General features: G+C 43.6%; 4 protein-coding genes across 16 annotated transcripts in view; 3 read left to right on the top strand and 1 right to left on the bottom strand.

The window, feature by feature from the left end:
* Positions 1-2,922: 2,922 nt before the first annotated feature.
* mapkap1 (MAPK associated protein 1) lies at positions 2,923-57,023 on the bottom strand. Of its 5 annotated transcripts, XM_085925530.1 has the most exons (13): positions 56,618-57,023; positions 41,302-41,455; positions 41,154-41,208; positions 32,485-32,574; positions 17,056-17,204; positions 15,670-15,842; positions 15,413-15,589; positions 12,465-12,574; positions 11,503-11,610; positions 11,119-11,259; positions 5,638-5,775; positions 4,670-4,767; positions 2,923-3,901 (listed from the first exon to the last, which is right to left on the bottom strand). In XM_085925530.1, the coding sequence occupies exons 2-13, from the start codon at positions 41,434-41,436 to the stop codon at positions 3,779-3,781; spliced, it is 1,497 nt and encodes a 498-aa protein (XP_085781656.1). In that variant the 5' UTR covers positions 41,437-41,455; positions 56,618-57,023; the 3' UTR covers positions 2,923-3,778. The 5 variants fall into 5 exon arrangements, with proteins under 5 accessions (XP_085781656.1, XP_085781654.1, XP_085781655.1 ...); XM_085925528.1 differs by having other exon boundaries at positions 41,154-41,455; positions 56,618-57,022; XM_085925529.1 differs by lacking the exon at positions 56,618-57,023 and adding an exon at positions 56,312-56,456 and having other exon boundaries at positions 41,154-41,455.
* Positions 57,024-81,248: 24,225 nt separating this feature from the next.
* On the top strand, positions 81,249-135,136 carry LOC147047766 (SWI/SNF-related matrix-associated actin-dependent regulator of chromatin subfamily B member 1). Its single transcript, XM_085925429.1, has 9 exons — positions 81,249-81,478; positions 81,990-82,101; positions 84,193-84,301; positions 89,825-89,962; positions 116,368-116,495; positions 116,561-116,727; positions 119,954-120,144; positions 127,603-127,734; positions 133,961-135,136. The coding sequence occupies exons 1-9, from the start codon at positions 81,389-81,391 to the stop codon at positions 133,998-134,000; spliced, it is 1,107 nt and encodes a 368-aa protein (XP_085781555.1). The 5' UTR covers positions 81,249-81,388; the 3' UTR covers positions 134,001-135,136.
* A 5,392-nt stretch (positions 135,137-140,528) lies between these two features.
* On the top strand, positions 140,529-220,735 carry mvb12ba (multivesicular body subunit 12Ba). 6 transcript variants are annotated; one of them, XR_015067682.1, is made up of 11 exons: positions 140,529-140,760; positions 149,674-149,794; positions 160,197-160,304; positions 161,836-161,932; positions 163,713-163,842; positions 176,644-176,787; positions 204,592-204,686; positions 217,960-218,015; positions 219,157-219,257; positions 219,447-219,506; positions 220,420-220,510. XR_015067682.1 is itself a non-coding variant. In XM_085925432.1 (11 exons), exons 3-11 carry the CDS (start codon positions 149,684-149,686, stop codon positions 220,504-220,506), a joined length of 888 nt encoding a protein of 295 aa, XP_085781558.1. In that variant the 5' UTR covers positions 140,546-140,760; positions 140,836-140,938; positions 149,674-149,683; the 3' UTR covers positions 220,507-220,735. The 6 variants fall into 6 exon arrangements, 5 of the variants coding, with proteins under 5 accessions (XP_085781559.1, XP_085781561.1, XP_085781558.1 ...); XM_085925432.1 differs by lacking the exon at positions 219,157-219,257 and adding an exon at positions 140,836-140,938 and having other exon boundaries at positions 140,546-140,760; positions 220,420-220,735; XM_085925431.1 differs by lacking the exon at positions 219,157-219,257 and adding an exon at positions 140,897-140,938 and having other exon boundaries at positions 140,547-140,760; positions 220,420-220,735.
* Positions 220,736-227,020: 6,285 nt separating this feature from the next.
* Positions 227,021-243,793, top strand: part of fbxw2 (F-box and WD repeat domain containing 2) — a 66,967-nt gene continuing 50,194 nt past the window's right edge. Inside the window, exons 1-2 of one of the 4 annotated variants that reach the window (XM_085925266.1) lie at positions 227,021-227,522; positions 243,659-243,793. The exon at positions 243,659-243,793 is cut by the window's right edge and continues 160 nt beyond it. In XM_085925266.1, the coding sequence (XP_085781392.1) occupies positions 243,687-243,793 (107 nt within the window). In that variant the 5' untranslated portion in view covers positions 227,021-227,522; positions 243,659-243,686. Of the gene's footprint in view, positions 227,571-243,658 lie in introns of all 4 variants that reach the window. The other 3 variants (XM_085925265.1, XM_085925263.1, XM_085925264.1) reach the window with 3 other exon arrangements.

Raw genomic sequence — 243,793 nt, 5'->3', positions numbered from 1 at the left:
TCGGTTACAGTGGTACAGGAGTCATTGACTATGTAAGTGGGTCTCCTAACAAGAGAAATGAACGATCATGTGTCTAACCTATAGGACAATGTAGTATTGCTCCAAATGTTTGTTTGCATTCCTTTAGAGGTCCGTTTTTGCGTTAGCACGATCGCGAATTAGCATCTTTCCGCTAACTCGTTAGCCTGCCCAGTACTTGTTAACATGCTACACGCACACATGCATAATATTTATACAAAGTTTTCTGTATGTAAGTTATACTATTAATGTATTTCTTACATGTTTGAAACAATTATTTAATGTTCTAATAATAAAATATGCACAAATGGTTTCATACACATTTATTGACAAAAAAAAATTACAGACGAGAGGGTGACGGTACTTCGCGGATTTCACTTACCGCGGGTGGTTTTTGGAACCAATTATCCGCGATAAACGAGGGATTATATATACACTGCTAAAAAAAAATTAAAGGAACACTTTGAAAACACATCAGATTTCAATGGTGAAAAAAAAAGTTGGATATCTATACTGATGGACAGTTTAATATCTCAGGAACAAAAGGATTCCACGTCTTTTGAAGGAAATAAAAGTTTTCAGCCTGCAGAGGAATCAGTATATAGAATATAAAATCAAAGTGGAAAAATAATGTGGCAGGCTCGTCCATTTTGCCTAAATTCAATTTCTGCAATTCAAAACTTTTCAATATCTTGTGTAGCCCCCACATGCTTGTATGCATGCTTGACAACGTCACGGCATGCACCTAATGAGACGACGGATGGTGTCTTGTGGGATGTCCTCTCAGATCTGTCTAAGGGCATCAGTGAGTTCCTGCAAAGTCTAACGAGCAACCTGGCACCATTTGATGGACCGAAACATTATGTCTCAAAGGTGTTCTATCGTGTTTAGATCAGGTGATCGTGAGGGCCATTCAATTGTGTCAATTCCTTCATCCTCCAGATACTGTCTGCATACTCTTGCCACATGAGGCCGGGAATGTCGTGGATCAGGAGGAACCCAGGACCTACTGCACCAGCGTAGGGTCTGACCATGGGTGCAAGGATTTCATCCCGATACCTAATGGCAGTCAGACTGCCGTTCTCTAGCCTGTAGAGGTCTGTTCGTCCCTCCATGGAAATGCCTCCCCAGACCATCACTGACCCACCACCGAACCGGTCATGCTGAATGATGTTGCAGGCAGCATAGCGCTCTCCATGGCTTCTCCAGACCCTTTCACGTCTATCACAGGTGCTCAGGGTAAACCTGCTCTCATCTGTGAAAAGCACAGGGCGCCAGTGGCGGACTTGCCAATTCTGGTGTTCTATGGCAAATGCCAATCGAGCTCCACGGTGGTGAGGAGTGAGCATAGGGCACATTACAGGACGTCATGCCCTGAGGCCACCCTCGTGAAGTCTGTTTCTGACTGTTTGGGCAAAAACATTCACACCAGTAGTCTGCTGAAGGTCATTCTGTAGGGCTCGGGCAGTGCTCAACCTGTTCCTCCTTGCACAAAGCAGCAGATATCGGTCCTGCTGATGGGATGAGGACCGTCTACGGCCCTGTGCAGCTCTCCTAGAGTAACTGACTGTCTCCTGGAATCTCCTCCATGCTCTGGAGATTGTACTGGGAGACACATCAAATCTTCTTGCAACAGCACGGATGGATGTGTCATCCTGGAGGAGCTGGAAAATCTGTGCAACTTCAGGAGGGTTAAGAAATCGCCTCATGCTTCCAGTCGTGATAATGACTCTTGCTAAAGCCAACACTTGTGGAAAAACTGTTAAAAAAGATCAAGAGGGAGGAGCTTGAAATGGCCTCCACCTGCAAAACCAGTCCTGTTTTGGGGACCATCTCGTTGTTGCCCCTCTAGTGTACCTGTTGTTAATTCCATCAACACCAATACAGCTGAAAGTGATTAATAACCCCCTCTGCCACGTGCCTGACCAAAACCTTATCAGAAAATTCAGAAAAGTGTAATTTAATTAATATATATATATATATATATATATATATATATATATATATATATATATATATATATATATAAAAGGAACAGTTTTTTATCAGGGTATGGCATGGATTAAATTGCACTTTTCAGATTTTTATATATATATATATATATATATTATATATATATATATATATATATTATATATATATATATATAATATATATATATATATATATATATATATATATATATATATAATGTATATGTATTACATATACATTACATATAATGTATATGTAATATACATATAATGTATATGTATTACACACACACACACACACACACACACACACACACACACACACACACACACACACACACACACACACACACACACACACACACACACACACACACACACACACACACACACACATGGCACACATATATATATATGTTGATTTGAGTGAAACCAATCTATTTTCAAATAGTCACAACTATAGAAACAACTTCATTTTTTTAAATGAAAGAACAGAGTCTAACCTTTAATTTGGTTACCACCATGTTTACATCGCCATAGCATACAATATTCTGTCGGCCTTGAAAGATGACTGAACAAGCTCAAAATTGGCCCGTATTTCAGGGGTTGTCACATTTTCTAATAATTCTTGTTGGCATTGAAAGAGTTAATACCACAAAAACCTTTTGAACATGGTTGTGTAGACTCTTGATTGCCATTCGATTCGTTGCTCTTGTCTGTTCGTTTTTACTCTTTGTGCTATTTGATGTGAGTGTTGTGTACTGTCTCGTCACCGTGGGACGGTGGGAAACGCAATTTCGATCTCTTTGTGTGCCTGGCATGTGAAGAAATTGACAATAAAGCGGACTTTGACTTTGATTATATGATAATATTGTTAACCAAAGCAAAGCTAAATCAGTTTTAAGTAGACACAAATGATGAATGGGCAAAATGCCATGGGTGGACTGCTGGTAATTTTATTTTTTCTCCTGCTAAATATTTTACACTCTTGAAGGAAAAAACAACAAACTATATTGTATAAGTTTGCGTACTTTAGATGTTACACAGAAGCGTATATGCAGGCCTTCGAGGAGAAGTCAGAATGAAAGACACAAAAAAAGTGTTGTGGTTGTTTTTGCATTTCATCCCCAGCAGGAGCTGAACTGTGACCCTCTGGCCCCCAAGCATAAGTCCTACTAGATGAGCTATTCAAGATTCAAGAAGAATTTATTCGCCATGTTTGAGCGTGCCAAACAAGGAATTGCAACCCATATGAAAATAGTTTTGCAATCATGGTCCTCAAGGGGTAGTTTTCTGTCTTTTTTTTTTGTCTCCCACGCTGCAATACACCTGATTCAAATGATCATAATCAAGCATCTGCATACCTTGATGAAATCGGATCATTTGAAACTGGTGTGTTGCAGCAGACATCCAGGAAACTGGCCAACTTTTGTATCTTGTATTTTGTATCCTATTGTTACATATGACTCAATCCATCTGTTTTATTCATTTGCTAATCCTGTTCTGAGGCGATAGGGCTGGACCGTCTCTCAGCTCAGGATCACCGGGATAGCTGACCAAATAATTAGAGCTGGCAAACCTGCATTCACTTTCAAATTGGTAAAAGAAGTAAACATGTGAAGTTTTTGGACTATGGGGGAAGCCAGAGTACTTGGAGAAAAATTATGTGAACTGAGGGAGGTCAAGTACGCATAGGCAAAGCCCAGTCCCACGCTTTCCACTAAACAAAACGTACGTGTCTGACGACAGATTTCCAGACAAAATAACAACCGCATAATTGCGTCCCTCTACTGTCCAGCCTTTTTGTCCTTCTGGAAGCTGAAACTTGTCCGACGGCTGAGTTTCCTCTGCTTCTGGGCAAAATAATCAGCCCGTGTGGTGCTTGCTCGTGACTCCAGGATGTAGTTCACCTGTTGATAAATAGTAGCACATGAAAATTAAATTATTCACGCTACAAGAATTCACAAGGCAACAATTGGGTGCATTCACTCACTGTAAAGAAATCTCTTGTGCGATTGCTGTCTGTTTAGGCAATTTATGTGCAGACATGTTTGGTGCACATCAACAACTTGGAGGAGGTAGATTAGCAAACATGGATGTGTGAAATTGATCAAATTAAAATTATTAATGCATTTCACGTTATTTTCACACTACACCGCATGAGGTCTGTGGAGAAATTGGAACTGCAACTGACGATGAGTCTGACATAAACCACGAAGAAGAAGTGCTGCATCTTCTACTTCCAGAGTTAGCAGACTTGTTTATAAGTGACACAGAGGATGAAGATTACGTTGGATTCAATGATTTGGAGTGACACGGATGGTTCAACAAACTTATTAGCTTGTTATTTATGCTATAGTTATTTGAATAACTCTCAATATGTTACATCAGGCATGTTCTCAGTTAGCATTACGTTAACGTACCGTTCAGCCTGTTGTTGCCAATTCAACTTTTATTTTAAATTGCCTTTCAAGATGACATGTCTGTTCTTGGTGTTGGATTTTATCAAATAAATCTCCCCCAAAAATGCCACTTATGTCGTTTTCTCCTTTATTGTCCATTTTATGGCTGGTGCGATTTATTCTCCAGAGTGACTTGTAGTCCGGAAGATACAGTAGATAAAACTATGTTTATAGACTTTATTCTGTCATACCAGACATCAGTGAGTCAAAACTCACCTTGAGAACTATTTCATTGACAGTAGTGGAATCTGACTCAAAGTACAGAGGTCTGTAGTCATGGTTGCTCATGTAAGTAATCTTGAATATGGCATGGTCTGGAAGAGGCAAAGAAAGGAAGATCAATGGGTAAAAAAAAAAATTTTAATCAATAAATGGTAAGACACTTTCTCTAAGCAGTATGACATGTTTTGCTTGTCCATCATCTGGTTTCGGCTCATCAAAATCACAGCATGTCACATACAAGCCACATATTAGGTTTGTGTGGTTTTAAGAAGGCCACTGAGAAGAACCTGTGCCTTTGCTATACCTTGAACGACTTCTACTTTTCCGTGGAATGTTCAACTCCAAATTGCTTAGAAATGGTCTTACAGTATTTCTAGATTAATGGTGAGCAATAACTGTTTATCAAAGGTCATCAATCATCAATGTCAACCTTCAGCGGTGATTACACTTGCTGATAAGTTAGTCCCCGTCAGGAGTCTGGAGAGGAAAAACTGTTGATTCTGTGGACAACAATCATGATTCCGTGGAGAACAATTCTTGATTACCCAGTTTGAAAGTTTAATTTCCGTGGGCATTGAAATGACGTAAAATGACCAGTTTCTAAATAATATACATTTGGGGGTTAACTCTATTCCCAAAACAGGTCTAAAATCGAGGCTTAGCTGTACTTGTAATATTACCACTTACTCCTGCGACTCCTACTAAGTACTTCTACTATTAAGTCTTTAAAGAAATAGGCTCCGTCTACCCAAAACGTACAGGTATGTGTTTGGCTTTTTATTTTATGTCAGTGAGCAGTAAGGTCTTGTGCAGCTTCTCACTGAAGATCAGTCTTGTCTGCAGTAAAAATCATTAAAACTGTCCACCAGTTGGCAGAAATCAGCCAGGATCATGTTTCAGAAAGTCCAACAGTATAGAAAAGACTATCAACAGCATACATGTGGACAAGGCTTTGCACTTACTGGGGCTTCTTTCTTCGACAAGGTCACAGGCACATAGATGGTCCGAATCGACTGAAATAGGTTTCTGTCGAATCCAAAACTTAGTGCTGGCTTTCTGATTGGTGACAGGGTCAATCTCTACCTTTTCTCCTGAAATCCCTGAAAGCAAAGTCAGGATTTGTCATTTCAATTTTTTTTATTTGTTTTCTTTCTTCAATTTACAGCTTCTAGAATCCAACCCATGAGTCCATGTACACAGCTCATCCACTGATGGCTCTTTTCAGAGTAGCCTGACTTGATTTTAAGACCCACAGAATATTGTACTTTGATAATATGTATGCCACCAAATCTACTCAAGGTAAGAAGATATTCTTAAGTTTGATTCTACGATTCTTTTGTAATCAGCAGGAGAACATTTGTTGGTTTCCCAAAATTAAGCCATTTCTCCTGAAAAGTGGAGAAAACTATTTTTGTTAAAAAAGATCAGTGAATTTGGTAATACCGTATTGGCCCGAATGTAAGACGACCCTGATTATAAGACGACCCCCTCTTTTTCAAGACTCGAGTTTGAAAAAAAAAAGATTTTTTGACTCAAGTTTGAAAAAAGACTTTTTGAACACCAAATTTAATTTTTATACAGAAAATAATTACAGTACATCTGAAACAAATGATTATAACAATAAATTCGAGAGAAAAAGCATGTTATTTTGCATCATTCAAATCATGCAAAAACTGTCTATCACATCTTTAAATGTTCAGACAGATAAATATGTAAACTAAAGTCCATCCATCCATCCATCCATCCATCCATCCATCCATCCATCCATCCATCCATCTTCTTCCGCTTTCCAGGGTCGGGTCGCGGGGGCAGCAGCTTTAGGACGGACCCCCAGACCTCCCTCTCCCCAGCCATTTCATCCCAAGGCGTTCCCAGGCCAGTCGAGAGACAAAGTCTCTGCAGCGCGTCCTGGGTCGTCCCCGGGGTCTCCTACCGGTGGGAGGAGGTATCTGCATACCTTGAGTATGCCACTAGCTAAAATCTGACAGGTGAGTCACGCCTTCATTCATCCATCAGCTGATAAAGACGCGTCACAACTATAGCAGTGACACCGATGAAGGCGGAAGTACATGCCGAAACATGTCAGGTAATGCAACCTAAAATACCTTGTTTGTGATAAAAGAACCAAAAAGTGGTGAACATGTTTACTTGACCCGCTTCCAGCCAAACTATTTAAAGAATTATTTCAAATCTTAGGATCGTCCGTTTTAAATTTAATTCATCTGTCTGTGTCCTCTGGGATAGTGCCAACAGCCTTTAAAACCGCTATCATTAAACCGCTACTTAAGCGACCAAATCTTGACCCGGACTGTCTCAGAATAGGCCAGTTTCAAATCTCCCATTCATAGCAAAACTGCTTGAAAAGGTAGTAGCGCAGCAGCTTATTGATTACATGGTCGCTAATAATCGATATGAATCTTTTCAGTCTGGTTTTAGAGCTAATCATTCCACTGAGACAGCACTTGCTAAAGTGACTAATGATCTCCTCATCGCTATGGATTCAAACACTTCATCGGTATTGTAACTACTCGATCTCAGTGCTGTCTTCGACACTGTTAACTTCGATATTTTATTAGAGCGTCTTAAAGGTTGTGTTGGTATTTCGGGGTCAGCACTAGGCTGGTTTCATTCGTATCTATCAGACAGGACGCACTGAGTGGTCCATGGCAATGCGTCCTCTGAGCTCTATAAAGTTACGTGTGGTGTCCCACAGGGAGCGGTACTAGGACCAATTCTATTTAATATTTATATGACTCCGCTTGGGGACATAATACGTAAATATATTAGTTTTCAATGATATGCGGATGACACCCAATTATATATGCCGTTATCAATGACAGATCCGCAGGACTGTTGTAATCTTGAGGCATGCCTTGCGGAGATCAAGCAATGGATGTCTCTCAACTTCCTTCGTCTGAACCCAGATAAAACTGAGATGTTGATAATTGGTCCAGCTCGTTATCAACATTTATTTAAGGAAACCACGATAACTATAGATAACTGCACTATCACTCAGAGTGATACTGTAACTAATCTCGGGGTAATATTTGACCAAACACTCTCCTTTCAAAAGCACATTAAGAATATAACCAGAATAGCATTTTTTCACCTTCGTAATAATGCTAAGATTCGCCCAATCCTCTCGACCGGTGATGCAGAAATGATTATACATGCATTTATCACGTCGTGCCTGGACTACTGTGATGCATTATTCTCTGGTCTTCCCAAGTCCAGCATCAAAAGTCTACAGTTAGTACAAAATGCTGCTGCAAGGCTGCTCTCACGGACAAGATAATTTGATCACATTACCCCAATATTAGCCAATTTACACTGGCTTCCGGTCCATTTAAGATGTGACTTCAAGGTTCTTCTATTAACCTATATATAAATCATTGCATGGCTTAGCGCCTTCATATCTCGTTGACGTAATTGTTCCTTATGTTCTGTCTCGTAACCTTCGTTCGCAAAACGCTAGTCTTTTAGTGACACCGAGGGCCAAGAAAATGTCTGCAGGGGCTAGAGCATTTTCTATTCAGGCTCCAGAGCTCTGGAATGCCCTACTAATGGATATTAGAACTGCTACCTCAGTAGAAACATTTAAGACACGTTTAAAGACGTATTTCTATGATATGGCCATTAATTAACCTGTAGTAGCCGATTCGGCTGGAGTTTGTTTTTGCTCCCTCTCCCCGACCCCACTCCCCCCACCCGGGGAGGTGGTTAGGTGACACCCAAGCTGACGGCGGCTATCTAGATTCTCGTGGACCAATTCAGCATGAGGGAACTGCAGCGGATTACCCTCCTAGAGGACACTGCCAGGACAATCGAAGGCACCTCCGACAGTTCTTCGCTTTGGCCTGGACATCCACTTTTTGATTTCCATATTATGTATTTTATGTGCCCTCTTGCATCCATTGCAGCCTGGTGATCCTGAAAGGGGGATCCTTCCATCTGTGGTCCCTTCTCAAGGTTTCTCATTTTTCCCCTGGTAGGGGTTTTTGAGTTTTTCCTTGCCCTTTTGGGAGCCCAAGATCAGGGGATGCTTTGAGAATAATTGTCAATTGATTGTCTATGTGAAGCCCTTTGAGACTGCTTGTGATTCAGGGCGATACAAATAAACTTGGCTTGACTTGATTTTATGTGGCCCGTGGAACAAATTGTGCAAATTGTCTTCACTTTTAATAATATCTTTTTTTTATATATATATATATATATATATATACTTGACCAATTGTTACTCGTCTGATTTTAAAACAAGTTATTTGTCAGTTTGTTTTGTAGCTTTTACTGTATATAATATGAGGTGCTAATACATTTATTTGGGTTGACAGTCATAATGGTTCTCCGAAAGAAGCTATGACTACAATGAGGCCCGCGAAAAAGACGAGTTTGACACCCCTGCGCTAGCATTAGTTTAATTCTCAACTTGACTGCAGTGCTTGTTTACAAACCGGATTTGTTTGAAGTTGGGAAATTGTGTAAAATATAAATAAAAACAAAATACAATGATTTGAAAAATCCTGTTCCACCTATATTCAATTGAATACACTACAAAGACAACATATTTAATGCTCAAACTCACAAACTTTAGTTTATTTTTAAAGTAATAATTAACTTAGAATTTCATGGCTGCAACACGTGCAGTATAAGTTGGGACAGGGCATGTTTACCACTTCCTTACATCACCTTTTCTTTAAAATAACACTCAAACGTTTTGGAAGAGAGGAGAGTAGTTATCTTAGCTTTTCATGTGGAATTTTTTCCCATTCTTGCTTGATGAACCGCTTCGGTTGTTCACCAGTCCGGGGTCTTCCCTGTCGTATTTTACGCTTCATAATGCGCCACACATTTTCAATGGGAGACAGGTTTGGACTGCAAGCGGGCCAGGGGAGAACCTGGACTCTTTTACTTCGAAGCCACGCTGTTGTAACACGTGCAGAATGTAGCCTGGCATTATCTTGCTGAAATAAGCAGCGGCGTCCATGAAAATAAATCTGTATGCACTTTTCAGCATTCACAGAAATGTAAGTCACCCATGCCATGGGAACTAATGCACCCCCATACCATCACAGATGCTGGCTTTTGAACTTTGCGTTGATAACAGTCCGGATGGTCCGGAGGACACGACGTCCAGTGTTTCCAAAAACAAGTTGAAAAGTGGACTCATCAGACCACAAAACACTTCCATTGTGCATCAGTCCATTTCACATGAGCTCAGGCCCAGAGAACCCGGCGGCGTTTCTGGATGTTGTTCATAAACGGCTTTTGCTTTGCATGGTAGAGTTTTAACCCTCACTTACTGATGTAGTGACGAACTGTATTTACTGACAGTGGTTTTCGGAAGTTTTCCCGAGCCCATTTGGTGATATCCTTGACACACTCATGTCGGTTTTTAAGGCAGTGCCGTCTGAGGGATCGAAGGGCACGGTCATTCAGTCTTGGTTTCCAGCCAGAAATGTTGTTCTTAAACTGTTCAACTATTTTCTCACACAGTTGTGGACAAAGTGGTGAACCTTGCCTCATCCTTGCTTGTGAATGACTGAGCATGTTTGGGTAGGCTCCTTTTATACCCAATCATGGTACCCACCTGTTCCCAATTAGCCTGATCACATGTGGGATGTTCCAAATAGGTGTTTGATGAGCTTTTCCCAGCTTTCTCTGTATTTTTTGCCACCTTTCCCAACTTCTACTGGACGTGTTGCAGCCATGAATTTCTAAGTCAATTATTATTTGGCAAAAAACAATTAAGTTTATCAGTTTGAACATTAAATATGTTGTCTTTGTAGTGTATTCAATTGAATATGGGTTGAGAAAGATTTTGAAATCATTGTATTTTGTTTTTATTTACATTTTACACAATTTCCCAACTTCAACCAAATTCGGTTTGTGAAAGACCTGTTCATAAATATTGTGAGGGGATTTATTCTGTTATATTCTGTTATGTGTGGTTGGATGAACAAGTCTTCTGCTGTTGACATATTTGAATCAATCAAAAGGTTTGTCGCTCAAATAAATGCTACTGCCGCAAAAAAAAAATACAAATATGTCCGACCGGAAAGGGAGGGGCGCATTTGGAGGGATCTCATTTGGATTTAAAACTTGCTCTGAGCCGCTCCTCAGAACATGGGTAAAAGAAGTGATGCTATGATGACGAGGAATTCAGACAAACGTATTGCTGTTCCTGTTTAAAAAGAACACAACTGAATGAGTAATATGTAAAAAGCAAGGTTTTATAAGCATGATACAGCTACTTAATGCCTGGGTGATGTCTGAAACTGTTAAATTGAAATGTCTGCTTTATGATTAAGTACGGAAATAGCAGACATTGTGTAACAACATATTGACATCAACTAATATTAGATGAACCAAGTGGCTCTTAAATATAAAAGGATATGATAATGAGATAAACGTTCCCTCAAACATACGCCTAGAGGAGTTCATACCGAGTTGAACATCTGTTGTGAAGCGCAGCTTGTGTATCATACTAATCTTGAATGACTTATAGTGATGGCTGCTCAGCATATCTTGGACGGAAGTGATGTCAATGGGTGGGTCTTCCTCTGAGCTCTCTTCGCCTCTTGAACCTGGAGATGTTTGGATTGGACGCGATAGACAGACACACAGACAGAGAGAGACCCACAGATGCACAGACAGAGAGAGGGAGGGAGGGGGAGAGGTGGAGAGAGAGAGGAAGAGAGAGAATTTGTTGTATTTCATGGCAGTTGATAGAGTCATCATATCAAGCTCAACTATTCTGCATCAGATCACATTTTTATTTTATTAAGTTATAACAGAAATAAAATAATCAACATACTGAAAAGACTTACTATTTTCTCTGACAAGGCAAAACTCAAGAGTGCTCTGGTTCTCAAGTGTGGAATCTAGGTCTACTGCAACATTTGGGTCCGTTTGCTTCTCCAAACGATACAGAGGCCCTGTTTTAGGATGACAATTAAACTTACTAATTAAATGCTCGACAAAAACATAAGTCAAGCGTTGTCATGACACCAACATTTTGAGGGTAGGAAAATAAGTCAACCGGTAAATCGAGAGCTTCATCTTCCACCTCAGTTCCTTCTTCACAACATATTGGTACAGGGTCCGCATCGTAGTGGACACTAAATCGATCCACCTGTCTACCTATTCACGCCCTATCCTGCCTTCACTCATGAACATGACCCTGATAGACGTGTCAAGCTATGCTAAGTTTAGAATTTGTGCACTTTAACATGAATGAGTTTCCATTTCCAACTGTTACACATCTTATATTTATTCTACAAACACCATGTGATACTTTACTTCTAGCAATGCTGGGTTCAATATGTTCTAACTAGCAAACACCCTGGTAGATTAAAAACACGTTATCTTGCAGCTGAGCAGTAATCAGTGCTGTGGATTGCCGTATTTCACGGGAGAACCACGGTTCAAATACCAGTCATGACACTAACGTCCTAATGGCAAGGATTGACCCTAATTCCAAGTCATTGCTTGTGTTAAAAGCATCAGGAAGGCCATCTGATGTCAAAACTACTAGTAGTTACTGTTGCGACACTGGACAGTCACTGTCAGCAGTGTCAACATCCACCAAAGAAGGGTGCTAATAGACTGAGAAAAAGATCATGGTTGCTTTAGCCAATGTACAGTTGACTGTAGACTAGAATATGCACTATTTACATCATGATGAATATGGTAAAAATGTGTACCTGGAGTTAGGAAGGATTAAATAAGAACAACAACAACAAAAATGTGTTTCATCATTACTGGTTGGATTTCATCTGGTGTCATTTACCTGATCCTTTCTGTGACCCTTTCCTCTTCTTGAGTGCTTTCTGAAGAATTTCTTTCATGGTTACTTTCAGACTGTCCACGGGGATTAAAGAAAAACCCTGAGTAGCATTTCTAAAATGGATAAGGAAAGGAAGATTATGGAGATTTTCATAAAAGAGATTAAATGATATGTATAAAATAATATGATTTATGGCATTCCAAAGAACACTATAGATTAGCCAGCGTACCATCCATCCATCCATCCATCTTCTGTACCGCTTGCCCCCCACGCGGGCACAGAAGAACATGAAAACTCCACACAGGGTCGGAGGTGGAATCAAACCGAATCAAGGCTGACGTGCTATCCAGTGCCCCACTATGCCGCCTACCAACAGTGTGTGTGTGTGTGTCTGTCTGTGTGTCTCTGTCTGTCTGTGTGTCTCTGTCTGTCTGTGTGTCTCTGTCTGTCTCTGTGTCTCTGTCTGTCTGTGTGTCTCTGTCTGTCTGTGTGTCTCTGTCTGTCTGTGTGTGTCTGTCTGTCTGTGTGTCTCTGTCTGTCTGTCTGTGTCTGTCTGTGTCTGTGTCTGTGTCTGTGTCTGTCTGTCTGTCTGTCTGTGTCTGTGTCTGTCTGTGTGTCTGTCTGTCTGTCTGTCTGTCTGTCTGTCTGTGTCTGTCTGTCTGTATGTATGTATATGATTGCAATTACAAATGCTTTGATATTAAAATGTTCATTTTGTTTGTCTTTACAAACAAAAATACAGACAAAACAGACAAAAACACAGACAAAAATAGAGCTTTTGGGGAAAAGGCTTCAACAGAGTTGATAGGAAAAAAGAAAAGAACACGTTCTCTACAGTCAAACATGGCGGAGGTTCCCTGATGTTTTGGGGTTGCTTTGCTATTCTGGCACTGTAGTGGCTGACTGTGTACATGGCATTGAGAAGCTGGAAAACCAACACATTTTACAGCATAATGTCCCAGTGTGAGAAAGCTGGGTCTCCCAAAGAGGTAATGGACAATGACCCAAAACACACTTCATAAAGCACTAGAACACGGTTTGAGAGAAAGCACTGGAGACTTCTAAAGTGGCCAGCAATGAGTCCAGACCTGAATCCCAAAGAACACCTGTGGAGAGATCTCAAAATGGCAGTTTGGAGAAAGCACCCTTCAAATCTCGGGGACCTGGAGCAATTTGCCAAAGAAGAATGGTCTAAAATTCCAGCAGGGCATTGTAAGAAACTCATTGATGGTTAACGGAAGCAGTTATTCACAGTTATTTTGTCTAAAAGTTATGCTACCAAGTATTAGTATTAGTATTAGTATTATTACTTCTTTGTTGCTCTTGTCTGTTCGTTTTTACTCTTTGTGCTATCTGGTGCGAGTGTTGTGTACTGTCTAGTCACCGTGGGACGGTGGGGAACGTAATTTCGATCTCTTTGTGTGCCTGGCATGTGGAGAAATTGACAATAAAGCGGACTTTGACTTTGATTAGGCTGAGGGTGCCAGTCTGTTTGTCCCGCACATTTTTCAAGTTTTGTGTAAAATGACAATTGATTTGGCTCTTTTTCCATTCTCTTTTATGTTTTTTCACAGAGCATGTCTTGGTACGCACGATCGTAAACAAGTTTTTGACTCCATGTGCTTTATCAGGCAAGATAATGGCAAATGTGAAAAAGCTCGGAAAAGTAGCTACATTAGAATTACATTAGCTAACAGTTAGTTAATTAGTAACATTAGCTTACATGTAAAAGCATGTTACTTTCTAAACCCACATGCTTGTAAAAGTAAAAACGTAGCTTTGTGTTTTTTTGTTTCCATGTGCTCCTTTAATGTTCCTAGCGCCGCGACCTCCATAGCTGATCATATCTTGACAGAGAATACACAAAACCTTCCCCGGGACATCTACTTTACTGATATGTTCAGTCAGGCACGTGGTTACAAACTGTGTTCAGAGTTGTACGATGACGCTGCTCTCGAGCCATGCCCATCTGAAGCAGTTCTTGATCCCGTTTGACTTGCCTAGTTCCCTGGCACGATCCTTGTCTTTTTTATCCAAAACTTTCACAATGCTGGTGAAAACTTAAACTGAGTAGGCCCTAGATCTCTCTAACTAAATAACTCGTCTACAAGTGATGAAAATAATTTGTAATTGCAAATTCACATTGTGGGGGTGTAAAAACACTTAGTTCTCCGCGTAAGTTAACAAGTGGAAATGATGTGACAAAAGTAGCCCCAAAATGCTGCCGCAAATAAGGCGGCTGTTGTCAATGGCTCCCCAGTCATGAACCTCAGCGCACGTCACTGATTGGCATCCTATTGGCAATTCTGTCAGATGCACGCACACGCGTCCCAGAAGCAACCTTTGGTTTGGCTCGACAAGCGAAAGAGTGTCTCGAGAGCGTAAATTAGACATGAACCGGAACAAAAATACTGAGATGTCATCAATAATAGTCCAGTTCCCTCTAGTGACCAGAAGAGACCTCTACAGTAGATGGGGCAGCTCCATTTCCTTCGTTAAGAGCCAAATCGACAGTCTTTAACTTAAAAGCGCTATCATATGCGTTTCTTTTGTCACCCATAATTTCTTTCTCCAGTAATGGCCGTCTTGATCACGTTTGTGTCAATTGTGCGCCACTATTTGCTTGGCAGGCGGACGTGCGATCAACACACCTCTCTCCCCAGTGATCGCGTGTCTGGCCACATATCCAGGAAAACGGTGCCGCACAATAGCGGTCCACAACCATTTTATTAACGAGTATACAAGTGCATTAGTGTATTAAACATCACACAAATCACTAATTATTACCCAAAAGTGTCTATTGTTGCTACGTCAAAACGGATTAATCCGTATTCCATTATTTCTTATGGGATAAATTTAATCGGATTCGGACCAAATCGGGGTCCGACCAGTTTTCTGGAATGAATTATGGTCGAAGTCAGAGGTTTTACTGTACTATATTTGTCACTTACATTCTGACAAACAGTGATTGTCGTGAACCAAGGCCAGGTGAGGTGTATTTCTCCACCAACGCCAAAGTGCTGAAACCAAACTTGTGTATTGGCTCATTGGAGTCCAGGGGAGGGAAGTCTGTGTCCACCTCACCATCATCTTCTGCAATGTGAAGGCAGTAGGCATTCACATTTTCACTGTCGAGAAAATAAACATTAGAAAAAAACCTAAAACATTTGGTGAATGTTAAATTGTTAACTAAAATGTTTGTACATACTTGAGTTTTGGTTCTCGTCCCTCACTTGTGTATTGCCAACAGATTAGCCCAATAAGATCATGAACACGGGCATTAGCAATGGTGACAACTGCCATTGGATGAACTTTCTCCTGACCCATTTGCATTGAAAGGTAGACATCTATCTTTTTTGTCGCTGTTGTGCCAATATGGCCCTTGAACGAGATTTCCGATGTTACACAGTCAAGAAAATACAAAAAAAATTAACAGCAATGATATTCACTTGTAAAACGCAGCTCACAATTGAGGAAAACCTTTACCATTCTAATTTAATAAATTGTATTGCATTTTTAGCCACTTCACTAGAACACTAGGAGTTCCACTCTTTTTAGAGTGAAATGCTTGACCAGTGGTTGAAATTTAACTCCTTGTAAAGGGGCAGTAAAGCGAGCCAACATTGGCAGTTATAGGCTAGAACTGTATTAACAAATGATGTCAGTGCAACAATTCCCCCATAAAAAAAAAAACTCAGAAGAGATTTAACGGTATTTTGGAACAGAAGGGCGGTACACATACTGACACCCACTTTTTGGGAAGAGTCTGCTTGATGTAACATATCAGCCTGACTATGTCACAGAAGGAAGCTCAGCCAGTAGCCTCACCCTGGACTGCGTCACAACACCCAGTGGTTGGCTTGTTGGAAAGATTGGCAGCACCGAACTTCTGGCTAGGAGACCGACACTTCAGCTGAGTGTGGCCGTTTAAAGCACCTCTTTTTCAGATTGGCGGCGGAGGTGGTACCACATACGCGGACTTCAGGGAAAAGGTGAGTCATATGAACCCATTTCAATTTAAATTGACGATATAACGAAGTGTGAACAACTCTGCTTACATAAAGCCTCTCTGAATGCATTATGTTTGCGTATGTTGGTGAATGGTGCAAGGAAATATGACAGGGCACAAAGAGGCCGTTCATTTCTTGCTCTTAAATCAGCGACTGAGAGGCTAATCTTTGTGATATATGTAAGTAGTCATAAGTAGAGATGTTCATGTAAATTTTGGTGCCAATTGATAGCTGTTTTTTCCATTTTAAGCGATAGTGTCTGTACAATGATTTCCAATGGGGAAATTCTGATCGCTTACTTCCGTGACATCATCAACCAAGACATGGGTAACAGTATGTGTGGCGCTATTCCTCATTAAAAGTGGGCGTTTTAAAAGGCATTTGTTGTTTCATTATTTCTCCATAACGAATGAATAATGGACTTTGCATTTTCTTGATAAAAAATAAACTGGGCAAGTTAGTCAAAAATGAACCATCCTCACTTTATCCTCCCTTTAACACAAATCATCTGATTCAAAACAATATACAAAATTTTCATTAACTACAGTCTGATTGTCATTTTCAAAAAAATCTTAAGAACCCACCTTGCCATCAAATTTTGAGTATTCATTGAATGGGTTGTTGAGCTGCTGTGGACACTGCTCCAATCGAAGTGAAAGAGTAGATTTCACACATGTCGACCGCATTCTATCCTTAATGTCACGTTTTTCAAAAAAGGACCCCAAATCCTCCACTTAACAGAAAATAAAACAAAAACATGACACACATTACAAGAGGTAATGCACATGAATAAGGATGGCAATAAGTTCATGGTGTTAAAAAATATTAATAATTTATACTAAACACATTGATTACATTGTTAATAACCTGGAGGTTAACAGTATTTTTAAAGTCACTCCAAATTATTATGCACAGCATAAAATATTTACGTGAATGCTGAAAGAAATCTGTTGAATTTCTGTCATAACATTGGAAACCTTTATTTGTTCGACGGTATGGAAATTTACATTAACTCATATGCACCATTGGATAGCAGATAGAGAAAGACTACGGAAAAGCTCCAACTTTTAAAGCCACAAAAATCCAAGAGTGATTTCGCCAAAGTGAAGCAGCAAGCAGAAAGTAGAACTCAAAAATCGAATGAAAGCGCTTGATGCTCTTCAAGAACTTAGTATTTGTCACTCAAACTATGCAACAGGACACAGAAGACTGAAATTGCGTTTCTCCAAACGCCAATGTGCAGGAAGAGGGTAAAATAAAACACAGCTAACTGTAAATAGGACATAAAACATAATTGGACATACAGTGCATTTAAAATATCTATCATTAAAAGGACAACAATTCACAATGAGATATTGTTACCGGAGTGTAGATGGTACAACAACACAGGTCCAAATGGGCAATCAGTTGAGGTATTCCTTACTGGAGTGGAAGCAGTTCTAGTAATGACAGCGCGGATGCAGTGGCAAAGTGCAGAGTAGCAGCATAGAGAAAAAAATTGTAAGGTGCATGGAGTAGTTGCGTGTGTGTGTGTGTGTGTGTGTGTGTGTGTGTGTGTGTGTGTGTGTGTGTGTGTGTGTGTGTGTTTATGCATGGTTTTTGGACTGAATTAAGCAGTCTGATGGTCCGTGGAAAGAAGCTATTGTTCACCAGGTGATGCGGAATGACCTTGTTGAAGGCAGAGCTGAAGTAAATGAACAGTATCCGCATGAAGCTGTTTTCGTTCTCCAGATGAACCAGGCTGAGGTGAAGTGTTGCTGCTGCTGCTATGGGATGATCCGTGGGGCGCTTGGGGCGTTACACAAACTGCAATGGGTCAAACGTAGCATGTAGGCTGGATTGTATGTGGGCTTTGACCAATTTTTCAAAGCACTTCATCATGATGGGAGTGAGTGCTATGGGCCAGTAGTCATTCAGTGTTGTTGCTGGAGATTTCTTGGATAACAGTACGATGGTGGTGGCTTTGAAGCAATGAAGTATGATGGTTTGGCTCAAAGAGATCTTGAAGATATCTGTGATGACATTTGTAAGTGAGTCCGCACAGTCTCTAAGCCAGGGGTGGGCAAACAGTTTGACTTGCGGGCTGAATTGGGTTCAAAATTTTGACCGGGGGGCAGAACCAGGAGCAGATGGATGTCGTGTTTGTGTGAAGTAATATAAACGACATGTAAAGGTCATTGCATAAAGTTTTTTGGGGCTTTTAGTAGGTAGTAAAGCATGGTAAAGCAAAACAAATGCATTTATTAACAGCATTAAAAAAATATATATTTCGCCAAAAAATCTATATCAGTGATTCTCATTAAATACGACACTGTTATTATGAATAACAATTTCCATCACTTCAGCGCCTGCAGGTCAGATTTATAAAAGATGTTTATCTTATGAGGCGAAATCACATCAAACGGCAAACATTCTGACCAAATACATCATCTTGAAGAATCAGTGAAAGAATACATCTCAATAAAATGCCGTACCCCTCCGTGAGTCGTCACCTTATCGTGGTGGAGGGGTTTGCGTGCCCTTATGATCCTAGGAGCCATGTTGTATGGGGCTTCATGCCCCTGGTAGGGTCACCCATGGCAAAAGGGTCCTAGGTGAGGGGCCAGACAAAGCACGGCTCAGAAGACCCCTTATGATGAAAAAGATATATGGATTTCGTTTTCCCTCGCCCGGACGCGGGTCACCGGGGCCCCTCTTTGGAGCCAGGCCTGGAGGTGGGGCTCGAAGGCGAGCGCCTGGTGGCCGGGCCTTCGCTAATGGGGTCCGGTTGGGCATAGCCCGAAAAGAAGACGTGGGTCCCCCTTCCAATGAGCTCACCACCTATAGGAGGGGCCAAAGGGGTCGGGTGCATAGTGAGCTGGGCGGCGGCCAAAGGCGGGGACCTTGGCGGTCCGATCCCCGGCTGCAGAGGCTGGCTCTAGGGACATGGAATGTCACCTCTCTGGCTGGAAAGGAGCCCGAGCTGGTGTGTGAGGCAGAAAGGTTCCGACTAGACATAGTCGGACTTGCCTCCACACATAGTTTGGGCTCTGGTACAAGCCCTCTCGAGAGGGGCTGGACTCTCTTCCACTCTGGAGTTGCCCACGGTGAGAGGTGTCGAGCAGGTGTTGGCATACTTATTGCCCCCCGGCTGGGCGCCTGCACATTGGGGTTCACCCAATGTGACCCCGGCGGAGGGAGTGGGGTTCATTCCCTCCGCCTTCGGGTGGGGGGACGGGTCCTGACTGTTGTTTGTGTCTATGCACCGAACGGCAGCTCAGAGTACCCACCCTTCTTAGAGTCCCTGGAGGAAGTGCTGGAGAGCGCTCCTTTTGGGGACTCCATCGTTCTACTGGGTGACTTCAATGCACACGTGGGCAATGACAGTGAGACCTGGAAGGGCGTGATTGGGAGGAACGGCCCCCCCGATCTGAACCCGAGCGGTGTTCTATTATTGGACTTCTGTGCTTGACACAGATTTTCTATAATGAACACCATGTTCAAGCATAAGGGTGTCCATGTGTGCACTTGGCACCAGGACACCCTAGGCCGCAGTTCGTTGATCGACCTTGTAGTCGTGTCATCGGATTTGCGGCCGCATGTTTTGGACACTCGGGTAAAGAGAAGGGCGGAGCTGTCAACTGATCACCACCTGGTGGTGGGTTGGCTCCGATGGTGGGGGAAGATGCCGGTCCGACCGGGCAGACCCAAACGCTCTGTGAGGGTCTGCTGGGAATGTCTGGCAGAATCCCCTGTCAGGAAGAGCTTCAACTCCCACCTCCGGCTTTTCCCACGTCCCGGGGGAGGTGGGGGACATTGAGTCCGAGTGGACCTTGTTCCGCGCCTCCATTGTTGAGGCAGCCGACCGGAGCTGTGGCCGTAAGGTTGTTGGTGCCTGTCGTGGCGGCAATCCCCGAACCCGCTGGTGGACACCGGCGGTAAGGGATGCCGTCAAGCTGAAGAAGGAGTCCTATAGGGCCTTTATGGCCTGCGGGACTCCGGAGGCAGCTGACAGGTACCGGATGGCCAAGCGGAACGCGGCTTCGGCGGTTGCTGAGGCAAAAACTCGGGCGTGGGAGGAGTTTGGCGAGGCCATGGAGAATGGCTTCCGGACAGCTTCGAGGAAATTCTGGTCCACCCTCCGGCGTCTCAGGAGGGGGAAGCAGTGCACGGTCAACACTGTTTACAGTGGAGATGGTGTGCTGCTGACCTCGACTCGGGATGTTGTGAGTCTGGGGGGAATACTTCGAAGACCTCCTCAATTCCACCAACACGCCTTCCTTTGTGGAAGCAGGGCCTGGGGACTCTGAGGCGGACTCTCCAATCTCGGAGGTCGAAGTCACTGAGGTAGTTAAAAAACTCCTTGGTGGCAAGGCCCCGGGTGTGGATGAGATCCGCCCGGAGTTCTTAAAGGCTCTGGATGTTGTGGGGCTGTCTTGGCTCACACGCCTCTACAGCATTGCGTGGACATCGGGGACGGTGCCTCTGGATTGGCAGACTGGGGTGATGGTTCCCCTCTTTAAGAAGGGGGACCGGAGGGTGTGTTCCAATTACAGGGGAAATCACACTCCTCAGCCTCCCTGGTAAGGTCTATTCAGGGGTGCTGGAGAGGAGGATCCGTCGGGAGGTCGAACCTCGGATTCAGGAGGAGCAGTGTGGCTTTCGTCCTGGCCGTGGAACAGTGGACCAGCTCTACACCCTCGGCAGGATCCTCGAGGGTGCATGGGTGTTCGCCCAACCAGTCCACATGTGCTTTGTGGATTTGGAGAAGGCGTTCGACCGTGTCCCTCGGGAGGTTCTCTGGGGGGTGCTTCGGGAGTACGGGGTGCCGAGCCAACTGATAAGGGCGGTTCGGTCCCTGTATCACCGATGCCAGACTTTGGTCCGAAATTTCCGGCATGAAGTCGAATTCGTTCCCAGTGAGGGTTGGACTCCGCCAAGGCTGCGCTTTGTCACCGATTCTGTTCATAATTTTTATGGACAGAATTTCTAGGCGCAGCCGAGGCGTTGAGGGGGTCCGGTTTGGGGACCTCAGCATCGCGTCACTGCTTCTTGCAGATGACGTGGTGCTGTTGGCTTCTTCAGTCCGTGATCTCCAGCTCTTACTGAAGCGGTTCGCAGCCGAGTGTGAAGCGGTCGGGATGAGGGTCAGCACCTCCAAATCCGAGTCCATGGTACTCGGTCGGAAAAGGGTGGAATGCCCTCTCCGGATCGGGGATGAGATCCTGCCCCAAGTGGAGGAGTTCAAGTATCTTGGGGTCTTGTTCACGAGTGAGGGCAGGATGGAGCTTGAGATCGACAGGCGGATCGGTGCAGCGTCGGCAGTAATGCGGACTCTGTACCGGTCCGTCGTGGTGAAGAGAGAGCTGAGCCAAATGGCAAAGCTCTCGATTTACCGGTCCATCTACGCTCCTACCCTCACCTATGGTCACGAGCTATGGGTCGTGACCGAAAGAACGAGATCCAGGATACAAGCGGCTGAATGGCTCTCCCTTAGAGATAGGGTGAGAAGCTCGGTCATCCGGGAGAGACTCGGAGTAGAGCCGCTGCTTTTCCACGTTGAGAGGAGCCAGATGAGGTGGCTCGGGCATCTCATCAGGATGCCTCCTGGACGCCTCCCCGGGGAGGTGTTCCGGGCATGTCCCACCGGTAGGAGACCCCGGGGACGACCCAGGACGCGCTGGAGAGACTACGTCTCTCGGCTGGCCTGGGAACGCATTGGGATCCCCCGGGATGAGCTGGAGGAAGTGGCTGGGGAGAAGGAGGTCCGGGAGTCCCTCCTAAAGCTGCTGCCCCCGCGACCCGACCCCGGAGAAGCGGAAGAAGATGAAGGTGAAGATGAAGGTAAAATGCCTTATTTTTCGGACTCTGTGGCGCACTGGGTAGCACGTCCGCCTCACAGTTAGGAGGGTGCGGGTTCGATTCCACCTCCGGCCCTCCCTGTGTGGAGTTTGCATGTTCTCCCCGAGCCCGCGTGGGTTTTCTCCGGGCACTCCGGTTTCCTCCCACATCCCAAAAACATGCTTGGTAGGCCGATTGAAGACTCTAAATTGTCCCGAGGTATGAGTGCGAGTGCGAATGGTTGTTCGTCTCTGTGTGCCCTACGGTTGGCTGGCAACCAGTTCAGGGTGTCCCCCGCCTGCTGCCCGATGACGGCGGGGATAGGCTCCGGCACGCCCGCGGGGACAAAGCGGTTCAGAAAATGGATGGATGGATAGCTGTTGATGCCGGAACTACGTGCGCTGCTGACGTCGGACTAGACATATCAAATAAATGTAATATAAACAACAATTTTCACGAACCAACCGTGTCACTCCAAATCATTAAATCCATCGGAATATTCATCCTCTGTGTCAATAAAAAAATTAAAAAAATAACAGCTGTAGACTCCGGACCTACGTGTGCCACTGACGTCAGCCTCGTCGTCAGTTGCAGCTCCAATTATTCCACAGATCTATGTCTATAACTAAAATGTAGGGTTACCAAAGTACCAGGCAAGACGTGGATTTGGTAACCGGCTCTTTATTTCACAAAACAAGAGCTCAACATATGAGCCAACACATAAGCATCCTGGATCGCTCTTGCTGTTCCCACCCCCCCTGCTGCCTTCACGGCCTTGCTCGACAATCGGACACTACTGAAGCCTAACATACACGTTGCTACTCTAAAAATGTCAATTATAACATAATAAGTTTATCGAACCATCTGTGTCACTCTAAATCATTAAATCTCCTGAATTCTCCGTCACCGCTGTCACCTACTCTCTCTCTTGCAGAGGCCGTGCCCGCACTCCAGATCCACGAGGAGGAAGTGCGCCAGATGTTCCGGAGACAAAAGATCAGGAAGGCACCGGGCCCAGACGGCGTGTCACCTTCCCGCTTGAAAGTCTGTGGTGAGCAGCTGGCACCCACCTTTGCACGGATCTTCAACCGCTCCCTGGAGCTGTGTGAGGTGCCCTCGTGCTTCAAGAGCTCCACCATCTTTCCAGTGGCCAAGAAGCCTGCCATCTGAGGACATCTGACATCTGTGGTCATGAAATCTTTCAAGAGGTTAGTCCTGAACCACCTGAAGGATGTCACGGGCCCCCTGCTTGACCCCATCCAGTTTGCCTACCGGGCAAACAGGTCGGTGGATGATGTGGTCAACATGGGACTGCACTACATCCTGCATCACCTGGACACCCCAGGAACATACGCCAGGATCCTGTTTGTGGATTTCAGCTCGGCGTTCAACACCATCGCTCCTGACATCCTCCAACAGAAGCTCATCCAGCTTGTAGTGCCTGCCTCCACCTGTCAGTGGATCACCAGCTTCCTGATCAACAGGAGACAGCGTGTGAGGCTGGGGAGCATCACATCTGACACCCGGACCACCAATTACACTGCCATCATCCAGTCAGTCCTCTGCACCTCCATCACTGTCTGGTTTGGATCGGCCTCCAAACAAAACAAGCACAGACTGCAACGGACAATTAGGACTGCAAAAAAGGTCATTGGAATCAACCTCCCATCTATCCAAGCCTTGTAACTGTCCAGGACCAGGAAACGTGCAAGCAACATCTCTACAGACCCTTCTCACCCAGGTTACAGTCTGTTTGAACTACTCTCCTCCGGACAGCGTTATAGAGCCCTGTAGGCCAAAACCAGCAGACATAGAAACAGCTTCTTCCCCCAGGCTGTTGTTCTGATGAACTCACACAACTCTTAGAGTCTCAGAGTCATTGCTGTGCAATAACATCCTGCTCTCCACACCTTTTTTGAATTGTCTACACTGTTTGTTTGAATCAAACTCCCATCTATCCAAGACTGGTCCAGTACCAGGAAATGTGCAAGTAACATCTCTACAGACCCTTCTCACCCAGGTTGCAGTCTGTTTTAACTACTCCCCTCCGGACGGCGTTATAAAGCTCTGTACGCTAAAACCAGCAGACACAGAGACAGCTTCTTCCCCCAGGCTGTTGTTCTGATGAACTCACACCACCTTTAGAGTCTCCGAGTCATTGCTGTGCAATAACATCTTGCTCTCCACACCTTTTGTGAATTGTCTACACTGTTTGTACTGTGTCGTCTCTGCATCCATTGCAGCCTGGTGATCCTGGACGAGGGACCCTCCCATCTGTGGTCTCCTCAAGGTTTCTCATTTCCCCTAGTTGGAGTTCTGAGTTTTTCCTTGCCCTCCTGGGAGTTTAAGATCAGGGGATGTTTGAGACTATTTGTCATTAGTCATTTTTCACATGTCCTGAGCGTTGTTGGTCACCTAAATGTTGAACAGAGACTGTGATGTACCGTAGTCAATTCCTTGTTTGGCACACTCAAACATGGCAAATAAAAACTCTAGAATCTTGACTCCGGAAGTCAGTGAATGGAACTCATTGTCAGTGAGGCTCCAATTATTCAAGATTCAAGAATTTTTATTGACCATGTTTGAGCATGCCAAACAAGGAATTTGACTTCAGTACATCTAAGCCTCTGTTCAACATTTAGGTTACTAACAACACTCAGGACATGTGAAAAATGACTAATGACAAATAGTCTCAAACATCCCCTGATCTTAAACTCCCAGGAGTTTCCACAGACTTGGTGCGCCCTCATGCGGTTTGAAGTGATCAACTATACTAGCAAGTAATGTGTTAATGATCAAGTAAAGATTTGAGAATAATTTCACATATAAGTCGCTCCTGAGTATGAGTCGCCCCCTCCCCAACTATGAAAAAAAATGCGACTTATAGTCCGAAAAATACGGTAATAAAAAAATCAAAACGGCAACACGGTGACGGATATCTGAAAATCAGAGCAGAGCTTTAACTCACAAACACTTGGTGATAGAGGTGAGGAAACGGGAAACACTACCTTAAAGTCGGCCTTAAGAACTTTAAAAGTTAAGATTAGTCGCAAACAGGTGGTGCATCAATGTCCTTGAGCATCCTACATTGCTTGAAAATGAGAATGGTCGCTAGTTTCAATCCCTACTATTTGTATAAATAATTTTCAAAATGCTTTTTTTTTTTTTAACAACACACTAGGGAAACTCCCCTTCATTTTCAGTGGGAACAGTGTTGTTGGTCTTCCTTTTTCTGCTAGTGCATCATAGTCTGGAGTAAAATTTGTTGTGGCAATTCTTAGGATAGAGCCAAGGTGGTGGTCCGTCAACCTAGATCTGTGATGGGGGGCTTTGTTGATGATGTTCACGCGGGTGAATGTCTGCTCACACACGTTCGTCGAGCCAAATCGTCCACTCTTTTTTAAACACTCGGCGTTCAGTGTCCGCCTTTTTTTCCTTGGGCCACTCATTTTAATGGAAGAGTTCCAGGGGAAGGTTTGTGGGTGGCTTGGGCGTAAAACTGTATCTGAAACCTCAGCGCGTGAATTACGAGAATGCTGACGTCACAGCCCACACTTGAAATTCAGCACTGATAAAAATAAAGCGCGAAGTGCGCTAGGTCCGTACTACTGAGTAAGTACACGCACTTGTGAGTGTGTGTTGGAATAATCTCGGGGGAAGCCTTGGCCTGCCAGACCAGGAGGCCTTATATTTTACGAGTTTACGACTCTCCTTTAAACTAAATACTTTGTATTTGGTTTAAGGAATGTCTTTTGATCTCCGTCAGCCTTATGGTTCCTTCCTGTCCTTATGTTACTTTTGTGTTTGTTTTGTAAGAGGCCTTCACTAACAATGAGCAGAGCTTCTTTGCATAGGCGAAATGTTCTTTGTTCAGTTTAAAGGGACTTCATTCCTTTTAGTTAACTGTAGCTTTGATTCATAGATTGTAGATGATCGAAACTGGTTATATACAGTTTGAAGTAGTCACATTAAAGTTATCCCATATTTACTCAATGTTAGTTTAAGGAACTGTATACCAGTTACCTTACATTTACTTAATATGTGTTGAAATGTTTAAGTAGGGCTAGATATTATTATTATTATGTGTTGTGTTAGTTTTCTAAGAAGATAAACTTAGCAAGGGTTTAGTTGCATTGTTCCACAGGTAAGCAACATTCAACGTGCTTCAAGTTATCTGATCACAGTCGAGGAGGAGTCGGCCACCCATGGAGAGGACAACTGGTTGAGGGAAGAGAGCAGACTCTGCTGTCCTAATGCGGGGGTCGAGGGCCAACAAGTGCTAGGTCACACTACACTATATTCCTTAGCTAATCAGCGTTGCTACAGCCACGATCTCCCCTCCCTTTAGTGTGGCAACGCCTCTGTAACCAGGGCAACCAAGACATTAAAAAGAGGAGCACGTGGAGGAGGAACTCAGAACTGGTGGAGATTGTAACTGAGCTTCCTTTATCGTTCTCCTCGCGAGTAAACTCATCCTGGTTGTCTTCTCCTCTTCGTTCCAGCATGTGATTTGATGTCTGATCATATTTAGACCCAACAGTGTGCGTCGAACTTTCTGACACAGCTTCCGGGAGTAAATGTGCGGTCGGGCGTTTCCCCATCTACTGGGGAAACGCAGTCATTGGAGGGAAAATGACCCCAAAAAAATTAATAATACAATTTATTCAGGTTTGGCGGGCCAGATTAAATGGCCCCGTGGGCTGGATGTGGGCCGCGGGCCGTAGTTTGCCCATATTTGCCCTAAGCACATGCCCAGGTACAGGTGCTGGCAAGTAAATAAGAATACATATCATCAAAAAGTTGAATTATTTCAGTAATTCCATTCAAAAAGTGAAACTTGTACATTATATTTATGCATTGCACACAGACTGAGGTATTTCAAATGTTTATTCATTTTAGTTTTGATTATTATAACTGACAGCTAATGAAAACCCAAATTCAGTATCTCAGAAGATTTGAATATTTGAAAAAAGGTTCAATATAGAAGACACCTGGTGCCACATTCGTTTCAAAATCCCTGCAAATGCCTCAAATGGCAGGGATGAGAATGTCAAATGTGAAAAAACACTGAAAAGTAGCCGGGGGTCTGGGGACCGAATATATATAGACAAAGCTGATCATATCTTGAGGAGGGGGGATTACATTAGCTACATTAGAATTACATTAGCCAACATTAGTTAGTTAATTAGTAACATTAGCTTACATGTAAAATCATGTTACTTTCTAAACCCACATGCTTGTAAAAGTAAAAACGTAGCTTTGTTTTTTTGTTTCGATGTGCTCCTCTAATGTTCCTCGCACCGCGACCTCCATAGCTGATCATATCTTGACAGAGAACACACAAAACCTTTCACGGGACATCTACTTTACGGACATGTTCCGTCAGCCACGTGGTTACGGACTGTGTTCCAAGTTGTACGATGACGCTGCTCTCGAGCCATGCTCATCTGAAGCAGTTCTTGATCCCGTTTGACTTGTCTATTTCTCTGGCAAAATCCTTGTCTTTTTTGTCCAAAACCTTCGCAATGCTGGCGAAAACCTTTGCTGAGTAGTCCCTAGATCTTTCTAACTAAATAACTTGTCTACAAGTGATGAAAACCCAATCGCAAATTCACATTGTGGCGGTGTAAAAACACTTAGTTCTCTGTGGAAATGATGTGACGAAAGTACTACTTTTCGGGTGTTGCCGCATCACTGCTGCCAGTTAGTAAGGTTTACAGAGGCAAGCCAATTTCCGTAATGTCAAAGTCAGTTTTATTGTCAATCACTTCACATGCCAAGACACACAAAGAGATCGAAATTGCGTTACCCACTATCCCACGGTGACAAGACATATAACAAAACATCCAATACAACAACACAAAAAGTAAAATGGACGATGGCCTGCTGCATGAAAATGATAAAGATGTCCGTGAAGACTCCTCAGTGCAGTCCTTCAGCGCACGACCTGGGATGTTGTCTGGGCCCTCCCCCTTACGGGTAGCGCTAGCAGCAAGCGTCATCCTCACGCTTTCGGATGCCGTCGCGGCGGGCGGATGAATGCTCGCAAGTCGCCGAGCCTAACGTTGTTCGGCCAGCTGGCCGGCCGTTTCCCTACACCCCCCCACCATATATAAACAGCATTTTCTCAATGGATTTACACGATTCACGAAAATGATACTTTCAACGGAAAAAAACATGGAAATCCGCGGATCCGCAGAAAATTCTGATCCCTGAAATGGACTCTCAGTCTTGTTCTGAAGGGTACACAATTATGGGGAAGACTTCTGACTTGACAGTTGTCCAAAAGACGACCATTGACATCTTGCACAAGGAGGAAGGAGGACAAGACATAAAAGGTGATTGCTAAAGAGGCTGGCTGTTCGCAGAGCTCAAGCACATAAATAGATGTTGGAGTGGTGGTGTTTTCTTCAAAACGACTGAAGATATTGAGAGTTCAGAAAGCCTGCGTTATCCTCGCAGGGTTGAGGAGTGGGCTTGTAGTCTGTTACTGAGTGAATGCCTTGCTATAGGCGTCTGGGGTCTTTTGTGCCAGTAAAATGAGATTGGATTTTCTGTCCACAGGCAAGCTTGGCTGTTCTCATACCCGGATTCAAGTTAGCCATGGCTTATCTTAGGGCTTCCCTGTTGCCAGACTTGAAAGTAGAGTTCCGTGCTCTCAGGAGCTCACGTACCTCCCCGGTGAACCAGGGTTTGTCGTTTGCCCTCGTGGTGATGTGTTTGGTGACATGCATTTGGATAAGTAACCTGTCAGAGACTCAGTGTATTCTGTTATGTTGACATACTGGTTGGAAGTGGGTCCAATCAATTTGGTCAAAACAGTCTTTTAGTGCTGAGATGGCCCCCACTGGCCAAGTTCTAATTTGTTTCACAGGTTTAAATCTCGTAGTGTGATTTCATGCATTAAAGAATGCAGGCGATTGTTGGGAATGCGAGAAGAGGAGTGTGTGTGAGCTTTGTTTCTGCACGTGCAAGATGGTACAAGCCAAGTTTGAAGTCTATCAGATGACTTCTCTAGGAGTCCTGGACACAGGTGTCAGTCCTCGGGACTTCAAAGTGTCCCTCGTTAAACAAACCTGATACAAATGATCAGTTCATCCTCACGTTCAACAAAAATGGACTCCGTTTTCCCTTGCCCGGACGCGGGTCACCCGGGCCACTCTCTGGAGCCAGGCCTGGAGGTGGGGCTCAAAGGCGAGCGTCTGGTGGCCGGGCCTTCGCCCATGGGACGTCGGCATAGCCCGAAAAGAAAACGTGGGTCCCCCTTCCCGTGGGCTCACCACCTGTAGGCGGGGCCAAAGGGGTCGGGTGCAAAGTGAGCTGGGCGGCGGCCAAAGGCGGGGACCTTGGCAGTCCGATCCCTGGCTGCAGAAGCTGGCTCTAGGGACATGGAATGTCACCTCTCTGGCTGGAAAGGAGCAGGCTGGTGTGTGAGGCAGAAAAGGTCCGACTAGACAGTCGGACTTGCCTCCACACGTTTGGGCTCTGGTACAATCCCTCTCGAGAGGGGCTGGACTCTCTTCCACTCTGGAGTTGCCCACGATGAGAGGCGTCGAGCAGGTGTTGGCATACTTATTGCCCCCCGGCTGGGCGCCTGCACATTGGGGTTCACCCCGGTGAGCGAGAGGGTAGCCTCCCTCCGCCTTCGGGTGGGAGGACGGGTCCTGACTGTTGTTTGTGTCTATGCACTGAACGGCAGCTCAGAGTACCCACCCTTTGTGGAGTCCCTGGAGGAAGTGCTGGAGAGCGCTCCTTCTGGGTACTCCATCGTTCTACTGGGTGACTTCAATGCCCTCCGGATCGGGGATGAGATCCAAGTGCCAAGTGGAGGACTTAAAGTATCTTGGGGTCTTGTTCACAAGTGAGGGCAGGATGGAGCGCGAGATCGACAGGCGGATTGGTGCAGCGTCTGCAGTAATGCGGACTCTGTACCGGTCCGTCGTGGTGAAGAGAGAGCTGAGCCAAATGGCAAAGCTCTCTATTTACCGGACGATCTACGCTCCTACCCTCAACTATGGTCACGAGCTATGGGTCGTGACCGAAAGAACGAGATCCAGGATACAAGCGGCCGAAATGAGTTTCCTCCGCAGGGTGTCCGGACTCTCCCTTCAAGATAGGGTGAGAAGCTCGGTCATCCGGGAGAGACTCGGAGTAGAGCCGCTGCTCCTCCATGTTGAGAGGAGCCAGATGATGTGGCTCGGGCATCTCATCAGGATGCTTCCTGGACGCCTCCCTGGGGAGGTGTTCCGGGCATGTCCCACCGGTAGGAGACCCCGGGGACGACCCAGGACGCGCTGGAGAGACTATGTCTCTCGGCTGGCCTGGGAACGCCTTGGGATCCCCCGGGATGAGCTGGATGAAGTGGCTGGGAGAGGGAAGTCTGGGAGTCCCGCCTAAAGCTGCTGCCCCCGCGACCCGACCCCGGATAAGCAGAAGAAGATGGATGGATGGATCCACACGTTCTGCAGGAGCCTGATAATTATCCTGATCAATTGAATCAGGTATTGCGGCCCGAGGACTGCAGTTTGACACCCCTGCACAAGGGTGTATAAGTATGACCACTGTTATTGTGCAGAATTGGGCTAGAATTGGTCATTTAAAAATTCACAACTCTTTTTCTGTTCTTTTTAGACTATAGCTCTAACAGTTGTATGTCTTGTGCCTGCCAATTTTTGTAGTTTTATTTTTCCACTCCAGATGGCACAACTAAGACATTTTTGTTGTCATCGTTTATGACAACATTACTCTATCATAATGTTCACCAAGTTGGCAAAATGTAGCGAGTTTTCGGGCATGTTTAGGGTGTTAAAAGGCAGTACTTTATGGAAAAAACTAACAAACGAAGTAGTGTTCCAACAAAAACAATAGTGACCTCACAGTGGTCTCTGCTCGGGCTCTCATAAACAATCTTGGTACGAGATGAAAAGATGGCACTTTTGACTTCCAAATGCACAAACCTGTACAAACTAATTGTGGACGTCACACAGTGGAACAGCTCTATAGAAATGACAAAATCTTTCAAATTAGGATTGCCATTGCTGTTGTCAAAGATCTAATAAAAATGCTGGGTCCACTCAAAACTGCTACGGGAACATTTTTCCCTATGCTCTATGCCAAGAAAAATGGCCCACTTGCACTTAGTATTTTGCAATTAAAGAATATGATTCAGGAGGCAATAGATGACTTGATATGGTGCCCAGAAGTAAGGTTATCATTGAAGTTATTATTTGTATTGATACTTCTATGTTTGGCACGTCAGCTAAAGATAAAATGAATGTGTTCAAATATGAGTCCTTTGGAAACGGCAACAGACGTTTCAATTTTGAATCTGGAGCTGACCAACCTCTTGACGGGCCATTATTGCTTGCCGCACCATTTTGAAAGAGGATGGGCGTCCGCTGCCGAAGCACAGGAAGCGTATGCCACAGCAAATTAACAAATTTGATTTGACAAGTTGGTTTGAACCAAGACCCATCTGGATCGGATGGCGTACTCTCCAGACCCACTTTCTTAATGGGTGTGGCTTGCCAGGCGTTTAATGTACAATGGGTTGTCCTGTTGTCCGCTTGAATGCTATTTTTGAATATCCACTGCTGAAACTATGCAAATTTCCCAGTTTTTGGACTAAGAAAGATGATTTTATACTTTACAACATCACTTATTTTCAATTGTAAATAACAATTAATGGATAAAATAGTTCATTCATTCATTCATTTTCTGAACCGCTTAGTCCCCACGGGGGTCGCGGGCGTGCTGGAGCCTATCCCAGCCGTCATCGGGCAGTAGGCGGTTGACACCCTGAACTGGTTGCCAACCAATCGCAGGGCACACAGAGACGAACAACCATTCGCACTCGCACTCACACCTAGGGACAATTTGGAGTGCTCAATCGGCCTATCAAGCATGTTTTTGGGATGTGGGAGGAAACCGGAGTGCCCGGAGAAAACCCACGCGGACACGGGGAGAACATGCAAACTCCACACAGGGAGGGCCGGAGGTGGAATCGAACTTGCACCCTCCTAACTGTGAGGCGGACGTGCTACCCACTGCCCCACCGAGCCGCCCGGACAAAATAGCTATTAACAGTAATTTATTTAAATAAAGCACCATCAGACTTTCAAACTATATTAACAAAACCAGTGACAGAGTTAAATGTCCGAAATGGTCGTATCAAAAATATTAAGGAACACTACCTGACTGAGAGGATGATCTTACTTTCCACTGAATATTTTTACATTTGATTTGGTTTTGACGCTCCTTCCTCAGTCTTTCAAGTCTTTGGGCTGAAAAAAAGGAGCACAGATGTGAAATTTTAGTCAGACTCAAGATGAAAAAAGAAGAAACATCGTGATGAATGAAACTAAATGCAAGCATAACTGAAGAGCGCTTCAAACATGAACTTTAAAGAGGAAGTCAAGTCAAACATTTTTTTAAAACAGTAAGGTGCCTTGCAAGTGTTAGCCTCCTTTAATTTTTTTTAACAGGTTTCAGGTTTCAAACATACAAATAAGCTCTATATTTTGTGAAGATCTAACACTATGTATGTAACAAATGTAAAGTAAGCCTTTCTCGACCTCTACTGTAAAGAATACATCTGCATATCTGGCTGCTTTGGACATAAAAGAAGAGAAACTCATGATGTGGCCCCCATCTTCCCCTCAATTCTATTGAGAACATTCATAACATCATCAAATGAAGTGTCTATGATGGCATGAGGCAGTTCACATCCAAACAACAGCTCTGGGAGAATATTCTGTCCTCATGCAAAGTAATTGAAGCAGATTCTGTCCAAGAACGGACAAATTCAATGGATGGGAGAATTCAGACGCTCCTTTTGAACAAGGGGTCCTATGTTCAAATGTAACTTCACCGATAAATGAGTTTTGAATTTAATTGTGTATTACCGTATTTTCCGCACCATAAGGCGCACTTAACAGCCTTTAATTTAAAAAAAAAAAAAAAAAAAACGAAGGTGCGCCTTTTAATAAGGTGCGCCTTTTGTGGGGACCAAATTCCAAAATAGGTATAGTTTTTTTGCGTTGTTTTTGTAATATACAGGCGAAATATGAAGACTAGATGAAACAATCGGAGGACATTATGTTTTACTTAGATCAGGGCAAAAAACAATCAGACTAGACATAACGTACCTACGCCCCCATTGGTAAATAAATACTATCATTTGTGCGAATCTATGAAGTTGTTTTATGTGGCTTTCGCCACACAGAGTCGTAATAAACGGGTAGTAATATGAAGACCCGATGAACCAATCACAGGACATTACGTTTTACGTAGATGGGGGCGGGAAACCAATCAGAGGACTTCACGTAACGCGTAGAGTACGTACCTCCGCCGCCATTGATTAATAAATAGTATCATTTGTGCATAGAAAATGGCATAGGGATCTTCTACAATGGGTTAAAAGGCTTGTTTGGCAGGTTTGTAATAACCTGCAAATGCTTATAGTTTCACAAATGACTGTTTTTAGTTCACACTGATTTTAGCCGGAGCGGCGGCGCTCTACAAGCTAGCATGCCGAAGACGGTGGCGTGGCAAGCACGCCGGAGCCCTCGTGAAGCTGAGGCAGATAGGGTTCCGTTCTCCCGTACCATCAATTCATCTGGCGAATGTCCTCTCTCTGGAAAACAAGATGGACGAATTGTTGCTTCTCATCCCACGAAACCCGGACATTAGCGGATCCGCCGCCCTGTTCTTCACTGAATTGTGGCTTTCCGAATTCGTCCCTGACCATGCCGTGCAACTGCCTGGATTTCGGCTAGTTCACGCCGATCGCAGCATGGAGCTCTCGGGAAAAGCAAAGGGAGGTGGTCTATATTTCTATATCAATGAACGTTGGTGTACTGATGTCACGATGTTGAAAAAGTCTTGCAGCCCTCTCCTGGAAACACTTTTCATAAACTGCCGGCCGTTATCTTCACCACGCGAGTTCTCCTCGATCGTAAAGGCGGCTGTTTATATTCCACCGCACGCACGTGTGATTGAAGCCACCCTGATCAGGTAACAGACATGGAGAAAATATTACCAAACTCACCAATCATTGTTTTGGATGATTTTAGCAGAGCGAACCTCGCAAACAAACTCCCCAAATACAGACAGCACATAACGTGTCCCACCAGAGGGACACGGACACTGGATCACTGCTACACGGTAATAAAGGACGCATACACTGTGCCCCGTGCAGCTATAGGACTCTCTGACCACTGTCTAGTTCATCTGATCCCACCCTATAGGCAGAAATTAAGAACTTCTAAGCCTGTGGTGAGGACTCTGAGGAAGTGGACAGTGGAGTAAAAACAGGACCTCCTAGCATGCTTTGACTGCATAGATTGTTTTTTTTTTTTAAGCTGCAACTTCAGACCTGCATGAACTCACCGATACTGTCACATCATACATCAGCTTTTTTGAGGACTCTTGTGTGCAGAATAAGACCTTCTGCACGTACAACAACGACAAACCTTGGTTAACACCAAACCTCAGGATGATGCACAAAGCCAAGGAGGAGGCCTACAGGAGTGGGGACCGGGACCTGTTCAGGGAGACCAGGAAAACACTGAACCAAGAGATCAGGAAAGCCAAGAGGTGTTATGGGGAGAGCCTAGAGAGACACCTCTGTGCCAATCCTGATCCCTCTACAGTGTGGAAAGGTCTGCAGACCACCATGGGCTTCAAGAACCCAACCCCCGTCCTGTGGAGATCCCAAGGCTTGCAAACCAGCAAAACCGGTTTTACTGCAGGTTTGAATGGTCCACCCACACAACAGAACCTCCTGCATCACAATCGACTTACACCTTCCCTCACAACCTCCTTGTCCACACCTCCATCATCGTTATCACCTACTCTCTCTCTTAAAGAAGCTGCACCCGCACTTCAGATTCGCGAGGAGGAGGTGTGTCAGATGTTCCCAAGACAAAAGGTCAGGAAGGCCAGGCCCAGACGGCGTGTCCCCCTTCTGCCTGAAAGTCTGTGCTAAACAACTGGCACCCACCTTTGCACGGCTCTTCAAGCGTTCCCTGGAGCTGTGTGAGGTGCCCTCGTGCTTCAAGAGCTCCATCATCGTACCGGTGGCCAAGAAGCCCGCCATCACAGGTTTGAATGACTATAGACCTGTCGCCCTGACATCTGTGGTCATGAAATCCTTTGAGAAGTTAATGTTGAACCACATGAAGGACATCACGGGCCCCCTGCTTGACCCCCTGCAGTTTGGCTACCGGGCAAAGAGGTCGGTGTACGATGCGGTCAACATGGGACTGAACCACATACTGCACCACCTGGACACCTGAGGGCCGTATGCCAGGATCCTGTTTGTGGACTTCAGCTTGGTGTTCAATACCAATAATACACTCCTGACATCCTCCACCAGAAGCTCATCCAGCTTGCAGTGCCTGCCTCTACCTGTCAATGGATCACCAGCTTCTTAACCAACAGGAGACAGCATGTGAGGCTGGGGACCATCACATCCGACACCCGGACAACCAATACTGGCGCCCCTCAGGGGTGCGTCCTCTCCTCACTGCTCTTCTCACTCTACACTAACGATTGCTCCTCAGGCGACTCTTCTGTGAAGCTCCTGATGTGTGCGGACGACACCACTCTCATCGGACTGATCCGGTGACAAGACTGTACAGACAGGAGGTGGAGCGGCTGGTCCACTGGTGCAGCCAAAACCACCTGGAGCTGAACCCGCTCAAGACCGTGGCGATTACAGTGGACTTCAGGAGAGACCCTTCACCACTTCCACACCTCACTATCCAAAGTAATATTATTCTCTCCACAGACACCTTCAAGTTCCTGGGATCGACAATTTCTCGGGACCTGAAATGGACCAGCCACATAGACTCTGTATGGAAGAAGGCAAATGAGAGGCTGTACTTTCTGAGACAGCTCAGGAAGTTTAACCTGCCACAGGAGCTGCTAAAGACCTTCTATACTGCCATCATCCAGTCTATCCTCTGCACCTCCATCACTGTCTGGTTTGGATCGGCCACCAAACAAGACAAGCACAGGCTGCAACGGACAATCAGGACTGCAGAAAAGATAATCGAGACCAACCTCCCATCTATCCAGGACTTGTACCTGTCCAGGACCAGGAAACATGCAAGTAACATCTCTAGAGACCCTTCTCACAGGTTGCAGTCTGTTCGAACTACTCCCCTCCGGACGGCGTTACAGAGCGCTGTACGTCAAAACCAGCAGACACAGACACAGCTTCTTCCCCCAGGCTGTCGCTCTAATGAACTCGCACAACTCAGAGTCTCATAGACATTACTGTTCAATAACATCCTGCTCTCAATGATTTACCTTTGGATTCTCCATATTATGTGTACTATATGTCCTCTCTGCATCCATTGCAGCCTGGTCATCCTGGAAGAGGGATCCTCCCATCTGTGGACTCTTCTCAAGGTTTCTCATTTCCCCAAGTAGGAGTTTTGAGTTTTTCCTTGCCCTACTGGGAGTTTAAGATCAGGGGAAGTTTGAGAATAATTGTCAATTTTTGCACATGTCGTCCTGAATGTTGTTAGCTACCTAAATGTTGTACAGAGGCCGAGATCTACCGGAGTCAAATTCCTTGTTTGGCATGCTCAAACTAGGCAAATAAAAGATTGATTAATTGATTGATTGACATCAAGGAACTTTTTGTGGTTGTTGGCATCCACAGCATTACATTAATGCTGCACACTACAACATACTGTAATTTTCGGACTATAAATCGCTCCGGAGTATAAGTCGCACCAGCCATAAAATGCACAATAAATTGAAAAAAAAAACATACATAAGTCGCACCGGAGTATAAGTCGCAATTTTGGGGCAAATTTATTTGTCAAAATCCAACACCAAAAACAGACATGAACCAGCAAAAACAGGCTAAACAAACCGGTATCCTCACGTGACATATACGCAAACGAGGAGCTGAGAACGGGCCTAACGTAACATTCAGAATTATTCAAGTATTACATAAATAACATGTTTATCAAACCATCTGTGTCACTCCAATTCATTAAATCCATCGATCGTGCTTTATGTAAACAATGCCGCGTATGCGCCGCATATGCTGACGTCGGACCTGTTGTAAGTTGCATTTCTAATTTTTCCACAGACCCATATAACGATATATAAAGTATATTTCAAATAACTATCATATTAAAACAATATTATCAAACCATCTGTGTCACTCCAAATCATTAAATCCATTGATCAAATTCCTCCATGTCAACAACGCCGCGGACGCGCGCCGCATAGATCTAGTATATATTGTAGCGTTAAAGTACCAGCCAAATAAAACAACAATAACGCTCTAATAAATATTGCAGAAATACTGTTCCGCTCACTGTATTTTTTGTATTGAAATAGTGTCATTTTTTATTTGCTAGTCTAGAGCGCCCATTTGTGGACGCCTAGTACAAGTGTTTGCTCACTCAGAGCACGAGACCCGGCAACGGTATCAATTATACTGCGGACGTACGAATCTGATGTTGTTCTTCAAATGTTGTTGCCTTGGACAAGATTTGTCCGTAGGTCTTGTGAACTAATGTTTTCTTTTGTTCGAAATTGTGTAAACGATTGTATGTTCATTTTATTTACAGATTGAAGTTACGTTAGCCAACATGCTAACAATCATCTAAAGCTGTGTTTATTTGTATTTCAGTTTTATGATGATCGTAAGAGGGCAATTGTTCGAAGCCATTCCTCAATAAATCAGCATTAAAGACAACGAAGTCTGATTATTCGGGGCATCGTTCGCTCGCTGTCTCGCTGGTGAAAAAGTAGAAGCTTCGGAGTAAGGACAGCACATATACATGGCAATAAAACAAAGGTATTACCATAAATTTTGGACTATAAACCACTACTTTTTTCTCAAATTTTGAACCATGCGGCTTATAGTCTGGGACGGCTTATACAGTTTTTTTTCCATGATTTTTCTCATGACTAATACACTTATACACTCATAAAAAGGGTGTGGACCGCTGTTGTGCTGTTATGTTAATAAAAGTTATGCGTCCCGAAATAATCATCTCTTTGCTGACAATCATCTTTGTGTATATTCTCATAGAAATGGTAATTAAATATTAAAAACCTTACGCGATCATGCGGCGACTTTACATGCATTTTTTCTAACGGCCATCGGGGGGGGGCTCGAGCAGGAAAGGTAAGAGTGAAAGAGGTGGAATATATGCGTCGACGAAGACAGTAGTGGCGTGTTGTGCACAAGGAAAGTTAGCGTAAACAGAGCCCAATGATGGAAGACACTGTAAGGCGTGCGTTTGATGCAGCTTTCAAGTTAAAAGCCATTGAGCTGGCTGATAAAGAAGGGAACAGAGCGGTCTCATGTCAACTTGGCATTATTGAATCAATATTGGTGAGACGGTGGAAATGGCATCGCGAAGCACAGCAACAATGTAATAAGCATTCTTGAAGACTGGGTGAACACACAGAGAGCGGATGGCCAAGGTGTTTCCACCGTGCAGATCAGACTGAAAGCAAAAGCAATCGCTACCGAAAAGAAATATCAAGACTTCAAAGGAGGAGCGTCATGGTGTTGGCGATCTGGCGAGTTGGCTTGGATGACCAGCGGCGAGAAATCCTTTACAAAAATTGGACGCATGCAAAGAGCAACTTTCACCTTTGTCTGCCAGTGGATCCTGACAGCATGGAGCAGTGTGAAAAAAATCCACCATTACCAACGGGTTTCAAAAAGCCGGTCTGCTGCGTGACGGAGAGGACAGCATAAGCTCAGGAGTGAATTTGCCTCAGGACGAGATTGACGATGAAAGCGACAACATAAGAGAGAATGAGAAAGAGTGTTCCGACGTACATCTGGCGCTATTCCACTGGGACACTGAGGAGGAAGATTTTGCTGGATTCAGTTTCAATATTCAGGACATGAATATTCGTGTGAGTGTGGAAAGGGCGCCCAGACTATCGAGCATATCCTCCGAGCATGCAGAACACCCTAGAATGGTTGGCTGTTTGGCGTGACACGCTATGATGATGAGTGGACAGGAGGAAGATTTTGCTGGTTTCAGTGGACAGGAGGAAGACAAAGACGGCTCTCAGTGACTTTGTTGACTGGTAACTGGTCAAATATTTTTTTTTACCCACCTAGTTAGTGCTGTTACTTCCGTGTGTACAACAAGATGTTAATGTTATTAAAACTTCAGCCCAGCTAGTTTTTTTTTTTTTAACTTTATTCATTAAATGTTATTTGTTTAAAACGAAATGTTAGTGTGATTAAAATTGTAAGGAAATCATCACTTTCTTCATCACTACTACCATTTGCGTCAGCCTTCTCTGGATATGATAACGTGACGCTGACGTCATCCGGATGTGACACCATCTAGCGCACAGGTGTCAAACTCAAGGCCAGGGGGCTCAGATACGGCCCGCCACATCATTTTATGTGACCCGCGAAGACAAATTGTGCATCAAATTCGTGTGTCATTACTAGAATTGCAAATTGCCTTCACTTTTAATATCTTTTCTTTTAAATATTTGACCAGTTTATACTCATCTGATTTGAAAACGAGTTATTTGTCAGTTTGTTTTGTAGCTTTTACTGTATATAATATGAGGTGCTCATACATTTATTTGGGTTGACAGTCATAATCGCCCTCCGAAAGACGCTATGACTACAATGCGGCCCGCGAAAAAACACCCCTGGTCTAGCGGGCCAACCATGAAGATTTATGTTGGGAATTACTTCGCATATTGAGTCAAATTTGATCAGTTATCCTATCGTATGTTGAAACATTTGTATGTAAATACCTTTTACAACCCCGCATATAACCTCCACCCTCGGCTGCATGACGTCCTGTTCTTTTGCGCTATATTCTGGCTGTCTGCTGTATGCACGCTTACTCCATTTTGCTCCTCTTATTTATCTATTTATTTATTTGTTTATTTAGTTGGGTTATTTGCTTATTACTTATTCATCGCTCTTGTCTATTCGTTTTTACTCTTTGTGCTATTTGCTTGTACGTGTTGTGTAATGTGTCTAGTCACCGTGGGACGGTGGGAAACGCAATTTCGATCTCTTTGTGTGTCTTAACATGTGAAGAAATTGACAATAAAGCTGACTTTGACTGATCTAGATACAATGTGCCTTACAGACGATCAACTGATTTTTCGGCTTCATGAGATCGTCAACACGTTAATTTTTTTCACAATCTAATATTGTTGGGTCGCCCACCACTAATTCATTGTATCTGACCTTGTAAGATCTTCTGAAGCCAAACTTGGCAAGACCAGAGCCCCAGAGGAGTGCACATTTTGTTATTCATTCATTTTCTGAACCGCTTAGTCCCCACGGGGGTCGCGGGCATGCTGGAGCCTATCCCAGCCATCATCGGGCAGTAGGCGGGGGACACCCTGAATTGGTTGCCAACCAATCGCAGGGCACACAGTGACGAACAACCATTCGCACTCGCACTCACACCTAGGGACAATTTGGAGTGCTCAATCGGCCTATCAAGCATGTTTTTGGGATGTGGGAGGAAACCGGAGTGCCCGGAGAAAACCCACGCGGACACGGGGAGAACATGCAAACTCCACACAGGGAGGGCCGGAGGTGGAATCGAACCCGCACCCTCCTAACTGTGAGGCGGACATGCTACCCACTGCCCCACCGAGCCGCCACATTTTGTTATTTTTTATTTATTTACATTTGTTCTAGATTTCAATGGTTATCTTGAACAATGTCAATAACAGTTTTAAATGGGCCAAAATTGTCACACAAACCCTTCAAACGGTGCAAAGTGGGATTTTCACCTGTCCTTGCACTCATTTGTGCAAGGTAGACCTCACAATAAACCTGTCCTGCTCATCAGTAGAGCCTTTAAGAACAACCTACCTGTGTTTGAGCGTCGTCGAATGCCAAAGTCCCAGCTTGAGGTGATGTCCATAGACTGGGAGAGGTCACAAGTGTAACCGTCTGTCATGGAGCCAAATCCCTCATTTAAGGAACTTAATATTGCTGACTCATAGCTGCTACCAGGTACCTGAGTCAGACGACATTTCTCCAGATCCACATCCTGATCGATTAGGACCATTTCACACATTCCTGTATCATCACTGGTCACGTGGGATTGTCTGATGTGGGCAAGAATAATAGCTGGATTATCCAAGAAGGCCATTTCTTCACCTTTGTAAAAACTGAGACAGAAATGAAATTAGTTTCTTTTCCTAACTTTACCAACAGCCATTTAAATAACTTCTCAGTTGTAAAAAACAATAAAAATCAGTCAAAACTATACCATAATTGCTGGACTATAAGACGCACCTGATTATAAACCGCACCAGCTAAAATTAGGGGAACATGTTGTTTTGTTCATATATAAGCCGCACCCGACTATAAGCCGCAGATGTTTTAATGTTTAATTACCATTTTAAGAGAATATACACAAAGAGGATTGTCAGGAAAAAGATGGGTCTTTTGGAACGCATACCTTATATTAACATAATGTTTATTGATAGAGAGGAAGGAGCTCTGCAAAACATACAAAAAAGTCTCAGCGACGACCATAATAAACTTAACGTGCAGGGAACACTAGCAACACACAACTAATAATAAAGAAAATGGGACTACTTACAGGAGTAAAGTTGGCAATGCGATACGAGCTACACGTGAAGCTGTGGAGCAGACATGGCCCGGAAAAAAAATAATGAAAGGGGTGACGCGACATGATGCCATTAACAATAGCCTAGTGCCCTCGAGTGGCCGGAAAATACTTCTACAATAGAGGCAGCAGCTTTGTTTCCTCCATTAAGAGTGGCGGCATATGAAATTATTTTGTCCCCCATAATGAGGGTTTGTGTATAAAAGCTGCCTTTCTCCAGTAATGTCCATCTTGATCTTATTCTGTCTCTTGTTCGTGTCAATTGTTTGCCTGGCGGAAGGACATGCCATCTACGCACCACTCTTCTCCCCAGTGTCCGTGTGTCTGGCCACATATCCCTCCGCCAAGCAAAGCCGTGCCGCACAAAAGCACTCCACAACCTTTTTAGTAATGAGTGTATAAGTGAGTTAGACATCACAAGAAATCCATAGATACGCCGCACCGCTGTAGTAGACATCATAAAAAATGACAAAAAATGCATAGATACGCTGCACCGAACTACAAGCCTCAGGGTTCAAAGCTGTTGTGTACAGTAATCCCTCGTTTATCACGGATAATTGGTTCCAAAAACCACCCACGATAAGTGAAATCCACAAAGTAGAGTCACCCGCTCATCTGTACATTTTGTTTCAATAAATGTATATGAAACCATTTAAGTGCATATTTAAAAATTATCCATCCATCCATCTTCTTCCACTTATCCGGTCGGGTCGCAGGGGTAGCAGCTTTAGGAGGGACTCCCAGACCTCCCTCTCCCCAGCCACTTCATCCAGCTCATCCCGGGGGATCCCAAGGCGTTCCCAGGCCAGCCGAGAGACATAGTCTCTCCAGCGCGTCCTGGGTCGTCCACGGGGTCTCCTACCGGTGGGACATGCCCCAGGGAGGCGTCCAGGAGGCATCCTGATGAGATGCCTCTCAACGTGGAGGAGCAGCGGCTCTACTCCGACTCTCTCCCGGATGACCGAGCTTCTCACCCTATCTCTAAGGGAGAGCCCGGACACCCTGCGGAGGAAACTCATTTCGGCCGCTTGTATCCTGGATCTCGTTCTTTCGGTCACGACCCATAGCTCGTGACCATAGGTGAGGGTAGGAGCGTAGATCGACCGGTGAATCGAGAGCTTTGCCTTTTGTCTCAGCTCTCTTCACCACGACGGACCAGTACAGAGTCCGCATTACTGTCGACGCTGCACCGATCCGCCTGTCGATCTCGCGCTCCATCCTACCCTCACTCATGAACAAGACCCCAAGATACTTGAACTCCTCTCCTCCACTTGGGGCAGGATCTCATCCCTGCGCCGGAGAGGGCATTCCACCCTTTGCCGACCGACGACCATGGACTCGGATTTGGAGGTGCTGACCCTCATCCCGACCGCTTCACACTCAGCTGCGAACCGCTCCAGTGAGACCTGGAGATCACGGCCTGAAGAAGCCAACAGCACCACGTCATCTGCAAAAAGCAGTGAGGCGATGCTGAGGTCCCCAAACCGGACCCCCTCAACGCCACGGCTGCGCCTAGAAATTCTGTCCATTAAAATTATGAACAGAATCGGTGACAGAGGGCAGCCTTGGCAGAGTCCAACCCTCACTGGGAACGAATCCGACTTACTGCCGGAAATGCGGACCAAAGTCTGGCATCGGTGATACAGGGATCGAACCGCCCTTATCAGTTGGCTCGGCACCCCGGGAGTACAGGGTGCCAAGCCAACTCTAATTTTAAAATTAGAACATTAAATACTTGTTTCAAACATGTAAATAATACATTAATAATATAAATAACATACAGAAATCTTTGTATAAACATTGAAAATATAAATATTATATGTGTGTGCGTGTAACATGTTAACAAGAAGTACTGGGCAGGCTAACGAGTTAGCGGAAAGATGCCAATTCGAGATCTTGCTAACACGCGAAAACGGACCGCTAAAAGAATGTAAACCAACATTGGGAGCAATTCTACATTGTCCTAAAGGTTAGACATATGTGATCGTTCATTTCTCTTGTTAGGAGACCCACTTACATCGTCATTGACTGCTGTACCACTGTAACATGTATGTACACGAACGTGAAATAGGAAGTGATATAAAAGCACGACTGAATGACATAACATGGAGAATTCTTAACACATACTGTAAATATGTTTTTAGAACAGCTTTTATTATTATAAAAAAAGATATGTAAAAAGGTATAAGTGATGGCACTGCAATTGTGTGGGCACTCCCTGCCTTCTGCTGGCGTGTGGGCAACTTTCATGCCATAATTCCCCAAATTAGAAGTTTTATTTTGAATTTGAATTTTTTTTTAATTTGGAAAAAAAAATCCACGATGAAGTGAAACCACAATAAACGGACCGCGATGTAGCGAGGGATTACTGTATATACAATATTTTATTAGAGCGCCTCAAAACCTGCGTTGGTATTTCAGGGTCAGCACTTCGTTGGTTTAGTTCGTATCTCTCTGACAGGACCCACCGCGTGGTCCATGGCAACACGACCTCCGAGCTCAATGTTACATGTGGTGTCCCGCAGGGATCGGCACTCGCACCGAAAGTATTTAGTATTTATACGATTCTACTTGGGGACATTGTATGTAAATCTAACATTAGTTTTTATGGTTATGCGGCTCAAACCCAATTATATATGCCGTTATCAATGACAAAGCCGCGGGATTGTTGTAATCTTGAGACGTGCCTTGCTGAGATTAAACAATGTCTCTCAATTTCCAACATCTTGACAAAGATAAAACCGAGATGTTGATAATTGATCTCACGAACTATTTAAGGAAACCACTGTAAATACGGATAATTTTAGCCAAAGTGATACTGTAACCAATCTCTGTTATATTTGAGCAAACACTGTCCTTTCAAAAACACATTAAGAACATAACTAGAACTGCGATTTTTCACCTCCGCAATAAAGCTAAGATTCGTTAGATTCTTTCAACTCGCGATGCGGTAATTATTATACATGCATTCATTACGTCACGCCTTGATTACTGTAACGTACTGGTCTTCTTAAAATCAGTATTAAAAGTCTACAGTTGGCCCCTCCGTGAGTCGTCACCTTATCGTGGTGGAGGGGTTTGCGTGCCCCTATGATCCTAGGAGCCATGTTGTCTGGGGCTTCATGCCCCTGGTAGGGTCACCCATGGCAGAAGGGTCCTAGGTGAGGGGCCAGACAAAGCACGGCTCAAAAGACCCCTTATGACGAGTAAAATATATGGAGCTAGTTTTTCCCCGCCTGGACGCAGGTCACCGGGGCCCCTCTCTGTAGCCAGGCCTGGAGGTGGGGCTCGAAGGCGAGCGCCTGGTGGACGGGCCTTCACCCATGGGGTCCGGTTGGGCAAAGCCCGAAAAGAAAACGTGGTCCCCCTTCCCATGGGCTCACCACCTGTAGGAGGGGCCAAAGGGGTCGGGTACAAAGTGACCTGGGCGGCGGCCAAAGGCGGGGACCTTGGCGGTCCAATCCCCGGCTGCAGAGGCTGGGTCTAGGGACATGGAATGTCACCTCTCTGGCTGGAAAGGAGCCCGAGCTGGTGTGTGAGGCAGAAAGGTTACGACTAGACATAGTCGGACTTACCGCCACACATAGTTTGGGCTCTGGTACAAGCCCTCTCGAGAGGGGCTGGACTCTCTTCCACTCTGGAGTTGCCCACGGTGAGAGGCGTCGAGCAGGTGTTGGCATACTTATTGCCCCCCGGCTGGACGCCTGCACATTGGGGTTCACCCCGGTGAGCGAGAGGGTATCCTCCCTCCGCCTTCGGGTGGGGGGACGGGTCCTGACTGTTGTTTGTGTCTATGCACCGAACGGCAGCTCAGAGTACCCACCCTTTTTGGAGTCCCTGGAGGAAGTGCTGGAGAGCGCTCCTTCTGGGGACTCCATCGTTCTACTGGGTGACTTCAATGCTCACGTGGGCAATGACAGTGAGACCTGGAAGGGCGTGATTGGGAGGAACAGCCCCCCCCCCCCCCGATCTGAACCCGAGCGGTGTTCTATTATTGGACATCTGTGCTCGACACGGATTTTCTATAATGAACACCATGTTCAAGCATAAGGGTGTCCATGTGTGCACTTGGCACCAGGACACCCTAGGCCGCAGTTCGTTGATCGACTTTGTAGTCGTGTCATCGGATTTGCGGCCGCATGTTTTGGACACTCGGGTGAAGAGAGGGGCGGAGCTGTCAACTGATGTGGTGGGTTGGCTCCAATGGTGGGAGAAGATGCCGGTCCGACCTGGCAGACCCAACCGCTCTGTGAGGGTCTGCTGGGAACGTCTGGCAGAATCCCTTGTCAGGAAGAGCTTCAACTCCCACCTCCGGCAGAGCTTTATCCACGTCCCGGGGGAGGCGGGGGACATTGAGTCCGAGTGGACCTTGTGGACCCCGCGCCTCCATTGTTGAGGCAGCCGACCGGAGCTGTGGCCGTAAGGTTGTTGGTGCCTGTCGTGGCGGCAATCCCCGAACCCGCTGGTGGACACCGGCGGTAAGGGATGCCATCAAGCTAAAGAAGGAGTCCTATCGGGCCATTTTGGCCTGCAGGACTCCGGAGGCAGCTGACGGGTACCGGATGGCCATGCGGAACGCAGCTTCGGTGTTTGCTGAGGCAAAAACCCGGGCGTGGGAGGAATTTGGCAAGGCCATGGAGAATGACTTCCGGACGGTTTCGAGGAAATTCTGGTCCACCATCCGGCGTCTTAGGAGGGGGAAGCAGTGCACGGTCAACACTGTTTACAGTGGAGATGGTGAGCTGCTGACCTCGACTCGGGACGTCATGAGTCGGTGGGGGGGAATACTTCGAAGACCTCCTCAATTCCACCGACACGCCTTCCATTGTGGAAGCAGGGCCTGGAGACTCTGAGGCGGACTCTCCAATCTCAGAGGTCGAAGTCACTGAGGTAGTTAAAAAACTCCTCGGTGGCAGGGCCCCGAAGGTGGATGAGATCTGCCCGGAGTTCTTAAAGGCTCTGGATGTTGTGGGGCTGACACGCCTCTACAGCATTGTGTGGATATCGGGGACGGTGCCTCTGGATTGGCAGACTGGGGTGGGGGTTCCCCTCTTTAAGAAGGAGGACCGGAGGGTGTGTTCCAATTACAGGGGAATCACACTCCTCAGCCTCCCTGGTAAGGTCTATTCAGGGGTGCTGGAGAGGAGGATCCGTCGGGAGGTCGAGCCTCGAATTCATGAGGAGCAGTGTGGCTTTCGTCCTGGCCGAGGAACAGTGGACCAGCTCTACACCCTCGGCAGGATCCTCGAGGGTGCAAGGGAGTTCGCCCAACGAGTCCACATGTGTTTTGTGGACTTGGAGAAGGCGTTCGACCGTGTTCCTCGGGGGGTTCTGTGGAGGGTTCTTCGGGAGTACGGGGTGCCGAGCCAACTGATAAGGGTGGTTCGGTCCCTGTATCACCGATGCCAGAGTTTGGTCCGCATTTCTGGCAGTAAGTCGGATTCGTTCCCAGTGAGGGTTGGACTCCGCCAAGGCTGCCCTTTGTCACCAATTCTGTTCATAATTTTTAAGGACAGAATTTCTAGGTGCAGCCGAGGCGTTGAGGGGGTCCGGTTTGGGGACCTCAGCATCGCGTCACAGCTTTTTGCAGATGACGTGGTGCTGTTGGCTTCTTTAGGCCGTGATCTCCAGCTCTCACTGGAGCGGTTCACATCAGAGTGTGAAACGGTCAGGATGAGGGTCAGCACCTCCAAATCCGAGTCCATGGTCCTCGGGGATGAGATCCTGCCCCAAGTGGAGGAGTTCAAGTATCTTGGGGTCTTGTTCATGAGTGAGGGCAGGATGAAGCGTGAGATCGACAGGCGGATCGGTGCAGCGTCGACAGTAATGCAGACTCTGTACCGGTCCGTCGTGGTGAAGGGAGAGCTGAGCCAAATGGCAAAGCTCTCGCTTTACCGGTCGACCTACGCTCCTACCCTCACCTATGGTCACGAGCTATGGGTCGTGACCGAAAGAACGAGGTCCAGGATACAAGCGGCTGAATGGCTCTCCCTTAGAGATAGGGTGAGAAGCTCGGTCATCCAGGACTCGGAGTAGAGCCGCTGCTCCTCCACGTTGAGAGGAGCCAGATGAGGTGGCTCGGGCATCTCATCAGGATGCCTCCTGGACGCCTCCCTGGGGAGGTGTTCCGGGCATGTCCCACCGGTAGGAGACCCCGGGGATGAGCTGGATGAAGTGGCTGGGGAGAGGAAGGTCTGGGAGTCCCTCCTAAAGCTGCTGCCCCCGCGACCCGACCCCAGATAAGCGGAAGAAGATGGATGGATGAAGTCTACAGTTGGTACAAAATGGGGCAAGGCTGCTCACACGGACAAGAACATTTGATCACATTACTCAAATATTAGCCAACTTGAATTGGCTCCCGGTCCATTTAAAATGCAACTTCAAGATTCATTTATTAACCTTTAAAACATTTCATTGCTTGGCGGCTTCATATCTTGTCGACCTAGTTGTTCCTTACGTTCCGTCCCGAAACCTTCATTCGCACAACGCTGGTCTTTTAGTGACCCCGAGGGCCAAAAAGAAGTCCGCAGCTTCTAGAGCAGTCTCTATTCGGCTCCAGAGCTTTGGAATGCTCTACCAATAGATATCAGAACTGCTTCCTCAGAAGAAACATTTATTGCCGTGCTGACGTGCCCCGGCAGCCCAGCGCAAGGGCATCCGCACATTGCTCAGCGGCACGCCCCGCGCTTTTACTGCTCATTGTCCTAAATCCTGGAGGGCAGTGCTTTTTTTCTACGTCCGCGGCACCCAGTCGCGCACCCGGCACTTGTCCTCAGTGCATGCCCCGCGCTATCAGCGTAAATTGCTGTTGTCCCGACTGTTCCTGCAGGGCGGTGCATTTTTCCTTTGTGTACGGCTGTGTTACGTCTCCACTCTCGCCCTGCTGACCGGCTCACGCGCCTGCTGCGCTATACCTCTGAGGTGCATGTCGCCAATATGGAACTCCTAACTGTCAGTCCTCACCACTTTGTCTGCTTTTACACACACGCCTCCCTTCTGATTCTCGTTTGCCTGACCCGCTGTGTAACAAGATGCCCGCACGACGCGAGCTTGCTGACCGGGTCGTCAGCTTGCCTAATCATCCTGCTCTGCTGCCATTCCAGCCCTCCTTGTTTCCTTTAAACCTTCCCCAAATAAAGACCCCGTGTTGCATTTGGTTGTCCTGCCTGGTTTGTAACAACAAAACGAAGCGCGAATCAGCAGCAATGCTGCTGATTCTGCTGACACAAACAAAGTGGAGCAGGGGATACATAGCAGGAGATTGAGATAAAGCCTGGTTAGAGCTGCTCTTACAGCTCTTAGCAAATCATCGGCAAGGATACAGATTAACATGTTCCCATTGGTTTCCTACCGGCCAATAGTGTGCTGTAAAATCATATGGGCAGACAAAGCCCCACGCTCCAAGTGACGCCTCAAAAAGCCGCGATGCACGAAATATATCCACAATACTTGTTTTCATAAAAACCCGCGATGTACCGAGGCCACAATAAATGAATCGCGAAGTAGCAAGGGACGATTGTAATTGTCAATGTTGCACATGTGAAGCCAGTTTGAGACTTGTCTGTGATTAAGGGCTATATAAATATACTTGACTTTAGTCCGGAAAATACCGTAAGCTGAAATATTGGAGGACAAATGCAACTTAAGCCCCGTTTCCTCTGACGATATCGCTCCACTCTGCTCGGCTCTACACCCAAAAACGTCTCCACAGCCACTACAATGCATTGATGCAACCTCCGCTTGATTGGTGGCTGACTGATTTATAGGCTAACAATAGGGAGCTTCTGTCCTGCCTGCCAATTTCAGCAGGCACGATGTACTATTTGAGGAGTTTTCATGCAGTTTTAGGTCCCCAAAAATGTGATTCATTCACAGAATAATAGCAAAACAATATTTAAAATGATTTCTACAAAAACAATAGGGACGCAGCAACAGTTACTGCTCGGGCCCTATTAATAATAATCTCTACAAAAATAATAGAGACCTCACAGCCGTCGCAGCTACCGCTCTGATAACTTCGGACATCCCAAGTCTCCCGGAAGTTCCAGGAGTCTCCCTGATATTGATAGTGGCTCATGGATGCTCGCGGGTCAGATCAAAATATTCCGTATTTTAGACTATGCTGATTGGTTTAGTCAGCAAAATAAGCCAATAAGTTTTGGTGTGGGAGGGTTCGGTTTACTCTCTGACTGTTGTCACCTCAGTTACCACCCAAGTCAGTGCATCCTGCAAGATGGCAGAGGATGAATCCTCGAGTAAAAAAACAAAAATACATCACTCGTTTTACAGTAGAATACGCAAATATACAAACCGGATTCGGTTGAAGTTGGGAAATTGTGTCAAATATAAATAAAAACTAAATACAATGATTTGAAAATCATTTTCTACCTATAATCAATTGAATACACTACAAAACATATTTAATGCTCAAATTCATAAACTTTAAGTTTTCAAATAATAATTAACTTAGAATTTCATGGCTGCAACACATGTAGTGGAAGTTGGGAAAGGGCATGTTTACCACTTTGTTACACCTTTCCTTTTAATAACACTCAGTAAACGTTTTGGAAGAGAGGAGACTAATTCTCTTAGCTTCTCGTGGAATTCTTTCCCATTCTTGCTTGATGAACGGCTTAAATTGTTCAACAGCCTGAGGTCTTCCCTGTCATATTTTACGCTTCATAATGCGCGACACATTTTCAATGGGAGACAGGTCTGGAATGCAAGCGGGCCAGGGGAGAACCTGGACTCTTTTACTTCATAGCCACGCTGTTGTAACACGTGCAGAATGTAGCTTGGCATTATCTGGCTGAAATAAGCAGCGGCGTCCATGAAAAAAAAAAATCACAGAAATGTAAGTCACCCATGCAATAGGAACTAATGCTTCCATACCATCACAGATGCTGGCTTTTGAATTTTGCGTTGATAACAGTCCGGATGGTCCGCTTGTTCTTTGGTCCGGAGGACACGATGTCCAGTGTTTCCAAGAACAAGTTGAAAAGTGGACTCTTCAGACCACAAAACACTTCCATTGTGCATCAGTCCATTTCAGATGAGCTCAGGCCCAGAGAACCTGGCGGCGTTTCTGGATGTTGTTCATAAACGGCTTTTGCTTTGCATGGTAGAGTTTTAACCCTCACTTACTGATGTAGTGACGAACTGTATTTACTGACAGTGGTTTTCGGAAGTTTTCCTGAGCCCATTTGGTGATATCCTTTACACACTCATGTCGGTTTTTAAGGCAGTGTCGTCTGAGGGATCGAAGGGCACGGTCATTCAGTCTTGGTTTCCAGCCATGGCACTTACGTGCAGTGATTTCACCAGATTCTCTGAACCTTTTGATGATATTATGGACCGTAGATGTTGAAATCCCTAAATTCCTTGCAATTTTGCTTTGAGAAATGTTGGTCTTAAACTGTTCAACTATTTTCTCACGCAGTTGTGGACAAAGTGGTGAACCTTGACCCATCCTTGCTTGTGAATGACTGAACATGTTTGGGGAGGCTCCTTTTATACCCATTCATGGTACCCATCTGTTCCCAATTAGCCTGATCACATGTGGGATGTTCCAAATAGTTGTTTGATGAGCTTTTCTCAGCTTTCTCAGTATTTTTTGCCACCTTTCCCAACTTCTACTGGATGTGTTGCAGCCATGAAATTCTAAGTCAATTATTATTTGGCAAAAAACAATTAAATTTATCAGATTGAACATTAAATATGTTGTCTTTGTAGTGTATTCAATTGAATATGGGTTGAGAAGGATTTTCAAATAGTTTTTTGTTTTTATCAACATTTTACACAATTTCCCAACTTCAACCGAATCCGGTTTGTATATCCTTGTTGAGTTAAAGTTAAGATTAATGACACCGTGGCAAGTTGATTTTCATATTACCCATGGCAGATTTAATGATTGTAAAATACATGCCGAGGTAGGCTAGGTTTTACCCGCCATCATTTGCGTTTATTTCTGTAGGTTAAATGCTGTCATGATATTGAGCAGAACTTATGAAAGACTTCTGTATTAATGCATATGGCGTAACTATAAGTGGTATAGATGTCTAACTCGCCAACTATCAAACTATATCCTACCTAAGCCTTTAAATAATCCCCAATTTAATAGAGTCAAACCTCTACATATGATTGCTTAAACATACATATTTTTCAACATAGGATGTGAAATTTTATCAAATATTTGTCTCAGCATTCAAAGTAATTCCGAACATACGACGTCATCATGGTGATCCTGCTTGATGGCGGCACGTCGGGATTGACGTCAGTTACCGTCCCAAGAAGGTTAACGCAAATGTAATGGTAAAAAAAGGAAGGTGATGATTTCCTTACAATTAAAACAAGAGATCACAGGACAACATGAGCACGGAGTGATCTTGCAAAACAATATGGCTGTAAAAACGTGTCAAAAATTTTAACGATCATTAAGCAGAAGGAAGCCCTCAAAGCGGTCAAGCCATCCAAGGGGATCAGCATCATCTCTAAACGTCGCAGCCCTACCCTGGAAAAGATGGAACGCCTTTTGCGTGTGGATAAAGAACAAGGAGATTGGTGGCGAAATGATCATCGAAACAATCCTAAATTAGAAGGCCAGTGTCAAATATTGTGTTATGTTAACATTATGCAAGTCAGATAAAAAAAAACTGAAAAATATGAAATATAAAAATAAAAAGCTACGTTAGTTTGAAGTCCACATACTGTACGTTACAGTACGTTATGGAACTTATGTATCTGTAGTGACAGTAAGACCCCTTTTTATTTATTATTTCTTGGCAATGTATTTCTTTTTACATCTCTGATAATGAATTGTTTTTTTGTTATGTGGAATTATCCGCAGAATTTATGAGGGATTATCGTTTTTTTTGGGCTGTGGAACGAATCAAACGAATTACAGTGTATTTTTCTGGGAATATTTGATCCAAAATACGACCATTTCACATACGAAGCAGGTTCCAGAACAAATTAAATCATATGTAGAGGTCTGGCTGTATATTAATAGATGTAGGCTAAATTAACTAAGGGTAAATTAATTGTACAAAATATATAGAAATGATAGGACTAATTATCGGCTTTATTCTTCAGGGACTACACCATAAAAGGGACTGTAACTGGAAGTTTAGAGCTTTTACAGTTCCTGCAGCAAAGGAAGGCTGCTCAATCTCAGTTCTTTTCTCCAGAAAAGCTGTTTGTGGTTCTACCCAATTCCAATTGTGATCTCATAAAGCATTCAGTTAGGTGTGTTATATCAAAACAGAAGTCAGGTGTCAGATGTCTCACCAAGCTCTTGTGAACCAGATTACCAAATTGTAAGATTTGTAAGATTAACAAATTAAATGATGACCTTGAAGTGGCAGGGAGATTGCGAGGCTAGGTGGTCGGTAAGCATCTACTTGAAATAATTTTTTGAGAATTTGTGGCGTCTGTAACTATTACTGCGAGCAACATTAATAATAACAACTGTGAAGGCGCAAAGGCTGAAAAAATGTTAGTTAATGCTTTTTGCATTAAGTGCAAAAATATGATAAATATATAAATATTCCGGTTTAATTTGGGTCACTTCCGGTTTATTTGGGGTCACTTCTGGTTTAGCTGAGGTCACTTCCGGTTTATTTGGGTAACCTCCGGTTGAATTTAGGCCACTTCCGGTTTAGCAGAGGTCACTTCCCGTTTATATAGGGTCACTTCCGGTATATTTTTGGGTCACTTCTGGTTTGATTAGGTTCCCTTCCGGTTTACCTGAGGTAACTTCCGGTTTATATGGGGTCACCTTTGGTTTACCTGAGGTAACTTCCGGTTTATTTAGGGTCACTTCCAGTTTGATTTGGAGCACTTCCAGTTCATTCAGGGTTCATTGGGGGTCACTTTAGGGTCAATCCAAGATGGCCACCACACTGGAAGTGGGGGTCAAGAGTTGTATTTTGTAAACATAGTGGAAGTGGGGGTGAAGGGGGTGAATATGGTAAGCATAAGGTGAATAAAGTTGGAATGGGTTGAATGGGTTGAAAAATGTAGAAATTAGAGTGGAAAAAGGAAATTTTGGAGAATTTGGTTGAATTTCAAATGTAAAAGTTTGAAATTTTTGGTAAGTGGGAAGTTGTGGAATGGGGAGGCAAGAGATGAACAATTGAGAGTTGGAATTAGTTGAATCGGTTGAAAAATGTAGAAATTAGAGTACAAAAACGAAATTTTGGAGAATTTGGTTGAATTTCAAATTTGAAAAATGTGAAATTTCTGGAAAGTGGGAAGGTTGCAATAGGTAGGCAAAAGATGAACAGTTGAAAGTTGAAGTATATTGAAATTAGAAGTGAAATGTTGCGAAATTCTGTGCAAATTTTCAACGTGAAAACGTGAAATTTTTTAATTTGTCAAGTTTGGGAATGTCCCCAATGTGATTTGAATGTGTTGAATTATGTGAATTTCAAACTGGCACAACGTAAATGTGAAATGTTGAATCTGCTATTGAAAATGAATGGGGCAAAAATTGCCCAAAATTTGTGAATTTTGTGAAAACTGAGAATTTTTTGAATGAAAAAAAAATGTAAGCAACGGTGTCATTAATATTTGGAATAAGTGAAAAGTGGAACGGAGTGAATCGGTTGAAGTATGTGGAACTAGTTTTTTACTATTTAATTCCGCAAGTATTTATTCAACTTCTTCCCCTTCACAAGCAATTTCTTCAGGAATTGCAAATTCTAGTTATTCTACTTATTCTGCCCACTTTTTTACGCTTAACTAGTTCCACATACTTCAACCGATTCACTCCGTTCCACTTTTCACTTATTCCAAATATTAATGACACCGTTGCTTATTATTAAATAAGAAAGAAAATAATATTAAAGTAGAATTTCAATAGTGTGAAGGACAGGAATAACAATAGTGTGAAGGTCATCACCTTCACACTCATAATAAAGTGAAAGGAGTAGAATAACATATGTGTGAAGGCCTTTGCCTTCACACAATAAAGGCCAGGAATAACAATAGAGTGAAGGTCTTCACTTCACACTAATAAAGGACAGGAATAACAATAGTGTGAAGGTCTTCACCTTCACACTAACAATAATAATAAAGGACAGGAATAACAATAGTGTGAAGGTCTTCACCTTCACACTAATAATAAAGGCCAGGAATAACAATAGTGTGAAGGTCTTCACCTTCACACTAATAAAGGACAGGAATAACAATAGTCTGAAGGTCTTCACCTTCACACAATAAAGGACAGGAATAACAATAGTAGAGATGCACCGATCCGATATCTGGATCGGATATCGGCCCTGATATCAACAAAATAGATGGATCGGGTATCGGAAAATGCAGCCGATCTGTGGGCCGATCCTTTTCTGAATCTATTGGGACGCGGGCTACGTCATACGTCAGCAGCACGCGTGCCACATGCCACGAGAGTTTTCTAAAAAAAAAACGCAAACATGGAGCGAACGAAAGAGTCAGCTGTGTGGAGGTACTTTAAACTGAACACGCCAACTACCTTGACGGCCTGTCTGCAAAGCTAATGTTGCCAGGGGTGGTGGTAGTACTGCCAGTTATAGTACTACCAATTTAATTAAGCATCTCCAGAAACACCACGCAACGAAGCACCAGGAGTTCCAGCAGTTGAGCAGATCAAAGAGAGCGGGAGGTGGACCTACACAGCAGTTAACGCACCTAATGTTTACATGTTTACTATTTCTTTTAATATTTGGTTACTGTGTGCTTGATCACCCTTTCAATACTTGCCCAGTGCAGTTTCAGCTGCAACATTTGTATTTTTAAGAAGTTTGTATCCTAATTTACTTGAATTTAAATGCTGATACACTTTATTGCTGCTGTTGCACAACTTTTGTTACAAATAAATAGTTCATTGCATTAATCTGCTTTATCTTGTTACATTTTGTTTTAGGAAAGAACTGTGTAGTCATGCCTGATGCCATTGCCTTTAGTCTTTTCTGTTCCACATGTGAGCAAACCTTGTTAGAATGGATGAGGAAGGAAGGAATAAAGATGGCACACTTCTGAGGCATTTGAGTTCAAGTACTTGATAAAAGTCATGACATGTTGACTATGTAGCTTGTTAAATCAACCATAATGTCGGATCGGTATCGGGTATCGACCGATACGCAAAGCCACAGCATCGGTATCGAAACTGAAAAAGTCGGATCGGTGCATCTCTAAACAATAGTGTGAAGGTCTTCACCTGCACACTAATAAACGACAGGAATAACAATAGTGTGAAGGTCTTCACCTTCACACTAATAATAGAGAATGGTGTAGAATAAAATCGCCTTCACACAATAAAATAAGCATTTCCCTGAAAAGAGTTTTTGGAACTTGGGATGTCTATAGCTGGGAATAAAGGGCCCTTGCAACCCTGGCCACATCGGGTACTTACTTGCTCGTCGGGGTAATAATTAGCACGCTCGGGTTTAGGTGAACCACGATTCGACATTTGACTTGAAAACGTTGAAAGTCCGTACTTGGTTCCTCCTTTTACGTGAACATCGACAAGGATACGTTCGTATCGACTGAGCCGGTTTTACACAATAGTCCTTTTTTTATATATATATATATATATATATATATATATATATATATATATATATATGTTAGTTCCGTTTGAAGTTCGATGACGCGAAGCGTCGTTTAAACGTGCTAAACCACATCTACATTGGAAACAAGAAACATATTTCAACGTTACCTGGTTTGATCGCGCCCCCGTCTTACAGCAGCCGCTCAGAATTCATTTGAACATTGTGAATAAAATATTCCAGGTGCATCTGACGTATAAATAAAGAAACGCTCCGATGACCACCAACGACATTACGTTTACATCTTCTTTTCTCTTGTTTTGCATCTTGCTTTCCGGCGCACTACTGCCACTTTCAGTTCCGGTGTTACATGTCAACTTGCTTCCATGTTATCTTGGTCCCCGTCTCGAGTTACGACTGTTGTAACCGATTTTGTGTTTCGCGACTGGAGATTTGTCACAAGCGACTTGGAATTTGCCTGACTGCAAAACTGTTCAAATTCTCAATAAAAACGCTGAACGAAACGTCTCGTTTGCATTTCCGACCGGCTGCAACACATAGCAAACACAAAAAAATATATAAAATAGAAAAGTCATTTGCGGGATTTGCACCCGTGGCGCAAAGAAATAGCGTATAGCGTACTGATCACCGCCTTAACCGCTGTGCTATCGTGACACATAGCTAGCACAGTAGATAATTTTCGATATAGCCTAAACTAAATTACCCGGCGAGGGTACGCGTTGAGCTGATGCCTTGTGTATACCCGCCCATGTTAACTGGCTCCTCGGAACCAACTTGACATGGTCGCGTTTCTAAGCTTCACGCCAACCTCGCAGCAGGGCATCATGCATTTATGACATGATCAACTTTCTAGAAACATAAGGAATGGGTCCAAGTACTAAAGCAGCGGTGTTATATTGATCGACTTTACGTATTAATAGGAGTGTGGAGAGAACAAAATTTCACAAATGGTTGTCTGTCATGCGCGCCGAGGGTGAACAAAAGTATACCGCTGGAAAGGTTTCAAAAATGTTCGCTAACTGAAAAGCATGAACATGAAAAGTATGAACATGTACAGCTCTAAATACTTGGTCAGGGCTCCTTTTGCCTCAATTACTGCATTAATGTGGCGTGGCATGGAGTCGATCAGTCTGTGGCACTGCTCAGCTGTTATGTGAGCCCAGGTTGCTGACAGTCGCCTTCAGCTCTTCTGCATTGTTGGATCTAGCCGCAGGGATGCCAAAGTCAAATACACCGAGGGCCAAAAGAACAAATTTGCTACAAGCCAAGGGCCAGACTGGTTAAATGCTTATTAAAACATGTTGAAATGAACATAGCCTGTTGAACAAAGACCTAACACTGTTTTTTAAAACAAAGTATTAATATCAATATGATTAATAAACCTTTATACTTATTGCCCCCCGGCTGGGCGCCTGCACATTGGGGTTCACCCCGGTGAGCGAGAGGGTAGCCTCCCTCCGCCTTCGGGTGGGGGGACGGGTCCTGACTGTTGTTTGTGTCTATGCACCGAACGGCAGCTCAGAGTACCCACCCTTCTTAGAGTCCCTGGAGGAAGTGCTGGAGAGCGCTCCTTCTGGGGACTCCATCGTTCTACTGGGTGACTTCAATGCTCACGTGGGCAATGACAGTGAGACCTGGAAGGGCGTGATTGGGAGGAACGGCCCCCCCGATCTGAACCCGAGCGGTGTTCTATTATTGGAATTCTGTGCTCGACACGGATTTTCTATAATGAACACCATGTTCAAGCATAAGGGTGTCCATGTGTGCACTTGGCACCAGGACACCCTAGGCCGCAGTTTGTTGATCGACCTTGTAGTCGTGTCATCGGATTTGCGGCCGCATGTTTTGGACACTCGGGTGAAGAGAGGGGCGGAGCTGTCAACTGATCACCACCTGGTGGTGGGTTGGCTCCGATGGTGGGGGAAGATGCCGGTCCGACCTGGCAGGCCCAAACGCTCTGTGAGGGTCTGCTGGGAACGTCTGTCAGAATCCCCTGTCAGGAAGAGCTTCAACTCCCACCTCCGGCAGAGCTTTTTCCACGTCCCGGGGGAGGCGGGGGACATTGAGTCCGAGTGGACCTTGTTCCGCGCCTCCATTGTTGAGGCAGCCGACCGGAGCTGTGGCCGTAAGGTTGTTGGTGCCTGTCGTGGCGGCAATCCCCGAACCCGGTGGTGGACACCGGCGGTAAGGGATTCCGTCAAGCTGAAGAAGGAGTCCTATAGGGCCTTTTTGGCCTGCGGGACTCCGGAGGCAGCTGACGGGTACCGGATGGCCAAGCGGAACGCGGCTTCGGCGGTTGCTGAGGCAAAAACTCGGGCGTGGGAGGAGTTTGGCGAGGCCATGGAGAATGACTTCCGGACGGCTTCGAGGAAATTCTGGTCCACCATCCGGCGTCTCAGGAGGGGGAAGCAGTGCACGGTCAACACTGTTTACAGTGGAGATGGTGTGCTGCTGACCTCGACTCGGGATGTCGTGAGTCGGTGGGGGGAATACTTCGAAGACCTCCTCAATTCCACCGACACGCCTTCCATTGTGGAAGCAGGGCCTGGGGACTCTGAGGCGGACTCTCCAATCTCGGAGGTCGAAGTCACTGAGGTAGTTAAAAAACTCCTCGGTGGCAAGGCCCCGGGGGTGGATGAGATCCGCCCAGAGTTCTTAAAGGCCCTGGATGTTGTGGGGCTGTCATGGCTGACACGCCTCTACAGCATTGCGTGGACATCGGGGACGGTGCCTCTGGATTGGCAGACTGGGGTGGTGGTTCCCCTCTTTAAGAAGGGGGACCGGAGGGTGTGTTCCAATTACAGGGGAATCACACTCCTCAGCCTCCCTGGTAAGGTCTATTCAGGGGTGCTGGAGAGGAGGATCTGTCGGGAGGTCGAACCTCGGATTCAGGAGGAGCAGTGTGGCTTTCGTCCTGGCCGTGGAACAGTGGACCAGCTCTACACCCTCGGCAGGATCCTCGAGGGTGCATGGGAGTTCGCCCAACCAGTCCACATGTGTTTTGTGGACTTGGAGAAGGTGTTCGACCGTGTCCCTCGGGAGGTTCTCTGGGGGGTGCTTCGGGAGTACGGGGTGCCGAGCCAATTGAGAAGGGCGGTTCGGTCCTTGTATCACCGATGCCAGAGTTTGGTCCGCATTTCCGGCAGTAAGTCGGATTCGTTCCCAGTGAGGGTTGGTCTCCGCCAAGGCTGCCCTTTGTCACCGATTCTGTTCATAATTTTTATGGACAGAATTTCTAGGCGCAGCCGAGGCGTTGAGGGGGTCCGGTTTGGGGACCTCAGCATCGCGTCACTGCTTTTTGCAGATGACGTGGTGCTGTTGGCTTCTTCAGTCCGTGATCTCCAGCTCTCACTGGAGCGGTTCGCAGCCGAGTGTGAAGCGGTCGGGATGAGGGTCAGCACCTCCAAATCCGAGTCCATGGTCCTCGGTCGGAAAAGGGTGGAATGCCCTCTCCGGATCGGGGATGAGATCCTGCCCCAAGTGGAGGAGTTCAAGTATCTTGGGGTCTTGTTCACGAGTGAGGGCAGGATGGAGCGCGAGATCGACAGGCGGATCGGTGCAGCGTCGGCAGTAATGCAGACTCTGTACTGGTCCGTCGTGGTAAAGAGAGAGCTGAGCCAAATGGCAAAGCTCTCGATTTACCGGTCGATCTACGCTCCTACCCTCACCTATGGTCACGAGCTATGGGTCGTGACCGAAAGAACGAGATCCAGGATACAAGCGGCTGAAATGAGTTTCCTCCGCAGGGTGTCCGGGCTCTCCCTTAGAGATAGGGTGAGAAGCTCGGTCATCCGGGAGAGACTCGGAGTAGAGCCGCTGCTCCTCCACGTTGAGAGGAGCCAGATGAGGTGGCTCGGGCATCTCATCAGGATGCCTCCTGGACGCCTCCCTGGGGAGGTGTTCCAGGCATGTCCCACCGGTAGGAGACCCCGGGGTCGACCCAGGACGCGCTGGAGAGACTACGTCTCTCGGCTGGCCTGGGAACGCCTTGGGATCCCCCGGGATGAGTTGGAGGAAGTGGCTGGGGAGAGGGAGGTCTGGGAGTCCCTCCTAAAGCTGCTGCCCCCGCGACCCGACCCCGGATAAGCGGAAGAAGATGAAGATGAAGAAGATGAAACCTTTATATTATATAATACACTTAATAACAAGCTAAATACATAAATGAAAGTGCATGCATTATAAATTGAAAATGCATTACTGTGCTGCTTCAACATCGCATATGGGTAAATTAATGGAGAGACTGATGACTGATGCACTTTATGGAGGAAAGAGGACTGATGGCCAGCTGTCAGAGTGGATTTAGAAAAGGGAGAAATACTACTGATTCACTAGTATGCTTGGAGGATAAAATTAGGGCAGCTCAGGTATGGAAAGAGACGGTTGTGGCAGTATTTTTAGATGTAGAGAAAGCGTATGATATGCTTTGGGTGGATGGTCTTTTGATAAAGTTGCACTTACTGGGGGTAGATGGAAATATGTTTAATTGGGTAATGGAGTTTTTAAGTAACAGAAGTATTCAAGTTAAGATAGGCCTAGAAATCTCCAGGAGGTGCTTTGTTGAAACTGGGACCCCACAAGAAAGTGTGATAAGTCCATTATTGTTTAATGTAATGATTAATGATGTTTTTACAAACGTGCAACCAGGAGTGGGCAAGTAATTTTTTGCAGATGATGGGGGTTTGTGGAAGAGGGGAAAGAATATGAAACATATTGTGAAGAAAGTGCAGGAAGCTGTAACGCAGGTAGAGAACTGGGGAAGAAAATGGGGTTTTAGTTTTAGATTCTCTGTAGAAAAGACTCAATTTATGTTTTTTACTAGAAAGAAGGTGGAGGAGAGTATGAAGGTGCAGCTATATGGAAAGAGCCTGGAGAAAGTAAATTGTTTTAAGTTTCTGGGAGTATTTTCTGATGTAAGGATCACATGGAGGGACCATATGACATACGTGATTGATAAATCAAAGAAAGTTTGAAATGTAATGAGATGTCTGGCTGGAACAGAGTGGGGAGCAAGTAAATCATCTTTGAGGCAGATATATGTATCCTTGATATGAGCCAGAATGGAGTATGGAAGCGTGGTTTATGGGTCTGCTTCAAAGTCACAGTTGGCTAGGCTGGATGTAGTTCAAGCGGCAGCATTGACGGTGTGCACAGGGGCTGTGAGATCTTCTCCAGTGTGCTCATTGCAAGTGGAGGTAGTAGAAATGCCACTCAGTTTAAAAAGGAAGCAGCTCAAAAATCCTCCTTATTGCCAAGACAGATGACATGCTGCACTGACTGGAAATTGAGAGAGAGGAGGGGCAGAGAATGTGCGTTTGATACATGGACAGAGCATGCCACGAACAAAACATTGGCGACCAGTGTGATAACCCTAACCCTAACCCATTTTTCCCGAGGCTGTCAAGGGCAGAAGCAATACGGAGCAAAATCAGATAGTAGAAATGTAACCAGTCAGACAATCACCTCCCAAACAACAAAAGATCCAGCTCAAAGCAACACCAATAAGAACATTCTCGAGTTTCTATATGAGAGAATTAGACAGCTGGAAGCGGAGCTGGCTAAAAATGAGACAGTCAGACAGACCACAGGAGCAACCTATGCCAGCCACCTTGCATTGCATCGCCAAGCTAAGCTCAGGGCCTTCATTGGAAGAAATTGCATTATTGATTGTAGTCTGGGGGGAGTATCAATCAAAGCTCTGTGGGATACAGGGTCACAATTATTAACGAGAACTGGAGAAAAACCTGGCTTCCAAAAACCAAATTAAGGAGCATTAAAGACATATTGGGTGAAGACGAGACTCTTGTTGGCAAAGCAGCAAATTTGACACCAATTAATTTTGCTGGGTGGGTGGAATTGAAATTCAAAATGGGTTCAAACAATAGCACAAATTCAGAGATGCTTGTATTAGTGTCGTCAGAGCCAGGGGTAGCAGAGCCACCAATTATCGGCTATAACGTGATTGAACGCCTAATACGCAGTGGCAATGAGCAGTACTCCAATGCAACCCTTGCTGTAGTAAGAGATGCCTTCACAATTGATTGCAGGAAAGCAACTGTGCTAATTAATATAGTGTGCAGCGTTGACCAAAACGACAAGGAAGGATTGGTAAGGGTCGTGAGAACAAAGACAGTGATTCCAGCTGGTCAGACAAGAGAAATCAAGTGCAGTGTGAGAACGAGTGACCGCCCTACCTCTCAGGAAGTGATCTTTGAACCAGAGCTGACCTCAGAGTTGCCGGATGGAATCAGGATTCCGGAAAGTGTGATTCGCTTGCCGAAGGGACACTGGTCCAAAGTGTCCATCGCAGTCATGAATGAGAGTACTAGTGACATCACCCTCACTCCTCGCACAGTGTTGGGAAGTCTTCAGCAAGTAAAATCCATTTACCCCGAAGAGGTCCAGTCAGCAACAGCTCCACAAATGAGAACAACGAAGGTGAACCTACAGCTACACCGGGAAACAGCAGCAGCAATCATAGAGAGCCTGAACCGGAAATGAATGACCAACAGTGGAGCAGGAACAAAGAGGAACTATGGGACCCACCAGTACCAGTTGATCATTTGTCCCCTGAGCAGCAGGAAAAGGTGAGACAAATGCTTCGAGAAGAGTGTGCAGCATTTTCGAGAGATGACTGGGATGTGGGATGCATTCTATCACTGCTATTAAAGATAAGGTTGACTGACACAACTCCAGTACGACGTACTTACATCTCCGTGCCCAAGCCACTTCACAAAGAGGTGAAAGAGTATTTGGAAGACTTGCTAAATCGAGGATGGATTCAAAAATCCAGATTACTCGTCACCCCTTGTCTGTGTACGGAAAAAGGATGGAAGTTTGCGGTTATGTGTGGATTATCGGGAGCTCAACCCAAAGTCTATTCCAGACCGCCATCCGATACCCGGGTACAAGATGTGCTCAATAGCCTGAGTGGCAGTGCGTAGTTCTCCGTGTTGGACCAAGGCAAAGCCTATCATCAGGGATTCCTTGAAGAAAACCGTAGACCACTCACTGCTTTTATTACACCATGGGGTTTATATGAATGGATAAGAATCCCCTTTGGTTTGTCTTCAGCTCCAGCCGAGTTCCAACGCAGTATGGAGGACTGCCTAGCAGGCTTCAGAGATGAAACATCGCAGCCATATCTTGATGACAATCTCGTGCATAGCAAATCATTTGAAGATCACCTGTTGGATATGAGGGAGATCCTACATCGCTATCAGAAGCATGGTGTAAAACTGACACCAAGAAAATGTGAAATCTTCAAAGATAGGGTGACAGTGGCCAAGTCTGAGGGGAAGGACTAAGAATGACGATCTATCTGCCCTCCTAAGAGAAAGAAACAAGCAATGTGTCAACCAGGACGTTATCTTGTACCGAAGGTCTGCAACTCGATTCCAGTTAGTACCTCCTGCAGCATTCCATCCGCTGATTTACCAGGTATTACATGAGAAAATGGGACATCTTGGATTGGAGTGGACATTGAGCCTCATACGGAACCGATTTATTAGCCACACATGCAGAGAGATGTGACCCACTTTGTGACACAAGTGTGTAGTTGCCTCAAACGGAAGCATCCAAGCAAGCAGGCGAGAGCATGAACATTGTGACAACATACTCCTTTGAGATGGTCTGAATAGATCTCCTGCACTTGGAAAGCTGCAATGGCGGATATGAGTATATCCTTGTTGTAATTGACCATTTCACTCGATTTGCTCAGGCCTATGCGTGTACCAATAAAACTGCAAAAACCGCTGTGGAGAAGATCTTTGCAGATTTTGTGCTCAAGTTTGGATTCCCTTCAAAGCTTCATCATGATCAGGGAAGGGAATTTGAAAATAAGCTCTTCTCCAAACTGGAGAAGTATAGTGGTGTGAAAGGTTCACACAACTCCGTACCACCCTGCCGGCGATGGCCAAGCAGAAAGATTTAATCAGACACACTTGTTAATGCTACAAAATCTGCCAGAGCACTCCAAGTCAGATTGGAAGAGTTCATTAGCCAAAGTGGTACATGCATACAACTGCACACAGAGTGAGGCAACAGGATACGCACCATATTATCTTCTTTCGGGTAGGAGCCCTCGCCTTCCTATGGATATCATGTTTGTCTTAACACCAGCCGATCAAGCTGATTCTCACAGTGATTACGCCAGAAAATGGAGGACATTGATGCTAGAGGCATACAGACTGGCTTTATAGATGGTCAAGAAGGGCCAAGATTGCTTAAAAAAGCTGTATGATCAAAAGATGTATGGAGCGGAGCTACAGCCAGGACGTCGAGTGTTGGTGAAGAGCTTCAAAGATAAAGGAGGACCTGGGAAACTTAGGTCGTACTGGGAGGATCAAGTGCACGTGGTAGTAGAGAGGAAGCATGAGGACAGTCCAGTCTATGTGGTCCGACCAGAGAATGGGACTGGGAGGAATAGAATATTGCACAGGAACCTTCTTCTACCCTGCAACTTTCTGCCTGTTGAGGAGGACAGTTTGGAAAATAAAAGAACGGAGAAACGAACCTCAAGAACTTTGAAACCGAAGGCATGGAAAAGACGTTTGAGACAGGAGGAAATGGATTCGGAAAGCAGCTCCGACGACTGTGGGTGTTGGAGAGGCATCACCACACTTCCAGTAGTACCCTCAGATCAGCCTAAATATCAGCTGAGAGTGGAGCCGGAAGAATTTTACCCAAGGATGGAGGAAGAGGGCGTCAAGGAAAGAGTTGAGCAATCACAGCATGATGGGGGAATTGTTGAGCCTGAAAGAGAATCGTCGCCTGGAGAAGAGGTGGACTCTGACCGGGAAGGGTCATCGGATGAGGCTGATGAGAGAGAGACCAGCTCTCCACCAAAGAGACGATATCCTTTTCGCAGCAGACAACCACCCAAAATGCTTACCTATGTGACGTTAGGTCAACCCTCAATCACAAGTAGATGTAAGTGGTAGTCATGATTCAAGCTAATGTTCAAGTTATTTAGTATGTTGTAAAACGTTGAGTTCTTAAGACGAAAAGAGTTGAAGTGATTTATTTCTGTTCCAGACATTTAGGAACTGCACCAGCCATTGACACATTGTTGTTAAAATACCGTAATTTTCGGACTATAAGTCACGGTTTTTGTCATAGTTTGGGTGGGGGGTGGGGAGCGACTTATACTCGTGTTCACTGAGACTTGGCTGAATGTCAACATTCCGGACTCAGCTGGGCAATTGGAGCGGCTAGCGTGCTATCGACCGGACCGGGCCATTGAAAAAGGGTGAAAATCACGTGGAGGAGGTATCTGTGTCTACATCCGTGACTCTGTAGTTGTACGCAGGCACTGCTTGCCAATGGCGGAGTTTGTGATCATTAAGTGCCGTCCTTTCTACCTGCCAAGGGAATTTACATCGATTCTGCTTGTCGCGGTCTACATCCCGACTTCCAAAGTTGGGAGTGACAGGATCACGGCCCTTAGTGAACTGTACCAGGCTGTCAGTGATCAGCAGACGGCACACCCTGACGATTTCACCATCTTCGCTGGTGATTTTAATCATGCTGACCTGAAGTCTGTCTTTCCAAACCTTCACCAGCATGTTAATTTTCCAACACGTGGTGACAGCTTCCTGGACCTGGTCTACACTGCACATAAAGGAGCTTTCAAGGCCACCCCCCTCCCCCACATTGGATTTTCTGACCACGTCGCCGTTCTGCTTACGCCCGCGTACAGACAAAGAGTGAGTGCTTCCAGGCCGGTTCGCAAGCGGGTGAGAGTGTGGCCTGAGCAAGCCTCTGATGCTCTTCGGGACTGCTTTGGCACTACAGACTGGGAAATGTTTAAGCAGGTGGCCCACTTGCAACAGTCAAACGGACATTGAGGAGTATACTGACTCTGTGACCTCTTACATCGGGAAGTGCATTGATGATGTGACCCTCACAAAATACATCGTCACTCGGGCTAACTGGAAGCCATGGCTGACAGGGGCTGTCCTCGGGCTGCTGAGGGCCAGAGACAAAGCCTACAGGGCTGGGGATGAAGCGGGCGTGAGATCGGCAAGGGCGAACCTGTCCCGGGGCATCAAGGATGCGAAAAAGGCATTCTCTTCCAAGATTACTGCCCACTTCAAGGACAGCAGGGATGCTCGGGGCCTGTGGCGAGGCATTCAGACCATCACGGACTACAAGCCCGCTCCGCAGAGCTGTGAGGCCGACGTTCCTCTGCTCAACGAACTGAACCGCTTCTTTGCTCGCTTCGATGCTCAAAACAGCACTTGCCTGCTGAAGACCCCTCCCCCTCCGAACGAGCAGCCCCTGTACCTCTCTCCCGTTAGCGTGAGGAGGACGCTTGCCGCTATCAACACCCGTAAGGCGGCAGGCCCGGACAACATCCCGGGTCGAGTGCTGAAGGACTGTGCTGAGGAGCTGATGGATGTCTTCACGGACATCTTTAACATTTCCCTGCGGCAGGCCGTCGTCCCGTCATGTTTCAAGGCTGCCACCATCATACCTGTGCCGAAAAATCCTGCTCCTTCCTGCTTCAATGACTACCACCCTGTGGCACTGACGCCCATCGTCATGAAGTGCTTTGAGCGGCTTGTCATGCCGCACGTCAGGTCTGTTCTTCCCCCCACCATAGACCCCTTCCAGTTTGCCTTCCGAGCCAATCGGTCCTCTGAGGATGCCATCTGCTCTGCCCTCCACTCTGCCCTCACCCACCTGGAGAACAGAGACTCGTATGTGAGATTGCTGTTTGTGGACTTCAGTTCTGCCTTCAAACCATTGTTCCACAGCGTCTCATCTGCAAACTCGACAAACTGGGCCTCAGTACCTGCCTTTGCAACTGGCTACTGGACTTCCTCTGTCAGCGGCCTCAGGTAGTACGTGTTGGCAACAATGTCTCCGGTAGCATCACGCGGAGCACGGGGGGCCCTCAGGGCTGTGTGCTCAGTCCGCTGCTCTTCACCCCGCTGACGCATGACTGCACCGCAACCTACAGCAGCAACCACGTGCTGAAGTATGCCAACGACACGACTGTGGTGGGTCAAATCACCAAGGGTGACGAGACTCAATACAGGTCGGAGGTCGACCTTCTGGCCACGTGGTGCAGGGACAACAACCTCCTGCTGAACGTCAGCAAGACCAAGGAGATTGTTGTTGACTTCCGGAAGGGTCATGCCCAACACCTGCCGCTCGACGGTGCTGTGGTGGAGAGAGTGAGCAGCACCAAATTCCTGGGGGTGCACATCAGTGAGGACCTCTCCTGGGCCACCAACGCTGCATTGCTGGCGAAGAAAGCTCAGCGCCGCCTGTACTTTCTGCGGAAACTCAGACGAGCAAGTGCTCCTCCTGCCATCATGACCACATTCTACCGTGGCACCATTGAGAGCGTCCTCTCCAGTTGTATTGCAGTGTGGGGTGGTGGCTGCACTGAATACATGAAGGCTCTGCAGCGCATAGTGAACACTGCTAGTAAGATCGTTGGGGCCCCGCTCCCCTCCCTGAAGGACATTTACACCTCCCGTCTCACCCGCAAGGCGACCGCGATTGTGTGTGATGTGAGTCACCCAGCTCACTCTTTGTTTGATCTTCTGCCCTCTGGGAAGAGGTACAGATGCCTGCGCTCCCGCACCACCAGACTCGCCAACAGCTTCGTACTCCAAGCTGTCAGGATCCTGAATTCTCTCCCTCCTCCACCCTCGGCTGCTTGACGTCCTGTTCTTTTGCGCTTTATTCTGTCTGTCTGCTGTATGCACGCTTGCTCCATTTTGCTCCTCTTATTTATCTATTTATTTATTTATTGTTTATTTATTTGGGTTATTTGCTTATTACTTATTCATCGCTCTTGTCTATTTGTTTTTACTCTTTGTGCTATTTGCTTGTATGTGTTGTGTAATGTGTCTAGTCACCGTGGGACAGTGGGAAACGTAATTTCGATCTCTTTGTGTGTCTTAACGTGAAGAAATTGACAATGAAGCTGACTTTGACTTTGATATGTGATTTGTTTTTCACAAATTTTCAAAATTCAAAAATCTGCGATGTAGTGAAACCGCAATAAACGAACCGCGATGTAGCAAGGGATTACTGTCATTTGAACTGTAAGTGACGTCACCCTTGCCGCGCGTTGGTTGTTAACATAAAGGGCAAAGGATTCAATCACGGGATGACGAAGATGACGAAGGGCCCCACGTACTACTGGCATCATTAGCGGCTTTGTTTGTAAGTGACATGGAGGATGAAGAGTTTGAAGGATTTAATGATTTGGAGTGACACAGAAGGTTTGAAAAACTATTATGGCTTTCACGCACGCCCGATCCTTCTCGACGGGAGCTCTCTTTCTTCTCCGTGGATGGAAGTCGGGGGCCGGCGCTCAGCCGGGTGGCTGTCCGGGGACGGTGGATGGGGCTCGGACATGGCTTTTACGCACGCCCGGTCCTATTTATGGAGCTCTCTTCCACCTCCGTGGCTGGAAGTTCAGTCTCTCTTGTTTTGTTAAATAAAGAGTCGTTTACCAAACCCACGTCTTTCCTGGTACTTTGTTAACGCTACAATATCGTTATATACTAGATCTCTGCAGCGCACGCGCGGCGTTGTTGACAAAGAACGATAAAGAACGAGGAATTTGATCGATGGATTTAATGATTTGGAGTGACACAGATGGTTTGATGATATTGTTTTAATGTGATAGTTATTTGAAATATACTTTATATATCGTTATACGGGTCTGTGGAATAATTAGAAATGCAACTTGCAACGGGTCCAACGTGAGCATATGCGGCGCATACACGGCATTGTTTACATAAAGCACGATCGATGGATTTAATGAATTGGAGTGACACAGATGGTTTGATAAACGTGTTATTTATGTAATACTTACTTGAATAACTCTGAATGTTACGTGACCGTTCTCAGCTCCTCGTTTGTGTATATGTCACGTTAGCATACCGTATCGTTTAGCCTGTTGTTGCTGGTTCATGTCTGTTTTTGGTGTTGGATTTTGACAAATAAATTTGCCCCAAAAGTGCGATTTATACTCCGGTGCGACTTATGTTTTTTTTTTCACTTTATTGTGCATTTCATGGCTGGTGAAATTTATACTATGGCGCGATTTATAGTCCGAAAATTACGATTTATGTAATCCTCCATTGTAAAACAAAATGTAAAAACGGAAGAAAACAAACCCCAAAACTAATGTAAAACGAAACAAATGGACGATTGCTCTTCAGTTGTTCACTGTAAATTTGAACTGGAGATCTCTTATTCTAAAGGTAGGTGTCACGTCTCGTCCCCAGCCGTTCCACAATGTGTCAGTTGTCTTGGTTTCTGTCTTTGTGCTCGCTCCTCCCCTACTGTGTGCCCATGATTAGTTTGATTATTCTCACTTGCCTCGTTACCTGTTGTGTATATAAATCCTGTCTGCCCCTCTTGGATCATTGTTGTATGTTGTCTTTTGTTTTGTTGTCGTGTCGTCTTCAGGTCCTTTTGGTTCCTGTCGTTTTCCAATACGTTTTGGTGAGGAAAACATGTTCTTTTTGTTGAGTCATGTCAGGTTATCGAGTCTGTATTTTGAGTTCCGCCAATAAACCCTGGTCCAAACTACACTTGGTTGCCCTGCTCCATTCCGCTTTCACCCATGACACAGGATTTATTGAAGGGAAGGGGGAAGGTGAACAAAGGAACCGGGGGAAAGAGGCTCACGGACAGCAAGCGGGAAACAGGATTCCCCTCGTACCAAGCGCAGACTAGGAAAAGGTTCTGACCGTGAGCCTACACACGAGACCCGTCGAGAACAACAGGTGCGGACACAAACGGGAAGAAACAGTAGACACCGACGGAGAGGAAACACACGCACAGGGTTTAAATACATGAGGGAGCAGGTGACAGTTATTGTGATAAAGAAGGGGTGTGGGCGAGGGAAGTTGCCGGCTGAGCATCCTCTGGCCACAAGGGACGGCTCCCGACGTCCCCCCCCCAAAAAAAATCCAAGACTGACCAACAAGGGACGGGAGGGAACGAGGAGGCTTCTGCACGTCACACGCCACCGAAGGCCGACTGGGTGACGGCCGCTGGATCCGCGCTGCCAGAACCGGTGACGGCCGCAACATCTGCGCTGTCGGAACTGTGTCGGGGGGCGGCCGTGCGTCTTGCGGGGCCGGAACTGGGTCGGATGATGGCCGCACGTCACACGCCACCGAAGGCCGACTGGATCCGTGTCGCCGGAACAGGTGACGGCCGCAGCATCCACGCCGTCGGAACTGGGTCGGGGGGGGGGGGGTGGGGGGGTGCGCAGTGCATTTTGCGACCTTGGCGACCATGCGGCAGTTGCAGGAGGCGGCAACGGTTGGTCCAAGCGCTGGTCGCTGTGATGGTCGGTGTCTTGTGTCATGGAGCGGAATGGAGCAGGGCAACTAAATGCAGCTTGGACCAGGGTTTATTGGAGAACTCAAAAGGCAAACTATAGATACTCAACTACAGACGTGAATAATGGAACAGAAAGACAAAACAAGACTAGAACAGAACAGATTGCAAAAGCTCGACTGGGGACGAGAATAACTGAACAAAAAAACAAGAACGACGACGAGACGAGAGACAAGAACAATCCAACCGGGAGTGACACGCAGACGAATCTTAAATACAAGACACTTAACGAGAGGCAGGTGACAGCAATTACACTGATCAGAGCACAGGAGGGGGGGGGCGAACACACAGACAGGCGAACCAAAACTATGACATTAAAACAAGGAAACAAACTGACAGACCATGACAGTAAAAGACGACACATTCTTCCGGGTTGCCCAGTTTTGAAGAAACACAATATGAATATTAAAACATGCAAAACATTGTGTGATGATTGGTCGATGGCCATCTCCTCCCCGTCGACGCGTTATTGGTGTGGTCAGGCGGTTGGGTTTTTTCCTCTCGAAGCCCGACCACCTGGACGTGGTGTTGTTCTTTGTTCTCGTTTCTCACCGACCTTGAGGTGTTATCGTCCGGTACTCCCTTCGTCCGGTAGTCCCTGTCTGGGCCTGTTCCACAACACTTCGAAGAAAACAAGTTCATGCCGTGTGCCTGCACATTCTTCACCCCCCACCAATCCACACAAGCACTCCAATAATAGATATTATATTGATATGATTCTAAGTTTAACACAACCTTAAAAAATATGTTTCCAAACTGCTGAAAGCACATTTCCCTTTACCAGAGAGGACATTATGTCGTCAACGAGTGACTTTTTGCGTGCCAGAGGATTCATTTCACTCTTGGAGTGAAAAACATTAGTCCAAACGGAAAGGCGTATTTGGCTTGGCTATGATTGCACCTCACTTTGATTTTAATTTTATTATCTTAAGTGGACTCACGCTATTAAACAAGCTCAGTATTAATTTAAGATAAAAATAATTCAGTGGCTACTTCAAATAATTTAAACCCCAAACAAAATGTTTTCCGCACCCTCCTAACTGTGCCATGCAGCAATTTGATACGGTGCAATTTATTGCTGGTGTCTTAATTGCATGTCAGTGATTTACTGTAGTTGTCTCTGTGTGTCATGTAACTGAGCCGCCTGTTTTATAACTATTGTAGTAATTTAAAATGTGACGCTGTAGCCTACACCAACACTCATTAAAATACTATTTTAAAACAAACGCGGTGAAAAAAACATTTGCTCTGCATCCCCGATATTATAAAGAAAATGTCATTTGCAATAAAAAACATAGTGCTATGCTATGCATAAAGGTTGCTCTGATATTAGTGCATGTTCGGGATGTGTGACAATCGAACTAATGATGCCCGCACAAAAGACAGGCGAGTGTACCACCACACCATCAGGCATCCCACGCCTAGCGAAGGTTATTGTGTGAAGGCGAAGGCCTTCACACTTATGTTATTCTACTCCATTCACTTTATTATTATTATTATTATTGTGTGAAGGCGAAGGCCTTCACACTTATGTTATTCTACTCCTTTTACTTTATTGTGTTTCACCTCTAGTTTCCACATTTTTCAACCGATTCAACCCAACTCTTCATATTCTTCCACGCTATTCCCCAAATTCCCACTTCCCAAAAATTCCGCATTTTCAAATTTGAAATTCCACCAAATTCCACCAAATCCCACCAAATTCCACCAAAGTCCCCAAAATTCCGTTTTTCACCTCTAAATTCCACATTTTTCAACCGATTCAACCCATTCCAGCTTTCAACTCTTCATATTCTTCCACGCTATTCCCCAAATTCCCACTTCCCAAAAATTCCGCATTTTCAAATTAGAAATTCCACCAAATTCCACCAAATTCCCCAAAATTCCGTTTTTCACCTCTAAATTCCATGTTTTTCAACCGATTCAACCCATTCCAGCTTTCAACTCTTCATATTCTTCCATGCTATTCCCCAAATTCCCACTTCCCAAAAATTCCGCATTTTCAAATTAGAAATTCCACCAAATTCTACAAAATTCCACCAAATTCTACAAAATTCCGTTTTTCACCTCTAAATTCCACATTTTTCAACCGATTCAACCCATTCCAACTTTATTCACCTTATGCTTCCCATATTCACCCCCTTGACCCCCACTTCCACTATGTGGCGGCCATCTTGGATTGACCATAAAGTGACCCCAATGAGCCCTGATTGGACCGGAAGTGACCCCAGGGACCCCGGAAGTGACCCCCAATGAACCGGAAGTGACCCCCAATGAACCGGAAGTGACCTCAGGCAAACCGGAAGTGACCCCAAATAGACCAGAAGTGACCTCAGGCAAACCGGAAGTGACCCAAAATGAACCGGAAGTGACCCAAATAAACGGGAAGTGGCCTTAATTGAGCCGGAAGTGGCCTACATTGAACCGGAAGTGACCCAAATAAACCGGAAGTTACCTCAGCTTAACCGGAAGTGGCCTACATTGAACCAGAAGTGACCCAAATAAACCGGAAGTGACCTCAGCTAAACCGGAAGTGGCCCACATTGAACCGGAAGTGACCCAAATAAACCGGAAGTGACCTCAGCTAAACCGGAAGTGGCCTAAATTGAACTGGAAGTGACCCAAATAAACCGGAAGTGGCCTAAATTGAACCGAAAGTGACCCAAGTTGAACCAAAATATTTATATTTAGTCGAAATTCCACCAAATTCTCCAGAATTCCGTTTTTCACCTCTATTTTCCATATTTTTCAACTGATTGAACCCATTCCAACTTTCAACTCTTCATTTTTTTCTTTCCTATTCCCCAAATTCCCAGTTCGCATAATTCCACATTTCCAAATTTGAAATTCCACCAAATTCTCCAAAATTCCGTTTTCACCTCTAATTTCCACATTTTTCCACCGATTCATCCCATTCCGACTTTAAACTCTTCATCTTTTTCCTCCCTATTCCGCAAATTCCCATTTCCCATAGACTCCACATTTTCAAATTTGAAATTCCACCAAATTCTCAAAAGTTCCGTTTTTCACCTCTAAATTCTACGTTTCTCGAGAAATTCAACTCATTCCAAAATCATTCCACAGTATTCCCCCCAAAAAAATATTCAGGTTCTTCGCCTTCACACGCAATTTCTCCAGATATTGCAAATTCTAGTTTTATTAAGTTGTCTTTTTGTGTGGACATTGATGACAATTGATGAGACCATCCAGCAGAAAATGTCCCAGATTCAAATTTCCCCCACCTATAGACAATATCGATGCAGAGGAAAAGTAGTTTATGAAGCTGAGGTGAACACAACAGAAGAGCTCTCACGAGAGGAACAGGGGCGTTTGAGACAGAGATGTGACAGCGGAAATTGGCAAACGTATGTCACGTTGTTTAATAGGACAGAGACAAACCAAACGTTACAGGACAAATTGGAAAAGTACCAGAGATGGGCGTGGAGGAAGCAAATTGAACAGGTAAAGGAAGTATTGGATTTAGCCCCACCAGACAGAGAAGGGACATTTCTCTGTCTTTACATTCACCAATGTAAAGAGGATGGACGGTTTGTAGTTGCTTCATGTCATGGACAAAAGAAGTTAACATATGGAGAAATGTGGTTGTTTTATTCTCAATGCTTAGGGAATGAGTTTTGTTTGTCCTCGGTTGAGAGGGCATTGGAGAGTCACTGCTATAAATAATAATTGGATTTTGATGGCAGAACAAGCTGCTAATACTACTGGTGAAGATTGTGTGGTCTGTCTCAAAGCAAGAGTAGTGTTAAAAATCGTTCCAGCTGCAGTAGAATCATCTTGTATTTTACAGGTGTTGACCCAGTCCAGTACCAGTGGTGACTGTTTGATTTATGATGATATTTTCCCAGTTGTAGGCGTGGAAAAAAGAAAGCCCATTTTTGACAACCATGTGACTCAACAAAATATGACATGTTTAAAGTTAAAGTGAACCGGCGCAAGTATTGGGACAATAGATCCCACATGGTGCAAATTCAATTTGTCACTGACTGTAACCTCTCCTCTCTCTCGTGCAGACATCTGGTTGTGGTGTGGTGATGACAAATTATATGATCGCTTGCCAAGGAATGCATCAGGTATCTGTGCCCTCGTGTCTTTGATAATGCCTGTGGTGGTTGTCCCTATTGAAATACAGAATCTCAATTGGGACCTGGAGTCCCCACTGGCGGAGCTCCTGAAGCGAGCCAAAAGAGACGTTTTGTTCCCGTGGTTGAGCGACGACGATCCAACATATATTGACGCTATAGGAGTGCCCCGAGGTGTACCAGATGAGTATAAACTCGTTAATCAAGTGGCCTCGGGATTCGAAAGTATCTTCCTATGGATCACCCCCAATAAAAATGTAGACCGTATTAATTATGTTCACTACAATGTCCAACGACTGGGTAATTATACAGCTGAATCATTTGCTGCAGTTCATGAACAATTGGCTGCAACGTCGTTAATGGCGTTCCAAAATAGAATTGCGTTGGACCTGCTATTGGCTAAGGAACATGGTGTGTGTGGAATGTTTGGTGATGCATGTTGTACTTTCATCCCAAACAACACGGCACCAGGGGGCCGACTGACCAAGGTGGTGGAAGGACTAAGGACACTGAACAAAAAGATGAAAGATCATTCAGGTGTACACACTGATGTTTGGTCTGATTGGATGAAAACGTTTGGAAACTGGAAAGGGCTCATCATGTCTGTGCTTGTTGCTGTGGCTATTTTTACTACAATTATGATGTTATGCGGTTGTTGTTGTATTCCATGTATTAGATCACTCACTGTCCGGTTGATTGAGAAAACCGTTGGCCCGTTGGGCCAATATGGGAAGGAAGGACCGATAGCGCGCTGGTAGCTGTTTGCTGGAGTAACGGGTGATGACCTCATAAGTAAGGTCAAGAGAGGGAATAAAGGGAAATGTGCTTTCAGCAGTTTGCAAACATATTTTTTAAGGTTGTGTTAAACTTATAATCATATGAATATAATATCTAGTATTGGAGTGCTCGTGTGGATTGCTGGTGGGGGTGAGGAATGTGCAGGCAAACTGCATGAACTTGTCTTCTTTGAAGTGTTGTGGAACAGGCCCAGGAAGGGAGTACCAGACGAAGGGAGTACGGGACGGTACGGGACGAAGGGAGTACCGGACGATAACACCTCAAGGTTGAGGAACGAGAACAAAGAACAACACCACGTCCAGGTGGTTGGGCTTCGAGAGGAGAAAGCCCAGCCCCTGACCACAGTGATGACACCTCGACGGGGAGGAGATGGCCATCGACCAATCATCACACATTTTGCATGTTTTAATATTCATATTGTGTATCTTTAAAACTGGGCAACCCGGAAGAATGTGTCGTCTTTTGGTGGTCACAAAAACGCACGCGTTTTAGTGTGAGGGACCCGGGATCCAGGCCTGTATTAGTGCGCTTTGTTAGGAATAAACAATTGGTAAATTTGGTCTGATTGATCTACTGGTCTTCTCTTTGACAGAACGAACTCGCAAAATTGTTAGGTGCGCCAGTGTGTGGATTGGGACATGGCAACTTGTGTTAAGTGTTGATCGCAATTTGGAGTCAGATCAATTGCTAAAATCCGTATCCTAACACTGGTCAAAACCACACCTCGCTGACTTTCCCTCCGCCACCCCACACCATAAAGTCAGAATTCTAACTTTAAAGTCGGAATTCTGACTTTATTCTTATAAAGTCAGAATTCTCTGACTACTTCTTCTACTTTATTCTTATAAAGTCAGAATTCTCAAGAGAATAAAGTCAGACTTCTGACTTTATTCTTGTCAGACAAGTCAGAATTCTGAGAATAAAGTCAGAAAGTGGGACTTTAAAGTCAGAATTCTGACTTTATTCTCAGAATTCTGACTTTAAAGCTTTAAAGTCAGAATCCTGTCACCCCTCGTTTTTTTTTTCTTCACTGGCCCTAATCCTCTTCCGTAGGTTTCACATATTTATTCAAATTGAAAATATATTTTATTTTTTAGTTACAGTCAATAAATGTCCCCTCCGTGAGTCGTCACCTTATCGTGGTGGAGGGGTTTGCGTGCCCCTATGATCCTAGGAGCCATGTTGTCTGGGGCTTCATGTCCCTGGTAGGGTCACCCATGGCAGAAGGGTCCTTGGTAAGGGGCCAGACAAAGCACAGCTCAGAAGACCCCTTATGATGAAAAAGATATATGGATGTCGTTTTCCCTCACCCGGACGCGGGTCACCGGGGCCCCTCTCTGGAGCCAGGCCTGGAGGTGGGGCTCAAAGGCGAGCGCCTGGTGGCCGGGCCTTCGCTCATGGGGTCCGGTTGGGCATAGCCCGAAAAGAAAACGTGGGTCCCCCTTCCAATGGGCTCACCACCTATAGGAGGGGCCAAAGGGGTCGGGTGCATAGTGAGCTGGGCGGCGGCCAAAGGCGGAGACCTTGGCGGTCTGATCCCCGGCTGCAGAGGCTGGCTCTAGGGACATGGAATGTCACCTCTCTGGCTTGAAAGGAGCCCGAGCTGGTGTGTGAGGGAGAAAGGTTCCGACTAGACATAGTCGGACTTGCCTCCACACATAGTTTGGGCTCTGGTACAAGCCCTCTCGAGAGGGGCTGGACTCTCTTCCACTCTGGAGTTGCCCACGGTGAGAGGCGTCGAGCAGGTGTTGGCATACTTATTGCCCCCCGGCTGGGCGCCTGCACATTGGGGTTCACCCCAGTGAGCGAGAGGGTAGCCTCCCTCCGCCTTCGGGTGGGGGGACGGGTCCTGACTGTTGTTTGTGTCCATGCACCGAACGGCAGCTCAGAGTACCCACCCTTCTTAGAGTCCCTGGAGGAAGTGCCGGAGAGCACTCCTTCTGGGGACTCCATCGTTTTACTGGGTAACTTCAATGCTCACGTGGACAATGACAGTTAGACCTGGAAGGGCGTGATTGGGAGGAACGGCCCGGCCCCCCCGATCTGAACCCGACCGGTGTTCTATTATTGGACTTCTGTGCTCGACACGGATTTTCTATAATGAACACCATGTTCAAGCATGAGGGTGTCCATGCGTGCACTGGGCACCAGGACACCCTAGGCCGCAGTTCGTTGATCGACCTTGTAGTCGTGTCATCGGATTTGCGGCCGCATGTTTTGGACACTCGGGTAAAGAGAGGGGCGGAGCTGTCAACTGATCACCACCTGGTGGTGGGTTGGCTCCGATGGTGGGGGAAGATGCCGGTCCGACCCGGCAGACCCAAACGCTCTGTGAGGGTCTGCTGGGAACGTCTGGCAGAATCCCCTGTCAGGAAGAGCTTCAACTCCCACCTCCGGCAGAGCTTTTCCCACGTCCCGGGGGAGGCGGGGGACATTGAGTCCGAGTGGACCTTGTTCCGCGCCTCCATTGTTGAGGCAGCCGACCGGAGCTGTGGCCGTAAGGTTGTTGGTGCCTGTCGTGGCGGCAATCCCCGAACTTGCTGGTGGACACCGGCGGTAAGGGATGCCGTCAAGCTGAAGAAGGAGTCCTATAGGGCCTTTTTGGCCTGCGGGACTCCGGAGGCAGCTGACAGGTACCGGATGGCCAAGCGGAACGCGGCTTCGGCGGTTGCTGAGGCAAAAACTTGGGCGTGGGAGGAGTTTGGCGAGGCCATGGAGAATGACTTCCGGACGGCTTCGAGGAAATTCTGGTCCACCATCCGGCGTCTCAGGAGGGGGAAGCAGTGCACGGTCAACACTGTTTACAGTGGAGATGGTGTGCTGCTGACCTCGACTCGGGATGTCGTGAGTCGGTGGGGGGAATACTTCAAAGACCTCCTCAATTCCACCAACACGCCTTCCTTTGTGGAAGCAGGGCCTGAGGACTCTGAGGTGGACTCTCCAATCTTGGAGGTTGAAGTCACTGAGGTAGTTAAAACACTCCTCGGTGGCAAGGCCCCGGGGCTGGATGAGATCCGCCCGGAGTTCTTAAAGGCTCTGGATGTTGTGGGGCTGTCATGGCTGACACGCCTCTACAGCATTGCGTGGACATCGGGGACGGTGCCTCTGGATTGGCAGACTGGGGTGGTGGTTCCTCTCTTTAAGAAGGGGGACCGGAGGGTGTGTTCCAATTACAGGGGAATCACACTCCTCAGCCTCCCTGGTAAGGTCTATTCAGGGGTGTTGGAGAGGAGGATCCGTGGGGAGGTCGAACCTCGGATTCAGGAGGAGCAGTGTGGCTTTCGTCCTGGCCGTGGAACAGTGGACCAGCTCTACACCCTCGGCAGGATCCTCGAGGGTGCATGGGAGTTCGCCCAACCAGTCCACATGTGTGATAAGGGCGGTTCGGTCCCTGTATCACCGATGCCAGAGTTTGGTCCGCATTTCCGGCAGTAAGTCGGATTCGTTTCCAGTGAAGGTTGGACTCCGCCAAGGCTGCCCTTTGTCACAGATTCTGTTCATAATTTTTATGGACAGAATTTCTAGGCGCAGCCGAGGCGTTGAGGGGGTCCGGTTTGGGGACCTCAGCATCGCGTCACTGCTTTTTGCAGATGACGTGGTGCTGTTGGCTTCTTCAGTCCGTGATCTCCAGCTCTCACTGGAGCGGTTCGCAGCCGAGTGTGAAGCGGTCGGGATGAGGGTCAGCACCTCCAAATCCGAGTCCATGGTCCTCGGTCGGAAAAGGGTGGAATGGCCTCTCCGGATCGGGGATGAGATCCTGCCCCAAGTGGAGGAGTTCAAGTATCTTGGGGTCTTGTTCACGAGTGAGGGCAGGATGGAGCGCGAGATCGACAGGCGGATCGGTGCAGCGTCGGCAGTAATGCGGAGTCTGTACCGGTCCGTCGTGGTGAAGAGAGAGCTGAGCCAAATGGGAAAGCTCTCGATTTACCGGTCGATCTACGCTCCTACCCTCACCTATGGTCACGAGCTATGGGTCGTGACCGAAAGAACGAGATCCAGGATACAAGCGGCTGAAATGAGTTTCCTCCGCAGGGTGTCCGGGCTCTCCCTTAGAGATAGGGTGAGAAGCTCGGTCATCCGGGAGAGACTCGGAGTAGAGCCGCTCCTCCTTCACGTTGAGAGGAGCCAGATGAGGTGGCTTGGAGATGCCCTGGGGAGTTGTTCCGGGGATGTCCCACCGGTAGGAGACCCCGGGGACGACCCAGGACGCGCTGGAGAGACTACGTCTCTCGGCTGGCCTGGGAACGCCTTGGGATCCCCCGGGATGAGCTGGAGGAAGTGGCTGGGGAGAGGGAGGTCTGGGAGTCCCTCCTAAAGCTGCTGCCCCCGCGACCCTACCCCGGATAAGCGGATGAAGATGAAGGTGAAGTCAATGTGAACATGTATCGTGACATGAAAATCAAAGTGAACGTGTTGTGAAAAAGGATGCTTGTGCACGGAGATGTTTTCTTTTTACTAATTTTTATTTCAAACAATAAGTTTTTCCAATGTTTTGTAATTGAGCCGTGGCTTGGTGGTGCACTAGGTAGCACGTCCGTCTCACGGTAAGGAGGGTGTGGGTTCAATTCCACCTCTGGCCCTCCCTGTGTGGAGTTTGCATGTTCTCCCCGGACCCGCGCGGGTTTTCTCCGGGTACTCCGGTTTCCTCCCACATCCCAAAAACATACTTGGTAGGCCGATTGAGCACTCCAAATTGTCCCTAGGTGTGAGTGCGAGTGCAATTGGTTGTTTGTCTCTGTGTGCCCTGCGATTGGCTGGCAACCGGTTCAAGGTGTCCCCTGCCTACTGCCCGCTGACGGCTGGGATAGGCTCCAGCACGCCCGCGACCCCCGTGGGGACTAAGCGGTTCAGAAAATGGATGGATGGATGAAATTGCGCCTGTTGGGCTTTTTGGACACAATTTCTCCCGCCGTTGAAAACACACTCACACAGCACAGATGAGGCTGGAGTGCAGTGTAGTGGGTCTTTAGATTGTCCCAGTATCTGACTTGGGGCTGCTCCATAATTCTTGATATTCAGATATTGTTTTAGCAGATCCATCCCGTTGACAATGCGCTTCCTTTAACAGAGCTAAAGCGCGCTTCCTTGACACATTACAATGCTGCTCATTCGGTCACGTGGCTTTTTTAAAGCGATACGCACACCAACACAGGGCTTCGCTCTACGAGCTCGACACATGCGCCGACGCATCGGTGTCACTAGTGAAGACTGCTGATATGCGATTTTGATTAAAATAGTTCAAATTAAAAAATGAATAAGCCACACTAGAACAGCGTTCCCCACGGTTAGGTGCCGGTCAAATTTTACCGTGTGTGTGTGTGTGTGTGTGTGTGTGTGTGTGTGCGTGTGTGTGTGTGTGTGTGTGTGTGACGTCAGTTCCCCACGGTTAGGTGCCGGACAAATTTTACCGTGCGCGTGCAAAACAAATAATCGCTCTTCCGCAAAACTAACCAACCACAATCTCCATACTATTTTACAGCCAATCATATAGCGTGCCGTCATCAAGAGGCGCAGTCCCCGGAGCCGATCTGTCTAATCGAGTAGGTCTGGTACCTACCACCAAGGCAACGTAGATTTTTTTTGGTCGTAAATAGAGAAGAAGCCTTTAAAAATACACAAATACGTGAATATAGTGCAGCCATGCAGTTGGCACTGAGTAAAACATATGGACAGAAGCCAGTTAAATTTCAGTTAGAACACGACGGGGATTTTTACATGGTTGGTTCGGAGGTATGTGCCGATGTTACCACAAGATTTGCTTTTCTTACTAGCTGTTGAAGCGACGCATGACATAATTTGTGTTGTTTGCATTTTTGAGCGCAGAAAAAAGAGGAATGTATTCGGAACATGTGTCCTTACAAGTCAAGTTCATGTTCAGTCAGCGTCTTAGTTACACCCATTGGTCTGCAAAGTAGAGGAGTCAATTAAGTAATGCGTTTTTATTTATATATATTTTTTGTAGTTCGTGGCTGCCTGAAGTCGAGCTCTCATCTCAGTTTCCTTCTACTTATTTCGATGTAGCCTAAATTGCAGCCTACCATGAATACTTGTGGATCTTGCAGCTTTTAATTTCGTCAACAGTGTGGAACAAAACAAAACAAAACAAAAACACTTACCGTTGGGATGAGCTCAAACATATGATTTATTGGATTCTATCCAGCAGGTTGGCAATTTCCTGGTGCTACTTCAAGTGGAACATTGCATTTTTAAGTGTCAAGTCACATTTATTGTTTGATTTCAGGTAGGAAATTATCTGCGTATGTTTCGAGGATCTTTATACAAAAGATATCCATCTTTATGGAGGAGGCTTGCTTCAGTGGAGGAGCGAAAGAAAATTGTAGCATCATCACATGGTGAGTGTTGCAAGATATAATTGTACCTGCACATTTGCTTTAATGAAGAAGCTTAAATATGTATCAACCCATTTCCCAGTTTCTTCTACAAATACAAAGGAACGCATTGATTGTGTGAAGGGTGATTTCAAATTTTCTGTTTTTCACATTATTTTTCTGCAGAAAAAATAATTACTTTATATATCCCTCATTATTCTCCTCTATTTCTTCATTAATTAATGATTCACAGAATCTCAGTTGCAAAGCATCCTGAGAATACATGTTATTCAGGTTACTAAGTTTGAATTGCAGATATTTAAAATTTTCACAAAATTCTAAATTTTTCAACTAAAAATTCACTATTCATATTCAGTGGCTCATTCAACATTTCACATTTACATTGTTCCCATTTGAAACTAACATTTAGCTCATTCTTTTCTAATTTCAAAATTTTTTGACAGAGTCAAACAGTTCCACTTTAAACTGTTCATCTTATGCCTACTGATTCTAAAAATTTCCACTTACCAAAAATTCAATTTCTCCATTAAATTATCCATAAAAATCATTAATTACAGTTTTTGTTTTAATTCTCTAATTTCATTTTTTTTATTTTGTTGATTTAATCTGTTACAACTTTAAACTGTGATTTCAAATTTTCAGTTTTTCACATTTTTCTGCAGAAAAACCAATTTATTTATATATCCCTCATTAGTCTCCTCTATTTTTTCATTAATTAATGATTCACAGAATCTCAGTTGCAAAGCATGCTGAGAATACATGTTATTCAGGCTACTAAATGTGAATTGCAGATATTTGAAATTTTCACAAAATTCTAAATTTTTCAACAATAAATTCACTATTCATATTCAGTGGCTCATTCAACATTTCACATTTACATTGTTCCCATTTGAAACTAACATTTAGCTAATTCAATTCATTTCTAATTTCAACATTTTTTGACGGATTCAAACAGTTCCTCTTTAAACTGTTCATCTTATGCCTACTGATTCTAAACTACTTCTCCATTAAATTATCCATAAAAATCATAAATTACAGTTTTTTGTTTTTCTTCTCTAATTTCATTTTTTTTGTTGATTTAATCTGTTACAACCTTAAACTGTTGATCTTATGCTGACTGGTTCCGAAAATTTCCACGTACCAAAAAATTTACATTTTCTCTATAAATATCCACAAAAATATTCAAAAATTATTTTTTATGCTTTTTTTTATATACAAGTTCTGCATTTTTTGATTGATTTGAAACATTCCAACTTCAACATGTTCAGCCCATTCCCAGTCATTTTACATCATTTCAATGTCATTCATTGTTGTTTGACATCCTTATAGAGTACCATTCAAACGTTTGGGGTCCATAAAAGTGAACATACGTAATTTGCACAAGGGTTTTCAAGTGTGTAACCAGCTCAGTGGCCTAGTAGTAGAGTGTCCGCCCTGAGACTGGAAGGTTGTGGGTTCAAACCCCGGCCGGGTCATACCAAAGACTTTAAAAATGGAACCCATTGCCTCCCTGCTTGGCACTCAGCATTTAAGGGTTGGAATTGGGGGGTTAGATCACCAAAAATGATTCCCGAGCGCGGCGCCGCTGCTGCTCACTGCTCCCCTCTCCCCCAGGGGATGGATCAAAATCACATGGGGATGGGTTAAATGCAGAGGACAGAGCCCTTTGAGACTGCTTGTGATTTAGGGCTATATAAACTTGACTTGATTGATTGATTGGTTTTCTAATCATCTAGTAGACTTTTTACACAACTAGCAAACACAATGGACCACTAAAACACCGGAGGGATGGTTGCTGAAAATAGATATTGCATAAAAAAAAACAGATGTTTGCTGCTAGATTAGTAATTTACCACATTAACGATGTATAAAAGGCATTCCTGATTAGTTTAATGTTATCCTCATTACTTTAAAAATAAGGGCATTTCTAAGTAACCCCAAACATTTGAATGGTTACATTACTGTAACAAATATTAAATGACAACTTAAATTTGGTTGTGTCTTTGACATTGCAAATGGAAAAAAATACAAACTAAAAATTGTCCCTTGTCTTCTGAACTGAAAAAAAAATGACATTTTATCCACAAATTTTAGCCACCAGTGTTACCCTACTGAAGGCATCTGAGTGTGAAGAGATCTTTGATGGTAACGATGACAAATACAAGGCAGTATCTATCAACACAGAGCCACCAGCATATCTCAGGTATTGCTTACTTTAAAGTTGCCTATGCAGAATATTTTAGTTTCTATTTACAGCTGAAGCTTGATTTGAAGCAGTTTGAGTCTACGCAAATTTCTGTCTAACGCGGTTTTGGTCATAGACCCCAATTTCTTTGGTCATAAATGCATTTTTTAAATAGTATTTTAAATGGAGGATATAAATACCATAAGAAGCTAAATGACGAGCGCTCGCGATTGAATTTCCATGACTAATTTTAAGGTGTTTGATAAGAAGCAGTTGGGCTTTTTCATCTTTATGACTGATTTATTACAGTGTTACAAGGATTGTTTAAGGAGGGGGGGCTCATTTTGACTCTGAAATTTATGTTTGATGTGTGGGTTCGGTAATGGTGTAACGGTGGTGAATTCTCCGTCGTCTGAGCACCACCAACACGAGCTTCGAAGCAACATCGTTAGCTCATTGTCAACTACCTATTTTCTGAAAGGTATACAGACACATCACATTACTATTATATTTTCTGAACTATAAGTCGCAGTTCTTTTAATAGGTTAGCAGGGGGTGCGACTTATACTCTGGAGTGACTTATGTATGCGTAAAATTATTAACACATGATTATATAATTTCACACGTTTTTTTCCCACTAAACCAGAAGAGGGCACTCTAGGCCTGTGTGTCAGGATTCAGAAAGACTGTTCTTTTAATAGGTTAGCAGGGGGTGCGACTTATACTCTGGAGTGACTTATGTATGCGTGAAATTATTAACACATGATTATATAATTTCACACGTTATTTTCCCACTAAACCGGAAGAGGGCACTCTAGGCCTGTGTGTCAGGATTCAGAAAGACTGGAATAAATGGAACTGCAACTGTCGATGAGTCTGACGCAAGGGACGTAGAAGAGGAAGCGCAGCATCTTCGAGTGGAGTTGTTTAAAAGTGACACTAAGGATGAAGATTTCATTGGATTTAGTGATTTGGAGTGACACGATGGTTTGGTTAACTTGTTAGCAAGTTATTTATGCTATACGTAGTTATCTGAATAACTCTTAATATGTTATGTTAACATACCAAGCACGTTCCCAGTTCATTGTTTATGTTTCATGTAACGTTAGCATACCGTACAATTATTAAGCCTGTTGTTGCCTCTATTCAATTGATGCGATGGATGGTTCGCCCAGGGCTCTGATAACACGGACCATAAATATGTCAAATGTTATGCTTGTAATTCATGTTTTGTTGCTAAGAGACCAACAAAATGGTAAATTTTTGCAGAGAATGTGATCCTGCTGGGTGTCCGGGCTCTCTTTTATAGATGAGGTGAAAGTTCAGTCGTCCAGCAAGGACTCTGAGGTGAGCTGTTGCTCCTCCACGTTGAGAGGAGTCAGACAAAGTGGCTTGGGCACCTTATCACACTTCAAGATTCAAGCGATTTAAGATTCAATTTATTTTCATACATGTACATGTGAAAAGTCTTATGCAAGGTAGATCCAGAGAAACGTGGGCGACTGGGTTAAAGAGAATTGAGAAAGGAGATACTTCAGTCGTCTGAATATTTGTTTTTCCAAATGAATCACATGGGTTGAGCAATGTCTTTTTATGATGTCATGAGTGTAAGTGAAACATGTACCGTAATTTTCGGACTATAAATCGCGGTTTTTGTCATAGTTTGGGTGGGGGTTGGGGCGACTTATATGTGATTTTTTTTCACAAATTTTTAAAATTCAAGCAACCACAATAAACAAACCGCGATGTAGCAAGGGATTACTGTCATTTGAACTGCAAGTGACGTCACCCGTGCCGCGCGGCGGTTGTTTACATAAAGGGCAAAGGATTTGATCACGGGATGACGAAGATGACGAAGGGCCCCACGTACTACCGGCATCATTAGCGACTTTGTTTGTAAGTGACACGGAGGACGAAGAGTTTGAAGGATTTTATGATTTGGAGTGACACAGAAGGTTTGAAAAACTATTATGGCTTTTACGGGAGCTCTCTTTCACCTCCATGGATGGAAGTCGGGGTCCGGCGCTCGGCCGGGTGGCTGTCCGGGGACGGTGGATGGGGCTCGGACATGGCTTTTACGCACGCCCGGCCCTTTTCATGGAGCTCTCTTCCACCTCTGTGGCTGGAAGTTCAGTAGTTGTTGGCTCGTTGAACTCTTGTTTTGTTAAATAAAGAGCCGTTTACCAAACCCACGTCTTTCCTGGTACTTTGTCAACGCTACAATATCGTTATATACTAGATCTCTGCAGACATAAAGTACGAGGAATTTGATCGATGGATTTAATGATTTGGAGTGACACAGATGGTTTGATAATATTGTTGTTATATAAACCCACGTCTTTCCTGGTACTTTGCTTTTTTTCACTTTATTGTACATTTTATGGCTGGTGCGACTTATACTCCAGAGCGACTTATAGTCAGAAAATTACGGTATATGGAAACAGTGCACATTCAAATTCACCAAAAAATTCCATTCAAAAGTGGTATAGTATACAGCAATCCCTCGCTACTTTGGGGTTCACCTAACGCGGCCTCGCTCCATCACAGAATTTTTTTAAACAAATATTGCCAATAGGTTTGGTGCATCGCAGATTTTTTTCTTTTTTTTCAGCGTGATATGCAATGAAGCACACGACCAGGCAACAAGACAGGGAAGTTCACCCCTACTCCATCAGCGACTCCCTGATGCTCGCGGCGTCACTTGGAGCGCAGGTGTTTGTTGCCCATATGACACTAAGGCTAAAGGGAATATGTTGATCTGTGTCCTTGGACCTTATTGGCATAGCAGTTCAAACAACATTTTATCTCAGCCTCCCGCACTTTATTCACTCTGTCTGCGTCAACATATCAGCAGCACCTCAGACTTACACTTCATTACACACATACTATCATGTTTCCGCACTTCAATCGCAAAGCGTAGTAGAATTGCGTGCATGCTTGTCACTCCAGATCGGATTGTCCTGTTTGCCCGTCGTAAAATTATAACGGTCTTGTGCGGATGCCCTCGCCCCGGGGGCGTGACAGCCGGTCACATGGCAAGAGCAGAGCGGAGCCAAAATGGTTGACAGTTCAAAAAAGGTTTATAAAAGTCTTGTCTGGATATTGTAACAATATATTTACGTTTGTTTTCTTATTTAAATAAAGAAAAATGTTTCTGCAAGTCAGTTTGACTTTAAAAAATTTACAAAAGTGTTTAAAAATACAAGAAGTGTTTAAAAAAACAAAGTGTATAAAACTACAATAAAGGTTCATAAAAGTCGTGCGGATATTATATAGCGAGGCGTCCAGGAGGCATCCTGATGAGATGCCCGAGCCCCCTTATCTGGCTCCTCTCCACGTGGTGGAGCAGTGGATCTACCCCGAGTCTCTTCCGGATGACCGAGCTCCTCACCCTATCTCTAAGGGAGAGCCCGGACACCCTGCGGAGGAAACTCATTTCGGCCGCTTGTATCCTGGATCTTGTTCTTTCGGTCACGACCCATAGCTCGTGACCATAGGTGAGGGTAGGAGCTTAGATCGACCGGTAAATTGAGAGCTTTGCTGCCGACGCTGCACCGATCCGCCTGTCAATCTCGCGCTCCATCCTGCCCTCACTCGTGAACAAGACCCCAAGATACTTGAACTCTTCCACTTGGGGGCAGGATCTCATCCCCGATCCGGAGAAGGCATTCCACCCTTTTCCGACCAAGGACCATGGACTCGGATTTGGAGATGCTGACCCTAATCCTGACCGCTTCACACTCTGCTGCGAACCGCTCGAGTGAGAGCTGGAGATCACGGCCTGAAGAAGCCAATAGCACCACATCATCTGCAAAAAGCAGAGACGCGATGCTGAGGTCCCCAAACCGGATCCCCTCAATGCCTCTGCTCCGCCATTGTCTTGCGCATCCCAAAGTCAAAGTCCCAATGATCATCGTCACACACACCTGGGTGTGGTGAAATTTGTCCTGTGCATCTAACCCATCCCCATGTGATTTTGATCCATCCCCTGGGGGAGAGGGGAGCAGTGAGCAGCAGCGGTGCCGCGCTCTGGAATCATTTGGTGATCTAACCCCCCAATTCCAACCCTTAATGCTGAGTGCCAAGCAGGGAGCAACGGGTTCCATTTTTATAGTCTTTAGTATGACCCGGCCGGGGTTTGAACCCACAACCTTCCAGTCTCAGGGCGGACACTCTACTACTAGGCCACTGAGCTGATGACTAGGCCACTGAGCTGACTAGAAATTCTGTCCATAGAAATTATGAACAGAATCGGTGACAAAGTGCAGCCTTGGCAGAGTCCAACCCTCACTGGGAACAAATCCGAATTACTGCTGGAAATGCGGACCAAACTCTGGCATCGGTGATACAGGGACCAAACCGCCCTTATCAGTTGGCTTGGCACCCCGTACTCCCGAAGCACCCTCCACAGAATCTCCCGAGGGACATGGTCGAACGCCTTCTCCAAGTCCACAAAACACATGTGGACTGGTTGGGCAAACTCCCATGCACCCTCGAGGATCCTGCCGAGGGTGTAGAGCTGGTCCACTGTTCCACGGCCAGGACGAAAGCCACACTGGTCCTCCTGAATCCGTGGTTCGACATCCCGATTAACCCTCCTCTCCAGCACCCCTGAATAGACCTTACCAGGGAGGCTGAGGAGTGTGATTCCCCTGTAATTGGAACACACCCTCCGATCTCCCTTCTTAAAGAGAGGAACCACCACCTCAGTCTGCCAATCCAGAGGCACCGTCCCCGATGTCCACGCAATGTTGTAGAGGCATGTCAGTCATCACAGCCCCACAACATCCAAAGCCTTTAAGAACTCCAAGCGGATCTCATCCACCCCCGGGGCCCTGCCACCGAGGAGTTTTTTAACTACCTCAGTGACTTCGACCCCAGAGATTGGACAGTCCGCCTCAGAGGCTCCAGGCCCTGCTTCCACAATGGAAGGCGTGTCAGTGGAATTGAGGTCTTCGAAGTATTCTCCCCACCGACTCACGACGTCCAGAGTCGAGGTCAGCAGCACACCATCTCCACTGTAAACAGTGTTGACCGTGCAGTTCTTCCCCCTCCTGAGATGCCGGATGGTGGACCAGAATCGCTTTGAAGCCGTCCGGAAGTCATTCTCCATGGCCTCGCCAAACTCCTCCCACGCCTGGGTTTTTGCCTCAGCAACCGTCAAAGCCGCGTTCCGCTTGGCCATCCGGTACCTGTCAGCTGCCTCCGCAGTCCCGCAGTCCAAAACGGCCCGATAGGACTCCATTAGCTTGATGGCATCCCTTACCGCAGGTGCGCTGAGTTCAATCAAACTGCAGAGTGGCCGGAGGTTCAATGATTGAAACTTTATGATGCTTGGAAGTCTTGAGAGTCAGTTTGACTTTAACATGTTTACTTAAGTGTTTAAGAATACAAAAACCATTTAAAAGTACAATATACATACAGTGTTTAAACATACAATAACATATAATAAAGGTTTGTAAAAGTATTTTATGGATACAAAGTTAAATGTTTGCCCAAAAATCTCGAGGTATCAGCTTAACATTTATTTTCTTTTCCTAGGGAACAGAAAGCCAAAAGAAGCAGTCAATGGGTCCCAACACTGCCCAACAGCTCCCACCATTTAGATGCTGTGCCTTGTTCCACTACCATCAACCGCAACCGAATGGGTCGAGACAAGAAGAGGACCTTTCCTTTATGGTAAGAAGAAGCAAAACTTGCAATTTTGCTGGTGGTTTTCAGGTTTTAGTGTTCATCACCAGTTAATTTTGGGTGCATTGTGTTCAAAAACAGCCCACATCAGTAGGCAGTTTGTTTGAATCCTCTGTCTGTTTTTCCAATGTATGTTTTGTTGCATGACTTTCATGCAAGACTTTTTCTCTTTTTCTGTTTTCATCCTTTGAGTGTAGCAATGTGTGTCTGAGTGTTTTGTATGACTTTACTGGATTGTTTATCGGGTATTTCCTCATGGTGTCTTAACCCTTTTTATCATACCCCTTATGTTGGGGTATGATAAAAATCACAAAAATTAGTTCACTTATCACCTTACTGTAAATATGGCATATATTTTAATAGAAGGTACTGTGTATACGTAGGTTATATATTGTGCTACTAACGGGAATTATAAGGCTCCCGTCTATCTTGACTGATCGGCACTTTTGTCTTTACTTTTATGTTCACCATGTCCAATTATTAACAAACAATAAATTTTTTGAAAATCTATTAATATATTGAAAATATATTAACCTACTCTACCATTATATTCTAACTATGGGTTGTTGTATTTTTAGGGATGTGAGGTGTTATGCTACGATACAAGCCACGTGTTGTTTTTTTTAATCTGAGCGTTAACAAAGAGACCATTGCAGTAAAAGCTCTATGCATTGATGTCTTTGGCAGCAACTGACTCCCTGCAGTACATGTTAGTTTTAAGGTCCCGTATTTTCTGCACTATAAGGCGCACTGGATTATAAAGCGCACCTTCAATCAATGGCCCATTTTTAAAATTTTGTCCATATATAAAGCGCACCGGATTATAAAGCGCACTGGATTATATAATAGCGGCTACAGTAGAGACAGAAGGTTACGTTATGCATCAATTACTAGATGGAGCTGCGCTAAAGGGAATGTCAACAAAACAGTCAGATAGATCAGTAAACCTTATTAATAAACATTAATAAATAACAAACATTAATGCAATCACAATATACTAGTAACGCTCGAAATAGGGAAAACAATAACAATCTAACAATAACTCAACGTTGCTCAAACATGAATGCAATCACAATATGATAACTAACAATATAACAATAACTCAACGTTGCTTTCTTAATAAACATTAATAAATAACAATGCAATCACAATATACTAGTAACACTCAAAATCGTGAAAACAATAACAATATAACAATAACTCAATGTTGCTCAAACAATGCAATCACAGCATAATCACAATATAAAAATAACTCAATGTTGCTCAAACATAAATGCAATCACAATATCATAACTCAAAATAGTGGAAACAATCACAATATATCAATAACGTTAATATCACACAACACACAAAATAAACACGTAAAACTTAAACTTTAAAGTTAGTCCTCATCCACGAATCCCTTAAATTCTTCTTCTTCGGTGTCCAAATTAAACAGTTGGGCAGATACGGCATCCAACATGCCCGGCTCCGTCTCTTCAAAGTCGTCATTGTCAGTGTCGCTACTGCTATCTCGCAGTGCAGTGACAATTCCAGCCTTCCTGAAAGCTCAGACAACGGTTGAGACAGATATATCAGCCCATGCATTTACGATCTACTGGCAGATAGTGGCGTATGTCCTCCGGCGCTGTCTCCCTGTCTTGGTGAACGTGTGTTCGTCTTCTGTCATCCACCGTTCCCACGCAGTTCTCATCCTAGCTTTGAAAGCCCTGTTGACACTGATATCTAGCGGCTAGATTTCTTTTGTCAAACCACCTGGAATGATGGCGTGTTGAATTAGTGCGCTTCACTTGTTTTTTTTGACACCATCTGTGATGTGGGCGCGCATGGAGTCATAAGTCAACAGGGACGGATCTGTGTGAAAAAAGCCACCTGGTCTCTTTGCTTATATTTCGCTCAACCACTCGCTCATCTTCTCTTCATCCATCCATCCATCCATCCATCCATCCATCCATCCATCCATCCATCCATCCATCCATCCATCCATCCATCCATCCATCCATCCATCCATCCATCCATCCATCCATCCATCCATCCATCCATCCATCGTTTCGAGTTGGCTTTGATGACGACGCCGGCTGAAAAGTTTTCTTTTGGCAAGGTCTTCCTCTTGAAAATAACCATGGGGGGAAGTTTCTGCCCATTAGCCTGGCAAGCAAGAACTACCGTGAAGGCTGATTTCTCATTCCCTGTGGTGCAAATATTTACCTTACGTGCTCCTGTTTTATCCACAGTGCGGTTCACAGGAACGAGTGGAACTTCATCTATGTTGATGATGTGCTCTTGCCGGATTTTTTTTCAGTGATCTTGCTTTAGCAATATGCGCAAAAAGTAGCCAGCTTTTCTTTCTGGCAGTTAAATTACTTTATAATCACAAAATAATGATCCATAGTCTTTTTGATTCATGATTCATAGTCTTCAGCAGGCCACTTATGATTGATTTCATGACACAATGCTTTGGGCCTGTTTAAATTGAGGAATTTGGTCCATATATAAGGCGCACCGGACAATAAGGCGCACTGTCGGCTTTTGAGAAAATTTTATGTTCGCCTTATAGTCCAGAAAATACGTTATAAATAACTCCATGAGCCAACTCGTCATACACTGGCCAATGGCAGATCTTTGATGCAGGGATGAGAATTTTATGTGGATCCGCAGATTTCCGTGCTTTTCCCGTTGAAAGTATCATTTTCGTGAATCGTGTAAATCCGTTGAGAAATTCTTTTTATATATGGGGGGGTAGCGAAGCGGCCTCGGCAACTCGCGAGCATTCGCCCGCCGTGACGGCATCTTTCGGCACATCTCAAGGCGAAATTAGTTACCGTATTTTCACGTTCAAAAGGCGCACTGCAATAAAAGTCGCAGTCTCAGTAGTGTGCCATGACTGTGTTTAACACACACATAGGGCGCAACGGCTCATAGGGCGCGAGTTTTATATATACCGTAATTTTCAGACTAAAAATCGCTCCGGATTATAAATCGCACCAGCCATAAAATGCACAATAAAGTGAAAAAAAACATATATGAGTCACACCGGAGTATAAGTCGCACTTTTGGGGAAAATGTATTTGTCAAAATCCAACACCAAAAACAGACATGAACCAGCAACAACAGGCTAAACGATACAGTATGCTAACGTCACATATACACAAACAAGGAGCTGAGAACGGGCCTGATGTAACATTCAGAGTTATTCAAGTAAGTATTACATAAATAACACGTTTATAAAATCATCTGTGTCACTCCAATTCATTAAATCCATCGATCTTACTTTATGTAAACAATGCCGCGTATGCGCGGCATATGCTGACGTCGGACCCGTTGTAAATTGCATTTCTAATTATTCCACAGACCCATATAACGATGTATAAAGTATATCTATATCTATAATAACTATCATATAACAACAATATCATCAAACCATCTGTGTCACTCCAAATCATTAAATCCATCGATCAAATTCCTCCTCCTTCATGTCAACAATGCCGTGCATGCGCGCCGCCCAGATCTAGCATATAACTATGTTGGAGCGTTAACAAAGTACCAGGAAAGACGTGGGTTTGGTAAACGGCTCTTTATTTAACAAAACAAGAGTTCAACGAGCCAACAACTACTGAACTTCCAGCCACGGAGGTGGAAGAAAGCTCCATAAATAGGACTGGGCGTGCGTAAAAGCCATGTCCGAGCGCCATCCACCGTCCCCGGACAGCCACCCGGCCGAGCGCCGGCCCCCGACTTCAATCCACGGAGGTGAAAGAGAGCTCCTGTCGAGAAGGACCGGGCGTGCGTAAAAGCCATATATGTGTGTGTGTGTGTGTGTGTGTGTGTGTGTGTGTGTGTGTGTGTGTGTGTGTGTGTGTGTGTGTGTGTGTGTGTGTGTGTGTGTGTGTGTATATATATATATATATATATATATATATATATACATACATACATACAATACTTGCCTGGACGGACACACCTTCAGTACAGTTTTGGTGAATTTCTTTGCCAAGCAGGTTGCGGATCTTTGCAGCAGAGTAAATCACAAAAAAAGCTGTTATGAAACTTCCAAAAGCATCCAAGCTATAAATGATCATAATTTATAGTAATGAGCATTTGTTTGAATCATTATCTATGATTCACGATATAAGATCCACGGGATCTTTTGACCGAGTCAGCGGAACTTTGTTACCAATTGCCATACTGCCTTATATTATATTCATACAGCCTTGAGGGGCCCCCGTGCTCAGCATGATGCTGCCGGAGACATTGTCGCCAACACGCATTACCTGAGGCCTCTGAGAGAGGAAGTCCAGTTCTCCATTCTTGCACATGCACGCACTTCACCCACTGTTGCCCCTTGTCCCTTCATCATCCTTCCAATTTTGTCATTTTGTACGGACTTATGTGAAGTTGTGGGTGTGACATCATCAATTCGTTAATGTTCCCTAACTATGCAGTTCTTACTCACCACTTACCATGCTTTTGTTTGTTTGTACTTTTGACACCCCATGTACTTGTTTACATTGTCACATTCTTAGTTTAATTATGCTTCCCACCGTATTTTTCATTATTAGTCAAAACATTTTCCTTCTGTCCAGAACCTTCAGTAGTAATCCAAGGCTGGCGTCTTACATGAGGCAAAATACGACGTCCCATCAAGCATTCATCAAAACATAAGATATACCGTAATTTTCAGACTATAAGTCGCTCCGGAGTATAAGTCGCACCAGCCATAAAATGCACAATAAAGTGAAAAAAAAACCACCCAAACTATGACAAAAACCGCGACTTATAGTCAGAAAATTACAGTAATCAAGTACAGAACATTCTTAGACACCTTGAGCAGTGTCCGTGATTTAGAATAACATCAAGCATACATTAAATAGTTCCTTAAAGGTTGTTATGCTATTCAGGCAATATAAAAAAAATATATATATATTTTAAAGTGCACAGAAATACATATCAGATCATGAAGTTATAAAAACCTGTCATTACCATATATAAAAATGTCTAGTTATATCTTCTTTATTGGTTTTATGTGTAGGTACAATTATATGCCTTAAATGTTTCTTTTATTGATTTAATTTGTGAATATACTTCTCTGCTTACGTACTTTATTCAATGAGGTTTGAGCATATCTGTTTTGTATCTTGGCAGGACTTTTTGTATTTCGACCCCATTCCTTCACTCCCTCTGTTGACCTCAGTTTAACTCAGGTCACTAAAACCGTTGATACCACCAGGGTCCCTCTGTTGGCACACCACGTATCTCTGTGGCGCCACTTCAAGTCCCTCTGTGGGGCCGCCAATAAGTGAGGAAAATAAGCATAGATCAAATTCATACACAGACATTTGTCAAGATGGAGAGTGGAAAGGCAATTGGCCCAGATGACATTCCAAAGGCAGCATGGAACTCTCAAGAAGGCAGAGAAGATTCCTGAGGAAAGGTGCTGGTTCCTATTTTTTATTTCAGACCACGGCGATGCGCAGAACTGCGGTAGCTACAGAGGTGTTATGTTGATCAGGCACAGCATTAAGTTGTGGGAAAGAATGTTAGAAGTGGGTCTTGAAACTCTCAACTAGCCAAAATAATGGAGAGCGTGGCAGAGATTAAGATGTTGCATTTTAATTTTACAGAAGAGGACATTTGTTGATTGGTGTGACAGGACAAAGATTTGGAAACGATTGCTCTGCTGTTGCGACCCCTAACTGGAGCAACCGAAAGAAGATGTAGAAAAAAATGCAAGAGGAAAATACAAATAACGAAATACATACATACATATATACGTACATATAGAAGGAGAGACATCGAACGATCGCCCACTCGGTCACTCAGTCACTTGGTATCTGTCATTCTGTCAATCAATCAATCAATCAATCAATCAATCAATCAATCAATCAATCAATTACAAGTGTTAACTAATTTGTAATAGTGTTGCAAGCAGTTTAAATTCTAATGAAATATGTGAATGTCCATATCAATTTTATCAAATTCTAATCCTACTGTACCTTTGTATAAGGGATAGCCTTCTCAAAGCATAGTCATTGTAATTTATTCAATCTGTTGTTTTACGAACATTTAATCGTTGATCAATCACGTACGTATCTTAAATAATGTTTTCCTCCTCCGAAGCGACAATGTACTTCAAACTCAAACGGCACCTTTTTATCGGGAAAAGTTTCTTGTTGAATATCTTTGTATGTTCATTCTTTTATCTTTGTCTCATGTCCCAATCACGCCACTGTTTAAATGATCAATTATTTCCAACATAATACTCATGCAGTCTTCTTAAATTTGTTCAATTTTTCAATCCCTTCCATTGTTTATCCGGCAAATGAATGTTATTCAAACTTTAACCTTCAAAAGCTGCTTTAAATTATCCACCTGTTCCCAATTTATTTCTAGTCTGTATGTTATTGCTCCAATTTTTTACATGTAATACTCTCCCATCCATTTGATCTTATCAAAGTCAAAATCAAAGTCTGCTTTATTGTCAATTTCTTCACGTCAAGACACACAAAGAGATCGAAATTTTGTTTCCTACTATCCCACGGTGACAAGACACATTACACATTATATATATATATATATATATATATATATATATATATATATATATATGTATATATATATATATATATAATTTTCGGACTATTAGTCGCTCCGGACTATAAGTCGCACCACCCATAAAATGCTCAATAACGTGAAAAAAACGTTATAAGTTATAAATATATAAGTCGCACTTTTGGGGCAAATTTATTTGTCAAAATCCAACACCAAAAACAGACACGAACCAGCAACAACAGGCTAAACGATACGGTATGCTAACGTGACATACACAAACGAGAGGCTGAGAACGGGCCTAACGTAACATTCAGTTATTCAAATGATTATTACATAAATAACACGTTTATCAAACCATCTGTGTCACTCCAATTCATAAAATACATCGATTATCGATCGTGTAAACAATGCCGCGTACGCGCGCCGTCGGACTCGTGATTTGCATGTCTAATTATTCCACAGACCCATATAACGATATATAAAGTATATTTCAAATAACTATCATATAGCAACAATATTACCAAACCATCTGTCACTCCAAATCATAAAATACATCGATCATCGATCGTGTAAACAATGCCGCGTACGCGCGCCGTCGGACTCGTGATTTGCATGTCTAATTATTCCACAGACCCATATAGCAATATACAAAGTATATTACAAATAACTATCATATAGCAACAATATTCCCAAACCATCTGTCACTCCAAATCATAAAATCCATCAATCATTGATCGTGTAAACAATGCCGTGTACGCGCGCCGTCGGACTCGTGATTTGCATGTCTAATTATTCCACAGACCCATATAACAATATATAAAGTATATTTCAAATAACTATCATATAGCAGCAATATTCCCAAACCATCTGTCACTCCAAATCATAAAATACATCGATCATCGATCGTGTAAACAATGCCGCGTATGCGCGCCGTCGGACTCGTGATTTGCATGTCTGGCGTGATATGTGCTCGCATGCTGTCCATCACAAGCAGAGCTTGCATCCTAAATTGCATTGCTGCCCCTACAGTTTTTTTTTTTCCATCACCACACTAAATTCTCTTCACCAGAACTGTGCTTTTTAAAAACTCAAAAAAACAGCGCTTTCCCCTCCCAGTTGTTGCGTCACGGCCAATGGTGAAATTGAAATCACCCTCTTTCAGTTTAGTTTGAAAATAACTATATTTCTTTTTCAGCTGTTTTTTTTTTGTTTTGTTTATTTGTTTCATGAACTTGAATATTGAGCTTTAAAGTGTGAATTGCTTTATTCGTTTTTTCAGTGTATTAAAAATAATATGTGAGGTGATCAACTGTACTAGTAAGTAATGTGTTAATGATCAAGTAAATTTTTTTGAAAAAAAAACACGTATAAGTCGCTCCTGAGTATAAGTCGCCCCCCCACCCAAACTATGAAAAACAATGCTACTTATAGCCCGAAAATTACGGAATTTTAGGACTATATATATATATATATATATATATATATATATATATATGTTTGTTTTATCTATCTATCTATCTATCTATCTATCTATCTATCTATCTATCTATCTATCTATCTATCTATCTATCTATCTATCTATCTCTCTATCTCTCTTTCTCTCTTTCTCTCTCTCTTTCTCTCTCTTTCTCTTTCTCTCTATCTATCTAACCTACCTACCTACCTACCTACCTACCTACCTACACACACACACACACACACACACACACACACACACACACACACACACACACACACACACACACACACACACACACACACACACACACACACACACACACACACACATAAGTTATTGGTCCACGGACAACAAAACATTCAAGTAAACAACACAAAAAGTAAAAACAAGAAGGCACATACAAGTCCCAGTTAAAGTCCCAAAGTCCCAATGATCATCGTCACACACTTATCTGGGTGTGGTGAAATTTGTCCTCTGCATTTAACCCATCCCCATGTGATTTTGATCCATCCCCTGGGGGAGAGGGGAGAAGTGAGCAGCAGCGGTGCCGCGCTCAGGGATCATTTGATGATGTAGGTGATCTAACTCCCCAATTACAACCCTTGAACAATGAATAAATAAGAGCGGTAAGTAAATAAATAAAATAAAATAAATACATAAATAAATCAATAAATAACAGTAGCAAAAATAAAAAAAAGTGCATACAGCAGACAGTCAGAATATAGTGCAAAAATACAGGAGGAGTAGTGCAAGGCAGCCAACGTGGCCCAAAAGGCCAGGACATTATGCAGCCGAAGGTGGAGGGGGGAGAGAGTTCAGGATCCTAACAGCCTGGACTATGAAGCTGTTGGTGAGTCTGGTGGTGCGGGAGCGCAGGCTTCTGTAACTCTTCCCAGAGGGCAGTAGTTATCTTGTGAAGGTTGATAATTTATTATAAGCTATTTTCACTCTCCCCCTTGTTACCATGCTTTGGCTCCATTTCACAATGTTGTCTCCCATTCACTTCATTTCTGCCGAGTTGCTTCTTATCCGTCTAGCATGTCGAAGATTTATAAACCATCAAATCTGAAAACACTTAAAATCTCACAATTCCCACCTTTATTTTTTTTTTATTTTTTCCCCTTCCCCTTTTGACACATTCTAAAAAAATTGCCTCTATGGATAAAAAGTAAAAATAACAATGTACCTCCAGATGCCATCCTGGCCTGGAATCACCAATTCTCAGTCCCTGAAACTCGACTGGCCATCTGTGTCACCCCTAATCATTAAATCCATCGATCAAATTCCTCATCCTTTATGTCAACGACGCGCGAGCCAACAACTACTGAACTGTAACGATAAAAACATATACAAGTTGCTCCACAAAATAAAATATATAAAATAACAATAACATAAATAAGGTTTTCAAACCTTGTGTCTCTCCAAATCATTAAATCCTTCAAACGTGAGGCCCTTCGTCATCTTCGTCATCCCGTGATCAAAACCTTTGTCCTTTATGTAAACAACCGCCGCGTGGCGCCGGTGACGTCACTTGCAGTTCAAATGACAGTAATCCCTTGCTACATCGCGGTTCGTTTATCGCGGTTTCACTACATCCCGGATTTTTGAATTTTTTAAATTTGTGAAAAAAAAACACATAAGTCGCTCCTGAGTATAAGTTGCCCCCCCCCCCCCAACCTATGAAAAAAAACGAAAAAATAGTCCGAAAATTACGGTAAAAGTAAAATTCACAATGACACACAAAAGATAATCCACAAAGGGACACGTCAAACGTATCAAATTGAAAACTGGAGCTTGCCGAGCCTGTCTTGAAAACGATCACATTTACAAACTCATTTTGAAAAGTAAGGGGTTAGTTGTTAATGCATTTTCACAGACATAACACAAAATAATTCTCCAAGACTGCAGTTGACAACCTGCAAAGTAAGTAAGAGTTCCACAAATACAGCACAATCTCCTCCCGGGGTTGCGGTTAGGGGTGCTGATTGTGTTGCAGAATCAGGTAAAACATCAAAACAGAGCAAGTCGTCACAAATTCCGTCACATGCATTTCGTCACACTGTCAGGTAAATCCAGAGTTGTCATGCACTGTCTTGGCTCAGAGGCAATGCTGGTATAGTCACATCTGGTCACAATCTTGAAATGGGCCTTCTCCATTGAACTCTTTTGTTATCAATGGTGCCCCAGAGTAATCCTAAACCCAGATTTAGTGTAAAATTAGCCCTGATCATTCTTGCTTTTTCAAATCTGTATTCTCTATATATTTTTCAGGTGAGAGGAATTTTATCCTCTACTGTGATCACGTCACCCCAACTTTGAATCGATTTAATCATTCACTTTACACAAACGCCACACCACAAGCACAGACTTGATATTCATGCACCATTACAGATAAACTGTCATCCCGCAACACACAAAAACATAAGATATTAAATTATTAAAAGAACCTTTCCTACTCAAAAAAATTTCTTCAATTAAAATTTCCCTTTTTTTTATTTTGAATCCAAAATTAATACCTACCGTAATTTTCGGACTATAAGTCGCGGTTTATTTCATAGTTTGGGTGGGGGGGTGACATATACTCAGGAGCGACTTATATGTGTTTTTTTTTCGAAAAAATTTTTACTTGATCATTAACACATTACTTACTAATATATATTAGTAATCACCTCACATATTATTTTTAATACACTGAAAAAACGAATAAAGCAATTCACACTTTAAAGAACAATATTCAAGTTCATGAAACAAAGAAACAAAACAAAAAAAAAACAACTGAAAAAGAAATATAGTTATTTTCAAACTAAACTGGACGAGGGTGCTTTAAATTTCACCATTGACCGTGACGCAACATCTGGGATGGGGAAAGCGCTGTTTTTTTGAGTTTTTAAAAAGCACAGGTCTGGTGAAGAGAATTTAGTGTGGTGATGTAAAAAAAACAAAACAAAAAAGAAACAGTAGGGGCAGCAATGCAACTTAGGATGCAAGCTCTGCTTGTGATGGACAGCATGCGAGCGCACATCACGCCAGAGATAAAAAAAATAAATTAAAAAACCTCAACTCCAAACCTGCCATCATCCCTGGAGGCTGCACTAAAATACTCCAGCCACTTGACGTCTTTGTGAATAGGAGCTTTAAAGCAGTTCTGCGTAACCTGTGGGAGCAGTGGATGATGGACGGAGAGCACAGCTTCACGGCAGCCGGGAGAATGCGACGTGCAACATTCCTGGACGTCATTGGATGGATTGATAAAGCTCGGGCTTCGGTTACACTCAAAACCATTCTGTCAGGATTCAGAAAATATGGAATAAGTCCAACTGAAACTGACGAGGAGTCTGACGTCAGCGACGAAGGGCCGCACGTACTACTGGCATCAGTAGTGGAGTTGTTTGTCAGTGACACGGAGAATGAAGAGTTTGAAGGATTTGATAATCAGACAGAAGACAAAAACGGTTTGAAAAAGTTATTATTTATATTATAGTTATGCTATTTAGTTATGCTAAGTTATGCTATTTATGTTTTATTTCGTGTAGCAACTTGTTTATGTTTTTAGCGTTACAGTTCAGTAATTGTTGGCTCGTTGAACTCTTGTTTTGTAAAATAAAGAGCCGTTTACCAAACCCACGTCTTTGCTTGTACTTTGTTAATGCTACAATATAGTTATATGCTAGATCTGTGGGATAACGACGAGGCTGACGTCAGGGCGCACTTTGTTGACAAAAGACGAGGAATTTGATCGATGGATTTAATGATTTGGAGTGACACAGATAGTATTGTTGCCTTATGATAGTTATTTGAAATATACTTTATATATCGTTATATGGGTCTGTGAAATAATTAGACATGCAAATCACGAGTCCGACGGCGCGCGTACGCGGCATTGTTTACACGATCGATGATCGATGGATTTTATGATTTGGAGTGACAGATGGTTTGGTAATATTTTTGCTATATGATAGTTATTTGAAATATACTTTATATATTGTTATATGGGTCTGTGGAATAATTAGACATGCAAATCACGAGTCCGATGGCGCGCGTACTCAGCATTGTTTACACGATCGATGATCGATGTATTTTATGATTTGGAGTGACAGATGGTTTGGTAATATTGTTGCTATATGATAGTTATTTGAAATATACTTTATATCTCGTTATATGGGTCTGTGGAATAATTAGACATACAAATCACGAGTCCGACGGCGCGCGTACGCGGCATTGTTTACGCGATCGATGATTGATGTATTTTATGATTTGGAGTGACACAGATGGTTTGATAAACGTGTTATTTATGTAATAATCATTTGAATAACTCTGAATGTTACGTTAGGCCCGTTCTCAGCCTCTCGTTTGTGTATGTCACGTTAGCATACCGTATCGTTTAGCCTGTTGTTGCTGGTTCGTGTCTGTTTTTGGTGTTGGATTTTGACAAATAAATTTGCCCCAAAAGTGCGACTTATACTCCGGAGCGACTTATATATGTTTTTTTCACGCTATTGTGCATTTTATGGGTGTTGCGACTTATACTCCGGAGCGACTAATAGTCCGAAAATTACGGTAATCGTCTGGTCTACTGTCCTCTCATCGCCTGCCAATATGCATAATGCTGGAACATAATTTAACTCCCCATGTAGTTTGCTTACATCTCACACTTTTTAACTATTTGACACTTTGTGTTGAGCTGTAACTTCCATATTTCCACCTTCCCATATTTCTTCCTATAAACAGTTCCATATTGCTTTCAGGTTCACATTGATTCACACATTTTCCGTTTAAATTCATCCCTCCAAATAACTATCTCTGGCAAAGAACCAAAAATTTATAGAATACGCCCTTTTACTGTTACCTTGTTCCTTCATTCATCTCCTCACAAGCATTACTGACCCTCCTAAAAAAATAAGACTCAAAAAATGTTTAAAATACACAGCCTCCTCCTGCCATTTACACTATCACCTTGAAAATTATTGTTCGCATTTTGTTGATGCCAATTACTCTCAGAATTAAAAGAAATGCTTACGCTTGATACTGGAGTCATGCTATGTCACAAATTTTGAAAACCTTCTTCCACGTTCCCCCTTTGTATCTATCAAAACCAATTAGAACTATTTTTGCTGTCATGATCATCATTGTGGCCTTCACACATATTATTCCTGTACTTTAAATTGTCATTATTTTGTACATGTGAAGCCCTTTGAGACTTGCTTGTGATTTAGGGCTATATAAATAAACTTGACTTGCCTTGACTTTATTATTACTCAACTTCTTCTGCATTCTTCTGCCTTTTTTTATTTTTATTTTATCTTAACTAATTCCACATAATTAGTCTGATTCACTTCATTCCACTTTTAACACATTCCAAATGTTCATGCCAAATATTCCAAATATTTGTTTTTTGAGAAATTCCCCAATTTTAAGCCAAAATTTCACCATTCATTCTTCATGACAACTTCAACATTTCTCATTTTCTTCCACATAATTCCTCCAATTCATCTTCTTTCACTTCCTAGATTCAAATTTCACATTTTCACTTTTAACATTGCGGTAAAATTTTTGCAAAATTTTTCCCTTCTAATTTCTTCTAGTTTCTTTTTTCACTGACTCAACCCATTTAAACTTTTAATTGTTCATCTTATGCCTACCTATTCCATAACTTCCATAACTAAAAATGTTCTACTTTCAATTCACGCCCAATTTTACAAAATTCTTTCAAAAATGTTCGTACATTTTCTTACCAATTCACCACTTTCCAAATTTAAACATAATTGTGTAGCATTCCCCGAATTTTTATTCAGCCTCTTTGCCTTCACACGCAATTTCTACAGAAATTACAAATTTTAGTTATCATTGTTAATCCTCCGTGACCCTCGTAAGGACAAGCCGTACCAGTAATGGATAGATGGATGGATTGTTAATCCTAACCCCAAGTACCTATCATAAATTGCCATTTAAATCAATTGTCGCAAGGGTAATGTCAATGTAATTGTTATTTAAAGCCCTACTGTATTCTTTTTTCAATTAAGTAGTGTCCTGTATTACTATTTTGCTGACTAACCAGAATTCCAAATTTCTTATGGCCCCCTCACCCCTTCAAGCTCAAATATGCATCCTATAAATCAGTCGCAATTGATATTAAATTCTGTTGTTTTGATAAAGGTCAATTAAGTTTAGCAATTCAGCCTTCTGTTGCCCGAATCGCAATTTTCACTGGTCCAATTATAAAATTACATTATTTCAATTAGATTCATCATTCGTCTTTGAAATGCTATGTTAGATATAAAAAATTCATGATTCAAATTATTTAATTTCTATTGATCAATGTCCACTTTGCACTTTGATCACACTGTCATATGATTTGTTATTATTAGTGCAACGTCACTGTCCATATCTATGTATTTTGTTTTCATCCCTGTTTCAGTGTCAATAAGCAGCGTTATTATTCCCTTTTTTTTTAATCAAAACTCCTGTTATGTCGGCCCCAGCACCCAAACACGCTTCCATCCCTTTTGTCTCAAACTCCACCAACTTTGTAATGCTTGAGCAGTCTTTAGCAAGGTGTCCAGTTTGACTTCATGTGACTCATGCAAGTCTTTCGCAGCCTCTCCTCTTCGAGTCTCATAATGATGATTCATGGCTGGACCGTCCACCACTCTCAAATGCGTCCATCTTGTCTTTGGTTTTTTCAGTCCCAATTTTTGTTTTGTTTTTTTAGGATCTGCAACTGTGTGTATTCCACCAACTGTATGGCTCTTGTCCTGGTAAAAGCTGTGCTTGCCCCCTTCAAGCATGATAATAGTTCCTGTTGTTCTCCTAAAGGTCAAAGGTGCCTCATGACCAGGGGCAGTTCTCTGTTGATTTTGAGACAGCCAGTGGAGTAAGAAGACTCAGTTCAGGAATCGTGCCGCGCGCTAGGGCAGAATACACTGGGATACAAATTTTACAGAACTATCTTCGTGTTATCAGTTTTCCTGTGTAGCATTTGTTTATTACCACCAACTCCTCCTATTAACACTATTGCGCACACTCATCTTACTTTCAAGCCGCCCTTATCAAATGTTTTTTTTTTTTTTTTAGTAATCCATCCACCCTACCCATGAACAAGGCTAAATTTCTCTTTCTTCAAAGTTGTTAAACAACTCAATAATAGTTTCCAACATTCAAATTCAAATATTCAACCCGCATTTTTCCTTCATCCTGATTCCAATCTTTGATTCCTTTTTCGTTCGATCATAAACTGGTCTCACGTAAATAATTTATTTTCCTCTTCCCATCTCTCACTTCACATGTCACTCACATCCCCCTTCTACCATGCTCGTTTTTTTTTTTTACTTCCAGTGCTTATCATCAAATTAAGTTCCAAAATCCCTTGGAATAAACTGTACTGTAATTCAACATTCTACCAACATGGTTGTATATGCGGTAAATTTTATTGTTCAATCTATAGGTCATACGTATAGGTGTTCCAAATATGACACTCTTCCTTGATTTACCATCTCATAAGTTATTGTTGTCAGCAGCATTAATGGATAGTGCTTGAAAGTGAATATCTCATTGCCCAATTTGCAACACGTCACATTTGAGCTAGTATTTATTTCTTTCTTTATTTATTTATTTATTTATTTATTTATTTATTTATTTATTTTCCATCCTCGTGTTAGCTGGCATATGTCAGAATTTAAATGTAATTTTGCTTTTAATTTTTAAGTCTTTCAAAATTGCTATATCCTTACCGCACTCAGATAAACTGTTAAATATAGCTTAAAAAACAAACAATAACAATCTATGCTCCTGCAGAGACCTTGCATGTTGACACTTAAAAGTGGCACCCAAATGCCAGATTACAAATCAAATCTCCTCCTTCAATCTTGCATTTTTTGATGAAACAGTCTACTGAGCTCGACACTGACATCACATACTAAATAATGGCCTGCAAGTTAAGCATAATGTTGTTGGTGTGGTCCCTCAAAACATGTGACTAGAATTTGGACAATTATTAACACCCATCAATTGATCAATTATCTTCTCACTAAATTCCTAGCCTGTTAACCTATCTGCATAAAGAAGACATTTACAATGCAGGGGATAAGAGAATAACAAGGAACACCTGAACCCTAACCCAAAAACACCAGGAAAACCTAACAATAAACAAAATAAACCCAACCCACAATCAAACCAAATAAACTAGGACCATGACATATGTGGACCAACACTGCTCCAAATATTTCCTCTTTAAAATTTTAGCCTTTTTATGTAGAGCACCATTAATTTCTTATCATTGACCTAATTTTATCCTTAATTTAACCCCAATCACGAATGCCCCCTACTTAATACTTTACTTGGTGTTCTTTTAATAAAAAGTGCCCCCTTGCAATGTCGTTATTTGTTTTTTTTTTAACTCTAAGTGATTCAAATCTGTGATTTATCCTTACGTGTAACCACCTTGTATAGTCTGATGTTATAACCAATCCATAATTCCTCCTAAATTTAACATCTGCAATCAAAATTAAATTTTATCCAATTCAATAATGCCTGTTCTCTCATTCTCACATTTTTTTACGAGGGCTGGGCACTATCCCCTTTGAACCAGTTTCTGCCCACAACCCTCAGATTATTTTATCATTTTAAAGTTTTACATTTTACAGTGCAAATCTGAGAAACCATTGTCTCGTGCATCCCAAAGTCAAAGTCCCAATGATCATCGTCACACACATCTGGGTGTGGTGAAATTTGTCCTCTGCATCTAACCCATCCCCATGTGATTTTGATCCATCCCCTGGGGGAGAGGGGAGCAGTGAGCAGCAGCGGTGCCGCGCTCGGGAACCATTTGGTGATCTAACCCCCCAATTCCAATCCTTAATGCTGAGTGCCAAGCAGGGAGGCAATGGGTCCCATTTTTATAGTCTTTGGTATGACCCGGCCATGGTTTGAACCCACAACCTTCCAGTCTCAGGGCGGACCCTCTACCACTAGGCCACTGAGCTGGTGTCATGCACCATTTTAACCAAACTCCATCATTTATAACGAACTGGTACACAAAGACAAACATAGATAACACACACACGGGCTCACAACATGGCAATCTTCCCAGCCGTTGACAAGTGGGTGGGGAGATATCTGAAGTGCGGAAAACCTCACCACCACCACGTCACACAATGCGATCCCCTACCTCTGTCCTAAATATGCATGTGTGCCCACCTGACCGTTTTGCCCAAACTTTAGAGCTGCAACCTTTTGAAAACAAAAATAGTTACAGTTTAACCCCACCACACAAAGGGATACAACCTTCATGCTAGTTATACATGTACATTCTTTATCAAATTCTTGTTCAGCCATTTTTCTGACTCCAACTCAAATACCAAATAAAAAAAATCAACTATTTGAAACAAATCAACTTATTGTTCTCACTTCTCCAGCTGCGGCGCTGTCTCACCTGACAGCCAAGCCTGCACTTTCCCACTCAGAAGCCACCCAATTCAGCACCCGCGCAGTTTTGTACACAATGTTCACAGAGATACACTTAACACCGTTGCTGCCACAATATAAAACAGTGTAAATAAATTGTTACACTTTATTATATATATATAGATGGATATATATATATATCTATATATATATATATATATATAGATATAGATATATAAAACTGACTATGCAAAGTTCTTCCTCACCACTTACCATGCATTTGTTTGTTTGTTCTTTTGACACTCCATGTACTTGTTTAAATTGTCACATTCTTAGTTTAATTATGCTTCCCACCGTATTTTTCATTATTAGTAAAAACATTTTCCTTCTGTCCAGTACCTTCAGTAGTAATCCAAGGCTGGCGTCTAGCATTAGGCAAAATACGACGTCACATCAAGCATTCATCAAAACATAAGATATAATAAAGTACAGAACATTCTTAGACACCTTGAGCAGTGTCCGTGATTTAGAATAACATCAAGCATGCATTAAATACCGTATTTTTCGGACTATAAGTCGCTCCGGAGTATAAGTCGCACCAGCCACAAAATGCACAACAAAGTGAAAAAAACATATATAAGTCGCACCGGAGTATAAGTCGCACTTTTGGGGCAAATTCATTCGTCAAAATCCAACACCAAGAACAGACATGAACGAGCAACAACAGGCTGAACGATAGGTATGCTAATGTGACCTAAACACAAACAAAGAGCTGAGAACGGGCCTGACGTAACATTCAGAGTTATTCTAATAACTTACATAAATAACACGTTTATAAAACCATCTGTGTCACTCCAGTTCATTAAATCATCATCCTTTATGTAAGCAATGCCGCGTACGCGCGCCGTCAAACTCGTCGTGATTTGCTAATTATTCCACAACAATATTATCAAACCATCTGTGTCACTCCAAATCATTAAATCCATCGATCAAATTCCTCATCCTTTGTCAACAACGCTGCACGTGGGCCCTGATGTCAGCCTCGTCATTACTCCACAGATCTGGTATAAAACTATATTGTAGCGTTAACAAACTACAAGCAAAGACGTGGGTTTGGTAAACGCCTCTTTATTTAACAAAACAAGAGTTCAACGAGCCTACAACTACTGAACTTCCATCCACGGAGGTGAAAGACCGGGCGTGCGTAAAAGCCATGTCCGAGCCCCAGCCACCGTCCCCGGACAGCCACCCAGCCGAGCGCTGGCCCCCAACTTCCATCCTCGGAGGTGAAAGAGAGCTCCGTCGAGTCGGACCGGGCGTGCGTAAAAGCCATAATAGTTTTTCAAACCTTCTGTGTCACTCCAAATCATTAAATCCTTCAAACTCTTCGTCCTCCGTGTCACTTACAAACAAAGCCGGTAGTACATGGGGCCCTTCCTCATCTTCGTCATCCCGTGATCGAATCTTTGTCCTTTATGTAAACAACCGCCGCGCTGCTAACGTCACTTGAAATTCTAATTACAGCAATCCCTTGCTACATCGCGGTTCGTTTATCGCATTTCCCCCCTTTTTTTTTTATTTTTCTTTTGAAATTTTTTGAAAAGATTCACATATAAGTCGCTTCTCAGGATAAGTCGCCCCCCCACCCAAACTAAGAAAAAAACGCGACTTATAGTTAGAAAATTACGGTATCTATCTATCTATCTATCTATCTATCTATCTATCTATCTATCTATCTATCTATCTATCTATCTATACACACACGCAGACACACACACACACACACACACACACACACACACACACACCGTATTTTTCGGAGTATAGGTTGCGTTTATTCATAGTTTGGGTGGGGGGGGACTTATATGTGAAATAATTCACAAATTTTTACTTGATTTAACACATTACTTACTTCCTAGTATTGTTGATCACTTCACGTTATTTTCACTTTAAATTGCATGAGGGTGCACTATGGCTTTATATTAATTGAAAATGGCCTTCAAAATATAGCACCCTACCTCAAATCAAAGCACAGCTGAATAACATAAATAACATGGAGAATTCTTAAAACATACTGTAAATACTCTTTAGAACAGCTTCTATTATAACAATTTGAATAACAAGGTACAAGTGTACATACTGTGAATATGTTTTTAGAACTGTTTTATTATAACGATTTTCTTGAATAACATAAATAACATGGATAATTCTCAACACATACTGTAAATATGTTTTTAGAACAGCTTTTATTATAACAATTTTAATAACAAGGTACAAGTGTACATACTGTAAAGATTCAAGAAGATTCAAGAAATTTTATTTGCCTTGTTTATGCGTGCAAAACAAGGAATTTGACTCCGGTACATCACAGTCTCTGTTCAACATTTAGGTGACTAACAACACTCAGGACATGTGAAAAATGACAAATATTCTCAAACATCCCCTGATCTTAAACTCCCAGGAGGGCAAGGAAAAACTCAAAACTCCAACTCGGGTAAATGAGAAACCTTGAGAAGAGACCACAGGTAGGAGGGTGCCTTTTCCAGGATGACCAGGCTGCAATGGATGCAAAGAGGACACAGTACCAACAGTGTAGACAATGCAAAAAAGGTGTGGAGAGCAGGATGTTATTGCACAGCAATGACTCTGAGACTCTTAAGAGTGGTGTGAGTTCATCAGAGCAACAGCCTGGGGGAAGAAGCTGTCTCTGTGTCTGCTGGTTTTGGCGAACACGGCTCTATAACGCCGGTGGGACATGCCCGGAACACCTCCCCAGGGAGGCGCCCAGAAAGCATTCTGATGAGATGCCCGAGCCACCTCATCTGGCTCCTCTCAACGTGGAGGAACAGCGTCTCTACTCAGAGTCTCTCCCGGATGACCGAGCTTCTCACCCTATCTCTAAGGGAGAGCCCGGACACCCTGCGGAGGAAATTCATTTCGGCCACTTGTATCCAGGATCTCGTTCTTTCGGTCACGACCCATAGCTCGTAACCATAGGTGAGGGTAGGAGCGTAGTTCGACTGGTAAATTGAGAGCTTTGCCTTTTGTTTTAGCTCTCTCTTTACCACGACAAACCAGTACAGAGTCCGCATTACTGCCGACGCTGCACCGATCCGCCTGTCGATCTCACGCTCCATCCTGCCCTCACTCGTGGCCAAGACCCCAAGATACTTGAACCCCTCCATTTCATCCTCGATCCAAAGAGGGCATTCCACCCTTTTCTGACCGAGGACCATGGACTCGGATTTGGAGGTGCTGACTCTCATCCCGATCGCTTCACACTCTGCTGCGAACCGCTCCAGTGAGAGCTGGAGATCACGGCTTGAAGAAGCCAACAGCCCCACGTCGTCTGCAGAAAGCAGATACGAGATGCTGAGGTCCCCAAAACGGACACCCCCAACCCCTCGGCTGCACCTAGAAATTCTGTCCATAAAAATTATGAACAGAATCGGTGACAAAGGGAAGCCTTGGCGGAGTCCAACCCTCACTGGGAAGGAATCTGATTTACTGCTGTAAATGTGGACCAAAGTCTGACATCGGTGACACAGCGACCAAACCGCCCTAATTGGTTGGCTCGGCACCCCGTACTCCCGAAACACCCTCCACAGATTTTCCCGAGGGACACGGTCGAACGCCTTCTCCAAGTCCACAAAACACATGTGGACTGGTTGAGCGAACTCCCATGCCCCCTCGAGGATCCTGCCGAGGGTGTAGAGCTGGTCCACTGTTCCATGCCCAGGACGAAAGCCACACTGCTCCTCCTGAATCCGAGGTTGGACCTCCCGACGGATCCTCCTCTCCAGCACCCCTGAATAGACCTTACCAGGGAGCCTGAGGAGTGTGAATCCCCTGTAATTGGAACACACCCTCCGGTCCCCCTTCTTAAAGAGGGGAACCACCACCCCAGTCTGCCAAACCAGAGGCACCGTCCCCAATGTTCACGCAGTGCTGTAGAGGCGTGTCAGCCATGACAGCCCCACAACATCCAGAGCCTTTAAGAACTCCGGGCGGATCTCAGCCGCCCCCGGGGCCCTGCCACCGAGGAGTTTTTTAACTACCTCAGTGACTTTGACCTCCGGGATTGTTGAGTCCGCCTCAGAGTCTTCAGGCCCTGCTTCCACAATGGAAGGCGTTTAGGTGGAATTGAGGTCTTCAAAGTATTCTCCCCACCGACTCACAACGTCCCAAGTCGAGGTCAGCAGCATGCCATCTCCACTGTAAACACTGTTGACGGTGCACTGCTTCCCCCTCCTGAGGCGGCGGATGGTGGACCAGAATTTCCTCAAAGCCGTCCGGAAGTCATTCTCCATAGCCTCACCAAACTCCTTCCATGCCCGTGTTTTTGCCTCAGCAACTGCCGAAGCCGCGTTCCGCTTGGCCATCCGGCACCTGTCAGCTTCCTCCAGAGTCCTGCAGGCCAAAACAGCCCAATAGGACTCCTTCTTCAGCTTGACGGCATCCCTCATCGCCGGCGTCCACCAGCGGGTTCGGGGATTGCTGCCACGACAGGCACCAACGACCTTACGGCCACAGCTCTGGTCGGCTGCCTCAATAATGGAGGCACGGAACATAGTCCACTCTGACTCTATTTCCCCCGCTCTCTGCCGGAGGTGGGACTTGAAGCTCTTCCTGACAAGGGATTCTGCCAGACGTTCCCAGCAGACCCTCACAGAGTGGGTCTGCCAGGTCGGACCGGCATCTTTCCCCACCATCGGAGCCAACCCACCACCAGGTGATCAGTTGACAGCTCCTCCCCTCTCTTTGCCTTAGTGTCCAAAACATGTGGCTGCAAATCCAATGACACGACTGCAAAGTCGATCATCGAACTGGGGCCTAGGATGTCCTGGTGCCAAGTGTACACATGGACACCCTTATGCTTGAACATGGTGTTCAATATTGACAATTCGTGTCGAGCACAGAATTCCAATAATAGAACACCGCTCGGGTTCAGATCGGGGGGAGTGGGGGCGTTCCTCCCAATCACACCCTTCCAGGTCTCACTCTCATTGCTCACGTGAGCATTGAAGTCACCCAGTAGAACAGGGGTCGGGAACCTATGGCTCGCGAGCCAGATGTGGCTCTTTTGATGATTGTATATGGCTCGGAGATAAAACAAAATATTCTCACTTGTTTTAATCCATCCATCGATTTTTCACCGCGCATGTCCTGTTAAGGGCTGCAGGAGCAATGGTCCATTATTTTAATTGGATGATACTGGCCTACGTTTGCCGTTGCTGGGTAAAACAGGTTAACCAGTCTGAGACTGCGTCTGCTCGGTCATTAGCTCAAAGCTAACCCTTCGACGAAGAAGATGGCGAAAAGAAAAAAAGACGACGAGTGTCGTACATTTTAGGATGAATGGACCGAAGAATTTGCCTTTGTAGAGAGAGCGGGTTCTGCGGTGTGTCTAATTTGCAATGACAAAATTACATCGTTGAAACAGTCGAATGTAAAGCGGCACTTCGACACGTGCCACGCTACCTACGAAGACCAGCTGATTCTCAAAACTTGGAACGCGCTTCCTGTCACATACCACACACTGCAGCGTGTGAGTATTGCTGTATTGACCATGTTTGGATCTACGTATGCATGTGAGCAGTCATTCTCACATCTTAAAAAGCCAAGTCCCAAGAGCCAGCTTCTGCAGCCGGGGATCGGACCGCCAAAATCCCTGCCTTTGGCCACCGCCCAGCTCACAATGCCCCTCCCACAGGTGGTGAACCCATGGAAAGGGGTACCCACGTTTCCTTTTCGGGCTGTGCCCGGCCGGGTCCTGTGGGCGAAGGCCCGGCCACCAGACGAGCCCCACCTCCAGGCCCGGCTCCAGAGGGGGGCCTCGGTGACCTGCGTCCGGGCGAGGGAAATTCGTGTCCATATATCTTTTTCATCATAAAGGGCTTTTTGAGTCGTGCTTTCTCTGGCCCTTCACCTCGGACACTTTTGCCATGGGTGACCCTACCAGGGGCATGAAGCCCCAGACAACATGGCTCCTAGGATCATTGGGACACGCAAACTCCTCCACCACGGTAAGGTGACGACTCACAGAGGGGTATACTTTGAATTATATATTTTTTTAATTTGGGGAAAAAATCCGCGATGTAGTGAAACCGCGATAAACAAACTGCAATGTTGCGAGGGATTACTGTAATTTGAACTGTAACTGACGACGTCAGCGGCACGGCGCACATGCGGCGTTGTTTACATAGAGGACGAAGAATTTGATCGATGGGATTTAATGATCTGGAGTGACACAGATGGCTTGATAAAATTGTTGTTTATATTATAGCTATTTGATATATAGGTTATATATTGTTATATGGGCCTGTGGAATAACTTGAAGTGTAACTGACGACGCACACGCGGCGTTGTTTACATAAAGGACGAAGAACTCGATGGATGGATTTAATGATTTGGAGTGACACAGATGGTTTGATAAAGATGTTATTTATGTCATAGTTATTTGGACAACTGTTAATGTTACATCAGACCCGTTCTCAGCTCCTCGTATCTGTTTATGTTACATTAGCATACTCTTGGTGTTGCTCTTGGTGTTGGATTTTGTCAAATAAATTTCCCCCAATGCGATTCATACTCCAGTGTGACATATAAGTTTTTTTCCCCTTTATTGTTCAATTTGTGGCTGATGTGACTCCGGAGCGACCTTTAGTCCAAAATTACGGTTTGTGTGTGTGTGTGTGTGTGTGTGTGTGTGTGTGTGTGTGTGTGTGTGTGTGTGTGTGTGTGTATGTATGTATGTATGTATGTATGTATGTATGTATGTATATATATATATATATATATATATATATATATATATATATACGTGTAGCGAATGTAAATATATATATATATATGCCCCCCAGACCCCCGGTCAGACCCCCAGCTACCTTTCAGTGTTTTTTCACATTTGCCATTCTCTACCCTGAACAACGCTAAATAATATCAGATTCCAAAGCTTTGTTTGACATCAGAGTCAAAGTTTTCCCGACATTTTGCATCGAAATCCGAATATGACAAGTACCGAGGCAGTCGACTTCCAGGGTGCTACTGTACTACAGTGAAACCTCTACTTGCGAACGCCTATATTTACAAATATTTTGAGAGACGAACTGGTGCCTTTAGATCTTTTCACCTCCACTTACAAACCACATTCGACGTCTGAACCCGTGAGCAATTCTGTCAGAGCATGTGTGCGTGTGTCTACCCTTTGCTCAGCCACTTCCTGTGCTCATCTTGGCGCTGTTAGCAAATTTATCCGTAGTTAGTCTGGAGTTTTTGTAGTCAATCGTGTCTTCTAAGCAAGCAAGTGCAAAAAGTGGCGAGGGTCGCCAGAAGAACGTGTAGCGAATGTAAAATTAGGCACGGTACATGGTTTCCTCCCCACCCCACCCCTCTCAAGATCCTATACTCTTATAGCAAATCTTCATGTCTTTTAAGGTAAAGCAAACGAATCCTGGTGCAGATTAAAGAAACGGACTGAGACCAACTCTGGTGTGGTTCGCATCAGGTGTGAATACAAGCAGCGTAGATCCGAACCAACAGTACAAATATGCAGAGCAGGAATTCAGCGCGTAGGACCTGCATGTTTTCCTCCATTTCCGGGTCTGTGCTCTGTGTGCCGCCCTGGTCATTGCTGTCCAATGGGAGCGCAGATCATCACAAGCGTGGGTGTGTTTACAAAATATACTTCGCTTGCAAAATGTACAGTTTGAATAGGAACCGCACCAAACAAAAAAAAAACCATTACGTTCGCTTTTGGTTCGGACTAAACAAGTGGACTAAAGGACTTTTCTGGTCTGATACAAAAGACACACTAAGGATGAAAATTTAGAGGGCTCTAATTATTTTCTTGCTGAAATTAGTCGACTGAATTTAAATGTAATTAAACCTGTGAGTATATGAAGGGCTGTCACAGCGCAGGCAAATTAGGGGTACTGGCACATTTGGGCAATAGCATATTCGGGTACCTGCTCATTAGAATTTAGATTTTTTTTCGAAAATGGCACAATACACTTCTAACATTGGATTTTTCCCCCCAAGCCTAGTGCATTGTGTTATGAGTTTTCACACGTTTCGACATCAGTGGTCTCTTCTCAAAGTTTCTTCTTTTACTGTAATGGGGTTAGGAGTTTTTCCTTACCTACATAGTTAGGAGCTTGAATCGTGGGATGCTTCCACTCACTATAAAATGTGGGTCCATAAAGCCCTTTAGATACTCTTTTAAATTAGGGTTATGGAAATGAAATAACTTTGCTTCTGCATTTGCTGTTGGTTTTAACTCCTGTTTCAGTCTTAGGGTGTTACTTATGCCTCTATCTGCTCGTATTGCAAATCTTGGTGAAATGTTAAACTCGGGCTGTTTTTTTTTTAATTTTTTTTTTTAAACTTAATAGGAAGTACGGTACATGGTTTCCTCCCCACCCCTCTCAGGATTCTATACTCTTATAGCAAGTCTTCATGTCTTTTAAGGTAAAGCAGTTAATAATTAATCTTACATTTTGCAATCATTCTTGTGGGAAAAATCGCTTCTGCCAAATTATCTATCTACCAAGGAACACGATCACGGAACAAATCAAGTTCGTCAGTTGAGGTTTCACTGTATCATCTTAATTGTCTTATTAATTTGTACACACATTAAAAAAGTCAACCTATAAGCTATTGATGGTCATATAAGAGTAACTCCTTGCTGGTGCAATACATACTAACATTTTATATGATTTGTCGACTAATTTCGGTACTGTTGGTGATTAGTCAGCAAAATAAGTGTTTGTGGCAGCCCGTCATCCATGGGAGAGTACAAGTCTGATCGGCACTTGGTTTTGAGTTTTTCTTTGTCTCGTTGGTGGTTTGTTTGTTGAAGACACTGATCAACTCTTTGGTACTAGAAATGAATTTTTAAGCGTTGGTTTTTTTTTTATGTCCCTTGACTCTGCATTTGTTGTACTGTATGCATGTGAATGAAAAGACCAATGCTATTTGTCTATAGTTTTGATGATCATGATCCCGCTGTGATTCATGAGAATGCTGCCCAAATAGAAGTGCTGGTTCCCATTCGCCTTGACATGGAGATAGATGGGCAAAAACTCCGAGATGCCTTCACATGGAACATGAATGGTAATGTTAATTGCAAGGAATGTGTTATTTTGTTTCTTTTTAACTTTGACTCCATTCCTCAACAGAAAAACTGATGACCCCAGAAATGTTTGCAGAAATTCTGTGTGATGACCTGGATCTGAACCCTCTGACTTTTGTCCCTGCCATCACCTCAGCCATACGTCAGCAGATTGAGTCATACCCCACAGACAGCATTTTGGAGGAGCAGGCAGACCAAAGGGTCATCATCAAGGTGGGTTCTGATACAAAGTAAAGTTTCATCAATCGTTAAATGGTTCCCAGTAGTCTTAGGGTGTATTCAAACCTGACAGTTCGGTCCACTTTAAACGGACCAGGGTTCGATTGTAACCCTGTAACACCTTTTGCGCAGGTGGAAATACACGCAAACGAATCCTGATGCGAATTAAAGAAACAGACCGAGACCAACTCTGGTGTGGTTCGCTTCAGGTGTGAATACAAGCAGCGTAGATCTGAACCAACAGCACAAATATGCAGAGCAGGAATGCAGCGCGTAGGACCCGCTTGTTTTCCTCCATTTCCGAGTCTGTGCTCTGTGTGCCGCCCTGGTCATTGCTGTCCAATGGGAGCACAGATCATCACAAGCGTGGGTGTGTTTACAAAATATACTTCGCTTGCAAAATTTACAGTTTGAATAGGAAGCGCACCAAACAAAAAAAACATTAAGTTTGCTTTTGGTCTGGACCAAACAAGTGGACTAAAGGACTTTTCTGGTCTGATACAAAAGACACACTAAGGATGAAAATTTAGGGGGCTCTATTTATTTTCTTGCTGAAATTAGTCGACTGAATTTAAATGTAATTAAACCAGTGGTCTCTTCTCAAAGTTTCTTCTTTTACTGTAATGGGGTTAGGAGTTTTTCCTTACCTACATAGTTAGGACCTTGAATCGTGGGATGCTTCCACTCACTCGTCCATAAAGCCTTTTAGATACTCTTGTAAATTAGGGTTATGGAAATGAAATAACTTTACTTCTGCATTTGCTGTTGGTTTTAACTCCTGTTTCAGTCTTAGGGTGTTACATATGCCTCTATCTGCTCGTATTGCAAATCTTGGTGAAATGTTAAACTCGGGCTGTTTTTTTTTTTTTTTTTAAACTGAATAGGAAGTGGTACTAAGCCCTTTTTAAAAACATTTTTGTTTTGAACCACACAATAAACTAAGATTGATTACCGTATTTTCACGACCAAAGGGCAGACCGTACTAAAAGGCGCAGTCTCAGTTATGTGTGCCATTACTGTATGTAACACACACATAGGGTGCGCCGCATCATAGGGCGCATGCATGCCATGACTTACGGTAAACAAAAAAAACAAAAAATATCACGCTAGCAAGAAAGTGAGTTCGGTTGTACTTTATTCTGCTGTTTAACCATGTACTCTACTGTACTTACATTATTGTTAATCGATATTCATACGCAAATCCATCCAAGTCCTCATATTCTGTAACCAAATTAAAGTTGGGCAAGTTCGCCATATGACATGCCAATTGCCCTCGTCATTGTGAGGTCGTTGTCATGTTGCTGTTCGGCAATGATCCCGGCTTTCCAGGAAGCTTGAATTGTGCCTCGTAAGCATGTCTCTGTCTATGCGAAGGTACGTATTCCTTGACGTGTCATGTCCAGTCCTCTGATTGTGCCTCGTAAGGAAATGTAAACGTTCAAACGGGTGCCTGTATATCACGTCTCTGTGTAGAAGCCAATTGCGGCGTTACGTGTTACATCCAGTCGTCTGATTGGTTTACCGCACCGATCGACGTAATGTCCTCTGATTGGTTTATCGGGTGCCTGTATATTACGGCTCTGTGTGGCGGAAACCACAATGGTGGCGAAGGTATGTACTCCTCTACGTGTTACATTTAGTCCTCTGATTATTTTTATTTTGTCCCGTTCTATGTCTACACCTGTGTATTACGAAGCCACACAAAACAACATTACAGATTTTTTAATTTGGTCCTCACAAAAGGCGCACCTTCGTTTTTTGGAGAAAATTAAATCCGTTTATGTGCGCCCTATGGTTGTGAAATTACGGAATTTTGCCAAGCGTGAAGTGTGTGCAAAGTTCAATGTTCAAGTCAATGTATTTCCAAGCAAAAAAATAGTGGTCCATGCGTTAGACAGAAAGTGACGTAGAATTGAAGTGCATAAAATCGAGCTTCAGCTGTATTATTTAAATCATGATTTCAATCAAGTAACCCTAACTGTTTGTGTGAAAGTTCAAAACGCAATATATACCTGTAAGGAACAACAATAAATCAATCATAGTATGTTTATCAAATGTCAAAGTCAAAATCAAAGTCAAAGTCCGCTTTATTGTCAATTTCTTCACGTTAAGGCACACAAAGAGATCGAAATTACGTTTCCCACCGTCCCACGGTGACTAGACACAGTACACAACACTCACAATCAAATAGCACAAAGAGTAAAAACGAACAGACAAGAGCAACGAATAAGTAATAAGCAAATAACCCAAATAAATAAATAGACAAATAAGAGCAGCAAAATGGAGCAAGCGCGCCAATAGCAGACAGCCAGATCATAGCACAAAAGAACAGGACATCATGCAGCAGAGGATGGAGGGAATTCAGGATCCGGATAGCTTGGAGTACGAAGCTGTCTCTGAGTCTGGTGGTGCGGGAGCGCAGGCATCTGTACCTCTTCCTAGAGGGCAGAAGTACAAACAAAGAGTGAGCGGGGTGACTCACATCACACAATCGCGGCCGCTTTGCGGGTGAGACGGGAGGCGTAAACTTCCTTCAGGGAGGGACGTGGAGGCCCGATGATTTTACTCGCAGTGTTCACTACGCGCTGCAGGGCCTTCATGTTGTACTCAGAGCAGCCACCACCCCACACAGCGATACATTTGGAGAGGACGCTCTCAACGGAGCCACAATAAAATGTGGTCATGATGGCGGGAGGAGCACTTGCTCGCCTGAGTTTCCGCAGAAAGTACAGGCGGCGCTGAGCTTTCTTCGCCAGCGACGCAGCATTGGTGGTCCAGGAGAGGTCCTCACTGATGTGCACCCCCAGGAATCTGGTGCTGCTCACTCTCTCCACCACAGCACCGTCGACGGTCAGTGGCAGGTGGTGGCTGTGAACCTTCCGGAAGTCAATGATAATCTCCTTGGCACAATTTGTTTTTTTTGTTTGTGCAGGAAATTCTGTGATCATGGTATGAATCATTACAGTCTTTTCACATTTTGGTTTTATTGAAATATATCTCTTAATCTTAGAATTTTTGCAATGCACTCGAGTTTTTACATTTTGTTTACAAATGGTTAAGGTTGTGGGATGGCCATCTGAATACATTTCAGGGAATACTCTATCTTGACTGGTTATCTTCTTTTGAAAGACCTTTAGCTGATTATTTTATGTAATACATTTTGAATTAAAAGGAACTTTGTGTGTGTATGTTTGTTTGTTTTTCTCTCCTTTTAATGCAGCTCAACATCCATGTGGGAAACATCTCACTTGTGGACCAGTTTGAATGGGACATGTCAGAACATGAAAACTCCCCTGAGTCTTTTGCACTGAAGTTGTGCTCTGAACTGGGCCTAGGGGGGGAATTTGTGACGACAATTGCCTACAGCATTCGAGGACAACTTAGTTGGCACCAGAGAACATATGCCTTCAGGTAACTCACACAAGCATTTTCAATTTTGATTGTAGATTATTGCGTTTTTTTGGAAGGTGTTGTGTAAGATTACTCTGTTGTTGTCAAGAGCAGCATTGTCGAAGCTTGGATATTTTTCTTTGGGTGTGTGTGGGGGTGCAAAAATAAAAATTATAAACCCCCAAATTTCTTTTGAAAATGCTGATGTTCCCTACGGTGACGTGTGGAAATGTTGAAGCGAAATCACTGAAAAATAGGAAAATAGCGTAATTTTCGGACTATAAGTCGCGGTTTTTGTCATATTTTGGGTGGGGTGGGGGACGACTTATACTCAGGAGCGACTTATATGTGATTTTTTCACAAATTTTCAAAATTCAAAAATCCGCGATGTAGTGAAACCGCAAAAAACGAACCGCGATGTAGCAAGGGATTACTGTCATTTGAACTGCAAGTGACGTCATCCGTGCCGCGCAGCGGTTGTTTACATAAAGGCCAAAGGATTCGATCACAGGATAGCGAAGATGACGAAGGGCCACACGTACTACCGGCATCATTAGCGGCTTTGTTTGTAAGTGACACGGAGGACGAAGAGTTTGAAGGATTTAATGATTTGTAGTGACACAGAAGGTTTGAAAAACTATTATGGCTTTTACGCACGCCCGATCCTTCTTGACGGGAGCTCTCTTTCACCTCCGTGGATGAAAGTCGGGTGCCAGCGCTCGGCCGGGTGGCTGTCCGGGGATGGTGGATGGGGCTCGGACATGGCTTTTACGCACGCCAGGTCCTATTTATGGAGTTCTCTTCCACCTCCGTGGCTGGAAGTTCAGTAGTTGTTGGCTCGTTGAACTCTTGTTTTGTTAAATAAAGAGCCGTTTACCAAAACCACGTCTTTCCTGGTACTTTGTTAACGCTACAATATAGTTATTTCCTAGATCTGTGCGGCGCGCGTGCGCGGCATTGTTGACATGAAGGAGGAGGAATTTGATTGATAGATTTAATGATTTGGAGTGACATAGAAGGTTTGATAATATTGTTGTTATATAAACCCACGTCTTTCCTGGTACTTTGTTAACGCCAAAATATTGTTGGATACTAGATCTCTGCATCGCACGCGAGGCGTTGACAAAGAACGAGGAATTTGATCGATGGATTTAATGATTTGGAGTGACACAGATGGTTTGATAATATTGTTTTAATGTGATAGTTATTTGAAATATACTTTATATATTGTTATATGGGTCTGTGGAATAATTAGAAATGCAACTTACAACGGGTCAGACGTCAGCATATGCGGCCCATACGCGGCATTGTTTACATAAAGGACGATCGATGAATTTTATGAATTGGAGTGACACAGATGGTTTGATAAACGTGTTATTTATGTAATACTTACTTGAATAACTCTGAATGTTACGTCAGGCCCGTTCTCAGCTCCTCGTTTGTGTGTATGTCACGTTAGCATACCGTATCGTTTAGCCTGTTGTTGCTGGTTCATGTCTGTTTTTGGTGTTGGATTTTGACAAATACATTTGCCCCAAAAGTGCGACTTAAACTCCGGTGCGATTTATATATGTTTTTTTTTCACTTTATTGTGCATTTTATGGCTGGTGCGACTTATAGTCCGAAAATTACAGTAAAACATAAAACGGTAGAATTTACCGTATTGGCCCGAATATAAGACGACCCTGATAAAAAGACGACCCCCTCTTTTTCAAGACTCAAGTTTGAAAAAATACTTTTTTACTCAAGTTTGAAAAAAGACTTTTTTGAACACTAAATTTAATTTTTATACCGAAAATAATTACAGTACATCTGAAACAAATGATTATAACAATATATTCGAGAGAAAAAGCATGTTATTTTACCTCATTCAAATCATGCAAAAACTGGTCTCTCACATCTTAATATCTGAACATTTAAATATGTAAACTAAAGTGCAATCACATTTGTAAATGAATGGCTTTTGGTTTCTACTGTGATAAAACAACAAAATTGCAATAACTGCATTAACCATCAAAGTGAAGTCTAACTAACTGTAGTCCTGAAACAAATCTGAATAAGAAAAAACATTGCAATAAAATAATGCAAACTGCTACCGCTATTGTTGGGGAGCCTGAAGATTGTATAGGGGGTTGGCTCCAAAGGTTAGGCTCTTTTCGTCCCCGGGTGTCGGTCAGAACACAGGAGGGAAGACGTGGTTCAGTTTTGATTGCTTTACTGAATTATTGGCAAAAAAGTAACAGGTACTCTGGCTCATCGGGGCATATAGGCAAATTGGCAGAAGAGTATTGTGTGAAGGGTGTGTGTGGTTTGTGGTGTGGGCGTGTGGTTCTGCACCAGACAGAAATACAACACGTAAGTCAACGCTTAACCTCTGACGTCACACAACAGTTGTAGACGGCACACATTACATAACTAACTGCGCGTAACGGTTCCGCGATACTAAATAACCATAAATGAGATACTCTCGGCAACACACATAAACAACACACATAAGTCATCGAGACAACAAAATAAATTTCCTGGCGACCGTTAGTTGCCGTGCCACTGCGTAACAGCTATTCGTAAGATGCGAGGCAAACTTAAAGGAGCGCGCTCGAGCTGTCAATCAATCGGCGCGCACACAAAGCAAACCGCAATCGGACAAATGAAACAACAGTGGACAGTAGTAACAATGAAATGTATGTACTCACTTTGTGTCAAAGACGCACAGCAACATACTCAGTCGATACCAGCAACTTTTAACTTACCGCTGCGCACAAGGTCCAACAATCGCGATAAGCTGAGGTAACTCACACAAGACTTAAGGCGCGGTGACGTAACTTCACTTTAAAGATATCTGGCGTCATCTAGTGTTGTGAGTGGTTATAATGTCTAGACTCCTGAATGTAAGACGACCCCCACTTTTTCCATCTCAAAAAACATCGTCTTATATTCAGGCCAATACGGTATTACCGTCATGTTTGGGCTTTAATGATTTGGAGTGAAACGGATGGTTCGATAAACTTATTTATGTTAGTTATTTGAATAACTCTTAATATCAAAGTCAAAGTCAGCTTTATTGTCAATCTCTTCACGTTAAGACACAAAGAGATCGAAATTACGTTTCCCACGGTGACTAGACACATTACACAACACATACAAGCAAATAGCACAAAGAGTAAAAACGAATAAACAAGAACAATGAATAAGTAATGAGCAAATAACCCAAATCAATAAATAAATAGATAGATAAATAAGAGGAGCAAAATGGAGCAAGCGTGCATACAGCAGACAGCCAGAATAAAGCGCAAAAAAACAGGACGTCATGCAGCCGAGGGTGGAGGGGGGAGAGAATTCAGGATCCTGACAGCTTGGAGTACGAAGCTGTTGGCGAGTCTGGTGGTGCGGGAGCGCAGGCATCTGTACCTCTTCCCAGAGGGCAGAAGGTCAAACAAAGAGTGAGCGGGGTGACTCACATCACACACAATCGCGGTCGCCTTGCAAGTGAGACGGGAGGTGTAAATGTCCTTCAGGGAGGGGAGCGGAGCCCCAACGATCTTACTAGCAGTGTTCACTATGCGCTGCAGAGCCTACATGTTGTATTCAGTGCAGCCACCGATACAACTGGAGAGGACGCTCTCAATGGTGCCACGGTAGAATGTGGTCATGATGGCAGGAGGAGCACTTGCTCGCCTGAGTTTCCACAGAAAGTACAGGCGGCGCTGAAATTTCTTCGCCAGCGACGCTGAGCTTTCTTCGCCAGCGACGCAGCGTTAGTGGTCCAGGAGAGGTCCTCACTGATGTGCACCCCCAAAAATCTGGTGCTGCTCACTCGCTCCACCACAGCACCGTCGATGGTCAGCGGCAGGTGTTGGGCATGACCCTTCCGGAAGTCAACAACAATCTTCTTGGTCTTGCTGATGTTCAGCAGGAGGTTGTTGTCCCTGCACCACGTGGCCACCTCCGACCTGTATTGGGTCTCGTCTCCCCCGGTGATGAGACCCACCACAGTCGTGTCGTCGGCATACTTCAGCACGGGGTTGCTGCTGTAGGTTGCGGTGCAGTCATGCGTCAGCAGGGTGAAGAGCAGCGGACTGAGCACGCAGCCCTGAGGGGCCCCCGTGCTCAGCGTGATGCTGCCGGAGACATTGTCGCCAACACGTACTACCTGAGGCCGCTGACAGAGGAAGTCCAGTAGCCAGTTGCAAAGGCAGGTGTGTATATACCAGCTTGTCGAATTTGCAGATGAGACGCTGTGGAACAATGGTGTTGAAGGCAGAACTGAAGTCCACAAACAGCAATCTCACATACGAGTCTCTGTTCTCCAGGTGGGTGAGGGCAGAGTGGAGGGCAGAGCAGATGGCATCCTCAGAGGACCGATTGACTCGGAAGCCAAACTGGAAGGGGTCTATGGTGGGGGGAAGAACAGATCTGACGTGCGCTATGACAAGCCGCTCAAAGCACTTCATGACGATGGGCGTCAGTGCCACAGGGCGGTAGTCATTGAAGCAGGAAGGAGCAGGATTTTTCGGCACAGGTATGGTGGCAGCCTTGAAACATGACGGGACGACGGCCTGCCGCAGGGAAATGTTGAAGATGTCCGTGAAGACGTCCATCAGCTCCTCAGCACAGTCCTTCAGCGCTCACCCCGGGATGTTGTCCAGGCCCGCCGCCTTACAGGTGTTGATAGCGGCTAGCGTCCTCCTCACGCTAACGGGGGAGAGAGGCACAGGGGCTGCTCGTTCGGAGGGGGGGGGGGGTCTTCAGCAGGCAAGTGCTGTTTTGAGCATCAAAGCGAGCAAAGAAGCGGTTCAGTTCGTTGAGCAGAGGGATGTCGGCCTCACAGCTCTCCGGAGCGGGCTTGTAGTCCGTGATGTGACGTCAGCCACGTTCTCAATTCCTCGTTTATGTGTTTATGTAATGTTAGCATATCCTACCGTTCAGCCTGTTGTTGCCTATTCTTGTCTGTTCTTGGTGTTGGATTTTATCAAATAAATTTCCCCCCAAAATGCGACTCAAACTACTGTGTGACTTCTGGTTTTTTTCTTCTTTATTATGCATTATATGGCTGGTGAGACTTATACTCAGGAGCGATTTATAGTCTGGTAAATAAGATATTTGGAGTAGTCTTTGTAGTAATACTTGATAACTTGTACTTGTGGTAGTAATAGTAGTAGTCGTACTTATATGACTTATACCGTAATTTTCGGACTATAAGCTCCGGAGTATAAGTCGCACCAGCCATAAAATGCACAATAAAGTGAAAAAAAACCCATATAAATCGCACCGGAGTATAAGTCGCACTTTTGGGGCGAATTTATTTGTCAAAATCCAACACCAAGAACAGACATGAACCAGCAACAACAGGCTGATACGGTATGCTAACGTGACATATACAGAAACGAGGAGCTGAGAACGGGCCTGACATAACATTAAGTTATCTATAATATAAATAACACGTTTATCAAACCATCTGTGTCACTCCAATTCATTAAATCAATCGATCGTCCTTTATGTAAACAATGCCATGTACGCGCGCCGTCGGACTCGTCGTGATTTGCATTTCTAATTATTCCACAGACCCATATAACGATATATAAAGTACATTTCAAATAACTATCATATTACAACAATATTATCAAACCATCTGTGTCACTCCAAATCATTAAATCCATTGATTAAATTCCTCGTCCTTTGTCAACAAAGCCGCGCGTGCGACCTGACGTCAGCCTCGTCGTTATTCCACAGATCTAGAATATAAATATATTGTAGCGTTAACAAAGTACAAGCAAAGACGTGGGTTTGGTAAACGGCTCTTTATTTAACAAAACAAGAGTTCAACGAGGCAACAACTACTGAACTTCCAGGCACGGAGGTGGAAGAGAGCTCCATAGAATAGGACCGGGCGTGCGTAAAAGCCATATCCGAGCCCCATCCACTGTCCCCGGACAGCCACCTGGCCGAGCGCCGGCCCCTGACTTCCATCCACGGAGGTGAAAGAAAGCTCCGTAGAGTATGACCGTGCGTGTGCGTAAAACCCATGTCTGAGCCCCATCCACCGTCCCCGGACAGTCACCCGGCTGAGCGCCGGTCCCCGACTTCCATCCACGGAGGTGAAAGAGAGCTCCCGTTGAGAAGGACCGGCCGCGCTTAAAAGCCATAATAATTTTTCAAACCTTCTGTGTCACTCCAAATCATTAAATCCTTCAAACTCTTTGTCCTCCGTGTCACTTACAAACAAAGCCGCTAATGATGCCGGTAGTACGTGGGGCCCTTCCTCATCTTCGTCATCCCATGATCGAATCTTTGTCCTTTATGTAAACAACTGCCGCGCCACTGATGTCACTTGAAATTCAAATTACAGCAATTCCTTCCCTTTTTTCTTTTTTTTGAATTTTGAAAATTTGTGAAAAAAATTCACATATGTCGCTCCTCAGTATAAGTCACCCCCCCACCCAAACTAAGGAAAAAAAACGCCACTTATAGTCCGGAAATTACGGTAATTGTAGTCATGGTATTTGTAGTAGTAATAGTGGCCGTACTTAGTCAATCGCAAAGATAGTTTTAGTAGATCGCATGACATTAAAAAAAATAGACGTCAGACTAGTATACATTCTTGATTGCAGGGCAGCCAGGCAGTTGGAAAGATTTAGGTTGGAAACTGATTTTTAAATGCACTCTGTTTACCCCTCAGTGTGCAGCACCATGTTTGACGAACGTAGCGTCAGATGAGAGATTTTTTTTTACATTTACTAGGGCACTGCACGTACGTAAACAATGGCGCTCAGTGCAGCAAACTAACAAGCTCGTCGGTGAGTTGTTTTTTCAACTAAAGAAAGCTTTTGTCATCAAATATGAGTGGCGGAACTGAACCAAGTAAGAAGACAAAAATGGATCACTTTCGTACGGAGTGGGAGGTGAAACTTTGTTTCACAATGTCATTTTCAAAGTGCGTTTGCCTCATCTACAATTGCAGCACCAAAGAAGGGAAATGTAGAGTGGCATTTTCGGACTATTCATGAGAAATATGACATCGACTTCCTGCTGAAAAGCGAGCTGAGAAAGAGAAAGGTTAATGAACTTGAATCAAAAAGCTAAAATCAAACATGAATGTGTGCTTGAGGCTGGTTGTCAGCAGCGAGCATCCAGAGTATTCATTCATGGTTGATTCAATTCGGTGCAAGTCAGCAAAGTAAAGCCAAGTAATTACAAACAAAAAAAAATCATGGTGAATTATGTTGTGTTATACAATGTTTGCTCATATGACTTTGTAAGGTACATTGTCATACACTGTACATATAAAGAATCTTCAATATATTTGAAAATAGAGATAATTTGCATTTTTCTAGTGGGTAGATCATTTTGACTTGACATGCGGAAAGAGTGTGGGTACCCCTGAAATAGGCCACAACATTGCGTTTAAAGATACCCTTATTCTCACCACAAGTCCACTATTGTGATGAACGGTGATTGGATTGTTTTCTGAATTGCTTGCAGTGAGAACCCACTCCCAACAGTAGAGATTGCCATTCGTAACACAGGTGATGCAGACCAGTGGTGTCCTCTGTTGGAGACACTCACAGATGCTGAAATGGAAAAGAAGATCCGAGACCAAGACAGGAACACAAGGTGAGGCACATGGATTCACACTTGAGGCTTACTGTGTGCACAGTAAGTGCATACATAATTGGGGTTCCCATTGATATTACAAATGTGACATAACTTATCGCACAGGTGTCAAACCTAAGGCCGGATCTGGCCGGCCACATAAATTTATGTGGCCTGCAAAAGCAAATCACGCATGATGCATTATTTTGAATCGTCATATGTAAACAGACTTAAATTTCTGGAGGAATTGCATGTAAAGGCTGAGAGGTTAAATAGAAACAGCGGAATAAGATAAGCGGTTCAGATAATGGATACATGAATAAATTGCAAAAGGAAGGAACAAGGAATGACAAAAGCAAGGAAACAGAAATAAAGCAAGAAAACAAGGAAAGTAAAAAGCAATGAATCAAGGAATCTTGGAAGCAAAGAAAATAGAAATTATGGAAACAAGGAAGTAAGAAAGAAGGAAGCAAAGAAACCAGAACTCAAGTAAGAAAAAAAAAAGTATCCTGGGTCAACCCAACATTTTGGCCAATATGACCAGGATGCCTGCAGACAAGAATATGGTGTGCACCTAATATTTTGCTCAATAAGGCTGTCTCATTATGGATGCGAAGGGACGAAACTCCGAGATGTTCCCAATGTTCCCTCCCCCTATGAGGATGCCAGTGAATGAGAAATTTGTCATGGTACTTAATATCTCTGACAATATAGCTGCCCCGCCCCTTCATCAGCTTTACTGGAGGGGTTTTCGTGTCCCAATGATCTTGGGCGCTAAATGGTCTGAGGTTGTATGCTGCTGGCAGTACCTATCACCCATGGAAAACAGGTCCCTATGTGAGGGACCAGACCAAGTATGGCTCATAGACCTCTTATGATGAATAACATACCGTAATTTTCAGACTATAAGTGGCTCCGGAGTATAAGTCGCACCAGCCATGAAATGCACAATAAAGTGAAAAAAACATATATAAGTCGCACCGGAGTACAAGTCGCACTTTTGGGGCAAATTTATTTGTCAAAATCCAACACCAAAAACAGACATCAACCAGCAACAACAGGCTAAAGGATGCGGTATGCTAACGTGACATATACACAAACGAGGAGCTGAGAACGGGCCTGACGTAACATTCAGAGTTATTCAAGTAAGTATTACATAAATAACATGTTTATCAAACCATCTGTGTCACTCCAATTCATTAAATCCATCGATCGTGCTTTATGTAAACAATGCCACATATGCGCCGCATATGCTGTCTGACCCGTTGTAAGTTGCATTTCTAATTATTCCGCAGACCCATATAACGATATATAAAGTATATTTCAAATAACTATCATATTCCAACAATATTATCAAACCATCTGTGTCACTCCAAATCATTAAATCCATCGATCAAATTCCTCGTTCTTTATGTCAACAACGCCGTGCGTGCGCTGCAGAGATCTAAGTATATAACTACGTATTTTGTAGCGTTAACAAAGTACCAGGAAAGACGTGGGTTTATATAACAATATTATCAAACCATCTGTGTCACTCCAAATAATTAAATCCATCGATCAAATTTCTCGTTCTTTATGTCAACAACGCCGTGCGTGCGCTGCAGAGATCTAGTATATAACTATATTGTAGCGTAAACAAAGTACCAGGAAAGAGGTAGGTTTATGTAACAATATTATCAAACCATCTGTGTCACTCCAAATCATTAAATCCATCGATCAAATTCCTCATTCTTTATGTCAACAACGCTGCGCGTGCGCTGCAGAGATCTAGTATATAACGAAATTGTAGCGTTAAGAAAGTACCAAAGACGTGGATTTGGTAAACGGCTCTTTATTTAACAAAACAAGAGTTCAACGAGCCAACAACTACTAAACTTCCAGCCACGGAGGTGGAAGAGAGCTCCATTAATAGGACCGGGCGTGCGTAAAAGCCATGTCCGAGCCCCATATACCGTCCCCGGACAGCCACCCGGCCGAGCGCCGGCCCCGGACTCCCATCCATGGAGGTGAAAGAGAGCTCCCGTCAAGAAGGACCGGGCGTGCGTAAAAGCCATAATAGTTTTTCATACCTTCTGTGTCACTCAAAATCATTAAATCCTTCAAACTTTTTCGTCCTCCGTTTCACTTACAAACAAAGCTGCTAATGATGCCGGTAGAACGTGGGGGGCCCTTCGTCATCCCGTGATCGAATCCTTTGCCTTTTATGTAAACAACCGCCGCGCAGCACGGGTGACGTCACTTGCAGTTCAAATGACAGTAATCCCTTGCTACATCGCGGTTCATTTATCGCGGTTTCACTGCATCGCAGAATGTTTAATTTTGAAAATTTGTAAAAAAAAAAAATAATAATCACAATTAAGTCGCTCCTGAGTATAAGTCAGCCCCCCCCTCCCCACCCAAACTATGACAAAAAAACGCGACTTATAGTCCCAAAATTACAGTAAATTGACTTTTTCCCTTTCCTGGACACGGGTCACCAGGGCTCCCCTTTGGAGCCAGGCCTGAGGTTGGGGCTTGACGGGGAGAGTCGGCCACTACAGGTTAATTAAAGGCCATATCATAGAAATGTCTTTAAACGTGTCTTAAATGTTTCTACTGAGGTAGCAGTTCTAATATCCATTGGTAGGGCATTCCAGAGCTCTGGAGCCCGAATAGAAAATGCTCTAGACCCTGCAGACATTATCTTGGCCCTCTGTGTCACTAAAAGACTAGCGTTTTGCGAAGGTTACGAGACATAGGAACATAAGGAACAACTAGAAGAACCTTGAAGTCACATCTTAAATGGACTGGGAGCCAGTGTAAGTTGGCTAATATTGGGGTAATGTGATAAAATTTTCTTGTCCGTGAGAGCAGCCTTGCAACAGGATTTTGTACTAACTGTAGACTTTTGATGCTGGACTTGGGAAGACCAGAGAAGAATGCATTACAGTAGTCCAGGCGCGACGTGATAAACGCATGTATAATAATTTCCGCATCACCGGTCGAGAGGATTGGGCGAATCTTAGCAATATTATGAAGGTGAAAAAATGCAATTCTGGTTCTATTCTTAATGTGCTTTTGAAAGAAGAGCGTTTGGTCAAATATTACCCCGAGATTAGTTATAATATCATTCTGAGTGATAGTATGGTTACCTATAGTTACAGTGGTTTCCTTAAATAAATGTTGATAACGAGCTGGACCAATTATCAACATCTCAGTTTTATCTGGGTTAAGACAAAGGAAGTTGAGAGACATCCATTGCTTGATCTCCGCGAGGCACGCCTCAAGATTACAACAGTCCCGCGGATCTGTCATTGATAACGGCATATATAAAGGGGTGTCATCCGCGTAACATTGAAAACTAATATTAGATTTACGTATTATGTCCCCAAGCGGAATCATATAAATACTAAATAGAATTGGTCCTAGTACTGATCCCTGTGGGACACCACACGTAACCTTATAGAGCTCAGAGGACGTATTGCCATGGACCACTCGGTGCGTCCCGTCTGATAGATATGAGTGAAACCAGTCTAGTGCTGACCCTGAAATACCAACACAACCTTTAAGACGCTCTAATAAAATATCTACAGTGTCGAAGGTAGCACTAAGATCAAGTAGTAAGAATACCGATGAAGTGTTTGAATCCATAGCGATGAGGAGATCATTAGTCACTTTAGCAAGTGCTGTCTCAGTGGAATGATTAGCTCTAAAACCAGACTGAAAAGATTCAAAGTGGTGTTTTGTTGTTGGATTTTGTATGCGCCATGGATTGTCCATAACGCCTTGTTTAAGCATATGTGCACTTGGCACCAGTAGACCTTTGTTCGATGATCTACTGTAGTTGTGTCCTTGGATTTGCAGCCGCATGTTTTGGACACTCTGGTGAAGAAAGAGGTGAAGCTGTCAACCGATCCCAACCTGGTTGTGAGTTTGCTCAGATGGTTGGGAAGATGCTGATTTGACCTGGCAGACCCAAATGTATTGTGAGCGTTTGCAGGGAACATTTGGCAGAATCCCATCAGAGTTTCGCAGTCTGCATGTGTTTTGTGGACTTGGAGAAGCAATTCGACTGTGTCCCTCGAGGCGTTCTGTGTGGGGTGCTGCAGGAGTATGGGGCACCTAACCCCTTGATAAGGGCAGTTCAGTCTCTGTACAATCGATGGTTTTAATAATAATAATAATAATAATAATACAGGCGGCTCAGTGGGGCACTGGGTAGCATGTCCGCTTCACAGTTAGAAAGGTGCGGGTTCGATTCCACCTCCCGCCCTCCCTGTGTGGAGTTTGCATGTTCTCCCCGAGCCTGCGTGGGTTTTCTCCGGGCACTCCGGTTTCCTCCTACATCCCAAAAATATGCTTGGTAGGCCGATTGAGCACTCCAAATTGCCCCAGGTGTGAGTGCGAGTGCGGATGGTTGTTCGTCTCTGTGTGCCCTGCGATTAGTTGGCAACCAGTTCAGGGTGTCCCCCGCCTGCTGCCCGATGACAGCTGGGATAGGCTCCAGCACGCCTGCGACCCCCGTGGGGACAAAGCGGTTCAGAAAATGGATGGATCGATAATAATACATTTTATTTGTATGGCGCCTTTCACGGCACTCAAGGTCGCCAAACACAGATAAAATAGACACAATTAAAAGAAAAGAAGTCGAAAAGCAAAAAAACATCTGCAGCAGAGTAATAAAATAAGACAAATGCCTGCCTAAACAGGTGGGTTTTGAGGTGAGATTTGAACAGTTCGATTGAGTCAATGTTTCTGATGTCCGGGAGGAGGGAATTCCAGAGGCGAGGGGCAGAGCAACTGAAGGCTCTGGCCCCCATAGTTGACAGATGAAATGAGGGGGACAGTGAGGGTGATACTGGAGGCAGAACTAAGAGACCGGGTAGGAATGTGTACATGAAGGTCTGACAGGTATGGAGGAGCAAGGTTATGCATAGCCTTGAATGTGTGGAGGAGAAATTTATCATCAATGTGCTGTTTTATGGGGAGCCAGTGAAGTTGGTGTAGAACGGTAGTGATATGATGGTAGACAGGGGTTCCGGTGACAATGCGAGCAGTAGCATTCTGGACCAGTTGCAATTTATGAAGGAGTTTGTGCGGGAGACCGAAAAGAATGGAGTTGCAATAATCTAAGCGAGAGGTGACAAGAGAGTGGACTAAGATAGCAGCACTGGATGGGTTGAGTGATGAACGGAGGCGATTAATGTTACGGAGGTGAAAATAGGCAGAACGGATAGTGTTGTTTATGTGGGTGCTGAATGATAGGGTGCAATTAAGAACGACACCCAGACTCTTTGTCTGAGGGGAAGGGGAAACTGAGGAGGTGTCAATGGTGAGTGTAAAACAGGGTTGTTTGTTGAGAGAAACTTTGGAACCTATGAGGACTACCTCAGTTTTGTCGCTGTTTAGTTTAAGGAGGTTTGAAGTGAACCAGGATTTTATTTCTTGAAGGCACGCACTGAGGGAGGAGGGTGGGAGGCTGGAAGGGGGTTTTGAAGAGACGTAGAGCTGGGTGTCATCCGCGTAACCGTGAAAATTAATGTTATATTTACGGAAAATCTGACCAAGTGGGAGGAGATAAATGATAAATCGGAGGGGACCAAGGACAGAACCCTGGGGAACACCAGAGGACACGGGAAAGGGGTGAGATGTGATTGATTTTAACTGGATAAATTGAGAACGGCCAGAGAGACAAGGCTTCTTTTTTTCAAACAATAGTTTTTAACAGTGAAGAGAAATGTCATACTATGCTGACTGTTATTTATGAAGCCTGGAATGACAGCTGCAACTGTCTGCAAGTTAAGAGATTTCTCTCTTCTAACTTCAACTATACAGATGTGTTCGTCTTACAACTCCATTCAATCATTGGTTTTAGGCTTCCCTTTTTGAAGCAATATTTTTTTTCCAGTAAAGGAAAAAGTCATACTACGTTACGTGTGTTGATTGTTTTTTATGAAGGCTGGAATGACAGCTGCAACTGTCAGCAAGTTAAGAGATTTATTTTTATTGGAAAAAATACTTTGCCCAGCCAAGATGAACACCATAGGTCCAGCCAACAAGCTTCTGACACTGTAAGAAAAATTAGATTTCAGAGCAAACAGTTCACATATGACTACCTCTAAAATGTCCCCCACCTTGTGATAAATAATGATAAATGTTAACATATTTTCAACAATAAAGTTGTTTAAAGTTTTGAACTATGACCATAGCTTAAATATTTGTATTATTCTGCAAATTGTACATATTGGAATGTGACGTGTCTTTGTAGACGTATGAGACGACTGGCCAACACTGTTCCATCCTGGTAGAAAGAAATTTGAAGTGATGGCTGATGATCTAGAAGACAACCTCTGGAGACCCAAAAGTTATTGAGAATGCTCACACATGCATTTATACACACACTATAAATATACTCAATGTAGTCAGTCCTCACACTTTGGGGAAAATGAAGTTATTTTGGAACAAATTGCAAATTGGAACAAATTGGAACCAATTGCATCTGAAGGATAAAATGTGATTCAAGGATAAAATGTGACAACTCTTCAGCAACAAAGGTTTCAGTTGTTTTGGATCTTTGGGCAATGACTGTAGGCAAAAAAAATCATTATGCTGCAAATGATCAATATTTTAAGATAACTGAAGTAAAATCTGTCTGTATGAACTTTACCTATCTGTCACCCAAATATGTTCTACAAGGACCAATATATTATTGAGGAAATTTACACATGCATGGACAACGCCATGAATATATTGTGTAGTTAGTGTAACTGATGCATCAATTTGTATAATGCACACATGTATTTCTCTACAAATAGATAATCTTTCATAAACTAGTTAAAAAGCATCTGTAATTCCTTATTGAGAACTAAATCCTTCACTTTCGCATTGACAGTTTTACTCATCACCTCATTTAATTTGCATTTCATTTGCATACATCATGTAAGTGCTTGAAGCTAGGTTACCTGATAAACTGTTTAATGTTGATTGTACATCATATAGTATTTCAACACTGAGCAAGCCAAATTTGTTGTTCAAAATACTTATATGACAAAATGTGCGTAGAATGGCTGATGAGTCTCCAAAAAACTGTAATTGTTAATGGTGGCCTTATTTGCTGTTTTTAAAATGGTAGAAATAATGAGCTCTATGCATGTCGATTCCAGCTAGGCTCAAGACGTGTATATGCAGAGGCCATTGATCAATAGAATGATTAGTTGCATGTTTTAACACATATTGTATTCTATTACATGGCCAAATTGTTGAAATGATAATTATGGGCATTTTTACTTGTGGCACTGTACGTCATAACTCGTTCTTTTTGTAAAACCTTTTTGTTTCATATTGAAATAAAAACACTTGCTCAAACTTGTTTTGGTTTTTTATACACTGTATAGCATGCATTTATAGTCCTTTATTGGACTTAAGTAGAATTTCTGTGGTCAAAAATGAAGAGAAAAACAGTATGTTGCATGTTGATTTTGCCCTTGTTGAAGGAGTAGTAAACAAAATGATCAATGAACCAAGAACATCTGCAGAATGTAAATACAGTACGTTTTGAAAGTTGCAAAAGGTAACAGAGACTTCAGATACAGTCAGGGTCTGGGAGGAGTTCGGCGAGGCCGTGGAGAATGACCTTCACACGGCTTTAAGGAAATTATGGTTCACCATCCGATGTCTCTGGAGGGGGAAGCAGTGCACCGTTAACACTGTGAGACGGTGTGCTGCTGACCTTGACTTGGGACGTCGTGTGTCGGTGGGGCAAATACTTCGAAGACCTCAATTCCACCGACACGCCTTTCATTGTGGAAGCAGGGCCTGGGGACTCTGAGGTGGGCTCTTCGATCTCTGGGTTCAAAGTCACTAAGGTAGTGAAAAAGCTTCTCGTTGGCAGGGCCCCGGAGGTGGATGAGATCTGCCCGGAGTTCTTAAAGGCTCTGGATGTTGTGGGGCTGTCCTGGCTGACACGCCTCTAGACATCAGCGACAGTACCACTGAGGTGGTGGCCCCGCTTTCTAAGAAGGGGGATCACAGGGTGTGGTCCAACCACAGAGGAATCATACTCCTCAGCCTCCCCAATAAGGTCTATTCAGGTTTGCTGGAGAGGAGGGTCCATCGGGAGTTAAAATTTTGGATTCAGGAGGAGCAGTGTGGTTTTCGTCCTGGCTGTGGAACAGTGGACAGGCTCTATACCCTCAGCAGGATCCTCGAGGCTGCATGGGAGTTCACACAACCAGTCCACATGTGTTTTGTGGACCTGCAGAAAGCGTTCAACCGTGTCCCTCAAAAAATTCTGTCGGGGGTGCCAAACCCTCTGATAAAGGTGGTTTGGTCCCTGCATCACTGTTGTCCAGCTCTCACTGGAGCCGTTTGGAGCTGAGTGTGACGCGATCGGGATGAAAATCAGCACCTCCAAATCTGAGACCATAGTTCTCAGTTGGAAAAGGGTGGAATGCCCTATCCGGGTCGGGGATGAGCTCCTGCCCCAAGTGGAGAAGTATCTTGGGGTCTTGTTTGTGAGCGAGGGCAGGATGAAGCGCGAGTCAGACAGGCGGATTGGTGCAGCGTCTGCTGTGGTGCAGACTCTGTACCGGTCCATTGTGGTGAACAGGTTCGGCGAAGCTCTCGATTTACCGGTTGATCTACGCTCCTACCCTCACCTATGGTCATGAGCTATGGTTCGTGACCGAAAGAACAAGATCCCAAATACAAGCCGCTAAAATGAGTTTTCTCCGCAGTGCGTCCGGGCTCTCCCTTGGAGATAGGGTGATAAGCTCAGTCATCTGAGAGACTCTGAGTCTAGCTGCTGCTCCTCCACGTTGAGAGGAGCCAGATGAGGTGGCTTGGGCATCTCATTAGGATGCCTCATGGACTCCTTGCCCGGGAGGTATTCTGGGCATGTCCACCCGCAGGAGACCCCGGGGACGACCCAGGACGCGGTGGAGAGACTATGTCTCTCGGCTGACCTGAGAACGCCTTGGGATCCTCCAGGATCAGCTGGACAAAGTGGCTGGGAAGAGGAAGGTCTGGGCGTCCCTCCTAAAGTTGCTGTCCCTGTGACCCAATCCCAGATAAGTGGTAGAAGATGGATGAATGGATGGATAGTTTTACCTTGTTAAGTTGCACTCACTGGTTGTCTTTTTGGATGGATGAGGTGCAAGCGGTTCTGCAGCAAGCTGGCCAAGCCAAGAAAGAAGTAGTTGGTTTCACACCTGGCTGTTGCAGTGTCCGGCCCTGTGTGGGCATTAGAGAGATTCTGGCACGTATTGGTCTACATGTGGAGAACCCACTCTCCTCGTCTTAATAGACCAGTAGCAACATGACCAACAGTGCTGGCGCACAGCCAAGGTTAAAAGTAAAATAGTTCTCAGAACAAAAAAAAGAAGGAAAAACCATGTGCAACTTAGTCCTGGGATGAGTCAATCAGCGTGCTAGCAGGAAAAACAAAATAACAGGCCCCAGACCTTTGGCATTCCAGAAGGGTCATAAAAGGCCATAGACCAGGGCAGGAGAGTCACAGCAAGAGAGGAGCCGAGGGACCAAAGGCAAGAGACGTCCAGAGACAAGAGAGAAAGACAAGTGGCATCGGCTTTTATACTTGCGGGCCCCAATTCCAGACGTGCCTCACGTGGAGACTGGAGACTGTCTTGTGACCCGATCCTGGCCCCCTCATTCAAGTAACATTAATTTGAACATAAATGAGTTAAGAGGACTTAGTCATAGCTTTGGTCATTTTCAATTATATAATAAATATAGCTAATAAATATAGGTGTGAAACCTAATCAACGTTCAAGCAATCCACCATGAGTAATTTTGAAGGACATATCGTTTGTGAAGGTTCATATTGTCCTTTCCGTTTACTGTTTTGTTTCCTTCCTGTAGTCTTCCTCAGAAGTATCACAAGATGGGGAAGTGACGTGTCTTACAGGCTGCTGGTTGTTTATGAGGGTTAGGTGGTTCTTGGTTTGGCCAGCAGGGGCGCTTGCGCCCAGAAATGACGTCATGTAGCCTTTATTCTGGCCTTTGAGGACACAGCCTGTAAATTTGGACACAGGGCGGGTGTGGGCTCCCTCGTCTTGGGTCATACTTCTGGGACCTTGCTTGCAGATTTCGATGGCCTCTCTGATCCAGCAGTGGTGTTTATTGCTTCCAGCACGTATGACCCTGACATTGTTCCAGTCCACGATGTGATTTTTCTTTTCTCTTACAATGATCGAATATGGCTGATTTGAGGTTTTCTTGCTCGGCTCATTCTTTTATTGGTTGTTTGTCTCTTGGCGGTCTCTTTTTCACATTCCTTCTGATGTATTTTCCTTGTCCCAAACACAAATACAAAAAAGAAATAGAACATCAATCCACTGGTCATCCTTCACACAAAACCCAGACAGGTTTTAGTTACACCTAAGGACAAGATAAATCCAAAACACAAATGAGATGTAATATACGAAATACCTTCCCTGTCATGCAACAACACATACATCGGGGAGACAGCGAGAACATTTGGGAAATGTTGTCCGTCCGTCCATCCATCTATTCATCCGCTCATCTGCTAGTATAGATCCTTCACACATTTCTGTGATTTCATCCATCCATCCATCATCCATCCTTTCATTCATTTTCTATACCGCTTGTCCCCACAGGGGTCATGCGCTCTATGATTTCAGTTATTTTCAAATAATTAGTGTACAGTTATGGATTTTTTTTTGTATTCTGGCACATCTTAAAATTTCCTGTCTTAATAAAAATAGCTCAAAGGTAACTCCAAGTAAACTACCTGCAAGCAGAGTGTGCAATTATTTCTTGTGTGTTCTTTCTGTTTGGCATTTGGAAGCCTAACAATGGTAAATAAGGTTGTACTGATTTGCTTATTTAATGAATCATATTAAAACTAGATAAGGAAGTGTGTCTGGACTGAATGAATTTGAGAGGTAAAGACTAAGAATATGCAGATTACTACTACGATCTGTTCCTACGCGGCGACGTAAACCACATTTTGGTGTAGGTTGGAACAGTAATAAAATGAAACAGTACAGTAATAAAAAATGAGAAAACAATTTCTTACCTTTATTCTTGTGGTTGACTTGCACACTGGAACAGGTGTTGTAAAAAAGACGACGCAACAGTCGAAAATGGCGTATGCCATGTGAGTGGGTAACACAGTCTTCCCCGGTCCACAGCCTCTCTCACGCTGTATTCTTCCGCCGCGCGCACCAACTAGTTCCCGTGCACGTTATGAATCATAGGACGCCTTTACGACGCAAAACGCCTTAGGTTGAAAAGTCTAAGTATATGAGGATATGAATAGTATAAATAATATAGAAAACAATATGAGACGTGTGTCGTAAACACGGAACAACATACGTCTAGGCCGTCGTAAACCAAGGACCCCTGTACTTTGTACATTGCAATTTAAAACAACGATCCAGGTATGTTTTTTTAACGGTAGCTTGGCACGGTTAAGAACCCAACAAGAATGCTTAATTTGCACAATGTTATTTAATAGAACAAGCAATTTAAATTAGCATATTTTCAACCTAAAATGATAAGTATCAGCAATACTGGCGCCACTATTTACTTGGGGGTCCTCGGTTTACGACGGCGTAATACCAAACACCAAAATATTAGGAGTTTGCACAGCTTTATTAGTTGGTTCTATATCTATTGAATGGTTGATCATTCGTAAAGGTTTTCTTTTTCATCTTATAGACAAAATAAGTATTTGTTTCACACAGTAAGTCAGATCAGTCAGATATGGGAGTAATAGGAAATGTATATACTGATTCAATATTTAGAAGATCCCGGTTTTTACAAAAAAATACATATGTATTTAGATGTTTTACTTTTAATATTTTCTACGTGATGTTTTCATCTGAATTTTACATCAATTACAACACAGATACATTTTTTATTGCGTTTATGCTTTCTATTTCAATAAAGTCAACAACAATTTTGACTCCGTGTTTGATTTGTTTGGTGTCAAAGTATGAACTTTGTTATATGGAGATTCAAAGACAATTTGTGTCAAACCGGTTCTTTGATATATTTCATTCTTTTTCCACAGTACTGAGAAGCTGTTCAAAATTCTTACAGAGCAGTATGGTGTTGTCGTCTAGATAGATGGATAGATACTTTATTGATCCCTGGGGGGGGGGGGGGACATTCAGTTTTCCAGCAGCATTCATACCGCAGAGTGGGTATATAAAAGACATACTGATGACATGAGCACAACTCAATAGACTTCTAGAAATGGCTGCCACAACAAATAAAACATGCATTCAAAACTTTACACACACTACAGATATAGTTGATATATGCTAAGTATCATATTTTGGATTAAATATATTAGTTTTAAGTATTTTATCGACTCAGTGCCGAACTGGTCAGCACGTCCGCCGTACAGTTAGGTGGCCGCGGGTTCAATTCCACCTTCGGCCCTCCCCGTGTGGAGTTTGCATATTCTCACCGTGCACGCGTGGGTTTTCTCTGGGCACTCCGGTTTCCTCCCATATTCCCAAAACATGCTTGGTAGGCCGATTGAGCACAGCAGATTGTCCCTAAGTGTGAGTGCGAACGGTTGTGCGTCTGTCTCTGTGTGCCCTGCGATTGGCTGGCAACCCGCATACTGCCCGATGACTTCTGGGATAGGCTCCAGCACGCCCGTGGGAACCAGCGGTATAGAAAATGGATGGATGGATGGATGGATGGATGGATGGATGGATGGATGGATGGATGGATGGATGGATGGATGGATGGATGGATGGATGGATGGATGGATGGATGGATGGATGGATGAATCTTATTACTGAGGCGTGATGGGGACGTGTTCAGCCTCGATGCAGCAGCCAATCATCTTGCACTGGGGTGTGTCCTGGCAAGATGCAATGGGATTTATAACAACGCACCCCCATCATCGTGCCCCCACCCCCAAATTATTGTGAAGTCTTGGTCCTAAATTGCTGTTAAATACCCCCACCCCCGGTTCGTGCACTCGACGTTCTGAAAGGGAATGCGTAGTAACGCTAAGGAGAATGTAAAGACTGGTTGTACTTGGATAACATTTTGCAGTCTTTGGTGAGTGACCTAACTGTGTAGCTGATCAATGCTAATGCTAACAATGGGATTTAACTAGCATTCTTTGTAGTACAGATGGTGGTCCTGAAACCATCGTAAAATGTATTTGATGGAGATACCGTGTCATGTATTCTAGGCGCCACTTCGTTGCAATTGAGAGTACCAGCTCAACCTTACGGTAGGTTTAGACAGTCGGGCCTTGTTACGACTTGTGTTTATATCCTGTCGTGGCGCTAGCAAACCCCCATTTCAGCCGAGTGCGTAACTGTGTTCAATAACAGCAAAATAACCATAGACAGTTAATTAAAAACGACAAACTTGAAAGCAAGACTAAGAAACTAAACATATTAAACAAACCTTTTACTAAACTAACGCCTCTTCGCTGTTCCCGAAGCAGTATGTAATTGATCAAAAACATTTTGAGCAGAGGTAAACATTACACAATTTGTGTTTTCTTTTCAAAGAAGCAGCAGAGATTGTTTCACGATTGAGCTCTTCCCTTTCACCGTACTCACTAGATGAACAGAGATTAGAGCAGTGGTTCTTAACCTGGGTTTGATCGAACCCTTGGGGTTCGGCTGAACTCTACGGGTTCGGCATAGCCTCCACTGCTGAGGTCTGGACACACCTGATTTATCGTGTAAATTCGTGATGACTCGTATCTGAACTGGTCTCGCAAAGGCAACAGCAGAAGTCACACTGATTTGCAGGTATTTAATTTTTTGTGAGTTCCTGCATTGTGTTGGTTTTGTTTTTTGAACAAAGTGATGTTCATGCACGGCTCATTTTGTGCACCAGTAAAAAACATAATAATAAACTTTATTTATGAAGCGCCTTTCAAGGCACTCAAAGTCGCCGTACAAACATTAAATAGCATAAGCAAAAGCAAAACAAAAACGTTACTTTTTTTTTTTTTTTAAAGACCGGAGAGCAGCGGCAGCAAGTCGCGCCAGCGTACACTCACATCTGGTAGACAGGTCAATCGCTACAACAAGCTCAACTTTGGAAAACATCTGTCTTGAATTTGGAAAAAAATATTTTATTTTTCACTTAAGAGGGAATGCGCATGTGAAACCCGTGGGGTTTCTGTACCCCCCAAAAGGTTAAGAACCACTGAATTAGAGACTTTAGACTCAATTATCATCACAAATGTTTTTTGCCACATTGGCATTATGTGCCTTATACTCAGGAGCGACTTATATGTGTTTTTTTTCCAAAAAAATTTACTTGATCATTAACACATTACTTACTAGTACAGTTGATCACCTCACATATTATTTTTAATACACTGAAAAAACGAATAAAGCAATTCACACTTTAAAGCACAATATTCAAGTTCATGAAATAAATAAACAAAACAAAAAAAAACTGAAAAAGAAATATAGTTATTTTCAAACTAAACTGAAAGAGTGTAATTTAAATTTCACCATTGGCCGTGACGCAACAACTGGGAGGGGAAAGCGCTGTTTTTTTTGAGTTTTTAAAAAGCACAGGTCTGGTGAAGAGAATTTAGTGTGGTTATGTAAAAAAAAAAAAAAAAAAACAGTAGGGGCAGCAATGCAATTTAGGATGCTTGTGATGGACAGCATGCGAGCACACATCACGCCAGACATGCAAATCACGAGTCCGACGGCGCGCGGACGCGGCATTGTTTACACGACCGATGATCGATGTATTTTATGATTTGGAGTGACAGATGGTTTGGTAATATTGTTGCTATATGATAGTTATTTGAAATATACTTTATATATATCGTTATATGGGTCTGTGGAATAATTAGACATGCAAATCACGAGTCCGACGGCGCGCGTACGCGGCATTGTTTACACGATCAATGATCGATGGATTTTATTATTTGGAGTGACAGATGGTTTGGTAATATTGTTGCTATATGATAGTTATTTGAAATATACTTTATATATCGTTATATGGGTCTGTGGAATAATTAGACATGCAAATCACGAGTCCCACGTCGCGCGTACGCGTCATTGTTTACACGATCAATGATCGATGGATTTTATGATTTGGAGTGACAGATGGTTTGGTAATATTGTTGCTATATGATAGTTATTTGAAATATACTTTGTATATTGTTATATGTGTCTGTGGAATAATTAGACATGCAAATCACGAGTCCGACGGCGCGCGTACGCGGCATTGTTTACACGATCGATGATCGATGTATTTTATGATTTGGAGTGACAGGTGGTTTGGTAATATTGTTGCTATATGATAGTTATTTGAAATATACTTTATATATCGTTATATGGGTCTGTGGAATAATTAAACATGCAAATCACGAGTCCGACGGCGCGCGTACGCGGCATTGTTTACACGATCGATGATCGATGTATTTTATAATTTGGAGTGACACAGATGGTTTGATAAACGTGTTATTTATGTAATAATCATTAGAATAACTCTGAATGTTACGTTATGCCCGTTCTCAGCCTCTCGTTTGTGTATGTCATGTTAGCATACTGTATCGTTTAGCCTGTTGTTGCTGGTTCGTGTCTGTTTTTGGTGTTGGATTTTGACAAATAAATTTGCCCCAAAAGTGCGATTTATACTCCGGAGCGACTTATATGTTTTTTTTTCACGTTCTTGTGCATTTTATGGGTGGTGCGACTTATACTCCGGAGCGACTAATAGTCCGAAAATTACGGCAGTCTTCCCCAAGAATACAATTCTTTAAAATTCGATGCAATTCTTCTGATACAACTACTCAGAATACACCCTCAAGAGGTGAAAACATAGAATGCACAGCTCCAATATCGGCAAAAAGACTGACACTAATCTAGGGTGACCAGATGGGTTTCTGAATAAGAGAACACCTTTTTTGGAGGGGGGCGTGGTCATTTTAGGGTTTGTTGTTGCGGGGGTCATTTGTGTCGTGTGTGTGCGTGCGCGTGTGTGTGTGCGTGTGTGTGCGTGCGCGCGCACGCGCGGACCTCTAGTGGTCACAAGTTACCATAGCAGTGCTATACACATTTTGTAGATGTGGCTAAAGTATACATACTGCAAATTTGATTTTAAGACTCTTTTATTATTATAACAACTTTCTATAACAAGGTACAATACTGTAAATATGTGTTCAGAAGTCTTTTGTGATAACAACTTCTTTTATAACAAAGTACAACACTGAAAATATGTTTTGAGAACTCTTATAACAACTTTTTCTTTTGGGCTGGAAAAAATCTGCGATGCAATGAAGCTGCGCTAAACGAACCACAAAGTAGTGAGGGATCACTGTATAGCAATTGCGTTTATTGGCCCGAATAACACAAAACATCTACACAATAACAAAACCATATGTGTACAATGAATTTTTTTTTGTTTTATAGGAGTACACTAAGTAAAAAAAGTTTAAAAAAATAAAACGGCCATTGATGCAGCATTTGAAGAAAAAAAGAAGGGATCCTCTTCAGTCCTCTTGCTGCGTGTGTTGGCATCTTTATTTGCTACAGACACGCAAGTGCCTGCCTTGCATGTCAAGTACTCGGCTTCATAAGGATCACGACCCTGGCAAAAGCACGGGAATTTTTTTTTATTCAACTTCTCCGTGAATGTGCATTTTTCGTACGGCATTGCTTCTAAACACTTGGTGGAGAATTTAGACTGGCCAGCCCACCATACTTTGTAGCAAAGTGACTAGATTTGAGGAGAAGGGCGTGACTTATTTGCGAACAATACAGAATAACCTGAAATTGAGTGAAATGGAACAGAGTGGCAATTCTATTGACAATGTACTGTACTTGTATTATTATGTTTGAGGCAGTCCCACAAAATCCCGATCAATTTTGAAATTCCCCCCGGACATCTTTTTTAAGGCTCAAAAGTAGATGTCTGAGAAAAAGAAGATGTCTGGTCACCCTAGCTAATGCTATGGATGTCTTGTAAACAAGCACTGCAGTCAAGCTACGAAGTAAGCTAATGCTAGCGTTAGCGAGCAGCTAATGAATGCAATGAACATATTAGTGTTCCCCAAGGATAAAACAGCACCTTCGATGCAATTAATGTAACTACTCAAAATGCACCCACGAGAAGTGAAAAGATAGAGCGCACAGCTAAAAAATTAGCAGAAAGACTGACTCTAATGCAATGAAAAAGAGTGCATAGACACGCAATGTTTTTAAAGTGAAACACAGTTTGGTATTTGTGTCATCTCAAACTTACCGCTTTATTTTGTCCGTCGTTTCCATAGATTGATGGTACTGAACCATCAACAAAATGAAGTCTTTTGGCAAATCTTTCTCTATACTGATAAAAGAATTTTGAAACATACCTTAACAAGCAGGACTTGGCCCACAGATGTGGGAACACTGCTTGAAAAATGAAATTTGACCAGGCACTACTTTGAGGTTCAGGGGGGTATTCCAAAAAGCAAGTTCAACATACTCTGAGTCTATCCCTGAAGTCTGAGTTGACCTACTCTGAGATGTGAGGGACTGACTATTTGGTTCCAGAAAAGCTGATCTGAGTTGGTTCAGTCAACTCTGAGTATGTTCACCTGGAGTTACGTGCGTGCACAACTCCTATAAAAAGCCATTATCAATCGAACCCCGATACCATAAGTCATCATCAGCTCTCTAGCAAACTTCAGACGGGCCTGGACATGTACTGACTTAAGCAAGGGGACATGTCTGGCATTGCAGGATTTGAGTCCCTGGCGGCGTAGTGTGTTACCGATGGTAGTCTTTGTTACTTTGGTCCCAGCTCTCTGCAGGTCATTTGGTATGTCCCTCCGTGTTTTTCTGGGAATTTTGTTCACTGTTCTTGTGATCATTTTGACCCCACGGGGTGAAATCTTGCGTGGAGCCCCAGATCAGATTTTCCACCATAATTTGCAAATATGGTTCAACTCCCACCTCCGGCAGAGCTTTTCCATTGTTGAGGCAGCTGTGGCCGTAAGGTCATTGGTGCCTGTCGTGGCGGTAATCCCCGAACCCGCTGGTGGACACCGGCGGTAAGAGATGCCGTCAAGCTGAAGGAGTCCTATCCGGCGGTTTTGGCCTGCTGGACTCCGGAGGCAGTTGACAGGTACCGGATGGCCAAGCGGAACGCGGCATCGGCGGTTGCTGAGGCAAACAACCGGGCATGCAAGGAGTTTGGCCATGGAGAATGACTTCCGAACGGCTGAAATTCTGGTCCACCATCCCGCGTCTCAGGAGAGGGAAGCAGTGCACTGTCAACACTGTTTACAGTGGAGATGGCGTGCTGCTGACCTCGACTCGGGACGTCGTGAGTCGGTGGGGAGAATACTTCGAAGACCTCTTCAATTCCACCTACAAGCCTTCCATTGTGGAAGACTCTGAGGTGGAGTTTCCAATCTCTGGGATCGAAGTCACTGAGGTAGTTAAAAAAAAACTCCTCGAAGGGCAAGGCCCCAGGGGTGGATGAGAACCCCCCCCCCCCCTGGAGTTCTTAAAGGGTCTGGATGTTGTGAGACTATCATGGTTGACATGCCTCTACAACATTGCGTGGACATCGGGGACGGTGTCTCTGGATTGGCAGACTGGGATGGTGGTTCCCCTCTTTAAGAAGGTGTGTTCCAATTACAGGGGAATCACACTCCTCAGCCTCCCTGGTAAGGTCTATTCAGGGGTGCAGGAGAGGAGGGTCTGTCGGGAGGTCGAACCTCGGATTCACACGTGTGTTTTGTGGACTTGGAGAAGGTGTTCGTCCGTGTCCTTTGGGAGGTTCTGTGGAGGGTGCTTCAGGAGTACGGGGTGCCGGGCCAACTGAGAAGGGCGGTTCGGTCCCTGTATCACCGATGCCAGAGTTTGGTCCGCATTTCCGGGAGTAAGTCGGATTCGTTCCCAGTGAGGGTTGGACTCCGCCAAGGCTTCTCTTTTGTCATAGATTCTGTTCATAATTTTTATGGACAAAATTTCTAGGCACAGCCGAGGCGTTGAGGGGGTCTGGTTTGAGGACTTCAGCATCTCGTATCTGCTTTTTGCAGACGATGTGGTGCTGTTGGTTTCTTCAAGCCGTGATCTTTAGCTCTCACTGGAGTGGTTCGCAGCCGAGTGTGAAGCGGTCGGGATGAGGGTCAGCACTTCCAAATCAGAGTCCATGGTCCTCGGTCTGAAAAGGGTGGAATGCCCTCTCCGGATTGGGAATGAGATCCTGCCCCAAGTGGAAGAGTTCAAGTATCTTGGGGTCTTGGGCACGAGTGAGGGCAGGATTGAGCGCGAGATCGACACGCAGATCGGTGCAGCGTCGGCAGTGATGTGGACTCTGTGGTAAAGAGAAAGCTGAGCCAAAAGGCAAAGCTCTCAATTTACCGGTCGATCTACGCTCCTACCCTCACCTATAGTCACGAGCTATGGGTCATGACCGAAAGAACGAGATCCCGGATACAAGCGGCCGAAATGAGTTTCCTCCTCAGGGTGTACGGGCTCTCCCTTAGAGATAAGGTGGAAGCTCAGTCATCTGGGAGAGACTCGGAGTAGAGCCGCTGCTCATCCACATTGAGAGGAGCCTGATGAGGTGGCTCGGGCATCTCATCAGGATGCCTCCTGGACGCCTCCCTGGGGAGGTGTTTTGGGCATGTCCCACTGGTAGGAGACCCCGTGGATGACCCAGGACGCGCTGGAGAGTCTCTCGGCTGCCCTGGGAACGCCTACGGATTCCCCGGGATGAGCTGGATGAAGTGGCTGGGAAAAGGGATGTCTGGGAATCCCTCCTAAAGCTGCTGCCCCCCCTCGACCCGGCCCTGGATAAGCAGAAGAAGATGGATGGATGGATGGAATTTGCTAATAAATTCTTTAAAAATCAGTCAGTGTGATTCTCTGGATTTTTTTATTTTGTCTGTCATAGTTGAAGTGTACCTGTGATGATGAAACTTTCAGCAATCTCTCTTTTCTTAAGTGGGAGAACTTGCGCAATTGGTGGCTGATTTAAATACTTTTTTGCCCCTCTATATATTACACTTACTCTCCTGAATATGCCAGATACACAAGAAAATGATTTTAAAAGCTAAAACAGTCCATTTCCCATGATATGTGTCCTTTAAAAGAGCCCCTGTAAATGCAATTGCGATTGAACTGCCCCATATTCTATGCTTGGCACATGTTCAGTTATGACATTAAAACAGTTGTCAGGAAATATAATTGCACTAGCAAATGGCAAATGTTTGTCTTTGAAACTAGCTTCAGATATGAGCATTCCGTTAGCTAATTACGGGCCAACATTAACTCAAGGGGGAATAAATAGGTCTAATAATTGAACTTGTAACAGTTTTGTTGCTAAACACAATCAGATCATCTTAAAATTATATCATATTTGTTGAGTCTGATATTGTCATCTGCGTATTGCTTCTTTTTAATAAAATATCGACAGACCTCGATGTGTGTGGAAGATGGACGGCAAATTGACCAACAACACGCCTGACCTGCAATGTAACAAAGGACCCCTTCGGCAGTCCAAAAATGTGCCTTTCTCAAAATAAGGCTTTCTATACAACGCGCCTTTAATTTGGGTTAAAGCGATTAAATGAAAATGAACCCATCATTGGCCCCAGATTGAGCGCAGTCACAAAAAAAGTTCACAAAGCAAAAATGCAGACCGTTCTGTTCACATTTGTCCAAATATGAATGAGTTCATGAACTTTTGTTCATTAAATGCATTCAGGTACAACACTTCTAGTGAAATATATGTTTTGTGAAATATGACAGAAAATATTGGGTGAGGCTAGATATGTTTTTTTTGTACCCCCCCTCCCACTCACTTGAAACATTTAAACAGCTTTAATTTACGATAGCTGATTTTCCTGTCTTTCTCTCAAATTTTTTTAAGCTTTTGTGTAATGCGTTAGTATTTGCCATCCATCTATCAATCCATCAATCAATCAATCAATCAACCAGTTTTCCCAGGGATAAGTAGTCTTCTTTGGTAGAACACATAGGCCACTTCTCAAGATGTATTTCCCTTGCGTACACGCGCAGAAGGATGCGTGCAAGGCACTTAAAGCCGCTTCCTCACACAACATACAGGTGGCTTGGCGTGTGCATATACTTGGCTTTGAGACAGAGCTGGCAAAAATACAGAGACAAAAAAAAGAAAGGTATCAAGCAATTTTTTATGCTAAAATACCAAGGTATTGTACTGATATTGGTAACGGTATCCCGTGCAACACTAGGTCAGCATTGTTAATTTTCTTTCCAATTTGCTCCCCTTTTCCCTTTTACAGAGATCATGTGTTAAAGAACTCCTTGAGGTTGTATTCAGTTGTGATTGCAGATATATTTTAAGATGTTCAAGATGACAAGTAAAAACAAAGCTTTTTATTTTGTCAATCATTGTTGCAGTGGCAACATGCATTAAATGATGCTTGCTTTTACTCTGGTGTACTCCATTAAAACTTCCATCTCCAGTTTTCGATTTTGCCATTGTGCCAGTACTCCGTGGCCAGGGTTGCAAGGGAACTTGATAGCTGCTCGTAGCTCTAGTTTTTGTTTAGGTAATGATTTGGGCATATTATTTTTTTAATCACACTGTGTATGGTGGCACATAGTTTTTGAGATATAAAAAGGTTTAGTTCATGATGGATTTTTTTCCCCCTAGTATTGGCTAGCTCTCGTTCTCTCTCCACTTCACCTCCCTAAAAACTTGAAAACATCTTTTCATATTTTATTTTGTTTTACAGAAACTTAAATTAATTATTTAAATGTTTTTTTAATTGGCAGACTTTGTGGATTGCTTAATTGGATTGATGATATGAAACATAAGTGTGATGAATGCCAAAATGCACCAAAAAAACGAAAATCTGAAACTAGGACGAGGCAAATCCTATTTCATCACATTATATCTCATCATTACTAAAACAATTCATCAAATGATTGCTTACAATTTTTTGAATAAGAAAAATTGCGTTACCCATTGAAAAATTGCTTTACCCTTTGACTGCAGAATTTAAGAGATGCCTGAAGTTCGGGAACTTTCTGAGGCTTTGCCAGAGCTGCCCATGGACCCAATCACTGGAGTTGGTGTTGTAGCCTCCAGGAGCAGAGCACCAACTGGTTATGATGTTGTAAGATCATTTACTTTTTTTCATTGTTTGTATCCTCGTGTAATTGTCCGAAATAAACATAACCAATCATGATTATTACTTGTTAATCCCGGTCATACAGTGCAGTTGTATGCAGCATCTCTCATGTCACTCCTGAGATGCATATGAAATTTTGCAATTGCAATCAAACTAGGACTGCCACAAGCAATTACTTTGCTCGTCGACTAATCACTAGTAGTAGCTGCAATTAGTCGACTAATCGAATCATGTAAATCACAGCATATTGCACCAGCAAGCAACTGCTCCTATATCACCATCAATACCTTACATCTTGAATTCTTTAAACTATGTATAAAGACAATGATGATAGTACATTCAACCTGAATTAAACTTGTCCCAGCATTCCTGACATATTTTTAAACAATGGAACAACGGAAATTAAAGGCGATACCGTGGGTTTATATGTTTCAGGGGTAGCTACAACCTACTGTATTTTCCGCACCATAAGGCGCTTCGGGTTAAAATGTGCAGACTCTATTCCGGGGTCTTTTCTGTATTTAATCCACACATAGGACGCACTGCATTATAGGGCGCATGCCATGATTTACGGTAAAGAAAAAAAAAAAGTCACAGGAGCAAGGCAGTTGGTTCTGTTGCACTTTATTCTACTATTTAGTCATGTACTCACATTGTTAGTTGATATAAATACGCAAATTTATCAAAATCCTCATCTTCTGTATTCAACCCCCCCCCCCCCAAAAAAAAAACACAGCTTCCTGGACCTGGTCTACATTACACATAAAGGAGCTTTCAAAGCCACCCCTTTCCCCACATTGGGGAAGGGGGTGGCCTGAGTGTGGCCTGTGGGAGCCTCTGATGCTCTTCGAGACTGCTTTGACACAACAGACTGGGAAATCTTTAGGGGGGCAGCCACTTGCAACAATCAGACAGACATAGAGGATTATACAGACTCTGTAACCTCTTACATCACAAAGTGCATTGATGATGTGACCCACACAAACTACATCATCACTCGGGGTAACTAGAAGCCATGGCTGACAGGGGCTGTCCTCAGGCTGCTGAGGGCCAGAGACAAAGCCTACAGAGCTGGGGATGAAGCTGGCATGAGAACACCGAGGGCCAACCTGTCCCAGAGCATCAAGGATGCGAAAAAGGCATTCACTTGCAGGATTACTGCCCACTTCAAAGACAGCAGGAACGCACGAAGCCTATGGCAAGGCATTCAGACCATCATGGACTTCAAGCCCGCGCCACAGAGCTGTGAGGGCAACATCCCTTTGCTCAACGATCTGAACCGCTTCTTTGCTCGCTTTGACGCTCAGAACGGCACTTGCCCGCTGAAGACCCCTCCCCCTCCACATGAGCAGCCCCTGTGCCTCTCTGCCGATAACGTGAGGAGGACACTTGCTGCTATCAACACCCGTAAGGCTGCGGGTCCAGACACCATCCCAGGTCAAGCGCTGAAGGACTGCGCTGAGGAGCTTAAGGGCGTCTTCACAGACATCTTTAACATTTCCCTGCACCCATCATGTTTCAAGACTGCCACCATCATACCTGTGCCGAAGAAAACTGCTCTATCCTGCTTCAATAACTACCGCCCCGTGGCACTGACACCCATCATCATGAAGTGCTTTGAGCGGCTTGTCATGACACACATCAGATCCAATTTCCCCCCCCCACCCTTGACCCCTTCCAGTTTGCGTACCGAGCTAAAAGGTCCTCTGAAGATGCAATCTGCTCCGCCCTCCACTCAGCCCTCACCCACCTGGAAAAAAGAGACTTGTATGAGATTGCTGTTTGTGGACTTTAGTTCTGCATTCAACACCATTGTACCACAGCGACTAATCTGCAAACTCGACAAACTGGGACTCAGTACCTACATCTGCAACTGGCTACTGGACTTTCTCTGTCAGAGGCCTCAGGTAGTACGTGTTGGCGACAATATCTCGAGCAGCATCACGCTGAGCATGCCCCCCCCCCCCCCCCCAAGGTTGCGTGCTCAGTCTGCTGCTCTTCACCCTGCTGACGCATGACTGCACTGCAACCTACAGCAACAACCGCTTGCTGAAATTTGCTGACGACACGACTCTGGTGGGTCTCATCACCAAGCGCAACGAGACTCAATACAGGTTGGAGGTCGACCTTCTGGCCACATGGTGCAGAGACAACAACCTCCTGCTAAACGTCAGCAAGACCAAGGAGATTGTTGTTGACTTCCGGAGGGGTCCCACCGAACACCTGCCATCAACGGTGCTGTGGAGTGAGCAGCACCAGATTCCTGGGGGTGCACATCAGTGAAGACCTCTCCTGGACCACCAACACTGTATCACTGGCGAAGAAAGCTCAGCGCCAACTGTACTTCTTGCGGAAACTCAGGCCAGCAAGTGCTCCACCGGCCGTCATGACCACATTCTACCATGGTACCATTGAGAGCGCCCTCTCCAGTTGTATCGCTGTGTGGGGTGGTAGCTGCACTGAATACAACATGAAGGCCCTGCAGCGCATAGTGGACACAGCTAGTAGGATTATTGGTGCTTCACTCCCCTCCCCGAAGGACATTTACACCTCCCATCTCACCCACTAGGCGACCACGATTGTGTGTGATGTGAGTCACCCCGCTCACACTTTGTTTGACCTACTGCCCTCTGGGAAGAGTTACAGAAGCCTGCGCTCCCGCACCACCAGACTCACCAACAGCTTCATACTCCAACAGCGTAGTTGGAGTATGAAGTTAGGATCCTGAACTCTTTCCCCCCTCCACCCTTGGCTACATAACGTCCTGGCCTTTTGGGCCATGTTGGCTGCCTTGCACTAATTCTCCTGTACGTACGGAACAATCTGCAGGCCTGCCGGTGAGAGGCCTAAATAATATAGACCAGACGTGCCCAAAATCTGGCCGCAGGCCAAATCCGGCCCGTGTCTAAATTTAGACTGGCTCAAAGCATTTTGTCATAAAATCAATAATATGTGGTCCGCTGGCACTGTCACGGGTATCTCCGCGCCCGAGTCACAGAAACGAAACGCATATGAACGGGAACACTCACATGAGCGAGCACTCATGATTGGGTGCGAGGGTGTTCTCCCCGTCCATTCCCAGTTCACGCGCACGCAGGTGTCTGTTTGCATGATAATCAGTGACACAGACACTTCCTCATTCAAATTTCTGCATACCAAGTCAAGTCAAGTTTATTTGTATTGCCCCAAATCACAAGCATTCTCAAAGGGCTTCACATAGACAAACAATTGACAATTATTCTCAAAGCATCTCCTGATCTTGAGCTCCCCAAAAGGCAAGGAAAAACTAAAAAAAAACCTACCATGGGAAAATTGCGAAACCATGAGAAGGGACCACAGAAGGATACCCCTTTCAGGATCACCATACTGCAATGGATGCAAAGAGTGCACATAAAATACATTATATGGAAATCAAAAAGTGGATGTCCAGGCCAACGCGAAGAGCTGTCGGAGGAGCCCTCGATCGTACTGGCAGTGTCTTCGAGGAGGGTAATCCGCTGCAGTTCCCTCAATCTGAATTGGTCCACGAGAATCTAGATAGCCGCTGTCAACTTGGGTGTCACCTAACCACCTCCCCAGCCGGGCAGGGGTGGGGGAAGTGGGGTCGGGAAGAGGGAGCAAAAATAAATCGCCCACTACTGGTTAATTAAAGGCCATATCATAGAAATATGTCTTTAAACGTGTCTTAAATGTTTCTGCTGAGGTAGCAGTTCTAATATCCATTGGTAGGGCATTCAAGAGCTCTGGAGCCCGATTAGAAAATGCCCTAGACCCTACAGACATTTTATTGGCCCTCGGTGTCACTTAAAGACTAGCGTTTTGCGAACGAAGGTTACGAGACGGAACATAAGGAACAACTAGGTCGACAAGATATGAAGGCGCTAAGCCATGCAATGATTTATAGGTTAATAGAAGAACCTTGAAGTCACATCTTAAATGGACCGGGAGCCAGTGTAAGTTGGCTGATATTGGGGTAATGTGATCAAATTTTCTTGACCGTGAGAGCAGCTTTGCAGCAGCATTTTGTACTAACTGTAGACTTTTGATGCTGGACTTGTGAAGACCAGAGAATAATGCATTACAGTAGTCCAGGCGCAACGTGATAAACGCATGTATAATAATTTCCACATCACCGGTCGAGAGAATTGGGCGAATCTTAGCAATATTACGAAGGTTTGTCTATTTACGAATTTATTTGTCTATTTATTTGTCTATACCAATTTATTTATTTGGTATTTGTCTATTTATTTATTTATTGTTTATTATTTGGGTTATTTGCTTATTACTTATTTGTTGCTCTTGTCTGTTCGTTTTTACTCTTTGTGCTGTTTGATGTGAGTGTTGTGTACTGTCTAGTCACCGTGGGACGGTGGGAAACGTAATTTCGATCTCTTTGTGTGCCTGGCATGTGAAGAAATTGACAATAAAGCGGACTTTGACTTTGAAATGCAATTCTGGTTATATTCTTAATGTGCTTTTGAAAGGAGAGCGTTTGGTCAAATATTACCCCGAGATTAGTTACAGTATCACTCTGAGTGATAGTACAGTTATCTATAGTTATAGTGGTTTCCTTAAATAAATGTTGATAACGAGCTGGACCAATTATCAACATCTCAGTTTTATCTGGGTTAAGACGAAGGAAGTTGAGAGACATCCATTGCTTGATCTCCGCGAGGCACGCCTCAGGATTACAACAGTCCCGCGGATCTGTCATTGATAACGGCATATATAATTGGGTGTCATCCGCGTAACATTGAAAACTAATATTATATTTACGTATTATGTCCCCAAGCGGAATCATATCATTATTAAATAGAATTGGTCCTAGTACCGATCCCTGTGAGACACCACACATAACCTTATAGAGCTCAGAGGACGAATTGCCATGGACCACTCGGTGTGTCCTGTCTGATAGATATGAGTTAAACCAGCATAGTGCTGACCCTGAAATACCAACACAACCTTTAAGACGCTCTAATAAAATATCAAAGTCTACAGTGTCGAAGGCAGCACTAAGATCGAGTAGTAACAGAAGGCCCCAGAAGGAGGACCAGTTTTCTATAAAATACAGTACCTGCTTTTTACAGAACCCAGCCATCCATCAATTAAGGGAGACTAATCTACGAAACCTTTCATCAGAGCCTCTCCCAGGCAGGGGGCCAGAGACAAATACTCGTTGCCGACTCATCTTTCTGGCGAGATCACAAGTCCTTGCTATGTTTTTCTTTGTGATCTCAGATTGCCTCATCCTAACACCATTGGCGCTGACCTGTCTAGCTATGTCCGAGTAGCTAGTGTTGTTGGAACTACGCTGTTGACTAGTCCTATTGCGAGTCAGCTCCCTAAGATTAGCTTCTATGTCGGGTGCTCTGCCCCCAGGAATACACATGACCGTGGCTGGATTTTTAAGCGTGATATTTCGGGTGATGGAGTCACCTATGATCAAGGTGCGAGGGCCAGTAGACCGAGATGACTTTGGACGGCTATGCGTCTTACCTAGCTCATCGCGATTAGCAAGCCGCTTGGGGCTAATGCTAACGGGGCTAGCGGGCTGACTACAGTCCGCAACTGTGTCCACCACATCTACTGTTATCGCACTGTTCCGCTCTAACTGGCGGACACGTCCCTCTAGCAGGGACAGCCTCTCTAACAGAAGGGTGCACGAAGCCGTACAAACCTCTTGATCCGCAGCCATACTTACGTGTCCGATGATCGACAGTAGACAAACGGCCACCAAACAATAGCAACCCGGAAGTTTGAGATCCTGCCCCAAGTGGAGGAGTTCAAGTATCTTGGGGTCTTGTTCACGAGTGAGGGCAGGATGGAGCGTGGGATCGATAGGCAGATCGGTGCAGCGTTGGTTGTGATGAGGACTCTGTACCGGTCCGTCGTGGTGAAGAGAGAGCTGAGCTAAAAGGCAAAGCTCTCAATTTACCGGTCGATCATTTCTATCAGTTAGGAATGATCTGATAGCTCAACACTGGAGGAATGCTTATGAAAAAGAGGATGTTGATTCAGCCTATAATGTATTCCTAAATACTTTTTTGACTTTATATCATAAAAACTGTCCAACTCAGCAACCAAAGAAAACTTCAAAACGACCAGATAACTTGTGGTTCACTGGAGGTCTGTTGAATGCCTGCAAAAAAAAGAATAAATTATATAAAGAATTTATTAAACACAGAACTGAGGAGAAAGAAATTAAATATAAAAGATATAAAAAATAAACGTACAGAAATTCCTAGAAAATGTAAGAAAGATTATTATAGTAAATTGTTGGAAACAAATAAAAATAACATAAAGGGCACATGGAATATTTTAAACTCAATTATAAGAAGAAAAAAAACGAATGCTGGATTCCCAAATGAATTCTTTGAAAATGGTAAGATAATTAAAAATAGTGATGAAGTGGTGGCAGGCTTCAACAAATTCTTTGTGAATGTAGGGCCCAAGCTGGCAGATGAGATAATCCCTCCACAAAGGGGAGGTGTATCACAATGTTTTGGGGAACAAAACCCAGTTACCATCTTTCTGAGTGATGCAGACAAAACTGAAATAATTGATATTGTTAACCAACTTAAGAACAAAACATCAAGGGACTGTGAGGATATTGATATATTCTTCATTAAACATGTAATCGTAGCTATAGCAGATCCCATAGCACATATCTGCAACCTCTCACTGAAACTGGGCTCCTTTCCCACAAAGATGAAAATAGCCAAAGTCGTTCCCATCTATAAGGCCGGTGAGAAGAATCTTTACACCAACTACAGGCCAGTCTGATTGCTTCCCCAATTTTCCAAAATCTTGGAGAAGATATTTGCTGTTAGATTGGACAGTTTTATTGATAAGTGTGAGATATTAACTGATAGTCAATCTGGTTTTAGGCCAAAGCGATCTACATCTTTAGCTCTAATTGACCTTGTGGAAGAACTGACAACAAGCATTGACGACAAGAAATTTGCCATAGGAGTATTTTTTTACCTTAAAAAGGCCTTTGATACAATTAATCATGACATTTTGCTTCAAAAACTGGAAAAGTATGGGATTAGGGGAATAGGGTTCAGTTGGATAAAAACCTACTTAGAACATAGGCAACAGTTCGTGCAGATGGGAGAGAAAAAAATCAATGCTTTTAAATATAACCTGCGGTGTTCCACAAGGATCAGTATTGGGACCAAAATTATTCATATTTTATATTAATGATATTATTAACACCTCTAATATTTTGAAATTTGTCATTTTTGCTGATGACACAAATATCATTTGTGAAGGAGACAACCTACAACAACTAATGAAGACTGTCTCTGATGAGCTTGCCAAGCTAAAACTGTGGTTTGACTTAAATAAATCATCTCATTACATAAAGAAAACCAATTTTATGATTTTTGGGAAACGAAAAATTCCATAAGACATAACTATTGAAGTATTGTGTGATAACACCAGATTAGAAAGAGTTTATGAAAACTCCTTTCTGGGAGTAATAATTGACCACAGTCTCAGCCGGAAATCGCAAGTGAAACGCATCTGTTCAAAATTGGCAAAGATCGTTGGTATACTTTGTAAAGTCAGACGCTTACTGAACCATAAAACAATGTACACTTTATACTGCTCGCTTTTTCTTCCTTACATGTCCTATGGTCTTGAGGTGTGGGGTAATACCTACAAAACCACCCTAAAGACTGTATGCACAATGCAGAAAAAGGCAATTAGAATTATCAACAATGTAATTATTTATTAATTTACAAACATTAAAATTTATGGATTTGGTAGATTTCAAGACCACACAAATAATTTATAAAGCTAAAAACAAATTAATAATATACAAAAATGGTTCATAGAAGGCAAAAGTGGTTACAATCTAAGAAGGAGAGGGAATCTTTTACAATCTAAGGTGCGCACCACCCTCAAAAGCATGTGCATATCTGTCAATGGGGTAAAGCTATGGAATAATTTACCTGTAACGATCAAAGAAAGTAAATACATTGCTCAATTCAAAGAACACTAAAACATTTACACTAGAAAACTAAAAAACACACAAAAAAACCTCCATAGAGTCGATGAACCGGCGCAGAGGGTGTTCGGCGATTCTCAGACAACAGTGGGCGCAGACAGACTGGTTGCAATTCGTCAAAACATCACAAAACAGTCAGGCCGCGTTCTGGCTGGCACTCAGGCTGGGCAGATGCAGATCATGTGCGTCGTCACACATGCAGCTGTTTGTGCAGAAAAACACTAAAACGCGAACAAGCATGAACGACACAATGTGGGGCCGGCGCTGGTTATAAAATATTGTAAATGTACGTATATAATACATATACAGATAAATATCACTACATGGACATATTTTAATGATTTCTAATACATTTTAGAATTATTTTATATTGCGACAGACCTCAGTACCAGGCCTCACACCACCTAACCCTGCTGGTGAGAGGGTTATATACGTACATTTGGGTTAGGTAGCCCCAACCCAAACGTATCTATACAATACATATACAAATAAATATCAATACATGTACATATTTTAATGATTTATAATCAATTTTTAGAAATATTTTATATTATGGCGCACCCAGTGATGTGCGGTCAGAGGAGGCAAGGCCTCCCCTGCCATCATGAAAAGGGAAAAAAAACAAATTCAATTGTTTCTATTATAAAGTCATTTTCCTTTTCATTTCAGTAGTTTTGTATAATTTTGAACCAAAATATCTGAATTTTTATAGTTATTTTAAAACCGAAGACGATTTGGTCGGAAGAGGCAACTTCCTGCATTGCCTCCTCTGAGGATTACGTAATCTCCTGGCTACCTATGCTGACAAGCTATGCAGTTAGACTGAACTGCTGTCTGTCTCTGTCGCTGTTTAAGTGATCAAACACTGTGGCTATATTAACTAATTTCCGTAGATAAGATGATGTATATAATATCTAGTGTTTTTTGTTATCTGTCTGTAACGTCGTGTTTCTTTAGATGAAAAACAGCTTTGAAAAGATTCCTTATGGAGACAACGAAAAAAAACTTCTACAGCCTTATGGCAGGGGTGCTAGTGATCCCAGGATGCTTCATGCGCCCACCTGTAGAATAAGTGATCTCCTGTTCAAATTTACAGTGAGCAACTGAGGAGCAGTCGTCCATTTATTTCGTTTGCATTTGTTCGTTTTTTTTGTTTTTACATTTCGTTTTACAATGGAGGATTACATATTCAAACGATTTTCCACTATGGATTTTTGGTCAAAGCAGGAGGTCATCAGTAAAAGAAGACCAACTCCGGAGTTAAAAGGTTTGATTCGGACAACGGGACTTCGGACCATGTCTTTTCAAACGGAGTTGTACGCACGATCAAAAACAAGTTTTTGATTCCATGTGCTTTATTGAGTGTTTTTATGTGTGAAGACTGATGATATGGGATTTCAATTATAATAGTTCAAATTAAATAATGAATTAGCTCATCTAGAGCAGCGTTTCCCAACCTTTTTTGTGACACGGTTAGGTGTCGGACAAATTTTACCTTGACGTCAGTCATGAACCTCACCGCACGTCACTGGGCACACCTCAGGACCAGGTCTCTCAACAGCAGCCAAGCAGTTAGGGGTCGAGTTGTATGTGTGGCCTTTTTTGCATCATAATATCCTTTGTTGCTTTGAAGACTTGCCACAGATGTTGGCACAGTCATGGAATAAATGTGATCCTCACTTTTGCCATAATATCAATTTCAGGAGACTCCACAAAAACTCTTAAAAAAAATAAATAAAAAAAACTACATTTGGCTTTTAGTCTGAGACAGTGAAAATCATTAGGTGTAAGCCCACCATTAGCACACCAAAACTGTTTTGGTTGTTAATAAACGTGAATTCACTAACTAATTCCTCTGTATTCCACAGCGAATGTTACAATATATTCGCATACCACGACTTTGTAGTGTTCCATCAGACACATGCTACCATGGTAGCCTGCGTGTCTACTAACCTAGCCTCCAGACACAACTGTTTCTATGTCAGAAATTAAATAAGGCATCAGTCACAACCTGCTTCCTTTTTAGATGCCTGTTCTCCACTGCTATGTTACCATGAAAGGAAGGTTTGCATCTTGTAAAGTATTCCTAGTGAAATCTGTCCGAACTTTTGGACTCTTTTGCTAGCGCTAATGTTGGTTGGCCATGACACTGAATTATCCACAATGCATCATGAATCACCGGAATTACCACGACTGGGCTTGTGCATTTCAGACAGGCATACAGCCAGAGGAAGACGGGGAGATAAGGCAGTTTCGAGAGAAAAACAGTAAAAATAATAAGATACTAGATTTCTAGATTTTGATCCAAGTCAACTCATCGTGACAGCCCTAATTCCAAACCATGCTAATCAGTGACTATTCTGTTGATTCTAGGTTTCAACAACATCTGATGGTCTGGATGCTGATCTGTGGAAAGATGGACTTTTCAAGTCCAAGGTGACCAGATACCTGTGCTTCACCAGGGTATTCTCAAAAGAAAATGTAAATGTACTAATCCTGTTATCTGTGCATGAAACAATGATAATGGATCCACATAAAAAAATCTGTGTTTTTCAAAAGAAGACTAAAGATTATTGTTTGATGCTCATTTGGTTATTCTATGTCGAGTCAAAAGTTTTCTTGATTTTTATTCTATTAGTAGCTCATAATGTCAAATAAAATAACCAACATTTTGAACCTCAGCTAAAATGTTTTTTGAGTTATGGCCAATCAAATTTTGTGCGCCATGCCCACTTTTGGGATCCAGAAATTGCACACTAAATTTTGGACCATATTTGGAGGCCCTCATATTTTGTTTTAAGGTAGGTACAGACCTATAAACTGCGATATATTTAGTTAATTATGAAAACTAAATTGTTGTGTTTGTGTAACGTATTAAAAGTCAAACTGAAATATCACTTTGAATCTGACACCATTTTAAAATCTGTACATCCTCGTAGGGACCAAGCCCCTCTCCTGTTCTCCCTACTAGGGATGCCTCTGCTTATGTGTGAAGGAGTTGGACGTGGAGTCACGTTTTCAGCACGTTGACTTCGAAAGAGACATTCGTATTTTCAAGCTGGAACTATAGTATTATAGATGTCTACTGATGATGACTCTAACATATCACAAGGATGAGCCTCTCTGTGGCTAATTAAAAAGCAAGAAATGCAGCCTCTCTGCAGCTAAAATGCCCTCTATATCTGTCCATTCCCTCCCATCAGTCACTATCATCTGCAAACACGACGCATTCCGAGAGGCTTTATGTCAGCTGAATTGTTCATACGTTAAATATTCAATTGAAATTGGTAAAGGTTCATTTGACTTTTTCTCTGAAGTCCACGTATGGGGTACCATCTCCGCCCCTATTCGAAAACAAGGTGCTTTAAACGGCCACATTAATCTGAAAGGTCGGCCTCATTGCTGGAGGTCCGGTGCTCCCAATCTTTCCAACAAGCCGACTTCCATCTTGAGAAACAACGTTTTTTTTTCTTTTATTTTTTTAGATACTTGCTCACGTTCTGTAGTAGACCTGGGATGCGTTCAATGACCACTCACACAGTCAGAAACCCATTAGTAGTGCCAAAAAGCATTGATGAGTACTTGAGCACATACATGGTGGAATATGGATGGATGTTTTTTTTAGAATTATTCTAATGTAGAAGTTTGTTCCCAAGGTTATGGATGAGCTAAATATTTTGAATTTCAAATATAAGTGATGTATTTATGACACTTTGGCTGTTGCGAATGAATGGGATTTTGCGGTGAAAATTAAATTGTAAACATTTTGAAACAAGAATAAAACAGTTCCCTAGATGACATAAATTTTAAAATTGAAGTTGAGTAAATCAGAAGAAAAATGTGGCAGGAAATGCAGAACAAAAAATGGGCAGAATAAAATAGAATAATAAAGAATAAGAAGAACATATGTGAAGTCCTCCACCTTCACTAAATTAAGATCTGTTCTATTATCTGATACCTGACTTTCTCTTGCTTTTCGTTTCCACCCACAATTCTTTTCTTGTTCTTACAGAGCCATTTAGGTAATGTTCTTGTTGACATGAAGCTGATCGATATAAAGGACACCCTGCCTGTGGGCTTTATTCCAATCCAGGAGACTGTTGACACTCGTAAGTCACCACCTCAAGTCGTGAGTAATGTTTACACGATGCAACCGAAAAGGATTTGAAAAGGGAAACTCAACTCAGAATATAATTAGTGTATGCAATTATAATTAATTATAATATATACAGTAATTTCCGCTCTATAAGGCACACTGGATTATAAAGCGCACCTTCATTGAATGTTTTATTTTAGAAACCCCTGACCACGGTTGCTGTAATGCTGAAAGTGATGCAACCTTGTGATTTACTAGTCGTACTGAAACATTTTGGTAGAGAGCTGTGTACAACCAGTATGGCTCAACAAATTCATCAATTGATCCATATAGAAGGCGCCCCCAGATTATAAAGCACACTGTGGTTTTTTGAGTAAATTTAAGGCTTTTAAGTGCGCCTTATAGTGTGGAAAATACGGTCATTAATTATTATTCATTTTAAAGGGACAATAAAGCGAAGATTGTTCATTTCTCACAAACTAGCCCAGTTTATTTATAAATTGCTAAGGGTTCATTTGACTTACATTTCGCCTGAATTTCACGTATGGATCAACACCTCTGCCGCCTTTTGGAAAAGGTGCTTAAAACGGCCACACAGCTGAAAGGTCAGCCTCCTTGCTGGTGCTCCCAATCTTTCCAACAAGCCGACATTCGGTGGTCACCTTGCCGTTATTTATCCGAAATTGACGGTCGACGCAATCCACGGCATTCAATTGAAACACGGCTGACGCGAGCCACGGGCTTCCGATGCCATGCACAACAAGCCCTCACGCTGAGCCATGGGCTTCCGCCGCCATCCGCCGCGAGCCTTCGCGCTGAGTGGCAACAGTCTGGGGTGAGCCTCCTCATTGAGCCACTCTTGCTTCTTGGGCCTTGCCCCGGATCGTGCCACAACCCCCGGAGCACCGGACTTCCAGCAAGAAAGTGTTCCTTCAGCGGAGTGTTGTTGTTTAAAGCACCTCCTTTTCGGATAGGTGGCGGGGGTGTTAAGCCCATACTTGGACTTCAGGGGAAATGTAAGTCAAATGCACCCTTTTCAATTTCAATTGAACATATAACGACAAGTCAAGCTTATTTACGTATATAGCCTTAATCGCAGACAAGTTTCAGGCTTCACATGGGCAAAGTAGACAATTATTCTCAACATCCCCTCATCTTAACTCAGCTTACATAAAGCCTCTCAAAATGTGTCGTGTTTGTGTATGTTGGTGACCGGTGAAAGGAAATAGACACGCGTGTAGACAGGCGTGACAGGACACTTTAGCTGCAGAGAGACGGCTCATTCCTTTACATATTGTGACACGCCTGCTCTGCAAGTAACATTGTGCATTCAGTGTACTTTCACTACATCGGGAGCTTGTGCTGTTCAGCTCATGAGTCATTTTTGTTTGATTATAATGTTTTTAAGATTGAGAGAAGCTAAAATAAGAATCGTGATTACATTTTGACTGATTGCCGAGCTCTACTCTGGCCCCTACTTTTTTCATCATCAGTCATTAGTTCGGCTGTCTCGCCTTATCTTCTTGGGTCCTTTGAGAGAGACCTGATTTGACTCTCATATTTGTGACCTTTGAAAATGAAAGACATGATGGAAGTTTGGGAATCAGTCTAGGGTTAAAACTGGCATTTATCGCAACAAGTTTTGATTTAAGAGTTGCTTAGAGTGGCTTAGCAACTAGGCAAAAGTAGATGTGACTTGACCTTTGACTAAGTGGTCTTTGTTTTAATTTAGAAAACATGAAAATCAATATGGCCTGTAACTCTTGCTTGTTTTGGTGTTTTTTATTGTGTAGAGGAACAGGCATTCAGGAAGAGGCGACTCTGTATCAAGTTTATTCCAAGAGACTCTACAGAGGCAGCCATCTGTGATATTCGTATTCTGGGAAGATCAAAGCAGGCTCCACCACAATACACCTTCATTGGGTTTGTCTCTGCATTAAGTGTTTTCCCCCCAATATTGTTTTCTATTGCAATTGTCATCAATACATGCAAAAAAATGTCCCCACCAACACTCCCAAAAATCTATATGCATATAGAGTGGGCCACAACTAGGGTTTCATTGAACAGTTTGACATTTTACATTTATTAGACATTTAGACATTTATTCATATCTGTCCAAAACACAGTGACACACATTATGATGCAAAGTCCAATCTCCATCAATTTCAGTAAACTTGAATGAATGGCCTCGATCTGGGGCTCCACGCAAGATCTCACCTCGTGGTGTGAAAATAACAAGAAAGATGAACAAAAATCCCAGAACCACACAGAGGGACCTAGTTAATGACCTGCAGAGAGCTAGAACCAAAGTCACAAAGACTACCATCAGTAACACTACATTCAAGATTCAAGAGTTTTTATTCGCCATGTTTGAGCGTGCCAAACAAGGAATTTGACTTCAGTACATCACAGCCTCTGTTCAACATTTAGGTGACTAACACTCAGGACATGTGAAAAATGACAAATATTCTCAAACATCCCCTGATCTTAAACTCCCAGGAGGGCAGGGAAAAACTCAAAACTCCAACGAGGGTAAATGAGAAACCTTGAGAAGAGACCACAGATAGGAGGGTCCCTCTTCCAGGATGACCAGGCTGCAATGGATGCAGAGAGGACACAGTACAAACAGTGTAGACAATTCACAAAAGGTGTGGAGATCAGGATGTTATTGCACAGCAATGACTCTGAGACTCTAAGAGTGGTGTGAGTTCATCAGAGCAACAGCCTGGGGGAAGAAGCTGTCTCTGTGTCAGCTGGTTTTGGTGTACAGAGCTCTACAACGACGTCCGGAGGGGATAGTTCAAACAGACTGCAACCTGGGTGAGAAGGGTCTGTAGAGATGTTACTTGCACGTTTCCTGGTCCTGGACAGGTACAAGTCTTGGATAGATGGGAGGTGGATTCCAATTATCTTTTCTGCAGTCCTGATTGTCCGTTGCAGTCTCTGCTTGTCATGTTTGGAGGCCGATCCAAATCAGACAGTGATGGAGGTGCAGAGGACAGACTGGATGATAGCAGTGTAGAAGGTCTTCAGCAGCTCCCGCGGCAGGTTGAATTTCTTGAGCTGTCTCAGGAAGTACAGCTTCTGATGAGCCTTCTTCCGGACAGTCTATGTGGCCGGTCCATTTCAGGTCCTGAGAGATTGTGGTTCCCAGGAACTTGAAGGTGTCTGTGGAGAGAATAGCATTAATGTGGATAGTGAGGGGTGAAAGTGGTGAAGGGTCTCACCTGAGGTCCACTGTCATCTCCACGGTCTTGAGCGGGTTCAGCTCCATGTGGTTTTGGCTGCACCAGTGGACCATCCGCTCCACCTTCTGTCTGTACGCAGTCTCATCACCGCCAGGGACTCAAATCCTGGCGTGCCAGACGTGACCACTGCTTAAGCAAGAACATGTCCATGTCTGAAGCAACTGTTCGAATGCAAATAGGATACTTCACACCCCACTCCCACCAGGCCGCAAGATGTGCACCTCCCTTTCCGGTTGACATCTTTGTAGTTTTTTAGCTGAGGTGGCATTTACTTCCGCCGCAAATGTCTTGATTGATTAAAAGATGTCAACGGCAAAAGACTTGTCCATACATACATAACGCGTGACAAAATAAATCCCAACATACAATTTATGAACACGTCTTGTAAACAAGCACTGCAGTCAAGTTAACCAGGAGGCGAATACTAGCGTTAGTGAGAAGCTAACGACTGCATTTAACACATTATTGTTTTCCCCCCTCCATGCAATTCATCTGATACAACTACTCAAAATACGCCCATAAGAAGTGAAAACAAAACGCACAGCTCTAAAATTAGCAGAAAGACTGACACTAATGCTATGAAAACCAGGGATGAGAATTTTCCACAGATCCGCAGATTTGGGGTTTTTTTCCTTCGAAAGTATCATTTTTGTGAGTCGTGTAAATCCATTGAGAAAATGTTGTTTATATATGGGGTGGGGTGTAGGAAAGCAGCCGGCCAGCTTTGCCGGACAATGTTAGCCTCGGCGACTCGAGAGCATTCGCCCGCCGCGACGGCATCTTACGGAAATCAGCTTGCCTCTGTAACGCTAACTAACTGGCAGCAGTGATGCGACATCGGCCTTATTTCTGGCAGCATTTTGGCGCTACTTTCGTCACAGCATTTCCACTTGTTAACTTGCGCGGAGAACTAAGTGTTTTTACACCGCCACAGTGACACAGATGATTCGATAAACTTGTTATTTATGTTATAGTTATTTGATATATAGTTTATTTAGAGTAGCAATGTCTATGTCGTTAACTTCAGTAATTTCCGATTGTCTAGCAAGGCCGTGAAGGCAGCAGGGGGGGGGGCGGACAAGAAGAGCGATCTAGGGCGCTTGCGTGTGTTGGCTCATATGTTGAGTTCTTGATTTGTGAAATAAATAGCCGTTACCAAACCCACGTCTTGCCTGGTACTTTGGTAGCTACAATATAGATCTGTGGAATAATTGGGGCCGCAACTGACAAGGCTGACGACGAGGCTGACGTCAGCGGCGCACGTAGGTCCGCAATCGACAGCTGGGTTGTTTGTTTTTTTCACACAGAGGATGAACATTCCGGTGGATTTAATGATTTGGAGTGACATAGTTAAAGTTCTTGTATATATTACATTTATTTGATATATCTAGTCTGACGTCAGCAGCCCACGTAGTTTCCGGAGTCAAAAGCTGTGTATTTTTCTCTTTTTTTTTTTTGGACACCGAGGATAAATATTCCGATGGATTTAATGATTTAGAGTGTCACGGATGGTTTGTTAAAATTGTTCTTTACATTACATTTATTTGATGCATCTGGTCTGATTTCAGCGGCGCACGTAGTCTTTCCGGCGTCAACAGCTGTGTGTGTGTGTGTGTGTGTGTGTGTGTGTGTGTGTGTGTGTGTGTGTGTGTGTGTGTGTGTGTGTGTGTGTGTGTGTGTGTGTGTGTGTGTGTGTGTGTGTGTGTGTGTGTGTGTGTGTGTGTGTGTGTGTGTGTTGATTTTTTTAAGTGGCACAAGACGAAGATTCCGATGGATTTAAAGATTTGGAGTGACACGGATAGTTCGATAAAATTGTTGTTTATATCATTATTATTTCATACATAGTTTATATAGTAATATGGGCCTGTGGAAAAATTTGAAATGCAACGCGCCGCTGACGTCGGACCTATTTACATTAAGGAAGACGAACTCGATCGATGGCCTTAATGATTTGGAGTGACACAGATGGTTTAATAAATGTGTTATTTGTTATAGTTATTTGAATCATACCATATCAGTTAGCCTTTTGTTGCTGGTTCATGTCTGTTCTTGGTGTTGGATTTTGACAAATTTGCCCCAAACGTGCGACTTATACTCCGGTGCGACTTATATATGTTTTTTTCACTTTATTGTGCATTTTATGGCTGGTGCGACTTATACTCCGGAGCGATTTATAGTCCGAAAATTACGGTATATACATGAATTCCTTTAAGTAATTATATATTATATCGTAAAATATAACATATATGTATTTATATTTATACATATGTATTATATTCATGTACATTTAAAATACATTTTATTTTTTGTTACAGTCAATCAATGATGTGAACATGTAAGAGGATGCGTGTGTCCTGGGATTTTTATTTTTTTACAAATTTTTATTAATTTTTTTTCTTTCCAATGTCTTAAAAGTAAGCTTGTTCCGTTTTTTGGACATAATTTCTCCTGTTGTGGAAAACATCCGCTCACACTGCACAGATGAAGCTGGAGTACAGAGAAATGTCAATGCAAGTTGGAAGAGGTTTGGGAAATTGGTCTTCTGATTGTTCCAGTATCTAATAGGATCCTGGGACCTGGCAATATTGCCCTCTGCCAGGTATTTCTGAACCTCCAGGATGGCATTGGCTGTGGCATTGTTGCTTTGTCTGACCACTTCACTGTACAGATGTTGCCAAAGGTTATCTAAGGAAAATGAATTGGCATTTTAGTACATGATTTCCAAAAACAATAAGCAAATAATGCAGAATAGCATACCTGAAGTGGGTGCAGACCGCTGTTGTGAAGACGGTCCCGGCTGCGGCTCATTTGTGCATTTGATTACAGACACACATTCCAAGCGCAGTCTATTGATGGCCTCATTGCACTTGGAGGAACTACAGAACCCAAGTGATTTAAATCTGGGGTCTAGAAGTGTTGCTAGGGTCAACACACTTAATGACTCCAGATTGGAAGCAGTGTCTGTGACTCGACGCTTCAGGTGTTCATGCAGGTGTATGGTTGCCTGTGTGTGCAAGGTTGAAGCATTTTGTTCTAGTGCAAGACATACGTAGCATTTTCATCGGGATGACCTTTGACCCTGACACTCGACTCTCTTCAGACAACTCCACTGTCGCTTGATGGAAAGGAGCAAGCACAAGAAGCGTTTCTTCTATGATGGTGAACTCATCAGCTGTAAGTGGAGTCAAATCCTTTTTTAAAGAGGCCAGACATACCCACACTGGTTCCCTCTCATTGTGTAGCCTTTTCAGCATTTCATAGGTGCTGTTCCAGCGTGTTGGCACCTCATTGATGAGTTTCAGGGTTGGTTGTCCCATCTGTTGCTGCACTTGAGCAAGCTTCTCCTTGGCTGTAGTGCTCTATCGGAAGTATGTGACAATGTCCCTAGCTTTGTGTCTGATGGATGCAAGTGTGGGGATCTGATCACATGACTTCCCAACTATTGAATAGAGACTATGTGCAATGCAAATTGAGTGACAAAAGTGGAGCTGTTTAGTGGATGCAATCATGTTTGGTGCTGCGTCGGTCACAAGACACTTTACTGGTTATGGCGCAGTCCTCCATCATGCCCCTTTTGGCTTGGGCCAAATTGTCAGCAGTGTGAGTTTGTTGAAAGTATTGCACACCCAAAACAGATGTACACAACTGCATATTCTCATTAATGTAGTGACCGGTAAGAGCCAAGTAAGCCTCCCTGTTAACAGATGTCCACATGTCAGCTATTAAACTAACTGCCACAGCTTGCTGTACTTCCGTTTTCACTCGTTCCTCATACGTTTTAGCCAACATTTCTTTGATGGTCTGAAAATGACACCAAGTGAAGTCAAATCAAAAGCAAATCAATATATTTAAAGATTAAATAAATTGGAGATATCAACTACTACTTTAGATGGTACAAACCTCTCTGGTTGGCAAAATATATGAGGGCTGAAGGACCTGAACCAGTTCCCTGAAACCTTCATTTTCTACAACACTGAGGGGCTGGCAGTCCTTCAAAATGAAATTCAGCACAGCCTAATCCATCTGCTTCCTGGAAGGTTGATGGTTAATAATAAGGTAAATAATAAATTAATAGGAATTAATTATCAAGAAAGCAACTGTAAGTTGTAAACTGGCTGTATACCTAAGTTAATGTTGGGTGTATCTTGGACTTCAGGTTTATGTCTGGCCCTATAATGCCTCAGCATTGAGGAGGTGCTCTTATTTAAATAGGAAAGTTTGGTATAACAAACTCGACATTTAACCTGTAGAAAATATGAATAGTAAACTCAGAGTCACTTTGAAATGACATTTAATCTGCAGGAAATAATATGAATAAGAGTCACTGTGAAAATAATTTGAATTCAGATATATCAAATGGAAACTCTGAAACATGATTAAACAACAAGCTAATTAAAACAAATACCTTATTTTCCGATCTGATATCAAAATGGTCCCACACATTAGAAACCTTTATTTTGAGTTGGGGCCGCTCCATAATTCCTCATAACATCGACGTTGAACCGCAAAAGATGAGATCGTTTTAGCAGATCCATCCCGTTGACGGTGCGCTTCTTTTAACAGAGCTTCCTTGACAGACTATACTGCAGCTCGACACTGGGCTTCGCTCTACAAGCTCAACACATGCGCCGACGCATCGGTGTCGCCGGACCCATCACTACCCAGAGGTGTTCTATTGGGTTTAGATCAGGTGATCGTGAGGGCCATTCAGCCGTGTCAATTCCTTCATCCTCCAGATACTGTCTGCATACTCTTGTCACAGGAGGCTGGGCATTGTTGTGGATCAGGAGGAACTCAGGACCTACTGCACCAGCGTAGGGTCTGACCATGGGTGCAAAGATTTCATCCCGATACCTAATGGCAGTCAGACTGCCGTTCTCTAGCCTGTAGAGGTTTGTTCGTCCCTCCATGGAAATGCCTCCCCAGACCATCACTGACCCACCACCGAACCGGTCATGCTGAATGATGTTGCGGGCAGCATTGCGCTCTCCTTGGCTTCTTCAGACCCTTTCACGTCTATCACAGGTGCTCAGGGTAAACCTGCTCTCATCTGTGAAAAGCACAGTGCGACAGTGGCGGACTTGCCAATTCTGGTGTTCTATGGCAAATGCCAATCGAGCTCCACGGTGCTGAGCAGTGAGCACAGGGCACACTACAGGACGTCGTGCCCTGAGTCCACCCTTGTGAAGTCTGTTTTTGACTGTTTGGGTTGAGACATTCACACCAGTAGCCTGCTGGAGGTCATTCTGTAGGGCTCGGGCAGTGCTCAACCTGTTCCTCCTTGCACAAAGCAGCAGATATCAGTCCTGCTGATGGGATGAGGACAGTCTACGGCCCTGTCCAGCTCTCCTAGAGTAACTGCCTGTCTCCTGGAATCTCCTCCACACTCTGGAGATTGTACTGGGAGGCACATCAAATCTTCTTGAAACAGCACGCATGGATGTGCCATCCTGGAGGAGTTGGACAATCTGCGCAACTTCAGGAGGGTTAAGAAATCGCCTCATGCTCCCAGTCGTGACAACGACTCTCGCTAAAGCCAACACTCGTGGAAAAACAGTTAAAAAAGATCAAGCGGGAGGAATTTGAAATGGCCTCCACCTGCAAAATCATTCCTGTTTGGGGGACCATCTTGTTGTTCCTCTAGTTCACCTGTTGTTAATTCCATCAACACCAACGCAGCTGAAACTGATTTACAACCCCCTCTGCCACGTACGTGACCAAAACTTTATCAGAAAAGTGTAATGAAATTCATGCCATTACCCTGATTAAAAAAAACAGTTCGTTTAATTTTTTTGAGCAGTATATATTTGCATATGACTGTATGCATGTGTGTGCGTGTGTGTGTGTGTATAGTATGTATGTTTGTCTTTGTGTGCCCTGTGATTGGCTGCCAATCGGTTCAGGGTATCCCCCGCCTACTGCTCGATGGCTGCTGGGATAGGCTCCAAGCAGGTCTGCGAGCCCGGTAGTTCCATCTCAGATTATTCATCCTGATCCATTACTGGTTTCTCATGCTTTTATTTAGCATTTCCTTTCGATCTGTAATTCCTATCACTTCGACTCTTACTGGACTGCCTTCCCCACTTATCGTTCATTTTCCTTTAAAGATTTTTGCCCAATGACATTTTTCTTGCTCTACAGCAATTGAAATAAAATACTAGTTCCGCGCCAGATCGTCTTGAAGTTAAATTTATTAGACTTGTTGCTCATGTTTTGATGTATTCTCTTACTGATTTTTTCAATTTGTCTCTCTCCACCTGTTCAATTCCCATGATTTGAAAATGTGCTTAGCTTACTCCTCTTTAAAAGGAAATCACTCCTTTTATTTAAATAGCTATTTCCCAATGCCCAATATTTGCTCTACTGCATTTTTTACTTTTTCATTGCATGAATTCATTTAATATTCTATTACCATTCCAGTTTCAATTCAGGCCAAATTTTTCCATGACCACAGCCGATGTTCCCTCAAATTTTTCAAGCGTCTGTGCAAACACACAAGCTCCTTGTACACACTGTGGACCACTGTGTGCAACACTAGATGAAATAAATAAACAAACAAATAAATACATAAATGAATGAATGATTGAATAAATGAATAAAATATTGTCAAAGAGAACTTTAACTTTTGTTAAGATTTGAGAAGCAAAGATTTTGCTTTGTGTGACAGCTCGTTCCTTTTCTGTGAGTCTTTTGTGCTCTCCCGCAATAATGTACCGTCTTATCTTTGTACAATTCCAACAGCTTTCAAATGACATTTCTGCTGAACGTGACGTTTGAGGTAGCCAAACTTCCATTGTCCATATATCTCCCTTCGTAAACTCGCCCACCACTTTGGCTTCACTGCATGTTTTGCATAGTAGACCATTCTCACTCGAAAAAGAGAAAATCACACACAGTTTCACCGTTTGCTCTTTTATTTGCACACACTCCGACAACCATTCCATCTTAAAAGAACCCTCTCTCATTTACTTTGGCTTGGTGAGTGAATGTGTCGCTGCTCGTTCGTTTTGCCATGATAAGGGGTTAGCTAACTTAGCATTTGCATCTCAACTCTACCGCACTGGTGTTAGCGAGCTAACCTGCACAGCAACGAATGGGCACGATACATTTTCAGGCACTGTCAATGCTATGATTGATGTACCGTATTTTCGCAGATGGGGGTTGCGGGCGTGCTGGAGCCTATCCCAGCCGTCATCAGGCAGTAGGCGGGGGACACCCTGAACTGGTTGTCAGCCAATCGCAGGGCACACAGAGACGAACAACCATTCGCACTCGCACTCACACATAGGGACAATTTAGAGTGCTCAATCGGCCTACCAAACATGTTTTTGGAATGTGGGAGGAAGCGGGAGTGCCCGGAGAAAACCCACACGGACACGGGGAGAACATGCAAACTCCACACAGGGCGGACCGGAGGTGGAATCGAACCCGCACCCTCCTAACTGTGAGGGCGGACGTGCTACCCAGTGCGCCACCGAGCTGCCCAGGTGTTATTTATGTTAGTTATTTGGGTAACTGTTAATGTTACATCAAGCCCGTTCTCAGCTCTTCGTTTGTGTTTATGACACGTTAGCATACCGTATCATTTAGCCTGTTGTTGCTCGTTCATGTCTGTTCTTGGGGTTGGATTTTTTCGAGTAAATTTCCCCCAATATGCAATTTATACTCCGGTGCGACATGTGTTTTTTTTTTCACTTAATTGTGCATTTTATGGCTGATGAGACGTATATTCCTGAGCAAATTCGAAAAATTTGGTATGTATCATATCATTGACTGGACACTGTTAAGGTTTGTCTTCGACCCCAAACGCACGACACAACGGAAGTGAGACTTATTTCTCAGAGTACAAGACAAGTCAGTCTAGGAGAACTCAGGAAATAAAGGCAACAAAGGTAATTCTCTTTAGTCTCTTGAAAAATCCACACAGGAAAAACTCAGGGGGAAAAAACTAGATTTATAATCCACAAAAAGAAATCCACAGAAAGTCAGGAATTACCACTGGTGAGAGGAGGCTTGTGATCCAAATCAAGAAGGAATCCGGCAGCAGCAGCTAGAGAGAGATCCTCACACTGGAGCTGACAACACGAACCTGCAACTGGTGACTGGGAAGAGATCCTCACCCTGGAGCTGACAACACGAACCTGCCACTGGTGACTGGGAAGCAGGCAGCTATATACCAGCCCTGCTGAGCTGATGAGCTGCAGGTGGTTGATTTCTGATTGGCCTCAGGTGCGAGATGAAGCACCTCTGGTCCTGGAAGGAGGCTTAGAGAGGCGGGTCCTAACAGACACCTTTCAATCACTGATTTACACTACAAAAAGGCACAGAAAGACCAGTATTCGTTCACTTAATTAGATTAGATTAGATTAGATTACGTCAAACATTAAATATTAATCAGTTTTTGCTGAATGGCACAGTTTTTTTATCAGGGTATGGCATGAATTCAATTACACTTTTCTGATAAAGTTTTGGTCAGGTACGTGGCAGAGGGGGTTGTTAATTACTTTCAGCTGCATTGGTGTTGATGGAATTAACAACAGGTGCACTAGAGGGGCAACAACGAGGTGGTCCCCAAAACAGGACTGGTTTTGCAGGTGGAGGCCATTTCAAGTTCCTCCCTCTTGATCTTTTTTAACAGTTTTTCCACAAGTGTTGGCTTTAGCTAGAGACATTATCTTGACTGGGAGCATGAGGCGATTTCTTAACCCCCTGAAGTTGCGCAGATTGTCCAACTCCTCCAGGATGGCACATCCATGCGTGCTGTTGCAAGATGTGGTGTGTCTCCCAGTACAATCTCCAGAGCATGGAGGAGATTCCAGGAGACAGGCACTTACTCTAGGAGAGCTGGACAGGGCCGTAGACGGTCCTCATCCCATCAGCAGGACCGATATCTGCTGCTTTGTGCAAGGAGGAACAGGTTGAGTACTGCCCGAGCCCTACAGAATGACCTCCAGCAGGCTACTGGTGTGAATGTCTCTGCTCAAACAGTCAGAAACAGACTTCAAGAGGGTGGCCTCAGGGCACAACGTCCTATAGTGTGCCCTGTGCTCACTGCTCAACACCGCGGAGCTCGATTGGCATTTGCCATAGAAGACCAGAATTGGCAAGTCTGTCACTGTGCTTTTCACAGATGAGAGTAGGTTTACCCTGAGCACATGTGATAGACGTGAAAGGGTCTGCGGGGATTCACTAAGGTGAGAGTTTGTGGGAAGCAGAAAGGTGGGGGGACTGATCATATTGGTGTAACTCTGGACATGTCAGTTAGGACTGTGATGTGCTGCCGCGACCTCGAGCTGTTAGCTGTTAGCTTGCGGCCATACTATTTGCCAAACGAGTTGAGTCACATGATCGCCATCTGTGTGTACATCCCCCCCAAGCGCGGACACAGCTGTGCATATGCATATTCACGATGTTGCGGCCAGGCTTCAGACACACCATTCTACCTTGGATGCTACTTTGCTCGTTTTTCATCAAGCTCTTGACTGTCCTACAAGAAACAACAGGACTATTGACCTGTAAGCTAATGTAACCCTTACACCCCCACTAGGGTAGTCGAACCACAACCTGGTTCACCTGTAGCCTAAGTATGCCCCACTAGTCCGAAGGCAACTGGTTTCAACCCACACCATCAGGAGGTGTTCTGACTGACTGCTTTGACTCCACTGACTGGAATGTGCTGCTTGATCCGCAAGGTGAGGGAGGACATTGAATCGCTGACACTTTCTGACGGACTGTTTGAACTTCTGCACTGACGTGGTCTCTTCTGTTGAGACAGTCTGCTACTATCCGAATAATAAGCACTGGGTGACGCGGGATGTAAAGGCAGGGAGAACAGGAAAAAGGCTGCCTTCAGGAACAGGGATATGGAGGCCATGAAGGCATTGCAGTGGGAGGTAAAAAACTGTGGGAGGGTGGCCAAAGACGCCTACAGGAGAAAAGTGGAACAGAGGCTGATGGACAATGACATGAGAGCCGTCTGGGATGATGTGAGGACCATGACTGGCTACAACATTAAGTCCAGGGACGTTGACGGGTCCATGGAGCGGACAAATGAATTGAACATCTTTTTAAACAGGTTTGACCTGCCCTTGACTGTCCCGCCTCTGCCGCGATCATCTCCCCTTCTCCCCACAACTCATTTCCTCCGGACAATACAGCATCACCACCCTTTGCCTCCCCCTGTCCCCCCCATCTCGGCATATCCTCTGTCACACATCACTGCTGACCAGGTCAGAGGACAGCTGAGGAAACTTCATTCCAGGAAGTCAGCCGGCCTGGATAAGGTGTGTCTAAGACAGCCTAAAACCTGCGCTGCAAAACTAGGGGAGCCACTGCAACGGGTCTTCAACCTCAGCCTGTGACTAGGGATAATGTCTACCTTATGGAAGAGGTCTTGCATCACACCGGTCCCTAAAAAAAAGGCCCAGTGAACTGAATGACTTCCGGCCGGTGGGGCTTACTTAGCGCCTGATAAAGAGCTTGGAGAGAATCTTCCTCAATCTTCTCATACCTCAAGTGCAACATGCCCAGGATCTCCTGCAGTTTGTGTACCAGCCAGGTGTGGCGGTTATGGTGCCGCCCTCTACTGGCTGCAACGAGTCCACTCCCACATGGACAAGGGCAGAGCCACGGCAAGGATCCTCTTCCCGGACTTCTCGAGTGTCTTATAGCTCCACCCCCCGCCTGCTCTGTAAGAAAAACTGAATAGGATGGGAGTGGACCCCTGCTTGATGGAATGGGTCTCTGAATATCTCACGGGCAGGCCGCAGTACGTTAGGCTGAGAGACAGCATCTCTGACGCCGCTCTAACCGACCCCCCACCCCCACCGCGCAGGGCACGGTTCTGGCCCCTGTATTCTTCACCCTGTACACCGTGGACTTCAATTACAACTCTGAGCTGTGTCACATACAGAAGGATGCGGATGACACAGCCATTGTGGGGTGTATTAAGGATGACAATGAGGAGTAGTTCAGGAGTCTGGTGGAGGCTTTTTCCACCTGGTGTCACACCACCCATCTGGAGCTCAACATCTCCAAGACAGAGGAGCTGGTCATTGACTTTGAAAAGTCCGGAACAAAGCCTAGGCCAGTACTACTGGAGGGTGCTAAGGCGGTGGATTCATATCATGTAGTGTGGCTGGATGGTAAACTAGACTGGTCAGCACACCCCACATGCACACGAAGATTCAGAGCATGATGTACTTCCTGAGGCTGCGGTTGTTCAAGCTGTTGCAGATATTCTACCAGTCTGCGTTTACCATTATCCTCTTCTAATACATCCAAGAAGGATGCTTCCAGACTGGAAAAACTGGTCAGGGGAGCAGGCTCTCTGGTTTTGTAAAGGTGCTAAGTATCATATTTGCACGCAAAACATTTTTCAAAAACTGTTGTGAAAAAAAAATCCCAACAGTCCATGCTTTTTGGTTTAATTTTTCTTTGTTCGTCAATGCGTAACCATTACTTTTTTATTTTACAGAGAGCTAAACAACATGGGTATCTGGTATCGTATGGGAACTGTGCCAAGAACTCAAGACTCCTCTCACACATCAGGTGTGACTGACATCCAGAATGTGAATTCTATCTCCACTTCAGCCTCTGTCCCACCAGCATCCGTGACTAAGTATGCCCGCTCATATCGATTTGATAATGTTGATTTGTACCGATTGTTATCATTTTAGGTTATGATGTATATGCTGTACTGTGAAAACTGTCTACATATTTTTAGCCAGCTATTTTCAGACAAAATGGGTCGTTTCATTTACCAGGAGCCCTAAGGTTAGGGTTAGGGTTAATTAGTGTGAAGGCGAAGGCCTTCACACTATTGTTATTAGTGTGAAGGCGAAGGCCTTCACACTATTGTTATTCTACTTTATTTTTCTTCTTATTATTATTAAACAATTTATTCCTCCCACTTTTTTGACACCTAACTACTCCCACATGCTTTAACCGATTCACTCCATTCCAACTTTCACACGTTCCAAAAATTCACGGCATGACTGCTAGTATTTTATTTGTTCATAACATTTACCGTTTTTGCATAATTAGCAAATTTGTGCCTTAAAATCCCCCATTCATTCTTAATGGCACATTAGACACGAGCGACGTTCAGGAGTGAGTTCAAATTTTGACATCTGACAACTTTTTTCATGATTTCTTTCCTTAACTCGTTTATTTAACTCTTTTATTTTTTATTTATTTATTTTCCATTCATTCATTTAGTTATTCATTTAATTTTAAGTTAAAAACATCATTTTACCGATTTAACGGCATTTACCGTTTTTATTTCTTGTTTAATATCACCATTCCACCGCAGCAACACTAAGCCGCTGTTTAGCTCAGTAAGAAGACAATGATCCTAAGAACACGAGCCACGTCCGCGAGCGAGTTCGAGTCCCGGTTGGCCATAATTTTTTTATTCATTAATTCTTCATTCATTCAATTTTAACACATTTTAACAATTATTTTCATCATTCATTTAGTTTTTCATTTAATTTTAAGTTAAAAACATCATTTTACCGTTTTAACGGCATGTACCATTTTTATTTCTCGTTTAATATCATCATTCCACCACAGCAACACTGAGCCGCTGTTTAGCTCAGTAAGAAGAGACTGGAATTTGAAGCACGAGCGCTGTTCCCGTGCGAGTTCGAATCCGGCTTGACCAATATTTTTTTTTCATTCATTCAATTTTAACACATCACTTTAATAATTATTTTCATCATCATCATTAATTTAACATTTTTATTTTATTTAATCATCAATTTACCAATTTTATGTCATTTAATCATCATTTCGAGTCCCACAATAGTGTGAAGTGCCTTCGCCTTCACACGCAATTTCTCCAGAAATTGCCAATTCTAGTTCTACTTTATTTTTCTTCTTCTTATTAGTGTGAAGGCGAAGGCCTTCACACTATTGTTATTCTACTTTATTTTTCTTCTTCTTATTATTAGTGTGAAGGCGAAGGCCTTCACACTATTGTTATTCTACTTTATTTTTCTTCTTCTTATTATTATCCTACTTTATTCCTCCCACTTTTTTGACACCTAACTACTCCCACATGCTTTAACCGATTCACTCCATTCCAACTTTCACACGTTCCAAAAATTCACGGCATGACTGCTAGTATTTTATTTGTTCATAACATTTACCGTTTTTGCATAATTAGCAAATTTGTGCCTTAAAATCCCCCATTCATTCTTAATGGCGCATTAGACACGAGCGACGTTCAAGTTCGAATTTTGACATCTGACAACTTTTTTCATGATTTCTTTCCTTAACTCATTTATTTAACTCTTTTATTTTTTATTTATTTATTTTTCATTCATTCATTTAGTTATTCATTTAATTTTAAGTTAAAAACATCATTTTACCGTTTTAACGTTCACCATTTTAATTTCTTGATTAATAGCAACATTCCACCACAAAAGAAACATAGTCGCTGTTTAGCTCAGTGAGAAAACAATGGTCCCTAAACACGAGCCACGTCCGCGAGCGAGTTCGAATCCTGCTTGGCCATAATTTTTTTTTCATTCATTCAATTTTAACACATCACTTTAATAATTACTTTCATCATCATCATTAATTTACCGTTTTTATTTTTCATTTAGTTATTCATTTAATTTTAAGTTAAAAACATCATTTTACCATTTTAAAGTTCACCATTTTAATTTCTTGATTAATAGCAACATTCCACCACAAAATACACATAGTCGCTGTTTAGCTCAGTGAGAAAACAATGGTCCCTAAACACGAGCCACGTCCGCGAGCGAGTTCGAATCCTGCTTGGCCATGATTTTTTTTTCATTCATTCAATTTTAACACATCACTTTAATAATTACTTTCATCATCATCATTAATTTACCGTTTTTATTTGATTTAATCATCATTATTAATTTACCATTTTTCTGTCATTTAATCATCATTTCGAGTCCCACAATAGTGTGAAGTGCCTTCGCCTTCACACGCAATTTCTCCAGAAATTGCCAATTCTAGTATTATTATCCTACTTTATTCCTCCCACTTTTTTGACACCTAACTACTCCCACATGCTTTAACCGATTCACTCCATTCCAACTTTCACACGTTCCAAAAATTCACGGCATGACTGCTAGTATTTTATTTGTTCATAACATTTACCGTTTTTGCATAATTAGCAAATTTGTGCCTTAAAATCCCCCATTCATTCTTAATGGCGCATTAGACACGAGCGACGTTCAAGTTCGAATTTTGACATCTGACAACTTTTTTCATGATTTCTTTCCTTAACTCATTTATTTAACTCTTTTATTTTTTATTTATTTATTTTTCATTCATTGATTTAGTTATTCATTTAATTTTAAGTTAAAAACATCATTTTACCGTTTTAACGGCATTTACCGTTTTTATTTCTTGTTTAATATCATCATTCCACCGCAGCAACACTAAGCCGCTGTTTAGCTCAGTAAGAAGACAATGATCCTAAGAACACGAGCCACGTCCGCGAGCGAGTTCGAGTCCCGGTTGGCCATAACTTTTTTATTCATTAATTTTTCATTCATTCAATTTTAACACATTTTAATAATTATTTTCATCATTCATTTAGTTTTTCATTTAATTTTAAGTTAAAAACATCATTTTACCGTTTTAACGGCATGTACCATTTTTATTTCTCGTTTAATAGCATCAGTCCACCAGAATAGCATTAAATCGGTGTTTAGCTCAGTAAGAAGACATAGGCGCTCTGAACACGAGCTACTTACACGAGGGCGTTCGAATCCCGCTTGGCCATAATTTTTTTATTCATTAATTTTTCATTCATTCAATTTTAACACATTTTAATAATTATTTTCATCATCATCATTAATTTAACATTTTTATTTTATTTAATCATCAATTTACCAATTTTATGTCATTTAATCATCATTTCGAGTCCCACAATAGTGTGAAGTGCCTTCGCCTTCACACGCAATTTCTCCAGAAATTGCCAATTCTAGTTATCCTACTTTATTCCTCCCACTTTTTTGACACCTAACTACTCCCACATGCTTTAACCGATTCACTCCATTCCAACTTTCACACGTTCCAAAAATTCACGGCATGACTGCTAGTATTTTATTTGTTCATAACATTTACCGTTTTTGCATAATTAGCAAATTTGTGCCTTAAAATCCCCCATTCATTCTTAATGGCGCATTAGACACGAGCGACGTTCAAGTTCGAATTTTGACATCTGACAACTTTTTTCATGATTTCTTTCCTTAACTCATTTATTTAACTCTTTTATTTTTTATTTATTTTTCATTCATTGATTTAGTTATTCATTTAATTTTAAGTTAAAAACATCATTTTACCGTTTTAACGTTCACCATTTTAATTTCTTGATTAATAGCAACATTCCACCACTAAAAACACATAGTCGCTGTTTAGCTCAGTGAGAAAACAATGATCCCTAAACACGAGCCACGTCCGCGAGCGAGTTCGAATCCTGCTTGGCCATAATTTTTTTTTCATTCATTCAATTTTAACACATCACTTTAATAATTACTTTCATCATCATCATTAATTTACCGTTTTTATTTTTTATTTAGTTATTCATTTAATTTTAAGTTAAAAACACCATTTTAACGTTCACCATTTTAATTTCTTGATTAATAGCAACATTCCACTACAAAAAACACATAGTCGCTGTTTAGCTCAGTGAGAAAACAATGGTCCCTAAACACGAGCCACGTCTGCGAGCGAGTTCGAATCCTGCTTGGCCATGATTTTTTTTCATTCATTCAATTTTAACACCACTTTAATAATTACTTTCATCATCATCATTAATTTACCGTTTTTATTTGATTTAATCATCATTATTAATTTACCATTTTTCTGTCATTTAATCATCATTTCGAGTCCCACAATAGTGTGAAGTGCCTTCGCCTTCACACGCAATTTCTCCAGAAATTGCCAATTCTAGTTAGTGTGAAGGCGAAGGCCTTCACACTATTGTTATTCTACTTTATTTTTCTTCTTCTTATTATTATTAAACAATTTATTCCTCCCACTTTTTTGACACCTAACTACTCCCACATGCTTTAACCGATTCACCCCATTCCAACTTTCACACGTTCCAAAAATTCACGGCATAATTGCTAGTATTTTATTTGTTCATAACATTTACCGTTTTTGCATAATTAGCAAATTTGTGCCTTAAAATCCCCCATTCATTCTTAATGGCGCATTAGACACGAGCGACGTTCAGGAGTGAGTTCAAATTTTGACATCTGACAACTTTTTTCATGATTTCTATCCTTAACTCGTTTATTTAACTCTTTTATTTTTTATTTATTTATTTTCCATTCATTTAGTTATTCATTTAATTTTAAGTTAAAAACATCATTTTACCGTTTTAACGGCATTTACCGTTTTTATTTCTTGTTTAATATCATCATTCCACAGCAGCAACACTAAGCCGCTGTTTAGCTCAGTAAGAAGACAATGGTCCTTTGAATACGAGCCACGTGCGCGAGCGAGTTCGAGTCCCGCTTGGCCATAATTTTTTTATTCATTAATTTTTCATTCATTCAATTTTAACACATTTTAATAATTATTTTCATCATTCATTTAGTTATTCATTTAATTTTAAGTTAAAAACATCAATTTACCGTTTTAACGGCATGTACCATTTTTATTTCTCGTTTAATAGCATCATTCCACCAGAGCAGCACTAAGTCGCTGTTTAGCTCAGTAAGAAGACAATGGCGCTTTGAACACGAGCCACTTCCGCGAGCGAGTTCGATCCCGGTTGGCGATAATTTTTTTATTCATTAATTTTTCATTCATTCAATTTTAACACATTTTAATAATTATTTTCATCATCATCATCAATGCCGTGCCATTTTTATTTTATTTAATCATCAATTTACCATTTGTATGTCATTTAATCATCATTTTGAGTCCCACAATAGTGTGAAGTGCCTTCGCCTTCACACGCAATTTCTCCAGAAATTGCCAATTCTAGTTATTATTATTAAACAATTTATTCCTCCCACTTTTTTGACACCTAACTACTCCCACATGCTTTAACCGATTCACCCCATTCCAACTTTCACACGTTCCAAAAATTCACGGCATAATTGCTAGTATTTTATTTGTTCATAACATTTACCGTTTTTGCATAATTAGCAAATTTGTGCCTTAAAATCCCCCATTCATTCTTAATGGCGCATTAGACACGAGCGACGTTCAGGAGTGAGTTCAAATTTTGACATCTGACAACTTTTTTCATGATTTCTTTCCTTAACTCGTTTATTTAACTCTTTTATTTTTTATTTATTTATTTTCCATTCATTCATTTAGTTATTCATTTAATTTTAAGTTAAAAACATCATTTTACCGTTTTAACGTTCACCATTTTAATTTCGTGATTAATAGCAACATTCCACCACATAAAACACATAGTCGCTGTTTAGCTCAGTGAGAAAACAATGGTCCCTAAACACGAGCCACGTCCGCGAGCGAGTTCGAATCCTGCTTGGCCATAATTTTTTTTTCATTCATTCAATTTTAACACATCACTTTAATAATTACTTTCATCATCATCATTAATTTACCGTTTTTATTTTTCATTTAGTTATTCATTTAATTTTAAGTTAAAAACATCATTTTACCATTTTAACGTTCACCATTTTAATTTCTTGATTAATAGCAACATTCCACCACAAAAAACACATAGTCGCTGTTTAGCTCAGTGAGAAAACAATGGTCCCTAAACACGAGCCACGTCCGCGAGCGAGTTCGAATCCTGCTTGGCCATGATTTTTTTTTCATTCATTCAATTTTAACACATCACTTTAATAATTACTTTCATCATCATCATTAATTTACCGTTTTTATTTGATTTAATCATTATTAATTTACCATTTTTCTGTCATTTAATCATCATTTCGAGTCCCACAATAGTGTGAAGTGCCTTCGCCTTCACACGCAATTTCTCCAGAAATTGCCAATTCTAGTCTTTGTCTGAGTTTATTAAAATAAGTGATTAGGACACAAAGTGTCTCGTAGGACTCTCGGGCAAGTAAGAGAACACATCACGGTAACCTACTTTTACCTGGATTTCCTCACCTCATCAGTTCAGAAATGAATGAAGCAATGAATGACAATTTATTTCAATCAGTCATGAAAAAAATGCAGACTGAAAAGGCATTGGCTTAAAGTCACGCTTATCTCACCTAGGCTATTTACATGATCTACCCATTCGGAACAAATAACTCACCCCCTCCCAATAGTAATATAAAAGCAGTGGGGGCCCTGAGCTATTTGGTGCCCCTGCAATTCTGTCAGATAATGCTCAATTTCTTCCAGAAAATGATTGCAATTGCAAACGATTTGTTATTAATATCTTCATTTATTTTGGTTGCAATTAAAAAAAAAACAGAAAAGGTAATGGAAAGAGTGAAATCATTTGTCTTTTTGCACAAAAATCCAAAAATGTGCCAGACTAAAGTATTGGCACCCTCAACCTAATACATGGTAGCACAACCTTTAGATCAGGGGTGTCCAAACTTCTTTCACCAAGGGCCACATTCAAAAAAATATACGAAAGCTTGGGCCACTCACTTGAGAGGAAGTATATCGCCTAACCTTTAGTGTATTTAAGTTTAGAAAATCAAATGTAGATCAATTGTGTTTGATAATTGAATATATTTAAAGAAAAAAACTGCATACCTCACAAATTCCCATGAATTGGTTTTTATTTATTATTTTTTTTTACAAAAAGAGTTGGCAGCTCATTCTCAAAACAGAACCCTCAGATTTATTCTTCGTCAGGATGGTGATCCCCTTCACAGCCCTGTTAAACAGTGGAAAAATAAGGGAACTAAGTTAGTCATATGCAAAGGTTCAGGCACCCCTGATCATTTTCACGAGTTTCCTTTCCAAATCATTGGTTATTCGGATCAGTAGTTTCAGTTATACACTGCTCAAAAAAAGTTAAAGGAACAGTTTTTTTTGTTAGGGTATGGCATGAATTCAATTACACTTTTCTGAAAAGGTTTTGGTCAGGTATGTGGCAGAGGGGGTTGTTAATCAGTTTCAGCTGCATTGGTGTTGATGGAATTAACAACAGGTGCACTACAGGGGCAACAACGAGATGGTCCCCAAAACAGGACTAGTTTTGCAGGTGGAGGCCATTTCAAGTTCCTCCCTCTTGATCTTTTTTAACAGTTTTTCCACAAGTGTTGGCTTTAGCTAGAGACATTATCGCGACTGGGAGCATGCACACATTGTCCATCTCCTCCAAGATGGCACATCCATGCGTGCTCTTGCAAGAAGATTTGATGTGTCTCCCAGTACAATCTCCAGAGCATGGAGGAGATTCCAGGAGACAGGCAGTTACTCTAGGAGAGCTGGACAGGGCCGTAGACGGTCCTATTCCCATCAGCAGGACCAATAACTGCTGCTTTGTGCAAGGAGGAACAGGTTGAGCACTGCCCGATTCGTACAGAATGACCTCCAGCAGGCTACTGGTGTGAATGTCTCTGCCCAAACAGTCAGAAACAGACTTCACGAGGGTGGCCTCAGGGCATGGCGTCCTGTAGTGTGCCCTGTGCTCACTGCTCAGCACCGTGGAGCTCAATTGGCATTTGCCATTGAAGACCAGAATTGGCAAGTCCGCCACTGTCGCACTGTGGTTTTCACAGATGAGAGCAGGTTTACCCTGAGCAGCTGTGATAGACGTGAAAGGATCTGGAGAAGCTAGAAAGAGCTCTATGCTGCCTGCAACATCATTCAGCGTGACCGGTTCGGTGGTGGGTCAGTGAACAGACCTCTACAGGCTAGAGAACGGCAGTCTGACTGCCATTAGGTATTGGGATGAAATCCTTGCACCCATGGTCAGACCCTACGCTGGTGCAGTAGGTCCTGGGTTCCTCCTGATCCACGACAATGCCCGGCCAATGCCATGTGGCAAGAGTATCAGACAGTATCTAGAGGATGAAGGAATTGACACAATTGAATGGCCCTCACGATCATCTGATCTAAACCCAATAGAACACCTCTGGGACATAATGTTTCAGTCCATCAGACGCCACCAGGTTGCTCCTCAGACTTTACAGGATCTCACTGATGCCCTTAGACAGATCTGGAGGGACATCCCACAAGACACCATCAGTCGTCTCATTAGGAGCATGCCGCGACGTTGTCAAGCATGCATACAAGCACGTGGGGGCCACACAACATATTGAAAAGTATTTTGAGTTGCAGAAATTGAATTTAGGCTAAATGGACCAGCCTGCCACATCATTTTTTTTAGGGTGTCTGTATACTGAGCCCTCTGTAGGCGGTAAACTTTTATTTCCATCAAAAGATGTGGCATCCTTTTGTTCCTGAGACATTGAACTCTGCATATCAGTATAGATATCCAACATGGGAGACTCATAACACCTAACGATTGACCTGAAAACAAAGATTCTTCAACATTATAGTTTAGGGGAAGGATACAAAAAGCTAGCTCAGAGCTGTCAGTTTGCAGTTTGAGGAACATAGTTATGAAATGGAAGACCACAGGCACAGTTCTAGTTAAGACCAAGAAAAATCTCAGATAAGCAGAGGCGAAGGATGGTTAGAAAAGTCAGTCAACCCACAGAGGAGCTCCAAAGACCTACAACATGATGTTCATGCAGATAGCGACACTGTGCATTGTTCAACTACTCAGTGCACTTTGTACAAGGAGATGCTGTCTGGGAGAATAATGCGGCAGAAGACTTGAGGTATTCCAAAGCACATTTGGACAAGCCAGCTTCATTTTGGAATAAAGTGCTGCGGACTGATGAAACTAAAATGTAGTTACCGTATTGGTCCGAACATAAGACGGCCCCGATTATAAGACGACCCCCTCTTTTTCAAGACTCAAGTTTGAAAAAAGACTTATTGAACACCAAATTTAATTTTATACAGAAAATAATTACATCTGAAACAAATGATTATAACAATGTATTCGAGACAAAAAGCATGTTATTTGGCCTCATTCAAATCATGCAAAAACTGTCTATCACATCTTAATATCTGAACATTTAAAATGTAAACTAAAGTGCAATCACGTTTGTAAATGAATGACTTCTGATTTTTGAAATGTAAATAAACCAATCTACTATGGTAAAACAACAAAATTGCAGTAACTGCATTAACCATCAAAGTGAAGTCTAACTACAGTTTGATGGTCTTGAAACAAATCTGAATAAGGATACACATTGCAATAAAATAACGCAAACTGCTACCGCTATTGTTGGGGAGCCTGAGGACTGTATAGGGGTTTCGCTCAGATGGTTATGCTGTTTTCGACCCCAGGTGTCAGTCAGAACACAGGAGGGAAGAAGTGGTTCAGTTTTGATTGCTTTACTGAATTATTGGCAAAAAATAATAATAAATAACCATAAATGAAATACTTTTGGCAACACACCAAACAAGTCATCGATCGAGACAACTAAATACATTTGCTGGCGACCGTTGGTTGCCGTGCCGCTGCGTAACGGCCACTCGTACGACGCGAGGCAAACTTAAAGGAGCGCGCCGGAGCTGTCAATCAAACGGCGCGCACACGAAGCAAACCACGATCGAACAAACGGCACAACAATGGAGAGTAGTAACAATGAAATGTATATACTCACTTTGTGTCAGACGCACACAATCACAGCAACTTACTCAGTCGATTATGAGCACGCCGGAGCTGTCAATCAAACGGCGCACACACGAAGTAACCCGCGATCGGACAAACGGCACAACAGTGGACAGTAGTAACAATAAAATGTATATACTCACTTTGTGTCACTTTGTGTCAAAGACGCACATGATCACAGCGACATCACAGAGATGGCTGTCTGTCATTTCAGTTCTCAGTCTGCTTTTGTTCAGAGATAACAGAGAAAATGTTTGCTCACATATCCATTCTTTTTGCGTGGCATCACATCAGTGGAATTTGGCTTTACCAAGCTCCTGTAGAAGTCAGGTAGGGAGAGAAGATGATGTTGATTCTTCAGAGTCATCACTCTGCATTTCGATAAGTTCTAATTGTAGACGCTCCTCCACTTCTTCTGCATCCACCAGGAAGGGAGCGGAGATGAGCTTGATTTCTGTCTCAATGACAGAAACATCTTGGAACCGCTGACTGAATTCTGTCACAAGAGATGTGATCACAAACACTTGTTTCCCCCTTTTAGCAGAAATGTTGGCTTTTGGGAAAGCGCATTTGATTTCGGACAGCGCAGGGAAATGTGCAACATTGAAGTTGCGTAGTTGCGTCTCAAAAAGACAAATCTTAGTACACGCTTTATTTTCAGCAGCATTTTGGCGTTACTTTTGTCACATCATTTCCACTTGTTAACTTACGTGGAGAACGAAGTGTTTTTACACCGCCACAAGGTGAATTTGCGATTGGGTTTTCATCACTTGTATACGAGTTATTTAGTTCAATCAATCAATCAATCAAGTCAAGTTTATATAGCCCTAAATCACAAGCAGTCTCAAAGGGCTCTGTCCTCTGCATTTAACCCATCCCCATGTGATTTTGATCCATCCCCTGGGGGAGAGGGGAGCAGTGAGCAGCAGCGGCGCCGCGCTCGGGAATCATTTTTGGTGATCTAACCCCCCAATTCCAACCCTTAATGCTGAGTGCCAAGCAGGGAGGCAATGGGTTCCATTTTTATAGTCTTTGGTATGACCCGGCCGGGGTTTGAACCCACAACCTTCCAGTCTCAGGGCGGACACTCTACTACTAGGCCACTGAGCTGACAGGTCTCACTGTCATTGCCCACGTAAGCATTGAAGTCACCCAGTAGAAAGATTGAGTCCGCAGAAGTAGCGCTCTCCAGCACTTCCTCCAGGGACTCCAAGAAGGGTGGGTACTCTGCGCTGCCATTTGGTGCATAGACACAAACAACAGTCAGGACCTGTCCCCCCACCCGATGGCGGAGGGAGGCTACCCTCTCGCTCACCGGGGTGAACCCTAATGTGGAGCAATAGGTATGCCCACACCTGTTTGACGCCTCTCACCGTGGGCAACTCCAGAGTGGAAGAGAGTCCAGCCCCTCTCGAGAGGGCTTGTACCAGAGCCCAAACTAAGTGTGGAGGAAAGTCCGACTATGTCTAGTCGGAACTTTTCTGCCTCACACAACAGCTCGGGCTTGTTGACAAAACGTCGGACTGAGGAGTAACAGATGAAAATGGTCATGAGCTAACGCCTCATGGCGGAGGAGGAACGTGTACATGGAAGCACAATCGAGTTCTGCAGCCTCACTTGTTGCTCCTTTCCAGCCAGAGAGGTGACATTCCATGTCCCTTGAGCCAGCCTCAGCAGCCGGGGATCGGACCGCCAAGGTCCCCGCCTTTGGCCGCCGCCCAGCTCACTTTGCACCCGACCTCTTTGGCCCCTTCTACGGGTTGCGAGCCCATGGGAAGGGGGACCCATGTTTTCTTTTCGTGTGTGTTTGTGTGTGTGTGTGTGTGTGTGTGTTTGTGTGTGTGTGTGTGTGTGTGTGTGTATATATATATATATATATATATATATATATATATATATATATATATATACACTGTTCAAAAAAAAATAAAGGAACACTTTGAAAACACATCAGATTTCAATGGTGAAATGTTTTGGGGGAGATATCTATACTGATATGGACAGTTTGTCTCCGGAACAAAAGGATGCCACATCTTTTGATGAAAATAAAAGTTTTCAGCCTACAGAGGGCTCAGTATATGGACACCCTAAAAATCAAAGTGAAAAAATGATGTGGCAGGCTCGCTCATTTTGCCTAAATTCAATTTCTGCAGCTCAAAATTCTTTTCAAAATCTTGTGTGGCCCCACATGCTTGTAAGCATGCTTGACAACGTCGCGGCATGCTCCTAATGAGACGATGGATGGTGTCTTGTGGGATGTCCTCCCATATCTGTCTAAGGGCAGCAGTGAGCTCCTGTAAAGTCAGAGGAGCAACCCGGTGGCGTCTGATGGACTGAAACATCCTCTCCCAGAGGTGTTCTATCAGGTTTAGATCAGGTGATCGTGAAGGCCATTCAATTATGTCAATTCCTTCATCCTCTAGATGCAAATTCTTGCCACATGAGGCCGGGCATTGTCATGGATGAGGGGGAACCCAGGACCTACTGCACCAGCGTAGGGTCTGACCATGGGTGCAAAGATTTCATCCTGATACCTAATGGCAGTCAGACTGCCGTTCTCTATCCTGTAGAGGTCTGTTCGTCCCTCTATGGAAATGCCCTTTCACATTGATCACAGGTGCTCAGGGTAAACCTGCTCTCATCTGTGAAAAGTACAGGGTGCCAGTGGCGGACTTGCCAATTCTGGTGTTCTATGGCAAATGCCAATCGAGCTCCACGGTGCTGAGCAGTGAGCACAGGGCACACTACATGACGTTGTGCCCTGAGGCCACCCTCGGGAAGTCTGTTTCTGACTGTTTGGGCAGAAACATTCACACCAGTAGCCTACTGTGATAAAACAACAAAAAGACAATAACTGCATTAACCATTAAAGTGAAGTCTAACTGTAGTCTTGAAACAAATCTGAATCAGGAAAAACATTGCAATAAAATAATGCAAACTGCTACCGCTATTGTTGGGGAGTCATAGGGGGTTGGCTCGGATGGTTATACTGTTTTCGCCCCCGGGTGTCGGTCAGAACACAGGAGGAAAGACGTGGTTCAGTTTTGATTGCTTTACTGAATTATTTGCAAAAAATAATAATAAATAAGAATAAATGAAATACTTTCGGCAACACACCGAACGTAAGTCATCGATCAAGACAACAAAATACATTTGCTGGCTATTCGTACGATGCAAAGCAAACTTAAAGGAGCACGCTGGAGCTGTCACTCAAACGGTGCGCACACGAAGCAAACAGCGATTGGACAAACGGCACAACAGTGGATAGTAGTAACAATGAAATGTATATACCAGGGGTCGGGAACTCAAAATGTTCAAAGAGCCATATTGGCCCAAATAAAATAAAAACCATACCTGTCTGGAGCCGCAAAAATCTAAAAGCCTTTTATAAGGCAACATAGACTGTCAATACATAAGATTTATGCTTACTAATAAAATAATTTAAAAAAATAATAATTATAGTGGTTCTAATTCGATCATTTCTTCTTGCGGCCCATTAGAGTTCACGTACCTGCTTAGCAGAGCTGTCTGTTCGATATCGGAATTGATGTCCTTGATCTGGTGATCGGTGATATTGTTTGTGCGGAGAGGCATGTCTTTAGTTTTCTGAATGATTCCCGTTTTTTTATTTGGGTTATTTGCTTATTACTTATTCATCGCTCTTGTCTATTCGTTTTTACTCTTTCTGCTATTTGCTTGTATGTGTTGTGTAATGTGTCTAGTGGGACAGTGGGAAACGTAATTTCAATCTTTTTGTGTGTCTTAACGTGAAGAAATTGACAATAAAGCTGACTTTGACTTTATTTTTGAAATCCGAAAATAGACACTGATATTTTAATGAATGAATCCCTTCATGTACTCGCCACCGTGAATGGTTTTCCGCGCTTTATTATCTCCTGGGCTACAACAAAACTTGCAGCAGTCGTAGAGTTTGGAGACGCAATCCACTTTCTGGAAATGTTTTTTCGGTCCTCAAATTTCTCCACCAGCACTGCAATTGCACGTTTCTTCTCAGTTGCAATTGGGTGATCGGCAGCAAATTTTGCATGCTCTATCTGAAAATGTCGCTCCAAATTCCTCTTCTCTTTATTTGACAACTTCTCATTGCAAATCAAACATGCAGGCAATGCTTCAGCATTGGCAATGAAAGCAAATAGTTCAGTCCATTCTTTGTTAAAAACTCTGTTCTCATCAGCAATCTTTCTCTTTTTGGCTTTTGAATCCATGGCCAATCACACACCTGTTTGTTTACAACTCGCATGTGCTGTGTCGTAGACAATGACGCAATTTTGCTATTTGACGCCATTCTTAAATTCAGTATTTTTAATATATTTACAACTACATACATTTTTACAGCATGAGAATGATTGTTTAGTGATTACCATATAAAAACCATATTTAGGCTCTGGAGCCGCGGGTTGCCAACCCTGGTATATACTCACTTTGTGTCAAAGACGCACATGATCACAGCAACATACACAGTCCATTATGAGTGTGCCAGAGCTGTCAATCAAATGGCGAGCACACGAAACTGCGGTCGGACAAACGGCACAACAGTGGACAGCAGTAACAATGAAATGTATATACTCACTTTGTTTCAAAGACCCACACGATCACAGCAACATACTCAGTCGATACCAGCAACCTTTAACTTACCGCTGTGCACAAATGAAAATGGGTATAATGTCTAGATCCCAAATATAAGAACACCCCCACTTTTTCAGTCTGATTTCAGTGCAAAAAACATCGTCTTATATTTGGGCCAAAACGGTATCATCGGCCCCCCCAGACCTGCATTCGCCATTCTCATCCCTGCACTTCCCTTTGATTTCTTTGAAGAAATATTCATTTTCCCACCGTGTCTGAAATTTTCTGCATTACTTGCTATTCTGTGTTTCTTAGTTTCTGCTATTGTCGTGGGTCCATCCGTGCCTTTTTTCTTTGATTAATTTTGTTAAGTGGAGAAGCTGGACAGGCGGGATAGAGACTCACGGCCAGCAAACAGAAGTCCACTCGGACACGGAACAGAATCTGACCGTGAGCCTCCACGCAAGACCGGGGGGAAACTGGACAAGCAGGATAGGAATACAAGGCGCGGACATAGACGGGAGACATCAGTAGACACCGACAGGGAAAAACACACGGGCAGGGCTTAAATACTAACTACCACTTTGCACACTAGTGGGTGAACATTTGCAATTGACGCAGCTAATGCTCACCACGCAGCTAATGCTCGCCACAAAGTTAACGCTCGTTACGCAGCTAACCTGTGACAGGGCACAGGGACAGGCTTTTCAGGACACTTGGCTTTTCATATCATTACACGGAGCCATCCACCACCACTTTGGCAAAAGTATCAGGCTTAATCGTGAACAGCTAAGGCCCAGCGGCAGTGGCTAACTGCACCGGACGGAGGAGCAGCGCGACGTGCTAACACCTAGCGGCAGCTGAAGAGAAGGCCCAGCGCGGCTACTAGTGCCTGGTGGCTAACAACAACAACAGCAGCAGCCAGCCAGCCGTCTTTCGTACAACCCTGGGTAGACGAAAAAGAGCAGACACAGAGATGCATAAAAAAGTGGAGACGAAGCCAGAAGATGAGGGTGAGTACATGTCACGTAGCCAGGTATCTGACCTGATGCAAAAACAGGACATTTTACGGCCCTCCTACAACAGCAGCACGAGACCTTTAAAGGCTTCGTTCAACTTATTGATTCCACAAATAAAAGATTTGAGACTGTTATTAAAGATATCCAAGAGGTCAAGGTGGGTCTGCAGTTCACCCAAAAAGAGGTGGATGACCTGAAATCCTGCAACAACAAACGAACTGAAAAACCCAACACAATGCAGGCTGACATATTTCAAGTATGTGAAAGTTTGCTAACTATGACTGACCAACTGGAATACCTGGAAGGACAAATCACAAGAAACAACCTGGTATTTGATGGAGTGGCAGAAGCACCAAGAGAAACCTGGGCTGATACAGAGGGAACAATCACAACCATTTTGAAAGAAAAAACTTAAACTACAGCACAAGGTAGAAATAGAGAGACCACAGCGTATAGGGAAACCTAGAGAAGGTGGCAAACCAAGACCTATAGTTGTTAATCTCCTCAGGTATATATAAAGACAGAGACTCCATATTGCAGCGGGCAAAAGCTCATCATGGCACAAGAATCTATATCAACGAGGACTACACAGACTCCGTCAAACGGAAAAGAAAAGAGCTTATGCCAGACTTGAGAGCAGCAAGAGAAAGAGGAGATATTGCCTACCTACGAAATGACAGACGGATCATTCATCCACGCACCAGTACGCCCAAGCAGCATAACCAACCTTAGTACACTGAACAACGGACAGTGGGTACGTAAAACACAACACTCTGCATGACTCTGGACATTACACAGAAACAGCACTCGGAATCACCAGCAATACTCAGAATCAATGAATTTCAACAGACTGAACTAAATACTTTCAACTACACAACCTACAAGCAGCTAGACATTTAAAATGATATTGATCTGGAAAACAATTTTCTCTTGAACCTCAACAATGACCGTAACTACTATACAGATGAACAATATAAAAACACTTTTACGGACGAAAACAAAATATCAATGATTCACTTCAATAGTAGAAGCGTGTATGCCAGTTTTCAAAACATCAAGGATTATTTAAAACAATTTACACAGACCTTCAATGTAATTTTAATTTCTGAAACATGGTTTAATAACGAGCAAGGCATGGAATTTGAGATGGAAGGATACGAGTTGCTATATATGAATAGGAGGAATAAAATTGGTGGTGGTGTAGCGATATATCTAGGCGTAACTTAAATTTTCAAAGTGATCGAAAATGTGTCAACTGCTGTGGATAATATGTTTGAATGTTTGACCATAGAGATAAGTAGAGCAAAAAGAAATATTGTGGTAAGCTGTATATACAGAACACTGGGATCAGACATAGACGTGCTTCGAAATTGGATGGAGGTATACCTTACTATAACAAATCAGAAAATCATATTCATTGGGGGAGACTTAAACATAGATCTTTTAAATCCCAATAAACATAAGACTGAAGATTTCATCAATACTCTATCCAGTACTGGTTTATACCCAGAGAGAACTAGACCCACCCGAATTACAGCGCAATCTGCAACCTGAATTGACAATATTTTTACAAATGAAATGGAAAACAATACAGTCAGTGGACTATTGGTGAATGACATTAGTGACCATCTCCCAGTCTTTACAGTTTCTAATGACAACAACAAAAAGCAAAAAGATAATAGGCCACTGTATAGAAGGGTTAAAACGGAAGACTCCATGAATACGCTAAAAAAAATGAGCTTTTGCAACAAAATTGTGATCCGATATAGAGGGAAATTGACACTAACAAAGCATATGATCAATTCCTAAGTATTTTTAAGTCATTATATGATCAACATTGTCCAATTAAACGATACTGTAAAACACACAAGTACAATGAAAATCAGTGGATGTCAAAGGGTCTGCGGAATGCCTGTTAAAAGAAAAATACATTATATAGGGAATTCATAAAGCATAGAACTAAGGAAACTAAACTAACTAATAATAATAAACTAACTAATATCTTAAAGAATTGCAAGAAAGACTAATATAATAACTTACTAGAAAATAACAAGCACAATATAAAAGGTATATGGAATATTCTAAATAGCATAATTAGAAATAAATCTAGACATATTAATTACCCACAGTATTTTATAGATAATGCTTAAACTATAAATGATAAGAATGAATAAATTTAATAGCTTTTTTGTCAATATTGGACCAAAACTAGCAGAGGAAATTAGACAAACAAGAGTAGATAATGACAAATTAATAGATAGAAATACTAATTCTAGGTTTCTGAAGCCTGTAATAGAAAAATAAATTATAGATATTGTACATTCCTGCAAAAACAAGACATCTACTGATTTCAATGAAAACCATTAACACACATCTTTAACTTGTGACTGCAAACTGGTCAATTTCCCAACAATATGAAAATAGCAAAGATCATTCCACTGTTCAAAACTGGAGACAAACGCCTCTTTACTAATTACAGGCCCATCTCTATTCTCCCACAATTCTCAAAAATCTTAGAAAAAGTTTTCATCAGCAGGCTGGATCATTTTATAGCAAAACATGGTTTACTTACAGACAATCAATATGGATTCCAAGGCAACCAATCTACATCACATGCATTAATTGAATTAATGGAAGAAATAACTAACTATGGATAAAAAGAAAGACAAAAATCTCTAAAAGCATTTCAGTCATAGCTAAAGCACGACACTATTTAAACAGCAAATCACTCCGCACTCTGTTCTGTTCCCTGGTTTCACCGTACTTTATTTATTGCATAGAGGTCTGGGGCAACACATTCAAATGTTCATTAGAGCCATTATTCATCCTTTAAAAAAGAGCCATAAGAATCATTAACAAAGTCAGTTACATTGAACATACCAATCCATTATTCATAAAGTCAAAAGTAATCAAATTGCAAGACACTATAGATTTAATGACAGCACAATTTATGTATAAAGCCAGAAATAATTTATTGCCAAAACAGCTACAGATAAGGTTTCATGATAGAGAAGGAGGTTACGAATTGAGAGAGCCATTAAAGTTCAGAGTACAAAATTGCCAGACTACAATCAAAAAACATTGCATAACAATCTACGGAGTGAAGCTATGGAACAGCCTGAGCACGGAAATGAAACAATGTCCAACCATCAACCAATTTAAAAATAAATACAAACTATCGATTTGGGCCAAATACAGGGAAGAGGGGTAGCATGGGTATTGGAAAACAGTCCTATCTGTTATTATATAAATATAGATGATTGAATTTTTTATTGATTATACGGTATTAATCATAATGTATTGATGATTAAATCATTGACTATTCTGATTATTGCATTTTAGCACAAGGTATTATTGTTCTGATTATTGTGCATTATTACATAAGTGTAGTAATGTGTGTGTGGTCTATAATTATGGTATATAAGTACATAGGTATAGAAAATCTGTATTATGAATAGATAAAAGAGATAGGGGTTAGGATTTGAAAAGTTCTTTAACTTCTTTCAACTCCTTTTCGAGCTGTCCTAATTGTTGTTATTTACGACTTGCTTGGGACATTTTGTTATTGTCCTGTTTTCTTTTTCCTTTTCTTTTTCCTTTTATATTTTACTGATATATTTTTCTATTTTTAAGCTCGAAATAAAATTGATCAATCAAAAAAATAAAAAGCTGCCTTGTTGACTGCCGCAACCGAGTTGCACCACTTAGTGTTAAAACTAAGAACTACAATACATTGAAGTTCAAGTTTTCTTGTCTGGGCCATATTTCATTATTGCCGTAATTTTCGGACTATAAGTCGCTCCGGAGTATAAGTCGCACCAGCCATAAAATGCATAATAAAGTGAAAAAAAAAACATATATAAGTCACACCGGAGTATAAGTCGCACTTTTGGTGCAAATTTATTTGTCAAAATCCATCACCAAGAACAGACATGAACCAGCAACAACAGGCTAAACGATACGGTATGCTAACGTGACATATACACAAACGAGAAGCTGAGAACGGGCCTGACGTAACATTCAGAGTTATTCAAATCAGTATTACATAAATAACACGTTTATCAAACCATCTGTGTCACTCCAATTCATAAAATCCATCGATCGTCCTTTATGTAAACAATGCCGCATATTCGCCGCGCTGCTGACGTCGGACTCATTGTAAGTTGCATTTCTAATTATTCCACAGACCCATGTAACGATAAAGTATATTTCAAATAACAACAATATTATCAAACCATCTGTCTCACTCCTAATCATTAAATCCATTGATCAAATTCCTCGTCCTTTTTGTCAACAACGCCGCGCGCGCGCCGCACAGGTCTTTTCAAATGACAAAATGACCAAATATAAGCCACTTAGGCAGATATGAACAACTCTTAAAAACACAAATTCTGCCTTTCATTCATATCTGAATAGTCCGATAACATTGAACAAACCGTATGAAATACCTTAAATTTAGAGAAATGAGTTTAAAATTATTTTTGCCTCATGAACATTTTAAATAGGAGTTATAAGTAATGCAAGGTTCTCTGTTATTATTAAAACTTAAAACAAGTGAATTTTGCTCTTGTCATTTACAATATCTTTCAGAGAGTAATAATTTGTGTCACGACTACAGGTTCATAACATCAACAGTATTAATTTAACAGTAATATTTAATACCGTATTGGCCCGAATAAAAGACAATTTTTTTGCATTGAAATAAGACTGAAAAAGTGGGGCTCGTCTTACATTCGGAGTCTAGACATTATACCCATTCACTTGTGCGCAGCGGTAAGTTAAAGTAGCTGGTATCGACTGAGTATGTTGCTGTGATCGTGTGCGTCTTTGACAAAAAGTGAGTATATACATTTCATTGTTACTACTGTTCACTGTTGTGCCGTTTGTCCGATTGCGGTTTGTTTCGTGTGCGTGCCACGCTGTTTGATTGACAGCTCCGGCGCGCTCCTTTGAGTTTGCCTCGCATCGTACGAGTAGCCGTTACGCAGCGGCACGTCAACTAACGGTCGCCAGCAAATGTATTTTGTTGTCTCGATCGATGACTTATGTTTGGTGTGTTGCCGAGAGTATTTCATTTATGATTATTTAGTATAGCAGAACAGTTATGCGCAGTTAGTTATGTAATGTGTGCCGTCTCACTAGTGTTGTGTGATGTCAGAAGTTGAGCATTGACTTACGTGCTGTATTTCTGTCTGTTGCAGTTGTCTGTTGTCTCACACACACACACACACACACACACACACACACACACACACGCTTCATACAATAATGAACAAGAATCACATTCACACACCCATGTACACGACACACACCTGCTCTCACATCCTTACGATGAAACGTGTGCCAGTTTGCCTGTATGCCCCTATGAACCACAGTGCCTGTTACTTTTTTCCCAATAATTCAGTAAAGCAATCAAAACTGAACCACGTCTTCCCTCCTGTGTTCTGACCGACACCCGGGGTCGAAAAGAGCATAACCATCCGAGCCAACCCCCTACACAATCCTCAGGCTCCCCAACAATAGCGGTAGCAGTTTGCATTATTTTATTGCAATGTTTTTCCTTATTCAGATTTGTTTCAAGACTACAGTGACAGTTAGACTTCACTTTGATGGTTAATGAAGTTATTGCAATTTTGTTGTTTTATCACAGTAGATTGATTTATTTACATTTCAAAAAACCAGAAGCCATTCATTTACAATACAAATGTGATTCCACTTTAGTTTACATATTTAAATGTTCAGATATTAAGATGTGATACCCAGTTTTTGCATGATTTGAATGAGGCAAAATAACATGCTTTTTTTCTCAAATATATTGTTATAATCATTTGTTTCAGATGTCCTGTAATTATTTTCTGTATAAAAATTTAATTTGGCGTTCAAAAAGTCTTTTTTCAAACTTGAGTCTTGAAAAAGAGGGGGTCGTCAAATAATCAGGGTCGTCTTATATTCGGTCCAATACGGTATTAAGTAATATTTACTTTTGACTCACAGCCTCGTGTGAAGAATCGCTGTTGTGATGCCAGTTCAGCTTGGTCACTCCCTGTTAGGTTGTCGTGTGTGTTAGCATGTTTAGTCTGATAGTGTCTCTTTAGGTTGAAATCCTTAAACAAGGCAACCGTCTCTTTACAAATGAGACAAACACAATTGCCTTGATTTTCAGTGAAGTATTGTAATTCCCTTTTCTCTTGAAAGCGACAGCCTTTCAATGTCAAATTTCCTCGTTTTCTTTGCAGTCGCGAGAGCAGAAATGAGTGGAGAGGAGTGGTGCTGCCACCCTTTGGTAATAGGACGAATTACAGTTTCAAGTTTTATGATTATTGTATTCAGTTTGACAGTGCAAGCGGGCCATAAATAATACATTATAAGACCGAAGCTGCAGGCCGTATGAAATCTGACCGGGGACTGGATTTAGCCTGCGGGCCGGACTTTGACCCAGCTTTCTAACACTGAGTCCTACATTACGCTGCAAAATTTGTTGGTAGTCTTCAGACTTTATAATGCTATGCACACAGTCAAGCAGTCCAGTCAGTGCCAGAATTAGAAAAGTGACCCCAGAACATCAGGGAACCTCCGCCATGTTTGACTGTAGGGACAGTGTTCTTTTTTTGAAGGCCACGTTTTTTTCCCCCCTGTAAACTTTGTGTTGATGCCTTTTTCTCAGGTAAGTTTTGGCAAACTCCAGCCTGGCTTTATCCCATGATCATACTTACTCTGTGAGGCAAGATTTTGAATTCCAACTTTAGAGCAGTTAATCATTTTCTGTGTTTATTACACTTTCAAATGATCGCATGTTACTTTTAGCGAATTGTTTTTTGACCCATTCCAACTTTGTGTAGGTCTAGCAGTGGTTCTTAACCTTGTTGGGGGTACCAAACACCATCAGTTTCATATGTGTATTCACCGAACCCCTCTTAAGTGAAAAAGGAAATGTTTTTTTTTTCAAATTCAAGACGGGGCTGCTCGGTGGCACACTGGTTCGCACGTCTGACTCCCAGTTAGGAGGGTGCTGGTTGGAATTCACCTCCAACCCTCCCTGTGTGGAGTTTGCATGTTCTCCCCGTGCCCGCTTGGGTTTCCTCCCACTTCCCCAAAACATGGTTAGTAGGCCAATTGAGCACTCCAAATTGCCCCTCGGTGTGAGTGCGAGTGCGAATGGTTGTTCGTCTCTGTGTGCCCTGCGATTGATTGGCTGGCAACTGGTTCAGGGTGTCCCCCGCCTACTGCCCGATGACTGCTGGGATAGGCTCCAGCACGGCCGCAACCCCCGTGGAGACAAGCGGTATAGAAAAAGGATGGATGGATGGATGGATGGAAATTCAAGACAGATGTTTTTTACTGGTGCACAAAATGAGCCATGCATGAACATCACCTTGTTCAAAGAACAAAACCAACACAATGCATGAACTCACAACAAATTACCGTAATGTTTGGACTATAAGTCGCGTTTTTGGTCATAGTTTGGGTGGGGGGGCGACTTATATTCAGGAACGACTAATATGTGATTTTTTTTCAAAAATTTTCAAAATTCAAAAATCCGCAATGTAGTGAAACCGCGATGTAGCAAGGGATTACTGTCATTTGAACTGCAAGTTAAAGTCCCAATGATCCAATGATCATCGTCACACACACATCTGGGTGTGGTGAAATTTGTCCTCTGCATTTAACCCATCCCCATGTGATTTTGATCCATCCACTGTGGGAGAGGGGAGCAGTGAACAACAGCGGTGCCGCGCCCGGGAATCATTTGGTGATCTATTCCAATTCCAACCCTTAATGCTGAGTGCCAAGCAGGGAGGCAATGGGTTCCGTTTTTATAGTCTTTGGTATGACCCGGCCGGGGTTTGAACCCACAACCTTCCAGTCTCAGGGCGGACACTGTACTACTTGGCCACTGAGCTGGTATGACGTCACCCATGCCGGGCGGCGGCTGTTTACATAAAGGGCAAAGGATTCGATCACGGGATGACGAAGATGACGAAGGGCCCCATGTACTACCGGCATCATTAGCGGCTTTGTTTGTAAGTGACATGAGGACAAAGAGTTTGAAAGATTTAATGATTTGGAGTGACACGGAAGGTTTGAAAAACTATTATGGCACGCCCGGTCCTTCTCGACGGGAGCTCTCTTTCACCTCCGTGGATGGAAGTCAGGGGCCGGCGCTCGGCCGGGTGGCTGTCCGGGGACGGTGGATGGGGCTCGGACATGGCTTTTACCCACGCCCGGTCCTATTTATGGATCCCTCTTCCACCTCCGTGGCTGGAAGTTCAGTAGTTGTTGGCTCGTTGAACTCTTGTTTTGTTAAATAAAGAGCCGTTTACAAAACCCACGTCTTTCCTGGTACTTTGTTAACGCTACAATATAGTTATATACTAGATCTCTGCAGCGCACGCGCAGCGTTGTTGACATAAAGAACGAGGAATTTTATCGATGGATTTAATGATTTGGAGTGACACAGATGGTTTGAAAATATTGTTTTAATATGATAGTTATTTGAAATGTATTTTATATATCGTTATATGGGTCTGTGGAATAATTAGAAATGCAACTTACAGTCCGACGTCAGTGCCGCATATGCGGCGCATACGCGGCATTGTTGACATAAAGAACGATTGATGGATTTAATGAATTGGAGTGACACAGATGGTTTTATAAACGTGTTACTTTTGAAATAGTTATTAGAATAACTTGAATGTTACATCAGGCTTGTTCTCAGCTCTTCGTTTGTGTTTGTCGTTGTTATTCCACAGATCTAGTATATAACTATATTGTAGCGTCAACAAAGTCGACTTCCAGGCGTGCGGCGGCGTGGACTTCCATTCCTGGAGGTGGCATTTCTAGCCACGGAGGTGGAAGAGAGCTCTATAGAATCAGACCGGGCGTGCGTAAAAGCTATTTCCGAGCCCCATCCACCGTCCCCGGACAGCCACCGGGCCCCTAACCTCCGACTTCCATCCACAGAGGTGAAAGAGCTCCTGTCAAGTAGGACCGGGCGTGCGTAAAAGCCATAATATAATAGTTTTTCAAACCTTCTGTGTCACTCCAAATAATTAAATCCTTCAAACTCTTCATCCTCCGTGTCACTTACAAACAAAGCCGCTAATGATGCCGGTAGTATGTGGGGCCCTTCGTCATCCCGTGTCCTTTATCTAAACAACCGCCATGCCACTGACGTCACTCCAAATTCAAATTACAGCAATCCCTTGCTACATCGCGGTTCGTTCATCGCGTTTTTTTTTTTTGAATTTTGAAAATTTGTGAAAAAATTCACATATAAGTCCCTCCCTCCTCAGTATAAGTCGCCCCCCACCCAAACTAAGAAAAAAAATGCGACTTATAGTCCGAAAGTTATGGTAACTAGATTTAAGGGGTTTCTGTCTCAACAAGATATGGAAAAACTTATTCATGCATTGATTTTTAGTAGGTTATATTATTGTAATGGCATCTTTACAGACCTTAACAGAAAATCCATCAGGCAGCTGCAGCTGATCCTGAATGCTGCTGCCAGAGTCCTCACAAACATCAGGAAACTGGACCATATTACACCGGTCATTAGATCGCTGCACTTGCTTCCTGTGAGTCAAAGGATAGATTTTAAAATCCTACTGCTGGTCTACAAAACGCTGAATGTTCTCGGACCAAAATACATGCTTGATCTACTTGTTCCTTATGAAGCATCCAGACCTCTCAGGTCATCTGAAACTGGCTTGTTGCGTGTCCCAAGAACAAGAACCAAGCAGCATTCAGTTATTATGCTCCTCACCTGTTGAACAAACTTCCCATAGATCTGAGGTCTGCTCAAACTGTTAGCTCCTTTAAATCAGGGCTAAAAACGTTACTGTTTACCCTGGCGTATTCTTAAATTAAATCCTCTCTTTTTAAATTTTATTCTTGGTTTTGTAAGCATTATATTCTGTATTTTTTCCCTTTTTTATGCTCTATGTTCTTTGTTTAATCCTTTTTATGTAAAGCATACTGAGTTGTCTTGTGTGTGAAATGCGCTATATAAATAAATCTGCCTTGCCTATATGAAGGGGCTGTCACAGCGCAGGCAACTTTGGGGTACTGGCACATTTGGGCACTAGCATATTCGGGTACCTGCTCATTAGGATTTTGATTGTTTTTCGACAATGTCACGATAAACTTCTAACATTGGATTTTTTTTCCCCCCAAGCCTAGTGCATTGTGTTATGAATAGCACATTACCGAAATGGACGAGATTCCACTCACCTTCAGTCTTCCCATGAACCGCACTGTGGAGAAAACAGCCACCAGTACAGTGTCTATATGCACCACAGGGAATGAGAAGTAATCATTTACTGTAGTTCTCGCCTGCTAGGATAATGGGAAGAAACTTCCATCCATCCATCCATCTTCTTCCGCTTATCCGGGGTCGGGTCGCGGGGGCAGCAGCTTTAGGAGGGACTCCCAGACTTCCCTCTTCCCAGGCACTTCATCCAGCTCATCCCGGGGGGTCCCAAGGCGTTCCCAGGCCAGCTGAGAGACAAAGTCTCTCCAGCGCATCCTAGGTGGTCCCCGGGGTCGCCTACTGGTGAAACATGCCCCCAATTCCTCCCAATCACGCCCTTCCAGTTCTCACTGTCATTGCCCACGTGAGCATTGAAGTCACCCAGTAGAACGATGGAGTCCCCAGAAGGAGTAATCTCCAGCACTTCCTCCAGGGACTCCAAGAAGGGTGGATACTCTGAGCTGCATTGACACAAACAACAGTCAGGACCCATCCCCCCACCTAAAGGCGGAGGGAGGCTATTCTCTCGTTCACCGGGGTGAAGCCCAATGTGCAGGTGCCCAGCCGGGGGGCATTAAGTATGCCCACACCTGCTCGACGCCTCTCACCGTGGACAACTCCAGATTGGAAGAGAGTCCAGCCCCTCTCGAGAGGGCTTGTACCAGAGTCAAAACTATGTGTGGAGGCAAGTTTGACTATGTCTAGTCGAAACTTTTCTGCCTCACACACCAGCTCGGGCTCCTTTCCAGCCAGAGAGGTGACATTCCATTTCCTTTGCAGCCGGGGATCGGATCGCAAGGTCCCCGCCTTTGGCCGTCGCCCAGCTCACTTTGCACTTGACCCCTTTGGCCCCTCCTACAGGTGGTGAGCCCATGGGAAGGGGGATCCACCTTTTCTTTTCGAGCTATGCCTGGCTGGGCCCCATGGGAAGAAACTTCCACCAATGATTATTTTTAAGAGGAAGACCTTGCCCCAAAAAATATTTTCCAACCGGCGTCGTCATTAAAGCTAATTCGAAGGAATGGATGGATGGATGGATGGATGGATGAGGACAAGATGAGTGAGTGGCTGAGAGAAATTTACATCAAGAGACTGGGGGGCTGATTTACGACTCGATGCGCATTCATATCACAGATGGTGTCAAAAAACAAGTGAAGAAAACTAATTTGGAGCTTGCCGTCATTCCGGGTGAATTAACAAAAAAAATCCAGCCGCTTGATATTGGTGTTGACAGGGCATTCAAAGATAGAATCGAGCTGTGTGGGAGCAGTGGATGGCAGAAGGTGAACACACATTCACACAAAACAGAGAGAGAGCGTCGGGCGACTTATGCCACTATCTGCCAATGGATTGTGGAAGCCGAGGCTGATATCAGTCTCAACTTTTGTCTGAGCTTTCGTGAAGGCAGGAATAATATCTGAACTGCCAGTAAATAGCAGTGACACTGATAATGACGACAGGGAGCCAGGGATATGAATGAAACTGTTCAATTCGGACACAGAAGAGGAAGAATTCGACGGATTTGTGGACGAGGATATGTAAATATGCACATTATCGTTTGAACAACGTTGTTATTGTGCAATCTTTGTATTGTATGTTGAATTGTATATAAGGTTTGCCGTATATAAAGTTTTACTGAATACCTCATTGACTGGTTTGACTGGATTCGTTTAGCACAGCTCTATCTAATGGATGCATAACGCACACCCAGTTTGATGCAGTAGTTTCTATTCTATGCGCTTTTTAATCCGGTGCGCCCTATATATGAAAATATTTATAATAACATTCAATGAAGGCCTTATTATCCAGTGTGCCTTATAGTACAGAAAATACGGTAGTTGACTTTTGGTCGCCACCACAGGCTACATGTTGTTGTTGTTGCTGTTTTTTAATCTCTTTGGTGTTTTTTTGTTTTTCTTCCCACAGGCATTTTTCCATGACCCTCCCGGCCAGTTTTAGAGGAAAAAACGCAACTCGACCAGATTATGAGCACCAAAATTCCAACCTCTACGCAATCTCTGGTTTGATATTCAGCATCTCTCTGAAGTTTAAACTGGATTAAACCCAGTCTTTTTTGACTGAGTTCTTTATTATTGTTTGTCAAATTTTTCAAATGAATTAATAATGAATAAAAACATGCATGGTTGGCCACATAAGCGCTCTCAAAATCAGAATTTCCTTTATTACCTTTGTCAGTGAAGGAGTTCACAAACTAGGAATTCTTACCGCAGGAAAAACTTCCTCTGCTGGGCCTTCTTGATGAGTGAGCTGATGGTCGGTTCTCAATTCAGGTCCTGGGTGATGGTGGTGCCCAGGAATTGGAAAGAGTCCACAATGAGGATTGGGGAGTTTGTGAGGGCAAGAGGAGATGGTAGGACTGTGACTTTCCTGAACTCCACGATCATCCCCACTCCAGGTTGTTGATTCAGAACCAGGACACTAGCTGGTGCGCCTCTCTCCTGCAGGCAGACTCATCACTGTCGGAGATTAGATCAGTTTAACAAACTGGTTGCTGAAGGTGCAGCTGTTGGTGTACAGAAAGGAGAGCCAGAGGGAAAGGACACAGTTCTGGTTGGATCCGATGCTGATAGTCCAAGTGTCCATGACAGTTGTCCCCAGCCGCACGTGCTGTTTCCAGTACATCGGGAAGCAATCCTGGGAGGATGGTGTTAAAGGCAGAACTGAAGTCCACAAACAGGCGTAGTTTCCTCAGGAGTCCAGATGCTGTAGGATGAAATGGATGGCCAGGTTTACCATGTTGTCTATAGACCTGTTGACTCTGTAGGCAAACTGAAGCGGGTCCAGGAGAAGGGCAGTGATGGCCTTGAGGTGTTGAACTAAACGCTCAAAGGACTTCATGACTACAGACATCAGCACCACTGGCCTGTAGTCATTTAGTCTTTGAATCCTTGGTTTCTGGGAGAGGGAACAATGGTGTAGGCTTTGAAACAGCCCAGGACATTGTTTGACTCCAGTGACGTGTTAAAAATGTCCGTAAATACAGGAGACAGTTTGCTGGCAATGTCGGGGTGTCAGGAGAAACATCATCAGGGCCTGCAGGTTTGCAGGAGTTCAACTTCGGGAACTGTCTGGGCAAGTCCTGTTCCAGGATGCAGAGGGCACAGGGATGGAGGAGGGGGTGTCTGTGTTGGCCTTTGATGAAGTGGCCTCAGTGTGGGGAGAGGAGGGTGTGACTGAAGAGTCCAGTTAGATCACTGGTTCTTGACCTGGGTTCGACTGAACCTCAAGGGTTTGGTGAGTCGGCCACAGCGGTTCGGCAGAGCCTCCACTGCGAAGGTCCGAACACACCTAATTTATCGTGTAAATTCGTGATAACGCATATCTGAACTGCTCTTGCAAATTTTTCTGACTATAAGTCGCTCCGGACTACAAGTCGCACCAGCCATAAAATGCACAATAAAGAAGAAAATAACATATATAAGTCGTTGCATTTTTGGAAGAACTTTATTTGACAAAATACACCACCAAGAACAAACATGAGTAGGCAACAACAGGCTAAACGATACAGTATGCTAACGTTACACAAACACAAACGAGCAGCTGAGAACGTGCCTGACGTAACATTAACAGTTATTCAAATAACTATAACATGAATAACACGTTTATCAAACCATCTGTGTCACTCCAAATCATTAAATCCATTGAAATCTTCATCCTTTGTGTAAACCACGGCACTTCTGACCCCGGAAGTGTGTGTGTCCCCCCGTTGACGTCAGTTTCAGTTTAGTGGTTTGCCTGTTTGAAACGAATAAAAAAATTCAAATTATTCCACTGGGCCATATAACTATATATAAACTATATATCAAATAACTCTGAATCATTAAATCTATCAAAATCGTCCTCTGTGTCACTTAAAAAACAAAACGCTGCTGACTCCAGAAGTACATGCGGTGCTGACGTCAGACTCGTCATCAGTTGCGGCTCCAATTATTCCACAGATCAATATAACTACCGTATTGGCCCGAATATGACGACCCTGATTATAAGACGGTTATCAAGACTCAAGTTTGAAAAAAGACTTTTTGAAAACCAATTTTAATTTTTATACAGAAAATAGTTACAGTACATCTGAAACAAATGATTTTAACAATATATTTGAGAGAAAAAGCATGTTATTTTGCCTCATTTAAATCATGCAAAAACTGTCTATCACATCTTAATATTTGAACATTTAAATATGTAAACTAAAGTGCAATCACACTTGTAAAAGAATGGCTTCTGGTTTTTTAAATGTAAATAAATGAATATACTGTGATCAAACAACAAAATTGCAATAACTCCATTGACCATCAAAGGGAAGTCGAACTGTAACTGTAGTCTTGAAACAAATCTGAATAAGGAAAAACATTGCAATAAAATAATGCAAACTGGTTTAAACTTGAGAGTAACTGAGATCTGTCATGTCAGAACATTATTCCTCACAAACATCCTCTGCCTCACTGTGCTCAGTGTCACTGTCCCCGTACGCGCACACCCTCCTGTCGAGCTCTTGAAAGCGGCAGCTCTGAGGACCACGGAAAGCGTTTCTCTGATTATGAGCATTTTTAGGCAATCTTTTTGAGCTCTCCATCTCCGTACATTACACTCTGTAACACCATATTTCACAGCTGCTTTGCAATTCTTTGAAGACTGCCTCATTTATCACCATCATCTTGAAGTTTGCATCATAACTTCTCCTCAGCTGGGCGATCTTCGACCCACTTTTCTCCAGATTGTCGCTACGTTTCTCCATTTTCTGTTATGTCTTATTTTCTTCTCTTTTCTTTCTTACCACTATCTTTTTAGTTTTCTTCTTCGTGCTACCGCTATTTTTATTTTCATTCTTCGTGACAGGGGTTCACTTTGGCCTGTGGTGTTAAGTTCGGCATTCACTTTAAAGATACCTGGCGCCATCTAGCCTTGTGAATGTGTATAATGTAAGACGAACCCCGCTTTTTCAGTCTTATTTCAATGCAAAAAACACCGTCTTGTATTCGGGCCAATATGGTATATTTGTAGCGTTACCAAAGTACCAGGCAAGTTGCGGGTTTGGAAACCGGCTCTTTATTTCACAAAACAAGAGCTCAACATACAAGCCAACACACAGTGTGCTCTAACAAAGCACCCCGGATCGCTCCCCCCCTCCTACCTGTGCTGCCTTTACGGCCTCCCTGAACAATCGGAAACTACTGAACTGTAACAATATACAAGTTGCTACACTAAATAAACTATATATCAAATAACTACAGTGGTTCTTAACCTTGTTGGAGGTATCGAACCCCACCAGTTTGATATACGCATTCACCGAACCCCTCTTTGGTGAAAAATAAAATTATTTTAAATTCCAGACATCATTGTTTTTACTGGGGCTCAAAATGAGCTGTACATGAACATCACCTTGTTCAAAGAACAAAACCAACACAATGCATGAACTCAAATTACACACCTGCAAATCAGCATGACTTCTGGTGTTTCCTTTGCAAGACCAGTTCAGATATGTGTCATCACGAATTTACATGATAAATCAGGTGTGTTCAGACCTCTGCAGAAGAGGCTCTGCGGAACCCTGAGCCCGACTCACCGAACCCCTAGGGTTTCGATCGAACCCGGGTCAAGAACCACTGAACTATAACATGAATAACAAGTTTATCGAACGACCCGTGTCACTCCAAATCATTAAATACATCAAAATCTTCGTCCTCTGTGTCAATCTCTGTCTTTTGTATTATAAACTCATTGGATTGGAACTCATTGTCAATTTTTCCACAGGCCTATGCGCCCTCATGCGGTTTAAAGTGAAAATAACGTGAATTGATCAACTATACTAGCAAGTAAGTAATGTGTTAATGATCAAGTAATAATGTGTTAATAATTTCACATATAAGTTGCTCCTGATTATACGTAAGTCACTCCCCCGGCCAAACTATGAAATAAACTGCGACTTATAGTCCAGAAAATACGGTATGTAATTTATTGTGAGTTGATGCATTGTGTTGGTTTTGTTCTTTGAACAAGATGATCATGCACGGCTCGTCTTGTGCACCAGTATGAATTCACAACAAATTGCATACCTGCAAATCATTGTGACTTTTGCTGTTGCCTTTGCAAGACTAGTTCAGATGTGTCATCACGAATTTACATGATAAATCAGGTGTGTTCGGACCTCCGCAGTGGAGGCTCTGCCAACCCCCTGAGACGGACTCACCTTGGGTTCGGTTGACCCAGGTTAAGAACCACTGCTCTGGACCCCGCGGACTTCTTTTTGCCCATCGGGGTCACTAAAAGACCAGCGTTCTCCGAACAAAAGTTTCGAGATGGAACGTAAGATACAACTTGGTCGACAAGATTGAACTTTATTCATCCCACAGCGGGGAAATGTACTTGTCACAGCAGCGTACAAGAGTGCAAGAATAGAATATAATAGAGAAAAGTGCCAAATGTAAAAATGGATAAAGACGAGCCCCACTAGTAGCGGTAGAGACTAACCACATGATAAGGTGCCACGCATGTTGTAAAGTCTGACAGCAGTGGGAATGAAGGACCTGCAAAATCTCTCCTTCTTACACCGTGGGTGTAATACTCTGCTGCTGAAGGAGCTGCTCAGGGACCGCACAATGTCATGGAGGGGGTGAGAGGTGTTGTCCATGATGGATTTCAGCTTAACGTCCTCCTCTCACCCACAACCTCTATGGAGTCCAGGGGACAGCCCAGGACAGAGCCCGCTCTCCTGACCATCTTATTTAGTCTCCCCCTGTCCCGGTCCGTACTGCCCCCACCCCAGCAGACCACAGCGTAGAGGATGGCTAAGGCCACCACAGAGTCATAGAAGGTCCTGAGGAGATCCCTGCACACACAAAGGACCTCAGTCTCCTCAGCAGGTGGAGGCAACTCTGGCCCTTCTTTTACAGGGCGTGAGTGTGATCAGTCCAGTCCAGTTTGTTGTTAAGGCGAACACCCAGGATTTTGTAGTTCTCCACTACCTCAATGTCCGATCCCTGGATGTTCACCTGAGTGAAATGGGGTGCCATCCTCCCGAAGCTCACGGCCATCTTCTTCGTCTTGTTGGTGTTCAGCTGAAGCTGGTTGAGCTCACACCAGCTGACAAAGTCCTCGATGAACTTCCTGTATTCCAGATCGTTTCCCTCAGAAACATCCAACAATGGCCGTGTCGTCTGAGAACTTCTAGTGTCGTGGGTGAAGCCGTGCAATGTTTTATAGGTTAGTAAGAGAACGCATCTTAAATGGACCGGGAGCCAATGCAAGTTGGCGAGTAACGGGGTAAAATGATCAAATTATCTTGTGATCAGTAGCGCCACAACATTTTGTACCAACTCTAAACTTTTAATACAAGACTTTAGAAGACCAGAGAACAATACATTGCAGTAATCAAGGTGTGACGTAACAAACTCATGTATAATAATTTTTGCATCACAAGTTGAAAATATCGGATGAATCTTAGCAATATTAGGGAGGTGAAATAAATGTAGTCGTCACCTTACCGTGGTGGAAGGATTTGCGTGTCCCAGTGATCCTCGGAGCCATGTTGTCTGGGGATTCTTGCCCCTGGTAGGGTCACCCATGGCAAAAGGGTCCTAGGTGAGGGGCCGGACAAAGCACGGTTCAAACAACCCCTGATGATGAAAAATATATATGGACTCAGATCTCCCTCGCCCGGACGCGGGTCACCAGGGCTCCCCTCTGGAGCCAGGCCTGGAGGTGGGGCTCAAAGGCGAGCGTTTGGTGGCCGGGCCTTCGCCCATGGGGCCCGGCCTGGCACAGTCTAAAAAGGAAACGTGGGTCCCCCTTCCCATGGGTTCACCACCTGTGGGAGGGACAAAAGGGGTCGGGTGCAATGTAAGCTGGGCGGCAGCCAAAGGCGGGGACCTTGGCGGTCCGATCCTCGGCTGCAGAAGCTGGCTCTTGGGACATGGAATGTCACCTCTCTGGCTGGAAAGGAACCCTAGTTGGTGTGTGAGGCAGAAAAGTTCCGACTAAACAAAGTCGGACTTGCCTCCACACACGGTTTGGGTTCCGGTACAAGCACTCTTGAGAGGGGCTGGACTCTCTTCCACTCTGGAGTTCCCCACGGTGAGAGGCGTTGAGCAGGTGTGGGTATACTTATTGCCCCCCAGCTGGGCGCCTGCGCTTTGGGGTTCACCCCGGTGAACGAGAGGGTAGCCTCCCTCCGGGTGGGGGGACGGGTCCTGACTGTTGTTTGTGTCTATGCACCAAACAGCAGCTCAGAGTACCCACCCTTTTTGGAGTCCTTGGAGGAAGTGCTGGAGAGCGCTCCTTCTTCAATGCTCACATGGGCAATGACAGTGAGACCTGGAAGGACATGATTGGGAGTAACGGCCCCCTCGATCTGAACCCGAGCGGTGTTCTATAATTGGACTTTTGTGCTCGACACGCATTGTCAACAATGAAAACCATGTTCAAACATAAGGGTGTCCATGTGTGCACTTGGCACCAGGACACCCTAGGTTGCAGTTCGATGATGGACTTTGTAGTCGTGTCATCGGATTTACGGCCGCATGTTTTGGACATTTGGTGGTGGGTTGGCTCCGATGGTGGGGGAAGATGCCGGTCCAACCTGGCAGGCCCAAACGTACTGTGAGGGTCTGCTGGGAATGTCTGGCAGAATCCTCTGTCAGGAAGAGCTTCAACTCCCATCTCTGGCAGAGCTTTTCCCACGTTCTTGAGTCCAAGTGGACCATGTTCCGTGCCTCCATTGTTGAGGCAGCCGACCAGGGCTGTGGCCGTAAGGTGGTCGGCCATGGAGAATGACTTCTGGACAGCTTCAAGGAAATTCTGGTCCACCATCTGGCGTCTCAGGAGGGGGACGCAGTGCACCGTCATCACTGTTTACAGTGGAGATGGCGTGCTGCTGCCGCTCTCCAATCTCTGGGGTCGAAGTCACTGAGGTAGTTAAAATACTCCTCGGGGACAAGGCGCCAGGGGTGCATGAGATCTGCCCAGAGATTTTAAAGGCTCTGGATGTTCTGGGGCTGTCATGGCTGACACGCCTCTACAGCATTGCGTGGACATCGGGGACGGTGCCTCTGGATTGGCAGACTGGAGTCGTGGTTCCCCTCTTTAAGAAGGGGAACCGGAAGTTGTGTTCCAATTACAGGGGAATCACACTCCTCAGCCTCCCTGGTAAGGTCTATTCAGGGGTGCTGGAGAAAAGGGTCCATCGGGAGGTCGAACCTCGGATTCAGGAGGAGCAGTGTGGCTTTCGTCCTGGTTGTGGAACAGTGGACCAGCTCTACACCCTCGGCAGGATCTTTGAGGGGGCATGGGAGTTCGCTCAACCAGTCCACATCTTGGTGGACTTGGAGAAGGTGTTCGACCGTGTCCCTCGGGAAGTTCTGTGAAGGGTGCTTCGGGAGTACGGGGTGCCGGGCCAACTGATAAAGGCGGTTCAAGATTCAAGAAGAATTTATTCGCCATGTTTGAGCATGCCAAACAAGGAATTTGACTTCGTTACATCACAGTCTCTGTTCATCATTTAGGTGACTAACAACACTCAGGACATGTGAAAATGACAAATGACAATATTCTCAGCCATCCCCTGATCTTAAACTCCCATGAGGGCAAGGAAAAACTCAAATCTCCGACTAGGGGAAGTGAGAAACCTTGAGAAGAGACCACAGATGGGAGGGTCCCTCTTCCAGGATGACCAGGCTGCAATGGATGCAGAGAAGACACATCAGTGTAGACAATCCAAAGAAGTGTGGAGAGCAGGATGTTATTGCACAGCAATGACTCTGAGACTCTAAGAGTGGTGCGAGTTCATCAGAGCAACAGCCTGGGGGAAGAAGCTGTCTCTGTGTCTGCTGGTTTTGGCGTACAGAGCTCTACAACGCCGTCCGGAGGGGAGTAGTTCAAACAGACTGTCCCTGGATGAGAAGGGTCTGTAGAGATGTTGCTTGCACGTTTCCTGGTCCTGGATAGGTACAAGTCTTGGATAGATGGGAGGTTGATTCCAATGATCTTTTCTGCAGTCCTGATTGTCCGTTGCAGTCTGTGCTTGAATTTTTTGGAGGCCGATCCAAACCAGACAGTGATGGAGGTGCAAAGGACAGACTGGATGATGGCAGTGTAAGAAGGTCTTCAGCAGCTCCCGCGGCAGGTTGAACTTCTTGAGCAGTCTCAGGAAGCACAGCCTCTGCTGGGCCTTCTTCCGGACAGAGTCTGTGTGGCCGGTCCATTTCAGGTCCCGTGAGATTGTGGTACCCAGGAACTTGAAGGTGTCTGAGGAGAGTATAGTATTACTGCGGATAGTGAGGGGTGAAAGTGGTGAAGGGTCTCGCCTGATGTCAGGAGCGATGGTGTTGAACGCCGAGCTGAAATCCACAAACAGGATCCTGGCGTACGTTCCTGGGGTGTCCAGGTGTTGCAGGATGTAGTGCAGTCCCATGTTGACCGCATCATCCCGGTAGGCAACTTGAGGGGCTCAAGCAGGGGGCCTGTGACATGCTTCAGGTGGTTTAGCACCAACCTCTCGAAATATTTCATGACCACAGATGTCAGAGCGACAGGTCTGTAGTCATTCAATCCTGTGATGACGGGCTTCTTGGCCACTGGAACGATGGTGGAGCTTTTGAAGCACGAGGGCACCTCACACAGCTCCAGGGAGCGGTTGAAGATCCGAACATAGATCGGTCCCTGTATCACTGATGCCAGAGTTTGGTCCGCATTTCTGGCAGTAAGTCGGATTCGTTCCCAGTGAGGGTTGGATTCTGCCAAGGCTGCCCTTTGTCACAGATTCTGTTCATAACTTTTATGGACAGAAATTCTAGGCACAGCTGAGGCATTGAGGGTGTCCAGTTTGGGGACCTCAGCATCGCGTCTTTGCTTTTTGCAGACGACGTGGTGCTGTTGACTTCTTCAAGACGTGATCTCCAGCTCTCACTGGAGTGGTTCGCAGCCGAGTGTGAAATGGTCGGGATGAGGATCAGCACCTCCAAATCCGGGTCCATGGTCCTCGGTCGGAAATGGGTGTAATCCCCTCTCCGTATCGGGGATGAGATCCTGCCCCAAGTGTAGTTCAAGTATCTTGGGGCCTTGTTCACGAGTGAGGGCAGGATGGGGTGTGATTTCGACAGGCGGATCGGTGCAGCGTCAGCAGTAATGCCGACTCTGTACTGGTACGTCGTGGTGAAGAGAGAGCTGAGCCAAAAGGCAACTCTCAATTTACCGGTCGATCTACGCTCCTACCCTCACCTATGGTCACGAGCTATGGGTCATGACCGAAAAAACGAGATCCCAAATACAAGCGGTCACTGAGGTAGTTAAAAAACTCCTTGGGTGGATGAGATCTGCTCGAGAAATTGACAGACATCCATTGTTTAATCACAGCATAAGACGCCTCAAAATTACATCAGTCCCACGGATTTGTCATACATAAATGGGTGTCATCCACATAACAATGAAAGCTAATGTTATATTTACAAAACATATGAATGCTAAACAGTTTAGGTCCGAGTACCGATCCCTGCGGTACACCACACGTAACATTAAGGAGCTCAGAGGTTGTGTTTTCATGGACTCCGCGGTGGGTCTTCAGAGAGATAAGAACTAAACCAACAAAGTGCTGACCCCGAAATACCAACGCAGGTTTTAAGGCGCTCTAATAACATGTTATCAACAGTGTGGAAGGCAGCACTAAGGTCGAGTAATAATAGTACCGATGAGGTGTTTGAGTACATGGGTAAGAGGAGATCATTGGTCACTTTAGCAAGAGCTGTCTCAGTAGAGTGGTTAGCCTGATCAGACTGAAACGGTTCAAATCAGCGACCATATACCGTAATTTTCGGACTATAAGTCGCGGTTTTTGTCATAGTTTGGGTGGACTTATATGTGATTTCTTTTCACAAGTTTTCAAAATTCAAAAATCTGCGATGTAGTGAAACCGCGATAAACGAACCGCGATGGAGCAAGGGGTTACTGTCATTTGAACTGCAAGTGACGTCACCCGTGCCGCGCGGCGGTTGTTTACATAAAGGGCAAAGGATTCGATCACGGGATGACGAAGGGCCCCATGTACTACCGGCATCATTAGCGGCTTTGTTTGTAAGTGACACGGAGGACGAAGAGTTTGAAGGATTTAATGATTTGGAGTGATACAGGAGGTTTGAAAAACTATTATGGCACGCCCGGTCCTTCTCGACGGGAGCTCTCTTTCACCTCCGTGGATGGAAGTCGGGGGCCGGCGCTCGGCCGGGTGGCTGTCCGGGGACGGTGGATGGGGCTCGGACATGGCTTTTACGCACGCCCGGTCATACTCTACGGAGCTTTCTTTCACCTCCGTGGCTGGAAGTTCAGTAGTTGTTGGCTCATTGAACTCTTGTTTTGTTAAATAAAGAGCCGTTTACCAAACCCACGTCTTTTCTGGTACTTTAACGCTACAATAGTTATATACTAGATCTCTGCAGCGCACGCGCAGCGTTGTTGACATAAAGAACGAGGATTTAATGATTTGGAGTGACACAGATGGTTTGATAATATTGTTTTAATATGATAGTTATATGAAATATACTTTATATATCGTTATATGGGTTTGTGGAATAATTAGAAATGACACTTACAACGGGTCCGACGTGAGCATATGCGGCGCATACGCGGCATTGTTTACATAAAGCACGATCGATGGATTTTATGAATTAGAGTGACACAGATGGTTTGATAAACGTGTAAGTTATACTTACTTGAATAACTCTGAATGTTACGTCAGGCCCGTTCTCAGCTCCTCGTTTGTGTTTTGTCACGTTAGCATACCGTATCGTTTAGCCTGTTGTTGCTGATTCATGACTGTTTTTGGTGTTGGATTTTGACAAATAAATTTGCCCCAAAAGTGCGATTTATACTCCGGTGCGACTTATATATAGTTTTTTTTTCACTTTATTGTGCATTTTATGGCTGGTGCAATTTATACTCTGGAGTGACTTATAGTCCGAAAATTACGGTAATCATTAAACTGCTGCGCTACGACTTTTTCGAAAATTTTTACTATGAATGGGAGATTTGAAACCGGCATATAATCACTAAGGCGGTCCTGCGCAAGGTTTGGTCGCTTAAGTAATGGTTTAATAATAGCCGTCTTAAAGGCTGTGTGCATACTTGCTAGAGGAAACAGACAGATTCATTATATTTAAGACGCAATCTAAAATCGTAATTATTTAACGAGTTTCCCTGGAAGTGGGTCGAGTAAGCAAGTTGTCTGTTTAGCCATGCTAACCAATTGTGTAAGACTTTCAAGGGACACGTTTTTAAAATTTGAGAGGAATATCACATGATTGTCAGCTTCCGTAATCGCTGGTCTTGACTGAGCGTTTGGAACGGTCACCGTAATCTCATTCCTAATAGATTGAATCGTTACAGCAAAAAAATTAATGAACTCATCGACTGGGTGTGGGGGGCCTATCGGAGGTCGGCTACCGTTGCGTGAGCTTTGCCACTGTATCGGATAAGTATTTAGGATTGTTTTTATTGAGACCAATAATTCGAGAGAAATAATTCGTTTTTGCGGAAACAAGCGCTCCTTTGTATTTCAGGAGGCTGTCACACCATGCCTGATGGAAAACATCAGGTTTAGTTAAACGCCATTTGCGCTCAAGCTTTCTACATAATTAAGTGTACACGTATCATCTGTGAACGACATGAAGCTGTGTGTTCAGACCACACACTTTGGTTTGCAGTACACACACTCAACGCTCAATGTCTGATCCCAACCGATTAGTTGAGTAATTTTAACCATGCTAAAATCCTGGGTAATCGTCTTCAGCTTGTGCGGAGGTTAGCAGAGGGGTGGATAGCGAGGAGTGGCGACGTTGTGGAGGTAGCTTCCCGGAATAGGTGCAGCAACTCCCGTCATTGCTGCAGACCCAGATATACTCCCCCCAGCCTGGTACCTTGGCCAGGCTGGGAGAAGTGTCTCCAGCGTAACATCAGTACAAGTTATCTGCAAGCCTACAGTCGTTACAGGATTCCAATTACCATATTTTCATGACCATACGCCGCTTCTGGTTAAAAGGCGCAGACTAAATTACGGGGTCTATTTTGTATTTAATCCACACAGAGGGCGCACCGCATTATAGGGTGCATGCATGCCATGATTTACGGTAAACAAACAAAAAAAAACATCATGGATGCAAGAAAGTGAGTTCGGTTGTACTTTATTCTACTGTTTAACCATTGTACCTGCATTATTGTTAATCAATATTCATACGCAAATCCGTACAAGTCCTCATCGTCTGTAGCCAAATTAAACAGTTGGGCAAGTTAAACATCTGACATTACCTCGTCATTGTCTCGTCGTCGTCGCATTGCTCTTCGGCAATGATCCTGGCTTTCCAGGAAGCTTGAATTGTGCCTTGTAAGCATGTCTCTTTATCTATGCCATTTTAGAGGGTCCTAATGCTGTTTTCTTTGCACAAACAATTGTATTTCTTTATCAATGGCGGCGGAGGTACGTACTCTACGTGTTACGTGAAGTCCTCTGATAGGTTTACCGCCCCGAACTACAACCCGATCTACGTAAAACGTAATGTCCTCTGATTGGTTCATCGGGTCTACATATTACGCCTGTTTATTACATCTCTGTGGCGGAAGCCACACAAAACAACTTTACAGACTTGCACAAACAGTAATAATTATTTATCAATGGCGACGGAGGTACGTACTGTGCACAGACGATAGTATTATTTACCAATGGGGGCAGAGGTACGTATTCCTCTACGTGTTACGTCCAGTCCTCTGATTGGTCTACCACCCCGAACAACGTAAAACGAAGTGTCCTCTGATTGGTTCATCGGGTGCCTGTATATTGTGTCTCTATGTGGCGGAAGCCACACAAAACAACTTTACAGATTTGCACCAACGATAGTATTTATTTACCAATGGCGGCAAAGGTACGTACTCCTCTACGTGTTACGTCTAGTCCTCTGATTGTTTTGGGGTTTTTGTCCCGAAATACGTACGTAAAAAATGTCCTCTGATTGGTTCATTGGGTCTTCATATTACGCCTGTATATTACGGAAGCCACACAAAACACAAAAGTCCACACAAAAGGCGCACCTTAATTAAAGGCTTTGGGTCCTCAATCCCTTTTAAGTGTGCCTTATGGTTGTGAACATACGGTATAACAAGCATTTTTTGGAACATAGACTCCGGCAAAAACGTAATCGGCCGACTATTTAATCAGTCGCACCATACTGTTTTTACTCTCTCCATGACACAAAGTTATGACGTATTAGTGCGAAAGCTAAATATAACTTCTGTGTCTTTCAGCAATGGATGGAGTGCCTTTCATCATCTCTGAGAAGTTTTCATGTGCCTCATCAGAAGTAAGTTGTAAGAATCCTTCCCAGTGCAAATAATAAATATTGTTTATACATGCAAAAAACACTTAGTATTCATGTGTAAAGTCGTGCCAAAATCAGGACATTCGATAAACCTTTTTAGGTCAAAATTCAAGATTCAAGAATTTAGAAGTTTATTTATATAGCCCTTAATCACAAATAAGTCTCAAAGGCTTCACATAGCCAATATTGACAATTATTCTCAACATCCCCTGATCTTAACTCCCAGGAGGGCAAGGAAAAACTCCCAAAACTCCAACTAGGGAAAAATTAGAAACCTTGAGGAGGAACCACAGATGGGAGGATTCCCCTTCCAGGATGACCAGGCTACAATGGATACAGAGTGGGCAACATTGAACACACAGTGTAAAGCAATTCAAAGAAAAAGTAGATGTCCACAGTCAAAATGAAGAGCTGCAGGAAGATGCCCTCAGTTGTCATGGTAGTGTCTGCGAAGGGGTAGATCGCCTCAGATTCCTCATCCCGATTAGTTGATGTGGAATCCAGACAGTTATTTTCAGTGTCACCTAACCCAAACCCAATAAAAACAAATCTGTCTGAGACCTTCAGACCTGACTGAGGCCTTCAGAAAGAACATCGAAAGGTTATGAGTGAGGTAAACGATAAATAATTACAGGAAATAAAAATGTATTCAAAAAGAAATGGATGACTAATGTCTGGATTTGGGTCCTCAATCGCATGCATCATGACAAAAAGCCCCTTGGGCTTCAGTCCAGTTGAGCCCAAAAAAAAGGTAAAAGTTAAAAAGTAAAAGTAAAAAAGTGGCAGATGTGGACTGACCATGAAGTGAAATGTGATTGGTTATTTCTGAACACACTCACGTCTCATGGTTATTTCTGAACACACCCACGTTTCACTTACAGTATAGGAAGGAGTGCACAATTAATAGTTCATATTTTAATTTTTCCTCTCAAAGATTTGTAAAATTATTTTAAAATAGTTTTAGTCTCATTTTAAAAAAATTAAGATGACAAAAGCTTCGTGTCAAATAACTATAACGTAAATAACAATTGTATTGAACCATCCCTGTCACTCCAAATATTAAATACATCAAAATCTTCATCCTCTGTCACTTATAAACAACTCCGCTGACTCCGCAATTCAGTGGATGGTGGAAGTCAATGGATATCAGACTCGTCAGTTGCAGTTCCACATGCCTGAAGCCCCCTCATGCGGTTTAAAGTGAAAATAAGTGAGAAACGACGAGTAAGTAATGTGTTAATGATCAAGTAATAATGTCATAATAATTTCACATATAAATTGCACCTGATTATAAATCGCACCCCCGGTGCTAATTAGGAAAAAATCTGCAATTTATAGTCCGGAATTATGGGATATTATTTGTCGATGTTTCACAATATTGCATGTTTAACAAACCATTGTCTTTCTGTTAAGTTGCAGCAGATGGATCTCATTGGGATTACAATCAAAACATTGGCTGAAATTGAGAAAGAAGTGAGTATTTAAAGCACATTGAGTTAATTGAAATTAAAAAAAAAAAAGATTCTTGATTAGCAGCATGAGGGTTGATAAATCAACATCTCTACTTAATTCTGTCATTTGTGGACCTTCAAACCAGTTTGGCTCGTTGGGTGAACCTTTAAACGCGGGATTTCCCTGTTCATGCATTCTACACTTTTCCTCTTGTGCCCTCCAGAAGCTGTTATAAGTTTTTCACCTCTTTGAGGTAAAATATCTTATTGCCCATTTCGAGTCATTTCACTTCTTGGACAAACAGCCCCAGCGGCTGACTCGTAATGACGATGTGGGGCATATACGCTCACCTCCTGCCCATCAACCATAATGTGTCCATATTACATTATGTTGCCGAACTTCCTTCCTTCCTTCCTTCCTTCCTTCCTTCCTTCCTTCCTTCCTTCCTTCCTTCCTTCCTTCCTTCCTTCCTTCCTTCCATATATATGTACAGTGGGTACCTCTACTTATGAATTTAATTCGTTCCATGATCGGGTTGTAAGTGGAAAAGTTTCTAAGTAGAAACAATGAATCAATCAATGTAGAAACAAATAATGCATGGCAGACTCACGCTACACACTTTTACACTGCTAACACGAACAGGGAATGACTGAGCAAAGGAGACTGGGGGGGTTCGGATGTTGAAATTTGGTTCATAAGTAGATGTAATAAATTCACGTGGCTCCAGTTCATACCTCAAAAAGGCTACAAGTATAGGCGCAAGTTGAGGTACCACTGTATCTGTCAGGAAAATCACAATTAAATATTTTCTTGAAATTGTTTAGCCCTAATGGAATCTTAAAGATGCTGTATTTTTAACAAGGCTATGGAAAATGGACTTTTTAATTGTTATTGGTATTATTGAATAAGCTTGGAATTTTAAAAATTCTTTCAGTATGATTACAGTTTTCGTACCGAACACAGCGCTGCAGCACGGCTCCCTCCCAGTCCAAGTCGAACACCCCTGAGCTCTGAGGCCTGACGAACCAAACTACTACCTTCACCACTTTCTCCTGCAGGACAGAACTGTTCAAGTCCACTGTTGGCCACTCTACTAGAGTTTCTTCGATACACTCCACTCATCCAGAATTGTATTGAGGGATAAATGGGGCAACACTGAATTTTTAGAAGCTGTTTTGATTCTTTTCATTGTTTCAAAATATGTATGAGAAGCAGTTTAACAGAAATAAAATGTGAAGAGAACTGTTGGATTTAGTTGGATTTGGTCCACAATTTGGGAAGCACGCTATCCGTGCCTCACGGCAAAAGCCACAGCCAATCATCTGTTATCCAATTTACTCACTGCATGTTCGTTTTCTTTTTCAGTTTTAGGAAAAGACTACAACACCGAAACAAAATGAGACTTACAAAGGTTGGTTGAGTTTGATCACAACTCTTGTTAAGAAAGCTCTGTTTTCAGCAAAGATACAATACAGCGCTGGGCCTTTCGCACGACCATGCTCAAGAGCAGAAAATCTCCATTCAGAAAAGGCAATGTTCAAGGTACTTTGGTCAGCCTATATTCAGTTGCACATGCCGGTGTGGGCCGAGTTTGATTCCATGGGAGTGGGTGCTGGTTCGGTGAGAGCTGGTTCTGTGGGGTTGGGTGCTGATTATGGGCAATTCGATGTGTTGTTTCCCTTTTTGTCTTTCGGCCTTGGCAATCATCATTGGCCGGGTTCTTGGCTGTCTCCCTCTGGCATTCTCCTCCATTCTTGCACATGCACCCACTTCACCCACTGTTGCCCCTTGTCCCTTCATCATCTTTCCAATTTCATCATTTTGTACGGACTTATGTGAAGTTGTGGGTGTGACACCATCAATTCGTTAATGTTCCCTGATTATGCAAAGTTCTCACTACTTACCATGCATTTGTTTGTTTGTTCTTTTGACACTCCATGTACCTGTTTACATTGTCACATTCTTCGTTGAATTATGCTTCCGACCGTATGTTTCATTATTAGTCAAAACATTTTCCTTCCTTCCGTCTAGCATGAGGCAAAATACGACGTCACATCAAGCATTAATCAAAACATAAGATATAATCAATTACAGAACATTCTTAGACACCTTGAGCAGTGTCCGTGATTTAGAATAACATCAAGCATGCATTAAATAGTTCCTTAAGGGTTGTTATGCTATTCAGGCAATATATCAAAAAACCTTTGTTATTTCAAAATGCACAGAAATACATATCAGATCGTGAAGTTATAAAAACCTATGTCATTACCAGATATAAAAATGTCTCGTTATGTCTCTTTATTGGTTTGGTGTATAGGTATGATTATATGCTTAAAATGTTTCTTTTATTGATTTAATATGTGAATATACTTGCCTGCTCATGTACTTTATTCAATAAGGTTAGAGCATATCTGTTTTTGTAACTAGGCAGGAGTTCTTGTATTTCGATCCCATTCCTTCAGAACCACTCATGTTAAAAATCAAATGGGAAAGATCATTCTTCAAAATCACAGTGTAGACACATTTTATTTTACCTTGACATATGGTTTTGCTTTTCTGTGTATAGCAATTAGAACTGCAACTAACTAATAATTGATGAATTTGTCGTTTATCCAATAATTGATGAATTGGATGCAAAAAGTCTGGTTTAATTTTCATCCCTTCATTCAAAAACATGACATTATGACATGACATTACACCGAACTCTGTGCAAGAGGAATGAAGACAGGGCGCTTTAGTTTGTTGTATTTCCATGGATACTTTTAGGACAGCAGTTCTTAACCTACCGAACCCCTGTCAGACTTGGATCAAGGAGAGGACTCGGATGCAGAGTGACAACAAAAAAGGAATTTATTCTGACAGGGTGGAGTCAGCAAAAAAACAAAATCGCCTCAAAAGAGGGAAAACAAGGTGGTAAAAAACAAAAACTGAAAAACACAGGGCTTAGGCTTGACGACAAATGTTTCTTCACAAACTAGGTTCTCAGAATGGTCTCTTTAACTCACGCGATCGCTGGTGCTCTGGACGGGACAAGACGCACTGGCACAAGACAAGGGGAAGACGCTGACTCAATACACACAGAAGGGTAAGGTGCACACAATCAGGATCAAGGGCACAGGTGCACACGATTCGGATCAGGGCAGACAAGCAGACTGACGCACAGAGGAAGGGCCCGCGAACTGAAACGAGAGGAGAGTTATCAAAATCAAAGAGGAAGAGACAATACGACAAAACATGACGGCATGACATAACCCTCCCCCCACCCCCCCAACATACACGCACACTAGGGCCGGATCCCAGACGGACCAGGAGCTTCAGGGTGGGCCCCATAAAAATCAGCTAACAGGTCAGGGTCCAAGATAAAGCTTGTCACCACCCATTGCCGCTCCTGCGGCCCATAACCCACCCAGTCCACCAGAAATTGCCAGCTTCTTGACAACGTAAGCCTGGCCCCCCTCCACTGTACGCTGTACTGTTCATGGCCGGCTTGACCTTCCCGACATGAAAGGTGGGATGAACAGAAAGGGACCTGGGCAGGCTAAGATGACCTTGGAGATGGGAAACGGTCCAACAAAACGGTACCAACTTTCTGGATTCCACCTGGAGGGGAAGAACAGCCAGACTCGTTGGCCCTGCCAGTAGGCAGGTGCCGATCGCCTTCTGCTGTCTGCCATCCTCTTGACCCTGTCCTCTTGGCTCTTGCTGCTGACCAAATGCGACGACAGCGTCGCACCAAGGCGCGCGCCGAGGGAACGGACACCTCCAGTTCAGTGTCGGGGAAGACCGGGGGCTGGTAACCAAACGCACTGAAAGGGAGACATCCCGATAGCAGTGCTAGGCAGGGAATTGTGGGCGTACTCTACCCACATGAGGTTCTTGCCCCACGATGAGGGGTTTTGGGCCACCAGGCAACGGAGACCGGTTTCCAGCTGTTGATTTATGCGCTCCGTCTGGCTGTTAGCCTCTGGGTGATAACCCGAAGTGAGGCTCACAGTAGCCCCAATGAGTTCTGACTCCTTCCAAAACCTAGATATGAATTGGGGTCTTCTATCTAAGATGATATCTCGTGGGAAACCATAGATTCTAAAAATCTGGTTCATCATGACCTTCGCCGTTCGCTTGGCCGAAGGTAATTTGGGCAGTGCGAAGAAATGAGCCATTTGGGAAAATATACTACGGTTAAAATAGTCGTTTTACCCTTCGACAAAGGTAGCCCTGTGACAAAGTCCATGGATATCTCGGCCCACGGTCGAGAAGGGATGGAGAGGGGATGCAGCAGGCCCACACGGGCTCCATGCAAGTCCTTGTTTCGGGGACAGACGGAGCAGGCGCCAATGTATTCCCGGACATCTGGCTCCATGGATGGCCACCATAACCGCTGCCGAACCACATACATGGTCCTTCGTACGCCTGGATGACAGGCGAGCAGTGAGGTGTGTGCCCAGTGGACATCCTGCGGGCGCAGCCTTGGAGAAACGAACAGCCTGTATCCTGGACATCCCCTAGGGGGTGGTTCATCACCATTAGCTTGCTTCACCAGGTCTTCTATTGGCCAGGTAACGGCTCCCTCCACACAATGAGGTAGAAGAATGGGTTCTGGTTCCGTGGCCACAGGATCCGGACTGAACATGCGTGACAGTGCGTCTGGTTTGGTATTTTTGGCCCCCGGTCTGTAAGACGAAGTGAAATTGAATAGATTAAAAAACGGACCAACGAGCCTGGCGTGAATTCAGTCTTTTAGGCTTCTTGATGTCCTGTAGATTTTTGTAATCAGTCCAAACCACGAAAGGTTGCTGTGCTCCCTCCAGCCAGTGTCTCCAACCCGTAACCCAGGTTAAGAACCACTGAACTATAACATAAATAACAAGTTTATCAAACCATCCGTGTCACAACAAATTACATACCTGCAAAACAGTGTGACTTCTGCTGTTGCCTTTGCGAGACCAGTTCAGATATGCGTCATCATGAATTTACACAATAAATTAGGTCTTTTCGGACCTCCGCAGTGGAGGCTCTGCCAAACCCCCAAGACAGAATCACCGAACCCCTAGGGTTCGATCAAACCCAGGTTAAGAACCCCTGTTTTAGGACAATGGCGAGAAGGAGGGTTTTTTTTGTGGTTGTCCTGGTTAGTACTATCTTTGTTTTGAATATTACACAGTTCCGATGGGGCATGGCCCCACATGGTAGGCTTAGTAGATTTTGGTGTTGATTGGTAAGTGTCAAGATGGTATTTTTGCAGTCTCCCATAGGGGGAGGGGCCTGCCAGGGGGTTTTGTTTTTTTTATCAGTTTTTTTTTTTTGGTAATGTTTTTCATCAAAAACTTTTTGCTACCACATTGTCAATGCTTACCGAAGGATTCTATTAGCAATGTATCCTGCCGGAAGGTAACATTATTCTTTGCTCTTTGTTATAATGGCTCTACCTGACCCCGGTAGATTTAGGCGGCTACAAAATTTGAACGTTAAGGGGGATCAACCCTCTGGTGAAACGCAGCAAAGTATTCAGACATCTATCCAAGCTAAAAGCAGATATAGCCTTTTTGATTGAGACACATTTGCTTGATAAGAGTCATACATGCCTCCAAAAAGACTAAAGGGAAATGACAGAAGTGATGAAAAGATATACATATGTATAAAGATATTATGTATACATTATTTAGTTATTTATTGTTTTATTTTTTATTTTCCACCTTTTACAACACACACATACCTTGGAATTAGGCCAGGTTCTTATTCCTTTTCTCAAACGGTGCCTGCATTTGTCCACAAATAAAGAGCTGGACAGGTCAATCTCTACTTTTATTTGAAACAAGACCATACTGTGAATTCGGAAGGCTTTTTTGGACAGAGAAAGAGAATGGAGGTCTAGCACTCTCAAATTTCATGTGGTGAACATTCATAAACTAATGTATTGGATGACCACGTCCTACGAGGGTGGAGGCATGTTATGGGCTGAGATGGAGCAACGCTCCGCTTAGCCTGTGTTGTCATCCCTTGTTTTCGGTAAGTCTTGGCATCGAACAACAGAATACATTCATCATCTTTCTGCGTCAGACACAGACTGCTTCGATTAAAGTGCTCCATTGATAACATGTATTCAGAAGCAGGCTTGCTGACATCTACTCAGGTGTTGACTTGACCTGCATCAGGTGCCATCAGGCCCCAGCCACTTCCATATGTTCTGGTCATGCCCATCTTTGACACGCTTTTGGTTTTTGAGACTTTCTCTTATGTGTGCAGAAAATAGTTTAGTTGCAATATTTAGAGTGGTATCTGACAAAGCAACTGTCTGTGGCTCATTCCAATGCCTCCTTCTTCCACCTTCTCCTCTGTTGGCTTGACGCCTTATCCTGTCCAATGGGAAGTCAGCTGCTCGTCCGTTGCATCATTGCTGGCTCAGGCAAGTGATGGCACATTTGCAGCTGGAGAAACTTAAGTTCTATACCAGGTGGTCGGTCCATATATTTTAAAAAGTGTGGCAATCATTCTTGGATTATATTTGTCTCCAGCAGTGTGCATAGAGATGTGTAGAGACATGCGTTAGTGACGTTCGGTAAAGTTGTTGCTACTGTGCCGAAAAACAATGGTCGTGTCTGAATGCCCCTTTTTCCCCTAATTCACTATATTTCATTTGGCAATACGGACAGCCAGGCGGCTCGGTGGCGCACTGGGTAGCACGTCGGCCTCACAGTTAGGAGGGTGTGGGTTCAAATCCACCTCCGGCCCTCCCTGTGTGGAGTTTACATGTTCTCCCCGTGTCCACGTGGGTTTTCTCCGGGCACTCCGGATTCCTCCCACATCCCAAAAACATGTTGATAGACTGATTGAGGACTCCAAATTGTCCCTAGGTATGAGTGTGAGTGCGAATGGTCTCTGTGTGCCCTGCGATTGGCTGGCAACCAGTTCAGGGTGTCCCCCGCCTACTGCCCGGTGACGGCTGGGATAGGCTCCAGCGACCCCCGTGGGGACTAAGCGGTTCAGAAAATGGATGGATGTATGGAATTTGGACAGCCATCTTACTAATTTTCTCATTGCATATCAGGTGACCGCCATATGTATCAGGACAAAGGGGCGGATTAAGATCTGACTCTTTATTGTGAATGAAAATTAATGAACTGAAACTGTACTTATTTCCTTTATTGTACACATTTTCAATTAAATGAAATGACTGAAATATAAAAATATAAAAAAATACTTATAACAACGTGTTTATGTGCAATAGCACACATGCTGCACTTTGCAAATTCTATGGGTCTGATTTTTATTATTTTACTTATTTCATTTTCAATTTTTCATTTTATATTTGCAATACACATTTAAATAAAATCAAAGTCAAGTCAAATTAAATTAATTTAAATTAAATGTTATAAAACATAAAATGAATATACATTTAAATAAAATGTTATAAAACAATTTTATATTATTGTTGGAACGTTTTCAGTTTTCAGTCAGTTTTCCACTGACTAAGTACAGCACTCGAGCGGTCCATACTGTTGTAAGATGGCCGACCAGTGGCGACAGAATGGAGTCTTAGTCTATAGTAATTGTGTGTGCGGGGGTTACAATCTTTGTATCTACATAAATCTGTTTCGTTTTTTTTTTAGATACATTATTTTAAACATTATTGTAATTCCTCTTTTCGCTAAGACCAGAATTCGGGACGCTCGGGATCGTTGATCCAGCTACCGTAACGAATCTGCCCGTCTGTAGAACAAAATTGTTGCTCCCGTGAAAACCGTTGCAACAGTAGCCAGTGAAACAGTTCACCATCCTCTAACGTAAAAATCTAGAATTCATCCAGTCTATTTAGCTATAATAGCATCTGTATATATATTAGGCGCTATGCCACTAGATGCATTATGTGACGTTTTCTGTAAGGAAAGAATGCTGGCGTGGTGGACGCAACGATACCAACGAAGGTAGCTTACTTGAAAAAGCATTTGAACTTGATTAGTGCCAGGTTACCTTCCAGCTGAATACTATATTAAGTAAATGAACTATGGCTAAGGTGGCGATAAGGATTTCTCCAATCCGGTTAGTACATATTTTGTATCAACATTTCCACTGTTGGACAAGTAGATGGTAAGATGTTTATATTGACGGGAAAATTGTCTTTCTGGAACTGTTCTTACGTTGGTCACGTTAATCCTTCTGCATTTACCACTACACACCCAAGTCGCTACACTCATGTCCAAGACTATATTAGTTTAAATCTTACGGCAGTGTTTGCTGTTATGGTTTGTTGTGTGCTAGTCACGGTAAAATGTCGAAAACATTGAATTCGACATTTATCTGTCAGCAATAACATTTTACTCGTTGAAATCTTTCATAAGAAGCTCGGAAATTTAAGATATTTAAGGTATTCAGTAGTTTTGAAAATGTCTAGTCATAATAATATTGTAATTTCAAACCAGAAGTGTCGTCTTGTACTGCAACGTTTTCTCTCACAAACCACTGATATTTCACATAGATTTGACCTCGTAAAATTCCTAAAATTAATTAATAAAAAGTAATTCGTAAATTAAGATGTAAAAGTCATGGAATAATGTAACTAATGTCACTTAAAAGTAATTCATATTTTTTTAAGTAGTTAATTTGCAGTGACCAACAACTCTACCATTATTCTGTTGTAAATGGCTCTGATTGGTCAGTTCCTGGAGCGAGGAATTTGGGTCTGCCGTGAACTGGCAATTTATTGTTATAACGGTAGGTTCAGTGTTGGGAAAGCTCTCTCATTTATTATAATCTCTGGGGATTTTAACCATGCTACTTTAGAGACTACTTGGCCCATACTCCATTAGGCTGTTGACTGTCCTACGAGAAACAACAGGACTATTAACCTACTGTATGTTAATGTGAGGGATGCATACACTGCCACTCCCATTGGGGAAGTCGGACCACAACCTGGTTCACCTGCAGCCCAAGTATGCCCGCCTGGTCCGAAGGCAACTAGTTATGACTCGCACCATCAGGAGGTGGTCCCCTGAGATGGAAAGTGCACTTTGACCCCACTGACTGGAATGTGCTGCTTGATCCATACGGTGAGGACGTTGAGTTGCTGACACACTGCTTGACGGACTACTTGACCTTCTGCACTGATGTGCTCTCGCCTGTTGAGACAGTCTGCTACTATCCGAATAATAAGCATTGGGTGACACAGGAAGTTAAGGCAGGGAGAACAGGAAGAAGGCTGCCTTCAAGAGCAGGGAAATGGAGGCCATGAAGGCAGCACAGCGGAAGGTAAAAAACTGTGGAAGGGTGGCCAAAGACGCCTAGAGGAGAAAGGTGGAACAGAAGCTGACGTACAATGACATGAGAGGCGTCTGGGACGATGTGATGGGCTACAACATCAAGTCCGGAGACGCTTACGGGTCCATGGAGCGGGCAAATGAACTGAACATCCTTTTTAACAGGTTTTTCGTGGCCATCTCCCCTTCCCTCTATGACTTGTCCCCCCCCAGACAACACAGGATCACTACTCCTTGCCCCCCCCTCGCCCTCCATCTTGGCACATGCCCTGTTACACATCAATGCGGACCAGGTCATCCGACAGCTGAGGAAATTTCATCCCAGGAAAGCAGCAGGCTCCGACAAGGTGCGTCAAAGACTATCGAACTGGGGGAGCCACTGTGACGGACGGATCTTAGACCTCAACCTGTGACTAGGGAGCGTGCCTACACTATCGGAGATATCTTGCATCACACCGGTCATTGCCCCCTAGACAACACAGTATAACCACCCCTTGCCTCCCCCTGCTCCTCCCCCCATCTCGGCACATTCCCTGTAACACATCACCATGGATCAGATCAAAAGACAGCTGAGGAAACTTCATCCCAGGAAGGCAGCAGGCCCGGACAAAGTTTGTCAAAGACCGATAAAAACCTGAGCTGCTGAACTGGGGGAGCGACTGCATTGGATCTTCAACCTCAGCCTGCATCTAGGGAGAGCGCCTACCCTGTGGAAGACGTCTTGCATCACACCGATCTTTAAATAGTGACCTGAATGACTTCCGGCTGGTTGCGCTTACTTCGCACCTGATGAAGACATTGGAGAGGATCTTCCTCAATCTTCTCAGACCTCACGTGCACCACGCCCTGGATCCCCTGCAGTTTGCGTACCAGGGTAGAGGATTCCGGCCCTTTACCTGCTGCCATTCATCCTCCTCCCCCGCCGTCTGTTGTTTTCCGGGTTAGAGCAACGCTGGTGTCTGATCTGTTGACTGCTGCTTCTGTCCCGGACCGTGTCCATTACTTGTTTTTTGTTTACCCGGTTTCAGTGCGCCTGTCTCATCTTATATTTTTCTAGTGTTTTCTTCCGTCCACCTCGCATTTCCGCAGCTCCACTCGCACCTATCTGTTTCCTCTCCCTTGGACTACCAAATACGTTAGCCAGCTAGCCAACTGCCAGCTGGCCAAATCACCACCGGACCCTCCTGCCTCCCGACTCTGAGCCTGTGGCCGCTTGCTCTCGACTCGACAACAACTCTGACCCAGCTCTCTGGCCATCCTGCCAACGTCCTCAGGAGGAGCCTCCACTCCCTGCGAGCTTGGCAGCCATGGCTCAGCTGTGTGCCACCATGGCACACTGGGGCCTGCTGTTTGTGCGGTTTTAGTCGGGGTAGACCAACATCACCACCCGGTCCACTGCTGCTTCCACACAAAGCTGGGATCCTTCTCCGTCACTGCTACATCTGGACTGTCTTTAAACCGGCACTTCCCCGACGGCTCACCCATCCTCTCTTTCTGAGAGGATCCCTCCGCCAAGAAAAGCGGTGCCGCACAGCAGCGGTACACAACCTTTTTACTAACTAGTGTATAAGTGCCTCAGAAATCACAACAAATCCATAGATACAACCTAAATAAGATAAGAAAAATAGATACGACATCAGTAATTTGCTAAAAACTGTTATTTAAAGACATGGTTCAACATTGATAAATTGTTATTAAACCTCTCAAAAACAAAGTTTATGCTATTTTGAAGAAGGCAGCTTACATCAGGAAACAAAGTCAAATCTAAACGGCTCTACCATTAAAAGAGTTAATGAAAATAAGATGTTTGGACTCGTAGTAAATTAACTCTTATGGTGGAAACCACATATTGTACATGTAAACAAGAAATTAGCAAAAAGCATATCTGTTCTATAGAGGCTACAAAATAAGTAAACACATCAACTTTATAAAAACAGTCAAACCTCGGTTTTTGAACGTCCCAGTTCTCGAACAAATCGGAGTTTGAACGAAAAATTCGAGATATTTTTGCTTCCGAGGTCGAACAATATTTCTGAGGTCGAACTCGCGAGATGAGCCGCGAGGACCCGAGAAAACCCGATCGCACGCGACCGTGCGGTCCGGATGCCGACTGACTCCGTGTGTTGTTACTGTACTGTATTTTCGTTACTTTGAGGATTGTATTAACCCCTAATCATGCCTCCAAAGAAAGCAAGTGGGAGCAGTAAAGCCATCCTAAAACACAAAGACGCTCTTAAAGCAATGCGACAGTGAGCACCCAGCGCGCTGCGGTTGCGCGATCGGACCAAACTAAGCTCCCTGCACACTGAGGTCCACTTAAATTTTGGAAAGTACATCAGGACTTTAAACCGAGGCCTGTCGGTGTTTCAACTTAATGTTGAGGGCCTTACCACCGCCAAACTCGAAGTACTTCGGTAAACTCGTTATTTTTCGCAGGTCATTCATCTCAATAAGAACAATCCTAAATACCTATTTGATACGGTGGCAAAGCTAACACTACGCCAGCCAACCCCCGATAGCTCCTTTCACTCGGCTGACGAGTTCATGAAATTCTTTGCTCGAAAGATTGAATCCATTAGGGATGAGATCAAGATGACCATTCCGATCGCTCAGTCGGGACCGCCAATTACCGACGCCGACGATCATGCAATAACCCTTTCAAATTTTAAAAGAGTTTCCCTCAAAAGGCTTACACAATTAGTTAGTGCGGCTAAACAAACAACATGTTTACTTGACCCGCTTCCAGCCAAACTATTTAAAGAATTATTTCAAATCTTAGGACCGTCCGTTTTAAATATAATTAATCTGTCTGTCTCCTCTGGGATAGTGCCAACAGCCTTTAAAACCGCTATTATTAAACCGCTACTTAAGCGACCAAATCTTGACCCGGACTGTCTCAGTAACTATAGGCCAGTTTCAAATCTCCCATTCATAGCAAAACTGCTTGAAAAAGTAGTAGCGCAGCAGCTTATTGATTACATGGTCGCTAATAATCGATATGAATCTTTTCAGTCTGGGTTTAGAGCTAATCATTCTACTGAGACAGCACTTCCTAAAGTGACTAATGATCTCCTCTTAGCTATGGATTCAAATACTTCATCGGTATTGTTACTACTCGATCTTAGTGCTGCCTTCGACACTGTTGACTTCAATATTTTATTAGAGCGTCTTAAAGGTTGTGTTGGTATTTCGGGGTCAGCACTAGGCTGGTTTCATTCGTATCTATCAGACAGGACGCACCGAGTGGTCCATGGCAATGCGTCCTCTGAGCTCTATAAAGTTACGTGTGGTGTCCCACAGAGATCGGTACTAGGACCAATTCTATTTAATATTTATATGACTCCGCTTGGGAACATAATACGTAAATATAATATTAGTTTTCAATGTTACGCGGATGACACCCAATTATATATGCCATTATCAATGACAGATCCGCGGGACTGTTGTAATCTTGAGGCATGCCTTGCGGAGATCAAGCAATGGATGTCTTTCAACTTCCTTCGTCTGAACCCAGATAAAACTGAGATGTTGATAATTGGTCCAGCCCGTTATCAACATTTATTTTAAGGAAACCGCTATAACTCTAGATAACCGTACTATCACTCAGAGTGATACTGTAACTAATCTCGGGGTAATATTTGACCAAACGCTCTCCTTTCAAAAGCACATTAAGAATATAACCAGAATAGCATTTTTTCACCTTCGTAATATTGCTAAGATTCGCCCAATCCTCTCGACCGGTGATGCGGAAATTATTATACATGCATTTATCACGTCGCGCCTGGACTACTGTAATGCATTATTCTCTGGTCTTCCCAAGTCCAGTATCAAAAGTCTACAGTTAGTACAAAATGCTGCTGCAAGGCTGCTCTCACGGACAAGAAAATTTGATCACATTACCCCAATATTAGCCAATTTACACTGGCTCCCGGTCCATTTAAGATGTGACTTCAAGGTTCTTCTATTAACCTATAAATCATTGCATGGCTTAGCGCCTTCATATCTCGTCGACTTAGTTGTTCCTTATGTTCCGTCTCGTAACCTTCGCTCGCAAAACGCTAGTCTTTTAGTGACACAGAGGGCCAAGAAAATGTCTGCAGGGGCTAGAGCATTTTCTATTCGGGCTCCAGAGCTCTGGAATGCCCTGCCAATGGATATTAGAACTGCTACCTCAGTAGAAACATTTGACACGTTTAAAGACGTATTTCTATGATATGGCCTTTAATTAACCTGTAGTAGCCGATTCGGCTGGAGTTTGTTTTTGCTCCCTCTCCCCGACCCCACTCCCCCCACCCCTCCCCGGCTGGGGAGGTGGTTAGGTGACACCCAAGCTGACGACGGCTATCTAAATTCTTGTGGACCAATTCAGCATGAGGGAACTGCAGCGGAATACCCTCCTAGAGGACACTGCCAGGACAATCGAAGGCACCTCCGACAGCTCTTGGCTTTGGCCTGGACATCCACTTTTTGATTTCCATATTATGTATTTTATGTGCCCTCTTTGCATCCATTGCAGCCTGGTGATCCTGAAAGGGGGATCCTTCCATCTTTGGTCCCTTCTCAAGGTTTCTCATTTTTCCCCTGGTAGGGGTTTTTGAGTTTTTCCTTGCCCTTTTGGGAGCCCAAGATCAGGGGATGCTTTGAGAATAATTGTCAATTGATTGTCTATGTGAAGCCCTTTGAGACTGCTTGTGATTTAGGGCTATACAAATAAACTTGACTTGACTTGACCTGGACCTAACTGCCGCATATGACACCGTGTGGCACCGAAGACTCCACCTGAAGCTGCTGAGGATCATACCGGACCGGCACATGGTGCAGTTCATCAGAGAGACGCTTTCCAACCGCAGTTTTACTCTCCAAACCAGCAGTGGGATGTGGAGTAGGCTCCGAAGATTGATGAGCAGGGTACCACAAGGGTCAGTTCTTTCACCAATGTTATTTAACATCGATATATACGATCTACCGGACACAGCATCCAGAAAGTATGGCTATGCAGACGACCTTGCCATCATGCTAAGACGACAAACGTGGAAGGCGACAGAAAACGGCCTGAATGAAGAATAGAATAGTAGCATACCTTCGAAAGTGGTGTCGCCAGCTCAGCGTTGGAAAGACTGTTGCTGCGTCATACTATCTCAGCACCAGGGAAGCAAGGAGACAACTTGTAGTAAGCATTGAGGGTAAAGGCCTGGAGGTTCAACAAGCCCCGAAGTACTTTGGCGTGCGTCTGGATCGGACTCTATCCTTCGAACAACACCTTGAAGAACTGAAGGCAAAGGTGACATCCAGGGTTGCAGTGATCAGCCGCCTTGCTGGAACAACCTGGGGAGCCTCTGCTAAGATCTTGTGGAGATCAACTCAAGCGCTGGTCTTCTCTGTAGCAGAGTACTATGCCCCAGTTTGGAACAGAAGCCCCCATGCCAAAAAGGTGGATGTGGCAATTAACAACGCCCTCTGAACTATAACAGGATGCCTGAAGCCTACCCGTGTCCCTCTTACCTGTCCTTGCGGGAATAGCGCCGGCACATCTTGCACAGCACCACAACAATTCCAGCTCTACCAAGCAGACTCAAGGCGTGCCACCCCTACAACATGGTAGCACAAGAGATGCTCAATTCCATCCCTGAGGACATGCTTGGCTGGCAGGAGCTTGCCTGGCAGCAGCTTGGAAGGAGGAGTGGGAGGCAGCTTGTCCCTCCCTCACGCACCGTTACATCTGGGAACCAGGAGATGACTCCACAGGAGGAGACGAACTACCTCGCCAGCAGTTGACCACACTGAACCGTTTAAGAACTGGTGTTGGGCGCTTCAACACATCTATGCGGCAGGGGGGACTGGCGGCCAGTGCGGCATGCGAGTGCGGTGACCTCGAGCAGACAGACGACCACATCATCAACACCCCTATATAGACCACTCTCGGAGGCCGGCCTCTTTGACCTGGGACCAGAGATGCTGGCGTGGCTCCACGACACCAAGTTGGAGCTGTGACGTTACACGAAAAGAAGAACTTTAGAAGAAGGACTTTAAAACTATTTTCTAAATTTCAGCGATGGCTCTGTCACAATAAACCGACCAGCGTGGTGCAGTTGCGCGGTCGGCAGCACGCTACGGTTGCGCGTTGGGTGTGTTGCAATTGCATGATTGGACAAAATGTACAAATGAAAAAAATGCTTAAAAAAGGTGGGTTTTTTTTTTTTGGTCTTGGAACGGATGACTATTTTTTTCCATTATTTTATATGGGAAAAATAGAATTCGAACAAATCACTTCTCAAACCGCCTGCTGGAACGGATTGTGGTCGAAAACCGAGATTTGACTGTAGTCTATTTGCCGCCATTAGAACCACATCTCAATCAATCAAGTCAAGTTTATATAGCCCTAAATCACAATCAGTCTCAAAGGGCTCTGTCCTCTGCATTTAACCCATCCCCATGTGATTTTGATCCATCCCCTGGGGGAGAGGGGAGCAGTGAGCAGCAGCGGCGCCGCGCTCGGGAATCATTTTGGTGATCTAACCCCCCAATTCTAACCCTTAATGCTGAGTGCCAAGCAGGGAGGCAATGGGTTCCATTTTTATAGTCTTTGGTATGACCCGGCCGGGGTTTGAACCCACAACCTTCCAGTCTCAGGGCGGACACTCTACTACTAGGCCACTAGTCTGGTCTATACTATTGTGCTGAAGTTTGGGGTCACACTCATAGATCTTGACTGAAACCTTTTTTCCAAACAGAAAAAACAAGCAACAATTAATTCAAAATGACTTGTTTTTTTAACTAATATTTAAGCTTGAGAACCTAGTCAAATACACTACATTACAAAACATGTACAAGGCTTTCAAAAAATCATTGCCTGAAAAGATCAAATGTGTATTCTAACTAAGAAAAGAATTTTGGCCTAGTGTTAATGTTTGAGCAGCCGCAGATAGACACTACACTCCAAAGTCACAAACTCATAGTCAGAGGTTTTAAATAAACTGTAGACCATTTACATACTAAAATAAAGACGTCTGCGAATCCGAAGTTCTTCAAAAGAAAATAAGTGTTTTTTGATCAACCGATACCATGGTTACTATGACGTGAACATAATATAATGCTCTGTGGGCTATGGATGTACCTACAAGCAGGTGCTTGGGCTCTAGATACAAAATCTAATTAGATATGAGTCATGAAATCAGCTGAAGTCAGCTCCAGGATGCCCACGACCCTTGTGAGGAAATGCGGTTCTAAAAATGGATGGATGGTGTTGGATTTGGTTCACAATTTGGAAAGCACACTACCCGCGCTTCATGGCAAGAGCCATTATTACTCACTGCATGCTTGTTTTATTTCTTCAGGAAAAGAATACAACATCGTAACAAAAATTAGACTTGGTTGAGTTCAATCAACCACCCAGCTCGCGGTACCTGCCTCCACCTGTCAGTAGATCACCAGCTTCCTGACCAACAGAGACAGTAGGTGAGGCTGGGGACCATCACATCCAACACCCAGACCACCAGCTCTGGTGCCCCCTAGGGGTGCGTACTCTCCCCACTGCTCTTCTCTCTACACCAACGATTGCTCCTCAGTTCACTATTCTGTGAAGCTCCTGAAGTATGCGGATGACACCACTCTCATCAGACTGATCCGGGACGATGATGAGACTGCGTACAGACAGAAGGTGGAGCGGCTGGTCACCATCCTCAGTAATGCTATTCCTACCACAGACACCTTCAAGTTCTTGGGATCCACAATCTCCCGGGACCTGAAATGGACCGGCCACATAGACTCTGTCCGGAAGAAGGCCCAGCAGAGGTTGTACTTTTTGAGAGAGCTCAGGAAGTTCAACCTGCCACAGGAGCTGCTGAAGACTTTCTACACTGCCATTATCCAGTCTATTCTCTGCACCTCCATCACTGTCTGGTTTGGATCGGCCACCAAACAAGACAAGCACAGACTGCAACGGACAATTAGGTCTGCGGAAAAGATAATCGGGTCCAACCTTCCATCTATCCGAGACTTGTCCAGGACCAGAAAACATGCAAGTAACATCTCTGCAGACCCTTCTCACCCAGGACACAGTCTGTTCAAACTCCTCCTCTCCGGACGACGTTACAGAGTGATGTACGCCAAAACCAGCAGACAATGATACAGCTTCTTCCCTTAGGCTGTCGTTCTGATGAACTCACACCACTCATAGAGACTCTGAGACATCACTGTGCAATAACATCTTGCTTTCCCCATTTTAATGTTGTTAGTTACCTGAATGTTGTCAGTCACTTAAATGTTGACCATAGGCTGCGATCAACTGGAGTCAAATTCCCTTGTTGGCATGCACAAGCTTGGTCAATAAAGCTGATTCTGATTCTGAATCACAATTCTTGTTAAAAAAGCTCTGTTTTCAGGAAAAATACAATGCAGCTGGGCTTTTTGTCCGACAATGCTTACGAGCAGAAAATCGCCATTCTGAAAAAGCAATGACAAAGTTCCTTGATCAGTTTATATTCAGTTGCCGGTGGGGGCTGAGTTTGACTAGTGATGATTCCATGGTGGTGGGGGCAAGTTTAATGAGTTTATTCCCTAGGATTTGGGGCGGTGAGGAGCGATTCGGTTTGTGTGTGTGTGGGGTTGACTTGGTGCGAGCTGTTGTTTTCCGTCCACCTGCTTCCAGTCTTTCGGCTTTGGTGATCACCCTTTGGCTGGGTTCTTGGCTGTTCCTCTCCTGCCACTCTCCCTCTGGCACCTCTGCTGGTTTTATCTCCAAGTACTGTATTTTCTGCACTATAAGGCGCACTGGATTATAAGGCACACCTCCATTTATTTTTTTTATTTTAGAAATTAATTCATATATAGGGTACACCAGATTGAAAGGCACAGAATAGAAGATACTGCATCAAACCGGGGTTGACTAGGGTTGCGGTATGCATCCACTCGATTGTGCTAGTGCTAAAGGGAATGTCAACCCAGCTCCCTTTCTGTATGAAAGTGATAGGGTTTGGGTTCTTACTTGGTCCAGCAACCCCACTTGTTTTTTTATGATCATAAACTTTCTTTAGTTTAAAAGAAAGAGGCGAGTGTGTGCATTGATGCGTAATGCGTTGATTAGCTTCTTAGCTTTGGTGTGTATGTGCTGCGGTGAGTAGAGGGTGGTTTTCTGTGATTGCCTCCCGATAGGCTGACCTGTATGTCGATCAAGCAATGGGATGAAAAGGACACGTTTGGCTTCTTACTTGGTGAAGCAACCCCACTCATTTTTGATGGTCATAAACTTCCTTTAGTAATGCGTTGATTAGCTTCTTAGCTTTGGTGTCTATGGGCTGCGGTGAAGGGGGTGGGGCGTTCACTGTATGCTGCAGTTTACTGTGATTGTCTCTCGATAGGCTTACCCGTATGTCAATCAAGCCATGGGATTAAAGTGATTCGGTTTGGCTTCTTACTTGGTTGAGCACTTGGGGGCACTTATTGTTGCTGGTCATGAACTTTCTTTAAAAGAAAAAAGCGAGTGCGAGGGCGGTTCACTGTGACTTACTCCCGATAGGCTTACATGTATGTCAATCAAGCCATTCTAACCTACAGAATTTTTTTTTTTTTATGTCATGTGATCGACTTACTTAGGTGACACCTGACCACGGTTGCCGTAATGCTGAAAGCGAAGCAACTTTGTAATTTACTAGTTGTACTAAAAGGTACTGAAACATATTGACAGAGTGCTGTGTACAACCAGTATAGATCAACAAATTCATCAATTGATACATATATAAGGCGCTCTGCAGGTTTTAAGTGCACCATATACCGTATTTTTCGGACTAAAGGTCGCTCCGGAATATAGGTCGCTTTAGCCATAAAATGCACAATAACGTGAAAAAAAAACATGTATAAGTCGCTCCGGAGAATAGGTCGCATTTTGGGGGAAATTTATTCGACAAAATCCAACACCAAGAACAGACATGAACGAGCAACAACAGGCTAAACGATAGGTATGCTAACGTGACATAAACACAAACAAGGAGCTAAGAGGCCTGACGTAACATTCAGTTATTCTAATAACTATTACATAAATAACACGTTTATAAAAACATCTGTGTCACTAAAATTCATTAAATCCATCGATTGTCCTTTATGTAAACAATACCGCGTATGCGCCGCATATGCGCCGCGCCGCTGACGTCGGACTCGTAAATTGTATTTCTAATTATTCCACAGACCCATATAACGACATATAAAGTATATTTCAAAGAACTATAATATTACAACAATATTATCAAACCGTCTGTGTCACTCCAAATCATTAAATCCATCGATCAAATTCCTTGTCCTTTGTCAACAACGCCGCACGTGCACCCTGATGTCATCCCTGGAGGTGGCATTTCGAGCCACGGAGGTGGTAGAGAGCTCCATAGAATAGGACTGGGCGTGCGTAAAAGCCATGTCCGAGCCCCATCCACCGTCCCCGGACAGCCACCCGGCCGAGCGCCGGCCCCCGACTTCCATCCATGGAGGTGAAAGAGAGCTCCGTCGAGTAGGACTGGGCGTGCGTAAAAGCTATAATCGTTTTTCAAACCTTCTGTGTCACTCCAAATCATTAAATCGTTCAAACTCTTTGTCCTCCGTGTCACAAACAAAGCCGCTAATGATGCCACTAGTACGTGGGGCCCTTCGTCATCCCGTAATCGAATCTCTGTCCTTTATGTAAACAACCGCCGCGCCGCCGATGTCACTTGAAATTCAAATTACAGCAATCCCTTGCTACATCGCGGTTCATTTATTGCGGTTTCCCTTTTTTTTTTTTTTTTGAATTTTGAAAATTTGTGAAAAAATTCACATAAGTCGCTCCTCAATATAAGTCGCTCCCACCCAAACTAAGGGGGAAAAAACGCGCCATTCTTGCACAACTGACCTTCTGCATACATCCACTCTACCCTCTGTCACACATCATCCATTCATCATCCTGACAATCTGTCATTTTGTACGGAATTACGTGAACTTTTGGGTGTTACATAAACTGTTAGCCGGTACGTGAACTTTTGATCAAGCTGCATTTCGCAATTTCATTAGTACTCAATTCGTTAATGTTTCCTGACGATTTCCAAGCTTTTACAACTTACCATGCATTTGTTCATTCTTTTCTCACTCCATGCACTTTCGTCACATTCTCAGTTAATCGTGCTTCCAACTAGGGTTGTCACAAGAACCGATACTTTCGGTACCAACAGGTAAAAAATACGTTGATACCTGTTTTTTTGTGGTACCGTCAGAACCGAATATTTAACTTTTCACTCGGTCAGCTGTGTCGATTTTTGCCGGAACTGAAAGGGGCAGTATACGCATGTGAGCAGCACGGAGCAGCATTCAGCGGCGCTGAAGAAGAAGAAAAATTACATCTTTCATAACAAAAGCTTCAGCAAGTGGGAGTGGAAGTCCAATACGCTGGCTTGTTGAGAAGCCAGCTCACTCAGAGTCGTGTGGAAGTATTTTGCATTAGAGGCAGATGCAACCGGAGCAATTATATATTCGAACAAGCCAACGTGCAAAAAATGCTTGCAAGGTTTCCACACTATAAAGTTGGAAATTATTTGTCAGTCTTACTTGTTTTTATAGATGTGTGACTTGAAGGCTCCATGTCACTGCTGCACTTTTTTAATGTCGAGAGTTGAATATTGTTATTTATTATCAGTCTTGCTTGTTTATATAGATGTGTGACTTGAAGGCTTCATGCCACTGATGCTATTTTTTATTGTATAAAGTTTAAGCAGTTTTAAATAAATTCGTGATTTTAAAAGTAAGTGGATTCTGTTATTACTGTTATTTTGTACCATCCATCCATTTTCTTCCGCTTATCCAGGGTCAGGTCGCAGGGGCAGCAGCTTTAGGAGGGACTCCCAGACATCCCTCTCCCCAGCCACTTCATCCAGCTCATCCCAGGGTATCCCAAGGTGTTCCCAGGCCAGCCGAGAGACATAGTCTCTCGAGCGCGTCCTGGGTCATCCACGGGGTCTCCGACCGGTGGGACATGCCCGGAACACCTCCCCAGGGAGATGTCCAGGGGGCATCCTGATGAGATGCCCGAGCCACCTCATCTGGCTCCTCTCAACGTGGAGGAGCAGCAGCTCTACTCAGTCTCTCCCGGATGACCGAGCTTCTCACCTTATCTCTAAGGGAGAGCCCGGACACCCTGCGGAGAAAACTCCTTTCGGCCGCTTGTATCCAGGATCTCGTTTTTTCGGTCATGACCCATAGCTCGTGACCATAGGTGAGGGTAGGAGCGTAGATCGACCAGTAAATTGAGAGCTTAAGCTCAGCTCTCTCTTTACCACGACGGACCAGTACAGAGTCCGCATTTCTGCCGACGCTACATCAATCCGCCTGTCGATCCCGCATTCCATCCTGGCTTCACTCGTGAACAAGACAACCAAGATACTTGAACTCCTCCACTTGGGACAGGATCTCATCCCCAATCCGGAGATGACATTCCACCCTTTTCCGACTGAGGACCATGGACTCTGATTTGGAGGTGCTGACCCTCATCCCGACCGCTTCACACTCGGCTGCGAACCGCTCCAGTGAGAGTTGGAGATCATGGCTTGAAAAAGCCAGCAGCACCACGTCGTCTGCAAAAAGCAGAGTCGCGATGCTGAGGTCCCCAAACCGGGCACCCACAACGCCTCGGCTGCGCCTAGAAATTCTGTCCATAAAAATTATGAACAGAATCGGAGGCAAAGGGCAGCCTTGGTGGAGTCCAACCCTCACTGGGAACGAATCCAACTTACTGCCGGAAATGCGGACCAAACTGGCATCGGTGATACAGGGACTGAGCCGCCCTTTTCAGTTGGGTTGGCACCCCGTACTCCCGAAGCACCCTCTACGGAACTTCCCGAGGGACACAGTTGAACGCCTTCTCCAAGTACATAAAACACGTGGACTGGTTGGGCGAACTCCCATGCCCCCTCGAGGATCCTGCCGAGGGTGTAGAGCTGGTCCACTGTTCAACGGCCAGGACGAAAGCCAGACTCCTCCTCCTGAATCCGAGGTTCGACCTCCCGACGGACCCTTCTCTCAGCACCCCTGAATAAACCTTACAAGGGAGGCTGAGGAGTGTGATTCCCCTGTAATTGGAACACACCCTCCAGTCCCTCTTCTTAAAGAGGGGAACCATGACTCCGGTCTGCCAATCCAGAGGCATGTCCACGCAATGGTGTAGAGGCATGTCAGCCATGACAGCCCCACAACATCCAGAGCCTTTAAAAACTTTGGGCAGATCTCATCCACCCCTGGGGGCTTGCCCCCGAGGAGTTTTTTCACAACCTCAGTGACTTCAACCCCAGAGATTGGAAAGTCCGCCTCAGAGTCTCCGGGCCCTGCTTCCACAATGGAAGGTGTATAGGTGGAATTGAGGAGGTCTTCGAAGTATTCTCCCCACCGACTCACAATGTCCCGAATCAAGGTCAGCAGCACGCCATCTCCACTGTAAACAGTGTTGACGGTGCACTGCCGGTCTCAGGAGGGGGAAATTCTGGTCTACCATCCAGCGATGGTGGACCAGAATTTCCTCGAAGCCGTCCAGAAGTCATTCTCCATGGCCTCGCCAAACTCCTCCCATGCCCGGGTCTTTGCCTCAGTGGGTATACTTATTGCCCCCCAGCTGGGCGCCTGCACATTGGGGTTCACCCCGGCGAATGAGAGGGTAGCCTCCCTCCCCCTCCGGGTGGGGGGACTGGTCCTTGCTGTTGTTTGTGTCTATGCACCAAACAGCAGCTCAGAGTACCCAGCCTTCTTGGAATCCCTGGAAGAAGTGTTGGAGAACCCTCCTTCTGGGGACTCCATTGTTCTACTGGGTTGACTTAAATGCTCACGTGCGCAACAACAGTGAGACCTGAAAGGGCGTGATTGGGAGGAACGGCCCCTCGAACCCGAGCGGTGCTCTATTATTGGAATTATTTGCTCGACACGGATTGTCAATAATGAACACCATGGTCAAGCATAAGGGTGTCCATGTGCCCACTTGGCACCAGGACACCCTAGGCCGCAGTTCGATGATCAACTTTGTAGTTGTGTCGTCGGATTTGCGACCGCATGTTTGGACACTCAGGTGAAGAGAGGGGCAGAGATGTCAACTGATCACCACCTGGTGGTGGGTTGGCTCCAATGGTGGGGGAAGATGCCGGTCCGACCTGGCAGGCCCAAACGTACTGTGAGGGTCTGCTGGGAACGTCTGGCAGAATCCCCTGTCAGGAAGAGCTTCAACTCCCACCTCTGGCAGAGCTTTTCCCACGGTTTTGTACCGTGGTACCAAATTAGTATCGAGAATCGTGGAAAATCACAGGTATTGGTGCCAACTACTGAAATTCTGGTATACCAAAAACTATTTGTTCTTTCAAAGTGCACAAGAATACAAGTCAGATCATGAAGCTAGCTATAAAAACATTTCTCTTGACCACTTAGTTGGTCACATAGTATCAAAACATGTCATCTTTATTGATTTGGTGTGGAGGGATAATTATATGCTTACAATTTTTCTTTTATTGATTTAAAGTGTGAATATAATTGTGTGCCTACATACCTTAATCAATGAGGTGTGGGCATTTCTGTTTATAGCTAGGTGGCACTTTTTGGAACCCATTTTCATCAATGGGCTTGTGGCCCTGGGGCATTTGTGTGTGGTGCAGCAGAAATCACCGTATCCTGAAGAAGATTAATTGGCTCAAACTTAATGAAAATACTAAAGAATGAAATATTGCTGTTGTATACAATTTGGAATGTCAGTCTATTTTTTTATGTGTGAAACCAAAATAAAATCAAAGTGTATATTAATCTGCCAAATTTCCTAAATTTCTTGTTGAAATTTGGGCTGGACAAGCCAAAAATAAACTAGCAAAAATATTTTTTACGCAGTAAAAACCATTGAGTGAAACTGAAATACTAATCTCTGATTCTGTTTTTTCTTTTTAGGGATTGCTGGTTGCTCTAATGAAAGCTCATGGAGAAGATAGATTTTCAGAGGTGGTTGGAGTCAATCTCTACCACTTTCCTTACGCTAAATGACCAGCAGCGTAACCAGTCATTGGACCACATCATATTCCTCAG

Source organism: Syngnathus leptorhynchus, chromosome 12 (genome assembly GCF_054491065.1).
Source record: "Syngnathus leptorhynchus isolate UIUO chromosome 12, UIUO_Slep, whole genome shotgun sequence".
NCBI classification, from domain to species: Eukaryota; Metazoa; Chordata; class Actinopteri; order Syngnathiformes; family Syngnathidae; genus Syngnathus; species Syngnathus leptorhynchus.
The sequence above is the reverse complement of the archived record's forward strand: the minus strand, read 5'-3'. Positions and strand labels throughout refer to the sequence as shown.

Bases quoted from the DNA above. Each gene is read 5' to 3' on its own strand.
- mvb12ba (XM_085925432.1), top strand. From the start codon at position 149,684: ATGCCTGAAGTTCGGGAACTTTCTGAGGCTTTGCCAGAGCTGCCCATG. The intron at 176,788-204,591 runs GTATGCCCGCTC...TTCTTCCCACAG, and splicing joins CCACCAGCATCCGTGACTAA to GCATTTTTCCATGACCCTCC. The intron at 219,507-220,419 runs GTGAGTATTTAA...AAATTCTTTCAG, and splicing joins TGGCTGAAATTGAGAAAGAA to TATGATTACAGTTTTCGTAC.
- mapkap1 (XM_085925528.1), bottom strand. From the start codon at position 41,436: ATGGCCTTCTTGGATAATCCAGCTATTATTCTTGCCCACATCAGACAA. The intron at 32,575-41,153 runs GTAGGTTGTTCT...CCTTTTTTTCAG, and splicing joins TCGACGACGCTCAAACACAG to CCCAAAGACTTGAAAGACTG. The intron at 11,260-11,502 runs GTAAGTCTTTTC...AAACATCTCCAG, and splicing joins TTGCCTTGTCAGAGAAAATA to GTTCAAGAGGCGAAGAGAGC.
- LOC147047766 (XM_085925429.1), top strand. From the start codon at position 81,389: ATGCAGTTGGCACTGAGTAAAACATATGGACAGAAGCCAGTTAAATTT. The intron at 120,145-127,602 runs GTAACTCACACA...AATTGCTTGCAG, and splicing joins CAGAGAACATATGCCTTCAG to TGAGAACCCACTCCCAACAG. The intron at 127,735-133,960 runs GTGAGGCACATG...GTGTCTTTGTAG, and splicing joins GACCAAGACAGGAACACAAG to ACGTATGAGACGACTGGCCA.